At 32.8% G+C, this 288,358-nt stretch overlaps 15 protein-coding genes and 1 pseudogene across 25 annotated transcripts in view; 8 read left to right on the top strand and 8 right to left on the bottom strand.

Moving 5' to 3' along the window:
- The window catches only part of LOC139487522 (inositol polyphosphate multikinase-like), a 48,952-nt gene extending 39,506 nt beyond the window's left edge, over positions 1–9,446 (top strand). For all 6 annotated transcript variants that reach the window (XM_071272382.1, XM_071272381.1, XM_071272384.1 and 3 more), the window contains 2 exons: positions 4,548–4,632; positions 5,696–9,446. In XM_071272382.1, coding sequence (XP_071128483.1) covers positions 4,548–4,632; positions 5,696–6,159 — 549 coding nt within the window. In that variant the 3' untranslated portion in view covers positions 6,160–9,446. The remainder of the gene's footprint in view (positions 1–4,547; positions 4,633–5,695) is intronic.
- Positions 9,447–15,910: 6,464 nt separating this feature from the next.
- Positions 15,911–24,819, top strand: LOC139487520 (inositol polyphosphate multikinase-like; annotated as a pseudogene).
- On the bottom strand, positions 24,210–41,626 carry LOC139487521 (synaptogyrin-2-like). The gene is made up of 4 exons (XM_071272380.1): positions 41,474–41,626; positions 39,228–39,447; positions 28,057–28,211; positions 24,210–27,484 (listed from the first exon to the last, which is right to left on the bottom strand). The coding sequence occupies exons 1-4, from the start codon at positions 41,585–41,587 to the stop codon at positions 27,293–27,295; spliced, it is 681 nt and encodes a 226-aa protein (XP_071128481.1). The 5' UTR covers positions 41,588–41,626; the 3' UTR covers positions 24,210–27,292.
- A 4,460-nt stretch (positions 41,627–46,086) lies between these two features.
- Positions 46,087–55,410, top strand: LOC139487519 (E3 ubiquitin-protein ligase ZNF598-like). The gene is made up of 6 exons (XM_071272379.1): positions 46,087–46,450; positions 48,059–48,301; positions 49,940–50,151; positions 51,708–51,943; positions 52,484–52,610; positions 53,258–55,410. The coding sequence occupies exons 1-6, from the start codon at positions 46,292–46,294 to the stop codon at positions 55,239–55,241; spliced, it is 2,961 nt and encodes a 986-aa protein (XP_071128480.1). The 5' UTR covers positions 46,087–46,291; the 3' UTR covers positions 55,242–55,410.
- A 15,970-nt stretch (positions 55,411–71,380) lies between these two features.
- On the top strand, positions 71,381–74,459 carry LOC139489816 (uncharacterized). Its single transcript, XM_071276662.1, has 3 exons — positions 71,381–71,580; positions 72,353–72,442; positions 73,990–74,459. The coding sequence occupies exons 1-3, from the start codon at positions 71,421–71,423 to the stop codon at positions 74,451–74,453; spliced, it is 714 nt and encodes a 237-aa protein (XP_071132763.1). The 5' UTR covers positions 71,381–71,420; the 3' UTR covers positions 74,454–74,459.
- A 22,686-nt stretch (positions 74,460–97,145) lies between these two features.
- Positions 97,146–97,787, bottom strand: LOC139489394 (uncharacterized). The gene has a single exon (XM_071275708.1). It carries the CDS (start codon positions 97,785–97,787, stop codon positions 97,146–97,148), a length of 642 nt encoding a protein of 213 aa, XP_071131809.1.
- A 37,641-nt stretch (positions 97,788–135,428) lies between these two features.
- Positions 135,429–136,094, bottom strand: LOC139489393 (uncharacterized). Its single transcript, XM_071275707.1, has one exon. It carries the CDS (start codon positions 136,092–136,094, stop codon positions 135,429–135,431), a length of 666 nt encoding a protein of 221 aa, XP_071131808.1.
- A 65-nt stretch (positions 136,095–136,159) lies between these two features.
- Positions 136,160–136,858, bottom strand: LOC139489392 (uncharacterized). Its single transcript, XM_071275706.1, has one exon. It carries the CDS (start codon positions 136,856–136,858, stop codon positions 136,160–136,162), a length of 699 nt encoding a protein of 232 aa, XP_071131807.1.
- A 3,982-nt stretch (positions 136,859–140,840) lies between these two features.
- Positions 140,841–142,138, top strand: LOC139489391 (uncharacterized). Its single transcript, XM_071275705.1, has 2 exons — positions 140,841–141,348; positions 141,666–142,138. The coding sequence occupies exons 1-2, from the start codon at positions 140,841–140,843 to the stop codon at positions 142,136–142,138; spliced, it is 981 nt and encodes a 326-aa protein (XP_071131806.1).
- A 9,436-nt stretch (positions 142,139–151,574) lies between these two features.
- Positions 151,575–168,770, bottom strand: LOC139487512 (D-erythrulose reductase-like). Of its 2 annotated transcripts, none has more exons than XM_071272371.1 (8): positions 168,699–168,770; positions 160,816–160,961; positions 159,267–159,352; positions 157,594–157,748; positions 156,516–156,558; positions 155,411–155,575; positions 153,511–153,619; positions 151,575–151,789 (listed from the first exon to the last, which is right to left on the bottom strand). In XM_071272371.1, the coding sequence occupies exons 2-8, from the start codon at positions 160,865–160,867 to the stop codon at positions 151,686–151,688; spliced, it is 714 nt and encodes a 237-aa protein (XP_071128472.1). In that variant the 5' UTR covers positions 160,868–160,961; positions 168,699–168,770; the 3' UTR covers positions 151,575–151,685. The 2 variants fall into 2 exon arrangements, with proteins under 2 accessions (XP_071128472.1, XP_071128470.1); XM_071272369.1 differs by lacking the exon at positions 168,699–168,770 and adding an exon at positions 161,511–161,549.
- Positions 168,771–170,085: 1,315 nt separating this feature from the next.
- LOC139487510 (L-xylulose reductase-like) lies at positions 170,086–181,666 on the bottom strand. Of its 4 annotated transcripts, none has more exons than XM_071272366.1 (9): positions 181,566–181,666; positions 180,819–180,971; positions 179,724–179,821; positions 178,774–178,928; positions 178,271–178,313; positions 175,958–176,122; positions 171,025–171,133; positions 170,268–170,360; positions 170,086–170,206 (listed from the first exon to the last, which is right to left on the bottom strand). In XM_071272366.1, the coding sequence occupies exons 2-9, from the start codon at positions 180,868–180,870 to the stop codon at positions 170,196–170,198; spliced, it is 726 nt and encodes a 241-aa protein (XP_071128467.1). In that variant the 5' UTR covers positions 180,871–180,971; positions 181,566–181,666; the 3' UTR covers positions 170,086–170,195. The 4 variants fall into 4 exon arrangements, with proteins under 4 accessions (XP_071128467.1, XP_071128468.1, XP_071128465.1 ...); XM_071272367.1 differs by lacking the exon at positions 181,566–181,666 and adding an exon at positions 181,336–181,357; XM_071272364.1 differs by having other exon boundaries at positions 170,086–170,360.
- A 6,059-nt stretch (positions 181,667–187,725) lies between these two features.
- On the bottom strand, positions 187,726–199,085 carry LOC139487511 (D-erythrulose reductase-like). The gene is made up of 8 exons (XM_071272368.1): positions 198,953–199,085; positions 196,703–196,849; positions 194,636–194,733; positions 193,620–193,774; positions 192,877–192,919; positions 191,755–191,919; positions 189,917–190,025; positions 187,726–187,875 (listed from the first exon to the last, which is right to left on the bottom strand). Exons 2-8 carry the CDS (start codon positions 196,752–196,754, stop codon positions 187,772–187,774), a joined length of 726 nt encoding a protein of 241 aa, XP_071128469.1. The 5' UTR covers positions 196,755–196,849; positions 198,953–199,085; the 3' UTR covers positions 187,726–187,771.
- LOC139487513 (outer membrane lipoprotein Blc-like) lies at positions 198,919–201,531 on the top strand. Its single transcript, XM_071272372.1, has 3 exons — positions 198,919–199,131; positions 200,245–200,406; positions 201,099–201,531. The coding sequence occupies exons 1-3, from the start codon at positions 198,933–198,935 to the stop codon at positions 201,338–201,340; spliced, it is 603 nt and encodes a 200-aa protein (XP_071128473.1). The 5' UTR covers positions 198,919–198,932; the 3' UTR covers positions 201,341–201,531.
- Positions 201,532–203,657: 2,126 nt separating this feature from the next.
- LOC139487508 (uncharacterized) lies at positions 203,658–270,091 on the bottom strand. Its single transcript, XM_071272360.1, has 32 exons — positions 270,023–270,091; positions 265,807–265,854; positions 263,966–264,043; positions 263,184–263,393; positions 259,511–262,853; positions 255,650–255,774; positions 255,108–255,183; positions 252,679–252,776; positions 248,947–249,028; positions 236,662–238,130; positions 236,104–236,242; positions 235,303–235,395; positions 234,040–234,182; positions 232,537–232,725; positions 230,927–231,023; positions 230,374–230,520; positions 229,816–229,930; positions 228,881–228,965; positions 223,904–224,021; positions 223,481–223,640; positions 222,717–222,794; positions 222,258–222,344; positions 221,923–221,971; positions 221,235–221,312; positions 220,676–220,777; positions 219,860–219,943; positions 219,323–219,451; positions 206,957–207,168; positions 206,475–206,597; positions 205,625–205,734; positions 204,544–204,702; positions 203,658–204,205 (listed from the first exon to the last, which is right to left on the bottom strand). Exons 2-32 carry the CDS (start codon positions 265,816–265,818, stop codon positions 203,955–203,957), a joined length of 8,241 nt encoding a protein of 2,746 aa, XP_071128461.1. The 5' UTR covers positions 265,819–265,854; positions 270,023–270,091; the 3' UTR covers positions 203,658–203,954.
- Positions 243,084–245,822, top strand: LOC139489815 (uncharacterized). The gene has a single exon (XM_071276661.1). It carries the CDS (start codon positions 243,123–243,125, stop codon positions 244,788–244,790), a length of 1,668 nt encoding a protein of 555 aa, XP_071132762.1. The 5' UTR covers positions 243,084–243,122; the 3' UTR covers positions 244,791–245,822.
- A 26-nt stretch (positions 270,092–270,117) lies between the features above and the next one.
- LOC139487509 (transcription factor SPT20 homolog) lies at positions 270,118–278,906 on the top strand. Of its 2 annotated transcripts, none has more exons than XM_071272363.1 (6): positions 270,118–270,276; positions 273,214–274,767; positions 275,706–275,897; positions 276,826–276,945; positions 277,396–277,562; positions 277,893–278,906. In XM_071272363.1, exons 1-6 carry the CDS (start codon positions 270,198–270,200, stop codon positions 277,950–277,952), a joined length of 2,172 nt encoding a protein of 723 aa, XP_071128464.1. In that variant the 5' UTR covers positions 270,118–270,197; the 3' UTR covers positions 277,953–278,906. The 2 variants fall into 2 exon arrangements, with proteins under 2 accessions (XP_071128464.1, XP_071128463.1); XM_071272362.1 differs by having other exon boundaries at positions 270,119–270,276; positions 277,995–278,906.
- Positions 278,907–288,358: the final 9,452 nt, after the last annotated feature.

Below are 288,358 nucleotides of genomic sequence, written 5' to 3'. Positions count from 1 at the left end.
TACATCCCTTTCCTACAAATGTTTGGTCATTAAGCTCTCAGTGTTTCTACATATTGATACATCCCTTTCCTACAAATGTTTGGTCATTAAGCTCCCAGCGTTTCTACATATTGATACATCCCTTTCCTACAAATGTTTGGTCATTAAGCTCCCAGTGTTTCTACATATTGATACATCCCTTTCCTACAAATGTTAGGTCATTAAGCTCCCAGTGTTACTACATATTGATGCATCCCTTTCCTACAAATGTTTGGTCATTAAGCTCCCAGTGTTACTACATATTGATACATCCCTTTCCTACAAATGTTTGGTCATTAAGCTCCCAGTGTTACTACATATTGATACATCCCTTTCCTACAAATGTTTGGTCATTAAGCTCCCAGCGTTTCTACATATTGATACATCCCTTTCCTACAAATGTTTGGTCATTAAGCTCCCAGCGTTACTACATATTGATACATCCCTTTCCTACAAATGTTTGGTCATTAAGCTCCCAGCGTTTCTACATATTGATACATCCCTTTCCTACAAATGTTTGGTCATTAAGCTCCCAGCGTTTCTACATATTGATACATCCCTTTCCTACAAATGTTTGGTCATTAAGCTCTCAGTGTTACTACATATTGATACATCCCTTTCCTACAAATGTTTGGTCATTAAGCTCCCAGCGTTTCTACATATTGATACATCCCTTTCCTACAAATGTTTGGTCATTAAGCTCCCAGTGTTACTACATATTGATACATCCCTTTCCTACAAATGTTTGGTCATTAAGCTCCCAGCGTTTCTACATATTGATACATCCCTTTCCTACAAATGTTTGGTCATTAAGCTCCCAGCGTTACTACATATTGATACATCCCTTTCCTACAAATGTTTGGTCATTAAGCTCCCAGCGTTTCTACATATTGATACATCCCTTTCCTACAAATGTTTGGTCATTAAGCTCCCAGCGTTTCTACATATTGATACATCCCTTTCCTACAAATGTTTGGTCATTAAGCTCTCAGTGTTACTACATATTGATACATCCCTTTCCTACAAATGTTTGGTCATTTAGCTCTCAGTGTTTCTACATATTGATACATCCCTTTCCTACAAATGTTTGGTCATTAAGCTCCCAGTGTTCCTACATATTGATACATCCCTTTCCTACAAATGTTTGGTCATTAAGCTCCCAGTGTTACTACATATTGATACATCCCTTTCCTACAAATGTTAGGTCATTAAGCTCCCAGTGTTACTACATATTGATACATCCCTTTCCTACAAATGTTAGGTCATTAAGCTCCCAGTGTTTCTACATATTGATACATCCCTTTCTTACAAATGTTTGGTCATTAAGCTCCCAGTGTTTCTACATATTGATACATCCCTTTCCTACAAATGTTAGGTCATTAAGCTCCCAGTGTTACTACATATTGATACATCCCTTTCCTACAAATGTTTGGTCATTAAGCTCCCAGCGTTCCTACATATTGATACATCCCTTTCCTACAAATGTTAGGTCATTAAGCTCTCAGTGTTCCTACATATTGATACATCCCTTTCCTACAAATGTTAGGTCATTAAGCTCTCAGTGTTTCTACATATTGATACATCCCTTTCCTACAAATGTTTTGTCATTAAGCTCCCAGCGTTTCTACATATTGATACATCCCTTTCCTACAAATGTTAGGTCATTAAGCTCCCAATGTTACTACATATTGATACATCCCTTTACTACAAATGTTTGGTCATTAAGCTCTCAGTGTTTCTACATATTGATACATCCCTTTCCTACAAATGTTAGGTCATTAAGCTCCCAGCGTTCCTACATATTGATACATCCCTTTCCTACAAATGTTTGGTCATTAAGCTCCCAGTGTTTCTACATATTGATACGTCCCTTTCCTACAAATGTTTGGTCATTAAGCTCCCAGTGTTTCTACATATTGATACATCCCTTTCCTACAAATGTTTGGTCATTAAGCTCCCAGTGTTACTACATATTGATACATCCCTTTCCTACAAATGTTTGGTCATTAAGCTCCCAGCGTTTCTACATATTGATACATCCCTTTCCTACAAATGTTTGGTCATTAAGCTCCCAGTGTTACTACATATTGATACATCCCTTTCCTACAAATGTTAGGTCATTAAGCTCCCAGTGTTTCTACATATTGATACATCCCTTTCCTACAAATGTTTGGTCATTAAGCTCCCAGCGTTTCTACATATTGATACATCCCTTTCCTACAAATGTTTGGTCATTAAGCTCCCAGTGTTACTACATATTGATACATCCCTTTCCTACAAATGTTTGGTCATTAAGCTCCCAGTGTTACTACATATTGATACATCCCTTTCCTACAAATGTTAGGTCATTAAGCTCCCAGCGTTCCTACATATTGATACATCCCTTTCCTACAAATGTTTGGTCATTAAGCTCCCAGTGTTTCTACATATTGATACATCCCTTTCCTACAAATGTTTGGTCATTAAGCTCCCAGTGTTTCTACATATTGATACATCCCTTTCCTACAAATGTTAGGTCATTAAGCTCCCAGTGTTTCTACATATTGATACATCCCTTTCCTACAAATGTTAGGTCATTAAGCTCCCAGTGTTACTACATATTGATACATCCCTTTACTACAAATGTTTGGTCATTAAGCTCCCAGTGTTTCTACATATTGATACATCCCTTTACTACAAATGTTAGGTCATTAAGCTCCCAGCCTTTCTACATATTGATACATCCCTTTCCTACAAATGTTTGGTCATTAAGCTCCCAGTGTTTCTACATATTGATACATCCCTTTCCTACAAATGTTTTGTCATTAAGCTCCCAGCGTTTCTACATATTGATACATCCCTTTCCTACAAATGTTTGGTCATTAAGCTCCCAGCGTTCCTACATATTGATACATCCCTTTCCTACAAATGTTAGGTCATTAAGCTCTCAGTGTTTCTACATATTGATACATCCCTTTCCTACAAATGTTTTGTCATTAAGCTCCCAGCGTTTCTACATATTGATACATCCCTTTCCTACAAATGTTAGGTCATTAAGCTCCCAGTGTTACTACATATTGATACATCCCTTTACTACAAATGTTTGGTCATTAAGCTCCCAGTGTTTCTACATATTGATACATCCCTTTCCTACAAATGTTTGGTCATTAAGCTCCCAGTGTTTCTACATATTGATACATCCCTTTCCTACAAATGTTTGGTCATTAAGCTCCCAGTGTTACTACATATTGATACATCCCTTTCCTACAAATGTTTGGTCATTAAGCTCCCAGTGTTTCTACATATTGATACATCCCTTTCCTACAAATGTTTGGTCATTAAGCTCCCAGTGTTTCTACATATTGATACATCCCTTTCCTACAAATGTTTGATCATTAAGCTCCCAGTGTTTCTACATATTGATACATCCCTTTCCTACAAATGTTTGGTCATTAAGCTCCCAGTGTTTCTACATATTGATACATCCCTTTCCTACAAATGTTTGGTTATTAAGCTCCCAGCGTTTCTACATATTGATACATCCCTTTCCTACAAATGTTTGATCATTAAGCTCCCAGTGTTTCTACATATTGATACATCCCTTTCCTACAAATGTTTGGTCATTAAGCTCCCAGTGTTACTACATATTGATACATCCCTTTCCTACAAATGTTAGGTCATTAAGCTCCCAGTGTTTCTACATATTGATACATCCCTTTCCTACAAATGTTTGGTCATTAAGCTCCCAGCGTTCCTACATATTGATACATCCCTTTCCTACAAATGTTTGGTTATTAAGCTCCCAGCGTTTCTACATATTGATACATCCCTTTCCTACAAATGTTTGGTCATTAAGCTCCCAGTGTTTCTACATATTGATACATCCCTTTCCTACAAATGTTTGGTCATTAAGCTCCCAGCGTTTCTACATATTGATACATCCCTTTCCTACAAATGTTTGGTCATTAAGCTCCCAATGTTTCTACATGTTGATACATCCCTTTCCTACAAATGTTTGGTCATTAAGCTCCCAGTGTTTCTACATATTGATACATCCCTTTCCTACAAATGTTTGGTCATTAAGCTCCCAATGTTTCTACATATTGATACATCCCTTTCCTACAAATGTTTGGTCATTAAGCTCCCAGTGTTCCTACATATTGATACATCCCTTTCCTACAAATGTTTGGTCATTAAGCTCCCAGTGTTCCTACATATTGATACATCCCTTTCCTACAAATGTTTGGTCATTAAGCTCCCAGTGTTTCTACATATTGATACATCCCTTTCCTACAAATGTTTGGGTTTGATTGTTCAAAATGAAAGTAAATCGCCCTAGGTGAAAATGAATTATAAAGCGTTATTTTCATTTGTATATCAAGTACCCAAAAGGACATTAGAATATTACTGACTCTATCTACAAGTTGAACCTTACATTACAAAAGAGGAGATCCATTCCTTGTATTTAAAGAAAACTTTTAGATTTGATCCTAATTAAAACGATAAAAAAATCATAAAACCTATAATAAAAGCATATTTACATTTTTCAGAAATTTGATATAGACAAAAACAAAATGGTGAAATATGATAAATATTTCTGTAAAAAGTTAACAGAGAAAACAATGACTGTTGAAGGTGAGTGGTTTACTCTTGTTTTATATGTTGCCATGCTGGGAAATGTGGCAGATTGAGTGAGATGTATACATATAGGCATCTGCATGTGCTGGATCTACTATTTTCTGGGTTTAATTAAAGGGAGACTATTCCTATAAAAAGTCAGTTTTAGGACCCAGATACTTAAGCTGTCTCCTGATTTGGTTTTTAATTGTGAGATATTCTGTACAACTGTGGATGTAACATTTGATATCCTCTTGCCTTTCTAAAAACCATAAAACACAAAGGCTAAAAGATAACTAAAAAATTATACAGTTCAAACCAACCAAACAAAAGGACCATTTTGATACAATACAAATTATAACAAAAACCAATAGGAAATACAGCAACCAACATCCTCTGAGGCTCCTGAGTTGGGAATGGCTCATGTGGGTGGGATTAAACATTGCAAAATCGCAACCCTCATCTTAACTTTTGAATAAAGGCAGAAGCAGATTGGTGTTCAACAGTCATAAATTGATTGAGAGAAAACAAATCCCAGATACATGTACAAACGAAAACCGAGGGAAACACATATAAAAGGAAAAAAGGAACAAAAGGAACACTGAAGTGCAACAAAAACAAACATAGAAATGAACTATTTAACAACACCTGCCATATTCCTGATTTGGTACAACACATTTTAACAAAAAAGGTGGGTTGAACCTTGTTTTATGGCTAGCCAAACCTCCCTGTTAAATGACAATGTTAAAAAATATAGCTAAATGACAACACTATCTGACAGTGGCGCTCAAACTGGAATTAAGTTATAAAATTAGAACTAAACTTGAGTATCAGTACTACTTAAGTGATCAGTCATCTATCATTCAAAGTGTGTTATAATCAGGAACTTTAGATCAATTGGGAATGGTTTATGTTTAAAATTTCTCTAGTCATAGTCTGAAGTATTTTCAACTGGAAATTAAGCAAACAAAAATCAATAAGTCTTAAAAAGCTTTATAATATTGTGTATGCATCTGACTTATTAAATCATACCAATGTCCACCATTCTTCATATTTAGTAATATAGATATTTCTTTTTTAGGATTAGGTGAATTTTTTCGTCAAGGAAAACATTACAGAAAAGACTATATTCAAACAGTTATTGACAAATTAAAATCAATAGAAACCTGGTTTTTAAATCAGAAAAAGTATGCTTTTTATGCCAGTTCATTGCTGTTTGTTTACAATGCATCTGTAGACAGTACTGAAGGACAAGATATAGTGTTGTGTTCTGAAGGAAAGGAAGAAAAACAGGACAGTATGGAAGACAAATCAATAGACAAAGAGAGCGAATCAGACATTAATAAAACTGACGATCGGCTTAGTGAGGAAGGAAGTGATGAAACTGAAAATACGTCTTGTAACCATAGCAATCCAGAACAAAGTTTTGTAGATGTACGCATGATTGATTTTACCCATGTGTTTCAGTCAGAAGACCGAGATGAGAATTATATATTTGGATTACAAAACTTGATAAAACATTTACAATCTCTGCTTGAGATGTAGTTTTATATTTTTTTTACTAGAAATGTGCAAATTTGTGAGAGTCTGAGTGCCTTAATGTTTTCAGGTCAACACTATGTCAAATGTATGTGTAGCTTTTTATTTTGACTTGCACTAAGTTTTTTTAAGAGGTGTATTTTGTTTTGTACAAGAAGAATTCTTAACATGCTTCAAATATCTCTGACATTTTTATTCAAAAGGCATTAAGAAAAAAGGTATAACATTTTAAATAACCTAGTCAACCTCTTAACATGCACCTGTCTCAAATAAAAAAATAACTTCTTGTTTTCTTCAAAAGAAGCTTTTAGACTAAGAAAGTTTGATTTGCACTGCCATTTGTTGATACCCTGACAAACGTATATACCAATATCAACCCACATTAGATCTGATTTTTGTTTCTCTGCATTTGACAGCTGTTGTACTGTAGTTTTTTTTTTAAATTTTACTGGTCAATTTTTCTGTTTTATAAAGACTTTTACTAAATCTGTTTTAATGGGTCATTCTCTGAATACTTGCTGAATGCTTGTAAAGTAGAACTTAGGAGGAGTTATTTCCCTTGTTTAGTGTTTTATTTGTTTATTATCTTAACTACCCATTACATGGTAAAAAGGTTCCTTGAATGGTGAGTCAATAAAAGTATAATGATGTTTCTCAGGTGAACTCTAAATGAGCAGATGATGATACCCTCAAAATCATTGCATATGTAAAATTTTGTAGCTGCTGTGTTCATATAGATAATTTGTAAGGCACCTATGATCTCTACATTGTGTTTGGTCTTCAAAGAATTTTAGGCATTACAGGTATACGAAAATACTGTTAAGAAATCCGGTTTCATAAAGGAACATTTTTTCAATTTGCTTGAATGAACTTCAATGAGCATAAGGATGAGATCTGTATCAATGGTTAAATCTAAGGAACAAAAAATATTTCTGATAAAATAACTTTAAAAAAACAAGTTTGGTTATAAAAACTTGATGCATGTGTTGTTATCCAACCTTGATTTATTTGGGTGAAGAAATGTTTATCAAGGATAAAGCTTGCATATTTCATGACCTTTCCAGCAAATAAAAGCCATCATTAATTATGTAAACATCTGTGTAAACATTCCTTTTTGTCATCTGTAAAATATTCATCAAATTTTTGTCACATAGGAAATTATGTTTTGCTATTGCATGTGTTTGCTTGAGTATTGTATTGAGTATTGCTGTATATGACAAACTGAAAGAAAGTATTGTGTTTCCATGGAAGGTTGCAATCCTATGATAGTGTTTATAAAAATGACCTTTTGAGTGGACAATATAAGGTGGATATCTTTGTGGTATCTATGAAAGTTGGAAAAAATTAAATAGAAAATTGTTAGGAAAAATTAAATAGAAAATTTAATTGACTAATGAAACATGTGAAAATATTATACAAACCATGATCAACTGATGTTGTGACAAACAAAACCACTAACGGTGCATTAAGTGTGAAACACTTTGGAGTTATATCATTAAAAATCATCAGTATATTATCATGTGAAATGAACTTAATCACCCTTTGTTTATTGTGGTGTGCAGTTTAAGTTTGTTTTTCAAATAATAGACACATAATTATATGAGGCTCCTTACAATAAAACTGTATATAATATAAACTGGGCTTTAGGAAATAGAATTTTTGCACCTCACTGACTATCATAAATAATCAGAATTAGAGTGAAATTTGAAACCAAGCCATGAACAGTGAACAATTAAAGAAAACGAAAGTTAGCAAGACATAGTCTAGAAAACCTTACTAAGTACCGGTATGAAATGTGGTGTGGTTTAACCAGTTCTGTGTGCCTAAACCCACTTTCTTTTTACCTAATGAATTCCTACTTTCTATCTTTTTTATCTGTTTTAAAAGACACAATATATAATGCAAAGAGGTCATAGTTGAGAACTGTGATGAATTAATGTTTTCATGCATATTCATCACTTTCAAAGGTAAGCAGTGTTTTTAAATGTTGTCCAAAGTTTTATAAACAATTACTTCCTTTTAGTAAGATACATGGATTAAAACCACCATGCATTTTTATATTTACCTATAAATATCAATCAGTGATCTCTTTAATTTTTCTTAGGTCAGGTTGAACCTGTTATTCTAAAAAACATGATTATTCTATTTTGACAGTTTCCTCAGTCAATCTGGAATACATTCAATAAACTGAATTTCGAATGATAAACCTAGGTAGAACATGAAGGTAGATAGTAGTGCATATATTTTCCTACTCTTGACATAACAAGCAAGCAAACATTGTTCTGTAGACAGTATTTATTAAAACACTTTCCATATGGTGCTAGGTGTACACAAAGTTATAGGTTATCTCCCCTTAGTAGAATTCTACATTCATGTAAATAATTTTAACTGAACTCAATATTCACGGGAAACAAAACAATATCATTTTATCATACCTTTGAAAATGAATGAAAAATCACAAATATTATTTTTTATGTTATTGAAATTTTCCATTTTGAACTGAAACATTTGTCAATATTTGGTAATTAGGTTTAGTTATAGTTTTGATCACTGCACTAGTAATCAGTAACAAACAACACAGATAATGATATCTTGTTCCAATCTGCACTCACTTGTTTTAAATATGTGTGTGTTTTTTATTTGATAATCAGTGGCATTATTCCTTTTAATTTGAAAGAATTTAATGAAAAAATACATGCTGATATGTTCTTTTTCACAAATGAAAATTCATATGTTTGAATGTAAATATATCTATTTTATTAAATTGGATCAACTAAAATGCTGAAACAATAGTTTGGACTAAACTATAGTATGTCTGCATGGTAATGGGAAGTCAAGTTTTAAACCAGATTGACTTTCTGGTTAAGTTTTAACATATTTGACAATCTCTGTTCACCAGGTTGTAAATCAAATGATCCCATTACCCTGATTTTTTTTAACCTTCCATACAGTTATTAAGGGAGTTGTTATTTTTTTTATATATTAAAGATAAAATTCGGAAATAATTTGAGTTGTAAGGAAGATTATAACAAACACTTTTAACCAACAATCAAAAGTAGTTGTTAATCATATTAATAGAACATTTGAGAGTTATACTTTCTGGGGTACAATCTCTTCGTCTATTTTCTAGAGAATTAATATTGTTATATTTTATATTGTATCTATTTTGTAATATTTTGCATGTTCTATGAAAAAATGTATGAATAATAACTGTGATAATTTATAATTTATATGAATATATATTTATATTTTGTCAAAATACTTGTTACTGCATTAAATATCTTTCAAGCTGACTAGAGACTTATTGTTTTGTTAAGATGACCACATAGTTATTGTTTTGTCAAGCTTACCAAAGAAGTATTGCTTTTATTGTTTTGTCAAGCTTACCAAAGAAGTATTGCTTTGATTCATCGAAAAGCTAAGCTGACCAAAGACTTATTGTTTTGACTTTTATAATTTGGTTTTGGTGTTGCTATAATTCTGTTTTGCTTTGGTTAAACAGTATAACTACATGGGACAAAAAGTAAAATCACAAAAATACTGAACTTAGAGGAAAATCAATTCGGAAAGTCCATAATCACATGGCAAAATCAAATAACAAAACACATCAAAAACGAATGGACAAGAACTGTTATATTCCTGACTTGGTACAAGCATTTTCAAATGTAGAAAATGGTGGATTAAACCTGGTTTTAAAGCACTAACCCTCTCACTTAGTTGATAGTCTCATCAAATTCCATAGATAAATAACACATAGCTCAGAGTGAAAAAAATAATCCACAGTGCTTTTCAACATAAAAATGGTAGGATACGCTATAAATTTATTCCTTTTGAAACCTGTACTTCATATTTTGTTAATAGTGAACAAAAATGTAAAACATGCTGCACAGAAGAACAAGTAATCAGTATGCTGGAGTTTCTTATTAACAACATATTTGGTGAATTTGGAGGAAGACCTTTTCAACAAATTGTCAGCATTCCTATGGGAACGAACTGTATGCCTCTCTTTGCCGACCTCTTTTTATTTTTATATGAATCGGAGTTCCTAATGACACTTGTCAAAAACAAGAAGATCTAAGAAGCCAGGTCATTTAATTTCACATTCAGATATTGTTGTAAACGTAGAATTCTAAGCGTTTCTTATTCATAACAAACTAAGACCATCTTTGTAGAAGATAAATGTATTATACAGACGTTACTTAAAATACAAACACACGGCATACACTAGAACAGCTCAAAACATTTTAGCTATCCTGTTCATTCGAAAACAATCCCATCCAAACATATTTCCTCTCACGTCAAAATACAGGAAAACAACTGTTATCACTATTGTCCTGTAATCACACGAACATGTAGGCAGATATATTGATGATGATCTTACCATTTACAATCCAAACTTTTCTGATTGGGTTCCATAAATATCTCCAGAACTAGAAATTAAAGAAACAACAGACACGACTTCCTCCACTTCATTTTTAGAAGTATACATCCAAATGGACATACACTATCATCTCAGTACCAGAATCTATGACAATTGTTATCAAAGGTGCCAGGATTATAATTTAAAATTGATTAAAAAAAAAAACGCCAGACGCTCGTTTCGTCTACATAAGACTCATCAGTGATGCTCAGATCACAAATATGTGTATAGTCAAACAAATACAAAGTTGAAGAGAATTGAGGACTCAAAATTCCTAAAAGTGCCAAATTCGACTAAGGTAATCTATTCCTACGATAAGAAGATCCTTACGGTATTTCGAAAAGTCCAAAGTGTTGTAACAGGAAATTTATTAAAATGACCATATAATTGATATACATGTTAACGCCGAAGTGGTGACTACTGGTCTGATGATACCCTCGGGGACGAAACGTTCACCAGCAGTGGCATCGACACAGTGGTGTAAATTGTTATCAAAGGTACCAGGATCATAAGAAGACGATTTCAATTTTGAAATTATCAATTTCCCGCACCTTAGTAACAATATGCTTGCATGCGGGATATACATTTTCCAACTTATTCGATATTTACGAGCTTGCAGCTCCTAATCAGACTTTGTTAATGCCCGCGTCACACTGTCCCGATTTTTATATACGATGGATACCCGAATGCGAAAATTGTAAGTTCGTACGAAGTTGGTCCCGATCTCGTTAAAATACCAAAAAGTGACCGAAGCAAGTCTGATGAATAACGAAGTCTATACGATGGTGCCGAAATTATATACGATAGCAAAAGATGGACATACGAAGGTTAACCGAAGACGGGTATTTAAGCTTCATATCTCAGCCGAAGCCTACACGATAGATCATGAAGGCTACACGATGGATTACGAAGGCTACACGATGGATTACGATGATGGCGCGATGGCCATACGATGTCTAAAAGACGTGTACAGCTTACGATGCATTTCCAGTTACTGAATATTTTGGTTGATTTCTAAAAAAAAATTTATGTATCAAATACGCATATTCAATTTACCATTTTCTGCATATGTGTCATATACAAATATAGTGTCCATATTTGTCCACAATATGTTACATACGAGGGGATGCCTTGTTTGAACAGTAAAATGTGTGCACTAGTCTGAATAATCACCCATAATTATGGCCATGTTTACTGATCTATCTTAAAGGTAAGGTAATGGGTTCGTTGATCCCTTTTATTCAAAAAGACCTCTTTCCAGGAGAATATCATAATAATATAGACAAAAGGAAGGATGTGGGGAAAGCAACAAATGCGGCAAAATATGACATATAGTTAGTCTTGTATTATTTTTATTTTAGTTTCTTGTGTACAACTTGGAAATTAGTATGGCGTTCATTATCACTGGACTAGTATATATTTGTTTAGGGGCCAGCTGAAAGACGCCTCCGGGTGCGGGAATTTCTCGCTACATTGAAGACCTGTTGGTGACCCTCTGCTGTTGTTTTTATTTGGTCGGGTTGTTGTCTCTTTGACACATTCCCCATTTCCATTCTCAATTTTATATAGAAAACAAAATGGTTATGGAGTAAACATTCGTATGACAACAACTCAGACGATACATAAAAAATCAGAATAATGAAGAAAAAATTGGTTTCCCTATATACGTGTACCTGCAGTGTTGGTGTACGAGGCGCGTTTATGACTTTCATTATGTTACTTGATATGACAAATTGACAAAAAATAATATTTTACTTGTAAAAGTAAATCCTGAGCCTGTAATAGCTGCTCTTCTTGTTCCATTTGAATTAATAGAAACAACGCTGTCACCTTTCTTGTTCTCATAGAATCATATGATATGAGCTCCATGTTTTGTGAACGTCTTTCTTAACTGTCGTATAAGACTGATCAGTGCATATCGCGCATGGCACTTAAAATGTATTTTAGCGCGAAAATTAACTTACATTTAGCTAGATGTATTGCCGTCGTAGTTCCATCTTGTCGTCTTCGTACTTTTATTCGATGGCAACACGACGGGATTACGAGGTCTTCACGAAGTCGAGTTGCCATCGTAAGACCTTCGGGTAGCTTCGTGATTCATTCGTGTAGACATCGTAATGTCAAAACTGCGCGATGGAAACGATGAAAACACGAATGCAATACGATGTTCAAAGAAGCATTCCCGGTGACATTACGATGATGATACGAACTCAATACGAACCCTCAACATCGGACGCACCTTCGGGGATTTTTTAACATGTTAAAAAATTTAGAACCCTTCCCGAAGTTGTCCCCGAAGGCTAGAAAAAGTGGCCGATGGTTAAAGATGGTTAAAGATGGCACTACGAATAGCCCGATCTGGATACGACCAGTCCCGATTTTGAAAATTTCCATAATCGTGTTGCCATCGGCGTAAAAATCGGGATAGTGTGACTCGGGCATTAACGTCACCAGTGTCTGAGTGAAAAGTTGATGAACCAGGGGTATGTCAAAGAACGTCTCGACCTTTTTCTAAAAAAAAGTTCATTGGAAGGTACCAAGACCTTGTTGATAAATATTCTGTATCAAATAATACACGATGGTAAAAATTCTGGGCACAGACGTTGTTTATGATATAAATAACGCGTTGTTCTTTTATTTGTCTTTATGAATATAACTTTTATTGTTTAGTCTGTTTTTTTTATGATATCCATTTGGCGTGGCTCTGTACTTATAAAGATAAAGATAAAGATATTTTATTTCCTTATCATAGGGCTCATAACAAGCATGTATGTAATCACATACAGTAAAAATAAAAAGCCTTTCTCTCCCACTCGCATACACTCACACATACAACTATCGTTCTGATTAAGGATGATTGATTTAACAGTACAACATGTAAATGAAAAATAAAATACAGATAAAAATACAGACACAAATGTATTTTTATTTTTTTTTATGAGGAGAGTCAGTTGCCTACATGGTATATGTGGAACGAAGGATAACTCTTACTGCCCAGAAAAGAAAAAGAGAAAAGAATGAACTGGTGAAGACTATAAATAAGTTTTATAAATTTCAGTTAAGCAAATATTTAGTTTCTTAATGTGTAAAACAGTCACAGTTGTCCTTATACATCCCGTCATGTTGTTATTGTTCTATGATAATTTTTGTATTCGTGTCTTCCTTGTCTTTCTTTTTTAATGTGCTTTTGTCTATATGCCCTTTTGTGTATTCTTTTAAACATATGTCGTGGCAATTTGCCTGATTAAGGGTTTATCCGTACCAAAACATTGAATACCCAAAGCTAGTCCCTTGGATTTTCAGTCAATAAGAAGCGATTTCGACGCAGCACTAGAAATTATAAATAACATTTTTATAAATTTGGAGCTTCTGATGCAAATGGAGTATCACTGACGAAAATTTATTATTTTAATGCCTTGGTCCTTAACTTCGTACTTTATTTGGCTTTTTTAAACCTTTTTGGATTCCAATGTCACTGATGAGTCTTTTGTAGACAAAACTTGAGTCTGGCACGAATTCAAAATGTCAATTCTGGTATCTATGATGAGTTTATCTTGAGCTGTTATCACTTATCAAAGATACCCCAGTCTTACTAATAAGCGACAAGAAGAATTTAAGAGAACAAGAACATAGAGCCTAACTGTCCCCAATAATAGTTGACACGAAGATGGTTTAAATTTTCATAAATTCGTTGCATCCTCTCATGATACCCAGTAAACAGTGAAACTCCTAATGCTGACAATTTTGTAAGCATTTTTTTACAATTTCCCAAAAAACTATTGTTTGATATGGGTTTTCTATGTATAATTTTCAAATATGTGTTCTTTAAATTAAGGATGTACTTAGGTGAGGTTTTGGAATTTGTGTCAAATGTTCGGACTCCTTGGTGTTTTTCCATACAATACAATGTAAAATATTTTGCCCCATTACACCCATTTATTTTTTCATATAAGACTTAATAGCCCATGAACGGTCATTTACCAAAATTTAAAAAGATTCTTAATTTTCTTTCTTTTGTTTTGAGACTAATAATACCAATGCAAATATAAGGTAAAAGTCTGAGTCAGCCTTTTCCCGCCATATTTTAAATCTCAAATATCTCGAAAAGGAGGTCCATGACCTATCAATATTTTTAGCTTATTTTTATCCTTAATTGATGCTCTACCAGCTTAAAGTATCAATTTTGACTTCTTAATTTATTAAATTTTCACCTACCCTCACCTAAGTACATCCTTAAGTTGATTGAATTATAGTTTTTTACTCAATTATGATAAGTAATGAGCTATTAATTACGGTTTGTACTTTCTTGGCATAGATGGGTTAACAACAAACTACAGAATGTTAAATACGTATTTTGTGTTTCGGTGTTGCAAATATATTCCCGTGCGAATACTCGAGTATCACTCGTTACAACTAGATTATAACTAGATACTCGAGTATCACTCGTTACAACTAGATTATAACTAGATAAGTTAGGGGCGAATACTCGAGTATCACTCGTTACAACTAGATTAAAACTAGATAAGTTAGGGGCGAATACTCGAGTATCACTCGTTACAACTAGATTATAACTAGATAACTAGATTATAACTAGATAAGTTAGGGGCGAATACTCGAGTATCACTCGTTACAACTAGATTATAACTAGATAAGTTAGAGGCGAATACTCGAGTATCACTCGTTACAACTGGAATATAACTAGATAAGTTAGGGGCGAATACTCGAGTATCACTCGTTACAACTAAATTATAAATAGATAAGTTAGGGGCGAATACTCGAGTATCACTCGTTACAACTAGATTATAAATAGATATTCCCGTGCGAATGCTCGAGTATCACTCGTTACAACTAGATTATAAATAGATATTCCCGTGCGAATACTCGAGTATCACTCGTTACAACTAGATTATAACTAGATAAGTTAGTGTTCCCGTGCGAATACTCGAGTATCACTCGTTACAACTAGATTATAACTAGATATTCCCGTGCGAATACTCGAGTATCACTCGTTACAACTAGATTATAACTAGATAAGGCGAATACTCGAGTATCACTCGTTACAACTAGATTATAACTAGATATTCCCGTGCGAATACGCGAGTATCACTCGTTACAACTAGATTATAACTAGATAAGTTAGTGTTCGCCGTGTTGACATCCCTAATATAAATGCATATGATAATTGTACTAGATATATATATATATCCTATTCAAGAAAACCTTTTGCTTTGAAATCCGGTTTTACTGAATTTAAAGAAATCCCATAGATGAATTTAAAGGTCCAAATGTTTAACCTAATTTTAAGTTATATTCAACTGGTTTACCCTAAGTGTCATATGATTCCCAGAATTGTGATTAGATAAACCAGGAAATACTTTTGAGTTTCACCTGGATAATTTAAGTTATAATTTGTTTTTTAGCATTTGTATAATAAAGGTAAGTAATATATATATATATATATATATCAATCACAACATTACATTAAGGTGTATTAATGCATTCAGATTCACTTTATGTTCAATCAAAATGTCCACTTCATTTGCGAATTGATGTTAGTAAATCGATGTAAACAATTCTACAGATGAAAATACTATGTCATTCAGGTCAACTTTTAGGTAAACAATAAAACACTATTTTTAATAACCGATATTTTTTTTTTCATACGTGATTTTCACATTACCAGGGGTTTTAATGTTTATACATGCTATCGTAATTTTTGCCTCTTACTTTGTCTGTCTAGTTTTAAAGCAAAGCAATGCCAATTGTAATAATACGAGGAATGAATAGATCAACACAAAAAGCGCGCTTGGCTCAAAAACAAAATTTCAATCCTGGTATCTATGATGAGTTTATTCAAAACGACCGTCAATTCTGATGTCTCCTCTCTTTCAGCACTGGTAGTGTTAGTGAATAATCCATATAGAAAATTATACATTAAGTAAACTCCCTGGAAAAACTGATATATTCACATACATGTGCAATGATCTAACAAATATATGATTCATATGAGAACGGAGCTTATAAAATACAATTTTTTCTTATCCTTTTGTATGAACATACAAAAAATATTTTGAATTCTACAATAGCAATAAATACAAGAGATGAGAGGCTAACAGTTAAATCCTTTAGGTACCCCTGGAATCCTTGATGTAAGCCAAATGTAGAAGCACAGCAAAGACTGACTAACTTGACCCAATTTTTTTATCTATCCATATTTTACCAGATTTATCATTTTATGAATTTTTCGAAATACTAAGAATTTTCTTAACCCATGCATAGATTACCTTAGCTGTATTTGGCACCACTTTTTGGAATTTAGGGTCCTTAATGCTCATCAACTTTTAACTTGTTTGGCTTTATAACTATTTTGATCTGAGCGTCACTGATGAGTCTTATGTAGACGAAACGCGCGTCTGATGTATTAAAATATAAGCATGGTACCTTTAATAACGAATTTAGCAGGAAGGAAACATTACGTCAGACAGCTCATTCCTTATTGCTCATTGCTCATTCCTTCAGAAGAAAGATAAGAAGTTAGCGATATCCTTTAACTCTACTTTCCGCTATATAGATGATGTTCTTGCACTGAATAATTCAAAATTTGGTGACTATGTGGAACACATCTATCCCATCGAACTAAAGATAAAGGATACTACACATACAGTTAAGTCGGCCTCATATCTTGACTTACATCTAGAAATTGACAATGAGGGTCGGTTGAAAACAAAACTTTACGACAAAAGAGATGATTTCAGCTTTTCAATTGTGAACTTTCTATTTCTAAGTAGCAACATTCCAGCAGTACCTGCATACGGGGTATATATCTCCCAATTGATACGATATTCTCGTGCTTGCATTTCCTATCATGATTTTCTTGATAGAGGTATGCTGCTCACAAGGAAGCTATTAAACCAAGAGTTCCAAATGGTGAAGTTGAAATCATCCCTTCGTAAATTTTACGGACGCCATCACAAGTTGGTTGACCGTTATGGAATAACCGTTTCACAAATGATATCGGATATGTTCCTTACGTCGTAACTACAATCCCCTTCCCTTTCATGAATGTGACCTACCGAATTAGACTATTTACCGGATTTGTTATCACACAAGCAACAAGACGGGTGCCACATGCTTACCCTTCCGGAGCACCTGAGATCACCCTTAGTTTTTGGTGGGGTTCGTGTTGTTTATTCTTTAGTTTTCTCTGTTGTGTCATGTGTACTATTGTTTGTCTGTTTGTTTTTTTTTCATTTTTAGCCATGGCGTTGTCAGTTTATTTTCGATTTATGAATTTGACTGTCCCTTTGGTATCTTTCGTCCCTCTTTTATACACTATCATCACTAAAAATTGTGAAGTCAAGGAAAATTTATAAAGGAAAGTCCCTAATCAAATAGCAAAATTGAAAGCTCAAGCATATCAAACGATGGGGTAACAACTGTCATATCCGACTTGGTACATGCATTTTCTTATGTAAATAATTATGGAAAACCAGGTCATGTCCATTCTTTCAATTAAGCAATCATAAGTGTACACTTTCGGGTTGATGCTTAGAATATTAACCTAACGGTATCCTTTTGAAGAACACATGTCAACATTGTGCAATATTTGATGTTATCGATACATCTAATAATTTAATGTAAAATGTACGTTAATTGCTCCATAAATATGCTTTCAACTAGTAGTAACTTCTAATAACTTATACATAATCTCAAAATACAAACGTTACAATTGTTCACTACCTGTGAATCATCAGCAAACACATTTACATCATATGCAGTAAGAGAAAAACTAAACTATCTTTCACAATATGACATAATAGTTTAGATCAAAACTTACAATTTTACATTGAAATTTTCCAATAAAGAAAAAGGTTCAAAACTGTCAGTTTATAAGCCAATGCCTCTAAGAAAGTCTTCAATTTTGTGATTAAATGTTGTATACATTAATGTTTGAAGTGCAATAATACTTGAGCATACAGTTATTGAATAGCATCAATGTTGAGGTATCATTGTCTGAAAATGTAAAATTAGTTTATACCAGTTTTATTTACTCGACGCTCCACCTTTCTGAGAAAAGTTTTTTGTTATACACATACACAAACTTGGTGCTCAAATGACATAAACTGTTTTGCCAAAACTCCGAAACAGGGGATGCTTTCATTGATCACTTTTGTTATTAAGAGAAAAGAAGATGACAAAACAGTCAGTTGAAGGCTATTGATATGGCTAGCAGATTCTAAAAACAAGTATTGTCTTTTTTCAGACAATTAAAGAAATACACTGATGTCTAAGTTTCCTAACTCTCTCCAGTTGCTTCCTGGGACAAAACCTCTGTCTACTCAAGTTGGAGGACACAAGTATGGCGATGGACACATAGGTATGTAAATAAAATCTATTTATATATTGATGTATCTCCATAAATGAGTACCTCATTAGATATGTTAGTGAATTAAATATTCAAATGTTCAAGACATATTTTAGACAGTATAACTGCCTTGTGCTAGCATAGCAGATTTGCTTTCCCCCGGAAATTCTGAAATGAGTGCCGTTGCCATGATCGAGCAAGCTGGTCGTTTTATTTTACAATTGATAAGACATGTTTTATACTAAATGTATGTCTAGAAATATCTTGTGATATTTTATAAAAGGTTTTTTTTCAGGATGTTTAGAGGTAAATGATGGTACTATACTAAAACATATACAGTGTCCACCTTATGGTCAGAGAGAGTTAGACTTTTATGAAGAAATCTTCAAATCAACAGACGACAAATCATTGATAGAACTTAGGTCATTTGTACCAGAATTTCATGGTGTAACCCCTGGAGAAACAAATAATGGTGTATCCAAACGTAAGAAAACAAACTTTTTTAGCTCACCTTGGCGTCCGTCGTCGTCCGTCGTCTGTCGTCGTAAACTATTTCAAGAATCTTCTCCTCTGAAACTACTAGGCCAAATACTTCCAAACTTTAACTGAATGTTCCTTAGGGTATCTAGTTTATAAATTGTATCCGAAGTTTTGATCTATCAACAAACATGGTCGCCATTGCTAAAAATAGAACTTAGGGGTCAAATGCAGTTTTTGGCTTATATCTCAAAAACGAAAGCATTTAGAGCAAATCTGACAGGGATAAAAATGTTCATTAGGTCAAGATCTATCAGCCCTGAAATTTTCAGATGAATCAAACAACCCATTGTTGGGTTGCTGCCACTTAATTAGTAATTTTAAGGAAATTTTGCAGTTTTTGGTCATTTGAATATTATTATAGATAAAGATAAACTGTAAACAGCAAAAATGATCAGCAATGTAAGATCTACAAATAAGTTAATATGACCAAAATTGTCAATTGACCCCTTAAGGGGTTATTGTCCTTTAATGACAATTTTTCACAATTTGTTCATCATATTTGCTAACTTTAAAAAATCTTCTCCTCTAAAACTACACAACCAAATTCAACCAAATTTCAACTGAATGATCAGTAGGGTGTATAAAATAAAGTTTGTGTTTTATTTTCCATTTTATCAAAAAACACGGCCACCATGGCTAAAAATAGTTCATAGGGGTAAAATGCAGTTTTAAGCTTATATCTCAAAAACTAAAGCATTTAGAGCAAATCTGACATGTTCATTAGGTCAAGATCTATCAGCCCTGAAATTTTCAGAGGAATCAAAAAACCCATTGTTGGGTTGCTGCCACTTAATTGGTAATTTTAAGCAAATTTTGCAGTTTTTGGTTATTTTCTTGAATATTATTATAGATAAAGATAAACTGTAATTAGCAAAAATGTTCAGCAAAGTAAGATCTACAAATAAGATATAATGACCAAAATTGTAAATTGACCCCTTAAAGAGTTATTGACCTTTAAAGACAATTTTACACAATTTGTTCATCATATTTGTTAACTTTCAAAAATCTTCTTCTCTGAAAGTACTGAACCAATTGCAGGTAAACTTATGCTAAATGATTCTAAGGGTATCTTGTATAAAGTTGGTGTTTTGTAAAAAAAACATGGCCGCCATGGCTAAAAATAGAACATAGGTTAAAATGCAGTTTTAGGCTTGTATTTCAAAAACTAAACCATTTAGAGCAAATATGTTGAGGAGTTTAAGTGTTTATTAGGTCAAGATCTATCAGCCCTGAAATTTTCAGACAAATCGATACTCATTGTGGGGTTGTTGCTACTTAATTGGTAATTTTAAGCAAATTTTGCAGTATTTGGTTATTGTCTTGAATATTATTATAGATAGAGATAAACTGTAAACAACAAAAATGTTTATCAAAGTAAGATCTACAAATACGTTTAATGACTAAAAATGCCAGTTGACGCCTTAAGGAGTTATTGTCCTTTAATGATAATTTTACACAATTTTTCATTGTTTGCTAACTTAAAAAAATCTTTTTAAAATTAACACAGTAGTATAACATTTTTGTGAGGACACTAGCTCCTGTAGTTTAGGTATCCAAGACAGATTATAGAACAGACCTATGATTTTCCCAGGATTTTCTCTTTAGGAAGTGTCGTTGGGGTAAATGTTGAGCTTCCAAGTGAATTGTCAATACCAAATTCAATTATCAAGAAGTTCATGTAATGTATATTAAACACAAACACGATGTTGTTGGTGTCTTTATCTGCAGGGATATCAACACATTTGTCATGAAGGTAGGACACGTGTTTTGCATGAAATTTAAAACTGTTGACCATGGGAATATCAGATTACATGTAAAGCAGATCGTGATATAATGCCATAGATAGGAAGTTTATTTTTAACTGATATAAATGACAAAATTCTACATATCTTCAAGTTGAAGATTTTTCCTGATATACATGAAATATTTGCCACTTGAAATAACCAGTAGAATGAATAATGTACATATTTGAAGTAGTATGAAATGAATAAATATTTGTTCTTGGTTTTGAGTTAAATGTCTTCTTAGACAAGTTCCTAATTATATAGCACTCTTTCAATTTCATCATCCAGAAGATGCATTCGATATTTGCCAGTGGACATGAAACTACAAAAAATCAGTTTCTATATAGATTAGACAGGTTGTAATTTATCCTAACATCAGTAAAAGAGGGACGAAAGATACCAAAGGGACAGTCAAACTCATAAATCCAAAACAAACTGACAACGTCATGGCAAATATATGAAAAAGACAAACAAACAACAGCACACATGACACAACATAGAAAATCAAAGAATAAACAACACGAACCCCACCAAAAAACTAGGGGTGATCTCAGGTGCTCCGGAAGGGTAAGCAGATCCTGCTCCACATGTGGCACATGTCGTGTTGCTTATGTGATAACAAATCCGGTAAGTAGTCTAATTCGGTAGGTCACATTCATGAAAGGGAAGGGGGTTGTAGTTACGACGTAAGGAACATATCCGATATCATTTGTGAAAGGGTAAAGGGTCATAACAAGACTGTACACCTAGACATTTCAGTAAATAAGAGATCTTAAAATTGGCTTCCTAAATAGACAGATGATATAATCTTTCATGTATCATAATGTTGACGATTGCCATTCATCAGTAAATTAAGTTTTTTTCATCGCAATGTAATAATTGTGAAATACATCTTTACCTTTATTTTTTAGACCAGTACTTGAAGTTAGAAAACTTAATAAAGAAGCTGTCCAAGCCATGTGTTTTGGACGTAAAAATGGGGAGAAAAACATATGACCCAGAAGCATCACCAGAAAAAGTAGCATCACAAATAGCAAAATTCCCGCCTGCCCTTCAGCTTGGGTATCAGTTCACAGGAATGCTGGTAAAATACTGTTGACTGTATAATTATGTATCAATAAAATTATTTTGTAATATAACCATGATTTGCTAAATATAATAATTTCTTTTTTAGGATTAGGTGAATTTTTTCGTCAAGGAAAACACTACAGAAAAGACTATATCCTAGCCGTGATTGACAAATTAAAATCAATAGAAACCTGGTTTTTAAATCAGAAAAAGTATGCTTTTTACGCCAGTTCATTGCTGTTTGTTTACAATGCATCTGTAGACAGTTCTGAAGGACAAGATATAGTGTTGTGTTCTGAAGGAAAGGAAGAAAAACTGGACAGTGAGGAAAACAAAACAATAGACAAAGAAAGTGAGTCAGACATAAATAAAACTGACGATCGGCTGAGTGAGGAAGGAATTGTTGAAACTGAAAATATGTCTTGTAACCATACCAATCCAGAACGAAGTTTTGTAGATGTACGTATGATTGATTTTACCCATGTGTTTCCGTCAGAAGAACGAGATGAGAATTATATATTTGGATTACAAAACTTGATAAAACATTTACAATCTCTACTTGAGATGTAATTTCTTGTTTTTACAAGATATGTCGATCAGTGTGACTGCCTTAATGTTTCCAGGTGTTATTTGAAGCTTTCTATTTTAAATATCACTAAAAGAATTTTAAATATGCTTCTCAGATATGTGTCTTATTTTTTCATAAGGCATTACAGTCTTGATTCAACTTCATCAACACTATCTCCCTTTTACCCAATCTGATTTTTACAATCCTAAAAATGGAAGTCATTGTAAAAATAGCATGCTGTTGATTTAGCTCTTGAAAACCGATTAATTTATCAATATAGCATCATTACAATCTTTATTGTTGTATTTTAACATGTTTAACCCCACCATATTATGTATGTATGTGCGTGTTCCAAGTTGGGAGCCTGTGACCCAGTGGATGTCATTCGTGTCTGTGTTACTTATCTGTTTCTCATTCATTTGTTGTACATAATTAGAATGTTAGTATTGTTGAACATTTATTATTTCGGGACCTTTTATAGCCAAATATATGGTATGGGCTTTGCTCATTGTTGAAGGCCATACAATGTCCTAAAATTGTTAATTTATGTGTCAATTTGTCTCTTGTAAAGAGTTGTCTAATAGTCAATCACCATATTTCTTTTTTTATATGATAAAGATATGATTGGGGTATTTTCTGCACTGGTACAATGACAAAACTATATCAAGTATTAGTTGTGTATTAATATAACAAACAGTAAGAAAACAACATGTACTACCATTATAATCACACAATACAAAGTTAATTAATGTCTATCAAGGGGAACTCATTCTTCTTGTGGTTCTCAAAAAGTAACTGTGAAGGTAAAATCTCCTGTAAAAAGTTTTCAGAGAGTAAAACAAACAAATAAATCTAGATAAGACTGTCAGTATGTGTCAATGAAATCGTAACAGATTTAACAACTGAAACTGTATGACAACTATGCTCTTGTTGTTTAATTTTCTAGAAAAGATATTAAAAGGCATTTTCATTGTGTATGTGAACATGTTATTCTACTTTAATAGGACATTTGTATAGGGATAGAATAAGATATATGTGTGAAATAATCGTAACAGTGTGTTGTAAGATGTCTCAATCAAAGTCAATAATAACAAGTTGCCTAAGCATATTTGGATTCAAAACTTTTGGCTATCAGCCCTTATGAAGGTTATTCTACCGATATTTCAAATCTTAACAATGTAAAATATTTCATATCAATTTTGACATGGTTAGGTCTCTAACTTTTTATATCGGTCTAAGAAAAGTAATCAATATACTTCTAAAACTTTTTCTAAAATAACTAAACATATAATATAAAAAACAAAACAAAAATGAAAGAAAGCAACTTTTATTACCAAACTGAGTAGACATAAAAACATGATAAATGTAACTTCTATTTAACAAAATAAACAAAGGTAAATAAGATTGGAATTACAATATCTCTAATAATCTATAAGTCTTCAGATTTTAAAAAATAAAACAAAACAAAACAAAAGCCATTTAGCACAAAATGTATCAGCAAAAATAACATAACACGAAAAGAAATGTCTAAATTTGCAGCTTAGTTTACTTTGATTTTAGACAAAAATAAAGCATTAGAATAAAATAAAATATAAATACATAAATATACCATTTCCCTTAATCAAGTTTACACCTGAATGTCATTTAAAGCTTACAATCATTTAATTTTAACACTCAAGCAAACTTTTGGTAAAATGCATGGATTTCTTTGAACAATACAAAATCTATTTATAGAGCTGACTGGACCTTTGACTTTTATATCACAAGTTAGTAGGCTTACTTTCACTAACATTTTAATTATCCTTATATAATGCTTAAGACCAAAAACAAGAGATCAGTATCACAAGTTAGTACATTGAACTTTTTTTTGGCAAATAGATTTCTTTATGCAATACTTAAATATAATATTATGCAATGAAAACATCAACAAAAAGTGTTAATCTTTACCTTTTAACCTGACACAAATACAATTGGCATATCGTGAATCCTCTAAACTTCAGTTACATCCCTTTACTAACCCAACTAAATAGAGCATGTTTTGACTACTGTCTAAGGCTTTTGAAATATCCCCTGTTACTTTCCTGTAAATCTTGAAAGACATTAAAGTCTTTATAGTTTCTTGTCAATATATCAATTTTGACATCGGAAATTCAGAAAATGATCAAAAGTGAGAACAAAGTATATTGGAAAATATCACATGTTTTTTTTCTTAAGAAATACAAGGGCTGGATAATATCAAAATTGACAATCAAAAAAAAGTTTTTTCAGCATAAATTTTGGCATTTCACTTCTTATTCAATTGAAGTAACCATTTGACAGCTTTTCCTAAAGTCTGAAGCTTTAAAAAAATGTATAGCCTAATTTTCTTTTTTTTTTGTTTGTTTTACATTGAATACATATTTCAAATATTATACCAAATCTTGAGACCTGAACAGGAGCAGAGGATTTCTGAAACCCTTGGTAATCCAATAAATTTATATAGCATACAAAAGCATCTGTATATATAGCATTCACATGTAAATGAAAACAAACCAGTTGGAATGTATAGTAACAAAACAAACTATGGAATGATGATTTATATACAAAACGTATGAATCACTCATTTATAACCAAGTAACAAAATATTCCCAATTAAAATCTCTAACAATCAGAACAAAATTTGATTATCACATTAATGGTTATACTAACTATATCATGTATATATACATAGAAAATAACTGTAGACAGACTTGGTAAATATAGAAGAACCAAAATGCTTGGCAATAATCCAAAGCATTACACCCAGTGTATAATATCCTTAAAATAATGGCATCATTAGCAGTTAGACATGGTGTTTTTTTGTCATTTTAAAATATTTGTCATACAATAACAAGGTTATCACAAACATTGTGACAAATATTATCCATAGTGGCTGGAATAAGGTGAGCATTATTCTACTTTGCACAATTTTCCTCTCAAAATTACTTATAAGAGCAATGACTCTTCACATTAAACTGACTATCTTTCATATCTTAATATTTATTTCTGATTAAAACATTCAGCATATCATTTATCTTTTGTTCAGACTGCATATTGTTTTATATTGTACTTAATCCCTTTCTGTTATTTCAAGGGAAGAATTCCTGTTTTTAGTTAGATCCGATGAATGAGTATCTATCATTTAATATCAATAAAGTTATATATGGATTTAAATAAAGTGATAACAATTACAACAGAATTGATTTCTCCTATAACATTTATTGCACGATCTATAACATTTATCTCAGGAATATAGGAACTATTTTGTTACTATCCTGTACTAATATATCCCTTTATATATATCTAAAGTATATTTTCTACAGTGGTGTGTTTTGAAAACTTCAATTACAGTGATGTATTTAAATGTGATGTAAAAAAAATCTCTATGTATACAATATTCAATATATTTTACACTCAAATATAAAAAAACAACTAAGAAATAGCCATGTCCCCAGCTGAAGCACATATATTTTATCGGCAATTACTCCAATAATTTTGTTTCGTTCTATTGAACTTTTTCAGCAGAATCTGATGTCATGAGAATGCTAACAGCACAATTTTCAATTTACATGTATGGTGTTTCAAAGGCTTAATCTTTGATACAAATTCATCACAATTCATCAAAAAATGTTCATGTGTGTTTTGGAGTTCTAACACTATATATTTACATAACTTTACATTGGCAATAATGCGCATAACTCCTTAAACAATAGTAATTAGATGTTGGATTTTAAAAAAACATTGCTAGTATATGCCATTAAAGTAAATTTCATTAAAATTTCTTTATATAATGTGATATCACTTATAAAACTGACAGGTGCTTAGTACTTTATGTCCATGGCTTCACATGCAACAGGGTACCAATAATCTGGATGGTAAATTAAGAATGCATTTGTAATCTATGTATCTCCTGAAAGGTCATTTTATTTGTATTAATAAGATTTGAATAAATTTGTATTGTATGTTGGTTTAACTATTTATTAAATTTCCATTTGCTTCCTTACAAAACATATTTTAGTTTAGTACAAAAGCAAAACAAGTTCAGGGATATATTCTGTGTGCATGTGCAACTGTGTACAAATCTGAATCTGATATGAAAAAAATCACAAAGTTTCAATTGCCATTCTGCACAATTCTACGAGATTTCAGTATATTTATCCTGGTACATACTATCCATTCTTTGTTAATTTTGATAAATTTGATAAATAAATTAATAATGCACAACCTCTATACTCATACATACAATAAATAAGTACGCTACTGACATGACAGCACCAAATCATTGATAAGGTTCCTTGCATACATACACAGTTATATTTGGTGCTACTGTCATAGACCTATCTAACACATATATCTCTAAGTTATACAGCTGGTGATCAGTATGTTGGAGGTTGATATTCAGGAGCCTCTTTCTGGCCTCCGAAAGGTGCCTGGTAAGGATCACCAGTGTCACTTCCTGGGAATGATGAGTATGGTGATGAGGCATTCTGCTCAGGGTTGTATCCCTCTTGGAAGGTTTCTGTCACACCCTCACGGTAACGTCTAACAGCAAAGAAGGTCAGTCCTCCCTAAAAATCACAATAAAAGCACAATAATCAAAAATGTATCTCTTTAATGAGGGTGATAAAATAAAACTATAATGCACATTATTTACTCTGGTACTTTAAATCAATTTATTTTCTTTTCAAATGCCAAAGAATGTCACTGTATCATAATGCCAAATTGTCCATTTAGATAATTTGTTCAGTTCTATTCATTTCAAAAATTCAATATTATACTTTTGGTTACCATGGTTATTGTCTGAATACATTGGTTGGTAAATCAACAGGCTAGTATACACTGGTCAATTTCAATGAATCAAAATTCCCACTTTTCCCCCTTATACCATATGCTCTTTGTAGAAGACTTATTGTAATACAAATTTATGAAACTGACCATCAGTTTGATTAGCCTCACATTATCTACTTTCATGACTTTGACCTTATTAAAATTTCTCTTGTGTCCATTCAACTTATAGTGTTTATATTTGTGTCTTTACTTATGTTTCAAGAACAACAAGTTTCCCTTTATCAAGTTTACAATTGAGCTAAAAAATCCAATTTATTTAAAATGATATAATTTGCACTTATCCTAAACATACCCAAGTTATTATAGAGAAGAATGAAAATGCTATTGCAGCTTGAACATGATCCTTGCCATAACCATTAGGTGCTATATAGGGTGCACCTTCTTCAGATCTTCTCCATGCATCAGTCATATAACAGAATCCAACAAACCATAGGAAAGTCCATAGTGCTGTAAAAATATAATAATCAGTCATATAACAGAATCCAACAAACCATAGGAAGGTCCATAGTGCTGTAAAATATAATAATCAGTCATATAACAGAATCCAACAAACCATAGGAAGGTCCATAGTGCTGTAAAATATAATAATCAGTCATATAACAGAATCCAACAAACCATAGGAAAGTCCATAGTGCTGTAAAATATAATAATCAGTATAAACATAAAGGTGGCAAAATCTATCTGTGCAAGAACATAATAAGTTTAAAGACATGAATATTAAAAACACAAATTGGGAATGTGTCCATTATGGGACGCAGATGATGCTCCTTCTTGTACATACATTGTAACTTTATAAAGGGGCATAACACTAGAAAGGTAAAATGAACGCCACTCTAATTCAAGCTTGATCTGTCTTTTTTTTTAAATTATCATTATAACAGGCTATTATTTGAACTTGGAATTATTTCTAATTATGGAACTTGCATAATTTCTTGTGTTTAAGATTTTTAATAAATTCCATGTTTATTTGGTATTATAATCTTTTGAGCGGTTAATAACACTTTCCATACAATGTATTTTGGTAAGATAGTGTTGTGCGCGGCACAGTACATTCTATTGAAAATATACTATTTTCTTTGTAATAGATAGTGTTGTGTGCAGCACAGAACATTTCAGTACAGAATAAACATGGAATTTATTAAAATTTTCAATAACAAGAAATCAAGCAAATTCCATAATTAAAAATAATTCCAAGTTCAAATAATAATCTGTTTTATGTATAAGTTTCATAAAATTTGGTTGAGGCAAACTAAAATTAGAGAACCGAAACCAATTGTGGGACGTATAGACCAACAAGGCTAAAACTTAATTCCCCCTCCAATAAGGTAGGGGCATAAAAGAACTTACTTCAAACAAACTGTTACAGAGAATAGGAAAGTCAATAGAGCTGTAAAACATATAAATAATCAGTTCAGAAGTCTAATGTAGGACAGATTTAACAAACCATAGAAAACTCCACAGTCCTGGCATATGCAAAATCATTTTAAGGGACTATCATGACAAAGAGACTAATGAGAAATGTCAGCCATTTTGTATAACTTTTGAAATCTTACTCTGCCTCACAACATGCACAAAGACTAACAAACAATATATAGATAAGGTTGGCAAACCCATGTTTTATTAATATTGTATTTGTGTGATGAAACTTTCTTAACATTTAATCCAGGCAAACTAAAGTTAAAGAACAGAAAAACAAATCTGCATTTTTCCTTTGTAAAGAGGCACAATTCTAGAACAGTAAAAGTCATGCCACCAAAATTCAAACTCTATCTGTAATTTGTGTAATAAGCATTGTGTATAAGATTCATAACATTTGTTGAGGCAAATTTAAAATTAGAGAATGGAAAGGAAAAATTCAGCATTTTTTCCCTTGTTAAGGGGCATAACTCTTGAAAGGTAAAAGTGATGCCACTCAAATTTCAACTTGATCTGTGTTTTGAGGAAATAAGCATAGTGTTACATTTGGTTATTTATAATGGGTTAAGGCAAAGTGTTGGTGTACGAAAACAACTTTCAGGCTGGACATACATACAAGGGTAAAACTTAATGCCCCCTTTCAACAGACAGAACCTAAAACGTGACACAATCTGACAGTGAAATGTATTACTTCCCCACTGAAATGTCACAGGCTTGACGAAAATGTTAAGAAATTGTTTATTCATCAGCTGTTCAATGAAACACAACTAAATAAGAAGTTACATTTATTGTCAAGAAACAGTTATGATCATTTATAAATCTGAAATATTTTTCCTCCTTGTACTGGTATCAGTCATTTAACAAAACAATAAACTCATACATGTTATAGTACTGTGGATTCATTATTATTTGAGATATAGTGAACCATAAATTTAAATATTCAAAGAGTTACAAGTTTTCCATGGCTTGTATAGACATGTATTCTGACTTGAGCAAAACTATGAAATCAAATATCCATGAAAAATCAATATATCCTCAATACAAGAAAAATGGATCATACAATCATAAATCATTTTGTAAATGAATACACAGTATTGGTTCAGTCCATTGTCCCGTAAAAAATTATCTTTTCAGAGGTACTTAGATTTTAACTACATGTATTAAAATATTTCAGGCATTTATAATTGACCAAAATGTTGAACTATGTACATGTACAAAAGGTGTAATTGGTCAATTATACTACATGTATCCTTAAAAACAAAGACCAGCTTCCCTTTGTAACAAGATCATTTAATATATCTGATTTTATTTCACAGCCTTAATTCTAAAAGAAGAACAACAAACAATCAATCAACATGATCAATGACAAGAGGAATCCATTCCTAACAAAATCAATGGTGCTCTACTACAAACTCTTGTGAATCAACTTAATCAATAGGGAATTCTAGAAGATATATAGTACACAGATTAGCTACTCAGGTTTCACTCAGATATTTGATTTTTCTGATTTTCTTAGCATTATCGTGATTATACCCTTGATTTAATGACTATACATGTACATTTTGTATGTATGTCAATAATTCTAGCATGTCTATATGCATGGCTAACATTTAATGTTTTAGTCTTTTATTTCCACAAATTAATAAACCTTTAACTATGTACATTTTAGAAACAAATATGTACATGTTGCTAAACCTTATTAATCATGCAGAAAACAATTTATCTAATCAATATATATAATTATCATATACTTAGACTAAATAACATATGATTTTTACTGTATGATAATAGCATTAGATTTACGTAAATTCCATATTTTTCGAATTGGTGCTTAGCGGGCTGATATATGAAAAGTTTATCACATGCTTCGAATGTTATCACATGCCTTTCCGTAACGTTATCACATGGCATCTGGTGATACTCGTCATATTCCAGAAAATGCACCTCAATGCTACGTTTTCGGTGAAAAGCATTACAAAGTAGTGTACAAAACATTTATTTGGATACTGAAAAGTACATTGTGTTATACGACCGCATAGGTTGAACCCTGAACGGTTGGGGCAAGTATGGACACAACATTCAAGCTGGATTCAGCTCTAAATTTGGATTGTGATTAAATAGTTGACACAGCATAGGTTTTGGACACAGAATGAATGTGGTCTAATGAACTTAAAATAATTTTTTTGTCTTTGAGCAATCACTATGCTGTTGAATATTAATCCTCTCTAAAAAATGTTTGAAGAAATTTTCTTTTTATTTATGAAATCTGAAATGAGAAAAATTAACCCCCCCCCACCATTTTTTTTTCACATCCCCCTATCCCTTTTTTCAAAACTGATCTCAATTCAAATTTCTAATGGAGTTTGCAACAATAACTACTCATTTAAATACATCATAAAATATTAAAATGGAACAAAAAGTGCGTGTTATCACTGAATGGTAAAGAGTGTTTTAATTTATCAGTTGGTAGTAAAAGTGAATATACATTGTGCATTGTATAAAACAATGATTTAAGTCGATTCAACTACTATTCTGGACAAAGAAAGATAACTCCAATCAATTGAAAATTTCTTGCTATTGCACAATATTGTGCAATTAAATATTTCTTCCTATTGCGCAATACTGTGCAATTGAAAATATTTGCTATTGCACAATACTGTGCAATTGAAGATTTCATGCTATTGCACAATACTGTGCAATTGAACATTTTTTGCTATTGCACAATACTGTGCAATTGAAGATTTCTTGCTATTGCTGAATACTGTGCAATTGAAAATTTCTTGCTATTGCACAATACTTAATATAATAATTTTGGATCCTGATTTGAACCAACTTGAAAACTGGGCCAATAATCAAAAATCTAAGTACATGATTAAATTCAGCATTTCAAAAAAGCCAAAGAATTCAATTTTTATTAAAATCAAACTTAGTTTAATTTTGGACCCTTTGGTATTTAATGTAGACAAATTGGAAAACGGGACCAAAAATTAAGAATCTACATACACAGTTAGATCCGGCATATCAAAGAACCCCAACTATTCAATTTTTGATGAAATCAAACAAAGTTCAATTTTGGACCCTTTGGGCCCCTTATTCCTAAAAACCTGTTGGGACCAAAACTCCCAAAATCAAACCCAACCTTCCTTTTATGGTCATAAACCTTGTGTTTAAATTTCAAAGATTTCTATTTACTTATACTAACGTTATGGTGCGAAAACCAAAAATAATGCTCACTTGGGCCCCTTTTTGGCCCCTAATTCCTAAACTGTTCAGACCTCAACTCCCAAAATCAATCCCAACCTTCCTTTTGTGGTCATTAACCTTGTGTTTAAATTTCATTGATTTCTATTTAGTTATACTAAAGTTATTGTGCGAAAACCAAGAATAATGCTTATTTGGGCCTTTTTTTGGCCCCTAATTCCTAAACTGTTTGAACTAAAACTCCCAAAATCAATCCCAACCTTCCTTTTGTGGTCATAAACCTTGTGTCAAAATTTCATAGATTTCTATTTACTTAAACTAAAGTTATAGTGCGAAAACCAAGAAAATGCTTATTTGGGCCCTTTTTGGCCCCTAATTCCTGAACTTTTGGGACCAAAACCCCCAAAATCAATCCCAACCTTCCTTTTGTGGTTATAAACCTTGTGTTAAAATTTCATAGATTTCTATTCACTTTTACTAAAGTAAGGGTGCGAAAACTAAAAGTATTCGGACAACGACGAAGCCAACGTGATAGCAATATACGACGAAAAATTAAAATTTTTGCGGTCGTATAAAAACAAACAAATTATTAACCGTAAATTGTTAAATATTATAAATGCATTTTAAAAGTTTCAAACATAATTTAGAAAGTTACTTTGAAAAAGTTGACTTTTCCAAACAGTGTTCATTATGTATATTGTTGATTTTTTTTTGTCGATTCGTCCATATTAAACTGTTTTTCTTCTCTGTTCAGGCATATGGTAGAAAGATTCAATATCAAATTCACTAAATTTGGGGTCCTACGTCTAAGAACTTTTCACTCTTTGAACTTCTATTCAGGAACCACGTGAAAGGATCAAGTTAATAAGAATCTGTTTTCTTTCTCCATTGTTGAAGCATATGATAAAAAGATCATAAAATGCCATTTTTCATATCGCATGTATTATCAGCTCTTGGTCAATATCAGCCCTCGAGCCATGCGGCTCTTGGACTGATATGAACCTAGGGCTGATAATACATGCGATATGAAAAATGCCATGTAATAATCTGATAGTAAATAGTTTAATGAGAGTTGATTGGAGATATTCTTGTATATATATACCATTTGATAAACTCTATAAATGCTTTACAAATGCTTTAGGAGACAAGTTACAAAATAGACCACTATGCAAGTATGAACAAGAAATGAATTGTCAAATGGGGTTTCCTGTATTTAAAAAGTAACCATGGTAACAACTGCTGGACAAAAACAGGGTAGCTAGTTCATAAGAAACTGATAACCAGGATAAATCTTGAATTGTTTGTGTGATTTAATTTCATATACATTTTTTTGCTTTTGTGCAGTACAATATACTGTTGCAAATTGAGCCTCCCCCCAATTTTTTTTTTTAACCCTCCCACTTTTCTTTTGAATTTTGAATAAGATTTGAAGAAATTTTCTTTTTAGTGTCTGAAATCTTGAGAACAAATCCCCCATCTGTTTAAACCTCTCCCCCCCCCCCCCCCCATTTTTTCCCCAAAAAATTCTTTCTCTTAAGATATGGTCATAATCTCAATTCAAATTGACAGCTAATCAACTCAAGACAATATAACATTTCTTTAAACAAGATTTAAAAACAATGTAAGGGAGGTTATTCAAAATGCTGTGTTTGAATTACTTCCCTTACACCGTTTTTAAATTATGTTTATTGTCCATTAACCAGGACACGCTTGTTTTCCCCTTTTTTTGCCCCTAATGATAAAACAGGAGTCATAATGCCCCAAAGATAATTTTTTCTATTCCTTTGTGGTATAATTTCAGAGAGATCCATACACCAGTCAGGGGAGTTACTTGTACAAGTGATTTTTAAAATCACTTATTTGAGTGATTTTTTATTTTTGCTTAGAAACATAGCTATAGGTATAAAAACTTGAAAATTTGAATTTCCCCCAATTTGTAGCTCGTTGTAATTTTGTGAGACTGTTCCTAAACTACATGGTTTTCCAAAGATATGGTGGGAAACACTGTAAACATTGACAAAATAAAGGAATTTGCAAAAATTACTTGAAAATGACTAAAAATAGCCTTGAAATATTTATAGTCTGGAGATTTTATAAGATTTTTGCTGGTACTGTGAATATTTTTCCAATAAACTTCAACATTTAAACTACATTTTGACGTTGAAAAAAATATGTACTCTCGATAGAAATATAAGTACTTGCGTGGTTTGAAAATTGGACCTTCTGAAGATTTTAAATCACTTCAATGAGTGATATTTTTATTCAGATACAAAAGATCATTTCAGCAAGTGATTTTTGGGAATGAAATTAACTTAAAGGGGAATAACTCCGGATGACTTAAAAAGTTTTAAACAAAATCATGTAAATCAGAATGTCAGAAATTTTTGGCACAATAATATAAAGATGAAATCATTGTGTGCCTTCTTGATTTATTATAATTTCATAATTTCTTCACACTGCAAACAAAAATATTAAATATTTATTTGATAAATTCAGACTTAATAAAGCAGATCTTTATGAAGAAACTCCATAAAAACTTACATGCCAAGATAATGTTCTTTTATCAAAGATGGTAAACAAATAATTTACATGTTTTTCTGTGTATACTGTCCACATTCAACTTTCTATATATACTGGCAACTTGGTTCTGTTTGGTTAATACAGGATAAAAACAAATGTTCATTTATATTTTGTGAGATTGGTCATTTGTGTTTTGAAGGTGGATCCAGGGGAGGGCCTGATTTGCAAATGATTTGTGGGAAAAATTTGGTTGATTATATAGGGGATCACTGACGCATGACTGGAGACCCCCCCCTTTATGAAAGTTCTGGATCCTCCACTGATGACTGTGCTGTGGCAACCTCCGGGGATGGGACCCCCCCCCCCTTTTTGGCCAATCAATGCATTTGAATGGGGACATAGTTGGATCCCCAATTTAAAATGGCTAGATCCACCCCTGCTAGATACTCTAGTTGGTCTAATAGGAGGTACACTTCTTTGTTGTTGACGATCTTGTACATCAATGGGAGTCTGCATTTTTGTTTTTATTGATCTAACATCCTGATTTATGCATGTAATATCAAATTATTAAAAATCACTGTGCAGCAAGATCATTTGTACCATCACAGAAATCACTCTGTACAGTGATTTAAAATCATTTGTACAAGTGATTAACACTATTATTTATCCTGGTCTTATGGGTTTTCTTACTATTTTTAATGAATGTATTTTGACATCACAATTTCCATAGCAAAAGCATGCATTGTACGAATTCATAAGTAATAAAACTGTTAACATATGATCTGACCATAACTATTACTGAAAATCACTGTGCAGTTATTTAAATCAGCTGTACAAGTGATTTATATTAATTCATGTAAATCACTCTGCAATGATTTAAAATCATTTGTACAAGTGATTTATATTTTTTTTATGCAATGATTTGAAATAATTTATACAAGTGATTTTCATTATTATTTATACTGGTCTCATGCATGGGTTTTCCTAACTATAAAAAATGCATTGTGATGTCAAACTTTTATTGAAAAAGCATGCATAGCAGTACAAAAACATAGGATTTGACCATAATGAAGGTCACATACTGTGCAATGATTAAACCATTACGATTACAAGTGATTTTTATTACTCTAAACCCTAGCTATAGCGTTGAATCTTGCTTTAAAAACTTGGAGGGGGGGTAAACTGTTTTACCTCTGTCTGTCCATCCGTCAGTCCGTCTGTTCCTCCATTCGTCTTTGCATCCGTTCATCCCACTTCAGGTTAAAGTTTTTGGTCAAGGTAGTTTTTGATGAAGCTGAAGTCTAATCAACTTAAAACTTAGTACACATGTTCCTTACCATTTATAGCACACAAGGTATTTATAGCCAATTGACCTTGTCAGTGGTAATGGTGATATATACCAACAAATCCAAACACTTTTACAGTGATGATAATGACTTCTTCTTTCCCTGAATTCATAATGATGAATTTGGAAAACACATCACTGGGTATACAAGTAGCTGACTTATATAAATCCTAACACCAAATTTTGAAATCTTTGGCAAGTAGTTCCTGACAAAAATGCAATGCATTTATTCATGGTACAGACAGACGGACAAATGCACAGAACAGAAAACATAATGCCCCTCTACTATCGTAAGTGCCACTGTGGGGCATAAAAAATATAGATTTGATCTGATTTCCTTCATAAATGATCTTGTGCTAGACAGCAGGACCCCTTGCTGAACCAGATTACAACAAAAAAGTTATCTGAATTTGAATTTGTTGAAATAGTTATATTCTGACAAAAAGATTGAAATGATCTAGATCTGCAAAATTTGACAACCTGCAATGGAGTTGAATCAATGATTAGTTCTGGTCATTAAATAGAAAGATTAATATTCTGATATTGGATGTCTAACAGGGGAGGGGTTTCCAATCAGAAATCACTTCTTAACCAGTGTTCTATTGAAATCACTCTGAAGGAACAGTAAATTAAAGTCACTCGATTCATCCCCCCTTTTTAGGTGACTGAAGTTTTGATCCATCAACAAACATGGCTACCAATTCATTAAAGAACATTTAAATGGTATTTTTAAGCCACTCATTATAAATATATATAGAAAAGCAAAAATAATCATTGAAGAAAGATTTAAGCAAAAAATAACAAGATTCAGCAGTCAAGAGCCTCTTTTTGACCAAGATTCAATTATTGTAATCCACACATTTTGTTTCAGCCCTCCGAAATCATACGATTTACAAACATTTGAAATGATTGATAAATATAAAGTTATTTTTTTTAAATTTGAATTAAAAAAAAATTTATATCTGTTTTTCACCATCTAGAAAGTAATTGAAAATACTGCTGGTATCAGAAATAAACACCAATTTTAATTCACTCTGTGCAGTGATTTTAAATCATTTGCTTAAGTGATTTTCAATCATTTGCACAAGTGTTTTTAAATCATTTGCAAAAGTGATTTTAAATCATTTCCACAAGTGATTTACGTTCTAATTGAATGAAAAAACTCTGTGCTGTGATTTAAAATCATGTGTACCAGTGATATACATTATTTCAAAATGTAGGTGATGAAAGACACCCTTTGAAGTGTTTTATTTTCATTTATAAGAGTGATCAATACTAAGAATGAGTATATTCCATAAATTTACTTCACTAGAAATTATAATTATGACCTGCAAAATCTTATTTATCACTGCTCAGGTCTTTAGTTTTCTACAAACATGACAAATGTATGTTAAAATGTTTGTGTTTGTTTTTGGTCAAAGCATTTTAAGTTTATTATTGTTCTTACTGTTCCTTTTTATGCCCATTTGTAGTGTAGGGCCATTAAATTTCACCCTTGTCCATGCTGTCTGTTCGTCCAAAAATTGGTTTCTGTTCTCTGACTTAAATTTGCCTCAACCAAATGTTATCAACATATAGACAATGCTTATATTACCGCCAAACTCAGCAATAATTGTTTTTTATATTTTAAGTTTTGGTGGTTTGAAACCTCTGCTTTATGAAAAACATGTTATTCATGTACTACTGCTAATGCTATTTTTTGCTCAGAAAATAAATTTTACTCAGGGCTTACAAGTTAGTTTTTTTATTTATTTTTACCTTTTTTATAGTTATCTTAATGTCAAGAAGACCCCTGTTGTGATGTTGTCCTCTGAAAGAGAGGGATAATCCTGGTTTCTTATTAAAGATTTTCCAAACAATAATAATCACTTGAATGAGTGATTTTAAAAAATATTTCTAATCACTGGTAGAAGTGATTTTTAAAAAGTAATGAAAGGGAATTAACTCTTATTATGTTGAAAATATCACTTGAGAAAGTGATTTTAAAAATCACTTGTACAAGTAACTCCCCTGACTGTACACCATTCCACAAGTTTTTGTCTGGAAACTAGAAAAATGCTTATTTCATGTATTTAAGCCCCTTTTTGGCCCCTAATTTTCTAAACTTGGACCAAAATCAATCCCAAACTTCCTCTTGTGGTCATAAACCTTGTGTTTAAATTTCAAAGATTTTTGCTTTCTTATACTCAAGTTATTTTGTGAAAACAAAATGTCTTATGATGACGACAACGATGTGATATCAATATACAAATGCAAAATTGTCATACAAAAAAATGAAAAATTTCTATATTAAAAAAAAAGATAAATTCTGCACAATTTGTTTAGCAACAGTGCAAATTTAACAAAGACTTTCTGCTGTTTTCAGCTCTTTGGTCGGGTTGTTGTCTCTTTGACACATTCCCCATTTCCATTCTAAATTTAAATAGGAGAAAAGCAATGGTGGTATAACACCTTTTACTTGCATGTGACATCATTCAATTTGATTTGAATTTATATGATCAACACCATACATTAATTTGTAGGTGCCACTATGGCGCAGATTCTTGTCACACTGTCATGCCTGTACCTTACATAACTTTAGTAGAGATTTCACTTGGTTTTTGATGGGGTTTGAGTTGCTCAAAGATTAGTTTCTGTTGTGTAAAAACATGCTGGTATTTTGTTGTTTTTGTAAATGTACACCCATCATGCCCATCCATGAAAATTGGGATCCCATAAAATAAGAAGTAGAATTCCAATTTTACAATCTTCTTTTTATGCCAAAGACCCAAAGCTAAGTTTGATGCTAATTTTTTAGAAGATTTTATTTACCTACAGGTATGACAGCAATTATACAAACTCTGCAGGTGGGTATATCATTGCATGTAGTCTGTAGCTGCATGTACATGTAACATAATGTTATAGATGATCTGACATGACTGCATATTCATAAATCTACTTTGAAAACCTATTTCTTACAAAATAAACAATGTAATATTTACCTGATAATCCTAAGTCACCTATGACCACATATTTCCTATGTTGTACACTGCTAATGTTTTCAAACATGGCATCTATTACAAGGAATATTAAACAGATTAAAAATGCTATAATGCCGATGCCTGTCCCATATCCACATGCATTATTGTCACCATGCATTTGACACATGTCTCCGTGCCATCCTTCTGCTATGATACAACCAAATACTATAATGGACCATATCTATAAAGTAAAAATAATTTTGGTCGTACAAGAGCTTTACATGCATGTGCTTTAACTTTTGGTGAAGCTATTTTTAGGTTTCTACAAATAAATACACATTTCAGAATGAGGCACTTTGGAAGCCTAGCATGGTCTTGTATACATTCATGTTTTTGTTAAATACTTTGGTTAATGCAATGTGAAGTGAGGTTGGTGAGTATTGTCTGTAATTTCCACTGACAGACTGTTTTTCTGGTAATAAAAATTAACTGATATTTCATTTTTTCGGTAAAAGCTGTAAAGAGCATGCATATTTCGGTATTCAAATTAGCTTTAAGTATTACAACTAACCACCTGAAAGTCATGTGACTTAATGACATTGAAGTTAACTTTGCATGCAAAAAGATATCTGCCATAAGTTTAGAAAATTTGTTTATTTTAGACTGATTCTTTTGGAAGGTAAAACTAGTATTAGTGAAAGGGTACAAAAATGTGAATTCTAGACAGTTCGGCACCCAGACAAATCGGAACCTAACATAGACAAATCGGCACCCAGACAAATCAGCACCTAGAAAAATCGGCATCCAACATAGACAAATCGGCACCTTATAAATTATTTATCTTTGATCTAGATATAGTGAACCAAAAATTAAAATTTCCTGGCACTGTTTATGTATGAGGGCATGAAATCAATTTGCATGTTTAGTGTGAATATATATATAGCAATTAAGTTTGACTGGTATTAATTTGTCTCCTGCACTATTTATAACATTATTGTCAATATTGTATATTTTTCTTTCTTCGATTTGTTTGTCAGAGTAGGACATCCTTTGAATTTTACTAAATTTCTGGGCTTTAAGAACCGATACGATATCTTTGTCTTCAACGTTAATGTCTAGAGGCTCCTATTGATGAAGTTACAGATTTGGGCACACTTGTCTCGAGGAGAATCTTTTGGATTTTTATCTGATTTTGAGTGCTAAGTTTAGTATTGGGATCATCACTTTGTAGGACTAGTAAATAGTCATTACCTTTTATTGAGTGTAAGTGGGAGAGAGCGGATGGTGGAGGGTATTATCATATACGCTGTTATGTTTAATTTGTGGCTTTTAAATATTTAAACAATAAAATATTGTTTTCAAGTATTGTGTTGTCTTAACATATGTAAGGATCAAAGGAGAACACAAGCTGCAAACACAAACTGTACACTTTTGATCTCTATTGAGGAATTATTAGATTTAAACATAAAATACTGATTAATGCATAACTACAATTAATTATGATGTAATCATGATTCAATTAAAGAATGTTTATTCAAACAACAACATATCTAACAATCAATTATGATTTAATTAAATGATGATTATTCTTTTTGTTATGCATATTTTATATACAAATTATAATATAATGTATCTGCAACAATTCTTTATTTTTTCATAATAATTTTTTTTAAACAAGGTGCTGGATTGTCTTGGTCCAGAAATGTCGGGATACGAAATGTCCAAAATGGGTGCCGAAATGTCTTAGGACTTAGGTGTCGATTTGTCTGAGTAGATATGTCTTGTTACCAAAAATGTGATATCAAATAAAAAAACGTAAATACTTAATTATAATAACTTTATTTGAAAAATCTTCACCACACATGGTATCATTTGCTATTGTTACTAAGTAAAGCTGCGGAATATGACGTCATGCAGGCATGTGCAGCATACGGGAAGTGAAAGTAGAATTATGTCAAAAAGGTAAGACGGTCTATTAAAAACACAATATGAGACATATAGGCTAGCCATAGAGCTGTAATGATCTACCAAAAATGCTAAAGTCTTAAAGACAAACACCGAGACAGAACAGTTCATATTCTAGGGGCTATGGACTTTTTTGAAATTCTCTCTGTCTCAATCCTTTAAAATGCATCGTTTGTACATTCTTCTTAATCAGTCACAAGTATTGACAAGTTGTTTTTTACAGGGTTGATTTGTGGGTTGTCTACTCAGACTACTGTGTTTATACTGATTATCAATTAAAAAAATTGGGAATACAATCGTACCAAACTGACAGCTCGCAATATGACTTGTGGTTTCTTGATAAATTCTAATGGATCAAAGGGGGTACCAGCTTTACCAGCACCGTACGCACCCCCACTTCCCTGTGCCGTCGACATTTTACGAATACAAAAATCACGAGGAAATGACGTCACGAACATAAACAGGGAATCATCAAAATACGGTTGGCGATCCCGGTCACAATTTTATTAACGGTTTTATCTAAATCTTTCGATTACCCTAGCTTGAACACTATGAAATGTTTTGAAAAGAATTAGGAAACACCTCTAATCTAACTCATAGCTTGTACAATAGGCGTTGACCAGTGTTGAACTTCTTCGAAAGCTTTGGCAAATTAATATGATATAAATCTAAGTCTCTTCAGTGAGGGGGATAGGACTCCGGGATCGGGTGTTTTTAAGCTCGGGATTTCGGGATTGACCCTTTCGGGATCCGGGAATTCTATTTTTCGAATTTCGGGACCTCGGGATTTCGTATTTTTTAGCCCGGGATTTCGGGATATCGTGTTTTTAAGCCCGGGATTTCGGGATCAGGACCCCTCCTAACCCCCCTCTTCAGTTGATTTCAGTTTTTCTTCTACTCCTTGGCTTTTTGATATCAGCTGTGATTCTCATGATCATCCATTAATGGCCAACAAATTAATGAAAGTCAATGTGAAAAAGTCCTTGGTATTCTAATTGACGCCACTCTTTCTTAGAATGGTAAAATTAATCGTATAATCAAACTAGAGGCTCTAAAGAGCCTGTGTCGCTCACCTTGGTCTATGTGCATATTAAACAAAGGACACAGATTGAATCATGACAATATTGTGTTTTGAGGAGGTGATGTGTTTGTTGAAATAACTTACTGAACACTCTTGCTATTAACAATATATCTATCTATAATGCACTTTGCCCAGTAGTTATAGGGAACACATTTTGTAAAAATTTACCAAAATTTACAAAGTTTATGAAATGATTGCTGAACATTATTGCTGTTTTAAGTTTATCTCTATTTTCAATAATATTCAAGATAATAACCAAAAACGGCAGAATTTCCTTAAAATGACCAATTCAGGGGCGGCAACCAAACAACCGGTTGTCCTATTCATCTGAAAATTCCAGGGCAGATAGATCTTGACTTGATAAACAGTTATACCCTGTCAGATTTGCTCTATATATGCTTTCAGAGTTATAAGCCAAAATGTACATTTTACCCTTATGTTCTATTTTTAGCAATGGCGGCCATCTTGGTTGGCTGGACGGGTCATCACCGGACACATTTTTTTTTAACAAGCTACCCCAATGATGATTGTGGCCAAGTTTGGTTAAATTTGGCCCGGTAGTTTCAGAGGAGAAGATTTTTGTAAAAAAAATAATTAAGAAAAAATGGTAAAATTGACTATAAAGCGCAATAACTCCTTAAGGGGTCAAATGACCATTTTCGGTCATGTTGACTTATTTGTAGATCTTACCATGGAAGTAATATTGAATATAACTTCCATGATCTTACTTTGCTGAACATTATTGCTGTTTATTATCTATAATATGTAATATGGGGACGAAGTCCCAACTTACGGTAGAAAAATCAATAAAAAAAAAATAAAAAATTTCGGGAAAATTTCCCGAATTTGTCATTCTACTAATGAACTCAAAGGGTGCTATAAACAGTTTCGTATAAAAAAAACTAGGGGTTATTCCCCGACTAAAAATAGACATGGAGAGAAGTTCCTTTTTATCAACATAATTGGTGAAAAAGTATCATGTTTTGTATTTGGTTGTAAAAATATGTTAATTAACTTCAATTAAAGCAGGTTGAATGATTAAAATAATTAAAAAAATTAGATTAAATATACATGTTTTGAGGGGAGATATTCGAGATAATAACCAAAAACGTCAAAATTTCCTTAAAATTACCAACTAAGGGGCAGCAACCCATCAACCGGTTGTCTGATTCATATGAAAATTTCAGAGCAGTTAGATCTTGACTTAATAAACAATGTGACTCCCAAGTCAGATTTGCTTTAAATGCAATTGGTTTCAGAGTTATAAGCCAAACTGACATTGTATCCCTATGTTCTATTTTAAGCTATGGCGGCCATCTTGGTTGGCTGGCTGGGTCATCGGACAGATTTTTTTTTACCTAGATACCCCAATGGTGATTGTGGCCAAGTTTGGTTGAATTTGGCCTAGTAGTTTATATGTTGTTCAGTATTGGGAAACTGTAACAAGATTTTAGTTGACAGTTGACTAAAATTGCAAAAAAGGGCAGCTAGAATTATTCTTAACGAACCTGACGATATTCGTAACCATCTATTGACTGTGACTATTTAATAATTCCGGAATTATTCCAATTACTAAGATAACGTAACCAGTCCTTGGAGTTGTTGACGGTTTTTGCTACCGGCTGTAAACTATTGCTTTCCTTCTACCCAAGCGGCGAGTCTGAGTGTTAAACCATGTGTGTGTTTTTATGATGACATCTTGGATGGAATGTAATTGTCACTATGTGAATGTGTGTTTTTTTTTTTTAAAGATAAACATATTCATTCTCCGCTTTCAGTATTTATGTCTGGTTTGTTAAACTGCATTTTTTAACGATAATAAAAAGACTATAAAAAACTCTAGACCACAGAAAATGAATTGCTGTAATTTCAATGGGTCATTTCCATGTAATTTTAAGGAGTGATTCAATGTAATTTTAATGGCACAGAAATTAACAACTATAGGTCACCGTACGGCCTTCAACAATGACCAAAACTCATACCGCATAGTCAGCTATTAAAAGCCCCGAAATGACAATGTAAACGAGAAACTAACGGCCTTATTTATGTACAAAAAATGAACGAAAAACAAGTATGTAACACATATACACAAACGACAACCACTGAATTACAGGCTCCTTATTGAAGACAGACACATAGATACATAATGTGGCGGGGTCAAACATGTTAGCGGGACCCAAACCCTCCCTCTTACCTGGGACAGTGGTATAATAATACATAAGAACGAACTATAAAATCAGTTGAAAAAGGTTTAACTCATCAGATAGACAAAAAACAAGTGGACGTGGCCGGGTACCTGTACATCCCAACATAAAAAAAAACCTACTAGGTACAGATCTGAGAGTACTCGCAGTTATCTGACAGCTAGTTCAAAGCCCAAGACGGTTATACATTCTCAAATAGATAGAGAGATTTCTAAATACGCTTGGAAGGTTAATGTCTTTCTAATCAAGTATACTCTTTCAAATTTTAATAATTGTCACTCGTGCAAGTTGGCACTACCGATACAAAAATAATCTTTTCAAGTTAAATTGAAATCAAGAAAATGGTCGCATGTTATCGACAAAGACTATCATTCGTTTGTTTGGGTCAAAATCTAACTACTATAGCAAAAACAAAACATCAAAACATTCTTTAAAAATATGGAGAATAAAAACGTTGTCCATTAGTGTTATCAATATTTTATCGTGAAAAACAGTCGTTAATGATTTTATCAACCCAAAAGGCACTGTCTGAGGCACAAATCAAAATCAACAAACATTAGATAAATTTTATACAAAACACCGATCACAGAGTACTCCCAGATACTGAAAACAAGTTTATAAAAAGCCAAGTACAACTAATAAATGACGGACGGTATCAATCATTACGCATCCTACGGATTTAGGTTAACGGACTTCATAAAAAGTCTGAGAAATACATGACATTGTGCAATGCCAAAATACATGTATATAAAAACGTAAACAGATGGATGTGAACATGGTGAATCATGGTAACTCATAGCTGCACAGATATAGCAAAAAAATATTCGTATTTTTTTGGGAAAACAAAACCAAACATATTACAAAAACTTAAAGAAAAACTATATTTCAATTTTTTTTTCAACAATGTTAAATTGATTATCTTTAAGAATAAATTTCTTCTTAGATGGTATGATCTGTTGTATTTATTTGTTATTTTATAATATTTATAATATGTTTTACGTATTCATGGTTTTGATGTTCTTCAACTCCAGATTAGGACTGAGTACTCCAAAGGCGAAAAATATAGTTCAATGGTTTCACTTTTTAAGTATTTAACTGCACACATACTCTTATATTACTGTTATTTTACTTTTAACAATGGATGAAGAGATTCCTATTACCAATTTTGTTTAGGGTGAACAATTTAAAACTTGGGATGTGTTTGAAACAAACCTGAAACAATACCAAGACACAAAATTCACACAGTTATACAAACGCAGTTCTAAAAAAAATATACATCAAAAGCAAAGTTTGCTAACTGTGAACTTAAATACTGGGAACTTCTGTATACATGTATCGATGGAGGACGTAAGTTCGGTCATCAAAAATGTGTAGGACTTAAACCGCTTTAAAAACCACTAACTGGATAAATATGTAGAAACAAAATTTAATGTATGTAATATTATCTTTAAATTAAGGACCGTGTACGGGATACGAGACATAATTTAATTTATAATTTTCTAAAGAACAGAAAATATGTTATTTACAAATATATAAGATTAAAGTTGTTGAAAACTTCATTTTCCGTTCCAATAATGAAGTTATTCACTTTTAATGTTTAAATAAAACATAAAATAAAAAAGACCACAGAAACTGATGACGTAGTAAGATATTGCACAATCAAACCGAAAGCTGGGTCACTGCTTCTATTTTTGGTATCAATTTTCTATAAAAGACTTTACAAGTTGCACAACCCTATTAGTATACACAACTTAAAATTGGTCAGAATCGAAAGAGAAACTTAATTAGTTTAACTTTAATCTAGTAACATCACCTGATTGTCAAACTTTGAAGAAATGGAGTCCCGTATGTCCTCCTGTCCTGTTTGCCACGAGGGCATCGATGTGTTTGCTGTTGGTTGCTGTGATCATGTCATCTGCTATAAGTGCTCATGTCGAATGCGTGTACTCTGTGAACAGTTCTATTGTCCTATATGTCGTACAGATCTACCACAGGTTAGTCTCCCTAAAATTAAAATCAACCAGATGGTGAAGGCCTTCAAGGGTGAGATTTCATTTTGACATTTACATAATATCAAGTTAAAATGTGTGACACAGCCACAGGCCCTGGGTTAGTGGGTCTATTTTTTTTTGTGTGTGATAATGACTTTTTTTATTACATATTTGTGTACTTTTACATTCATATTGTATATAATGCATTCTCTCACTAGCCATGATGACAGTACTCGGTAGACATGGTCTCAAGATACTTGCCATGCTTGTGTACAAAAATGTACCTCTATTGTGGGTCTCATTGGGGTCTAAGCGTGACATGTGAGAGTCAAGTTATTGTGTCGTGAAAACGGGAAATGAGGTCTAGCGGGACCCGGGAAATGACAAAAAAAATGAGAATTGCTTTCGTACATAGTGTAAGCGGGATACGGGAATCCAACAAAACAGTAAGCGGGATCCGGGATCGGAACCCCCCAATGAGACCCCCTCTATTCCTTATTTTCTAATATATATCAGAAAAGAGGGAGAGCATGCATGTACTTATGAGATTGTATGGATAGGAATAAGTATGTTTTAAATTTTCAGTTAGATACAAAAAAATGTAGATAGCTGTAAGTCAACTTGTACCATAAAAAAACATGTATCATGTCAAGTGGGTCTAATTGGGCCTAAATTAAAATATTGTTTGTTTCCCCAATCCCGACCCTGCCAAGCCAGGTGTGGGTAGGTAGGTAGGGAAATAATTTTATTTTTCCAAAAAGCTTGAACATTATCGGACGGTCCGGCAAGCCTAAAAATCCCAAATGAACAAAATAATATTTTACTTAGTTTTGACAATAAAATTTTATGAGTAGCACCAATTTTGCAGGGTCGGTCGGGATTGGGGAAACAAACAATATTTTATTTTAGGCCTTGGGGTCTAAGCGAGACGCAGGATTGCCGATTTTTTGTAAGCCTGACACGTCAAATTATTGTGCCGTGAAAACAGGAAATAAATTCTAGCGGGACACAGGAAATTACAAAAAAAATGAGAATTGCTTATGTACACAACAGTATAGTGTAAGGGGATACGGGAATCTGACAAAACAGTAAGCGGGTTCTGGGATCACAACCCTCAATGAGACCCCCTGTCAACACTTACCACTGAAAATGTGTACTATTATTAACTTCCACTACTCTAATCTTGTGCCATTACAAATATACAATATATATAAATCTTTTATGAATTGCTATCGACTTTCTTGAATTTTTTTAATCATGTTAATTATTAGTATCATAGACCTCTAAATGAGGTAAACTTATATTGAATTGTTTGTTATCTTTGCATTTATACTTTCTATTACCACACTTGTTAATAAATTAAATTCCTTTAATTGTGTGATTCTGTGTTTAGTGAACATGATTAGCTGTTGTCTGCTCTATGGTCGGGTTGTTGTCACTTTGACACATTCCCCATTTCCATTCTCAATTTTATGATCAATTGTACATCTTTTAACCAATGATAAGTGTTATATTATTTAACATCTTGGAATTCATGAATATACATGTATAAATAGGTGCAGAAAGCATGATTCAAATGTACAATGTGCTTAATTTTATTTTATATTGTAGGTTTATCTGATCAAGGAAGCCTTAAAGTTTAGTGAGATTCCTAGATATGGATATATTCCAAATAGGAGGAACAAGATCTTTTTCCAAAATGAGGATATTAAACACTCCTTTGATAATATTCTGGAGAATCGCTGTCAGATCTGTGCCCATGCCAGGCCTGAAAGATCCTTCAAAGATTTACAGAATCATTTGAGAAAACAACATACTTTGTTCTATTGTAACCTTTGTGTGGATCATTTAACGGTAAACATTTACAAATTTTGAAACTTAAGAAACTATCTACTTTTAGTCCTATAACATGTATAAGATAGATAAGATAAGAATTTTAATCTAATCAAGAACCCGTACAGTCAGGGGTACTACTTGTACAAGTTATTTTTAATAACTTAAAGAAGTAATAAAAATATACGTATATAAGTAAATTTGTAGACTACTTATACAAGTGAATTTTATTTACTTGTATAGGTAAAAAGAAATATTGGCTGAGTTATGTCCCTTAGACATTCAGATTTTTTTACTTGTATAAGTAAAAAAGTCATCCTATCTTCTTTTATCATGTTTATTGTATTCTTAGGATTTCTTTCATTGCTCTTGTATAATTTTAAGTTATCTGCCCTTTGCAGATGTCTTTACTAATCATTTAAGTGTAATTTCATGGGCAATGAAAATCCCATTTGTCTCTGTTATCTTCAGAACACTGCTCATTTACAAGCCCCCAAGGAGCATTTTTTGAAGGCCTTGCGCAAATACTTAAGATCTTTGCGCAATCAGTTTCTTTGTTGAATTAATGAGATTAAACATTGAAGTCTAATTAAAAAATATGAGCTAACCTGGGAAAAATCATTAAAGCCCTGATTTTACATCTCAAAACTTGAGGACTTTTGTAGGATTGTAAGAAAAATTTACTTATACAAGTAACTTTTTCAGAAAATTAAAGGGAGATTATTTAAACATTATTAATTAACTTATATGTGTATATTTTTTTTAATTCTTCAAGTAAATAAAAATAACTTGTACAAGTAGTACCCCTGACTGCCATATGGCATAAAGGGCATCATTATACAATAGTATTATGCACAATATGATTGGAAAAAGTGCTATAAGAAAGGAGCGGTAATAGGATAGTCAATATGACAACTATCCACAAGAGTCCAAATGATGAGGATGTAAGCAACTAATAAGTATGGCCTTCCACAATGAGCAAAACCAATACCGCCATACTATATGACTATAGTCTTCCATAAAAAGCCCTGATATAAGATTTCTGTACAAACAAACATTGGTGTAAAAAATACCATTAAAATCTACATAACACTTGTCATGCTTAATATACATTGTAGATAAAATGTGCACAAATTTCTTTTATTTAGGAGATAACTGTATTGTATTTTAAGCTCCAACCACATCAATTAGGGGAATTTGATGGTCGCTAATTAAGTTTACTGGCGATGCCTTAGCGGAGACAGTAAACAGGTATTTGCGACCATCAAATCCCCAATTGATGCCGTCGGAGCTTAAAATACAATATTGTTATCTCCATTCTAATGAAACTGACAGAAAACAACGATAAAACATGTATTTAAAATCTGTCATATGCCGTCTGCGCTTGCGTGTACGTCCCATAGCATCAATTGTCACTTGATGCCATGTAAAAAAGTGACATTATCCAATCAAAATGAACGTTACAAACCTTGTTGCATTAGAATGATAGATTGATACATATTCATGATATTGTCTAGGTTCTATTAGTTTTACAGTTACTTTTCATATGTTCACAGAATATTGTAATTAACATCTGTTCAGGTTAGTGCTAATCATATAAACGATCCAAATCTCTGTTTTAATTTAATTTTTGAACAGTATTTGTATTCTCTATTTCAGTTATTGCCATCTGAGAGAAAATTTTATAATCGTCAAGATTTAGCCACTCATCGTCGTCAAGGAGATAAAGATGATAAATCTTATAAAGGTCATCCAAATTGTGAATTTTGTGATGAAAGATACTTTGATAAAGATGAGTTGTATAGACATTTACGTAAAGATCATTATTTCTGTCACTTTTGTGACCCAGAGGGATGTAGTGAATTTTATAAGTAAGTCAAACATTATTTTGTATTCGCTTGTAATTTGTTCAAAAGTTTCTAAATTTTAGAATGTGTCTAGTTCACACATACCCTATTACCTTATAAAACATGCATATATAGCTATAGTGTTCTCTGCAGATATTTCATATAGCATCCTGCAGTCAGGGATATAACTCTATAGGGTTATTTCAGAAAAATAACATATAAAAAAGAAGATGTGGTATGATTGCCAATGAGACAACTATCCACAAAAGACCAAAATGACACAGACATTAACAACTATAGGTCACCGTACGGCCTTTAACCATGAGCAAATCCCATACCGCATATATAGTCAGCTATAATAGGCCCCAATAAGACAATGTAAAACAATTTAAACGAGAAAACTAACGGCCTCATTTATGTAAAAAAATGAACGAAAAACAAATATGTAACACATAAACAAACGACAACCACTGAATTACAGGCTCCTGACTTGGGACAGGCACATACATAAATAATTATGGCGGGGTACATTTGTTATTGTGGACTAAAAAGTCAAAAAACTATGATAACATATGTATGTTACATGTTTCAAAGAGACAATATTCATCATTAGTTTAGTAAAAATGTATAAAAGTTCTATTGATATTACTTTTGTCTTTATGTATACTTAACTATTGAAAGATCTAACAATTTATAGTTTGCCCATTTAGCATATATATAGTACACCTATATGTTATTACAGAAAAATATGCCTGTAATAACTAAAGGGTGTTATCACAGCTTCTCTATATAACTTCAAAGCATTTGCTCAGACATACATCATGCTTAATTACAATGTATTTTAATTTACTGTAAGAAATAATGACCAGAGCATGTAATGAGGTTCTGTGCAAGTTTCTCAGTAATTCCCAAGTGTCTTATATAATAAGTTACATTCTTTTAATAACTAAGCCTTGTTATCACAGCTAAGTTTATCCCTTTATAGCCTTGTCTCATTGATTTACCATGGTTAATCAAAAATGTATTAATTTAATTAAAAAATTAGTTTTCAAGACTTAGGAGATAACTGTATTGTATTTTAAGCTCCGACGGCATCAATTGGGGATTTGATGGTCGCAAATTAAGTTTACTGGCGACGCGTTAGCGGAGACAGTAAACGGGTATTTGCGACCATCAAATCCCAAATTGATGCTGTCGGAGCTTAAAATACAATATTGTTATCTCCATTCTAATGAAACTGACAGAAAACAACGTTAAAACATGTATTCAAAGTCTCAAGAGTTCCCTAGAGCCCACTGTAAATGAAATAATTTTACAAATAACGAACATATGTTATTACAGATTAAGAAAATTTAAGGAATAAAGATTAAACATTCATGAAAGTATCTGTAATAACACACGCAAGTTATTTTCTGTAATAACCCTATAGAGTTATATCTCTGACTGTCCTGGCAACAACAACAAAATATACTTAAAGCTTATTATGTTGCAGAGAAAAAAAAAACTTTTCTTTTTGAAGTGGATTAACAATGAATAACTGAACCTTTGACCGTTGACCTGTTTATTAACTGTCATTTCAGTGATTATCAATCGTTGAGGAATCATTTTGGAGAGAAGCATTATTTATGTCAGGAAGGAGATTGTGCTGGTGTAGAGGTTCGTTTGACTCATGCTTTCCGTTCCAAGATAGATTTCCAGGCTCATACAACAGCAGAACATGCTAATAACCTAACCAAAGCCCAGGCTAAACAGCTACGTACCATAGACATAGATTATCAGTTACCACGGAGGGAAACTCAGAGAAGGAGAGACAGGGGTAAGTCATCAACACATCAATTATTATAATGAGGATAGATCTAATTGACAACATCTTCGAGTGTTTAAGCATTTACATTCTTCCAACATTATATTATGCTCTCTTACATGTCTAACAAATTTTAGTATCCTTTAATTGATGATTTCTTTAACATTGTTTAGACTGATTATAAGATTTGTTATCATGTGTAAAACGTATAAATTTAATTATTACTGAGCTATTTGTTATTTGGTAAACTTTTAACAGAACTGTCATCACATTCATTAAAACTGGTAATTTAATTCTTCTTAGTAATAATTCTTTTACAAGTTTACAAAATCACAAATACCAATCTCTTGTTGTTAGTTGTCAATATTTACAATAATAAATACTTGATTTGAATTAATATGATTACACAGAAAACACATAGTTTTTTTGGTCAGGGTTGTCTCTTTTACATATTCCCCATTTTATTATCAATCTTATATATTGTATAATTTTTTGATGACACCTAATTGTATATTGTTAATACCAACTGACATTTTATGTTGTAAATTTTAGGTGGTGTAAATACTGGTGATTATGAAGATGTTCGACCTGTACAGACACAAGTATTCCATAACAATAGAGGCTCCAGAGGGAGACAAAGATATGAGGAACCTAGAGGGTATAGGAGAGGAAACTTCAGGTAATAAACACATGTAAATAACAGGTAGATATAACCTAGAGGGTATAGGAGAGGAAACTTCAGGTAATAAACACATGTAAATAACAGGTAGATATAACCTAGAGGGTATAGGAGAGGAATCTTCAGGTAAATAACAGGTAGATATAACCTACACAAATACACAAAACAAGATAACTTAAAAGTAATGAGACAGATACATCCAATAAAAGATACCAACTAAGACAACAAATATTTAGCTTTAGTCAATACAAACTAATCAAAATGTAGAGTCAAACTAACACAAAAAATATGAATTTGAGCACATTTTCAATTAAAACAGAATTTTCAGTTGCAGTTATTTTTCTTAGGAAGTTTTGAGGAATCAATTCTTATAGCCTTACATAAAAGTTTTGGGCTTTTTTGGTGTGTAGTATATACATTATGCTCTTCTGACTAATTTTTAACCAAAGTATCTTGAAAAGGATATAAACTTTACATTTCTCCAGTTGCATGCAAAATATTGTCCCATAGATTGCACTAGATGTACCTGGTACCTCAATTAGCAAGGAAATGGTAAGTATATGACAGCATCTTAAAACAGTTATGTTTTCATTCTACTATCAGTTAGATTTTAGTGAGGTTTAATTAGATTTTATTCTTTTTAACAGTGAAGAAGATGTACAGAAAGCTATTCATGCTTCTTTAGATGTCATGAAAGAAAAAGAAAAAGTGGAAGAACAACCAGAAAAGGAAGAAGAAGAAGAAGTAAAAGTATTACGTAATGCCAAGAACTTCCCTGTTCTAGGTAACAATGATTTACGTGTAGACTCACCTGATGATTCAGATCATAAGGATTCTGACTCCGAGGCTTTAGACTTCTCTATGGCACAACAAATAGCACTGAAAAACAAAAGATCGGTACAAGTTGGTAGACTTATATCAGAAGAATTCCCCTCCTTGTCTGGAGAACCATCTACCAAAGATAAAACTGCTGAGACATTAGAAAAGAAACCGTCAATTGTTAAAACATCAAAACCAGAACCAATTGTTAAATCACAACCTGTTTCTAAATCTGTATCAAAACCTGTGTCTAAGTTCACAGTTTCTAAAGGACCGGTGGTGGATGATTTTCCTGGACTGCCCACTAAATCATCCAGTATCAACAGTGCTTTAGGTTCAGCCAAGTGGGTTCCTAAACAGACTGCCAAAGAAACAAAACAAGCTGCTGCCATGCCTGTACAAGTTACAATGAATGTCTCCGCTAATAACCAAAAATCGTCAAAAAACAAAACAAAATTATCTAATAAGGCATTCCAAGATGAAAAAGACTTTCCATCCCTAGGAGGACAGCCTACGTCAACAAGTGCATCAAATATGAACTGGTTACAAAAATCTGCTAAAGGGAAGAGCAAGCCTATACAAGAAAAGAAACCTATTGACTGGTTTGATGCCGATAATGACTTTGATTTTAGTATTGAAAATGTAACAAAACTATCTAAACCTATTCTAACTGATGATAAAAATTATAATACTAGTGATTCTAAAAAGAAAAAGAAGAAGAAAGACAAATCTAAACCGTCCGATAATGATATTATTACTGATTCAAAGCCTAAAGGTGGTTCCAGTTTAGATAGTATTGCAAGTAGTCTATTTAGTACTAAAGGAGTAACAAACAAGGAATCAGTCAAAGTTGAAAGTCCAAAGGTTGTCAGAAAAGAAGAAAGTGATAGGTCACCAAGTCCTGAAAATTTCAAAATAGTTCACAAGAAAGTCAAAACTGCAGATATCCCTGAAGATAACAATAAATTTTCAATACTCGGCAACGAAACTGAAATAAAGCCCTTTGTTGAGAGCAAGCCAAGGTTTGTACCAAAACAGAATGATAAAAATCTGAAATTGGATGATTTCCCAACACTGGGATCTAGTAATCAGTCTAAAGCACCACCACCAGGATTCGCTAAACCTCTGCCATCAAACAGCAGTTTGTCAGCAGCAAAGCCACCAGGATTTGATAATGTCTCTTCCTCCAAGAGACCTCCTCCAGGCTTTGCTATGCCTACATCTTCACAAAAGAATGGTCATTCGACATCGGAGGAAAAGTCCTGCACTTTTACATTGAAAAATATCATGCCAATGATGACAGAAATGAGCAACTTTGATTATGTGGCTCCGGAGAATTCTAAAGTAAGAAATCAGAAACTGATTGGCAATATTAGGTTACATTTAGGAGAGGACATTGAGAACTTTGATCAGTTTAAAACTGTGTCTGCATCATTCCGGCAAGGAACAACAGATGCTTCTGAATATTACAAACAGTGTGAACAGTTGATAGGGAAGGACAATTTTGACATTATTTTCCCTGAACTTCTAGTACTCCTACCAGACATAAACAAACAACAAGAACTTTTAACAACCTACAAATCTATTCAGGAGAAAAACAAAAGTGGTCATGTGATCAGGATTTCTGGTAAGAGTGCCGATGCTCCATGGAAACAAACATCAAACTTTCAGACATGTCCGACATGTCGACAGGTGCTCCTCTCATCAGATTACACGGATCACACGTCTATACACGGTAGTGCCTCAGACTTCCCCTCTCTAGGGGATGGAGGTGGAGGACATTGTCTAAGGTCATGGGTCAAAGGCAAATAAATTTTGTTACCCTGGTGTGTAGAGAAAACAGTTAACCCACATTGTTTTATGTATTAAATTTGAATAACAATAGTTTTAGGGCAAATTTTAGAATAATATGGTTGTCACATTATGGAAGCTTCAAGAGATTGTTTGGTTTGTAAATTGTATAAATAATATCATCACTTTATATTTGTTTATAAGTTTTCATTCCTGATGTCATAAAAACCAATGTTGTTATACAAATGGTCAATCAGGGTACTAGAGTTATGTCCCCTTGAAAATATTTTTAAAAAGATCTCAATTTGGATGATAATCCCTAAATATATATACAGTCAGAGATATAACTCTATAGGGTTATTACAGAAAATAACTTGCGTGTGTTATTACAGATTTTCTTCCTAAAATTTTCTAAATCTGTAATAACATATGTTTGTTATTTGTAAAATTATTTCATTTATAGTGGGCTCTAGGGAACTCTTGAGACTTTGCGCAGAAACTAAATGCATAGCCTTGATAACTAATTTCTTAATTAAATTAATACATTTTTGATTGACCATGGTAAATCAATGAGACGAGGCTATTAAGGGATAAACTTAGCTATAATAACAAGGCTTAGTTATTAAAGGAATGTAAGTTATTATATAAGACACTTGGGAATTACTGAGAAACTTGCGCAGAACCTCATTACATGCTCTGGTCATTATTTCTTACAATAAATTAAAATACATTGTAATTAATCATGATCTATGTCTGAGCAAATCCATTGAAGTGAGATAGAGAAGCTGTGATAACACCCTTTAGTTATTACAGGCATATTTTTTCTGTGATAACATGTAGGTGTTTTATGCAAAATGGCAAACTATGAACTGTTATATCTTTCAATAGTTAAGTATACATATAGACAAAAGTAATATCAATAGAACTTTTACAAATTTTAACAAAATTAATGATGTATATTGTCCCTTTGAAACATGTAACATACGTATGTTATCACAGTTCTTTGATTTTTTAGTCTACAATAACAAATGTATGTTATTTTCCTGTAATAACCCTATAGAGTTATATCCCTGACTGATATACATGCACTGTTTTTGGAATGTTGCCCTTTTGCCTATTGAAATACTTTTTCACGTATTTTATAATTTGTGTTACTTGTACTATTTATGGCCTTATTTAAAACCATTTTGTTTATGATCTTGTTGTTAATGAGATTTGCCTTCTCAAAGTGTATAATTCAATTATTGGGTCTGCCTTATCATGTTTATTAAAACAGAATGAAGTTTGGTTTTGATTTTTTTTTTTTAAATTGAACATCTTCATTTTTATCATTCAAAAGTTCTTCAATCTAGATATTTTATTTCAATAGCTTTCAATCATGTTTGTCAATTGAGAAGACTTGAAAAAAACAAGCTTAAAATTATTAAAAGATAACATAGATATTTTCCCCATTGAATCATAATGAACTGCATGAGCTGATCATGCGACCAATAATAACAGGTAGCTTATAATACATATTTGTACTTCATTGTTGTACTGATAAATTTAAATAAGATGTACAATGTATTATTATGTAAAAATTAGAAAACATCATGAACATGATAAACCTACAATTGAAGAAGCTTGATAAAGCTAATATTAAATCTTAATCAGAATCTTGAGTTGCTGTGAATTATTATATGACCACATATATGTATAGGTGTAATACCACCAAATCATAGTATGTTAAATCCATTGCATACGAAAAAGGGTTGTAAAAAGATATTACTTTGAATTTGACAATTGTAGACAATGATCTATCTACATGACACTGCAGTTAAAAAAATCTGAGCCATAAACATAAATATTGGGTGAATTTTCAAAGCACCATTCTTTATTTTGGAGATTTTATAAAATATTTTGGCAACTTGATCAGGTTACATGGTTACTTTAGCCTGTCAACAGGAAAGAAAGGGTTGGAAATTCGATTGGTTAACTTCCAGTGATGGTTATTAGTCTCTTACTGAAAAAGTTAAAGGGGACTTTAGGTTTGCACTCTGTCCGTCTGTCTGTTTGTCTGTCTGTCCATCTGTCCATCCATCAGCTCGCAAATCAGGTATCCAGACTTTTTTTCTTGATGCTTGAAGATATTGATTTGATATTTGGTGTATTGTTATACATAAGACAAGTTACAGGTAAAGTTCGATTTTCACGATTTTAGCTTTTCTCCTTGTTCAGTCAAAGCCATTTCTGAAATAGTTATTACTTGATTTCTGTTCAAATGGAAAACTCATTTTTTAAAAGATTTGTAAAAGACGTTGTATTAAGATAAATGAAATTTTGGATTTTTTTCCTTTTTTTAGTAAATTGTTTGAAGAATTTAGTGGTCAATTTGTTTGTTATTTTATGTACATGTAGTTTACACTATGACAAGTAAATATAGATCAAGTTAGAATTTTATTCAATTACAATGAATTTTAACTGGTAGGGGACTATGTATATACTCAAAGAATGCTTGTAATCTTATAAATATGCAATGAAACATTATGTGAAATTTTGTCTGTACATGATAAAACTTCACTGATGCCAGTTATTTTTATATGACCGCCAAAAAATGTTTGAGTCGTATAATGGTATGTTGTCTTCGTTGTCCGAAGACACATCTAGTTTCCGGACAATAACTTTAGATTTAGTGAATGGATCTCTATAATTTTTTACCAGAAGGTTAAATACCTTCAAAGGAAGGTTGGGATTGATTTTTGGGGTTATGGTCCCAATAGTTTATTAATTAGGGGCCAAAAAGGGGGCCCAAAATAAGCATTTTTATAGTTTTCAAACAATAACTTGTGTTTAAGTGTATGAATCTCTCTGAAATTATATCACAAGTTCCCATACCACGAAGGGATTGTTAGTTTTGATTTTGGGGTGTTATCGCTCAAAATGTTTTGGAATTAGGGGCTAAAAATCGGGAATGGGGGCAAAAAAGGGAAAAAAATAGGTTTTCCAAACAATAACTTTAGATTTAGTGAATGGATCTCTTTAAATTTTTACTTGAAAGTTCAATACCACTAATGAAAGTTGGGATTGATTTAGGGGGTTATGGTCCCAATAGTTTAGGAATAAGGGGCCAAAAAGGGGGCCCAAAATAAGCATTTTGTAGTTTTCAAATAATAACTTGTGTTTAAGTGTATGAATCTCTCTGAAATTATACCACTAGTTTCCATTTAAAAAGGGATGGCTAGTTATGACTTTGGGGGGGGGGGGTATGGCTCAAAATGTATTGGAATAAGGGGGGGGGGGAGTGGGTAAACTAGGTTTTTCTGGTCAATGGACAATCAAGACAATTTAAAAAGAGTGTAAAGGAGGTAATTCAAAAACAGTTAACATACAATGGTATTTTTGGATTTACCTTTACACTACTTGAAAATTAGGAATAAAGAAATGTCAGGTTTTTGACTTATTGCAAAAATAAGGGGGTGGTAGTAGTTTTCATTTTTTTCCCAACTTCTCAGATTCGAAATTTTTGAAAATTTTTAAGAAGAAATCTTTAATTGCATAATATTGTATAAGGCCTAAAATAAAATATTGTTTGTTTCCCCAATCCCGACCGACCCTGCAAAATTGGTGCTACTCATAAAATTTTATTGTCAAAACTAAGTAAAATATTATTTTGTTCATTTGGGATTTTTAGGCTTGCCGGACCGTCCGATAATGTTCAAGCTTTTTGGAAAAATAAAATTATTTCCCTACCTACCTACCCACACCTGGCTTGGCAGGGTCGGGATTGGGGAAACAAACAATATTTTAATTTAGGCCTAATAGATTTGTAAGATCTTGACATTTGTTTTGTGTCAGAAACTCATATTAATTAAATCAAGAAATATATCACAATCCAAATTCAGAGCTGTTCAGGGTTCGACCTCTGCGGTAGTATAAAGCTGCTCCCTGCGGAGCACCTGGTTAAATTTGAAATACAGATAAATTCTTTACAATTTTTTGAAAAGTGCAAAAGACTAATATAGGAAAAATAATGGTAGTATTACATCTATACTGAATATAAAGTATTACATTATTAACATTTTAACTTTGGCATACATATTTCTTTGTTTTCTAGCAATTTGCAGTTTCTATCAATATCCGTATACTCAAAAGTTGTTCATATCATTGTCCTTAATTCTTTGGTGAAAAATCAAACCACATCAACATGACAACATCTGCGCTAGCCCAAGGTTAGGACCCACTTCCCACCTATCCATTTCATAAGAGAAGAGAAGAAAAGTGGATTGTAACCCTGGGTTAGAGAAGATTCAAGACAACAGCTGATTAATTTTTATAAGGAACTATTTATCTGTTTCAAATCTAGAATTCAGCGGTCAGTTTGAAGCAGATGGGGACTTCATCTTTTACTATCTTGTTTTATGAAAAATACTATAGTATTGAAATGTAGCAACCTTTAGATAACCATCTGTTTTGATAGAGGGACGAAGTTTTATTTTCAAATAGAGGTTTACACTGTGTAGATTTAGCATATGAGGCTATCATTTATCATTAATATCAGAGCCAGTTGTCACAAACCAAAATCTTATCCATCCTCTGGGCGTTTAGATTAAGGTTAATATACATGTTTTGTCCACTAGCCATGCATGCAGCATGAATCCAATGTTAAGTGGGGGGAAAGTTATCAAAGGTACCAGGATTATAATTTAGTACGCCAGATGCGCGTTTTGTCTTCATAAACGTAAAGCTTAATCACAAAAATACTGAACTCTGAAGAAGATCCAGAAAAGGAAGTCGCTTATCAAATGGCATTATCAAAAGCTCAAACACATCAAACTAATGGATAACAACTGTCATATTTCTGACTTTGTACAGGCATTTTCTTATGTAGAAAATAATGGATTAAGGTGGCTAGTGCGTCTTAATCAAAATTGAAAGAATGTTTTGAGAACTTGTCAAAATGAAGTTTTTATCCTGCTTTTTTCAAACACATCTTTTGAAAGTATGGGTCACCGGACTTTTTATCACGCTACATATTGTTCAAAATTGTCAGATTTTGTATAGATTATGCATAGAAAATCAAATTTGTGTGATAAAAAGAAAACGTGCTATCAGAACTTTAAGATGCAATGAGAAAAGATTGCTCTCATATTGCTTCAGATAAGAAAAAGAAAAAAATGGGGTCACCGAACTTGATTTCTTGCTACATATCAAAATAGGTAAATTCATAACACTTTCTATTATAAAAATTACTTTATTTGAGTTATCGCCCCTTATTTGGCAAAGTTGAAAAAAATCTAATCAAACACAAACAAAGTGTTTTTGAGCAATTACAGCAGTCTATTACGTAAATTACATACAACTCTCAAAAATAAACATTTCATCAAATATCTAGACCAAAGTTATCTGCTTCTTCAAAATCCAAGATGAAGGAAGACACCCGAGCCACCTTAAACCGGGATTTATAGCTAGTTAAACCTCTCACGTGTATGATAGTCGCATCAAATTCCATTATATTGACAACGATGTGTGAACAAAACAAACGGCATAATCGGTAAAAAAATTCAAAAATGGAGGAACAGCAGTCAACATTGTTTTAAAATCTTAATCACAATAAATACAAACAAATATGTTACAAAGAAACACAAAAAGGCATATAGACAAAGAACATAAGCAAAAATGAAAGACAGGAATACAGAAGTCTACTGTAGCACAATAAAATAATGGCGGGATGTTTAAGGACAGAGCTAGGTCATGTGTTCCAAAATGCAAGTTATTTTCTTAATATTTTGAATATCAAGAGATGGATCAAATCTGACCTGTGTGAAAAGAAGATGTGTAGCAGTTTTATAAGAAATAAACATCCAATGTCAAAGACATTTAAGTTTGTAGTTTCATTGTAGTTTATTATCCCCTGAGATTTTGGCTAAGCTGTCAAAGAACAAATGTATGAAATATTTAATCGCCGAAAAAGACAAGTAGTTTAGATTTCCCAAATGGCAAAAGTCGTAGGAATATTGTTTGTCGTCAATACGTAGTCAACTACGTCAGTAGTCTTAAAATAAGTTCCACTGTTCATGCTGTTGGCGGCAATTTTAAATTATAAGACGAAATTTTTGTATCTTTTCAATTTGGAGGCAGGGGTTCAATTAGCGGTTGTCCGAGGTCTGCGAACTTCCACTTTTACAGTAGGATTTTCGACTTGGTTACTAGCTACGCTTGACATGCACGACTTAAGAGGAAATAAAAAATAAATTTGCAAACCTTTTTACCAAAGTCTCCTAATAAACGATCTCAAAACTTGTTTTTAGCATTATTAATCATGACAGCGATGTTCATTTTGTTCAACCGATAGCTTTATACAGAAAATCACCGACAAATAATGTGTAAATTCGAGTAAATTGTATCTAACAAAAACAACATTAAAAACAAAATGGCTGACATGTGTCGGAAACGTTGTTACCATACCGCTTTACTCTGTGACGTTATATTATATGCATTAGCTATCACGACGATTAAACGTATAGAAAAACACAACGCATGATTCATTAAGATTCTTCAACATTTAATGGTGCCGTGACCAGGATATATATGGATTCAAAGCTGAAGTCAGTTCGTGCTGGACACAAAGGAGCCGTCACGAAGCTACTGGTGAAATTCGACGAGTTAAAGTCAAAAACAGACACAGAAGTTGACGAAGTGGAAGCCCTTGATGATGCCGTCACGCAGAAACAGAAAACATTGATTGACCTGAATAACAGACTTTTGGAACAGACATCGGAGGAGAATCTGGAGCAGGAAATCACCGACTCAGATGAGAATATGTACGAACTTGATTGTAAAATTAGACAAATTCGGAAATTTATTCAAAAACTAATTACCATAGGCTTCCAAAAATAGACTTACCCTATTTTAATGGAGATATTCTCAAGTGGCAGACATTTTGGGATTGTTTCGAGTCATCTATACACTACAACGACACATTAACGCCAATCCAAAAGTTTAATTATCTTAAAGCCCAGCTAGAGGGAAGCGCCGCGCAAACAGTAGAGGGATTCGCTTTGACCAATTGTAACTACGAAACCGCAGTCAACCTTCTCAGAGATAGGTTCGGACAATCTAGCAAACTGATACATGCTTACATGAAAGCACTCATGAACTTACCCACACCGACAAATGATGCATTTAGCTTGAGGTCTTACGGAGACAAACTTGAATCATATGTGCGAGGATTAGAGTCACTTGGTCAAACACCAGAGATGTATGGTTCGCTTTTGGTACCTGTAGTTTTGGACAAGTTACCGATTGACATAAGAAAGAATATTGCACGAGAGCACGGAAGAGATAATTTGATATTAGATAATTTACGCAAATCTATAACTAAAGAGATTGAAATACTTGAGGCAGGATAGGGAGTCATGGAATCAGACAGATTGTACGCTACTGCATTTGTTATGAGTACGCAATCACATTCATACAAGAGCAAATTCACAGACACACATCAGAAGAAAAATACACGTACATGTATTTTCTGTTCAGGTGAGCACTATCCGACGGAGTGCTCTGAGGTAACAGACGCAAACGCTAGAAATCAAATTGTAAAACAGAAACAGTTATGCTTTAACTGTTTAGGGTCACACCGAGTGACCGCATGCAAGTCTACTAAACGATGCAAAAAGTGTAACGGAATGCATCATACAAGCATTTGTAAAGGCAAAGAGGTCATTCCAGGTACGACACCAAAGCCTACAATACAACAGTCAGAAATAAACGAAGTTGAAACACTAAACGAGACTAGAGTAATGTATTCATCACAACAGAATCACAACATTCTCCTGAAAACAGCAATTGCACCAGTTGTATATAACGACCAAGAGGTAGAATGTAACATCTTATTTGACGAGGGAGCACAGCGTTCTTTCATAACTCAGAATTTGGCTGATAAACTAGAAATAAAACCCACAGAAAACGTAAGCATTCAACTGTCTGCGTTCGGAGATATATCTCAGAAAGTTCGTAACTTAGACACTGCAACAATACAACTACAGACCGATACAGGAGAAAAGGTGCGTATTAAAACACTAATTGTTCCAGAAATTGCCGTCCCAATTAAGAACAATATTTCCCTGACTACAAGGAGCTTGCCTCACTTAAGAGAACTTAAACTTGCACATTCTGTGCAAAGTACAGAACGTTTTGAAATCGACTTACTCATAGGCGCCGACCATTATTGGGACATTATCGAGGACAAAGTAATTAGAGGAAACGGACCCACCGCTGTTCAGTCAAAGATCGGATATCTATTATCAGGACCGATCAATAGAAACATCAACCAGTCGTCAGCAGTTCTTGTAAACGATATTTCACACAAGAACACAGCTATTGATAACGAGAAAGGAAAGTCCACGGCAAAGTTGCCACAGAAACATGACTGTTGTGAATTAGTTATAGTTTCAGTTTAGTTTTTTATACTCTTTTATTTGCTTAACGTTTTACCGCCATTTACGTAACAATAGGCCCGCAACGACGTCACTTGACGACGTCTCTTTGTATATTCTCGGAACTCTTGGACCAGTGACTGTAAGAGCTAAGCTACTGATACAAACATTACGGAAAGAGGGATACGATTGGGACCAGGTGTTACCTAGCAACATAGTCAAATCATGGTGTGAAATTTTAGATGACATCCGAGATGTAACTGTTAATACGAAAATCGCACGACATTATTTTAACGATCAAAATGAGAACGAAAGCAACGAGAAAATAACATTACATGTCTTTGTTGATGCCAGCCAACGCGCTTATGGAGCTAGTGCCTACTTATGTAAAGGAAACACTTCTTCTCTAGTAATTGCAAAAAACCGGATCGCTCCGCTCTCCAAAATGACATTACCAAAGCTAGATTTGATGGCTGCAGTAAAAGGAGCTCGAATGGCTAAAAACCTCACGAAAACCCTAAAACCACAACGCACAGTACTATGGAGTGACAGTCAGATCGTTCTGCACTGGATTTCGTCTTTAAAATCATTTGGAAGATTTGTTCAGTATCGTTTGATAGAAATTAAAGAAACGACACAGCACTACGACTGGAAATACGTACCAACAGACTCAAATCCAGCCGACCTTCAAACTCGAGGAATACCATCAACGCAATTCAAGGAGTCGACTTTGTGGATGCAAGGACCGTCATGGATATCGGATGAGAACAGTTGGCCTACATGGACCCCACAAGTTAAACAAGAGACTCTTTTGTTAACGACAACAGATGACAGCGAAAAGAGAAAACCGTGTGTATTAAATGGAATTTCTAAAATAATCGATCTATCAAGATTCTCGTCATTGAAGAAGTTACTACGAGTTACATGCTACGTGTTTAAATTTGTGAATTTATGTAAAAGTAAGCGACCGTATAACCTGAGGAAATATGCTAGTCACGGAAAAGATATTACGAAAGATGAAATCGACCGCGCAACTCGTACATGGATTACAGATATTCAAAATGAAAAATTGAGTAGTGAAAAGGAGCAACTCACAAACCCGTCACATGACAATAATCTACCGTTAGTAAGACAATTGCGCTTGTTCATAGATACAGAAGGTGCTATTCGATGCGCCGGGCGCATACACAATTCACAGTTAGACGACTCCGCGAAGTTCCCAGTGTTGCTTCCGAAGAAAAATCAATTTACGGACTTAATTATATTGAACGCGCACCTGCAGATGTTGCATTCCGGTGCTGGACAGACAATTACGCAAATCCGCCGTACGGTGGATGGTGGGAGAGACTAGTTGGAATTACGAAAACGACATTAAAAAAAGTGCTCGGGAAATCTCAAGTAAATTTTGATGTATTACGAACAACTTTGATAGAAATTGAACGTGTAATCAACGATCGTCCGATTACATATGTGTCGTCCGACATCCGAGATCCAGAGCCGCTAACGCCGTCACATCTACTGCAGGGAAGAAGATTATCACAAGAGAACAATTCTGATTCAGAGGACAATAATTTAAATTTAGATTTCACAGAAGCAAACAAACGTTTTAATCATAAAGTAACTTTGATTGAACACTTTGCAAAACGATGGAGAATGGAATACCTCACCGGATTAAGAGAATTTCATCGCGTCGCCGGAGACCAAAGCGTACATGTGAAAATCGGTTCCGTCGTACAAATCATGGACAATTCACCGAGAATGATGTGGAAGCTAGCAGTAATAGAAGATTTGATCACCGGGAAAGATGGAGTCGTGAGAGCAGTCAAACTTCGTACATCAAATGGACTGATTTCAACAAGACCAATTGTGAAACTGGTACCATTGGAAATATGAACTGTAATTGTTAAAAGTGTTTTTTCAATACCCTTTTTATGAACAATACATGAACAGTAATTGCATTTTGCGGCCCCCAGAATGTTGTGAATTAGTTATAGTTTCAGTTTAGTTTTTTATACTCTTTTATTTGCTTAAAGTTTTACCGCCATTTACGTAACAATAGGCCCGCAACGACGTCACTTGACGACGTCTCTTTGTATATCTTAGACTCTAGTTAAGCATACGAAACATTGAAGACGCTTTTGTGTTTACTCGCCTTTATTATCGATACGTCCAAAACAATGACCATCAAGATGATATATCTTCAGGTATGATCGTTGCCAAACGAAGACCAGAAAACACATCGCAATGGCTCGTTCAAAGAAGATCGCACATAAACCCATTTGAGGAAAACATCCAAGGAAGTGACCATCTACCAAGACCGCTCGAAAGAACACACCCTCAACTGGTGGAGTCAAGAAGCCACATAGATACAGGACAGAAACTTATAACGTAAAGAAAATTACAGCTTAGCCTGAAGTTGCCGTGTGTGCCAGAAGAAAAATCCACGAATGGACTGAGAGATAAACTTTAATTGTGTTAAGTCAAGGTTAAGGAATTTGATTATTTTATTTGAGATGGACATCAATTTTAAATTTATTTATCTATATTGTGAATTTACATTTTTTAATTTTCGTTACATATAATTTATTGCACCTTTGTCGGCCCCCAGAATGTCGGAAAATACGCGAAGTACAAACATTACGTTATGGTAACGTTGTTACCAAACCGCTTTACTCTGTGACGTTATATTATATGCATTAGCTATCACGACGATTAAATGTATAGAAAAACACAACGGAAAAAATTCTAATATCGGATCCGATTCCAGAAGCGGATATGGGTAATTCCGGGTTTTGGCGATCTTTGAACTTTTAAAAAAATCAGACAGATGACAAAATACATCTTTGCATGGTAAATAAATATAAACACTAGAATTGAAAACCAACAGATATATGTAAAAGAATGAAAAAACAGAAAATATTTTGTACTGAAAATGTAAGAAACGTACAATTAAATACAATGATGATGAAGTAGAGCAGAATATAAAGGTGCAACAGTGCCAACGTTCTGAAGATCCATAGGAAACTCAAAATTACTTTTTGACAAATTTTAATGTCAAAATCCAATACAATGTAAGTCTTTGTGACAGCTGGAAACAGTATATCTAACAATATATATGGTCCTGGTGACAGTATACATTTTCTTTATCAGTAATAAATGTTGGTAAAGCAAGTTAGATGCTTCTAAAGTGTAAACATATTACTAACTGGTTATATTTTTTCTCAATTTTGATTGGTCAGTTAAAATAGCTGGAAGTTTCTTAGTAAGTTTACACATATAGTGCAACTAGATTATATGATACCTGAATGTAAGCAAATTATGTTTGCGGAGTCCTTTGGGGCACTCTACTCCCTCCTGTTTGATAACTTTGAAACGGATGAGATCCCCACCTCTAAACCATATACATTCATGTATGGGACTATATAACTAACCAAATGAAATATAGGTGAAGTCCCTAGGGTCACCCACCACCTCCTGCTTCAGAACTTGGAAACGGTCGAGATCCCCACCCCTAATCCATATATATTCATGTATGGGACAATATAACAAATCATATGAAGTATAGGTTGAGTTCGTGGGGCCACTCTACCCCCTTCCTGTTTCAGAATTTGAAAACGGTTGAGATCCCCTCCATAAACCATATATATTCATGTATTGGACAATATAACAAATCAAATGAATTATAGAGGGAGTCCCTAGGGTCATTGCACCCTCATGTTTGAGAACTTGGAAACAGTCGAGATCCTCACCACGTAACCATATATACTCATGTATGGGACTAAATAACAAATCAAATAAAATATAGGGGAAGTCCCTGCGGTCACTCCACCCCTCCTGTTGTTTGAGAACTTGGAAACAGTCGAGATCCTAACCTTAAATTAAACCATATATTTTCATGTATGGGACAAAAGAACAAATCAAATGAAATATAGGAAGAGTCCTAAGGGTCACCCTACCCAATCCTGTTTGATAACTTGGAAACAGATGAGATCCCCACCCCTCAACCATATATATTCATATATTGGACAATATAACAAATCAAATGAAATATAGGGGAAGTCACTGGGGTCCCCCACCCCTAAACCATATATATTCATGTATGGGACAATATAAAAAATCAAATGAAAAATAGGGGTAGTCCCTAGGGTCACTCCTCTTGTGTGTGTTTTGAGAACTTGTAAAAGATTGAGATACCAACTCCTAAACCATATTCATTCCTGTTTGTCATTTCAAAAAGATTGAATGACATACAAGGTCAATCTCATAGGCGTCACATATGCATATCACTTTGCTAGACCTAACACCTGCAATTTTATTCCAAACTTAGACATCATGGACTTGAGAGTTGAAGGTGGGAGTCATTTACATTTACTATGGACAGGTCAGTCAGACCTCACTATTGATCCCTGTAGTAGTAAACATTTGTCTGATTTGTGTCTCATAACTTTTGTACTGTAGAACACAAACTCAGTTTTCTTTCCAGGGAAGCAAGTCAATTCATACTTTTACAAGTTCGTACTAAAGTCAACTTGAAATACTAACAGTCGACTAATACGAACAATTACGATCAACTAGAAGAACTGCAATCATTGCGAATTTGTACCACTGCTGACTCGAGACTCATGACCATGAAAAAAAAATATACTTGATATATATGTTGCTATTGAAAACCTTGATAAAATATGAATTATTTGCCTTAATGATTAATTCATTAAATGAACATAAATGTACAATTAAATATGAATGTTTAATGTTTGTTCTTTTAAATCTTAAAAAAAAAAATTGAAGCAACATTGCCACAGTTTTCATAATTATGATTGCCTTGGTTTTTGGTTAACTGCCTACAGTGCTTACAGCGCTTTGATTTTTATACGGTTAATGATATAATTCAGTGTTTTGTATACAAGTTATATACGGTAGCTTATTTACATGGGTCCATTTAAAGGCTGCTGCGTACGTACTGGTAGGATACATTTTAATGTGAGAATAGTTATTAAATATAAGATCTTAAAAAATCTTTGTTAGGTGTATATGTATTAGCCAAAGATGATTCGTCCATAATGCTCTTTAAATTCGTACTTTATATCGCCTTTTTAACTTTTTTTTAGATTCGAGCGTCCGTGATGAGTCTTTTGTAGACGAAACGCGCGTCTGGCGTATATACACATTTTTATCCTGGTATCTATGATGAGTTTATTTACAACCACTGGGTCGATGCCACTGCTGCTGGAGTTTAAATTCTCCGAGGGTATCACCAGCCAAGTAGTCAGCACCTTTGTGCTGACATGTGGTCATATTTATAAATTAACTGTTTACAAAACTTTTGAATTCTTTAATTACTAAAGCTTTTCTACCTCAGAAATAGAATACCTTAGCTGTATTTGGCAAAACATTTAGGAATTTTGGTCCTGAATGCTCGTCAACTTCGTACTTTATTTCCCCTTTTTAACCATTTTGGATTCGAGCGTCACTTTTGAGTCTTTTGTAGACGAAACGCGCGTCTGGCGTAAATTATTTTTTCTGGTATCTATGATGATTTTATTAACCTTAATTTCATGTTTCAATTAAATAGACATTTTCCGAGTTACTCTAGTAGGGATCATAAAACATTGAACGTGTCCGTCTAGGAAGGTCATAAAACATTGAAACATTTAACACAATAATGGATTGATAATATATTGAAATGTCCATCTCAAAAGGGCCATAAAACATCGAATTTGTCTGTCTTATTAGTTATCAAAGGTACCAGACTTATAATTTAATACGCCAGACTCGCCTTTAGTCTACATAAGACTCACCAGTGACGCTCACATCGCTAATATAGTTAAAAAGCCAAACAAGTACAAAGTTGAAGAGCACTGAGGACCCGAAATTCCAAAAAAAGTTGTGCCAAGGTAATCTTTTCCTGGGATAAGAACACCCTTAGTTTTTCGAAAAATTCATAGCTATGTAAACAGGGAATTTATGAGAAATGACCATATAATTTATACTCATGTCAACACCGAAGTGCTAACTACTGGGCTGGTGATACTCTCTGGGACGAAACGTCCACCAGCAGTGGCATCGACCTAGTAGTGTAAATAGTTATCAAAGGTACCAGGAGTATAATTTATTACGCCAGACGCGCGTTTCGTCTACATAAGACTAATCTCAAATTAAAATAGTTATAAAACCAAAAAAGTACAAAGTTGAAGAGCATTGAGGACTCACAATTTCAAAAAGGTTGTGCCAAATACAATCAAGGTAATCTATTCCTGGGATAAGAAAATCATTAGTTTTTCGGAACCTGTGCATGACATTGTCTTTCAAACAGTATAATTCATAACTTATCTCTGGTCTACTCTCACTGGAACATCATTTATTTATTTTTCATGTGTCGTTGCCCCTAGTCCGCATGATATAGCTGTAACATGCATAATATAAAGTATACTAAATTAATGATACACCTGAGCATATTACTCGTCCCATTAACAAGACCAGCAGATTTAAAGACCAAGCCATGTCAGTATTATAACATTGATGGTTAATCCACATAAGTAATTGATATAAGGCCAATACACGCCAACAGAGACTGTTAGACCTAGCTACATTGTTACATAAATTTAAACCCAGAACAGAAAATGATAGGCTTAGGCACATATTTATAGAACAGGATATTATAGACATCGCTTCCTCGTACCATGAAATTGGTCACAGGAAATATTTTTCTGATAAAAGTCGTTTTTATTAGCATCCATGCATATCAAAACAAAGCAGAATGTATTCAATGCCATAGTTTTTAGTTAAATGATTCCTAAATTGATGGATTGATGAGTGATTATGGCAAAGCGGCAAACTTGTAATGCATATTTATAACTAGGCATAGAACCACTAAATCCATCAGGTCGGTTTTGCAATGAGGGTTTACCGAAAGAAGAGTACACGCATAAAAAAACCACTACAACATTTGGTTTGCTGAGTAGAGATAGTGCAGGCTTTATGAGTTGCTGCAGTTCAAGAGATATTTTTACGTATGGAAACCTATGAACTCAATGTCTCCATCCTAACCAGGGATCCATATTTATACAAACAGACAAAATGTTGCGCTTCTTATGCGTCGTTCTAGCCAAGAAATGACCATATATGTATAAAAAAAAAAGGAAATTTATAAAAAGAAAACTGAACTCAGGGGAAAATAAAAAAAATGGAAGGTCCCTAATCAAATGAAAAAAATAAAAGAATCAAACGAATGGATAACAACTGTTATTCATGACTTGGTATAAGAATTTTCTTGGTGGATTGGTGGATTGAATCTGGTTTTATAGCTAGCTCAACCTCTCACTTGTATGACAGTTGCATCAAATTCCATTATATTGACAACGATGATTGAACAAAACATACGGACATTAGAGGTAAAAATGTTAAAAATAGGGGTACAGCATTTAACATTCTGTTATAAACTTAGTCATTATAAAAACAAACAAATATGTAACAAAAAATCACAAAAAGGCATAAAAAGTGTGGTACTATATGGTTCTTTATTATATATATTAATCTATGATATTATATCTCTTAAGTTGTCTCGTATACGTTTAGTAAAACATAACCTCAAGCAAACGCTTCTATTTTGTTTTGGTTAACTATGTGAAATTCGTGTTGCCTGTTGGTATCGACCAGGAAGTTTCGTGATACAATGCATTAGTAATATTATATAACACAGTACATAGTACTTAAACTTGGCAGCCGCAATGCACTTCAAAGACCTACTAGTAACAGTCAGTTGAGAGAAGAGAAAGTCGACGAAAATATGTCAACATTAGTTTTGACCATCGTTTCTGTTATTCTGTGCTGTGCATTGGTTATGTCTGTGGAATCAAGAAAATTGTATGAGGATTTTCTTTTAGCTAGAATTGACCAAGATGTGCACACGCTGAAATATCAACTGAGGTATAACTTGAGGGGAACAGGTATGATATTATTAAACCAATCTCCATAATAAATTGACCAGTTATGATATTCTAACACTAAGATGTAACATAAAAGGACAAAAAATAAATTATTAAATTAAATGATCCTCTGAATAGTAGTAGAATGAATTTATTTGATGCAACTCATGTTAAGCCCTCAGTAACGAAAAAAGCAAAATATTCTCCATGAATATAATTATACTTACAGGAACCGTAAATTTCTCCCTGACAACATCTCTGTACGATTTGGTGATAAAGATTATAGACACGTTTCAGGTCTTCAGATCTTATGGGCACAAATTCCTCTCCGATAATATTCAACGATGTCTCCTCGTTCCTTCTTTTGTGTTTAAAAGCAAAAAGTATTGGATCTAAGTTTAAATAGAGATTACAGATTCATATGATCTTTTTTAGTATAGGAAAGTTAAAAAAAAATCGTTATTTATCCAAAATGGTGTTTCAAGGTTATAGAAAATCATTAACCAGTTCTTTCTGTATAATCCTTTATCAACCAAGTTCTCTGTGAACGAATGTGGCTCATCAACGAATTTTGGCACGAGTCACGCGACAGGTACCACTAGTTGCGTAGGAATTGCTGACCCTTTAGGGTCACATGAGTTCCACCTATGTTTTGGTTGGGTTTGTATTACCAGTTTCGTCGTTTCTCTCTTTTGATTGGGTCCGTGTTTCTTCGACTTAAATTATTTGATCCTTTTCGATTTCTGTCATTTATTGATAATTAGAGTTAATCTACAAATAAATGTATTTTTAGTGCCAACTGTAACAACAAAAGAATTAGGATCGACATACATTCGTTGGGGCCATAACAGATGTCCAACAAAGTCAACTTTAGTTTATGAAGGTATGTACGCATATCGGTAAGGATTAAAGACAATGATAAAACCATTGTTACAAACCTTGAGTCTTTAAAAGTCAACCATCTATAACTTTTCAGCTTAGTACATGATTTCATCCTACAATTCATTATTGACGATTAAACATTTGATTAACTGATTCCCAATCGTTGCGTTGATTCTTTAAAAAAAATATCGACATCGTTGACTGAAGTGTGACATAAACAGTAACTTTATACGTATTTATAATAGATTTATTTGCATATCAATACTGCCAATTTCACAAAAAAAAAAAACCCACTTCCAAACCAAACATACCATTGCATACCATGGAAATAAAGGCAACAGTAGTATACCGCTGTTCAAAACTCGTAAATCGACAAAAAACAAAATCGGGGTAACAAACTAAAACTGAGGGAAACGCATTAAACAACGACACAACATTGAAATGTAACACACACAGAAACGGACTAAGCATTAGGCAAAATCCGATGAGAATAACAAATATAACAACAAAAACAAATACATGAATTTGGGATAGAAAAGTACCGTGACACGCCTTATAGTAATGCGAATTTACACTTAAATATAAGAGAAAATAAACGACACAACGGAAACACAACGTTTAAATGTAACACACACAGAAACGAATTATAATATAACAATGGCCATATTCCTGACTTGGTACGGGACATTTTTAAAGAATAAAATGGTGGGTTGAACCTGGTTTTGTGGCATGCCAAACCCCGCACTTTAATGTCAATGTTAAATATAACATTAAAATGACAACATAATATTACAAGACTGCAATACAAATAAATAGGAGAACATATTAGACAAAGAAACACATGAATAATAGCTAACAAAAGGCATCAGGTTTAAAATTTCATACGCCAGAAACGCGCCTCGTCCACAAACGACTTACCAGTGATGCCAATATATAAAAGTTCGAAAGTCAAAACAAATACAAAGTTGTACAGAACTGAGAATCAAAAGTTCAAAACGGTTATGCCAAATACGGATAGGGTTCTCTGCTTGGGATAAGAACATCCTTATTATTTAGAACAACGTTTAATAACCAGCCTGACCATTCCCTTATTCTATGGAAATAAACAGGCTTTCGATAATTCATGTTTCTATGCTTGCACTGAATATCTATTTTTTTTTTACCACATATAAAATATCTTTGCTTATATCAATTGTTTTGGGATGAAATTATCAAAACTTTTTCAATTCGATTAAATTTAATTTCCTATTATAACGAATAAATCACCATGAATAGTAAAGTTAGTGATTGCATTAGACGTTTAATATTCTTTTAAAACTAGATAAAATAAACACAAGTTTATAGCAGACCAGTATCCTGTGGTTATGATGGAATCATCTCATAGGCAATCATAGGACATTGCCTTTAATGTAAAGTTCGTGACTAGACAATTGAAAATCAGTGTATAGTAAAACAAAGACAAGTGAGACATCAAAATCCTCTACCCAAGCGGCTATGTTTGAATGTTTATTTGAATAAATATCAATGCTCACTTTGTTTTTAATACAGGTTATGTTGCTGGGAAGAAACATAATGTTAATGGGGGCGGATCTAATTTCCTGTGTTTGACAAAGCAACCGGAGTATACAAATCTACATTCACCTAACATTGCAAAAAATTTATATGGCGTGGAAACCGACATAAATGGATTTAGTCCGAGTATTGCTGACAAAGATATGGCATGCGCAGTGTGTCTCACACAAAGGTCGTCCGTCTTAATGGTACCTGGAACAAAGTCTTGTCCTAGCGGCTGGACTATGGAATACTGGGGATATCTGATGTCACATGGTGCTGGTGGGTCTTGGCAGCCAACACAGTACATATGCACTGACAACAGACCCGTAGCAGTACCTGGTGGCGATCGTGATAATGGAGAGTCGGTTGTTTATTTAGTGGGAGGTGTTTGTGGATCTCTAAAATGTCCACCTTACATCAACGGTAAACCTCTGACTTGTGTTGTTTGTTCACGCTAAATAAGTATTCATGAATTTCAAATTTAATTCGATAAATGAATGATGCTGAACCACACAACAGATGTCTTTAATTATTTATCTATTTTTCAATATTTAAGGTTGAAAGGGTTCCCAAAGGACAACAAAATACCATAAGTCGACGAAGAACACATTTTGTTTTGTCCAAATACAAGACGAAAAGGTACACGACTGTCGATGTCTTTTTTGTGGTGTTTGACGTAGGCATGTTTCTCTAAATCATTGTTGTACTTAATTAGTATTTCTGACGTTTTGTTGTTTTCCTTCTCATATTTGATGTGTTTCCATAAGTTTTAGTTTGTAGCCTGGATTTATCGTCTATCTATTGATTTATTACTTTCGAACAGCGGTATACTACTATTGCTTTTATTTACCTATACACATATGTATATTAAGGCGAATAGGTTATCTTATTTATAGAGACAGATGTCAGTGACGTTTGAGATCCTTGTCATTGATGGTCATGCATGTATCGGAGTAATTTGCTTTATTGTTGTTGATAGGTAGCTGTATTTATGCTGGGCCCATACATTATTGCAAATGAAACATCTCATTATCAGAGACAAAGTGATATAGAAGTTGACAACTATAGATCACCGTACGGCAGTCAATAATGAAAAGAGTCAATACCGAATAATCAGTAAAACAATCCAAACGGGAAAACTATCGGCCTGATTTTGTAAAAAAAATGAAATGATCTACAGCAACAAACGACCACTGAATTATCGGATGCTGACTTGGAACAGTTACATACATTATGTGACAAGGTTAAACAGGCGCCCAACCCTGATTATTACTGATTAAATTATGAGTAATATGAACTGGAAAAGACTTTCCCTCCAAAATATGCATCTGGAGCAGTAAATTCCTCCGTTAATATTTGACCTACCATGTGTTCAATACCTCTGCTTGGGGACTTTTACTATACTGAGGGTATCATCAGCCCATTTGTCAGTTCTTCGGTACTGACATTGGAGTATATATGTTTTTGGATTACATGTGTCCTAAAGTTTTGAAAATATTTTCAAATTAAGGAATATCTGTGTATCTCTCGTGCAAAATACTGATTCCTTGTTCAGATTTGACCAAATGCTTTGGTTTGATCAACTCGCTAACGTTTATACTAGGGTTTGGATTATCAATAAAGAGACGAAAATTTACGAAACGCCCATCTGGTACCGTTATTGGTTTTACAAATGTATATATACACCTGTGTTGAAAATATATCTTTACGTAAAAAATCTTTTTTAATTTTGCCTTGGTTCAAATTAAACATAAACGACACTGAAATGTCGTTTTGACTTTTAGCCCTTTGGTTAGAACAAGAGATAAGAAAGTCAATGTTGATGTTTATTATAATAATCTTTTAAAGAACTTTACAATGTACTACACAACACATACCGGTACGCAATATCACTCTTACTAAAAGAAAATACAGTGTATCAATTGAAAGTGAATCAAACGTATAATATATTTTTTTGGATACGATTGCATTTAAGCAATCTGTAGACTTAAACCATTGACTCATGGCCAAGCCCTCTCGTCAACCGTTTTATTCTAAACATCATGGAACATCTCAGATTCTTGGGATTGTCTTGCTTTAAATTGTATAAAAAACAAAAGGATTTGATTTAAACAACTGTCCTATAATGTTCTTCTCATAATCTTCATGTTTCGATATTTCCCTTGACCTGTTTGCGTGCTTTTAACAACACGGAAAATCAGAATTAAGCAGTATTTATATTTAGTGTTTTTATAAATTGAGAAACACATCAGAGGGAATTCGCCAGTTTTGATAACATGCAAGAGTTCACTGAATTTTTCGAAAAACTAAGGATTTTCTTATTCCAGGCATAGATTACCTTAGCCGTATTTGGCACAATTTTTGGGAATTTTGGATCCTCAACTTTTTACTTGTTTGGCTTTATAAATATTTTGATATGAGCGTCACTGATTAGTCTTATGTAGACGAAACGCGTGTCTGGCGTACTAAATTATAGTCCTGGTACCTTTGATAACTATTCTCTGAATTCCGATCGATAAATCTATTTCTGTCATATAAAAACTGAAGTGGAGTTTTCTTTTATGTTATCGTTATGAAACTGATATTTGATATTGTACTTCCATAAAGAAATGGACGTCGTTAATTAACATTTAATATACGTCCTTGTTACAAATCACAACTCTAGGGTTTGTTTAGGTAATTATGCGTATGCGTATAGTTTTATTGACTTGAAGACGTATAGGATAACTCGAATGATTAAGCGCTCTCTATCGGTCAATGTCCTCTCGTTAAGGTACCAATCGATAGTGAGTCGGAATATAACGACTGGATTATTCGGGTTAGGTATCAGATTGAATGGTTGCTCTGGATTTCCCACTACATTTATTAATTTGTAACTCACGAGATCCTTTCTATGTCTGTCTGCTGTTTGCTGGTTATTGTTGTTGCATAATTTTAAATCATATGCATCATTTAAATTAAAATAGATGTAGTACACAATGTAAAGGTGTAACTAGAACACCCCTTCAGCCAAAATAGAGTCTTCCATATTATGGCTTCGAGTTGTCTCCCTTCTGTAGTAACTTTCGTCAAATGACGATACGTCGAGAAAAATTAACTCGATCTGTCGATAGACGTCGTATTATATGTTAAAAAAACCTATCGTAATTTAAACAGAGGAATGTGTACGGAAAGGAATCATGCCCACTGACCAAAAGGAAATTAAATATTTAAAGAGTTAGGAATGGGGTTCCACCTAGAATTCACGTAGGAGAATAGGTGATAAGGTACAAAGTGAAATACCTTCTCTCACTAACAGTGACTGCTGTGGAAAGTAAACTTGGAATTGATAGTACAAAAATAAAACACAATAAGTACATTGTTCATACACCTGTATCGAGCATTGGCTATTTTTAAAGTTGAATAAATGTTCAAATTACGTAAATAACATTTTACGAGCATTTGACACGTGCAGTTGAATTATATTTGAAAATAATACTTATACTTGTATAAATGAAAACAAAGGCAATCGTATCCCTCAGAGCACCATGATGACACATCAAATCTAATCATTAATTTTTTATTTAAATGTTAATCTTAACATTGTTATTGTGGAATTTATTTAAAAAAAAAATAGATAATCAAACCTATTGAAAATATTTCAGGAGCATAAACTATGATCACATTAGATAAAATGTTACAAATGATATAAATGTGTATAACTTATAAAATGCATATCCTTGATACTAATATTTACGAAAATAAGCATGTGGTTTGTATGTGTGAAATACAATGACATTTTCCGATTTCACAGTAAAAATAAGCCCGAAAGTCATTTCAAAATTTAAAAGTGTAGTATCATACAAATTCATAAACTATATCTAATTCTCACGTCATGCCCATATATATAAAACACGTTGTATGGAAACAAAGGGTGAACGACAGTGTATACATATGCACCTCTTAAAAAAGTAACATTGAGGGACTGACTTAAGAACAAATCCTTTAAACTAATGGATATATCAGCATTGAATCTATTTGTTACATTCATTAAAGGTGAAAACAACAACTTATACACAAGTTACTCGAAAAAATGTACTAAGAGACTGATTAAAACAGATAAGCATCAAGGTGATGTATATGCAAACATAAAACCTATGATTTGATTAATATATCTTGGCAGATCATGGCAGTGTACATTGCATATCATAATTATTTAACATACATATATACAAAGTGTTTTTAATAGTTATCCCACAAGGACGAGGTGTGTCAGTGTAAGATCACTCCGATGGCCGGAGGCCAGAGGGTGATCTAACACTGACACACCAAGTCCGACTGGGATAACTATTTTACATCCCAGCTGTTTTAGATTAGACGAAAAACCATTTACAATTCATAAAATCTAGTTTAGAACGCCACACAACCATTACAATATACTTTATATATTACTATATGATGTATACCCTTTTTTACCCCCAAACACGATGAGTAGATATCAAACAATGTAAACTCGCCTCCCACTTGCCAATCGGCCCACACTATATCGCCACGTTATGAAAATATCGTCCCACTCTTGTTTACCGACTGGCCCCACTTAGGTCTTGTGTTCGAATCCCAGCATATACACTGGATTTTTTCTACGTGGATTGTAATAGATAGTCTTTTCCGTATAATTAATTATAAGTTTTATAGTGGATTTGACATTCCCGCCAAAATATTACAGAACAAAGGAAAGCATGCATAACAAAGAAACTCAAACTGGGGTGATCTGATAGGGGTGATCCGGCTCAGATCACCCCTGTTTGAACAAAGGAGCTGGGATGTAATTATCATGATCATACATATTCATAAAAAAAACCATTACAATGACTACCATGATTACAAAAGGCTATCACGATAATCTTTATCTTATCTGTAAGGAGTTAAGTCCTTCCAGAACGATATATATATATATTACATATTAGGTAATTCTTTTTAAGAAAAAACCCGTTCAATACTTAAGTAAAATCACAAAATTACTGAACTCTGAGGAAAATTCAAAATGGAAATTTGTAATCAAATGGCAGAATCAAAAGCTCGAACACATCAGACATATGGATAACTATCGTCATATTCTTTACTTGGTACAGGCATTTCTTATGTAGAAAATGGTGTATTATGACACGTTTTTGATTTGAAAAATTGAAGCAAAGGAATAAATATTGTTCTGATCTAAAGCGGTAACATTAAACGAACATAATTACTTATTTTCAAGTTTTATTTTTTACTGGTTATGTTTTTACGAAAATTTATCTCATCCACTTAAGGAATGGGAACCTAGTTTTGACGAACGCTTTGATAAAATCCCTGTAAGTCCAACCGCAGCCAATATCGAGAAAAAAATACATCCAATGTACGACTAGTTCTGTGTATCGCAAATTTCCATAATGTTTCAGAAATATCAAAGGAAATCCAATCGCCTTTCCATCAAGTCCGTGTAAAATTGGATTTCCTGTGCTTATGTGTTGAATTTCTTCGGGGATTTGCCGTTTGCAGGAACAATTGCAATCAGTAAAAACAAAGAGACGTTGAGTATACATGCTTATTAGTTTTTCATTATCAAGTACCCATTTTACATAACCAGAAGAAGAACCGGTATTAGAAGGAATACATATAAGCAAAGTTGCTCTATTTATAGGTTTGAGTTCATTCAATAAACTCTCTAGCTTGAATAATTGGCAAAAAAGTGAAAAGTAATAATAATATGTGTTGCTACTCTTATAGTTTGTTTCACCATTAGGTAGAGGACTGCATATTATTAAAGTGGCTTCCTTTATATGTTTGAGTGCATCAAATCCATCTTCTAAGCCTTTAATGGAACAAGTTGTTTCTGACGGCTCAAAATATTTGAGTATTATATCTTTCTCCTTTTTTCCCGTTAAGATTATTGTATCACCTGCTTCACGCATAACTTCCTACATTTATCAAAGAGAAGAATTAAACCTAGTTATTAATTTATTATATGAGAATTTTTTAACATTAAGTCCAAATGACTGTCCGTTCCTTGAAAGTAATAGCGAAGCCGATAACTAAAAATACAAATATTATCCTAAAAATTAGTTTTTAAAGTATAACATTTTGATGTTTGTAATTAGTTTCCTTTCATACTACCCAAGTTATCCCCAGCTTTTTATAGGTTGAAATTTGAGAACAGACAACTTTATATATACCGTCTATATACACTTAATAAACGAATGTTTCGGAACAACAATGATCTTCAACTTCGTACTTTATTTGGCATTTTTAACTTTTTGGGATTCGAGCGTCACTGATGAGTCTTTTGTAGACGAAACGCGCGTCTGACGTATTTACTAAATTTAGTCCTGGTATCTATAATGAGTTTATGTACTATACTAAAAAAGACCATGACTTCGTTGTATCCAAACTTATTGCATAAGTCATGGAATAAGCGCATCTTTATTGTTATAGGTTTGACATGATATTACTTTGTGTCTCTTAGTAGTCATAACAGAACATATATTTCTTAGCGTCACTGATGAGTCTTATGTAGACGAAACGCGCGTCTGGCGTACTAAATTATAATTCTGGTACCTTTGATAACTATTTATATCACTTATAACCAATCAATAAGGAAAATGATTCAAATAATTATAAAAAATAAAAAATCTCCATCGGACAATTTTTCACTTTTAATGTTTTCATGTTATGACGACAATCATTTATTAAGTATGTGACGCAATAAAGTACAGACCAATACCTGGCAAAAAGAATTCGCATCTGAGATAAGAAAGGTTATAAATTTGTGACGTTTATAATGCAATATCAAGGAAGGACTTTGAGTTAAAAAAAATAAAAAAAATAAGGAAGGAGATAGATTGAATAAATATTTGTTGCATTACCCTGAATACTGTGAGGCAAATCCATATTATCTGTGAGACAAATAGCGAATATAGAATTCCTTTCTTTCTATCCCCATTCTGCTGCTGTTCTCTAACTAGAAATAATACAAAATATGTGATTCATACAAATAAAAACGTTACAAAGTTGCTACATTCATATAAGTGCGATTTTTGGGCACATTTCTCCATTTGCCTATGTTTAGGGATCCAATAATCTTAATTTGTAACCCGGGTTTGATTTTGCTCAATTAAATAAAGACTATAGTGCTCACATTTTCCAATTGATGTATTAATGATTGAAAGATTTTCAAGCATCAATAACCATTAGCAATTTTATCGTCTGTCATAAAGAACTTCATAGCAGTGAATCATGATTTAAAGAAGCCCAAATAAAAGAATGTCATAGTCGTTCGGTTAAAATTACTTACTTGTTTGTCCAATCATCATTGTCCAAGATTTTGTAGTTTTGTCATTTTTTATACTCCAAGACTTTATAGTTTTTCCGTTCATCGTACTCAATTGTTTTGTAAGTTTGTCCTTCATTGTTCTCATAATTATTGAAGATTTTCCTCTCGTCATACTCCACATATTTTTGAAAGCAGAATTTATTATAAATCTAATTATGAAAACCAGAAAAAAAATCTTTGATAAAGAAATACTATAGATTTCGTTTTTATTGCAAAGTTCAAACATTATTCGTCAAATATCTCAAAAAGAGAGAAAACATACGAATCGAAAATCACCATTCTTATTCCAGCACCATGGTAAAAATTAAACACGATGAAAATCAAACAACTTTGTAAAAAAAATATCAAGTATGAGCAACACAAAACAAATGAAATATCCATCGAAGGAATCAGGTTAAAAAAAGCATTTGTGGATTCCACAGCTGGAACAAGGAGTGACCACAACTAAACCACTGGGAACCTTTAATGCAAACAGTTTCTTTTAAGCAGGAACCTTCTATCGAGCAAATCATCATAAAACGCAATATCAGTTGGAGATATATACTGTATAAGCTAAAAAAAAAGTAAAATCACAGAATTATTAAACACTGAGAAAAAATCATAACAAAAAGCTCTAATCAAATGGAAAAATCAAAAGCTGAAACCCATAAAACGAATAGATAAAAACTGTTATATTCCTGACTTGATACAGACAATTTGTTGTCCACTCGTTTGATGTGTTTCGAACAGCGGTATACTACTGTTGCCGTAATTTATCATTTGATTTTGAACTTTCCAATTTGAATTTTCCTCGGAGTTCAGTATTTTTGTTATTTTACTTTTTTCTTATGTAGAAAATTGTGAATTAAACCTGGTTTTATAGCTAGCTTAACCTGTCACTTGTTTGACAGTCGCATCAAATTCCATTATATTGAAAACGATGTGTGAACACAAAATTAACAGACATAATAGATAATGAAAAGTGTCAAAAATAGGGGTACAGCAATCAACATTGTGTTATAACCTTAATCACTATAAACGCAAACATTTGTTTAGTAGTTATTAGTGGCTTTGAACTAGCTGTCAGTAACTGGGAGTACTCTCAGATCTGTACTTCGTGTATTTTTGTTGTTGACATAAACAAATAGCCTGCCACGTCCACTATGTGTACTATTTCTATTTGTATCCATCTGATGAGTTAAGCCTTCTTCAATCGATTTTATAGTTCGTTCATGTATTGTACTGACACACTACTGTCCATGGTTAAAGGGAGGGTTTGAATCCCGCTAACATGTTTAACCCCAATACATTCTGTATGTGTGTGCCTGTACCAAGTCAGGAAACTGTAATTCAGTGGTTGTCATTTTTTAATTTGTTACATACTTGTTTTTCGTTCATTTTTTGTACATAACTTATGCAGTTAATTTCTCTTTTGCATTGTTTTACATTGTCATGTAGTGGACTTTTATAGCTGACTATGCGGTATGGGCTTAGATTTCTCGATTTATGACTTTTGATCAGCGATATACTACTTTTTTATTTAAGTATTCAAGGCTCCTCTAAACGCAATATACGAATTCTTCATATAAGGTTATATTCTAAAGAAAAGCCTTACCACTATTCTTGTTGAATGTTCGTTCAACCTATTAAGATTTGTTTCCAAAATTCTTTATTTAATGTCCTTTTTTGTTTTATTGAATTTTGTATTAGATTTGGTTAAACCAAATTTGTTGTCGAAATAAGAATGTGGTGCAGCAAAATAATTGGTACCGTTTAAATTATTAACTATTGTCTATTAAACGTAAAGAAAGTTGATACAAAAGTAAATGTGATTCCAGGCCGTTGAAAATCATTTATAGAAAGGAGTATGTTTGGTAAGGTCCTAAAATGGCCCCCTTTTTTAGCGAAATTTCAAATTAGGATTTATTGACCAATATCACAATAAATTTTAGCTTATTAAGAGACAATATAGGAAATAAGACATTTTGTTGAAAATTTTACGTTTCTGCGTTTCATTATGCCGTCACAAGTTGTACTTGTATTGATTTTTCACAAAAAAATCAATGAACATGGGTAAATTTCCATAGATTATTGGACAGGAAACATAGAGCGCATACGTCGACAACAAAGATCTTTCAAAATAATGTTTGTGAAGACATTTCACATGTCTTATTTGATTATTAAGTTTATAGACGACTGCGCTTTATGTTTCCTGGTCCTTAATTTGGTTGAAATCCAGCTGATTTTGTCAAATTTCACCCAAATCCCTTATTTTGACCTTTTTGGGATGTAATAATCCACGTGTTAGAATTAAACTTTGACAAAAACAGTTCTGTTAAACTTTCTCACATGTCTTTAAAGCAAATTAAAACATTTATTGTCTTGTAACTATGAACTTTATAATTGGGGCCAAATATGGCCTTACCTTGTTGTTTTAAGTCGATATAGTATGAAATCGTACTTAGAACAGTTTTTATATGCATTCTTCATAATTAAGAAACATAAAATCCATAAAAATTAAGTGGTCAAGTGCACCTCACATTATTTCAAAGAACTTAAACCCGGTTACATAGGGTTCAAGTTGCTCGTTTTTATGTTGTTTTTTTTTCATATGGAATTGTCAGATCGTTCATTTACTTCTTTTTAAGGAAAAATTAGAACAAGTAAAATTCAAAACTCCAGGTAAAGTTCAAAAGGGAAGGTCCCCAAAGTATGGCAAAATCAACTACTGTCATATTCCTAACTTGCTAAAGGCATTTCTTATGTAGAAAATTGTTGTTGTTTAAACCTGGTTTGATAGCTAGCTAATCGTATCACTTGTAGTATGACAGTTGAAAAATCCATTATATTGAAAAACAAACTGACATAATTTGAAACAATGTTTACAAATTGTTCTATATATGACAAATGAGCAGTGGTATGATTGACAATGAGATCACTCTCTACAAGAGACCATACGAAACAGAAGTAAACGACTATAGGTCACCGTACGGTCAACAACAATGACCCAAGGCCATATCGCATAGTCAGCTTTAAAATGCCCAAAATGATGAATGTAAAATAATTCAAGCGAGAAAACTAATTATAGGTTAGACAATACTTGGTCATGTTTTATGAAGATTTAAGCCCAAGGCGAAGCCGAGGGCTTAAATCTTCATAAAACATTACCAAGTATTGTCTGACCAATTTAGAACATATTCACACTTTCGAGTGACCTTACAAGACAATCCTTTCCCATTGTAATATTCAAACCTAAATAAGAGTTCACTTTTTATAATGCACTAAATATAAAACATAAGTAATGATCATTTCAATGGATGAAATGAAATAGCACTGACATAGTTTGTGAAGGATAAATTGTTTTTCTTCTACTTTAGGTAAAATTTAATACTTTATATATATCTATTATTACATTTTTTTATTTTAAAAAGCAACACAATGTTGTAAAAATCCCCTTTTTGAAATTTGATTTTTTTTTATAAATATAAAACTCTGTATGAATATTTGAATTCAGACCATTTAACATTAAATGCTTACTTTTTATTGAGAAATTGAAATGTATTGTGTTTCTCCGAAAACAATTCTTTGCTTTATATATCAGCAGTCTGACATTGTGTTTTTAGAAATAAAAAGAAAATAATTCCCTCAAATGTAAGGTATATAATTTAAATAAATATCATTTTATTTATCCTTACCATTTTTTTTTGTGTGTATTCTATATATGTGTACCATTAGAAAATGCATGCAATTTTGCAAAATTCAAAATGTTTTTATTTTAATCTTTGCTCTTTCATCTTTAATCAGTAGGCTTTTTTCCCAAGCAAAATGCCTTAGGGGATTGTACACTTCGTTAGTGCAGCTATTAAGAGTTCACTTTCATAATTAACTGACAATGAAAAGTCATTCATGTACAGCATTTCATAGTGCATGGAAAACCATGCACTATGAAAATTAGAGGGCAAAAAACTGACTTTTCATTGGACGAAAAGGGGTGAGTATGTTCTAATGAATGTACAAAATAAAATATATCTAAAACAAATAAATATGAAACGGCAATAAACGACACTACTAAATTATAGACACACACCGAATTTGGCGCCAAAACCTGCTGAAATTCTTTCTGGAGTATTGTTGCAACAGAACAAAACAAGAACACTGTACAAAACAATAAAAAAAACCAAGGCAAAACGACAACAAAAGACAATCACTCAATTATAGTCATTTTGAATAGGCACATACAGAACCCTCTCTTGTACATTAGGCATTGATGTAACAGTACGACATAAGAAAAACTACAAAATTAGTGGGAAAAGGCTTAACTCATCAGATTGATACAAATAGAAATACATCTAACAAAAAAACTGAACGTGGACGTAATAATCTGAATCCCATTACGATGAATAGATTGTGGTTAAAGACGCTTGAATCAAAAAAGAAAAGAAGGCAAAATAAAGTACGAAGTTGAAAATCATTGAGGACTAAAACGAGTTTAGCAAATCTAGCTAAGGTAATCTATTCCATAGTAGAACATCATAAAGTCAAAAAAGATTTATCCTGATAATTTGTTTAATGAGTAGCACTTTGTAACAACAACAAAATTAAAGAAAAATCAACTATGAAAATGAATTGACAGGTATTGCCTCAGAAATATTTCCTAAATAACACTAATTATGCCATAACTGTCTGTTAACTTACCTCATTTTTATTTGTTTATTCTTTCTCTTTTCTTTTTATTTTCTGAAACGATAAACGATCTGTTTGTAAAAAAATCCTTTGTAGTTTGCTTGCATGTTTTACGTAAGAAAGCAGTCGTGTACATGGCGATAGTAACTGTGAAATTAATTAATGATTGATGGTTTATCACAATAGCTGTCTACTGGATATGACCTGAATTCTTTGAAAGGAAACACATAGAAGGACCCACATATTCGTCTCGTCAATTCACAGTTGACTTACTTGGTGTTGACATGAATATCAATTATATGGTCATTTTTACTATTTGCAAAAGTATAAATTAATCGAAATATTAAGGATTGTCTTATCCACAGCTGTTTTTGGCACACTTTTTTGGTGCACTTCACCTTTATACTTGTTTTGCTTTCAACCTATTTTGATCTTAGTGTCACTGATGAGCCGTATGAGTATACAGATAAAGTTAAGTCTGCCTCATATCTTTATCTACATCTAGAAATTGACAATTGAGGGTCGGTTGAAAACAAAACTTTACGACAGAAGAGATGATTTCAGTTTCCCAAATATGAAGCAACATTCCAGAAGGGCCTGCATACGGAGTATATATCTCCCAATTGATACGATATTCCCGGGGTTGTATTTCCTTTAAAGAGGGTTGCTGCTGACAAGGAAGCTGTTAAACCAAGAGTTCCAAATGGTGAAATAAAAATCATCCCGTTGTAAATTTTACGGACGCCATCACGAGTTGGTTGACCGTTATGGAATAACCGTTTCACAAATGATATCGGATATGTTCCTTATGTCGTAACTACAATCAACTTCCCTTTTCACCACGAATGTGACCAACCGAATTATACTATTTACAGAGTTTGTAATAACACGAACATGACAGGTGCCACATGTGGAGCAGGATCTGCTTATCTTAACTTCCAGAGCACCTGAAAATGTTTTGGTGGGGTTCGTATGCTTAGTCTTTAGTTTTCGATGTTGTGTCTTGTGTGCTATTATTTGTCTTTTTGACCTTTTACTTTTTAGCCATGGCGTTATCAGATTTCCGTTCTATGAGTTTGACAGTCCCTCTAGAATCTTTCGTCACTCTATTCGAAATATTAAGGATTTTCATATCCCAGGCATTGTTTTTCTTAGCCGTTTTTGGCACATCTTTTTTGTAATTTTGGGTTCCCAATGCTTTTCAAATTTACCCTTGTTTGGCTGCACACTTTTTTCATCTGAGCGTCAGTGATGAGTCTTGAGAAGACAAAACGCGCGATTGGCGTATCAATTTTTATGAGCAATTTATGAGCAATTGCCCTAATTTTCCAAAAAGCGTTTAGTGCATTAACATCTTTTCTAGCCATGGCGTTGTCTGTTTATTTTCGATGTATGAGTTACAGTCCCTCTGGTAGAAAACAGACAAATAGTAGTACACAAGACAAACGACGATACATTTTATAAGGTATATTAATTTTGTCTTTATTTTCTTGAACAAGTTCTCTATATCCTCAAAATTAAATTTGAGATAATCAGGGAAGAAATTTTCCGATTTAAAGTAGTAATTTTTTGTAACTTTTTTTGTATTCAATAAAATTGATTAATACTTAGAAAATTAAAAAGTGAACAAAAGACGTATTTATTTCCAAACGTTTGTCTAAAAAGAAATATAGATACAAAACAACATTTCCTAACAGATCGGAATTTTTCTTGTCAAAACTTCGAAATCGCGGGCATTTAGACATGTTAGAACGTGGTTGAAAGTATTTAAACCATTGTGGTGACGTCAACCTATTCATTTACCGTGGATTCTTTTTCTAGAATCAACGCTTCCTAAATCCGTCGCTGAAATAGACTCACCAAATTATATTCAGTTGTGTTCTTTGTGTGTCTAATTTCATTAAGTTTGAATTGGTCAATTTACTGATTTCTGTTCACTAATGGAATTATTTCTGACGAATGCTTTAAATATATGCTATATATATGTTTTTTGTCAAGTTGTTGTCCCCGGCTTTGACATATTCCCCATTTTCATTCTCAATCTTATTAGAAATAAGATAGAATATGTCTCATTTAGTCAAAAATGATCAGATTCCTGATAAAATCTTTAAGGGCAGACGTGGTGTTTTCAACATGTATTTGTATTGTGTTAACCATTTATTTGTAATATATAATTTATTGTTATGCATCGTTTGTCACGATAACATTGTTATTTAAACTCACTTTCAATTCCTTCTAATTAAGAATAGGTTTAATTTTGAATAGATATTATCACAATAGTTTAAGTTATAGATACAATGGATAAGCGTTGATTCATGAAAAACAAACCATTCGCCCTGCGGGCTCATGGTTTCTTTTTCAAGAATCAACGCTTATCCATTGTATCTATATCACGTAAACTATTGAAGGTTGGACTTTGTAAATACAGCTGTTTCTCAAAACACGCCTCTTTTGGGGAGATCTTGAATAATCATAGAAAATTAATTTTGTTTACAAACTGGTTCCTAGTTATGCTCTCTGTGTTCCATCTCTCAGAAACATAACATGGAAATGTTACCAGTAAATATACATGTGCATATTGTTTACATTGCAATCTGTGGTAACCTTTCATTCGAGGTAGAGGTAGTTAAAACAAAAAGTCTTAGTTTAAACTCTGAGAAGTTCAGGGCATATACACGTTGAAAATATGCCGCACAGTCCTATATTTTGACGTTCGAAAAAAATGGTGGTGCATATGAACTTTCAATTCTAGGATAAGATTGTTTTCAAAACTTCGTAGTAAAGTGGTACAGTTTTAGCCGTAAAATGAGTTCCTATGGGAAATTGCATTGTCAATATTTACAGAAATGCAACCTGAAGAATTAATTTTTGTAGAAGATTTTATGATTGGAGATTGGAACTTTTTTTAAGCCCTATTCTTTTTTTTTCTAAAGTCCGTTTTTACCTGTTAATTTGGATTATTTTTGAGTTTTCTGTTTACAATGAACAAACATATGAACATACATAATTGTACTGTCCCCGAGCACCTGAAAAACGTCCTAAACAACGGAAGTCTTGCTTATGACATTAAAAATCTGTCCGATAACCGAAAAAATATCCGAACGCGTTTATTTTCGTTTTTCTCCGAAAATTACCCAAACTGAATAATCATAAGAAGATGACAAATGCCACTTTGCATTGTACATATAGGACACAGAGGCATGATGATTAATTTATTGTGGAAAGAAGAGAATCAACACACAAAATAAGGGTCTTCTCTTTTAATAGTATAGATTACGCATGTATTTGCCAACACCATAACAACCAATAACAATCATTTAGAAAAGCAAAAGTTGAGGTAAGACAATATAACAGATCTTTATATGAATGTTTCCCAAAGAAAATATACTCTTGAATGAAATTTTGAAATAGCAATTATATACATATATGGAATGATATTCTTTCAGACCGATATGTCATACTTTTAAAAGAAATATCCTTGACGAAACCATGTTTAAATAAAAGGTGCAGCAAAGCATAAAACAATGTGTTAGGTCATTATTTATTAATAATAATGCAGACTAAGTGTGTTAAAACAATATTTTATAGTAATCGTGTGTTGTCGCCAAATTATTTTATTTATTACATTTTATGTCTTAATTATTCTTTGAAGGTTTTAATCAGAAACAATCATTTACACTTATAAGTTTCAATGTTATTTCCAGATAAACACGTTTAACGCACAATCATGTGAAAAATATTATAGAATATTATATCGTAAAATTCTAATTTGTAGGGAAAAATGTATTAACATGCAGAAAAGGAGTTCCTTTTAATATGTTGGAAACATTACTTTTTTCGGTAAACATATCATAAAACTAGAGAGAAAACCTAGGCCTCTCCCTTTAAAAAAAATCTTACCGACTGACTGGTATTTTCCATACACCTAAATAATTGATTTATGTCTCGGTTCAAACAATTGTATTAGACTAATGATTTAAATTGACAGTGATTACTAACGTTTATATAAAACATGAGTTATTGACCAATCAAGTGGTTACAACTCATTTGTGTTTGAACGTAAAAAATATCAATTTCAACCTTAGCTTGATAGCTGGATAATAAAATGTATACATAGATTTATGAAAATATACTTCAAAACACTTAATCATCGAAACAAAAGAGTAAAATCACAAAAAGTTATAAACATTATTCATGTTAACTTATTTCTTTATTTTGTTTCCGATAGTGTTCACTAAAGTACAATTTTTTTTGGCGCCTATCAGTTTCCTTGCATTTTTTTTAAACTCCTTCAATATTTTGGTCCATCTTTGCAAAAAGATGTAGTTAATTTAATGTAGTATGATTGCCAATGAGTAAACTCTCCACGAGAAACCAAAAGACACAGAAATTAAAGCTATAGATCACCGTACTGCCTTCATCAATGAGCAAAGCCCTTACCGAATAGTCAGGTCCATTCCCCTCTATTTTGGAAGTAGGAATTTTTGGACGTTTTTGCCACCGTTAATAAGACATTCGTTTTTGGGACCCTAATAAGACAATAGTTTTACCATTAATCAGTTAAGAAAGATGATTGATATATAAGACATCTCTGCAGAAACAATTATCAAATTGTGTCTAACGTCGCAAATTTACTAATTATAGTATGTTCCCTAGTATATCTTTTTAACCATATTTCGATTACACAGTCACCCTTGGGGTTCAATCAATGAACGGTGCATTGAACATCAAAACGGGGGACTTACCTAGTTTGTATTGGATACTTAAGATTCGCCAACTCCGTTTAAACCATTGTGGTGACGTCAACCTATTCATTTACCGTGGATTCTTTTTCTAGAATCAACGCTTCCTAAATCCGTCGCTGAAATAGACTCACCAAATCATATTCAGTTGTGTTCTTTGTGTGTCTAATTTCATTTGAATTGGCCAATTTACTGATTTCTGTTCACTAATGGAATTATTTCAAAAACTTACCTTTAATTTTTGTAATTTTTATATGCCGGCACTGGGAATCGAACCAGTCCATGAATTCTCCTAAGTGTCACTAACATGATCATATCGACGAAACCTTTCGGCTACCAATTGGTTACGATTTAATTGTCTAACATATATATATAAATGAATATTTGATAAACATCGGTACAACGGACACACATGGATTGTACATTTAAATATACAATAATAGGCAATCGTAGTGTATCAGTTGGTAGCCGCGAGGTTTCATGGTTATGCTTAATGAGTTAGAACTCGGCGGTTTAGGTTCGAATCCTTGTATTATTTTTTTTGCTGTTGCCTCTATTCTCTAGTTTTCCTGTTTTGTTTCTTGCTTGTTAAGTTATTGTGGATATTTTGTTTAATAAACGCGAGTTTCTAATCGGATCATAGTTAGCTATTCCACATGTTTGAAATGAAAATGTTTACATTCTAGGTGCTCATTTTTGTTTTATAAATCAATTTAGTATGATTTCATCTGTTTATTTGCAAATTCCAATGCTAGAAAATCGTGATATGCCTAGAATAAGACTTCTTGTTAAAAATTTCTGACGAATGCTTTAAATATATGCTATATATATGTTTTTTGTCAAGTTGTTGTCCCCGGCTTTGACATATTCCCCATTTTCATTCTCAATCTTATTAGAAATAAGATAGAATATGTCTCATTTAGTCAAAAATGATCAGATTCCTGATAAAATCTTTAAGGGCAGACGTGGTGTTTTCAACATGTATTTGTATTGTGTTAACCATTTATTTGTAATATATAATTTATTGTTATGCATCGTTTGTCACGATAACATTGTTATTTAAACTCACTTTCAATTCCTTCTAATTAAGAATAGGTTTAATTTTGAATAGATATTATCACAATAGTTTAAGTTATAGATACAATGGATAAGCGTTGATTCATGAAAAACAAACCATTCGCCCTGCGGGCTCATGGTTTCTTTTTCAAGAATCAACGCTTATCCATTGTATCTATATCACGTAAACTATTGAAGGTTGGACTTTGTAAATACAGCTGTTTCTCAAAACACGCCTCTTTTGGGGAGATCTTGAATAATCATAGAAAATTAATTTTGTTTACAAACTGGTTCCTAGTTATGCTCTCTGTGTTCCATCTCTCAGAAACATAACATGGAAATGTTACCAGTAAATATACATGTGCATATTGTTTACATTGAAATCTGTGGTAACCTTTCATTCGAGGTAGAGGTAGTTAAAACAAAAAGTCTTAGTTTAAACTCTGAGAAGTTCAGGGCATATACACGTTGAAAATATGCCGCACAGTCCTATATTTTGACGTTCGAAAAAAATGGTGGTGCATATGAACTTTCAATTCTAGGATAAGATTGTTTTCAAAACTTCGTAGTAAAGTGGTACAGTTTTAGCCGTAAAATGAGTTCCTATGGGAAATTGCATTGTCAATATTTACAGAAATGCAACCTGAAGAATTAATTTTTGTAGAAGATTTTATGATTGGAGATTGGAACTTTTTTTAAGCCCTATTCTTTTTTTTTCTAAAGTCCGTTTTTACCTGTTAATTTGGATTATTTTTGAGTTTTCTGTTTACAATGAACAAACATATGAACATACATAATTGTACTGTCCCCGAGCACCTGAAAAACGTCCTAAACAACGGAAGTCTTGCTTATGACATTAAAAATCTGTCCGATAACCGAAAAAATATCCGAACGCGTTTATTTTCGTTTTTCTCCGAAAATTACCCAAACTGAATAATCATAAGAAGATGACAAATGCCACTTTGCATTGTACATATAGGACACAGAGGCATGATGATTAATTTATTGTGGAAAGAAGAGAATCGACACACAAAATAAGGGTCTTCTCTTTTAATAGTATAGATTACGCATGTATTTGCCAACACCATAACAACCAATAACAATCATTTAGAAAAGCAAAAGTTGAGGTAAGACAATATAACAGATCTTTATATGAATGTTTCCCAAAGAAAATATACTCTTGAATGAAATTTTGAAATAGCAATTATATACATATATGGAATGATATTCTTTCAGACCGATATGTCATACTTTTAAAAGAAATATCCTTGACGAAACCATGTTTAAATAAAAGGTGCAACAAAGCATAAAACAATGTGTTAGGTCATTATTTATTAATAATAATGCAGACTAAGTGTGTTAAAACAATATTTTATAGTAATCGTGTGTTGTCGCCAAATTATTTTATTTATTACATTTTATGTCTTAATTATTCTTTGAAGGTTTTAATCAGAAACAATCATTTACACTTATAAGTTGCAATGTTATTTCCAGATAAACACGTTTAACGCACAATCATGTGAAAAATATTATAGAATATTATATCGTAAAATTCTAATTTGTAGGGAAAAATGTATTAACATGCAGAAAAGGAGTTCCTTTTAATATGTTGGAAACATTACTTTTTTCGGTAAACATATCATAAAACTAGAGAGAAAACCTAGGCCTCTCCCTTTAAAAAAAATCTTACCGACTGACTGGTATTTTCCATACACCTAAATAATTGATTTATGTCTCGGTTCAAACAATTGTATTAGACTAATGATTTAAATTGACAGTGATTACTAACGTTTATATAAAACATGAGTTATTGACCAATCAAGTGGTTACAACTCATTTGTGTTTGAACGTAAAAAATATCAATTTCAACCTTAGCTTGATAGCTGGATAATAAAATGTATACATAGATTTATGAAAATATACTTCAAAACACTTAATCATCGAAACAAAAGAGTAAAATCACAAAAAGTTATAAACATTATTCATGTTAACTTATTTCTTTATTTTGTTTCCGATAGTGTTCACTAAAGTACAATTTTTTTGGCGCCTATCAGTTTCCTTGCATTTTTTTTAAACTCCTTCAATATTTTGGTCCATCTTTGCAAAAAGATGTAGTTAATTTAATGTAGTATGATTGTCAATGAGTAAACTCTCCACGAGAAACCAAAAGACACAGAAATTAAAGCTATAGATCACCGTACTGCCTTCATCAATGAGCAAAGCCCTTACCGAATAGTCAGGTCCATTCCCCTCTATTTTGGAAGTAGGAATTTTTGGACGTTTTTGCCACCGTTAATAAGACATTCGTTTTTGATACCCTAATAAGACAATAGTTTTACCATTAATCAGTTAAGAAAGATGATTGATATATAAGACATCTCTGCAGAAACAATTATCAAATTGTGTCTAACGTCGCAAATTTACTAATTATAGTATGTTCCCTAGTATATCTTTTTAACCATATTTCGATTACACAGTCACCCTTGGGGTTCAATCAATGAACGGTGCATTGAACATCAAAACGGGGGACTTACCTAGTTTGTATTGGATACTTAAGATTCGCCAACTCCGTTTAAACCATTGTGGTGACGTCAACCTATTCATTTACCGTGGATTCTTTTTCTAGAATCAACGCTTCCTAAATCCGTCGCTGAAATAGACTCACCAAATCATATTCAGTTGTGTTCTTTGTGTGTCTAATTTCATTTGAATTGGCCAATTTACTGATTTCTGTTCACTAATGGAATTATTTCAAAAACTTACCTTTAATTTTTGTAATTTTTATATGCCGGCACTGGGAATAGAACCAGTCCATGAATTCTCCCAAGTGTCACTAACATGATCATATCGACGAAACCTTTCGGCTACCAATTGGTTACGATTTAATTGTCTAACATATATATATAAATGAATATTTGATAAACATCGGTACAACGGACACACATGGATTGTACATTTAAATATACAATAATAGGCAATCGTAGTGTATCAGTTGGTAGCCGCGAGGTTTCATGGTTATGCTTAATGAGTTAGAACTCGGCGGTTTAGGTTCGAATCCTTGTATTATTTTTTTTGCTGTTGCCTCTATTCTCTAGTTTTCCTGTTTTGTTTCTTGCTTGTTAAGTTATTGTGGATATTTTGTTTAATAAACGCGAGTTTCTAATCGGATCATAGTTAGCTATTCCACATGTTTGAAATGAAAATGTTTACATTCTAGGTGCTCATTTTTGTTTTATAAATCAATATAGTATGATTTCATCTGTTTATTTGCAAATTCCTATGCTAGAAAATCGTGATATGCCTAGAATAAGACTTCTTGTTAACAATTTCTGACGAATGCTTTAAATATATGCTATATATATGTTTTTTGTCAAGTTGTTGTCCCCGGCTTTGACATATTCCCCATTTTCATTCTCAATCTTATTAGAAATAAGATAGAATATGTCTCATTTGTCAAAAATGATCAGATTCCTGATAAAATCTTTAAGGGCAGACGTGGTGTTTTCAACATGTATTTGTATTGTGTTAACTATATAATTTATTGTTATGCATCGTTTGTCACGATAACATTGTTATTTAAACTCACTTACAATTCCTTCTAATTAAGAATAGGCTTTAATTTTGAATAGATATTATCACAATAGTTTAAGTCATAAATACAATGGATAAGCGTTGATTCATGAAAAACAAACCATTCGCCCTGCGGGCTCATGGTTTCTTTTTCAAGAATCAACGCTTATCCATTGTATCTATATCACATAAACAACGGTACATTGCCGGCTCATCTTCATGTTGACAAAATAATTGTCCATTAGCATGTCAAAGATTCTGTCTAGCGGTGAATATGATATTCATATATACTGTAAACCTGTTACTAGGGTATTTCCTATTTGTTGATTCCAAAACAATCTGAAAAACTTCTTGATTATTATTAATCTTGATCTTTGCTGAAATAAGTTCTGTCTAAAGGTCTAAATTGAAAACAACGTATTGACTTATGATTACAAAATGGACGTTTAAAATTACTAATTTAATGCCAAACACAAAACAATAAACTTGCAGATAAGATTATATACCGCAAACATTGGTTGCAAAAATTGGTATACCATATCCGGATTTCGACAATTAATGTCTTGTCGGAAATATTACAAATCGAAACGGTATTGGAAGGCCATAACATTTCCCTGAATTTAAAATTTAGTCTGTAGTCTAGCGCGCTGGTTACAGTGCAAACGATTTGGTGTCACGATATCTCAGTAACATGGGTTCGAATCCCGGCGAGGGAAAAACAAAAAAATTGCGAAAGCAAATTTACAGATCTAACATTGTTGGGTTAGTGTTTAGACGAGTTGTATATACAGAATATACACAACCATGTATCACCATCACTGCTGGTGATCCGTTGGATAAATCTGTTGTAGAGTTGTCACTGGTTCAGACGTACTTATAAATATCATTATTTCTGTGACTGTATCTTCCATTGATTTGTAGGATCCTTAACTGTAGAAAATTAAGCTGATCTGTAAAAATAAAATCTTCATTCCTCATATATCATGTACTGTAAAACGACGCTAAATTGAAACTGACAATGAAAGGTAACATCCAGCCACCGACAGCTTAATTTTTTTATGAAGCTCAGGTGGTCGTGTGGTCTAGAGTGCTGGTTACAGTGAAGACGATTTGGTGTCACGATATCTCAGTAGCATGGGTTCGAATCCCGGCGAGGGAAGAACAAAACATTTGCGAAAGCAAATTTACAGATCTTACATTGTTTGGTTGATGTTTAGACAAGTTGTATATACAAAATGAACACACCAATTATCGTAGAGTGATTGTATCGGACACAAATTAAGGCTTAGTAAATAAGAACGTCTGCTTGGAATGATACATGTATTGAACTCTGAAAAGCTAACGTCACAACAACGGTGACGTCGTGTACTTAGAGAACGATAGCGGGTACACCTCCTGTGCAATTCTTTACATTCTGGGGGCCCGCAAATGAATTTAATTACAATAAAATGAAAATAAAAATAAATTATGAAAATTTCACTTTGAATTACTGTCTCTGAAAACTTTGAATAGCTTTAACTGTCTTTGATCATGGGCACGAATAAAATAAAATTATTTCTGTAATAAAGCACGAACAGTTAACAGTCCATAAAATTATACGATAGTCTCGTTTGGTCCACATCTTTATCTTTTCCTTTGCATCGGTCTTCGCTCGTCTGGCGAGTAGTATTTCATCACACGGTCCTGTGTATTCGTTAGATGTTTGTTCTAGAGGATATAGCTTGCTAATAGGTCTAGTCGTTTGACCATTTTTAGTCCGTAAAATAGCTGATCTATCTGCTAAACCCATCTCGTCCTTGAATCAATTTGTCGATGATCCCTACATTCCAAGTTGTTCTTGAAGTTACATCATGTATTAGAACTACCTCTCCAATATTAATGTTCTGTTTGTCCACTTCTTTAGTTTGATATTGTTCTCTAAGTGATGTAAGGTATTCACGTTTCCACCTTGTCCAGAAATTGTCAATGATATGATTTTGAATCTGTAACAATTTATTAGCTGATGCGTGTGTTAAGTTTTTTGAATTTTCAATGTTTCCATCTAAAGTTCCGGTGTACGGTAAAATCGTAATTCTTCTTCCGTAGAGTAAATGTGAGGGTGTCAATGGTTCATTATCCGATGGATCAGATGATAGGTACGTTAACGGACGATCATTAAGAATAGCTTCCACTTCTGTGACGATAGTTTCAAGTACACATAAACTCACAAATGCCTTTCCTAAAACTTTTTTAATACAGTTTTTTGTCAAACCTATTAATCTTTCCCACCAACCACCGTACCATGGTGCACGTTTCGGTATAAACTTCCATACTGTTCCATACGAATTCAATTGTTCGTTTAATAACGGTGACTTGGTCAGAAACTCTGTTTTCTTTGCCGAAGCTACATAGGTTGTACCATTATCTGATATCATGATTTTTGGTAACGACTTCCTGCTAGTAAATCGGCGAAACGCTAAAATAAATGTCTCTTCTGTAAGATCTTCTACAATCTTTAGGTGTACGGCCCTTGTATTCGCACAAGTAAATAGGCAAATGTACGCTTTTCCTCAAACTCCATTTTTAGTTTTGATGCTCAATGCACCGGTAAACTCAACGCCTGTTACAGCAAACGGCGGTGAATCTCTTGGTCTGTCTGCTGGTAGAAGCGGTGGGTCCGGAGTAGTATAGGTCTTCCTGCAACTTTTCGGCAAGTAACACATTTGTGAATAATTGTTTGCACATATTGTCGGATTGCTGGAATCAAGTACAACTGTCGTAAAGAAGTGACAGTACTTTCTAATCCAGAGTGAAGTAGTCTATTGTGGGCATCCATCATAATTAGAGTTGATAATGTATCCTTATTTGGCAATAATATCGGTAACTTGGCTGAAGCGGCAATAGGTGCGTTGTTAAAACGTCCGCCACAACGTATTAACCTTTTCTCGTCCAGGTTTTGACGTTTTCTGTTGTAAACTGTGAAACACATCCGGATTATTTCGAAGCTGTGAATCCTGTATCCAAGCAACGGATGCTATCTGAATTTCTTTTACATTTAAATTTCCACTACGTTTTTTCTCATTTTTACAGTTGTAAATAAATCTGTATACAAACGCTGTCACACGTAGAAGTTTCTGGTACGCTCCATACCTATCTATATCCATGATTTTATTTATTCCAACTTGTCGCTGTATCGTTTGTGTTTGTTGATAAGTTAGCTTTGGTTAGAGTTGTAAATATTAGAGCTTCTTTTTATAACTGAGGCCATTTTGTAGTATCAACAATCCATCCGGGGCCTTTCATCCATAGATCACAATTTTTAAACCTTACAGCTGTCATTCCTCTTGAAAGTAAGGGGTTTGAATCAGTCGGACAGTATCTCCAGGAAAATCCATGCGTAAGCTGATTTATTTCCGCAACCCTGTTTTTGACGAAAATCGGTACTTGTTTTTTAGTCATTAACCAACTCAGTGTAATTTGACTGTCACTCCAAAGTATTACCTGTGAAAAGCTAATATATGACTTCAAATGTTTCAGTAATCTACTCCCTATCACTGCTGCCATGAGCTCAAGGTTCAGAATTGTCATGTTTTTCAATGGGGTACCTCTGTTTCTAGACATAATCAGCGTAGACTGGTTCCCGCAAACTACATACCACATGCTCCATATGCCTTTAAACTTGCATCTGTGAATATGTGTAGTGAAATATCTTCCGAAATATACTTTCTTTGAAATACGGTCTTGAAATTTCAGTCTCTATACATTCATGTGTGTCTCGTTGTATTTCTTTCCATTCAATTATAGTGTCTGGCGATAACGGTTCATCCCAATCCTGTTTTTTCTCCCATAGGGTCTGCATGAACATTTTACTCCTAACTGTTATCGGACTTATAATTCCTAGAGGGTCGTAAATTTTTGAAGATTGTCTGAAAATTTCACGCTTTGTAATCAAATGATCCTCCATTTCGACGTATTCCTGTTTTGCGAAAGTAAGCGTGTCCCTGTCTGTCTTCCATCTAAGTCCTAATACTTTGATAAGTTTGTCATTATCAAGTACATTTTCTGACGTTGCACGATCTTGTAAAGTCTTGTTGGTTGATGCCCAAGAGCGTAAATTAAATCCCGCTTTTGCAAATAAGGTACGGGATGTGTCAAAATATTCTAGTAATTAGCTCTCGGTTGGAAAACTTGAAATTATGTTGTCAACGTATAGATCCTTCTGTATAGCATCAGTCCATTCACATGTATTTTCACTTATGTGCTTTTGGACAACGGCATTTAAAATAAATGGAGAACAGGTAGCTCCAAATAAAACGGATTTGAATCGGTAAACTGAGAGCGGACTTGTAGAGTCTGTATGACTGGAAAACCAAAAAAATCTAGTTACATCACGGTCTTTCTCTTCTAATCCAACATTCAAAAACGCCTTTTCAATATCTGATGAAACTGCCCATTGATTTAGTCGAAATCTAAGTAAAATACCTGTTAACTCGTTTAGATCAGGTGGTGTATCCATTAAACAGTCGTTTAAGCTAGGATTTTCTTGTCTTGCTCTACAGCTACAGTCAAACACTATCCTAATAGGTGTAGTCGACGATTCTTTTTTGACGGCATGATGCGGTATGTAGTTCACTGTATTACTAGTCACTGTGTCTTCTCTATAAATCCTCTTCTTTCTTGTTTACCTATTGTTTCTCCGTATTTCTGTAATAAATGCGGTTTCTTCTTCGGTCGTTTAATTACGTTTTCTATTTTGCGATGGGCTATCTCTTTGTTCATTGGTAATGGTGGATGCTCTTCTTTCCAAGGTATGTAGAAAAATATCTGTTGTCATGGAAACTGATACATGTCTTACCATATACTTCTCTTAATTTCTTGTTCCCTGTTTCCTTCTCACCTATTGCTCAATTCCAAGTGTTTCTAACTTCCAAAACTTCTCCAAGTCGCATTCTTTTGTCTGTCTTGATGTCATTACATTCATCATAGATGTTGGCTGGTCATTGTAACTTGGTGTACCGTGAAGTGGTCCTGACAGTAAATAACATATTTTTGATTTCACGGCAGTAGGTCCCTCACCTCTAATGATATGGTTTTCTATAGTTGACCAATAGTAGTCGGCTCCTACGAGTACTGAGACTTGGAAAATGTCGTTCGCGGTAACTGGATATGCGAGTTTGATCTCGGATAAATATGACAAATTAGCAGCTTTGCGGATGTAAGTTTGGAGTGGTGCGGCGATTTCCGGTACGATCAATACTCTGATTGGCAGTTTTTCGTCTGTGAGCAAATAAATAGTTGCAGTTTTTAAGTGTCTGATTTTCATACTTTCTGCAGTGTGCCCGAACCCGGATAAATTTAAACTTTCTGTGCCAATTATTGATAACTGCAATTTAACGGCTAAGTCTTCTGTGATGAACGACCTCTGTGCACCTTCATCAAAAAGAATGTTGGCTTCTAAAGATTGTAGTCCTGAACTTACAGGATTTATTGCGGTTTTGAGCATGACATTCGTGGTTGCCTGTGAATGTAAAATTGTGTCCGTTTCCTTCGCGTTGTGTTGAATGGTACTTACATTCACACTATCTTCTTTATCTATTTGTGCATTATCCTTACATAAACTCGTGTGATAACGCTTATGAAATTTTCTGCATGTTTTATTTGACTTACAATCATCCAAGTTATGATGTCCTACACAGTTGAAGCATAGGCGGTCTCTTTTTAATATTGACATGCGATCTTTATATTCAGTTAATTTGGTACAATTTACCGAGGCGTGTGATTCGTGACAATAATCGCACTGTTTGGATTTGAAGTTAGAGTTTTGGTGATTCTTGTTTTGTTGGCTGTGACTTGATTGTCGATTTCGCGGTTTTGTGTTCGTCAAAAATGCTGCAGTAGCGGTAGGATTTTCATGACTGTCTGTTGAGTTACCGGCTTCCATGATATTTATTTCATAAAATATGCCTTTTTGTAAGTCTACCAAAGCGAATGTTTGTGGACCCAAATTCTCTTGCAAAGTTTTTTCAAATTTCTCCTGGTAGTTTGTTTAATATTATTGGCACTAATAGCGCTCCGTATGATCGGTTTGTCCTAGTGATTCTAAACCTCTTATGTAAATTTCAATGTTGTCATAAAAATGTCGGAGGTTGAAAAGTGTGTACCTAGGCGACGTAATATCAATAAGTTCCTGCATATACCTCTGTGTAATTTTATGTTGCTGACCGTATCTTTATTGTAAAAAGGAAATTGCCTTTACATAGTTTGCATTAGTGTGCGCAAAACCTGTCACTGATTTTAGAGCTTCATCGTGAAGTAACGATTTCAAATAATTGAATTTTTGGACGTTGCTTAAGGATGGGTTCGTATGCACGGCTGTCTCAAATGAGTCAAAAATGACTGTCATTGAAGTATATCTCCATCGAAAGTAGGGAGATTCAACTTGGGTAGTTTTTTGTAGTCACTAGTTGAGCTAAAGAATGGGCGAAAATCTGACAAACGGTAATTTGAGTTGTTCTGTATATGAAGAGTATGAGTATGACTAAGATAAATTTATTGACTTGACGAATTTTACCTTCTAAGTTAAATGCATACTCATCTGCTTCAACGATCTCTGTTTCAATATCTCCGTCGTCCAGTTCCTGTACTATGTCCTCATCTAGCTTGCGTAATATTTCTTGCTTCCGTTTCAAACTATCCAATATGTTTGGCAAATCCTCCGTGTGCACGGTTCCATCTTCTTCCTGTTGAACGTCTTCAAATTTCTTTATCAGTCTGGAAACTGCACTTCTATGTCCTGCTTGTATCGAACGTAGCTTCAGATTCATCCTGGTCTCGGTACCAATATCGTAGAGTGATTGTATCGGACTCAAATTAAGGCTTAGTAAATAAGAACGTCTGCTTGCAATGATACATGTAATGAACTCTGTAAAGCTAACGTCACAACAACGGTGACGTCGTGTACATGGAGAGCGGTAGCGGGAACACCTTAAGTGCAATTCTTAACACCAATGTATCACCATCACTGCTGGTGATCCGATGGATAAATCTGTTGTAGAGTTGTCACTGGTTCAGACGTACTTATACATTGAATTATTTCTGTGACTATATCTTACATTAATTTGTAGGATCCTTTACTGTAGATAATTTAGCTGATCTGTAAACATAACATCTTCATTCCTCATATATCATGTACTGTAGTACGACGCTAGATTAAAACTGACGTTTCAAGGTAACATCCGGCCACCAAAAGCTTTATTTTTTATGAAGCTCAGGTAGTCGTGTGGTCTAGCACGCCAGTTATAGTGCAGGCGATTTAGTGTCACAATATCTCAGTAGCATGGGTTCGAATCCCGGCAAGGGAAAAACACAAAATATGCGAAAGCAAATTTACAGATATAACAATGTTGGGTTGATGTTGAGACGAGTTGTATATACAAAATGTACACAGCCATGTATAACCATCACTGCTGGTGATCCGATTGATACATCTGTTGTAGAGTTGTCACTGGTTCTGACGTACTTATAAATATGATTATTTTTGTGCCTGTATCTTACATTAATTTGTAGGATCCTTTACTGTAGATAATTTAGCTGATCTGTAAAAATAACATCTTCATGCCATATATATCATGTACTGTAGTACGACGCTAGATTAAAACTGACGTGGAAAGGTAACACCCAGCCACCGAAAGCTTCATTGTTTTTATGAAGCTCAGGTAGTTGTGCGGTCTAGCGCGCCGGTTACAATGCAGGCGATTTGGTGTCACGATATCTCAGTATTATGGGTTCGAATCCCGGCGAGGAAAGAACAAAAAAAAAAAATTGCGAAAACAAATTTGATACAAAAATTTAACAATACTTTTAGATATTTGGATGATATATTGGCTCTAAATAATGACGACTTCAGTATGTATACTAAAGAAATTTATCCTGTAGAACTTACTTTAAATAAAGCTAATGATAACAATGACCACTGCCCTTTCCTCGATCTTGATATCTATATCATAAACGGGAAGCTTAATACAAAAATTTATGATAAAAGAGATGATTTTTCATTTCCTATTGTTAATTATCCATTTTTAGATGGTGACGTTCCCTTGTCACCATCTTATGGTGTTTATATATCTCAACTTGTACGATTCGCTCGTGTATGTAACAATGTATTAGATTTTAACGAGAGAAATTTATGTATTACTGAAAAATTATTACACCAGGGTTTTCGATATCACAAACTGGTCAAAACATTTACTAAATTTTATCACCGGTATAAGGAAATAATTCGTAAATATAACTCAACATGCAGACATCTTATACGTTCAGGTATTTCACATCCAAAATTTTATGGAAATATTCTTTATAAAGCACAAAAATGTCAGTATTCTCCTCAGAAACTAACAAAACCTTTAAATAGACTTATTAAAAGGGGATATAGTTACGATATTGTTGTCAGGTCATTAAAGATTGCATATTTTGGCTTTAACATTGATTCACTGATAGGGTCTTTGCATCGGAACTAAACACATTTATTTCTAAAAAAACAGTTGTTGGCATGACACGGGTTATGTTCTTCTCATATATTTTATGATAGTATGATACTAAACCCCTAACGGGAGGGATTGTACCTGATTTTCATATGATGAAGACATAATCTTTCAATCAGTTTAATTGAGGTCTGGAGCTGACATGTCAGTTAACTGCTAGTAGTCTGTTGTTATTTATGTATTATTGTCATTTTATTTATTTTCTTTTGTTACATCTTTTGACATCAGACTCGGACTTCTCTTGAACTGAATTTTAATGTGCGTATTGTTATTCTTTTACTTTTCTACATTGGCTAGAGGTATAGGGGGAGGGTTGAGATCTCATAAACATGTTTAACCCCGCCGCAATTTTGCGCCTGTCCCAAGTCAGGAGCCTCTGGCCTTTGTTAGTCTTGTATGATTTTAAAATTTTAGTTTCTTGTGTATAATTCGGAGTTTAGTATGACGTCCATTATCACTGTACTATTATGCATATTTTAGGGGCCAGCTGAGGGACACCTACGGGTGCGGGAATTCTCGCTACATTGAAGACCCATTGGTTGCCTTCGGCTGTTGTTTGCTCTATGGTCGGGTGGTTGTCGCTTTGACATATTCACCATTTCCTTTCTCAATTTTATTACAGATCTAACATTGTTGGGTTGATGTTTAGACGAGTTGTATATACAGAATGTACACAGTCATGAATCAACATCACTGCTGGTGATCCGATGGATAAATATGTTGTAGAGTTGACACTGGTTCAGACTTACTTATAAATAAAATTATGTTTGTAACTGTATCTTACCTTAATTTGTAGGATCCTATATTCTATTATTTTCTTATAGAAATATTTAGTATCGTTGTTTCGGATACATAAACATTTTTATTTCATAAGTTTCGATAATGTCGACCACCGATGAGTAGGATTGAATCAATGTTATACTAGTCAACGAACGTATATATACTTCCCATAGAAATTTGGAATATCTATTATATTCTTTGTGTTCTTAATATATGTATATATATAACTCGTCTAAACATCAACCCAACAATGTTAGATCTGAAAGCAAATTTTTTGTTTATAAACAAGTATAAATTGAAAACTACGTTCAAACCTATGATTGCGTTGGATAAAAACTGCAATTTTTATACGTGTGCATGTAAAACAAATTTCGTTGTAGAAGGGTCTAAATACAGCAAAAACAACATTTTCCAAAAGACCAAAAAAGTGAAAACGTATATTTAAACAAAACGCATTTGACTAACAGGTCAAACAACTGATGTTCTATAACCCTGCTGATTGCCATTGGCGATTTCCAAATACAATTGATCACAAGATGTAACAAAATGGATCTTAATATAACTTTAATACTAAACAGAAAACAAATAACTAGTGGCCAAGATGTTGTGCCACAAACAAAAGGTGTCAATATTTTTTTTGTACACCAGATACGGATTTCGACAATAAATGTCTCTTTAGTGATGTTAGGGATCGAAACGGTATTTGGAAGGCCATATATAGTTTACCCTCATTTTAGATAGACTCTTGAATTTTAAGAGTCAATAGGATGAACGGATCATATAAACCGGAGGGAAAATATGATACAAGCCCAAACGAAAAACTATAAACAAGTCTAAATTGAAAACTACGTTCAAACCTATGATTGCGTTAGATAAAAACCGCAATTTTTATACGTGTGCATGTAAAACAAATTTCGTTGTAGAAGGGTCTAAATACAGCACAAACAACATTTTCCAAAAGACCAAAAAAGGAAAAAAGTATTATTAAACAAAACGCATTTGACTAACAGGTCGAACAGCTGATGTTCTTTAACCCTATATATTCATTAAATAAAATAGTAAAATAAGTAAAAAGTTAACAGTTCCATATGGCGAGTCAGAACAGCCGTTTCACAAACGTATGAAAGGCCATCGTAGCGACTACCAATGCAAGCCAGACCTCCCTCTCAGTCGACATTTGAGATTCCCTGGCCACACTAAGGCAGATCTCAATCAACTGACCATTAAAATCATTGACCACAACTCTACTTGGTCTAAGGAGGATAGACTTGCTCGGGAAAGATTTTGGATAAGAAAATTAATAACTTTGGCACCAAATGGGATAAATGAAAAGATGTAGTTCGACTCCGTGTAGTGCTTCACATTTAGGTTATATTACTTATTACAGTCTCTGTTGCTTTTTCTTAACCTTTTTCATTTATTAAATAAAATTTGTTGAAGATACCGATTTAAATTGCTTAATTTTTTGAGGGATGTATAAGTACCAAGCCACGTTCTTCTAGTTATACTTAGTCAAACATTATAATTACATTTTAACGGCCGTTTGTTCGCGATGTTTAAATATTCAGACTCTATTGTAGCTACTTTACTCTGTCAATTTCAAATTGATTTAAAATTTAGATCGTTCAGTGCTGTCTATTTGATAATTTTACAGACGTTTTCATGCTTATACATGTTATACCATCATAATTGTCGTTCCCGATAAAGTTTTAAAATTGTGCTGGTTCAAATCGCACATAAGTATTTGTATTTAAAGCATATATGTGAGCTCTCTGTTGTAATAAGCCATATAACCTATGTCATGTTTAACAAATTTTTAGAATGATGCAAACGTCTTAACTGATGTTCGGTTTGACTTTTTTATTGTATAAATTTCAAGATTTAGTAAAAGTTTAATCTAAGAAGACTTAAAGATGATTCATTTAACATCAGAATAGGACTGACGAAGGATATCTGTTATCCGAAATATTTCTAAATAATTATATTTATAGTTACCTTTTTTTGTATTTGGAGTTGTTGTGTACACTTTTTTAGGCGTTTATATAATTTATTTATTGTGTACATGTATCGTTCCTCGTAACGATCCAGCGCCCTCGTGGGGAAAATCGTTGACTACTATTCAGACTCAGACGTACTTATAAATATAATTATTTTCTGTGACTGTATATTACATTTATTTGTAGGATCCTTTACTATAGATAATTTAGCTGATCTGTAACAATAACATCTTCATGCCTTATATATCATGTACTGTAGTACGCCGCTAGATTAAAACTGACAAGGAAAAGTAACACACGGCCAGGGAAAGCTCTTTTTTTGAGAGCCCAGGTGGTCGTGTGGTCTAGCGGGACGGCTGCAGTGCAGGCGATTTGGTGTCACGATATCACAGTAGCATGGGTTCGAATCCCGGCGAGGGAAGAACCAAAAATTTGCGAAAGCAAATTTACAGATCTAACATTGTTGGGTTAATGTTAAGACGAGTTATATATATATAAAAACTATAATATATATATAACTCGTCTAAACATCAACCCAACAATGTTAGATCTGTAAATTTGCTTTACCCATGCTACTGTGATATCGTGACACCAAATCGCCTGCACTGCAGCCGTCCCGCTAGACCACACGACCACCTGGGCTCTCAAAAAAAGAGCTTTCGCTTGCCGTGTGTTACCTTTCTACGTCAGTTTTAATCTAGCGGCGTACTACAGTACATGATATATAAGGCATGAAGATGTTATAGTTACAGATCAGCTAAATTATCTATAATAAAGGATCCTACAAATTAATGTAATATACAGTCACAGAGAATAATTATATTTATAAGTACGTCTGAGTCAGTGACAACTCTACAACAGATGTATCCATCGGATCACAATCAATGATGGTGATACATGGCTGTGTACAATATAATATATATATATATATATATATATCCAACAATGTTAGATCTGAAAATTTGCAGTAAGATTACTGCGAGTACTCTCAGATCTGTTCATTGTGTCTTTTTGTGTCGGGATGTATAAGTACCTGGCCACGTCCACTTGTATTTTTGTCCATTTGATGAGTAAAGTCTTTTTCAACTGATTTTTATAGTTCGTTCTTATGTTATACTGTTATGCCACTATCCCAGGTTAGGGGAGGGTTGGGATCCCGCTAACATGTTTAACCCCGCCCCATTATTTTTGTATGTGTCTGTCCCAAGTCAGGAGCCTGTAATTCAGTGGTTGTCGTTTGTTTATGTGTTACATATTTGGTTTTCGTTAAAAAAAAAAATTTATATGTAAATAAGGCCGTTAGTTTTCTCGTTTGAATTGTTAAACATTGTCTTATCGGGGCCTTTTATAGCTGACTTTGCGGTATGGGCTTTGCCCATTGTTGAAGGCCGTACGGTGACCTATAGTTGTTAATGTCTGTGTCATTTTGGTATTTTGTGAACAGTTGTCTCAATGGCATCATACCACATCTTCTTTTTTATAGTACTAAGTTTGAACTGAATGTTTCACAAAATACCTTATATAGAACAGCTGTTAAATCGTCCAATTGAATACATTCCTATGCACAGTAAATGTATATGATTAAAAGAATCTGACTAAATTGGAAAGTGAGATAATATATTCTTATTAAATAAAGGGGTTAAACAAGTAAATTCACAAAAAAACTGAACTCCTAGAAAAATAAAAATGAAAGTTATAATAAAATGGCAAAATTAAAAGCTCAAACACATAAATCGAATGGACCACAACTGTCATATTCCTGACTTGGTACTGGGATTTTCTTAAGTAGAAAATAGTAGAATAAACCTTGTTTTTTTAGTAAGCTAAACCTCTCACTTGTACTTTTGAATTTTTCGAAAAACTAAGTATTTTCTTACCCCAGGAGTAGATTACCGTAGCCGTATTTGGCACAACTTTTGGGAATTTTGGGTCCTCAATGCTCTTCAACTTTGTATTTGTTTGGCTTTTTAACTATTTTGATCTGAGCGTCACTGATGAGTCTTATGTAGACGGAACGCGCGTCTGGCGTATAAAATTATAATCCTGGTACTTTTGATAACTATTTACACCACTGGGTCGATGCCACTGCTGGTTGACGTTTCGTCCCCGAGGGTATCACCAGCCCAGTAGTCAGCACTTCGGTGTTGACAGGAATATCAATTATATGGTCATTTTTATAAATTTTCTGTTTACAAAACTTTTGAATTTTTTGAAAAACTAAGGATTTTCTTACACCAGGAGTAGATTACCTTAGTCGTATTTGGCACAACTTTTGGGAATTTTGGGTCCTCAATGCTCTTCAACTTTGTATTTGTTTGGCTTTTTAACTATTTTGATCTGAGCGTCACTGATGAGTCCTATGTAGACAAAACGCGGGTCTGGCGTATAAAATTATAATCCTGGTACTTTTGATAAATATTGTATGGCAGTCGCATAAAATGTGTTAACAAACTAAGTAGGTAAAAAATGTCAAAATAAGGAAACAGCAGTAAACATTGATTTATTATCTTAATCACTATAAAAATAAACAATGATATAAACAATTAAAAGAAGAGAACAATTGCAGATGTTTCCACAAACAAACCCATGTACTTTGATATTAAATTAGTAAAATGTGGTTAAATATTTCCAGCGTGAAATGATAGCTAATTGTACGCTGATTGCAAAAATATATGTTTTCTATACAATATCCTTTAAATAAAGGAGTTTATTTTGTTACTTTCGGTATTATTTGAATGTTTACTTGATACTGATTCCAAACATATATCGTTTTGTATAAATTTATATTAATAAAGTATAAAAACAAATAGCTACTTCCGGTTTACACAAGGTCACTTCCGGTTGATTTTTCAAGGTATAATGGATTGAAACCTATTGCAAAAAATCTCATGGCTTTATCATGTATACATATGAGGTAAAAGCAAAGGTCATATCTAGAACGTCAAATTAACCTATGACCTTGAGCTCAATATCAAAATCATCAACCATGTAACTCAAATTAAAAGACCCTAGATCTTAAATATATTTGGTTTATGATTTATATCACCATTTGCATATTTTTAAATACCAAAGGGGTGAACACACTAATTTGATGTAAGCTTACCCTTTAAACCATTATGTATGTGGTACGACATGTCGCAACTAACAATTCAGTAAACACATGTTGTCAATATCTTATATCGTGTTTGAAAAGAGGTGAACATAAGCCAAAATTAAAAAAAAGAAATGACCTTAAACTTTGACCTTGACCCCATTTTCATTTGTTTCGGACCAAGTCAAATAAAAAGACCCTAGGTCTCTATCACTTATGGTTTACCACTTACAATTACATTTTAGTTATTTTTAAGATAGAAATAAGTCTCTTTTTTTGAATTTTTTATTGATATTTTTGGTGTTCAAACTAGAGTACATACATACATTCTTACAATACATAAGTAAATTACACTAGAACACACCCGTGATATCGCGGGTCCGTGACTGAATTGAAGTATATAACTATGCGTAAGCCTTATTTTAGCATTGGTATTGTCATCCGAAAAAGTGATACTTGCCGATTATAAGATACACAGTTTTCTCTGCTTTCAAACTCTTTCTGTGTGAACAGGTCGACAGTTTTTTCTGTTTTCAAACTCTTTCTGTGTGAATCCATTGACCTGGAACTTATCAATTATTGGTAAGATTAATTATTTGAAAAACAAAAGGTCCTGGAATGGGGTGTTTTTTAATCAACAGCATTGTCCTATATTAGTTATAAATAAAGTTAAATTCTTTGATTCTCGGTTATTCCGTAACGGTCAACGGTCAACGTAAAATTTACGAAGGGGCAATTTCAACTTCACCATTTGGAATTCTTGGTTTAATAGCTTTCTTTTGATCAGCAACCCTCTATCAAAAAAAAATCATAATAGGAAATGTAAGCACGGGAATATCGTATCAATTTGGAGATATAACACCGTATAAATGTGCGGCTGAAATGTTGCTACTTAGAAATGGAAAGTTCACAATTAGAAAGCTGAAATCATCTCTTTAGTCGTAAAGTTTTGTTTTCAACCGACCCTCATTGTCAATTTGTAGAAGTAAGTAAAGATATGAGGCCGCCTTAACTGTATCTGTTGTATCTTTTATCTCTAGTACGATGGGATAGATGCATTTAACATAGTCAGCAAATTTTGAATTATTTAGTGAAAGAACGTCATCTACATAGCGGAAAGTAGAGTTAAAGGATATTGCTAACACAAAAGTCATTTTTGTCACAAAAGTCAATTTTGTCTACACAAAAATAAACAGAAAATTGACTTCTGTCACAAAAGTCAAGTTTGTGTTAAATTTTCCATTCTGTCTAACAAAACTAAAAAATTTTGATTACAAAATCACAGGATGGTTATTTAATCAACAAGTTTTAATGGTAAAAATTCAATTTTGTTTGACAAATTTGATTTTTATGCTTAATTTCCATATCTGGTAACAAAAGTCAATTTTGTCTACTGAAATGAATTTTGTCATCACTAAATTTAAGTTCTCATAAAACAAGTCTGTATTCTATAGTTTTGTGAGACAAAAATAATTTGGTTATGACAGAATTGAATTTTGTGTACACAAAATTGATTTTTATTAAAAGAAGTTCAAGTCCCACTCGGCGCTCCTTAAGACGAACCTCACCACAAAACCGGTGGTTATATCAATTGCTACGGAAGAATAATCAGATCCTGCCCAACATGCGAAACCCGTCGCGTAATCATATTAAATAAATTGAATAAATTAATGGTCTAAGGATTTATGTGTTAAAAGTGATGATTTGAGAAAAATTTACTCGATAGCATACCAAGCAACAAAAACCTCTAAACGTCAAAATTTCCAGTTCTATTGATTACATAGAATTGTATACACAAACTCTTTGCTTTATAAATGTGGTTTAACAACAACAGAATTGTGCACTTTTTGAACTAAAACCAAAGAAAGCTTATTGAATATCTTTTGGGAATGCATATACAGCAAAAATATTTGGATAGCACTTCCAAATTTATTATTAAAATCTGGATTTAGCCTTAAACATATAGCGGCAAATGATGTTATTTTTGGTATTGGGTATATTTTTTACCCATATAATGTAGTACAACATATAATTGTGATTTTACATTTTTGTATTTATAGCTGTAAAAATTCAGGAAAAAAACCTTCTGCGAAAGGTATTACCAATGTTATTTCAACTGATTGGGCGGAGCTTACGTTTTAATTTGCATAAGGATAGTCTATTTGAAGATGTGTGTAATAAGGATGATTGTCGTTATAATTGTCATTGATTTCTAATCACCTATCAGTGTCACCAAACGAATTTACAATTACCATAACTGGTCACTTCATTGTTTCAAGTTTCAAGTTTTTTTTAAATCCGGAAAATCAATACAAGTATAATAATGTCTTCCCCCGCATTAACATGATATTACATCACATAAATAAATATATATTATGTATGACAAAATATCAAATCAAGGTTAAATGAATAAAATTACAAAGATTCAAAGCATAATTGTATGTAAGGGCATATATTTTTTTGTATCATCAATATTTTGTGGGTTAAGTAAACTAATAATGGAATTCATAACTGTTTCAGGGCACATATCTTGTGAATTAATATTTAGTTTATTAAATAGTTGTTTTCTATAATTTTCAATTTTTTTGCAATAAATAAGGAAATAATTTTCATCCTCTATTTGATTGCAGTTTAAGCATATTCTGTTTTTTCTCTTAATTTTTGGTCTGAAATATCTACCCTTTTCAATCAAAAGAGGGTGGGAACTAATTCTTAATTTTGTAAGATTTCTTGTTATATTAGGAGAACATTTATACGATAGATAATTTCTTCATTGATGAGTTTATTCAACTGGACTGGTCAATGATGAGCGAACCGTCTTAACTCCGCCCAGTCAAGTGAAATAAATCAAGTACTAGTAATGGTATTGTATATTTGAAATACTGAATAAGAATAGAATATACTGTAAATTTCTAATCGCCTACACGATAGGATATATAGATAAAACATGGTTGCTATTACAATCTGTTTAGGTGATTTAAATAGTTCATAAAAGAAGGACGAAAGATACCAAAGCGACAGTCAAAATCATAAATCGAAAATAAACTGACAATGCCATGGCTAAAAAAGAAAAAGACAAACAGACAAACAATAGTACACATGACACAATATACAAAACTAAAGAATAAACAACACGAACCCCACCAAAATCTAGGGGTGATATCAGGTGCTCCGAAAGGGTAAACAGATCCTGCTCCACATATGGCACCCGTCGAGTTGCTTATATGATAACAAATCCGGTAAATAGTTTCATTCAGTAGGTCACATTCATGAAAGGGAAGGGGATTGTAGTTACGACGTAAGGAACATATCCGAAATCATTTGTGAAACGGTTATTCCATAACGGTCAACCAACTCGTGATGGCGTCCGAAAAATTTACGAAGGGATGATTTCAACTTCACCATTTAGAATTCTTGGTTTAATACCTTCCTTGTGAGCAGCAACCCTCTATCAAGAAAATCATGATAGGAAATTCAAGCACGGGAATATCGTTTCAATTGGGAAATATATACCCTGTATGCAGGTGCTGCTGGAATGTTGCTACTCAGAAATGGAAAGTTCACAATTGGAAAGCTGAAATCATCTCGTTTGTCGTAAAGTTTTGTTTTCAACCGACCCTCATTGACAATTTCTAGATGTAAGTCAAGATATGAGACCACCTTTATTAACTGTATCTGTAGTATCCCTTATCTCCAGTTCTATGGGATAGATGATTTGCTCATAGTCACCAAATTTTGAATTATTTAGCGAAAGAACATCATCTATATAGCAGAAAGTAGAGTTAAAAGATATCGCTTACTTCTTATCTTTTTTCCTAAGAATTTCCAGCCTCATTATAATAAAGAAACGAGTCAGCAAGTAGAGGGGCACACTTTGTTCATAACTAATACGAAAATTATTGTAATATTTTGTTTGATGTCTTGCTATTTCTAGTTGAAGTAATATGATAGTATCTTTAAGATCATATCTAAAACTGTTCATCTGTGTAATCCTGATTGATTGATTTCTGCCTTTATGTCAAAAATAAACAAATTACCAAAAAATTAACTGATTAGACATCCTATAATGGAGGAGTGATTTATGACTTTGATGTAACTTTAATACTACACCAAATTAGTAAACCATCTGTGAAGTAGATGTTGTAACACTGAAACTTGAACGACTGTGAAAATTTGAAATACAAACACGTTTTATATAAAAACTTAGACATTGAAGAATTAAATAGCACAAAGATCATAAAAGTATAAAATTGTTTTAGAAATGCGTTTTAACGTATTAAATAACTGAATTGTTTGGTTCAGTTATTTGATATATAGGTTTTAGTTATACCTACTGTTGTAATTACACTTTTAAATCAGTTGAACGATTTTGAAAGAAAGTATTTGTAAAAATGAAGACAACCAGTTCATTGGTATAAAAGTATTCTCCCTACATTAATCTGAAGGATATTTGAGATCAAACGATTTATGACAGTTTGTTGCGCGTTTCGTCTACAAAAGACTCGTCAGTGACGCTCGAATAAAAAAATGTTTAATTAAGTGGCCAAATAGAGAACGAAGTTGATATATATATATAATAAGTTATTATTCGATTTGGTTATTAATAAAACAAAAATCATCATTAACAACAAATATCTGGGTATTGTTTTTATGCTAAAATATCATGGCAAAACGGTTAACTAGGAAAGTAAATGGCGATAGTAGTGTAACGATGTTTCAACTCGTAAATTCCATTTGTAATATATAAGTCCAGGACAAAACACCAGGAAGGAACCTCAAGAACTCAAATAGAAGCTACAATCTTTCTGTCTGCTACATTTACTTACCACGCAAGACAGGACTCAGTGTCACGACAGGACACCATCATTTTTGTTTTTAAATGTAAACCCGCAAAAAAAAATTATTCGTAAATAAAGAAACATACAAATAGTATGGGTTAACCTACCTGCAAAACCCTCCGCAGAACTTAGTCAAAGTCGTTTTTAATGGTTCCTCCATATCACCCTTGTGGAGGAGTTTTTGTAAGAAATTTAAGGTCGTCGATTTATATTAATTTTAACACAACCATCTGAAAATCCAGTATATCTTTATTTTAATAAAAGGAACATTGGACTATATGCACTTAGTGAATTCGCTGTAATTTGGCTTTTCGAGTCACAGGACATAACATTTTATTCAATAGTAACAGCAATTGTTTCATGCCAATAATTCAATGTTACAGTTGTAAGATCTGTATTTGACAAGGTCGACCATGCCCGTTACTAATGTTCGATGTAAAATATACAATTTTTGAAACGGGCTTTTTTGTAACAACGGTAACATTGAATTATTAGCATTAAACAATGACTGTTTATATTAGAGATAAAGAAAAAAGTAAAATAACAAATATATCAAACTCCGAGGAAAATTCAAAACTTAAAGTCCCATCGAAAGAGAAATAAATTCCGTCTTGGTTGCAAATGAAAATGTTGACGAATGTAAACTTGGACAGTGATTTCTACGGTTATAACGGACTTGTCGACGTAGTATTATCAAAGAAGAAGATAAAAATGATTTATATTCCACCACAAAAATGAACCAGGAGATGTCACAAAAGGTAGTCTTGCTCGGTACCAATTACAAAAAATTTGCACATTTTTATAGAGAAAATAAGAATATAATATGTGTTTTCAGCCGTGTATCACCTTCACTTGTGATTCAATAATAGATATGTCGTAGCATTGTCACCTGTTTAAACCTAATTATCATATATGTATATATATTATGTCTCGAGAAAAATCAACCTTAAATGTTAGATCTGATTCCTTACTACCTCTCGACCTCTCTAACCGTGGTTGATCCCGTATGCTTATCTCTTCCTACGGATACAACGCCTATCATTATGTAGCCTAATCATTTCTTTTAGCCATAACTGATTAAAACAGCTTCATTTAGGGAGGTGTTACCCTCTCGCATTTATTAAGTAATGACCAATATTCCAAATACAAGAAGTAGTTATTAAGTTAACAAGAATTATGAATTATCATCTCTTCGAGTTAATCGCAGAATGCTTTTCTATTTCCAGAAGCATACAATTATTATAAAGATATTATAGATATGGCTGCCTATGTGTAGATAATTGCAAATTACACCTTGTCAATCGGTTTTCTTATGCTGAAGAAATACAAGACGTTAGAATATTTAAAAGTTGCCTAGAAAATCTAATTAAAAATATTAGAGTAGATCCGATTCTTTATTTCCTGTTTGATTTTCACTAGAACATGTACTTTCTACTCTACATCGCGAAGAAATTTGTAGCTGCCTTATCCGCGTAACTTACTAAAGCTGATACAAATTTCGATTTTTGAGGCATTAGTTATCTAAAAAAGACACAATCAACACATGCAAAGTATTTTTATATATGTTATCAAACAACGAATATACAAATATAAAAAACCTCCATTAGTTTTACCCAACATTAACTTTATTTCAAATTATAGATATGGCATTGAGGTCATTTACAAGTGATGTATTAAAACGAATAAACAAAAAACACTCATGTACAGGTATGTCTCTGTGTTTCAGATTCACTACAATTACCATCATTACCACAGAACGGGGAGTGTTATAATCATCACAGAATATAACCAACACCAAGGAATATCAGCATTACCACAAAGTGTTATCATCATAACCACGGGATATCACCAACACAAATAAATATCATCACATATCAGGGAATGTTGTCTTCACTATGTAATTTCATAACAATGCACTGACGATTATCATTAAAAAAAATTATAATTGATCCTTCGGGAATCTACAATTTAGTAGAGGACGTTATATACATCTATGTTTACGCTGATGGTGTTTGTTTTGCCTGTAAATTAACAAAATGATACGTCCCTCCCCATCTATTAAATGATGGTATTATACTAAATCCTAACGGGAGACATTGTGGTTGATTTCATATGATGAAGACATAACCTTATTATCTTTTTAGGTCTGGAGATGGCATGTCAGTAACGTCTATTAGTCCTTTGTTTTAAAATTTATGTATCATTGTCATTTTGCGTTGTTTCTTTTGCTACCTATTCTGACATCGGACTCGGACTTATTCTTTTTACTGGAATTTACCGTGCGTATAACTGTGTGTTTTTCTTCAATGACTAAAGATATGGGGGAGGGTTTAGATCTCACAAAATATGTTTAACTCCATTAACTTCATTTATTTGTTTTGGAGTCCTGTATGACGACCATTTGCATTGAATTAGAATAGAGTTTTGGTTTAGGGCTCAACTGAAGCCTGCCTCTGGGTGCGGTATGTTTCTCGCTGTGTTGAAGATCCAATGTTGGCCTTCGCCCTTTTGCTGCTCTTTTGTTGAGTTTAATTTGCCGTTTAATTAACCTGTTTTATTTTAATTATATCCCTTTGGTCGATGGCTTACATTTTTTCGACACATATTTTTTGTCATTGCACAAGGGTATGGCGTTTTCAGAGTGTTTATAGTGTGTATACATTGTAACTGGTTTGAATGTGTACTGATTGACATTGGTGTTTTGGAAACATGATTTATTGTTTGTTATTAGTAGTTATATTTGGCTCATAATAAATTGTTTTCTACGAATGTAAACCTTAAATCGATATTAGTTGATATTTAGACTAAACTAATTATGGATGACGAAGAGAAAGCCATAAAGACATCGATATTCCTTTATTCTTATTTTTCCTGGTATTAATCATACTCTATTCCAAAAGCAATATCGCTTATAAAAAAAGATGCATTCACATAATAATAATTCCTTTATCTGCAGCAACAATAAATATGTTACAAAATATTCTAAGGTCACAATGTATGAATATAAAAGTATTTATGAAATCAATATATAATTGAAGTATTAACTCTTTTCAGTATCGGGACGCAGGACAATATCGTCTGTTTCCGAACAGATGTCCACAGTAGCTGAAATGGTTATAACTATTTTTACTCCAATTGTTGGTGGTATTGTTATTACTGAAATACTAATGACGACAATTTGCAAAGAGATGGATCGGACACCTACCTGCGAGGAAAATCGCCAAAAGCTTGAACAGTATAAAAAATCAGGCAATAACTAATCAGTTCAGATCACAACTTGAAAGAAATGATTAAACGTTACAATTCATGTAATTGTTACCCCATGTATAGTTATGAGCCATCTTCGTTATTTGTTGGTGGCATAGTATTGTGTTGAAATTATTCGTTGTATGTATAAGCTTTTTAAGGCAGACATCGTTTTCTTAACACTTGATTTTTTTTGGAAAAGGGGGGGGGGGGGTTACTTGATACGAATGTGTTTAACATTTTACCATAAGTTTTAGATCATTTTTAAATAGTTTGGAATTATTCGATATTTGTATAAGCTTTTAAAAACAGAAATCGTTTTTTTAAACTTATTTTTGGGGGTTACTTGATACACATTTGTAACAGTTGAAATCTTTGTTCAACATTTACCATAAGTTTTAAATCATTATGTAAATAGTTTGAAATTATTTAATATTCGTATAAGCTTATGAAAGCTGACATCGTTTTTTTCGCACTTGTTACTTTATTACTTGATATACATATGTTTAACATTTACCATACGTTGTAGATGATTTGTAAATAGTTTATAATCAATTACCGGACAGCACACATATATGTTGTCTGCTTAAACATCGGATTCATTATCAGAGAATCAGGTGGGGATAATTTATGTGAAAGCTGTCAACAAATGTCGCTGCTTAGATAAATAAATCCCTGCGTTAGACAACCCGTTAGAAAATCGTGAATATGTGAAATATTATAACGCCAAACCTTATAAGCGGTATACATACAATCATTTTCTTTTAAATGGGATGGTCACTAGACGTGACCATTATAAATATTGCAAACTTATCAAAGGGGCAACAAGATAGTCTACATGTCATTGAAATGAATAAAACTGTTATTTTTGTGATAATTCGTTTTCGTTTTCATGCTTATATTAATTGTTTTCAGTTCACAAAATTACCAAATGTGAACATTAGTTAGTCCACGTTAGACAAGGATCCAGTGTTAACAAGTTCTTATATAGCTAGTAGATGAAAGAGAGGAAATAGCTAACAGGTTCATTTATGCATGTTTTGCCATATTATATTATTTGATATTCATGATTGGGGATTGGGTTTAAAGTTGACAACTATTTTGTAGCTGTCACGCCAAGAATACATCCTGATATTCTTAGCATTGACAATAACTGTTATTGCATGTATATGTATATATGTTCTACAAAGTAACTTGACCTTCTTTTGTTTTTTCCTTACAAAGCTTTTTGTCATTAAATTCATATAATCATGCTCTCATATTTGTTTAGGGGCTAGTTGAAGGACGCCTCCGGGTGTGGGAATTTCTCGCTACATTGAAGACCTGTTGGTGACCTTCTTCTGTTGTTTTTTTCTAAGGTCGGGTTGTTGTCTCTTTGACACATTCCCCATTTCCATTCTCAATTTTATCTCAACATTTAAGGGACTGGTTTTTATATTTAATAAGTGTTGAAGATTTTATGATCTGTTTGAACATTGACAATTTAATATATATATCTTGTTAATAACGGGCATGTCAACTCAAGGGGGAATGTAATGATGGATAGGTATGTCATAATTATTTGAAGCTCTTTTTCTCCAAACTTCTGACAACTTCTGAATGATTTAAAAAAAATTTGCAACCACTGTTGTGCGAAAGTTCAAAATAGAGATAGAATTCCTTTGCAAATAAAAAATATTCGAATCGAATAAAATCCTATTCCAAAACTCTTTTGTTCAACTTGGCATAATCAAGCTTCTTTTTTTATAGTCATAAGGAAAATAATTTAATATTTAAATCGGGAAAAGTGCTAAATGAATTTTGGACCATTGTTTTCCTGATTTTTTACCCGAACTTTGGAATCATTTGTTTTTCATTTGATCCCCCAAAACGCTTTCTGTAAATATTTTTATCGAATGTTTTTAATAAGCTAATTCTAGGTATTATAGTTATGTTTTTAGATTGAAAAAAATCTTTTTTTTTTAATAATATACAATTTCCATTCTTTTGAGAAGATGATAATAAATTTGGAAAATTTCAAATGAATAGGTATTGATACTGACGAGTTCGTGGCGTAATTGCCGTTCCAAAAATATGTCAGTTTGGAATCGACAATCACGTGACCTTGGTTATAAAATCGAGGTCATAATGAGTTTGATGTCCGGCTGCAAAACCAAAATATTATTGCTACTAGTTTTATCATACATCAAATTTGCATGTATACTGTATAATATTTTACTTTGACAATGTAGGGTTTTTATAACAGTTCAGCTTGCTCATTCACAAATTTTAAATGTAGAGACTGTTAGAAGCTTCGATTTGGATTGCTTATCAAAAAATGAATAAGGGGGACATTCATAACTAAAACCACAAATACATTTGAACACTTCAGATATGGACGTATTAATGTTTTTTTACAAAAGCATTCTTTCAAAAGCTTCATGTAGTGCTTAATAACAGCTGGCGTTATAGAACTACATGCATATATGTGTAAGACTCAGATCGACGTCCGGTCTCTAATCGACGTCCGTTCCGCAAATCGACGTCCAAATCTGACGTCACAATAAAATATCCTTCCAAATCGACGGCCATTTTTATGCCTTTTTAATCGACGTCCATTTTTTGGTTTCTCTAATCGACTTCCAATTTTTAGCTTTTTTAATCAACATCGGTTTTGGACACATAGTACAAAATTGACCAGAACCCACAGCAGCTGAAACCTCTAGAGCCTTAAACATATGTGTGACAAATAGGATCTATTTAAAAAAAATGTTTTTTTTTTAAAGATTTATTACATACTAGACTAAATATGCAAACAGGTTGTGTTATCATTTTTTTTTTAATTTTAGAGATTACATAAAAATACAGAGATGTGGTATGACATGAATAATATAAACAGTTTAAATAAGAAAATTAACGGTCTTATTTATAAATAAAATATATCTGAAAAACAAATATGATAGACACAAACCATCGAAAACCACTGCATTACAGGCTAATAAAGATTATCTTAGGGTTAAGCATGTGTGTGAGCACTTAACCTATAACAGTTCTGTAATAGCACAACATAAAAACATAATGCCAATTTCTTGCGTACATGTTTACTCCAGGTGTAAAACTACAAAAATTGTTGAAAAATATCTTACATAGTCCGAACTATAATACTAAAAAACAACAATTGGCTGTACTTCCTTATTTTGTCTACTGTTGAAAATTGAATAATTTCCCTCTAGATATCGTTTGGTTTTCTTTGTCGTTTAGTTGCTTTCTCCTTCACATACAAGAGACCAAAATGACGTAAATTAACAACTATAGGTCACCGTACGGCCTTCAACAATGAACAAAGCCCATAACGCATAGTCAGCTATAAAAGGCCTAGAAATGACAATGTAAAACAATTCAAACGAGAAAACTAACAGCCTGAGTTATGTCCAGTTATTTATTATTTATTGATATTGGACATCAATTAAAGACGACTACAATCGACTAAAATCAATAGGGTGTAGTTTTGGCAATACATGCCGTCACATTGGACGTAGATTAGATTATCAAAATATTGGACGTCGATTTGAGAATCTGACGTCAGATTTGGACGTCGATTTGAGAAACGGACGTCGATTTGAGAAACGGACGTCGATTTGAGGAACGGACGTCGATTAGAGGCCGGACGTCAATCTGAGTCTAACATATGTAATCTACAATTTTTGATCAATGTTACACGACTATTATTTTAACTTTGTGATAGATAAGATCTTGTTATTTTTACAACTATCTAATCTTGATACAGTGAATGAAACAAGTACGTAAACAAAAAATGGTCCTGTGGGTTTATTATCTATACGTGTAATTTTGTTATGAAAACTGCTGCAAACTGTTGATGCCTTTTCGTGAAAGAAGCACCTTTGAAAATTTAGATGTGGGGTGGTTCCTATTATAGACTGGAAACTGGAAGGTAGGAACATTTGCCGCTGGAAGAGAGATGTGGTTTTAATTGTTTTAATATTGTCGAAGATGAATATCATGTTATTTTACATTGTCCTGTTTATAATGATCTTAAACAAGTTATTTTTACTGAGTCTCTTAAAATTGATGAACATTTTAATAGTTTTACAGATTGTCAGAAAATAGTATTTTTATTTTCGAATCAAGATATTATAAGATAATGTGCCAAAAAAGACGCCGGGAAGTTTTATATTTTAAATAATAATTGAATACCACTCATGTTAAATATTTATTATGTACATACATATTGTTTTAGATGATCAGTGTCTCATAAATCTGTACAGATTGGCTTATGAATACAAAATGTATCTTTTAACATCGGTATACTGCTGTTGCCTTTATTTATAAATGTAATGTGTAATTTATACATAAGATGAGACGTAAAAAAATATTGAATTGATTTGAATTGTAATTGGACTAATTCTTCTAAATTTTTTTAAAATGAGAAAGAAAAAAAATCCTTCATAATTATATTGTTTAACATCTGGTTTTTTTCTGTATATATGATTGATTGATAATTTAATTGTTGACAATAAAGTTGTTTGTTTGGAAAGACATTTTTTATATTTTGATTTGTTGGATGCTAGATTTAAAATAGCTCACAATGGACTATTAGTTAATATCTAATAAAATTAGTAGATTTAGCTAACGAAGTCCTTATAATTGAATAAAGTAACATTCATTTTTAGTGGAAAATTGTTTTAACATTAATTAAGCTATAATTAATTTTTTTTGCTAAACCCTCTCTGTGATTAATGTAAGCTAACTCTGGTCAATTTTTCCAATCATTCTTTTATTAGGGGGAGATAATATATTTCGATGATGGAAGTGACCTTGACTGGATATACATCCCTCGCACGGCCGATTTATTCATTTATAGGCTTTTAAAAAAACTATGTAAATTCTTTATTTTGATATAGATTAATTTTAATTACAAAACAAATATTAAATGGAATTATATATATTCATATATTTTTTTTATAAACCAATAAAGAATACTAAGATCTAGTACATTTATAAATTTTGGAGCAATTTAACGCTCAATAAAATAACTAGACGTAAAGATCGAATTATGACTATTGAACATAGTACAAAGGAATTAACCGCGAATGCAACTCTTGCATACAAATGATACATCAAAAGAATATTTAAACACGAATTCGTGCGCCACCTTCAATGACGATTCTAAATTATCATTATGAACAACAGTTGTAAATCTGTAGAATAGTGAAAGCTAATGAATGGTTACCCACAGTGAAATACATTTCTTTGAAATTTTTAAAACCCACTTAGAAAAAAGCACAAACTACTTGATTTCCATAGCTCAAAATTAACATGTTCTCACATTTATAAAATATGGTGGTTAAATATTATAAATCTATAACAGTATAAGATTCAATATGACATCTCGTGCTTGCATCACCTACCCAAAGATATATTTATTAAAACCTAAATCATTTTGTATTTGTTTACATTAAAATCCATCTTGGAAATTTTGAAATTATCACAAATCCCGGTTAGGATTTGACTAAATACCAACATCCAGATACGTTCAGGTAAATATGCTACACTGTACAACCGTCTACAATGGGAAACAGCTTTATTACCCGATATGGCAAAATGGGATTTTATTCATACAAGATAACAGGTTATTAGTTTTACTTGTATTGGCAATCTCTGTTAATTGGTTTATGTTATGTCTAAATGACATGTTCCGGTATTTGATTCTTTTTAACGAGCAAAATAAACAATTTCAAAAAAAATATTAAACTTTAAAAATAGTTAACATTTTTTCAAAAGTTCCAAATACAAAAAGTTCTTTTACTTTAAAAAATAAACTTAAGAATGCTTTGTTACGGCAATGTGTAGCATATTGAACAACTCGTTTTTAATTTGTACAGCATCCTTTATTCGATTATAAGTATTCATAACATTTTTTTTTCTCATTACAGAATAACTGAATTTCAATTATTCTGATATGTGATTATTACATTGGTTGCAATGAATTAGATTGATTTCCCAGTTAAATAAAAACCGATAATTTCACATGTGAAATAAACCTTGTTATTTCACTCTCTGACTTTATACAACAATAAGCGTTGTCAAGACCTCGATAACGGCGGACCAAACAAATTGTGAATGCGTCGAAAAAATGATATAGTTCCTTACATGTTTTACATTTATTTCTTTTAAAAAAGCCATTTGCCAATGTAATAAAAAGAATAACTAATTAAAGAATTCAAATATCGAAAAATATTCAACTCGTGACCGAACAACACTGATAATTAACTCATGCGCTGCGCGCATTCGTGAATTAATGTGTTGTCCGGTCACTCTTTGAATATTTTTCTCTATTTGAATTCTTCCATTAGTTATTCTATAATTATAATTTAGCAATACAGGATCTATGTATGTGACATGTTAATCTGAAGCATTTATTTGATACGTGCACGTGAATACACGTGATTACACGTGATCAGTTGTCAGTGTACACCATATCCTCTATCAAGTTGATCAACTCGGAGAAATTAACGTAACCAGTAGTCAATGTACACCTTATCCTCCATCAAATCGGAGACATTCACCAGAAATCATTCCACTCTTGTCACTCAGTAAAAACACAACGGCATTAACTACGTCGTCTTTCTCTGAAAAAAGTTATTAAATATGACGTCAATACAGCAAATGTGGACGAGTAGCCAGTGATTTTTGGTACATAACGAGTTTTTGACGGTTTATGACAATTTTTAACTTATTCCTTTGAGTGTTTTCCTATGGGTAATTAAATCATGGAAACATAGTTTGTTTGTTATTTGTAGTTGGGTTTACACTAGCTTTCCGTAACTGTGAGTAAATCAGTACTTTCTGTTTGTTTGTATGTCATGCTGTTACATTATTGTCCATTATTAGGGTAGGATCGAGTGTTTATTGTTAATGTTTAGCTCCATCCCATTCTAAATATGTCGGTATGTACAGAAGTCAACAAGTCAGATGTTGTATTTGGTCGCCGTATTTCTTTTTTTCTTTTTCTTTTTAGTGTATATGGCCAGTTTATCTTCGGATAGATAGGCTCATTTTTTTATTTGTTTTGTCATGCTAGAGACTTTAATGACCTACTGCGTGGTTTGGATTTTGATTATTGTTGGAAGCAAAAGAATGACCCTGCTGTCACAACACATAACAACTCAGCCTCCTGATAATGTCTTTTATGAGAAATATTTACAAAAGACGGAAATGACATTTCGTCGTCTTGTTCTTTTCGATTTATAACAAACTTTTTTTTTATAGATTGCTTTTGGGTCTTATCAATTAACTTATCGACAATCTGCTGATTTGTCTATGTATGGCCGACACATATTCGTCCACACTATAATGAGATTGGTCGTATTTATTCTTACCTGGGAATCTGCCCATTGGTGTCAATGCAAGGAGTGGCATTAATTCGTCCTTGAATTGGCCGTGTCATATCTGTCCACACCACAATAGGATTAACTGCATTCACTCTTATATAATATAAGAACAATAAATCATAACACAAAAATTTAAATATGCGCTTATTTCTTACTTAAAAAGCTGTAAATGTTTGCACCTGTCATAAGTCAGGAATTTGCTGTACAGTAGTTGACGTCTGTTTATGTAATTTATAGATGTTTCTCGTTGAGCATTTTTATATAGATTAGACCATTGGTTTTCCCGATTAAATGGTTGCACACTAGTAATTATTTGGGCCCTTTATAGCTTGCTGTTCGGTGTGAGCCAAGGCTCCGTGTTGAAGGCCGTACCTTTACCTATAATCGTTTACCTTTATAAATTGTGACTTGTCTCATTGGCACTCATACCACAACTTCCTATATCTATTGTTTAGAAATAAAGTATTGGTTCCAAAGGCTGATAACAAAATAGGAAATATACATAGAATCGTATATGATTATGATAGTTATCAAAGATATCATATCAAAATATTCATTAAGCCAAACAAGTATAAAGTTGAAGAGCATTGAGGATCGAAAATTCCAAAAAGTTATGATACGTTTTGGTATTTGAAAATAGAGACGTTACCAAAGTGACAATATACAATCGAGAGTCAAAGAAAGACAGTAGCACGGTGACCATAGTTAATTGGAAATAACAGGATACAACATTTTAAACACTTACACCATGATAAAAACAACATTTCACCCACGGAAAACACTTTACAATAAAAAGGAAATTAGACAAACGATAATTAAAATAACACTACACAGATTACCTAATAAGCAAAACGAAATGAGACGATTTTTATTCCATACGACACTACAAAGATTTGAACAAAAGGAAATAAGGCGAACAACAAAAGTTCACACAACACTACAGTGATAACACCATGACCAAAAGGAAATATGGCCAACAATTGTTTTTACACACTACTTTCCAGTCTCAAGATTATGCAACCAACACACTACTACATTACAACTCGGTTGAACTCACATCTTGAAATTAATGTGGTATCGAATACATTGACTAAAATTACTTCGGCTCGTTTCATTTTCAAAAAAATATGACAAAATATTTACTTTCACGCTTTGACAAAAAATCGAACATTAGAATCACGCATTTTATCAGAAAAGTTTCATTGTATAGATAGGAGTTTAACAAACACTAATTTTGATTATTAAAACGTTCAGCTAGTTACAGAGTTATCTCCCTGTAGTGCTATGTACTACCTAAAATGGAAACAAAATATGTAATACTAATCAATCAGTCCAGCCGTGAGGAGTTTGTTAAGTACCCTTTTCATCAGTTTTCTTAATGAGGAATTCATCAGTATAAATGAGATGTACCTACATAATAAGGTCCCAGTTTTAATGCCAAACATTTAGTCAACATATCAATAGCTGATTTTGTTGTAGAATAGACACAACCGTCAGGTAATGCTTTTTCAGACAAGATGCTTGACATGTTAACTATACTTCCACCTTTTCCATTGTCTATAATTTTCTTAGCAATAACCGAAAATAATGAAATATTCCATCTTAAAAACAATCGTTCGCTTTCAAACATAATATCGTAAAATCTGTGTAAATCTGACTTGCTTTCTTATTGGTAACTTTGATTTGGATGATGTTATCACGATATGTTTTTACCCGTCATAGTTCAATCCAGAACATAAAGGTCAATTTTGCAGTCGAATAAAAAGCATCCTCAAACTACCAAACCTCCACGACAAAACGCTGTAGTTCAAAGGATGTGCTGTTCCCTTTATGCTGTATTCCGAAGACGCCATACGCGCATGCGCATATCAATATGATGTAGGAGGAATCTGCTCTCGTCAGACCAATTGACTCGACGCCACCGTACAAAGTCCGATTGCGGTGACCACTGATGTCAAGCTTGATGATGCCTACGAGTCATCAATGGTCTTTTGACTGGCATACGAGCACTTTAATTGGCACGATTTTTATAAATTAACTATTTACAAAACTTTGAATTTTTCGAAAAAATAAGGATTTTCTTATCCCAGGCATAGATTACCTTAGCCGTATTTGGCACAATGTTTTGGAATTTTGGATCCTCAAAGCTCTTCAACTTTGTACTTGTTTGGCTTTATAAATATTTTGATATGAGCGTCACTGATGAGTCTTATGTATACGAAACGCGCGTCTGGCGTACTAAACTATAATCCTGGTACCTTTGATAACCAATTAGTATGCAGTTAATAGTTCGTAAACTCACGCAATCATGTATTCCCCAGGAGTCGCATAACAGCTATTATGCGCAGACCAAATCTAGTAGTGCCCATACTAATGGTTTGCCATTTTTGTTTAATTGTTATAATTAATATATGTTTGAGCATCTTTCAAAACAGAATATTCATCGTATACACTGAAAAAACAGCACGTGAAATACCTTACATTTTATTGCAAGGAATTTGCAATGGAAAAACTTGAATGTAGCTGTAGAAAACCTGTTTTTAAAGATACCTAGGAACAAAACATATACATGACTTCTTACCTGCCGATAAACAATAGATTAACGAAATATATGGAAGCATAGCAGTCTCAAATTTAATTTTAAAACAAAAATTGGAAGCAAAAACATTACCTGTCTTTTCTAATAAAACTCGTACCAAAACATTAAATCGTATATTTCCCTCACCTTCAAGTGCTTAAGTATATCGATGTAATGGGTGAAATATAAAAATTAATCATACATTCAAAAGATATATTATCATTAGTTTAATGGAATACTTGATATCTTATATATCAATGTTTTCTTTTGGAGTATCGATGAACGATGACTTCCTAAATATACCAGCATTGTTGACCAGTAAGTGAATGTGTCCTATCTTACTGACTTCCTCTCTGGTTTTATCCCAGTCTTGTAGGTCAACGTTAATTATGTTGATTTTTGGCACCTAAAACAGAGAACACCTGCATTGTTAACCAGGAGGTCTGTATTGTCTGATCTTTTTTGTACCTAAATAAAGGCAACATTACTATACCGCTGTTCAATAGTTATAATTCGATTAAGCCAAAATAAATCCGGGTCACACACCAAAAAACTGCCATATTCATGACTTGGTACAGGACATTATGAGAAAAATCTGGTTAAATATCTAGCAAAACTTCTCGCTTTTATGACAAAGTTCAAAATACCGCTAAAATGACAACATTACGTAGCAGAAATACAATACACAACTGCAAGAGACTATTTCTATATCAATTGCTAAGAAATAACCCAAATTTCACTTTTCTCTTCTTATTCAATTAATTTTACATCTATACGGTAGGCAAAACTTTTGTTAGATGTGTTGATTGCATTTGTTCTTCCCAAAAAATAATTAAAAGATTAAACTTATTTTTCATATGTTGGATTTTATTTGTCGCTTTGACCAAACTTTAAATTTCTCGCAACACTAAGGATTTTCTAATCCCAGGAATAGATTACCTTAGCCGTATTTGTCACAACGTTTTGGAATTTTGGGTCGTCAATGCTTTTCAACTTTGTACTTGTTTGACTTTATAAATATTTAGAGCTGAGCGTCACTGATAAGTCTTATGAAGACGAAACGCGCGTCTGGCGTATTAAACTATGATCCTGGTACATTTGATATAATTGAGAATGGAAATGGAGAACTGTTTGAGTTATTACGATAATTCTATTATTTATATGTACAAAAACAAAATTTATTCATATACATTATATATTAAGTTAAATAGTTATTAAAGGTACCAGGATTATAATTCAATACGTCATATAGCAACTTTACCTGCCCATATAGGAAAATAGGTATTTAGTCGGATCTTAACACGTACTTGTGATTTTGTTAAAACCGGTTTTGTTCAAAATATACGAAGAAATGTCGAAATGTTCAGGACTTAATTAAATCCGTATTTCGGTAGGATGGTGCAAGCATACGATATTTATTGCGTCTTACACTTTGAGAAGCGAATAATCTTCAACGACTTTATTCAAATATTGTGTAAAAACGTTAATTTTGAGTTATGAAAGTCAAGTGGCTCGAGTATTTTTCTGAGGAAGTTTTAAAAAATTGCAAAGAAATATTTTTACATTGGGTTAGCTTTCATTAGTCTTAACTATCTATAGATTAGCAACTTTTGGTTATATTTATAATTTAGAATCATCATTGAAGGTGGGGGACGATTTCGCAGATAATTAAATATATTGATGTGCCATTTGTATGCAAGAGTGACATTTCGTTGTATTATGTGCCAATTCGAAAAAAGTTTTGCGAGTATTCTCTCCCCTTAACAGGTTCATTATTTTATAATTAAGTTTAGGTTTCTGATATAATTTTGAATAATTACAAAATGTATCAATTCAATATATTTCAGTTTTTGTTATTGGTGTATCAAAAACATTGATGTACGAATATAATTTCATAAATTTGAAACGTTTAAAATGATTACATACCAATATAAAGAACCGTTCATCATTTTTAAAAAAGACTATGAACGAAAATCGATTTATTTATCTTCCCTTGGTGACGGATTGATTGGGAAATGAACCAGCGTAATATAATGGTAATCACAGAGAGGGACCAGCAAGCAATTTTTAATTGTACCCTATTCAACGTTTAAACAATTTTCCACTATAAACGAATGTTACTTTATACAAATATAAGGACTTTGTTTGCTAAATCTACAAATTTTATTAGATATTATGATTTTTTATTGCAATAGATTAATATGCTAAGTCATACGCGCGTTTCGTCTACATAAGACTCATCAGTGACGCTCAGATCAAAACAGTTAAAAAGCCAAAAAAATACAAAGTTGAAGAGCATTGACGACCCAAAAGTTGTGACAAATACGTCTAAGGTAATCTACTCCTGGGAGGAAGAAAGATCCTTAGTTTTTCGAAAAATTCAAAGTTTTGTAAACAGAAAATTTATCAAAAATGACCATATATAATTGATATTCATGTCAACTTAAACTTACCTATTTCTAAATATTTGTCATTTAATCTTTCTATTTACCTCCGATTTTAAACTATCCAAATCAGCCTGTGTTCTACTTAGTGCATATGTTTCTGCTCAACATTCTGTTAACTTTTTCGAAATAGCTCGACCTAATCCTAAAATTATATAGCAGTCCCATTCCATATGTTTTTGAAACGAAAAAATATTTAAGTTCTTTCTAAAGTCTAATAAGTTTTATGAAGTGTTTAATCCCAACTCAATAGTGTCTAATACATATTTTTAATTTTCTACACTTTCTCTGCATAGTCAAAGTTTTGTCTTAAGTAAGGTGTCAATACTGGAAAAATATTCGGATATATTTTGTCGCACAGGTAGATAAAGCTCAGTCGGGAAAGGTAACTCTTATCCTATATTTCCCGTCAATACTTTTTGCTGGTGCCTAAGGTCAATCCGGGTCAAACATCATGAAGAGCGGGTTACGAAAAAGCCGAAGGCAGTGATTAGTGTAGATAGAGTAAAGGAAAAAAGTTCCGGAACGGAAACAATCACTGTACGGAGTTTGAGGAGGAGTCATACATTTTTATACGATTATACGTTTGTATCCTCAACTGCTCATTAACCGACATACATACTGTGTGATTTTATAACTACTGCTATGGAATATTTAAAAAAACCTCTTGAGGTCTATACATTAAAATGCTTAATTGTATTTAAGATGTAATTTATGAATATGTAGAATGCATACGGAGTATATATCTCCCAATTGATACGATATTCCCGGGCTTGTTTTTTCCTATCATGGTTTCCTTGATAGAGGGTTGCTGCTCAAAAGGAAGCTATTAAGTATGACTCCACCTTAAAATCATGCAATATGAAGAAAAAGTGATTTACCCTATGTAACCAATATGCTTGATATTTGGTTATGTGACACAATTTGAGTAAATATTAACATATTTTCAACCATAATTGTAAATGCCTACTATTAATGTCATTTATACCCTAATAAAAATTCAGATGGGCATGTTTTTCTCACTATATAAGTATTGGAAATATGATGGATGCTATAACGTATATCTGCTGTGAACAGGCGAGTTGTAGTAAACCATTCAGCATAACAGAAAATATGGAATCTCCCAAACAACATATCAAAAAATTATATTTGTAGCCTATTATTAATCAAAGATCTGGAAGCTCTGAGGAAAAATGACGCCACTGTTTCTAATATAGGGATATATTTTATGCAAGTCTTGATTTTCACATACCGTAATTAGTTTCAAAATGCAACATGTCTCGTAAGCAGATAATGGATACTCGTATATATGTGTGTGTGAAGTGGCTGGGTTTTTTTTAAAGACAAATGAATAGGTCAAGACTACCTGAATTGTGCAAATAAATACCGTAGAAAGGCTTGTATATTTCTCACTGGTACATAGTCGAACCCCCTTCTCCCAGAAAATTTTAGGTAATTTAAAATAATTTTTTTATTACTGTTATCAAAGATCTAATGAAACTCAAGTTATTTCAAAGAATTCTAGTCAAACCGGCACCTGGTTAAATTGGCACCTGGTCAAAATGGGCACCCGGTATAGTCAAATCAGCACCTGGTTAAATCGATACCCTATATAGTCAATTCGTCACCCATGTTAATTATATATTTTTAACAGTATTTTAAGCAAAAAGAGTAAAAATAAGAAAGGGGTTGCCAGATTTGTTTTCAGTATTTAAGCAAATAGAGTTAAATATCTATTAAGGAAGAGATTGTCCGAAAATATTTACTTTCACATTTTTGGGGTTCATGTACATTTTGTAAATATTTATTTTTCTCAACTAAATGTGTATGTTCCGGACCGTATGAGTATTTGGACTGTACGCGTACGGTCTGGACCCCAGTATGCGTACTTTTTCAAAATACTAATACGGTCTGATTAATATCATTAAGAAGTTGCTTAAAGATGTACTTAGGTGAGATTATGTAAAAATTAAGAAATTAAGAAATTAAAATTGATACTATTAGCTGGTAGAGCATCAATTAATGATAAAGATAAGCTAAACATATTGATAGGTCATGGACCTCCTTTTAAAATTAAGATTTAAAATATGGCGGGAAAAGGCTGAATCGGATTTTTACCTTATATTTGCATTGGTATTATTTGAGTCTCAAAACAAAAGAAAGAAAATCAAGAATCTTCTAAAATGTTGGTAAATGACCTTTCATGAGCTATTAATGAAAAAATAAATGGGTGTTATGAGGCAAAATATTTTACATTGTATTGTATGGAAAAACACCAAGGAGTCCGAACATTTGACACAAATTCCAAAACCTCACCTAAGTACATCCTTAAGTTTATAAGTTACAATTGCATGTAAAGTTCATGTACAGATCAACATAACTTAACTCTCAAATTAATATGGAAAAGTTCCAATTGTAATTGGAATAAAAACTTTATTTTTTAACTAATACAAAAATTCACACTTATTAAATCAGTTAATATCTTGTATTTAGCATGTCGATCAGTAAAACATTAATTGAATTATGATCATAGAAGTTTACGATATTAGAAGTTAACATGATGTGGGACGACAATTTTAGAATATTAGAAACTTTACAAAATAATGCAAATGCAAAGGAACATGAATGAACTGCAAACATGTAAATGTAAAAAATATATCATTAATTGTGGTAGTAAGTGTCACCTTGGGCGAGAGTACCAAAATAGGATTCAGATATACAATTAAACAAATATTTAATTTCAATTGTTCAATTGTTCATTTTATCCATCTAAAAGTATTTGTAATGATAACAATTTATATAAAACTAAAAATAAAGATTGTGATAAATGGTTAGCTCGTACTGGACCATACGCGTTTACTCATACGGTCCGACCGTACGCGTATGGTCAGACTGTACGAGTATACCTATACGGTCCAAATACTCATATGGTCTGGAACATGTATTTTTAATTATATATCTTAGGTATATTTAGGAATTAAAGGTATTGGATTTTTTTTTTTGCATTTTTTAACCAGTTGAGCATTTTACAGGATTGTTGGTTTAATGCTGTTTAAACTTTCCTGACAAAGAACATCTTAAATTTGCTATTATTTGGCATGAAAGTTTGATTTATTGAGAGGGACTCATAGTTTAAACTGTTTTCCATTTTATTTTTCTAATTGTCTCATTGTTAAAACAACAGTTTGGGTAAGGGCTTCGTTGTTTACCTTTATACACAACATATTAACTATGTACTTGGTAAAATTTATTAATTAATTGAATAGAAAATATTATAACAAATATTATTGGATGCCGAAATGACTTCAAATAGGTGCCGATTTGACTAGATGCCGATTTAACCAGGTGCCGATTTGAGTTGTACATTTCAAATCCTCTGCGATCGTCTGCGGTATTTTCTTGAAAAACCCTGCTTTCGTTCATCAAACAGAACTAGAAACTGCTTTAAAATGATTCTAGAACGCTTCATGATTGTTAAAATAAGTTTAATTCACTTAAAAATCAATTTTGAAACTTTGCGATGTTTTGAAAGGAAGTTTAAAAAGCATAGTAAAAGAAGAAATTAACCGGTGAGAGTCGAAATCCGTACATGACAGATATCACTATAATACGACTTTGAAAATAAAACAGTTCCATCCTTTTGTAAAACAGTCTTTAATATACCTATCACATTAATGTTTTAAGGGTCTTAAGCTTATACAAACCATTTAAGTCGGTATGAAACACCAAAACGGAATGAACAATAACCGATTACGTTTTGTAGTTTACAAATTCTAAATGCATTGAACAGAAAGGAGAAATTTGTAATGTAATGTTGAGTTTTTATATTTATCACTTTTAATTTGATATTAAATAGAAATAACTTATTAATATGGATGAGTTAAAATTATTAGTTTGAAAAATCATGAGAGCGCCCTCTGTTACCTGTTACCTAATCTGTAAGTTCCGCCTCTGTCAGGCGCACCACCATACGGTGTAACTTGGGAGTTGCTATATACAGGGGCTCAATCACACCTTAACTACATGATTTATTATGGGTTTCATCATGAATTTTATGTTAACCAGGTATATACAAATAGTAACCATAAATGGGAAGTTAATATATACTTTAATGGGAAGTTAATATATATTTCAATGGGAATTTAAATTTACTTTAAATCATGGGAAATTTAATATATAAACTTTAAGGTAAATATGTACATGACTCCACTCCTGGCTTATTCATACTTCTACTTGCACAGTTCAAAACAGTTCTTCACATGGAATTAATCACAGTTTCAAGATTATTGTCAATTGAATAATGATGATAACTAGGTTATTTGAAGTAGCGAAGCTCTTCTTTGATGTAGTCTATAACAATAACCTCTAGATACACATTCAATATTAGAAATGTTGGATTCGTCTAGGAATTCAAAGGATGAACAGTCAATAATAACTTTGAGTTGTAAGTCGTCTGATGATAATATTTCATTATACACTTCCATATCAACACAGTCATATAACTTTACTAGTATAATATTTAGGAAATGTTCCTGTATGTCCCTCAATTTTTCACAATATAGAAGGAAATGTTTAATGTCCTCACTTCCTTTGCCACATAATTTACATGCTGAATTAGTTCCACCAGATCTGTCGAACTTAGCTCTGTCATGCTGTAAGGTATAAGTTCCACACATGATTTTTGCTTTTATGCTGGCCATAGTTGAAGTAAACGGCTCTGTTCCACAGCTATCCCAGACATTGTGGGTTTTTCCTTGAGTGATATTATTGACATTTAAAAACTTTAGAGATGACTTTGATTTTACATCAGATTTTAGAAGATCAATCCAATACGAAGAGATAGATTTTCTTACAATATTTTTCCACTCGATTTTCCCCGGAGGCACATTAATAAGATCATGTGGTGATGGTAAGCCATACTGTTCTGTTAAGTCAATAATTTTGACAAACCAACTATTTGCATCCCTTGGCATTACAGCCAGTTGTCTTATAGCAACATCACGCTCGACAGAACCATGGTTTCTGATGATATTACCGAAAAAAATCAGCATACGCTTATGCAATTCAGCCTCAACTGGAATTTGACCGAGAAGTAAGTAGACAGCACTAGTGGAAGTGCGCTCTGGCAAATGCTGGATCTGCTTTAAAAGCTTGGTGTAATATACGGAGAGTTATTTCATATCGGAGACAGAAAGTATTATGGAGTCTAATCCATACAAAAGTCTGGGTAGCACATAAATTTTCACCAGGTGCATAGAGACTTTAGGGTTAAGTCCATTCAAACCATGGAGCCCAGCTCCCATGAGGGCATACACTGTTTTCCTAGCTGTCTGAATTCTATTAGGTACACAATCTTTCACACCATATTTAGAATTGACATCATGATCTATACCAAGATGAGTCGCTTTAACAGAATTTTGAAGAGGTTGACCATTCAGTGTAAATAAATGTTCAGTTTTACTTCCATATTGTAGAGTACATGACTTCTGGCTACTAATTATGTAGCGATGTTTATTTGCATAATCAGACAAGTCATTTAACATTGTTTGCATCTCATACGGGTTGTTGGAAATCAGAGTAACATCGTCGGCAACAGTGGGTATTCCACAGTAAATAGAACCCAAGTGAGCACCAAGACCATTCATTTCAAACGTTTTCAGTAGTGTGTTTATGAAGACCTTATAGGCAGTCGGGGACCAAACTCCACCCTGGCGAACACCTTGGAATTCGTGAACTGGTTTTGATTTGATACTTTGCCACATTACAGAGGACTCCAAGTTCTTATACCACTCATTGAATAGTAACCAATTGTCACCGGTCATTCCACCTTTATACATCTCTCTCATTAGCCCAGAGTGCCACACAATATCAAAAGCTTTTTGAGCATCACTAAACGTTATAATTAATTGTTTTTTTTTAATTTCTTAGCTTCAGCCTTGAGTTCAGTTAAGATTAATGCTGCTACCGAAGGACATTCCCCAACTGTGAAGCCTTTTTGCAACCGACTTTGTTTATCTTTAATAATGTTCACATTTTTTGATAGATGAAGTTTTTCCACAACTTTTCCAATAGTACGTGTTACGGTAATTTTACGATAAGAGTTAGGCATTTCTCTAGGTTTGCCCCCGTTTTTGAATACTGGATAACATATACCACTTTTTAAATTAGATGGGAGGTTAATATGTTGAAGTATAAAGTTTACTAATTTCACTATAATTTTAATAACAGGTTGACCACCATATTTTAAATGTTCAATGGTAATACCTTGTTCATCAGCTGCTTTTCCATTTTTGAAAGACATTATACACTTTCCCACATCATCCTCAGATAAAAATTCTAGGGGTTCTTTATTAGTGTTAAAAAGATCCTGTAGTATTTTTACATCATCTTCGACCAATTGTTTATAGCTGTTATAAAAAAATTCATTATCAAAAGGGGTAGACAGCTCTTGGAAATAGTCAGCCCATGTTTCACAAATGGCTATAGAGTCACTAAAAATCTTTTCATTATATCTAAGAACACATGTTGATATATAGTTGTGGTCCCGTTGGCGTTTGATAAGTTTATAAAATTGTTTTTGATCAGTTTCACGAAGTTCCATTATATTGATAAGGTTGTCTTGACGTTTAGATGCTTCAAGCTGTCGCTGAGCAGACCTGAGATCTTTTTTCGTTTGTTTCAATTCATTAAAATATTTGTTATCTTTGCTTTTTGGTTGACCAGCTTGTTTTCATTTCCAAAAACAATGTTGTTCTTTCCTAATAATATCCACAATATGTGGAGGCCAAACTCTGCCTTTCCTATGAGTACGTGATCCAGAATTTTGTTTAGATGGGACAAGCTCCCTAGCTGTGTCAGTAACAATTTCACACAGATTATCTATAAAATTATCAAGCGATTCCAAATCTAAATTTTGGAGTTCAGAGTCTAGTTTATGGCTCAATTTTCTTTCATATTCATTGGTGTCAATTTTATTCCAGTCAATTTTCCGCACACACTTGTTATCTGAGTTAGTCGACTCATCAATAGACTTTTCCATTGGAACAGTTATAGTAATTGGATCATGTGTAGAGGTGTTACACAGCTCTCTTGTCAGTACGTTATAGGATGTCACAATATCAGTATTAAGAATAAAGTAATCAATTTGCGAAGAGTCTTTCCCATTAAAATGAAAAAAAGTATCTTGTTCTTTACAAAGTTTAGGTAAAGAGAGATTATGTTCATTGGCAAATAATTTAAAGTCAATATCTCTAGTGTTACTACTGTTACGATGAAACGAGGCGTTCATATCTCCTCCAAGAATAATTGTATATGAGTCATTATATTTTTGAATAATTTCCGAGAGTTCATCCAATATCGCTTGGTAGTCATCACGGGAATATCCATTTCCTCTTGTTGGAAGGTATACACATAACAGAAGTATTGGTTTTGCTAGTTTTATTAAAACCCCAATAATTCTGTTTCCACCATCCGGAATTTCTTTAATAATTGTTTGCAATGTTTTTCTATACATAATTGAAACACCAGCATGACCCCGACTTCTTTGAATAGGAATATCGAATTTATCATCATCAAAGCATTTAGTATATGAATTAAAAAGGTTAAAATCATCATGAATTCTATATTTATCTCTAGAATGCAGCCAATGCTCTTGAAGCATAATAATGTCAAAATGTTCACTAAGATTTTGCAGATATACATTGTTGCTTACAAATCCTTCAATGTTAAAAGATAAAATACGTAAACTATCTACACCATCAGATTCATCTAACAAGTCCTGACCTGACCTAGACTTATCTCTTCCCAGTCGGAGGGGTGCATGCACGGGGTGCTCGGATAAGATTGACACACCTTTCGCTGTTGGTTTATCATTTCCCTGTTCAGTTGTGTTTTTGCACAGATCGGCACTTTTGGAGATAATGTTATATTTTGTACAGACTTTTTCCTGCCTCTTGGGCGATTGCGCATGTCTAAAAAAGTACTATCGATACTACCTGAAGTTGCCTTTTCAGGGGTTTGCATTAAATAATTATCCATTTCATTTTCAAGGGGATCATTTATTATTACAACAGATTCATCCCGTCTGGCTGGCGTACAGAAATCATTATAATTATCATTGCAAAAATTGTGTAGAGAACTATTTTCCACATTTTCAGTTATGTCAGATGGCATATTATTAGCCTGTTTATGTGTTCTATGGCGATTGTTATTGTTGTTACCATTGCGCTTTCGTCTACCCCTTTGTTTCTCAGGGTTATGTTTGTTGTATATATGATGAATATGCATTTCATTAACTTTATCTTGTACGTTTGCCATTTTATTATCTTGCTTGATTATATCAAATTCAAGAGTCTTAATTCTTTGTTCCAAAACCCAGACTTTTATGGAATCTTGCTCGGCACTATGATGACAATGAGATTGAACATTGTGTTTTTGTGAATTTTTAACTGATGGATAATCCTCATTTTGGGATAATTCATTGGCAAGCTTCTGCTTATGTATACGGAGAGAATGCTCTAAGTCTAATTTATCACTTTCTAGAGTTATAATATATGACCTACTAGTAGTTAATTCTTTTTGTAGGCTAGAAATATCAGTTTGTAACTTATAAATTGTGGAGTCTTTAGCTCTTAATAACTTTTCTTTCTTACACAGGCAATCTTTAAGATGCGCAATTTCTTGTTCATAAAAATATCTTTTACCAGTGTCGCCAGGGTTGTTTGTACTTTTTCCAATTTCAGAATGTGCATCTGGAACATGTGGAATATTCAGTTCATTTGGTACTACTCTTATGTCATGAATATCATCCAAGTTAGTTGATACAATTGACCTTTGTTTAGAGACGCTAGGTTTTTTTGGTTGGATTTCTACCCGTTGTTTTACTACATTAATAAGTGATTGATTTGCATCAGCAGTATTAGATATAGGCATTTTAGGTATAGTTTGTTCCATAACCTTAAACTTTGACCTTTCCAAATTTTCACATGCGCTAGGTTTATCAGAGATGTTGAGTATAGGACTTTCTAGATTAGCAACAAGATGGTTAGGAACGTTAGAGCCCTCAGAATCATTCGCAACAGAGGCTTGTAAACTCATGCAGCTACGACAAACATATTGTGCTGAGTGATCAGATTCATAGTATCTTATGTCTTTAGGTGATAGATGTTCACACAAGTAATGAAGCCATTTATCGCACGTATCACACCCTATTGCTTTTGAGGAGAATTCACATGGAACGTTACAGACAGGGCAAATATTGGCTGGAGTCACTGACTCATTGTCTATATGTTGTACACTTTTGATGTCACTAGAATTGTTACATTTATTACTTGCATGGTCATTTGAACTATCAAGAGTTTCAAGATAATGTTTACAATAGTGCTTGATTGTGTTGTTTATACAAGTAAAGTCCTCACTCCGATCTAACACACCCATGATTTCTTGTAGTGTTGTTTGTATAAAGTCAATCATGTAATTTTGTTTACCATTAAGCAGGACCTTTGAGCTCGAGTGGTAGAAGTTCAGCACATATAGTTTTACAGATTTCGCTTTGACTGCGACAGAGTCATATATTACAGCACCAGATTGGTCTTTTGTGCTTGTGATGTCTAATGAGTATTGTAAGTTGTTTAATACACCAAATGTGACATTCTTAAACGTTTCATATGCAGCAGCTGAGAATACCAAGACAAGATTACCAGGGCTAATTTCTGGCGTGACTAAGAAAGATCGGTTGGCAGCATCTAGTTTTTTCTTAACAGCCTTTTGTCGATCTAGAGTATACTGAACAGTTTGATCTCTGATAGTAGACTTAGTGTTTTTATGTTTTCTCGATTTAACAACTCCCTTGCCAGGTGTAAAAGGCAAGTGTTTAGCCTGGACACGAGAACTTCTACGCACCACATCCATTATTGTTTTGTTTTTTCGTTGTAGAGCCTAGACGTGGGGGTCATGTACACTCGGGACTGACTCAAGATAAAAGCAAAGTCAGAAATAAACACAGTACTTTAAAAAAAAATTTAAAATAGCTAAAAAGGCTAAAAAAGGCTATAATATCAATAACAAAGATGGCGGAACGTAAACAAACCACTTCGCCGCGAATATGGAACTTGTTCTCTTATTTCTTGCTAATTGTACTATATAGTCCGCATCCCCACTGGAAGGTCCAATTTTGGAGAATAATAGCGCGGACTATACAAGCCTTCCTATGGACAGGTCAACATTTTTGTTGTAAATAAAATAAATTATGTAAACTGGTTCTTTTCCGACTACAACACTTTGTTCGAGTGTAGCGGAATACAAGCAGATACCAGTTAGTTTGTAAAATAGTAAATATGAAACCGAGTGCGGTAGGCGGAGGCAATAATCGACTTCCTGTTGTTCTGGTCAATGGTATTGGAACAATGCCGCTGACGCGTCATTTTCCAATAAAAAGGATGATTTTCCTGCCCTTCGAAATGAATGGTTGATTTTTTTTCTCTGCTCGATCTGCCTGATAATTTTAACTTTAACATGGTGAAACAGTGAATATTACCGGAAATTAACACATGACAAACTTACTTTGAAAGTAATGAATTAAGGTAATGAGTGAAAAACAAAAAACTCGTAAACGTGAAAGAGAAATAGAGACAGAAACATTCAATTGTAAACAAAACACAGATATAATGAAAATGGCGGATACTGACAAGACGGAGACAGAGAGCTCACTCGAACAAAACCTCGGTGAATACTCTGATTATCAAACATTCAACAACAAACTTCTTAGTGGTATAATAGGTATACAACAAACACTTAACAGTCTAATAATAAAATTTGAAACACAAAATGAAGAAATACATGGTATTAAAAATGATATATACGCCAAAGATGGCATTGAAGACAGACTTCAAGCTGTTGCTACAGAAACTGAAGATCAAACAACTATGATAGCCGAAGTCCGAAATCAAAACACAAATCTTACAACGGAATTAAATCTAATGAAGTCATACGTTGTACATTTAGAAACTAGACTTGATTGTCAACAAAGTCAAATAGCAAACCTGGTTGAACGAAGCATGAGGGAAAATGCTATAGTAATAGGGGTTCATGAACGTAAAGACGAAAATGTAAAAGCGGAATTAAAACTGATTTTTTGAAAATAACAGAAAACATTAAAATTGACCGAGCCCACAGAATAGGGATCCAAAGAAATCAAAACAGCACCCGTCCTATAGTTGTTAAATTCCATGACTACAATGACCGGGAGCATGTCATAAACACTGCACGAACAATAGGCAAACAAAACAAAGACTTACTAAATGGCATATACATAACTCCACAATTTCCGGACGATATGCGTGAAATCAGAAAAAGACTGGTACAAAAACAAAAAGAGGATAAAGAAATAGATGTAGATACTTAAATTAAAGGAAGAAGTCTATTCTTCGGTAAAAGTGGATCCAAATATGTTGAAAAAGTGTCAACTCCAAAAGCATTGGCTATTTTTGATACTAGCAAATCTAAATTTGGCCTATTTGAACAAACTAGTTCTAATGAAGTTAATGACAATGGTCACACGTATTGTGTCACAGCTGCTGTCACCACCACATACGCAGAAGTTCGTGAAGCTGCCCGACAAATAATGCAGGGCTCAGTATCAGCATGCACTTACAACACATTGGTATATCGGTTTACAGACAAAGACGGACATAAACACGACGGGTACGATGATGACAGAGACTATGGAATTGGATCAAGGATACTTGACTATTTAAAAGACATAGATGCACCTAACATAACTATTATTTCCTCACGTACACCGCCATCTGGTACAGCAAAGATAGGTTCAAGGAAAAACAATATTATCTTGGAGGGAGTAAAGTCGGTTCTCCGCAAAATGTAAAAAATAAAACTTTAAATCAATTTACTGTTGTTTAAACTCATCTTGATAGACAATTAACATGTAGTAAAGCATGCTGAATACTAATTTTCTTTTCTTTCAGGTTTACAATTTGTTAGATATTATATATTAAGTTTCATGTATTCTCTTTTCAAAGCCTATATATCAATTTTTTCAAAGTATCTAAGAGTATCCATTCTCTATTTTATTTCATGTATATTTATAAATTTCACCACCACCTATAAAATACAAGCGATTTATAAGTAAATGAACTTCAAATGAAATACTTAGGTCATTTGTAGACAAAACTAATTTACATAGAAGTTTATCCGATTCTTTATTTAAATTATGTCACCATGAATTAAAAAAGTCAATAAAATACATGCAGCATATATTGCAAAATTATAAAACATATTTACTTACGGTACCGGTACGCAGACATCATGATGTAACCATCTATTTTGTGTATTACTATAATCCCGGAGAAAAAAAAATCCCACTTTTTTCTTTGTTGACAATATATTTACATAAATTGCACATGCACACGGTAGAATAAACATGTTACCTCTAGTAGAGGGTATTCTATAAAATGAATCCTGTTTTTCTTTTTTCTTTTTGTAAAGCATGAATACCTTTCCCCAGCTAGCCTATGTTGGTGATCAAAAGTATATATAATGTACACCCATTCACATTTATAAGTGCACTTTTATACGTGTTTCCACCCATTACAAATCTTGTAATTTCAACCGTATATATGCAAACAACTATCAATCCATGAATCCAATGATGAATGCAACCAACTGTTGCTATTAAAAATATTGGCAATTACAACTGTGTCCCACATTCTTATGTCGACAATAAAAGGTAAACAAAATTTACGACAAGAATGTCTGTGTACCTGTGCACGTGTACTTTAAGCCGTAATTGGGTCATCTATAGTAAAGGTTGTAAATTGTATTGCTTTTATGTATGAATGAAAGTTACATGTACTTTAAACCGTAACTGGTTTTACCTATAGTGTATTGTTGTCATTAATGAATGAAAGTTACATGTACTTTAAACCGTAACTGGTTTTACCTATAGTGTATTGTTGTCATTAATGAATGAAAGTTACATGTACTTTAAACCGTAACTGGTTTTACCTATAGTGTATTGTTGTCATTAATGAATGAAAGTTACATGTGTTTTATTGAGACTGAACAATGAATATTAGAAACATTAATATTAAACATATAGTTTAGGTCAGGCAGACCGAACAGAGAGAATTCTCTCTTTTTGTATTGTATTGTATTTTTGATATGTTTTTCTGTATTTTTTTTCTACTTAGTTATATAATGTTCAACTACGTTACGTGTATTACATATGAAATTAATAAGACTGTAAAGCCAAAACTAGATAATGGCTAATTATTGTATCAATTTAACGTCTCTTAATGTAAATGGCTTTGGAAACGATTTTAAACGCAAATCCATGTTTCTTTGGTTGAAAAAATTTCAGAGCGACATCATTTTCTTACAAGAAACACACAGTATTGAATCCTATGAAACTATATGGAAAAGGGAATGGGGTGGAGATATTTATTTTTCGCACGGGGAAACCAACTCTAGAGGTGTTGCTATTTTGTTTAACAGCTCAACCGATTATATATTAAAGGAAAAAATAGCAGATGAAAACGGAAGGTATCTCATTCTAACTGTTGAAATTGATAACACAGATTTTGTTTTTGTAAATTATTATGCGCCCACGAAAAATTTTGAAAATGAACAAATAGTATATATTGAAAAAATCAAGGTTTTATTAAACGAAAGGTTAGATCAAAATCTCGTTTTGGGTGGAGATTTTAATACGATACTTAATCCATTTTTAGACAAAATGGGTGGTTCAAAATATAACACACCTGCCAAATATACGAGTAAATTAGAAGATTTTATAGAAGAATTTGAGTTATGTGATATTTGGAGGACACAAAATGTTGATTCTAGATTATATATTTGGCGTCAAAGAACCCCTCTTATACAATGTCGCTTAGATTTTTGGTTGATATTGAATTTTTTGTCTAGCAGTGTTACCAAAACATCCATTGTCCCGTCTATAAAAACTGATCATAGTCTTATTAAATTGACACTGTCCGGCGAAAACTTTAGTAAGAGAGGTCCCGGTTTCTGGAAATTCAACTCGGGTTTACTGACAGATAAAAATTATGTGGATATAGTAAAAAATACTTTATCAGAATGTAATAATAAATATCACAATTTAGAAAATAAAAACTTGAAATGGGATACCATAAAAAGTGAAATAAGAGGTGCAACCGTCAAGTATTCGAAATATAAAAACATGAAGTTACGGGAAAGAGAGTCCAATTTAAAAAAACGACAAGACGAAATTCAGAAAACTCTCTCTTGTACATATTTAGATAAAGATATAAATAATCTTTTGGTTGAATTAGACATTGTTAAAGAAGATTTAGAGCAAATAGTAAATAATCAAACAAGGGGGGCTATTATACGATCACACGCCGAGCACTGTGAAGGCAATGAAAGAAATTCAAAATATTTCTTATCATTAGAAAAACGCAATTATAAAAATAAATGTATAAACAAATTAGTTGTAAACGACATTGAAATTGTGTCACAAGAAAAAATTCTAAACGAAGAGAGACAGTTCTATGAAAATTTGTACGCATCTAAAGAAGACCCTGATAAATATTCAGGTGATTCTAATTTTTTTGATTTAAATTTTATTCCTAAGCTTACAGATCTGGAAAAGGATATATGCGATGCAGATATTTCAGAATCTGAGTGCGTTAAAGTTTTAAAAACATTATAAAATAAGAAAAGCCCTGGTACAGACGGGCTTACTGCTGAGTTTTACAAATTTTTCTGGATTGATATAAAAAAATATGTGTTAGAAAGCTATGAATATTCCTTCGAAACCGGAACCCTCTCAATAGACCAAAGACGGGGTATTCTTACTCTTATTCCAAAGAAAGATAAAGATAGAACACTCTTGTCGAACTGGCGTCCCCTCTCTATCTTAAATTTTGATTATAAATTATTAGCCAAAGTTATTGCGGAAAGAATGAAATTATTTCTTCCAAAGCTTATAGATCCGGACCAAACGGGATATGTGGCTGGTAGATATATTGGTGAAAATCTACGACTCATTGCTGATATTATATTGTTAACTACTTTAAAGAATTATCCAGGGCTTATATTACTGGTCGATTTCGAAAAGGCGTTTGATACGCTAGAATGGAAATTTATTCAAAAAGCATTGATTTGTTTTAATTTTGGTAGCAATTTCCGGAAATGGGTCTTAACTTTATACTCAAATATATCTAGTCTTGTCGTTAATAATGGATTTAGTTCTAGTCCATTCACAATTGAGAGAGGTGTTCGACAAGGGTGTCCTTTGTCTCCTTTTTTATTTATTTTGGCCGTTGAACTGCTGGCAATAAGTATTCGTAAGAACAATCAGATATCTGGTATAAAAATTGGGGGTACTGAAATCAAAATTTCACAGTTGGCTGATGATACCACTTGTTTTTGAAAGATGTTTTCTCCGCGCAAATTTTATTAGATTCCTTTAACGATTTTGAGAAGTGTTCAGGATTAAAAGTAAATTTGTCTAAAACCGAAGCAACATTGATTGGAAGAAATAAGTTTAACAAAGAAGGTTCCCTTCCTATTAAATGGACAGATGGTTTTAAAACCTTAGGTTTAAAATTTAATGCTTGTGAAGAAATGGTTTGTTCTAATTTAGATACATGCATAGAAAAAATGGAATCAATAATTAAACAATGGAGGATCAGAAACCTTTCCTTGATCGGAAAAATTGTAATTCTTAAATCACTTGCAATATCGAAACTTATTTATGTCATTTCATCTACACATGTACCAAGATCTTATGTAATTAAAATACAATGTGATATTAATAGTTTTTTATGGAATGGTAGTACTCCGAAAGTTAAATCGGAAGTTATTCAAAAGTCTCCTAGCGAGGGGGACTGAAAGCTCCAAATTTTGAAGTACAGCTGTTATCCTTTCGTATTATGTGGGTAAAAAGATTTCTATCAGAACATGACTCCAAATGGAAACATGTTTCCAAAGCATTTTTCTCCCTTTTTGATTTAGAGGACTTGTTTATGAGCAGATGTGAATTTGAGTTTTTGAATTTGAAAGCACCTCTTTTTTATATAGAAGTGCTATCTGCTTGGAAACGTTTCAAGGGTATTTTCATCCCGTTAAATGCATTTCATGTTAGAAAAGAATTTATTTGGTTCAATCCGTTTATCAAAATTGATCAAAAGAGTATTTTTTACAGATCTTGGTACATGAAAGGCATAAGGTTCATCAATGATATTGTAGATGATAAAGGCATTTTTTTGTCTCATGACGCTATTAACAAAAAATATAACCTGAATGTCACTTTTGTAGACATTCTATCTATTAAGCTTGCTATACCACGTGACTGGAAAGATTTGTTATTACAACAAAACATGTCACCTAACAGCAACTCATTTGGATTCGTTTTTGAGCATGATAATAAAAAAATGCCTATCAGTAAATTATTTGCTAAAGATGTATATTCACTTTTTATCGATCGGGGAAGTGTTTCTCCTATTTCACAACAAAGATGGGAAGAAAGTTTTAATATAGAAATTAGTGACGAACAATGGAAAAATATTTATTCATTAGCTTTCAAATGTACTATAGAAAGCAAACTACAAGCTTTTCAATATAAATTACTACACAGAATAGTCTCACATAATTATCTTCTTGAAAAATATAAACTTTCCTTAACTAATGAATGTGCCAGTTGTAAAGAAATAGAAACTATAGAGCATAAATTTTTTGAATGTACAGAAATAAAACAATTTTGGAGAGATTTTTCAAATTGGTGGTATTCAGTTTTTGGAGAAAAACTATTCTTGAATAAAGACAGTGTCATTTTTGGTGTATTGAGTTCTGATAACTTAGTTCTAAATTATTGCATTCTACAGGCAAAATATTACATTTATTATGTAAAGAACACACAATAAGACAGACTGTTCATATCTGTGCAAGCTTTTCTTAAATTTTTGAAAAGACGTCTGGAGATATTAGAATATTTATATATTTCTAAAGACAAACACGAGTCATTTGCCAACAGATGGGGGAATTTATGAAGCTATTTAATTAAATTTATTTTTTAATATTGTTATAGTATAATGTATTCCAAAGTATTCTTAAGACGTATCATATACTGAATATTCACACCACTATCTTGTATTTTTGAACTATGTCTTATTTGCATAATATCAATAGTATAACAATGCCATACATGTCATGTCATTCACTTATGTCTTGTAAAAATGTATGTATGCACTGTAGTTTGAACACCAAAAAGATCAATAAAAAATAAAAAAAAATATCCACTGTCCCAAATGTTTGAACGTTATTAACCGTTTTCTAGTTGTCTTTCGGTAGGCTTTCGAAAAACGGTAAGACATCTTGAATATTAGTATTATTATAATTATTATTAGCATCGTCATTATTACTTATATTAACTAGTACATATAAACTACGGAAGTATTAAGTGTAATAGATCTAGCGTTCATTGTAGTGTCTAATGTAACAATACCGCAATGTAACCGTAGACACAAATACTAGTGTTACATTCGTAAGTTATCTGTTTCTTCTCACACCCTGCATTTCGACTATTAGTCGTCGATGTAACAACAATATTTTTTATTATTGTTACATTTCCATGTAAAAGAGGGACGAAAGATACCAAAGGGACAGTCAAACTCATAAATCTAAAACAAACTCACAACGCCATGGCTAAAAATGAAAAAAGACAAACAAACAAAAGCACACACGACACAACATAGAAAACTAAAGAATAAACAACACGAACCCCACCAAAAACTATCCCATTGCTGGTTGGCAAAAATCATGTGAGGATTTTTACGGAAGGAGAATGCATATCCGGAGTATGTGGTACCAAAATCTAATGCCACAACCATCAAAGTAGTATCTCCAGGAGAGGTAGTGACGGACGAACCGTCTGCTGTAGCCATGACGTCAATACACAGAAAAACCTACTACAGAAAAATCTTCATTTACTTAATTGCTATTTTATTTTGTATTTCATCGTATTACATTGTATTTCATTGTATTGCATTGTATAGTATAAAATTATTGTTTGATTGTATTGCTTGACCCTCATGGGTGTAATTTTGCAATAAAGATTATTATTTTTATATTCTATACATATATGTATAAAAGAGGGACGAAAGATACCAAAGGGACAGTCAAACTCATAAATCCAAAACAAACTGACAACGCCATGGCTAAAAATGAAAAAGACAAACAGAAAAACAATAGCACACACGACACAACATAGAAAACTAAAGAATAAACAACACGAACCCCACCAAAAACTAGGGGTGATCTCAGGTGCTCCGGAAGGGTAAGCAGATCCTGCTCCACATGTGGCACCCGTCGTGTTGCTTATGTGATTACAAATCCGGTAAATAGTCTAATTCGGTAGGTCATATTCATGAAAGGGAAGGGGATTGTAGTTACGACGTAAGGAACATATCCGATATCATTTGTGAAACGGTTATTTCATAACGGTCAACCAACTCGTGATGGCGTCCGTAAAATTTACGAAGGGATGATTTCAACTTCACCATTTGGAACTCTTGGTTTAATAGCTTCCTTGTGAGCAGCAAACCTCTATCAAGAAAATCATGATAGGAAATGCAAGCACGGGAATATCGTATCAATTGGGAGATATATACCCCGTATGCAGGTGCTGCTGGAATGTTGCTACTTAGAAATGGAAAGTTCACAATTGGAAAGCTGAAATCATCTCTTTTGTCGTAAAGTTTTGTTTTCAACCGACCCTCATTGTCAAATTCTAGATGTAAGTCAAAATATGAGGCCGACTTAACTGTATCTGTAGTATCCTTTATCTCTAGCTCGATTGGATAGATATGTTCCACATAGTCACCAAATTTTGAATTATTTAGTGAAAGAACATCCATCTATATAGTTAAAAAGTAGAGTTAAAGGATATTGCTAACTTCTTATCTTTCTTCCGAAGAAGTTCCTGCATTAATGCAGCCTCATAGTAATAAAGAAACAAGTCGGCAAGTAGAGGGGCACAGTTTGTTCCCATTGGAATGACGACAGTCTGTTAAAAAACACGTCCTCCGAACGTAACAAATATGTTGTCAATCAAGAAATCAAGCATCTTGATAATATCAGTTTCAGAGAATTTTTTGTTCGAATCAAAGTGATCCTTTACAAAGTAGGATTTATCCCTCCCTAAGACAAGATACTTATATCTACGTTGGCCATTCTTTTTTACGAAGCAAAGCAATACCAACTCTTTCAATTTGTCTTTTAGTTTGGAATTTGGAATACTAGTGTACAGAGTAGAAAAGTCAAATGTTTTAACCATAGCTAGTGCCTAAAAATATCAAAGTAATCTTAACCACCTACCCCTGCCTAAAATTAAGAACTATATATGCCTTATTTATAATTAAATATATACCTTGCAATGTAGATACCTCTAATTTCAGGCTCTGTTCCTATGATCTGGCATGCATGTCTATTCCTTTTACTTGAGCTGGCTCTTAGAAAGGGCAGAAGTCTGTGTCCGTCGACTTATTATAATTTAATGAAGAAGTTATAACATTTGCTTTCGGTCTTGTTCTGTTTTGATGTGAATTTCATGGACAAGGCAATCATTGTATCAATAACAAACTGATGAAAATCAGTGTTTGGGGTCATAATCTGGAATGCTTCGTTGAACGAAGTTTTGTCTCTACACCTTTTGTGATTAAATCTTTCGTATTTGTGGGTCTTTCGGAAATGTAAACAAACATAAATCTTGACCTGACCTAGCATTACAATTGTATGCAACACATTACACCATAGCCGGCTAAAGTTGTTTACAAGTGTACGTTCATAACAGTATTTCGATACCATTCTAACAAAGGACGCAAAATGGCGTCACAGTGAGAAGGAAATAAAAGGAGATAAACAAGGTCGGTATTTCCAGCATTTTCGACACCGATATTTACTTAGTGTCCATAGTTCACGGATGCCCCATCCGCACTATCTTTTTCTATGTTCAGTAGACCGTGAAAATGGGGTAAAAACTCTAATTTGGCCTTCAAAGTAAAAAGATCATATCATTAGGAACATGTGTACCAAGTTTCAAGTTGATTGGACTTCAACTTCATAAAAAAAAAAGCCTCGTCCAAACAATTTAACCTGAAACGGGACAGACGAATGAACGAACGAACGAACGAACGAACGAACGAACGAACAGATGAGCGGACGCACAGACCAGAAAACATAAAGCCCATAAATGGTGCATAAAAATATATTTCAACATTTTAAACCTAAATTCTTGCGATTTACACCTTTTCCTCATAAAATCTTTTTACAATTGCATTTCATCTTTAAAACATATTGCTGAAGCAAAAACCTCTCACTTTTATGATAATAGCATCAAATTCCATTATATTGACAACTATGCGTGAACTAAACATACAGACATAAGAGGTAAAAATGTCAAAAATACAGCAATCAACATTGTGTTATAATCTTAATAAAGAAATGTAACAAAGAAGTACAAAATGACATATAGACCGAACCTATCAGCAAATAATAAAGGAAAGAGCACACAAATTTACCATAGTACAATAACGCAATGACGGGATGTATAAGTACAGAGCCATGTCATATATGTAACAAAGAAAATCAAAAAGGCATATGGACGAATTTTATCATTTCTGGCTTATAGTTTGAGAATGAAACATGTTGAGCAGGATAAAAACAAGAAAACATCTATTTAGAATATCTGATATATTTCTAGTTTTGCGCAGTAGTTTCAACATTTATGACATATCTGAATGGTTTCATTTTTGATAATATGCTTTATCTATATGCCTTTTCGTGATTTTACGAAATGTCCGTTTGTTTTGTTCACGCAGCGTTGTCATTATAATGTAATTTGATGCGACTGTCGTACAAGTCAGAGGTTTAGCTCTCTATAAAACCAGGTTCAACCTATCATTTTCTAAATGAAAAAATACCTGTACCAAGTCAGGAATATGAAACTTGTTATCAACCCGTTTGATGTGTTTGAGCTTCTGATTTTGCCATTTGATGTGGGGCTTTCTGTTTTGATTTTTCCTAGGAATTCAGTATTTTTGCGATTTTACTTATTTTTTTGCATGTTCCGATATTTAATGTTTTCAACTAACAAATAAAAGATGAAAAAAAAAATAAAATAAAATTTGTGTAAAGAAGTTCCTTAAACCAAAAGTTCTCTTACTTTAAAAACAAACTATGTAAAGCATATTGCACAACTAGTCTTTAATTTTTTTAACATGCTTTATTTGAAGTAATTGTATCATATACTTTTTTTCTCATAACTAAATTTCATTGATGTTTACTTGTTATTATAATTTAACATTACAGGATCTATGTATGTGACATATTAATCTTAAGCATTGAATTGACACATGACTACACGTTATCAGTAATTAATGTACACCTAATCCTCCATCAAGTCGGAGACATTCACCAGAAATCATTCCACTCTGATCACTCAGTAAAAACACAACGGCATTAACTACGTCTTCTATCTCTGAAAAAAAGTTATTAAACACGAAATCAATACAGAAAAAGTGGACGAGAAGCCAGTGGGTTGATTTAAGGTGCGATAATTTTGGGTACATAACTCGTTTTTTGACGGGTTATGACATATTTACACTTATTTCGTTGAGTGTGTATCTATTGGTAATTCAATCTTGGAAATATAATTTGTTTATAAGGAGTAGTTGGTTTTTAAATTTGTACTTTATTTTTGTTTTTATGTCCACCTGTTACATCATTGCCCAATGCTAGGTTAGAACTTAAAGTTTATTATTGTTAAGCCCTATACCATTCTAAATATGTCGGTCCATTCAGAATTCAGCAACTCAGAGGTTGTATATGGTTCCCGTTTGCCGTTGTTTATTTGCGGATAAATAGTTTCATTTTCTTGTTTGTTTCGCCATGCTAGAGCCTTTGATGGCCGCTTTCGCGGTTTGGATTTTGATGATTGTTGAAAGCAATGCAATAATCCTGCCGTCACAACACATAATATTGTTTTTTGCAAACCTCCATCTCCTCTCAAAAAAAATCTGTTGGTTTCCTTTGTGTCTTATCAATTAACTTAACGATACTCCACACCTGTACCAAGTCAGGAATATGACAGTTCTTGTCCATTCGTTTTTTATGCGTTTTGTATTTTAATTTTGCCATGTCATTATGGACTTTCTGAATTGATTTTCCTCTAAGTTCAGTATTTTTGTGATTTTACTTTTGTCCACATTATAGTGGAATTGATAGTATTTATTCTTACCTGGAAACTTCCAGTTGGTGTCAATGCAAGCAATGGCATTAATTCTTCCTTGTATTGTCGTGTCATATCTGTCCTCACTATAGAAGGGTAGATCGTATTTATTCTTACCTGGGAATCTTCCCATTGGTATAAATGCAAGCAATGGCATTAATTCGTTCTTGTTTTTTCGTGTCATATCTGTCCACATCATAGTAGGGTAGATCGTATTTATTCTTACCTGGGAATCCTCCTATTGGTGTAAATGCAAGCAATGGCATTAATTCGTTCTTGTATTGTCGAGTCATATCTGTCCACACCATAGTAGGGTAGATCGTATTTATTCTTACCTGGGAATCTTCCCATTGGTGTCATTGCAAGGAGTGGCATTAATTCGTTCTTGTAATGTCGTGTCATATCTGTCCTCACTATAGAAGGGTAGATTGTATTTATTCTTACCTGGGAATCTTCCCATTGGTGTCAATGCAAGCAATGGCATTAATTCGTTCTTATTTTTTCGTGTCATATCTGTCCACATCATAGTAGGGTAGATCGTATTTATTCTTACCTGGGAATCCTCCTATTGGTGTAAATGCAAGCAATGGCATTAATTCGTTCTTGTATTGTCGAGTCATATCTGTCCACACCATAGTAGGGTAGATCGTATTTATTCTTACCTGGGAATCTTCCCATTGGTGTAAAAGCAAGCAATGACAATAATTCGTTCCTGTATTGTCGTGTCATATCTGTCCACACCATAGTAGGGTATATTGAATGTATTCTTACCTGGGAATCTTCCCCTTGGTGTCATTGCAAGGAGTGGCACTAATTCGTTCTTGTAATGTCGTGTCATATCTGTCCACACCATAGTAGGGTAGATTGTATTTATTCTTACCTGGGAAAGCAAGCAATGACAATAATTCGTTCCTGTATTGTCGTGTCATATCTGTCCACACCATAGTAGGGTAGATTGTATTTATTCTTACCTGGGAATCTTCCCATTGGTGTCAATGCAAGCAATGGCATTAATTCGTTTTGGTATTGTCTTGTCATATCTGTCAACACCACAGTAGGGTTAACTGAATTCACTCTTATCTAAAATAAGAACATCATATTATTACAAAAATCTTAAAATATGCAAGAGCAAATCGCTTACTTCAAACAGTTTTTATTTAATGGCTGATAAAAAGTCAGAAAATATACATAATATTTTAAATGAATACCTTTTCGTATTTGAAAAGAGAGAAGTTACTAAGTGGTAGTATAGAATCAAAGAAAAATGATAATAATTAAAAACCAATTGTTCAGAGAACAATTGAAGGTCTTTCCACCAGTTAATATCTATTTTGATATTAAAATATTAAAAATCAGTCTAAAAAGACAGTTCATATGGCTTTATGATGTATAGATATGAATTTAAACCAAAGGTCAAAATCTAGAACGTCAAATTAACCTATGACCTTGATCTCAATTTCAAGGTCACAAACTGAGGATCTCAAATCTAAAGACCCTAGGTCTCTAATATGTATGGTTAATAAGTTATATCACTTTACACATAATTTTAGATATGATAGGGGCAAAAACTCCCATGCATTGTCTACGCACCCTTTCAACTAAAATTATTAAGTTACGACATGTCGCAACTAATAATTTAGTCAAAATAATTTGTCGATATCTTATACGGTTTCTGGAAATGAGTGGAAATAAGCTTAATTCAAAAAAATTAGAATATGACCTTGACCTTTGACTTTGACCTGATTTTCATTTTTTTGGACCAAGGACCTCAAATCAAAAGATCCTAGGTTTCTATCACTTATGGTGTCCCAGTTTAAAATACATTTCAAAATTTCAAATACAAAAGGGGAAATAACTCTCATATGGAGCGCTCATATTGCTTCGGTCGAAATTGGACAAATCATGCGAAGGATGTAACGAGTAATTTTATAAAATACATTTGTCGTAATCTTTTATGGTTGCGAAGGAGTCGTGGACACAAGGAAAACAGTGTTTGGGGAGATAACTCCTACAAAGAAAAGTATTCGGTTACGCAGGGTAAATTTGAAAAGCGCATAAACTGTTCGATAAACCAAATATCTAAGCGACATACTGCGAAACAAATATTTATCGCAAGAACAAAATTAGGCGGAAGAAAAAAAAAAAATCAGAAGAAAAACAATAGGTCTTTCCACAGAAAAGTGAAAAGACCTAATGATACTTTATTCAGAAGCAATACAGGTTATATGATATACATTTTTTACAATATCTTATATCGTCACTGATGAGTCTTATGTAGACGAAACGCGTGTCTAGCGTACTAAATTATAATCCTGGTACCTTTGATGAATAATTATATAAAAAAGACTAGAAACGCAGTGGTGCTGATTTTAATAAGACTGAAAGACAGGTGACACCATAGTCAATAGGAAATAAGATAAAATATCATTTCACACAGTACTACACAGTTACACCATGATAAAAACAACAACATTTCACCTACAACTACAAAGATAACACTTTTGCAAAAAAAGGAAATATGACAAATGATAACTCACACTACACAACACAACACAGGTAACACCATAAATAAAAGGAAAGAAGACGACCAACAATAATTTACACTTCACAGCAGAGATTACACAATGAATAAAAGTAAATAGGACCAACACCATTTTTTCGCACTATTTTCAAGACTCAAGATTAAGCAACACATTACTACAACAAAACTAGATTGACTCAAATGTTTCAGTATGAATAGCAGCTCCTTGGAATTTAATTGCAAAAAAGACTAGGTAATACTAATAGAACAAAGTCCAGGCGTGAGTAGCACGAGTAACACCCTTTTCATTAGTTTCCTGAACGATTAATTCATCAGTGAGCTATACCTACATTATGAGGTCCGAGTTCTAATGCCATACATTTAGTTAACATATCAATGGCTGATTTTGTTGTAGAATAGACACATCCGTCAGTTACTGCTTTTTCAGACATTATACTTGACAAGTTAACTATACTTCCACCTTTTCCTTTGTCTATCATTTTCGTAGCAATAACCTAAAAATAATCCATCTTAAAAAATTCGTCTGCTTTAAACATTACATCGTAAAATCTGTGTCAATCTAACTAGCTTTTTCATTGGTTAGTTTGATTTGTAATGTCTTCATAATGTTTATTGGTAACAAAAAGTTCAGCAAACTTCCATAATGACAAACTAAGTACATTCTACATGTTTTAGCCTGTCGCACAATTTCTTTAACAAAATCTTGTATTTCCCTCGGTTTTAGTTTGTAACCCAGATTTAATTTTTTCTCAACCGATTTATGAATTTCAAATAGCGGTATTCTGCTGTTGCCTTCATTTTCTAAAATTTGTAAGTTAAGTCATTCCAATTGATATTTTATAGTGTGTTTTTATAGGTTTTAATGATATACTATTGTTTCAGAAAAGGAAGAAGGTTTGGTACCATCAAAACGCTGAATCCTGCTCCAATTGTTTGCAACTCTCCTAAGTTTTTATATAGATTATAATTAGACCGTTGGTTTTCCCGTTTGAATGCTTTTAAAATAGTAATTCTTAGGGCCCTTTATAGCTTGCTGTTCGGGATGAGGCAAAGCTCCGTATTGAAAGCCGTACCTTGACCTATAATGGTTTATTTTTATAATTTGTTACTGGGATGGAGAGTTGTTTTATTGGCACTCATACCACATCTTCCTATATCTATAAACATCACTAGGCACATTTTGCATTTAGAGCCATAAAAAAGGTTTTGATATCAATTGCAATATAAATTAATTAATGTATCATTTAAACCATGTTATTGCTGAAGCATTTTAATAGTCATATAAAATAAACCAGTTTTTATTTAATTTTCTTATTTTGGGCAAATTAAGGTTAAATCTAAAACATACGACAGAACAGATAACACATTCGGCAAATTAGAGAATTTTTCATTTTATGACAAATATCGCTCTTTATTGTTCTCTATTAAATTTACCTGAGACACATTGAAAATACCTTTAAAGTTGATGTCAAATATCCTGTAATCGAAATTAGAAAAGTAGGATCAGATAATTATAAAGTTTCAATGGGATTTAGTTTATACCGGGCATATAGTACGATACATAGGGTAACTCGTCAACATAAGAACTATTCAAGCTAATGCATCTTTCCCGCGCAACTTTCGTGAAACTTTTTCATGTGATACTTTAGTGTATACAGTGTTCTATAAATATCAAAAGCATTTGTATGTTTTTACTCTATGATAAGAGCCGGAATTTTAATAACGTTTCACATCTTATCTGGTAACAAATAATAATGTATTGATTACCTGCTGACATTATGCTAGTATTTTTGTTTCTAACACATCCTGTCTTAACCAACTAGATAAAACATTTGTACATTTCTGACCAATTTTTCATGACTCAGGGACACATATTCGAACGGTATACGAATACCAATTAAAGAAGGTTTTTTATTATCTTCTCAACTATTAAAGAAAGCAAGAGTAATTAAAGAAACATTTTGTCTTTTTTCAAACTTAAAAATATCAAAATAAATGCCTAATAAAAAAATATCAGATTCCATCAGTAAATAAGACCAGCTTGAATATTACGTTAACAAATAAGTATACTACGCATGAACCGATACAGATTGAATTTAAGCCCTATGATGTATTATCCAACCTGTATCATGTCAATTTATATTACAATGCATTAAAGTCTTTAAATGAAGGCAATAGTAGTATACCGCTGTTCGAAAGTCATAAATCGACTGAGAGAAAACAACTCCGGGTAACAAATTACAATCGAGGGAAACAAATCAAACTTTAATAAGAAAACAACGAAACATCAGAAACATTAAAGCGTAATAAAAGCAAACGACAAAGCAACACACACAGAAACGAATTACGTCCTTCATGTCATCTTATTCATGTGTTTCGATTCCAAAACTTTAAACCGTAAATTTCCTCAACCTTGAATCGTCATCTTATTAAGTTCTTTGAAATACAAGAATAAAACTTACATTTACAATAATATGTGAAATTTAGTTTAATAGAATACTTAATATCTTACATGTCAATGTTTTCCTTTGGAGTATCGATGAATGATGACTTCTTAAATACACCAGCATTGTTAACCAGTAAGTCTATGTGACCAATCTTACTGACTTCCTCTCTGGTTTTATCCCAATCTTGTAGGTCTACGTTAATAACTTTGATGTTTGGTACCTAAAACAATGAACAACAGTATTATTAACCATAAGGTTTATGTGTCTAATCTTACTAGGTTCCTCTCTGGTTTATCCCAGTCTTTCGGGCCCATGTTTATACGTTGATGTTTTGTACCTAAATAAAGACATCATTAGTATACCGCTGTTCAATATTCAAAATTCATGATTAAGCAAACCCAAAACCATCCAGGTCACGAACAAAAAATGAGGAAAACACCTTGACTGTAAGAGGAAACCAACGGAATTAGACAACCTCTGAGCTACAACAAAAATATACTCCAACCTGCATAGGAACGGACTGTTTGATGAAAACTTTCTAATTCTTGACTTGGTACAGGACAGTTTGAGATTGAATGGTGGCTCGACCCTGGTTGTATGGCTAGCCAAACTTCCCGCTTGTATGGCAACGTTTACAAATACCACTAAAATGAAAATATTCATGACAGGAATACAGAACAAATAAACGGACGAGATTGTTCGTATATTAATTGCTATGAAATAACACTGATTTTCGATAGATCTTCTAATTTAATAGAATTGATCCGTTTTGTTTATAAAATGTGCCAGACGATTTATTAATTGGGCGGATTTTCTTCTTATTTCTGTATTTCCAAACGACTGATTAATAAAACTATGAGAAATATTTTTGATTTATTTTTTGTCGTTTCAGGTATAAGAAAAATTCTGTTATTTAAGGTAGCACAATACAAAGATTTTTTCACTCCCAATCAGACAACTTTAAACTGATGTAATTCATTTCATCCTTCTTTATATTTTATAAATGAGGTACCAAAAGAAAGAAGAAAGATTAATCTTTCAAATTGTGATAATTTCATTATGACATAATTATTACATAATTAATTATTATGTAATTAGTCGCTATATTGTGATGTCCACACTTGAATGAATTTAGCATCTTTGTTCTTCATAGCATCCCAAAATATTTTATAGATTCTTGTACAACACAGCTTGACCTCCAAAACTGTGTCTCAGATTTCCAAAAACATCAATAGAACAAATTTTATACCCCATTGAATTTAGTGGTCTCTAATGAATTGATGTTGCAAACTTTATTAAAGATTTATGAGAGAATGAAATACAATAGGAAAAATCTGAGACACAGTTTTGGAGGTCAAACTGTGTTGTGCAAGAATCTATAATTTTCTTTAGGATGCTATGAAGAACAAAGAAGCTAAATTCATTCAAGTATGGACATCACAGAATGGCAACTAATTACATAACAATTAATTATGTAATAATTATGTCATAATGAAATTATCAAAATTTGAAAGATTAATCCTTTTTCTTTCTTTTGGTACCTCATTTATAAAATTTAAAGAAAGATGAGTGGAACTACATCAGTTTAAAGATGTCTGATTGGGGTTGAAAAATCTTTGTATTGTGCTACCTTAAGTATAAAAACAAATAATTTCGGAAATTTATTCATATACATTATCTATTGATATTAAGTTACCTCTGATTCTATTTCTAATTATCTTTTCATCTATCTAATTACCTCTGATTTTAAACTATCCAAATCAGCCTGTGTTCTACTAAGTGCAAATGTTTCTGCTCCACATTCTGCAATAGCTCGACCAAATCCTAAAATTTATATCGCAGTAGAATGTCATAGGTTTTGAAATGAAATAATATATAAGTTCTTACTGAAGTCTTCAAAATTTTAAAACATCAGATTTCAAATTTATGGACAAAAATTTAAAATAAATTTATCATAGCAACTTAAAAATCACGTGTCCTGTCAACTAATGATGAAACACAATAATGTAATATGGACAGAGCTTTTAAAGGCTGTGCTCAATGCTTTTCGTATTTAACTGAATAAAATTAGTTTAGAATCAAACACAACAGCATACAACTATTGTAATATCACATATATGAAATATGAAATATCACATCTATGAAATATGTAATATCACATATATGAAATATGAAATATCACATATATGAAATATGAAATATCACATATATGAAATATGTTATCTCTTTTCAGCTCTTTCAGTGAAATATTTCTTATTTCGTCATTCCTTTCTTCATTGATTCTAATTTTAAACTTTACCTGCAATCACTCTTCTTAAATAAAAGTTTCTAATTTTTCCATGATCGCGACGATTATTATTCGCGTTATTTTTATACTCGCAAAAAAAAAGATAAATAAATCGCTCTTGATTAGTTGATTTACAGTATACTATTGATACTAAGATTTGGCATTGAAAAAGGTCATGACATTCCAAAATCGTTATCGGAAAACACGATTGGTTTATCAGTTGTAATTATATTTGAACTAACTTTAATAGTGAGCTCTGTAGCTTGTTTTTTTTGTGTCTTTTATTTTTTCTAACGAGTCAAACCGTTTTCAAAAACAATCGCGTTCTGATACCACTGTCCCGGATTTGGTTGAAAATTAAACAGTCGCATGCATGATTATCTCCGCCACATTGTCTTTGCCTATTGAAAGTCAGGAGTGTGAACTATATTTGATTGTTGTTTGTTTTGTATAAATATATTTGTTTCTCTTGTTATTCTGTTCATAAATCATGTTTGTTTAGCATGGCGGGGTAGAGCTTTAAGCTTATACTATCATGTTGAGTGTTAAGTTCATCATAAAAAAAATTACGATGACCTATACATGCTACCAGTTTAAGCCTCCCGATCCCCATCCCAAATTTAAATTAAAAAACACTAAAACAGTAGCGGAACTAAGTTTATGATACGGCAAATATATTTGTTAGGAGAAACCTGTATATAAATATAACAAAATCAAATCAAATCAAATTAAATATATTTTATTGCTAATCAAAGCGCCCCCAGGGAGCAGAACAGTCAATATTAATTACATACAAATGATAACAAGTGATTCAATATGATTAAGACACAATGTTATAAAAAAATATTAATGAAGACAAGCAGAAGAATACAACAAGCACAGTGTTTAGTAATATAACTAGGTTAAGAAAAGGGGAATCACTGGGCATTACTATGTATGACACTTTTTACGTATTTTTTTCGATTTATAGCCTCATCAATAAAGTTCAAAATACACTTACCTTTCCCAGCACCGGTAACGAGAGCTCTCTTCCCATCAAATTGCATCGCCATGTTCTAGTATTAATGTATCTGTTTCACACTTTTTTTAACTACAAGAAAGGGATGACCTCAACACACTGTCTTCAAGGCAACCTATCACTTTTATCTACATATAGGGTTAAATAAATGTATGCTTTATTGTCTTACAATTTAATAACAAGTACAATACTAAATGTTCATATATGTACATACATATATATATATATGTCAACACACACTACATACTAAACTGATGGACGCTAATAAAAAAACCAGTTGTAAGTAGTGTCACCTTCCTTTCAATTTAATAAATCGACATATTTATTTTTTCATCAACGCCTAAAATAATTTCATCCAGACACATCTAAAGACAAAGGCGATGTGATAAAATAAAGTGCCCATAGTTGTAGAACTAATCAAATTCCGGAATCCTCTGAAAATTGTGTTAGTTAATTGTGTGAAATGTTTGTTATGATATGCCTATAATGAACAAGTATAAAATGTATGCACCTCAACTCAAAATTATTCAATACAATATTAATAGTGACCTTGATATTGGATTTTTTTCATTACAAATAACATACCAAAATGAATGAACAAATAAAAAATATAAAAAAAACGTTGAATTTCAAAGTGAAAATTATCTATGTATTATAATCATGCATATACTTATTACCTTGTCGAATACGGATATAACGTTCGTGATACATGTAAATAGTATTGGCAAACTTTTTTGTTATAATTACCACAATCGGAAAACAACGTGTAGTTTTGTCGCCTACTAACCAACTACAAAATGTTTATTTTATTTTTTTTAATTTTATAAGATAAGATCGTGACACTTCTAATTCTTGATATCTGTTATACACTAGAGAAATCAAATTGAAATAGTTCTACTACTTACAATTGGGATGAATCAGTCCTTTCACACTTTAATCATTCTTTAAACTAATATGGTCATGATTGTCTTTACTGATAGCGTCTTTCATGAAAAAAGATATCTTTAATAATAACTTGTTGTTGTAATTTAATTCTCAGATATTCATACTACATTTAAATCATAGGTTAGTGTGTCACTGGGTGGTTATTGCATTGATGTATGTCTTAAATTCCTTTTAATTTAGATTAAAAAGAACTTTTGGGACCATTACTTCATTTGTTCACACCTCCTTTTATAATAATCTTTTAAACGGAGTCGAAAAATTTTTGAAGAATAAAAAAATTAACTAAACATTCGACTTACTGATGTCAATTTTGATTAATTTATGGAGAAAATTAATGAGATCGCTACAATGGGTTGGTCGTACTAATAAGTTCTGTTTCAAGCTCAGTCTGCGTTGTTTCACTGTGCCTCGCATTAGTGAAACAGAAGTTTCATTGACGTATTCGGATTTCTAAAACAAACAACTATTCATTTCCTTAACTTTGATTGTCTGTCAAAAGGAAAAATATGTGTGTCCGATTCAATACTCAATAGTAATTAAAAGTACCAGGATTATAATTTTATACGCCAGACGCGCGTTTCGTCTACATAAGACTCATCAGTGACGCTCAGATCAAAATAGTTCAAAAAGCCAAATAAATACAAAGTTGAAAAGCATTTGTTTGCAAATTCGTAATCATCTGGCCGGAAATAATTTATACATATGTTTTGAAGAGACACTTTTTACCTGTTTCTGTTTTTTTTGTCGTTTTCGAGGTCAATGGACTTTATTTCGAAACCCATTCTTTTAAAATTGGGACAAACAAAAATTCAGCAAAACGGTTAGAAGTGGTTGACGACACATTTACAGAAATATGATCAACGGATAACAAACGCTAATACAAAAAAGGCAACAGTAGTATACCGCTGTTCAAAACTCATAAATCCATGGACAAAAACAAAATCGGAGTAACAAACTTAAACTGAGGAAAACGGATTAAATATTAGAGAACAACGACACAACATTAAAATGTATTACACACACACACACACACACACACACACACACACACACACAAACGCACTAGGCATTAGATAAAATTCTTTGAGAATAACAAATATAACATCTAAACCAAATACATGAATTTGCGATAGATAAGTACCGTGACACGTCTTATAGTAATGTGAATTCACACTCAAAAATAAGAGAAAACAAACGACACAACGGAAACACAACGTTAAAATGTAACACACACAGAAACGAACTATAATATAACAATGACCATATTCCTGACTTGGTACAAGACATTTTTAAAGGAAAAAAATGGTGGGTTGAACCTGGTTTTGTGGCATGCCAAACCTCCCTCTTTTATGGCCATGTGAAATCTATAATACTAAAATTACGAGGTCCAATTTGTTAGCCGTCATCACGTTAAAACGACGAATCAAAGAATTCAACTTTATATATAACTAATATAGTACAAAGGTGTAGATTAAAAATTACACCACTCCAGGCCCTTTTGTTTTCCACGTAATTAATATTGCCAATAATTAAGAAGTTCCGAGTCGAGTCCGATACCGATACCAATAGTATATTCACCTGTTACCTAATACCTTACCTGTACGTTCCGCATATCAGGCGCACCACCAAACGGTGTATTCAGGATTAATATGCTATATACACGGGTCATTATCACAGGGTTGACACTACTAAATTGTCAAATTGTAACCTATTGTAGTATTTTAATCAGTAAGACTTTCTAAGATAACAATACGAATACTAAAAATCTGTGACTAAAAATAAAGCGTATAGGTACAGTTTTCAATTTGTTAGCGGGCATGGCGTAAAACAGCGAATCAAAGAATTCAACTTTATTTAGAACCGTTAATAAAGGACAAAAAAAGGATTAAAAAATATTCCATTCCAGGAACTTTTGCCTTCTAAATAATTAATATTACCATTAATTGATAAGTTCCAGTTCGACGGGTTCTAACAGAAAGACTTTGATAGCAGAGAAAACTTTGTATCTTATAATCGGCATGACTTTATCAGATGACCATTCTAATACTAAAATAAGGCTTGCGCATAGTTATATACTTTAATACAGTCACGGACCCGCGATATCACGGGTGTGTTCTAGTAAAACATTAAAATGACAACACAACATTACAGGACTACAATATCAATAAATAGGAGAACACCATTGACAAAGAAACACACGAATAATAGCTAACAAAATATATTTGCTGATCCGTTTAAAAAGTTTAATGAATTTAAAGCACATTAACTGCCATTAAAGTAAAACATTTATCAATTAGACGTGGAATAACAACTCGACTCATAGCACACTCAAAAGGGTATTAGGAGAATGTACAAGCTTAAACTAGATTTAGGGAACTTCACTTTGACTTACAGAATGCAGATGTCTTTATTCATTAAATTATTCAAGTGGGCATGGATAATAGTTATCAAAGGTAGCAGGATTATAATTTAGTACGCAAGACGCGCGTTTCGTCTACAAAAGACTCATCACTGACGCTCATATCAAAATACTTATAAAGCCAAACAAGTACGAAGTTGAAGAGCATTGAGGATAAAAAATTCCAAAACGTTGTTCCAAATACGGCTAAGGTAATCTATGCCATGGATAAGAAAATCTTTGGGTTTTTTTTCTCGAAAAATTCAAAGTTTTGTTAACAGAAAATTTATAAAAATGACTATATAATTGATATTCATGTCAACATCAAAGTGATGCGGAGTGATTTTAACGGAGTCTTTCGACAAAGGTAGTCTAATCAATTTCTCTCGAGTTTCATTGCTATTTAACTTGTGTCAAATTATATGGGTGTATTAACACACTTAGTCTTTTCGGTGAACTAAAATGTGACTTGCTTTGGAAACAACCAGTATATTCAGCTATTAAAATAATATGGAATGATATGTCAATGAGACAGTAAAGGGGCAATGTCAATTGTTGAAAAGTAATTGAAAAAAATCGTGTCGAGTGAATCTTTGTCAACAATTATGTGCTAAGCATTAGTGGATACACAATAAGGCTGGTCCTGAGCAATAGTAGATATCCAATAAGGCTGGTCCTGAGCAATAGTAGATATGCAATAAGGCTGATCCTGGGCAATAGTATATATGCAATAAGGCTGATCTTGAGCAATAGTAGATATACAATACGTCTGGTACTGAACAATAGTGGATACGCAATAAGGCTGGTCCTGAACAATAGTAGATATGCAATAAGGCTCGTACTGAGCAATAGTAGATATGCAATAAGGCTTGTACTGAGCAATATTATATATGCAATAAGGTTGGTACTGAGCAATAGTAGATATGCAATAAGGCTGGTACTGAGCAATAGCAGATATGCAATAAGGCTGGTTCTGAGCATAGGTGGATACACAATAAAGCTGGTCCTGAGCAATAGTAGATATACAATAAGGCTGGTACTGAGCATCAGAGGATATACAACAAGGCTGGTCCTGAGCAATAGTAAATATGCAATAAGGCTGGTTCTGAGCATAAGTGGATACACAATAATGCTGGTACTGAGCAATAGTAGATATGCAATAAGGCTGGTACTAAGCAATAATAGATATGCAATAAGGCTGGTACTGAGCAAAAATGGATACACAATCAGGCTGGGTCTGAGCAATAGTAGATATGCAATAAGGCTGGTACTGAGCATAAGTGGATATACAACAAGGCTGGTCCTGAGCAATAGTAGATATGCAATAAGGCTGGTTCTGAGCATAAGTGGATACACAATAAGGCTGGTTCTGGGTATAAGTGGATACGCAATAAGGCTGATAATAAGCATAAATTGATACACAATAAGACTGGTACTGAGCATTAATGCATACACAATACGGCTGAACCTACGCAATAGGAATAGTTGATACCCAAATGGCGGGTCCTGAGCGTAAGTTACTACGCAATAAGGCTGGTCATACGCAATAGTGGATACGCAAAAGGCTAGTCCTGAGCATGAATGAATACGCAATAAGACTGGTACTGAGCATAAGTGCCTACACAATAAGGCTGGTACTGAGCAATAGTAGATATGCAATAAGGCTGGTACTGAGCAATAGCAGATATGCAATAAGGCTGGTTCTGAGCATATGTGGATACACAATAACGCTGGTCCTGAACAATAGTAGATATGCAATAAGGCTGGTGTTGAGCAATAGTAGATATGCAATAAGGCTGGTACTAAGCAATAGTAGATACGCAATAAAGCTGGTTCTGATCATAAGTGGATACCCAATCAGGCTGGTCCTGAGCAGTAGCAGATATGAAATAAGGCTGGTACTGAGCTTAAGTGGATACACAATAAGGCTGGTACTGAGCAATAGTAGATATGCAATAAGGCTGGTACTGAGCAATAGCAGATATGCAATAAGGCTGGTTCTGAGCATATGTGGATACACAATAACGCTGGTCCTGAACAATAGTAGATATGCAATAAGGCTGGTGTTGAGCAATAGTAGATATGCAATAAGGCTGGTACTAAGCAATAGTAGATACGCAATAAAGCTCGTTCTGATCATAAGTGGATACACAATCAGGCTGGTCCTGAGCAGTAGCAGATATGAAATAAGGCTGGTACTGAGCTTAAGAGGATACACAATAAGTCTGGTCCTGAGCATCAGTAGATATGCAATAAGCCTGGTACTAAGCATAAGTGGATACACAATAAGCCTGGTCCTGAGCATTAGTAGACATGCAATAAGACTGGTACTAAGCATAAGTGCATACACAATACGGCTGGTCCTACACAATAGTGAATACCCAAATGGCTTGTCCTTAGCGTTAATGAATACGCAATAAGACTGGTACTGAACATAAGTGCATACACAATAAGGCTGGTCCTGAGCATTAGTAGATATGCAATAAAACTGGTACTGAGCATAAGTGCATACACAATACGGCTGGTCCTATACAATAGTGGATACCCACATGGCTGGTCCTTTGCGTAAGTTACTACGCAATAAGGCTGGTCATACGCAATAGTGGATACGCAAAAGGCTGGTCATGAGCTTGAGTGGATACCCAATATAACTGGTACTGAGCATAAGTGCCTACTCGATCAGACTGGTACTGCGCAATAGTAGATATGCAATAAGGCTGGTACTGAGCAATAGCAGATATGCTATAAGGCTGGTTCTGAGCATAGGGGGATACACAATAACGCTGGTCCTGAGCAATAATAGATACACAATAACCGCTGGTCCTGAGCAATAGTGGATATGCAATAACGCTGGTACTAAGCACAATAAGCAATAGTAGATATTCATTAATTTTTTTAACATAAATAAGGCCGTTAGTTTTCTCGTTTGAATTGTTTTACATTGTCTTATCGGGGCCTTTTATAGCTGACTATGCGGTATGGGCTTTGCTCATTGTTGAAGGCCGTACGGTGACCTATAGTTGTTAATGTCTGTGTTAGTTTGGTCTTTTGTGGATAGTTGTCTCATTGGCAATCATACCACATCTTCTTTTTTATATGCAATAAGGCTGGCCCTGATCAATAGTAGATATGCAATAAGGCTGGTACTGAGCAATAACAGATATGCAATAAGCCTGGTAATAAGCAATAGTAGATATGCAATAAGTCTGGTACTAAGCATAAGTGATACACAATGCGGCTGGTCCTGAGCTATAGTAGATATGCAATAAGACTGGTCCTGAGCCTTAGTGGATACGCAATCGTGGAACACGCAATACGTGGATACGCTGGTCTAGTGCATTAGTAGATATGCAATGAGGCTGGTCCTGAGCGATAGTGGATATGCAATAAGGGCTGGTTCTGAACATTAGCGGATACGCAATAAGGTGGGTGCTGAACATTGGTGGAAACGCAATAAGGCTGGTCCTAATCATTTACGGATACGCTATAAGGCTGGTCCTAATCATTTACGGATACGCTATAAGGCTGGTCCTAATCATTTACGGATACGCTATAAGGCTGGTCCGGAGCAATAGTGGAAACATAACAAGACTGGTCCAGTGCATTAGTGAGCATTAGTAGATACACTGTATGGCTGGTCCTGAGTATTAGGGGATACACTGTATGGCTGGTCCTGAGCATTAGGGGATACACTGTATGGCTGGTCCTGAGTATTAGGGGATACACTGTATGGCTGGTCCTGAGCATTAGGGGATACTCAATAAGGCTGGTCCTGAGCATTAGGGGATACGCAATAAGGCTGGTCCTGAGCATTAGTGGATACGTAATAAGGCTGGTCAAGAGCATCAGTGGATACGCAATAAGGCACTGTAATAAACTATTTTTGAAAGTTATGTATGCAAATATAACGGAACACATTTTGCCATATCTATTTGATCAATACAAGGGGAACTTTAGAACAAGCAGGTCAGGATTATGCCAGTTTCTTCTCAAACGCTGCATTTCTGCTATTAGTCGTCGATGTAACAACAATATTTTTTATTATTGTTACATTTTCATGTAACCAGAGCTAGTGTCTAAAAATATCAAGTTAATCTTAAACAACTTATAACCACAAATGATTCCTACCCTGCCTCAAATTAAGAACCATATATGCCTTACTTATAATGAAATATATACTTTGCCATGTAGATACCTCTAATCTCCGTCTCTTTTCCTATGCTCTGGCATGCATGTCTATTCCTTTTACTTAAGCTCGCCCCCAAAAATGGCATAAGTCTGTGTCCGCCACTTGTTATAATTTAATGAAGAAGTTATATTATTTGCTTTCAGTCTTGTTCTGTTTTGATGTGAATTTCATGGCCAATGCAATCATTGTATCAATAACAAATTGATCAAAATCAGTGTTTGGGGTCATAATCTGGAATGCTTCGTTGAACGAAGTTTTGCCTCTTCACTTTTGTGTCCAAATCTTATTTATGGGTCTTTCGGAAATGTAAACAAACATAATCCCCGACCTTACCTAGCATTACAGTTGTATGCAGCACATAACACCATAGCCGGCTAAAGTTGTTTAAAAGTGTACGTTCATAATAGCATTTCAATACCATTGTAACAAAGAACGCAAAATGGCGTCACAGTGAGAAGGAAATAAAGGGAGATAAACAAGGTCGGTATTTCTCGCATTTTTTCGACACCAATATTTACTTATTATTTTTTGTACCAGCGAGGTTTGGAATTATTGTATAACAGGAAAGTGTCCCTAGTACACGGATGCCCCATTCGCACTATCATTTTTTGTGTTCAGTAGACCGTGAAAATGGGATAAAAACTCTTACCTGAAGCGGGACAGACGAACGAATGAACAAACGGACGAACGAAAGGATGAACGGACGCACAGACCAGAAACCATAATACCCGTAAATGGAGAATGAAAATAAATTTTAATATTTTAAACATAAATTCTTGCGATTTACACCTTTTCCTCATAAAATATTTTTACCTTTGCATTTCATCTGTAAAGCATATTGCTATTACGAAACCCTCTCAATTGTTTGATAGTAGCATCAAATTCCATTATATTGACAACGATGCGTGAACAAAACAAACAGACATAGGAGGTAAAAATGTCAAAAATACAGCAATCAACATTGTGTTATAATCTTAACCACTAAATCAATAAACAAATGTAACAAAGAAGCACAAAATGACATATAGACCAAACTTATCAGCAAATATTAAAGGCAAGAATACACAAATTTACCTTAGTATAATAACACAATGACAGGATGTATAGGTACAGAGCCTTTTGACTTTCAAAACAAACTTAAGAAAGCTTTTGTGATGGACATGTGAAGCATATTGCACAACTCGTCTTTAATTTTTTCAACATGCTTTTTTTTTATTATAAGTAATAAGACTATGGGTTGCACTTTGTAAAGACAGGTGTTTCTAAAACCACTTTTGGGGAGATATATAACATTCATTGATATGTTAATTTATTAACGTACTGGTTCTTATTTATAATCTATGTGTTTCATCTATAGAGACATCACTTTGGAATGTAACCAGTATAGAAAAACATGGCAGCGCCTAAATTTGCATTCTTGGGAGGTCCAAAAATAGAGGTAAGAGTAGTGCAGAATTTTAGTGTAAGTTTAAACTCTAAGAGGTTTAGGGCACATACATGTTGAAAAAATGCCACACAGCCCTATACTTTGAACCTTGAATAAAATAGTAGTGCCTTATAAACTTTCCGTTCTGGTATATTATTTTTCATGACACTTCATAGTAAAAGTGTCACAGTTTTAGTCGCAAAGGGAGTTCCTATAGAAAATTTAATTGTATATCTTAACAGAATTGAAACCGATATATGTATCTATTTATATATTTTTTCATTACAGAATAACTGGATTTCAATTAATTTTATTTGTGATTAAGATTTAGCATTACAGGATCTATGTATGTGACATGTTAATTTGAAGCATTAATTTGATACGTGAATACACGTGATCAGTAGTCAATGTACACCTCATCCTCCATCAGCATAATCAACTCGGAGACATTCATGTAATCAGTAGTCAATGTACACCTAATCCGCCATCAAGTCGGAGACATTCACCAGAAATCATTCCACTCTGGTCACTCAGTAAAAACACTACGGCATTAACTACGTCTTCTATCTCTGAAAAAAAGTTATTAAACACGACATTAATACAGAAAAAGTGGACAAAAAGACAGTGGTTTGATCTTAGGTACAATATATTTGGTACATAATGCGTTTTTGACGGGTTATGATATTGTTACACTTATGTCTTTGTGTGTGAATCTATTGGTAATTCAATCTTGGAAATATAATTTTTATATTCGGTGTAGTTGATTTATAAATCGGTTCTTTATTTTTGTTCTTTGTCCTGATGTTACATCATTGTCCGATGTAAGTTTAAGTTAAGTTAGGATAAGTTTATTATTGTTAAACCCTTGACCATTCTTAATATCGGTCCATTTAGAATTCAGCAACTTAAATGTTGCATTTGGTTCCCGTTTTTGTTTCTTCTTTTTTTAAAGTTAATATGGCCGGTTTATTTTCGGATAAATTGTTTCATTTTTTAATTAGTTTTGCCATGCTAGAGCCATTGATGGCCTTCTTCGCTTTTTGGATTGTGATTATTGATGAAAGCAATACAATGGTGCTGCCGTCGAAACATATGACAGTGTTTCTACAAAGCATAACTGCGTCTCCAGATGATTTCTTTTATGATAAATATTTACTAGAAACTGAATGACATATCTTGTCGTCTTGTACGTTTCGTCTACACCATAGTGGGATTGATCGTATTTATTTTTACCTGGGAATCTTCCCATTGGTGTCAATGCAAGCAGTGGCATTAATTCGTCTTTGTATTTCAGCGTCAAATCCGTCCACACCACAGTAGGATTAACTGAATTCACTCTTATCTTAAGAAACAAACAAAACAGTATATCATAACAAAACAATTTAAATATGCAAGAACTTTAAGACTTTTCTCTTATTTTTGAGTGTAAATTCACATTGCGATAAGACGTGTCACGGTACTTGTCTATCCCAAATTCATGCATTTGGTTTTGATGTTATATTTGTTATTCTCGTGGGATTTTGTCTGATGCTTAATCCGTTTCTGTGTGTGTTACATTGTAGTGTTGTGTCGTTGTTCTCCATATATTTAATGCGTTTCCCTCAGTTTTAGTTTGTTATCCCGATTTTGTTCTTTGTCCATGGATTTATGAGTTTGAACAGCTGTATACTACTGTTGCCTTTATTTGTCGCTTACTAAAATTAATAACTTGCTTATTTAAAAAAACAAGTATTTGTTCCAGTGGCTGAAAACAGAGTCAGGCAATATACATAATATTTTATATGAATACATTTTGTTATTTGAAAGGAGAGACGTTAGCAATCGTTATCAAAGGTACCAGGCTTATAATTTGATACGCCAGACGCGTGTTTCGTCTACACAAGACTCATCAGTTACGCTCAGATCAAAATAAGTACAAAGTTGAAGAGCATTGAGGACCAAAAATTCAAAAACGTTGTGCCAATTACAGCTAAGGTAAATAATGCCTGGGATAAGAAAATCCTTAGAATTTCGAAAAATTCATACTTTTGTAAAAAGGAAATTTATAAAAACGATTATTAAGATATTTGACCTATCTAACACCAAAGGTGTAAAAATGACCATAGCTAGCTGTTAGTTAACGGCGAGTATTCTCAATTCTGTACCTAGAGTTTTTTTTGTTGTTGTTGAGATGTTCAATACCCGGCCACGTCCATTTGTACTTTTGTCCATCTGATGAGTTAAGCCTTTTTTCAATTAATTTGTATAGTTCGTTTTTATTATATACTGTTATACCACTGTCCAAGATTAGGACATCAATAAGCCGTTAGTTTTCTCGTTTGAAATGTTTTACATTGTAATATCGGGGCATTTTATAGCTGACTATGCGGTATGGGCATTGCTCATTGTATAAAGCCGTAAGGTTACCTATAGTTAATAATTTCTGTGTTATTTTAGTCAATTGTGGAGAGTTGTCTCATTGGCAATCATACCACATCTTCTTTTTTTATATATATTTGATATCCATGTCAACATCGAAGTGCTGACTACGAGGCTGGTGATACCCTAGGGGACGAAACAGCAGTGGCATCCAACCAGTGGTGTTAATAGTATCAAAGGTACCAGGCTTATTATCAAAGACGCAAGACGCCCGATTTTTCTACACAAGACTCACACCAAGTGACAATATAAAATTGTGAGTCAAAGAATAATGATAATAATAATACTTTACTAGTATTCCAAAGCCATACAGCTTATGTAATATACATTCTTTTTTAAATTAAAAAAAACAACCCAGATAAGACTATACTCAATAGGAAATAAGAGGAAACAATATTTCACTCATAACTACACAGATAACACCATGAACCAAAGCATTTTAGACGATTTTTATTCCACCCAACATTATACACAGATTTGAACAAAAGGAAAATAGACGATCAACAATATTTCACAAACAAAACACTGATAACACCATGACCAAAAGGAAATAGGAATAACATTTTAAACACACTACTTTCCAGACTCAAGATTATGCAACACATTTCTTCATCAAAATCCGATTGAACTCAGATGTTTCAGATAAACAAATCAAACAAAGTCCATGCGTGAGCAGAACGATTAATACCCTTTTCTTTAATGACTAATTCATCAGTATAAATGAGCTATATCAACATTATGAGGTCCTAGTTCTAATGCCATACATTTAGTTAACATATCAACAGCTGATTGAGTTACCTACATTATGGGGTCCTAGTTCTAATGCCATACATTTAGTTAACATAACAATAGCTGATTTTGTTACCTACATTATGAGGTCCTAGTTCTAATGCCATACACTTAGTTAACATATCAATAGCTGATTGAGTTACCTACATTATGGGGTCCTAGTTCTAATGCCATACATTTAGTTAACATATCAACAGCTGATTTTGTTACCAACATTATGAGGTCCTAGTTCTAATGCCATACATTTAGTTAACATATCAACAGCTGATTGAGTTACCTACATTATGGGGTCCTAGTTCTAATGCCATACATTTAGTTAACATAACAATAGCTGATTTTGTTACCTACATTATGAGGTCCTAGTTCTAATGCCATACATTTAGTTAACATATCAATAGCTGATTGAGTTACCTACATTATGGGGTCCTAGTTCTAATGCCATACATTTAGTTAACATATCAACAGCTGATTTTGTTACCAACATTATGAGGTCCTAGTTCTAATGCCATACATTTAGTTAACATATCAACAGCTGATTGAGTTACCTACATTATTGGGTCCTAGTTCTAATGCCATACATTTAGTTAACATAACAATAGCTGATTTTGTTACCTACATTATGAGGTCCTAGTTCTAATGCCATACATTTAGTTAACATATCAATAGCTGATTGAGTTACCTACATTATGGGGTCCTAGTTCTAATGCCATACATTTAGTTAACATATCAACAGCTGATTTTGTTACCAACATTATGAGGTCCTAGTTCTAATGCCATACATTTAGTTAACATATCAACAGCTGATTTTGTTACCTACATTATGGGGTCCTAGTTCTAATGCCATACATTTAGTTAACATATCAATAGCTGATTGAGTTACCTACATTATGGGGTCCTAGTTCTAATGCCATACATTTAGTTAACATATCAATAGCTGATTGAGTTACCTACATTATGGGGTCCTAGTTCTAATGCCATACATTTAGTTAACATATCAACAGCTGATTTTGTTACCAACATTATGGGGTCCTAGTTCTAATGCCATACATTTAGTTAACATATCAACAGCTGATTTTGTTACCAACATTATGAGGTCCTAGTTCTAATGCCATACATTTAGTTAACATATCAATAGCTGATTTTGTTACCAACATTATGGGGTCCTAGTTCTAATGCCATACATTTAGTTAACATATCAACAGCTGATTTTGTTACCAACATTATGAGGTCCTAGTTCTAATGCCATACATTTAGTTAACATATCAATAGCTGATTTTGTTACCAACATTATGAGGTCCTAGTTCTAATGCCATACATTTAGTTAACATATCAATAGCTGATTTTGTTACCAACATTATGAGGTCCTAGTTCTAATGCCATACATTTAGTTAACATAACAATAGCTGATTTTGTTACCAACATTATGAGGTCCTAGTTCTAATGCCATACATTTAGTTAACATAACAATAGCTGATTGTGTTGCTTACATTATGAGGTCCTAGTTCTAATGACATACATTTAGTTAACATAACAATAGCTGATTGTGTTGCTTACATTATGAGGTCCTAGTTCTAATGACATACATTTAGTTAACATAACTATAGATGATTTTGTTACTTACATTATGAGGTCCTAGTTCTAATGCCATACATTTAGTTAACATAACAATAGCTGATTGTGTTGCTTACATTATGAGGTCCTAGTTCTAATGACATACATTTAGTTAACATAACTATAGATGATTTTGTTACCTACATTATGAGGTCCTAGTTCTAATGACATACATTTAGTTAACATATCAATAGCTGATTTTGTTACTTACATTATGAGGTCCTAGTTCTAATGCCATACATTTAGTTAACATAACAATAGGTGATTTGTTACTTACATTATGAGGTCCTAGTTCTAATGACATACATTTAGTTAACATAACTATAGATGATTTTGTTACCTACATTATGAGGTCCTAGTTCTAATGACATACATTTAGTTAACATATCAATAGCTGATTTTGTTACTTACATTATGAGGTCCTAGTTCTAATGCCATACATTTAGTTAACATAACAATAGGTGATTTGTTACTTACATTATGAGGTCCTAGTTCTAATGACATACATTTAGTTAACATAACAATAGCTGATTTTGTTACTTACATTATGAGGTCCTAGTTCTAATGACATACATTTAGTTAACATAACTATAGATGATTTTGTTAACTTCATTATGAGGTCCTAGTTCTAATGCCATACATTTAGTTAACATAACAATAGCTGATTTTGTTACTTACATTATGAGGTCCTAGTTCTAATGACATACATTTAGTTAACATAACTATAGATGATTTTGTTAACTTCATTATGAGGTCCTAGTTCTAATGCCATACATTTAGTTAACATATCAACAGCTGATTGTGTTACCTACATTATGAGGTCCTAGTTCTAATGCCATACATTTAGTTAACATAACAATAGCTGATTTTGTTACTTACATTATGAGGTCCTAGTTCTAATGACATACATTTAGTTAACATAACTATAGATGATTTTGTTAACTTCATTATGAGGTCCTAGTTCTAATGCCATACATTTAGTTAACATAACAATAGCTGATTTTGTTACTTACATTATGAGGTCCTAGTTCTAATGACATACATTTAGTTAACATAACTATAGATGATTTTGTTAACTTCATTATAAGGTCCTAGTTCTAATGCCATACATTTAGTTAACATATCAACAGCTGATTGTGTTATCTACATTATGAGGTCCTAGTTCTAATGCCATATATTTAGTTAACATAACAATAGCTGATTTTGTTACTTACATTATGAGGTCCTAGTTCTAATGACATACATTTAGTTAACATAACTATAGATGATTTTGTTAACTTCATTATGAGGTCCTAGTTCTAATGCCATACATTTAGTTAACATATCAACAGCTGATTGTGTTACCTACATTATGAGGTCCTAGTTCTAATGCCATACATTTAGTTAACATATCAATAGCTGATTTTGTTGTAGAATAGACACATCCGTCAGCTATTGCCTTTTCAGACATGATACTGGACAAGTTAACTATACTTCCACCTTTTCCACTGTCTATCATTTTCTTAGCAATAACCTACAATGATCATAATATTCCATCTAAAAATAGATCGTCTGCTTTCAAACATTAAATTTTAAAATCTGTGTAAATTCAACTTCGTGATGTCTTCGTAATTTTTATTGGTAACAAAAAGTGGTATGAAAACTTCCATGATGACAAACTGATTACATTTTACATATTTTAACTAGTTGCACAAATCATTAACATACTCTATATTTGTAAACCATCAGTCATGAGGTAACAAATCTTATCAGTTACATAAATGCTTTCTGTTTAACAAACTAATCATATTAATCGCCGTTGTAAGTCCAGTGCTTGTCTTTTACAAAATCTTAAAACATCAGGCTTTGAATAATTGACTTTCCAGTATAACTTTTTTTTGAAAGAAGTAGATAAACTATTAAGTTACTTTTGTAACAACCGACAGGACTTTAACAAAACAGACTAATTTTGTGGTACTTGTGGAACTTTTGTTTCTATGATCTTCAACTTTGTTCTTGTTTTGGCTTTCGAACTTGTTTGATCTGAGCGTCACTGAGTAGTCTTGTGTAGACGAAACGCACTTCTGCCGTATTAAATTATACACCTGGTACCATTTGATAGCTATTATTTGTGTGTTTCTCTGTCCTAGATGTTCTCCCATTTATATGTATTGTAGTCCCGTCATGTAATGTCATTATTGCCATAAAAGCGGGCAGTTCTGCTAGCCACAAAACCAGGTTCAACCCACCAGTTTCTTTTCATTAAAAAGTCCTCTACCAAGTCAGAAAAATGGCCATTGTTATATTTTTGTTTGTTTCTGTGTGTGTTACATTTTAGTGTTGTGTTTCCGATGTGTCGTTGTTCTCCTCTTATATTTGATGTGTTTCTCTTTGTTTTAGTTTGTAGCCCGGATTTGTTTTTACAGTGGTATTCTACTGTTGCCTTTATCTACTACGTTTTTTGGGTCATTCCAATTGTTATTTTATAGTGTGTCTTTCTATGTTGTGAGGTTATACTATTGTTTCAGAAAAGGAAGAAGATTTGGTACCATCAAAACGTTTAATCTCGCTGCAATTGTTTGCACCTGTCCTAAGTCAGGAATCTGACGCTTAGTGGTTGTCGTCTGTTTATGTGGTTTATAAGTGTTTCTTGATTTTTCGTATTTATATAGATTATAATTTGACCGCTGGTTTTCCCGTTTGAATGGTTTTACACAAGTAATTGTTGGGTCCTTTTTAGCTTGCTGTTCGTTGTGAGCCAAAGTTCCTTGTTGAAGGCCGTACCTATAATAATTTACCTTAATCATTTGTTAATTGGACGGAGAGCTGTCTCATTGGCACTCATATCACATTTTTCCTATATTTATAAACCCCACCAGGCAAATTTTAAATTAAACAAAATATTTTGATATCAATTACAAAACTAAATTGATATATATAACTTTTGGACTATTTTGAATCTCGGTCTATTTCTGAAATTTATTCCTTCTACTTTTAATTTTTTAACCCTGTATGCTAACATTGTCTATTTGAAATTAAAATTGTTTGTATGTACATTGAACGACAAATATATGTGACGTATATAATTTTCTGACGTCAGACACGCGAATCAATGAATGTGTTTGTAAATAAATGTTTTTGTGTTCTGTTAAATTGTTCCTTTTAAAATTGTTACACGATGATGACTGCTGTACCCATATTTTGACTATTTTATTTATTGTGTCTGTTTAGTTAACGCATTATTGTAAATATAACGAAATGTGATGAGGCTTTCATCAAAGTGAGAGGGTTAGTACTATACAACCAGGTTTAATCCACCATTTTCTACATTTGAAAATGCCTGTACCAAGTCAGGAATATGACAGTTCTTGTCCTTCCGTTTTTTATGTGTTTTGACATTTGATTTTGCCATGTGATTATGGACTTTCCGAATTGATTTTCCTCTGAGTTCATTATTTTTGTGATTTTACTTTTTTTTGATAAATGTATCATTCAAACCATTGACACTGCTGAAGCATGTGGAAAGTCATATAAAATAAACGAGCTTTTTTTGAAATTTTAGAATTTTCTCAAATTAAGGTTAAATCTAAAACGTACGAAAGAATAGATAATATATTCAGCAATTAGAGAAATTTTCATTTTATGGCAAATATGGATCTTAATTGTTCTCTGTTAAATTTACCTGAGACACGTTGAAAGTTCCTTTAAAGTTGACGTCAAATATCCTGTAATCAAAATTAGAAAAGTAGGATCGGATAATTATAAAATTTCAATGGGATTTAGTTTATACTAGGCATATAGTACGATACATGGGGTAACTCGCCACCATAAGAACTATTCAAGCTAATTCATCTTTCCATCGACAAGTCATAAATCGACTGAGAGAAAACAAATCCGGGTTACAAATTACAATTGAGGGAAACACATCAAACTTTAAGAAGAAAACAACGTAACAACAGAAACATCAAAGCAAAATTAAAAAGCAGACGACAAAGCAACACACAGAAACGAACTACGTCATTCATGTCATCTTATTCATGTTATAATAACAGTGTTTCGATTCCAAAACTTTAAACCGTTAATTTCCTCAACCTTGAGTCGTCATCGTATTTTAAAAAGTGCTTTGAAATACTAGAATAAAACTAGCATCTATAATAGTATGTGAACTTTAGTTCAATATCTTACATGTCAATGTTTTCTTTTGGAGTATCGATGAATGATGACTTCCCAGATACACCAGCATTGTTGACCAGTAAGTCTATGTGTCCGATTTTACTGACTTCCTCTCTGGTTTTATCCCAATCTAGTAGGTCTACGTTGATAACTTTGATGTCTGGTACCTAAAACAATGAACAGCAGTAGTATTAACCATAAGGTTTATGTGTCCAATCTAATTAGGTTCCTGTCTGGTTTTATTCCAGTCTTTCGGACCTATGTGTTAATACGTTGATGTTTTGTACCTAAATAAAGATATCATTAGTATACCGCTGTTAAATAGTCAAAATTCATGATTAAGCAAACCACAATACATCCAAAACTGATGAAAACACCTTGACTATGAGAGATAACCAACGGAATTATAGAAACTCTAAGCTACAACAAAAGTAAACTCCAACCTGCATAGGAACGGACTGTTTGATAAAAACTACCATATTCTTGACTTGGTACAGGACAGTTTGAGATTGGATGGTGGCTCGAACCTGATTGTATGGCTAGCCAAACTTCCCGCTTGTATGGCATCGTTAAAAAATAAAACAAAAATGACGATATTACATGAAAGGAATACAGACCAAATAAACGCAAGAGATTGTTCGTATATTGATTGCTATGAAATAACACTGATTTCCGATAGATATTCTTATTTAATAGAATTGATCCGTTTTGTTTATAAGATGTACAAGACGATTTATTAGATGGGCTGGTTTTCTTCTAATTTCTGTATTTCCAAACGACTGATTAATACAACTTTTCGAAATATTTTGGATGTTTTTTTGTCGTTTGGGGTATTAGGAAAATTCTGTTTTTTAAGTATAAAAACAAACAAGTTAAGAAAATTTATTCATATACGTTATCTACTGATATTAAGTTAACTCTGATTCTATTTCTAATAACCTGTCTTTTATCTATCTAATTACCTCCGATTTTAAACTATCTAAATCAGCCTGTGTTCTACTAAGTGCAAATGTTTCTGCTCCACATTCTGCTAACTTTTTCACAATAGCTCGACCAAATCCTATAATTTATATCGCAGTAGAATATATCATATCTATTTGTAAGTTCTTACTGAAGTGGTAATAATTTCAAAACATCAAATTTCAAATTTGTGGATAAAAAATTTATCATAGCAACTCAAAAATCATGTGTCCTGTTAACTAATGATAAAACACATGGTAATTTTAGATCCTAGAATTTGTTCAGTTCTTTACATTAATTTGACCGAGTGGTAAAGTTATAGATCATAGATTTGGTTCAATACTTTGAGTAAAATAATTATAATTTCGTCATTCCTTATTTCTTTGATTCTATTTTCGGACTTAACCTGTCCTCAGTCTTATTGAATAAATATAGATGGATATAGTTACATTAAGTTAGTTTATAATTTTCCATCATCGCGACAATTTATATTCGGGTTATTTTTATACTCGCGAAACACTCGAAAATAAATTGCTCTCGAATATTAGTTGCTTTACAGTATACTATTGATACTTATATTTTGGCATTGAAGAAGGTCATCACATTACCAAACTGTTTATGGCGTCTTTAAAACTATATCATTTGCCGGATTGATACTTTTGACCGGAAAACACGATTAGTTTATCAGTTGAAAATTAAACAGTCGCAAGCATGATTATCTCCGGCACATTGTCTTTGTCCATTGCAAGTCAGGAGTGTGAAATTTAGTGATTGTTGTTTGTTTTGTATATATATAAATATATGTTTCTTTTGTTGTTCTGTTCATAAATCAGGCTGTTTGTTTAGCATGGCAGGGAAGAGCTTTAAGTTTATACTGTCATGTGAGTGTTGTTCATTATTAAAAAAAATAACGATGACTTAACTTGCTACCCATCCCAAATATATATTAAAATACACAAAAACAGCAGCGGAACTAAATAAAAGATACAGCAAATGTTTTTGTTAGGAGAAACCTGTATATAATTATTACATTGTATTACTTTATACGTTTTATTTCCGATTTATAGCATCATCAATAAAGTTCAAAATACACTTACCTTTCCCAGCACCGGTAACAAGAGCTCTCTTTCCATCAAATTTCATCGCCATGTTCTAGTATTAATGTATACTGTTTCACACGTTTTTAACTACAGGAAAGGGATGACCTCAACACACTGTCTGTTCACCTCAAGGCAACCTATCACTTTTATCTACATATAGGGTTAAATAAATGTATGCTTTGTTGTCTGACGATTTAATAACAAGTACAATAATTGTCCTGCTAAGTGCGTACTTCATATTAACTGATTGACGCTTATACAAAAATCATTTGTGAAAAGGGTCTTCTTTCTTAAAACTGTTTAAATCGACACGTTTATTTTTATCATCGCCTTAAATAGTTTTATCTGGACAAATGTAAAGACAACGGCGATGTGATAAAATAAATTGCCCATTGAAATTGTAGTATTATTTTAATTTAAATCTTCATACAAAATGAATGAACAAATGAATAAATAAAAATTGATTATAAACAGAACATTATCTATATATTATAATTATGCATATAATTATTACCGTGTCGAATACGGATATAACGTTCGTGATACACACATGTAAATTGTTTTGGCAAACTTTTTTTTTATAATTACCACAATCGGAAAACAACGTGTATTTTTGTCGCCTACTAATTAACTACAAAACGTTTATTTTATCTTAAAATTTATAAGATAAGATCATTGCAAGTCTTTATTCTTGATATCTTTTATATTCTAGCGAAATCAAATTAAATTAGTTCTACTACTTACAATTTGGATAAATCAGTCCTTTCGCACTTTAATCATTCTTTAGATTAACATGGTCATGGGTGTCTTTACTGATATAGTCTTTCATGAAAATCTTTAATAATAACATTTTGTTGTAATTTAATTCTGAGATGTGCATACTACATTTAAATCATAGGTTAATGTGTCACTGGATGGTCATTGCATTGATGCATGTCTTAAATTCCTTTTAATCTATATTAATATGCAATCCTTTGGGACCATTTCTTCACTTGTTCACCCTTCTTTTATGATGATCTTTTAAACGGAGAAAACATTTTGAAGAATAAAAAAAGTAACTAACATTTGACTTACTGATATCGATTTCGATTCATTTATGCAGAAAATTAATAAGATCGCTACAATGGTTGGTCGTACTAATAAGTTTTGTTTGTTCATACTCAGCCTGAGTTGTTTCACTGTGCCTTGCATTAGTGAAATAGAAGTTTCATTGACGTATTCGGATTTCTAAAACAGATCAACTATTTCTTTAACTTTGATTGGCAGTCAAAAGGAAAAATATGTGTGTCCGATTCAATACTCAAAGATTTGTTTGCAAATTCGTAATCATCTGGCCGGAAATAATTGATACATATATTTTGAAGGGTCAACTTTTACCTGTTTCTGTATTCTTTATTTTTTCTTTTGCGAGGTCAATGGACTTTATTTCAGGAGCACATTCTTCTAAATTTGGGAAAAAAACTTCAGCAAAACGGTTAGGATTGGTTGACGACACATTTACAGAAATATGATCAACGGAAAACAAACGCTAATACAAAACATATTCGCTGAACCGTTTACAAAATTATTGAATTGAAACCACATTAATTGTCATTAAAGTAAAACATATATCAATTGAACGTGTCAAAACAATTCGGCTCATAGAACAATTGATAGTGTATTAGGAGAATGTAGAAAAAGAGGGACGACAGATACCAAAGGGAAAGTCAAACTCATAAATCTAAAACAAACTGACAACGCAATGGCTAAAAACGAAAAAGACAAAGAGACAAACAATAGTACACATGACACAACATAGAAAACTAAAGAATAAACAACACGAACCCCACCAAAAAATAGGGGTGATCTTAGGTGCTCCGGAAGAGTAAGCAGATCCTGCTCCACATGTGGCACCCGTCGTGTTGCTTATGTGATAACAAATCCGGTAAATAGTCTAATTCGGTAGGTCACATTCATGAAAGGGAAGGGGATTGTAGTTACGACGTAAGGAACATATCCGATATCATTTGTAAAACGGTTATTCCATAACGGTCAACCAACTCGTAATGGCGTCCGTAAAATGTACGATGGGATGATTTCAACTTCACCAATAGTTGATACGCAATGAGGCTGGTCCTGAGCATTAGCGGAAATGCAATAAGGCTGGTACTGAGCATTAGTGGATTTGCAAGAAAGCTGGTCCTGAGCATTAGTGGATTCACAATAAGGCTCGTCATGAGCATTAGCGGATAGGTAATAAGGCTGGTCCTGAGCATTAGCGGATAGGCAATAAGGCTGGTCCTGAGCATTAGCTAATAGGCAATAAGGCTGATCCTGGTCATTAGTGGATAGGCAATAAGGCTGGTCCTGAACATTTGTGGATCCATAATAAGGCTCGTCCTGAGCATTTGCGAATAGGCAATAAGGATGGTCCTGAGCATTAGTGGATAAGCAATAAGGCTGGTCCTGAGCTTTAGTGGATAGATTATAAGGCTTGTCGTCAGCTTTAGTGGATAGGCAATAACACTAGTCCTGAGCATTAAGGCTGGTCCTGAGCTTTAGTGGATAGACTATAAGGCTTGTCGTGAGCTTTAGTGGATAGGCAAAAACACTAGTCCTGAGCATTATTGTTACACAATAAGGCTGGTACTGAACATTAGTGGATACACAATAAGACTGGTTCTGAGCATTAGCGGATATGAAATAAGGCCTGGTCCTGAGCATTAGTAGATACGCAATAAGGCTTGTCCTGAGCTTTAGTGGATAGGCAATTATACTAGTCCTGAACATTAGTAGTTACACAATAAGGCTGGTACTGAACATAAGTGGACACACAGTAAGGCCTGGTCCTAAGCATTTGTGGATACGCAATGAGGCTTGTCCTGAGCTTTAGTTCATAGGCAATAATAATCACATTCATGAAAGGAAAAGGGATTGTAGTTACGACGTAAGGAACATATCCGATATCATTTGTGAAACGGTTATTCCATAACGGTCAACCAACTAGTGATGGCGTCCGTAAAATGTACGATGGGATGATTTCAACTATCACCAATAGTGGATACGCAATAAGACTGGTCCTGAGCATAAGCGGAAATGCAATAAGGCTCGTTTTGAGCATTAGCGGATAGGCAATAAGGCTGGTCCTGAGCATTAGTGGATCCATAATAAGGATGGTCATGGGCATTAGTGGATACGCAATAAGGCTGGTCCTGAGCTTTAGTGGATAGATTATAAGGCTTGTCGTGAGCTTTAGTGGATAGGCAATAACACTAGTCTCGAGCATTAGTAGTTACACAATAAGGCTGGTACTGAACATAAGTGGACACACAATAAGGCCTGGTCCTGAGCATTAGTGGATACGCAATAATGCTGGTATTGAACGTAAGTGGACACACAATAATGCTGGTATTGAACTTAAGCGGACACACAATAATGCTGGTTCTGAGCATTAGTGGATACGCAATAAGGCTTGTCCTGAGCTTTAGTGGATATGCAATAAGACTGGTCCTGAGTCTTAGGGGATACACAATAAAGCTGGTCCTACGCATAAGTGGATAAGCAATAAAGCTGGTCCAACGCAAAAATGGATATGCAATAAGACTGGTACTACGCATAAATGGATACACAATAAGGATGAATGGATACACAATAAGGCAGGTCCTGAGCATGAATGGATACACAATAAGGCTGGTCCTGAGCATTATGGATACGCAATAAGGCTGGTCCTGTGCATTAGTGGATACAACATGAGGCTGGTACTGACCATTAGCGGATAGGCAATAAGGCTGGAAATGAGCATAAGTGTAAACACAGTAAGGCTGGTTCTGAGCATGAATGAATACAGAATAAGGCTGGTCCTGTGCATTAGTAGATACACAATAAGGCTGGTCATATCATTAGCGGATAGGCAATAAGGCTGGTTTTGAGCTTTAGTAGATACGCAATAAGGCTGGTCCTCAGAATAAGCGGATACGCAATAAGGCTGGTCCTGATCCATAGTGGATACGCAATAAGGCACTGTAAAAACCCATTAAGGAAAGTAATGTATGCGAATATAACAGAACACATTTGGCCATGCTGTGTCTGATTTCTTTTTGATAAATATACAAGGAGAACTTTAGAACAAGCAGGTCAGGATTATGACAGTCCGTTGGTAGATAGTGGATAGTGTAATCTTTGTTTGGTTTAATGGACTTTTTTCGAATTTATTTTTAAGTTCGGTATTTTTATCATATTTATTCATTCTTTATAAATGTTGATCTTCTTTTCCTATGCTATACCATGCATGTATATTCCTTTTAGTTTAAATATATTTAATTATAGTACATTGGGAAACAAGTTTTGCTACTTATATTAATCCCTTTCCACCTTGAGGGTGCTGGTGCTGCCTTGTAGCGGCATTAGCCTACTCTTTTTCGAAATCTACAAGGGTGTCTTTAACGTGCAAGAGAATTGGCTCTCTCTTAACACGGGTCAGCCATTTATCGTCCCCTCCGACAGACTATCATCGTATCCTCAAGACCATACTCGCAAATGGTGTCAAGGAAGTGTCGATAATCAGTCCCTGAAATTTTCATCCCAGAACGGGAATCGAACCAGGAACCTTTGTGTTAGTATTCCTTTTACTTTGGCTGGTTGCCATGAAGGTCAGACGTCTGTAGCCGCCAATTTGTTATAATTAAACAAAGAAGATATAACATTTGCTTTCAGGCTTTTTCTGTTTTTCATGTGAATTTCATGGACAAGGCAATCATTGTTTCAATAACAGATTGATCAAAATCAGTTTTTGGGGTCATAATCTGGATGCTTTGTTTAACTAAGTGTTGCCTCTTCATCTTTTGTGTCCAAATCTTTCGTATTTGTAGGTCTTTCGGAAGTGTAAACAAACATAATCCCTTATTACCTGACCTAGTATTACAGTTGTATCAACACATAATACCATAGCCTGTTAAAGATTTTTACAAGTTTATGTTCTAATAGTATTTCGATACCATTGTAACAAAAGACTCAAATGACGTCACAGCGAGAAGGAAATAAAGGAAGATAAACAAGGTCGGTATTTCCCGCATTTTTAGACACCAATATTTATTTTTAGTACCAGCGAGGTTTGGAATTATTGTATAAAATTAAATTTGAAAATTTAAACATAAATTCTTGCGATTTAAACTTTTTCCTTATAAAAAATTCTACCTTTGCATTTCACCTTGAAAGGATATTGATATAGCGGAAACCTCTCACTTGTATGAAAGTAGCATCGAATTCCATTATATTGACAACGATGCGTGAATAAAACAACTAGGCATAAGAGGTAAAACTGTAAAAAATACAGCAATCAACATTGTGTTATAATCTTAATCACTAAAAACGTAAACAAATATGTAACAAAGAAGCACAAAATGGCATATAGACCAAGCCTATTAAAATATTAAAAGCATACACAAATTTACCATAGTACAATAACGCAACGACGGGATGTATAAGTACAGAGCCACGTCATATATGTAACAAAGAAACACAAACAAGCATATGGACGAACTTTTTCATTCATTGCTTATAGTTTGAGAATGAAACATGTTGAGCAGGATGAAAACAAGAAAACATCGAATATCTGATATAATTTGGTTACATCTTCTGAAATCAGACTCGGACTTCTCTTGAACTGAATTTTAATGTGCGTATTGTTATGCGTTTACTTTTCTACATTGGCTAGAGGTATAGGGGGTGAGATCTCACAAACATGTTTAACCCCGCCGCATTTTTGCGCCTGTCCCAAGTCAGGAGCCTCTGGCCTTTGTTAGTCTTGTATTATTTTAATTTTAGTTTCTTGTGTACAATTTGGAAATTAGTATGGCGTTCGTTATCACTGAACTAGTATATATTTGTTTAGGGGCCAGCTGAAGGACGCCTCCGGGTGCGGGAATTTTTCGCTACATTGAAGACCTGTTGGTGACCTTCTGCTGTTGTTTTTTTTCTATGGTCGGGTTGTTGTCTCATTGGCACATTCCCCATTTCCATTCTCAATTTTATTAGTTTCGTGCAATAGTTTCAACATGTTCAAGGTTTCCGTGTTTATCAATAGTACCAGTTCATTTATTTTTTTTATATGTAGCGTTCTAACTTGTATTGTCAATCTGTGAAATTCCTATTATCTAAATGACATGTTCCGGTATTTGATGCTTTTCAACGCACAAATAGGAAAAAATAAAAAAGAGATGAAAATTTAAAAATAAATAACATTTTTTTTAAGTTCCAGAAACCAAAAGTTCTTTTACTATAAAAACAAACTTAAGAATGCTTTGTGACGTCCATGTGTAGCATATTGCACAACTCGTCTTTAATTTGTTTATCATGCTTTTATTGATTATACGTACTAAAACTATAGGTTGCACTTTGTAAAGACAGCTGTTTCTAAATCCACGCCTCTTTTGGGGTAATATTAATATTCATAGATATGTTAGTTTGTTAACGTACTGGTTCCCATTTATGATCTCTGTGTTATATCTCATAGAGACATCACTTGGGAATGTAACCAGTATAGAAAAACATGGTTGCGCCTAAATTTTAATTCTTAGAAGGTAAAAAAATAGAGATATGGGTAGTACAGAATTTTAGTATAAGTTTAAACCCTTAAATGTTGAAAATATGCCGCACAGCCCTATATTTTGACCATTGAATAAAATAGTAGTGCAAATATAAACTTTCCGTTCTGGTATATTATTTTTCATTAAACTTCATAGTAAAAGTGTTACAGTTTTAGTCGCAAAAGGAGGTCCTAGAGGAAATTGCATTGTCTATCTTTACAGAATTGCAACCTATATATGTATCTATTCATATCATTTATTGCTCATTACAGAATAACTGGATTTTTTTATTTTTTTTGTGATTAAGATTAGGGCATTACAGGTTCTATGTATGTGGCATGTTAATTTGAAGCATTTATTTAATACGTGAATACACGTGATCATTTGTCAATGTACACCTAATCCTCCATCAAGTCGGAGACATTCACCAGAAATCATTCCACTCTGGTCACTCAGTAAAAACACAACGGCATTAACTACGTCTTCTATCTCTGAAAAATAGTTTTTCTACTACTACAATTAAATATTAATTAGTAGTATAATTTTCACTGTTATTAATATAAGTTAGATAAGGCATACAAATCTAATCTTGAATTCCCTCCAAATTATTTCTTAATTTTTGGAACACGTTTAGAAATTTATATGTGACGTCACTTTGGTCGTTGCATTGACTATGACTAACAGAGCTGTGATTCTGTAATGTATTCTTTTTTTATTCTATAGCTAGTTTCAGCTATTCAGTTTAATCATGTATATCTATTATATAGTCATTTTATAAAATTTACTGTTTGCAACACTATGTAGTATTCTTGATAATAATGATGTTTTTGTCCCAAGCGGATAACCCTGGCCTCACAACTTTTTGGAACTTTTGGTCCTCGGCGATCTTCAATTTTGTAGTTGTTATGGCTTTCAAACTTTTTACATCTGAGCATAGTTTTGTGTGGACGTAGCGCACGTCTGGCGTATAAAAATATTTGTTAACCTGTTACCTTTTAATGGCTATTATTCGTTTGTTTCTCTGGCCTATATTTTCTCACATTTATTTGTTTAGTTATTGTAACCCGGTCGTGTAATGTTGTGTAATGTTGTCATTTTAATGTTATAATTAACACTGCAATTAAAGCGGGATGTTTTGTAGCCACAAACCAGGATCAACCCACCATTTTTTCATAAAATACCCTGTACCAAGTCTGAAAAATGGCCATTGTTACATTATAGTTCGTTTCTGTGTGTGTTACATTTCGGTGTTGTGTCTCTGTTATGTCGTAGTTCTTTTATATTTGATACGTTTCCCTCAGTTTTAGTTTGTAACCAAGATTTGTTTTTTCTCTATCGATTTATGAATTTTGAACAGCGGTATACTACTGTTGCCTTTATTTTTCTAATATGACATGCTTCTTTCGCTTTGTGAATAAACCCATGCTCTAAATCAAATAAAACTTGTTTGCACATGCGTATATTAACCACTGCAGAATAATGAATATTATCAAATTAGTATGCACTTGATATATTTCTTGATATATATCTCTTAAATGATGCACATGTTGTTACTAATTCATTTATTATGACTGTTATGTGTTGCCTTCCGAAATTGACATACATGTATTGACCTAGATACGACAACCTTTCATGCAGGCTGTTCAAAGCTCCTCCTATTGAAAATTCACAGTGCTCGCCGTTTTCCTCTTTACTCACAAAAAAGGGAAAATCATGAAAGAGCCTACACAAAGCTCTACACTTATACAGATCGGACATAGCAATTACCTGAATTGTTCTTATCAGAATCGAAATAATTGATGCAACCTATACTTTATTGTAGTTTTAACATGGTCACGCATTATATTCGTGTTATTTTAGCCCCACTATCGCTCGGGCAAATATAATCACGAATATAATGCCTACCCATGTTCAAACTACAATAAAGTATACCTTGCATCAATTATTTCTTAATTACGTCAAAACAGAAAATGTGGACGAGTAGCCAGTGATTCGATTTTAGGGGCGATGATTTTGGGTACATATTGGGTTTATTTTCTCGCTTTGTGACATGTTTACATTATTCCTTTGAGTGCGTACATATTTGTAATTTAATCGTGGAATTTAATTTGTTTGTTAGGTGTAGTTGGGTTTAAACTAGCTTTCCGTAACTACGGGTAAATCGGTGCTTTCTGTTTGTTACATCATTGTTCTATGTTAGGTTAGGATTGAGCCCCATCCTATTCTTAATGTGTCGGTATATACAGAAGTCAGCAAGTCAGAAGATGCATTTGGTTCCCGTTTTTCTTTCTTCATTTTTTAGTAAATATGGCCGGTTTAATATCGGACCTACTTCGCGGTTTGGATTTTGATTATTGATAAAATCAACAAAATGGTGCTGCCGTCACAACACATAACATTGTTTCAACAAAACAAACTCCGTCTCATGATGATGTCTTTTATGATAAATATTTACTAGAAACTGAATGACATATCTTGTTGTCTTGTACGTTTCGTCCACACCATAGAAGGATTGATCGCCTTTATTTTTACCTGGAAATCTTCCCATTGGTGTCAATGCAAGCAGTGGCATTAACTCGTCCTTGTATTGCAATGTCAAATCCGTCCACACCACAGTAGGATTAATTGCATTCACTCTAATCTAAAGTATCAAACGAAATAATATATCATAACAAAAAAATTAAAATATGCAAGAATCTGCTGCTTACTACAAATCATAACTTGCTTTTTTTAAAAAACAGTATTTTTCCAGTGGCTGAAAACAGGGTCAGACAATATACATAATATTTTATATGAATACCTTTTGTTATTTGAAAGGAGAGACGTTACCAATAGGTATCAAAGGTACCAGGCTTATAATTTAATTAATACGACACACACGCGTTTCATCTACAAAAGAATCATCAGTGACGCTCAGGTCAAAATAGGTACAAAGTTCAGGAGCATTGAGGACAAAAAATCCCCAAAAGTTGTGCCAATTACGGCTAAGGTAAATAATGCCTGGGATAAGAAAATCCTTAGAATTTCGACAAATTCATACTTTTGTAAACAGGAAATTTATTAAAATTACCAAAGCTAGCTGTCAGTTAACTGCGAGTACTCTCAGATCTGTACCTAGTGTGTTTTATTTTGTTGTTGGAATGTACAAGTACCCGGCCACGTCCACTTGTATGTTTGTCCATCTGATGAGTAAAGGTTTTTTTTAATTGAATTTTATAGTTCGTTCTCATGTTGTACTGTTATACCACTGTCCCAGGTTAGGAGAGGGTTCGGATCCCAATAACATGTTTAACCCCGCCAAATTTTGTATGTATGTACCTGTCCCAAGTCAGGAGCCTGTAATTCAATGGTTGTCGTTTGTTTATGTGTTTCATTTTGGTTTTCGTTTATTTTTCGTACATCGATAAGGCTGTTAATTTTCTCGTTAGAAATGTTTTACATTGTAATTTCGGGTCTTTGTTAGCTGACCATGCGGAATTGGCTTTACTCATTATTGTAGGCCGAACGGTTACCTATATTTGTTAATTTCTGTGTCATTTTGGTCTATTGTGGAGAGTTGGCAATCATACCACATCTTCTTTTTTTTATATATATTATTGATATTTATGTCAACACCGAATGTTGACTACGAGGCTGTTGGTATCCTCGATGACGAAACATCCACCAGCAGTGGCATCCACCCACCGGTGTTAATAGTATCAAAGGTACATAGGCTTATAATTAAAGACGCCAGACGCGCGTTTCGGCTACACAAGACTCATACTAATGGAAAATATAAAATCGTTAGTCAAAGAATAATAATAATACTTTACTAGTATTCGAAAGCAATACAGCTTACATAACATACATTTTTACAAAAAAAAAATTAAATAAAAAAGGTGAAACTAAAGTAAAAAGGAAATATGAGGAAACAACATTTCACTACACAGATAACACTTTGACAATACAAAGAAAATAAGACAAATGATATTCAATGATAATTCACACAACACTACACAAATAACAACATAAACAAAAGGAAATAAGTCGATTTTTATTCCAACAAACACTACACAGATTTGAACAAAAGGAAATAAGACGACCAACAATATTTCACAAACAAAACACAGATAACACCATGACCAAAAGGAAATAGGAACAACATTTTGTACACACTATTTTCCAGACTCAAGATTATGCAACACATTTCTACACCAAAACCCAATTGAACTCAGATGTTTCAGAATGGAATGCATTTCCTTGGTATTAAATGGCAAAAACATATTATATAAAACTAGTCAAACAAAGTCAATGCGTGAGGACTTCGATTAATACCCTTTTCAGTAGGTTCTTTAATGAATTATTCATCAGTATAAATGAGCTATACCTACATTATGAGGTCCTAGTTCTAATGCCATACATTTAGTTAACATATCAACAGCTGATTTTGTTGTAGAATAGACACATCCATTAGCTAAAGCTTTTTCAGACATGGTACTGGACAAGTTAACTATACTTCCACCTTTTCCAATGTCTATCATTTTCTTAGCAATAACCTACAATGATCATAATATTCCATCTAAACAAATCGTCTGCTTTCAAACTTTATATCGTAAAATCTGTGTTAACCTTACTTGCTTTTTCATTGGATAGTTTGATTTGTGATGTCTTCATAATTTTTATTAGTAACAAAAAGTTCTATGCAAACTTCCATGATGACAAACTAAGTACATTCTACCTGTTTTAATTTGTGGCACAGTTTATTAACAAACTCTATATTTGTAATATATATCAGTCCTGATGTAACAAATCGTATCAGTTAAATAAATGATTTCTTTAGTTAAACTAATCATATTAATCCGTTGTAAGTCCCGTGCTGGTCTACAAAATATCCAACCCACCAGACCTCATTTCATTGGTTTTTTTTTTTAATAAAATGCCATTTGTTGTCACAAATAATACTAAGTTACAGTGGCTACAGTATAGATTCAATCATCGAATCTTAGCTACAAATAAATTTCTTCATAAAATTAAGATTTATGATAATCCTAATTGTACATTTTGTAAAAGAGAGATTGAAACATTAGACCATTTATTTTGGTAATATGAACATACCTAATTATCATTAGAACAGATGGAAAATTGGTTTCTGAACAACGGAATTAGTGTTCTTTTTACAAAAGAAGTTTTTTTGTTTGGAAACATTGCAAAAATATCAAAAGGCAATGCAGGAAATACTCTTTTTCTTACTATAAAAAAACTCTCTCTCTCTCTCTCTCTCTCTCTCTCTCTCTCTCTCTCTCTCTCTCTCTCTCTCTCTCTCTCTCTCTCTCTCTCTCTCTCTCTCTCTCTCTCTCTCTCTCTCTCTCTCTCTCTCTCTCTCTCTCTCAAAGAAAGTTATATTGATAAGATAATACCAATAGATTTATTTATTATATGTTGCTATTATATGTGTGTATATTATATTGTAAATAAGCAGTCATAAATAATAAAAATTAAAAAAAAAACTTTACCTGAGACACGTTGAAAGTTCCTTTAAAGTTGACGTCAAACATCCTGTAATCGAAATAAGAAAAGTAAGATCACATATTAAAAAGTATCAATGGGATTTAGTTTATACTGGGCAAATAGTACGACTAAAAATAAACAATAAATGATTTATTGATTAACAATTGATAGTATGAAAGGATTGGTACATTTGTGATCAAGTAATCCTGATCCAGGGAAACATAAATTTTATTTCGAAATACAATTCAAAATGTATACGAATACTAACTAAAAAGAAAAAAATATATCTTATATCTTCTCAACTATTTGTATATAACATGAAAGCAACAGTAATTAAAGAAACATTATGTCTTGTTTCAAACTTGCAAATACCCGAAGGTAAATGGCGTATCAAAAAGTTCAGATGCCATCATTGAATAACAGCAGCTTAAATATAAGGTTTAGAAATACGTCTACTCCTCATGAACCGATTGAATTTAAGTCCTACAATGTATTACACATCATGTAACAATTACATTGATATTACAATAATTTAATTTTGGAAATAAGGCGTCTTCTGATTGGCTGACGTTATTTGGTTATCAATCCATAGACATAATTTAGTCATGTGACCGTGACGTCATCAACGTTTTTTCATGGTTTTCTACGGTTTAAAATGGAATTTAGAATTAAATTATAAGAAATGACTCCTTAAATGTATTACAAAATTTATTTATTCTTTAAACGTCATTCATGTTCAATATCTTACATGTCAATGTTTTCTTTTGGAGTATTGATGAATGATGACTTCTTAGATACACCAGCATTGTTGACCAGTAGGTCTATGTGTCCGATCTTACTGACCTCCTCTCTTGTTTTATCCCAGTCAAGTAGGTCTACATTAAGTATGTTGATAGTTGGTACCTAAAACAGAAAACACCAGTACCATGAGCGAGTAGATATATGTGACCGATCTTACTGACTTCATATCTGGTTTCATTCCAGTCTTGTAAGACTACGTTAATAATGTTGATATGTGGCACCTAAAACAGTTAACACCAGTATTATAAAACATTAGGTATATGTGGCCGATCTTACTTACTTCATCTCTTGATTTATCCTAATCTTTTGGGTTCATGTTAATCACGCTGATGTTTTGTACCTTATTAAAGGCAACAGTAGCATACCGCTGTTCAATAGTTATAATTCTAAAACAAATCCGGGTCACATACCAAAACCGAGTGACACACATCAACTGTAAGAGAAAGCTAACGCAACAACAGACTAAACTGAACTACAACAAAACCAAGCGCAAACATATATAGGGACGGACTATTTTACAACTTCCATATTCTTGACTAGGTTCAGGACATTTTGAGAAAAAATGTGGGTTGAACCTGGTTTTATGTCTAGCCAAAATTCCCGCTTTTATGACAAAGTTACAAATACCGCAAAAATGACAACATTACGTAGCAGAAATACAATACACAACTGCTTCTATATCAATTGTTAAGAAATAACCCCAATTTCCCTTTTCTCTTCTTATTCAATTGATTTTACCTGTTTTACGGTATGCAAGATGTTTGTTAGCTGTTGATTGCATTTCTTATTCCCAACAAATAATAAAAAAGATGAACTTATTTTTATATGAGGTATTGAGATATTTCTATTATTTAAGTATAAAAACAAATACTTCCTGAAAATGTATTCGTATACATCATATGTTAACATTAAGTTACGTCTGGTTCTATTTTTAATTATCTGCCGTTTAATCTACATATTTACCTCCAATTTTAAACTATCCAAATCAGCCTGTGTTCTACTAAGTGCAAATGTTTCTGCTCCACATTCTGCTAACTTTTTCGCAATAGCTCGACCAAATCCTAAAATTTATATCGCAGTACAATTTCATCTGTTTTTGAAACGAAATAATATTTATGTTCATACTGAAGTCTTAAGAAGTTTCAAACATCAGATTTAAAATTTATGAACACAATTCTTTAAATGAGTTTATCCTAGCATGCAACTAAAACATCAGGTGTCATGTTAAAAAAAAATGATAAAATACAACATATTATACTGTATCGTAATATCACATATATTCAAACGTCATCTCGATTCGTTAACTTAAAATCCTAGAATTTGTTCAATGCTTTACATAGATTATAGTGAGAGGTAAAGACATATCAGTGTTATCGATCTTAGATTTGGTTCCACTTTTTGGGTAAAATATTCATAATTTCGTCATTCCTTACCTCTTTGATCCTATTTTTGAAGTTGACGAGTAGTATGTAAACGTATCGATCATTTGAATAAAATTTGACTAATACGTTAACATTTAATACTGGTATGCGCTCTTTGAATAGTGTTTCGGTATTATCAATAATTATAAATAAATCATCAAATAACTACATATGCATTCCTATAGTTATGAACACTTGTGATAATTATATTTGGCATTGAAAAAGGTCATGAAATGTCCAAAAAAAGTTATCAAAGGTGTAACCTCGCTTATAATTTAGTACGCCAGACGCGCGTTTCGTCTACACAAGTCTCCAAACTTTATGGCGTCTTTAAAACTATTTCATTTGCCGGAAAAATACTTTAGTATAGAAAACACGATTTGTTTATCAGTTGTTGTTGGATTTAAACTAGCTTCGAGCTGCGAGCTCTGTTAGCTTGGTATTTTGTGTCTTTTGTCTATAGTAAGCTTTTTTTCCTTATGAGTCAAACTATTTTCAACATCGTTTTACAGTTTTTCTACTATTGTGTTATGATACACAAAGGCAACAGTAGTATACCACTGTTCAAAAAGTCATAAATCGATTGAGAGTAAACAAAGCCGGGTTACAAACTAAAACCGAGGGAAACATATCAACTTTACCACTGTCCCAGATCGGTTGATGATTGAGCAGTCGCACGTATGATTATCTCCGCCACATTGTCTTTGCATATTCCAAGTCAGGAGTCTGAAATTTAGCGATTGTGGTTTTATAAATATCTAGATTTGTTCATCTCCTTATTTTGTTCATAAATCAGGCTGTTTGTTTAGCATGGCGGGGTAGTGCTGTAAGCTTATTCTGTCAGGTTGAGTGTTGTTCATTATTCCAAAAAATACGATGACCTTAACATGCAATCGGTTTAGCCCTACCCGATCCCCATTCCAAATATCTATTACAAACCACTAAATCAGCAGCGGACCTAAATTGATGATACAGCAAATATAATTGTTAGGAGAAACCTGATCTATTTATCAATGTTATAAAGAACACGTTTATTTGTTGTGACATTTGTCACATGACTAGATATACCGGTTTAAGGTATACTCTAGAGTAATGAGTATTTCACGAGCTAATATAAGCGGGAAGAATTGTAACGGTAAATCTGTGTGTAATTATGTGTCATTCGACGCTTGCATTTCGGACAGTTCAGTCTGGTCATTTGACACCACCCACCCACTTTTTATTTTGTCAATACTGTAAATTGATGTATTCATGCTTATGATTGATGTGGATGTTTTTTTAAAATTATACATGCTTGAAAAGATTGTTAATAAAGATATTTCTTTTGTAGATTGGTAGATTGTGTATAATTGGAATATGATATGTTGAAGCAGCGGCTACGGGCGTGCAGACAAATATTCATATATTGTAAATAAAATGAATAAACATGCTTAACTGTACTGTCCAGGCGAGCTGATATCCCAAATAGTGTTTGGTTTTCTGTTTATAAATATTTTATGTTCGTTTGAGTTGATGAACAAGAACATAATATATAATTATTACATTGTATTACTTTACACCTATTTTTTCTGATTTATAGAACCATCAATACAAATCCAAATACACTTACCTTTGCCAGCACCGGTAACGAGAGCTCTCTTTCCATCAAATTGCATCGCCATGTTCTAGTATTAATGTATACTGTTTCACACTTTTTAACTACAGGAAAGAGATGACCTCAACACACTGCCTGTTCAAGGCAACTTATCACTTTTATCTACATATAGGGTTGAATAAATGTATGCTTTATTGTCTTACGATTTAATAACAAGTAGAATAATACATGTTCATATACTTACATATATATACAATTACAGAAATATGGTCAACAGAAAACAAACGCTAATACAAAATACATTCGCTGAAGCGTTTAAAAATTTTATTGAATTTAAACCACATTAACTGTTATTGAAGTAATATATATATATATAAATAGGAAGTGTAAAAACAATTTGGCCTAATGTACAATCGATAGCGTTTTGGGATAAAGTAGAAGCTTCTTCAAGATTTGGGGAACTTCACTTTAACCTACAGAATGCAGATGTCGTTATTTATTAGATTATTCAAGTGGCAATAGTGTGAATTCAACCGAGTCTTTTGACAAAGGTCGTGTAATCGGTTACTCTCGAGTTTCATTGTTATTCACCTTGGGTCAATTGATGTGGGTGTATTGACACACTTTTCGATGAACTAGAATGTGACCTTCTTTACATCCATTAAATCCAGCTTTTGGAATACTATGGTATGATATATTAGTAAGACCGTCTTAGGCCAATTTTATAATCCTGGTACCTTTGATAACTATTGTTTTGACACTTCCAATTGATATATGTATTACTTCAATAATAGTAAATGAGTATATATATGTTGAAAAGCTATTGAAAGGGCTAGTAATCCACTGAATCTCTGTGTCAGGAACTCAACACTATTTACATTCGTACTTTATTTGGTCTTTTTAACCTTTTTTGATTTGAGCCTCACTGATGAGTCTTTTGTAGACGAAACGATTGTCTGACTCAAATACAAAATCTCAATCCTGGTATCTACGTTGAGTTTAATAGGGGTGCCTGATTTATTCCGATTTTCCAGTACTCCACAAGGTCAGTGATGAACTTCGAGTTTCTCACATGCACTCGTTTTTTTATGATTGAATGGTGTTTGCACGTACTATTTATATATCTTGGTCTTGTCTTATCCTTCTATAATTCGATTAATGACATGTACCTGTATTTGAACTAACAAATAAACAAATCTAAATAAACAATCTAAAATAAATTATATTTTTTTAAGTTTCAAGTATAACGAAATCTATTACTTTAAGAACAAATCATGTGAAGCATATCAAATCATATCAGACAGTTATTATCCATTCGTTTCGTGTGTTTGAGTTTTTGATTTTGCCATTAATTAGGGACTTTCCGTTTTCAATTTTTCTCAGAGTTTGGTATTTTTGTGATATTACTTTTTGCAACGCTCTAGGTAAAAAAGGCATTTGAAAACTGACTTTAATTTAAATATCATTTTATTTCACTAACAATTAAAACCATTCTGTCCATTTAATCACATCTCAATCTTAAAATAATGCATTGATAGACATGTTCAAAACATGCCTTTTATACATGTCACAAATTAAGAACGATGCCGTTTTTCGTTTATCGGCTGTTTAACTTCATAAGAGGTTATCAAAGGTACCATGATTTATAATTTAATAAACCAGACGAGTGTTTCGTATACATGAGACTCATCAGTGACGCTCAGATCAAAATAGTTATAAAGCCAAAGTACAAAGTTGAAGAGCATTGAGGACCTAAACTTAAAAAAAGTTGTGCCAAATACAAGTTTTTGTTAAACAGGAGACCATATAATTGATAAGAGTGATATTGATTTAACCCAACGAAAGCTTATTTATTTAATTTCAGTCTGCCTTATAATCATGGGTGTGGATCGAGTAAATGCTGCATTCCATTTCTTACCTTTCTGATTAATTTATTGCATAAAACCAGCCGGCAACGGTTTGGCAGAAAAGGGAATAAATAAATGTGTAAAAACACGAACATCCTCTGATATTATCAAAACTCGTATATTTCTATAGCTGATCGTTTTCGCTAACTGTAATGACATCTTACTATTATTGTATTTCACAATTTTCCAAACACGGTAAGTTTATGTAAGTTTACAATTCTTATCATCACGTTGTCAAAGACCTGTTAAAGACTCGTGTCAGGTGACATGACCCGTCCAGTTATTACACAACCAATACTATAAAACCAAACTGTTATACAAGACCCACACAGAACAAAATGTATACCATTCTACTTACAACTGTGTTATTGCCTGTAGTGTCAGGTTTCCTGCTGGATTCGTTTGGATTAGGCTCTGCAGTAACTACGGTGACACAACTGGACGTGAACAAATATTTAGGAAGATGGTTCCAAATGTACGCTAGCCAATCTGTTTATGCTACATTCGAAAGAAAAGCCGTGTGTGTAACTGCGGATTGTAAGTTTTATTCTAGTTAATTGTTGTTTATTAAGCCTTTTCTTTTGTTTAAAATGGAAAAAAAAAAAATACTTCCGTCAAAAATTTAATCTTATAAGAATTTATATCCGTTTTGAAAATACATTAATCCCAAGTTCTATTGTTATACTTTTTCTGAAACATTGAATAGATCTATTCTATTATTGTTTTGAATAACAATGGTTTTTTTTACCACAGGGTGTTACGTGCAGCGTTTCTGGAAACCACTGCTTCTACCATGTCTACATCCTAAACATATTGTTCATTGTTATTCATAACAATAGAAATTGATTATTTTTAAAATAACATGTACACAAGAAATAACTTAAAGTGTTCACTACAAGTTTGTTTAGGATATAAAAAAAAACACATAAAGTAAATTCAAATAGCGGAAAAATATTAAGCATCTATTTTCAATTAAAAAAAAACACTTTGAATACTCCTTTGATTTGAGGTAAATTTTTTATCCTAGTCATATGTCTCTTTTCTAAGGCATTGATCTAAAAAACAAAAGGGGGGATCCTAACTTTCCGTCCTTCTTGATTGCCCCCCAAAAGTGATTTCTTAAATATTCAAACTTTATTTTTGTATGTTGAGCGTGTCCGGTATAAGGGTTTCTAATCCAGACACACCTATTTTCAATTAAAAAAAACCACTTTGAATACTCCTTTGATTTGAGGTAAATTTTTTATCCTAGTCATATGTCTCTTTTCTAAGGCATTGATCTAAAAAAACAAACGGGGGGATCCTAACTTTCCCTCCTTCTTGATTGCCCCCCAAAAGTGAGTTTTTAAATATTCAAACTTTATTTTTGTATGTTGAGCATGTCCGGTATTCGGGTTTCTAATCCAGACACACCTATCCCTCGGTATGTCATAAAAAGAATGTTTATTTATTCTTGAGAAGTGAAGGGGGCTTGTAGTAAAACCGTAACATATAAAATACAGTTATTATTACCTTCATTAAACTGATACAGGAAAGTACTGTATATAACAATCCAAATCACCCAAAATAATTAATACAAATTTTTGATCACACTTTTAATTTTTTCATACATGTAAAAGTAGTCTACACATTGTATTTATGTTTCTTCAGATACAATGTCAACAGATGGAAGTGGACATATTAATGTCCTTAACTCTGAGAGACTCAGTGAAGCTAAGGGAGACCTGAAAGTTATACATGGATATGCTACACCCACCAAAGATGTCGGAAAATTAACCGTCCATCTAGAAACAGTAGGATTTAATGCACCTTGTAAGTAGAATATATAATAACAACTGCAGCTATAATGATTGTTCTGCTTTAAAATGTCCATATTCAATGTTTCCGTTGAAGCAATACCACTTCTTATCTTCATTCGTGATTTGACAAATATTTGCACGTAGATAAATCATTGTCTATGAACTATCCTTCAGACCAACAATTGGTCACTAAACTGCTCAACAATAGATAAAACCCGTATTTTGATTTGTGATAATTTGCAGAGAGGTGGCACAAGAACATTAAGGGAGCTGGCTTCTCAGTTTCAAAGTAATTAACTTTTCAAAACACTAGCATATATTGATATGGGATTAATAAAGGAATCAAAAGAGCAAAAAAAATATATAGGTCCTCTCTTGACTTTTCATAGCATAATCATTGACAAGTTTAAGTCCTCAAAAATTATTAAAAAGTAATTTAAATTTTATAAGACTTTAACAGACAGCTTATCATTATACGTGTAAAAGAATTATAAAAAGAAAAATGGGGGTCACCGGGCAAATTTTGTTCAGGCATTCAAATGGATAAAACCAGAGGATTCCGAAAATCTTACCAAAATTCCAAAAGCTTCCTTAAGTAATTTTCAGTGAATCACCAATTTCTTATTCGATACAATACGGGACTCGACATGTGCATCTTTTTTATATTATCATTTAATTAAAACTAAACTGTTGCACTTGTTTCAGACTGGGTGATGAAACTTGGACCTGCAACGTTTGGACCAGACAACAAATATCAATACGCTCTAGTGTCTGACAATTTGAAGGCCACTTTATTTGTTCTAGCACGTGACCCCGTCGTCTTCAAACGAGATTATGAGGCAGAGGTTATGCAGTTTCTGAAAAGTGAAGGATTTACTTCCATTATAAACAAACCTATTAGTACTTACCATGGGGCGGACTGTACCTATAATAGTGATCACGTCTAGAACAATTTCACAATTATCATCATACTTCACATATGTGTTGAGCCAGCAAATGACTAGCGGTTATAAACTATAATGCTTACATGTATCAAAGCTTAATGTTCATTTGCGGCTTTACAGATTTTGTGGTGATGAAATCATTTCTGATCAAGATCAACTCTTCAGTATAAGTGTAATAAATAATATTTTTTATATTTTAATTCTATTTTATACTTGATCAAAAATTAGGTGAAGATGAAACATACCAGTCAGACATGTACACCTTACCATTACTACATACACCAGATATAGTGGTCATATTATTTAAAGTATCCAAGAACCAGACCAAACCACACAAATTTAACATTGAGCAATAAACAAAACAAAAGTCCAATGTCATACAGAAACTGCTAGTCAGACATTTACACTAGAAAATCATACCATGAACGAACTATGGTTAAAGAACTGCTTAGTGTCTGATAAAAGAAGGGCGAAAGATACCAGAGGGACATTCAAACTCACTAGACCGAAAATAAACTGACAACGCCATGGCTAAAAAAGAAAAAGACAAACGGACAAATTATAGTACAGACAAAACTTGGAAAACTAAAGACTAAGCAATACAAACCCCACCAGAAACTGGGGATTATCTCAGGTGCTCTAGAAGATACTTTGCTCCACATAAGGCACCCCTCGTGTTGCTCATGTTATTACAACCCTGTAAATAGTCTAATTCGGTAGGTCACATTCGTGAAAATGGAACAGGATTGCAGTTATGACATAAGGGACATATCCGATATCATGATACTTGAAACGGATATTCCATAACGGTCAACCAACTCATGATGGCGTCCATAAAATAAACGAACAGCAGATTTCAACTTCACCATTTGTTTTAATAGCTTCTACGTGTGTAGCAACCCCTATCAAGGAAATCATGATAAGAGAAATAATAAAATATCGTATCAATTGGCAGATATATATTTCATATGCAGGCGCTGCTTGGACTACTACTTAGAAATTGAAAGTTCACAATTGGGTACCTGAAATCATCTCTTTGTCGTAAAGTTTTGTTTTCAACCGACCCTCATTGTGAATTTCTAGTTGTAAGTCAAGATATGATACAGACTTAAAGATTCTGCTTGCTCTACAGATGATTACTAAATGTATGTTTCAGACAAAGTTAAATAAAAGTATCATATCAATTTGACATTATCAATGATCAATATATGGACACATGCCAGAAGAACAGAAATGCACACATTCGAATTATTTCAAACACTCAATACACCAACTTCTGCTAAAAGTATCAAGGACGCAAACTTAACCAAAAAACTTCATTATAACTAAACCATAAAAATTAATTTACGGTCAGATGATCAGTCATGAACACCATACATTATATATAGTTAACATGTTGCTTATATAATCTGTTTTGTTCACACATCATTGTCAATATAATGAAATATGATGCGACTGTGGGAGGTTTAGCTAGCTATAAAACCAGGTATAATCAACTAAATTTACAACTTTTAAAAGACGTTATCTGTACTAAGACAGGAATAAAACAGTTGTTATGCATTAGTTTGGTATGTTTGAGCTTTTGATTTTTACATTTGCTTAGGGACTTTCCATTTAGAATTTTTCTCAGAGCTCTGTGTTTTTGATATTTTACTTTCTATTACTCATCTGATAAATTCACTTTCCGAAAAAACATAATTTAAGCAGTCACTAAAATATGAAAATGAGATGACAGCTAATGGACATATAACACATGAAAACTGTGTCAAATAAGGTGACTGTTTTTCAAGGATATAAAGCATCAATTTGTTCAACCTTCTGAAGTATAAAGGCTTTATTATATACATAGTAAACACCATTGTCATGGAATTCGTGCTATAGTTTCAACCTTCTGAAGTATAAAGGCTCTATTATATACATAGTAAACACCATTGTCATGTTATTTCGTGCTATACTGGGAGAATCTAATGAATCAACATTATTTGATGGAAACAATCAGAAGAATGAAAAATACAAACAAACAGATGCTGACAGCACTAACTGTACCTTGGACAATACCAAATGCTCGTATTCAAATTTAATTTAATTCTTTTTTTGGTCATTTTAACTTTTTTTTTAATTGAAGCGTCACTGATGAGTCTTTTGTAGTTGAAACGCATGTTTGGCGCAAATACCAAATCTCAATCATGGTATCTTTGATGAGTTTAATTTCTCCAAAATAACAATATGTCAACTGATTAAATTCAACTGTTCATTAAATTCAACTTGAAATTGGAATCTAGTTTATTTCTGAGCATTTGGGACTAAACAAAACAAAAACATAAATATTGTAGATATTTTTCAGAATCAAAATTATACTTTTCTATAACAACAGACTCATAATTTAATCTTATACAACAATAATCCATTTAAAACAACATAAATGTACGATTTATCATAATAAATATCTCTTATACAAAACTTCATATGCATAAGATATGACCTTTATGGAGCTCAATTTCAAATTTCATAACCAACCTGGCTTATAATACAAAATATCTGTGTATAAAATATGTATTGTCTACCCTGTATTTCTAGACTAAACAACATATACTCTTCAATAGAAAATTTAGTTTCGTCAGGAATTAAATATATTAGGCAGTTCTTCATCATCACTGTTAATGTTTTCATCGTCCTCCAACAAAGACGGGTCTATTTTTCTCCTCTTTCTCCTTTGTCCAAGACCAGCACTACCTGGTATCCGATAAGTCAGATCTTCCTGAAAGTCCATCTCTTCTGAACACTGGTCCCCTTTCTCTAATGATACAGATTCAGGGACCAGTTGCTGTATATTAGGACTATCTGTCGATAATGATGATTTACAGGAATCTACAAAATACATAATAAAAAGTAAAATCACAAAAATACTGAACTCCAAGGAACATTCAAAATGGAAAGTCCTTATCAATAAATATAACATTTAACAGAGGGAAAAATAACAAGAGACAAAACCTATGAACAATTGTTTTTTTTTAAATAGGAAACAAACAGTATTTACAGCAACAGAGAACATAAAACACTTCTGGATAACAGCAGTAAGCAAATTAACATAATCATCTGTCGTTTCAATGATGGTAGTTGGTAACTGGCTCTTGACTAGGACTGAAATATGAACAAATTTCACTTCCCATTAATAAACTCAATGAAGTAGCATTCTAAATATATACCTGTAAGAGACATTGGTGGACTACTGGAAGCATCATCTGTTAACATTTCTTGGTTGTTATGGTTACGTTTTTTCTTCTGTGAACTTTCCGTTGGTTTAGGTTCTAATTTGAATCTTTCTCGTATAATATCTGCACTCTGTAATCCTTGGAGACTGGAATCTATAAAAAAATAAAGTTTGTCAAGTTTTTAAATATGTTTGATGGCCTATTTAATGTAAACAGGCTGCAATATAAAGACAATACATATGAGAATGTTTTGGCATTGATATTGATGTTATGTCAGGGGTTAGAAGTGAAGGACTTCCTGAGAGGGACTTTCTAAAAACAACCTAAACAACTGTTACGTCTGTTTGTCTCCAATAGAGTATTGTCTAATTAAAAATTGTTCCACATCTTATTTTTTTATTTACTTGGAGTGTTTTGTCCATAGCAATCATTGCACATCTTCTAGCTTTTATACAAATGGTATCCAAGCTATTGTTCAAAATCAGGTTGAGCATGCTCCCAGAAAAAATCAATCATGCTAAAATGATTTAGACAGCTATAACGAATCTGGAACCTTTATATTTTCATGTCATGGAAATAGAAATGCTTCTGACAATAACATATATTTTTGGAAACAATATAATGTTCTATATTCAAAACTTTTCAATTGATTGTATAAATCTCTGAAAGTATGAATGCTCCATTTATCAATTTTCAATTTCTAGATGCATTTCAAACTTTTAAAGGCATACAAATTTTCAGATAAATGCGGGCCAATTACCATTACTTAGCCTTGATTAAAAAAAACCTGTGAGCATCATCATATATCCCATCCCATCTCCCAACATTCTCCCTTGGTAAACAAAATCTTAATAGATTCCTAAGTTCAAAGTCTTATAACTCCTACAAAAGACAAACTGTGCCATATAGATATATTTAAAAGGTGACCCATTCCAGTGGCACGTCTGTGTACACCTTCACCAAAAAAATCCCTCCCTTTCTGATACTGGTATCTGTATGTGTGTACCTTCATATGTAGGTTTTTGTGTATAAGTGTTTGTTTACGTAACAAACACAGCTGTACAGTGTATCTTACCTTTACATTGCTGTAAAATTTGATGCCACAATTTATTCTTGGTCAGGTTATTTTCATTACCAACAATCAACAGATGATGTTTGGCTCTAGTCAAGGCAACATTGGTTCTCCTGTGAAATCATAGTATCTCATAAAAAATTTAATTTTATTTTGTGTTACAAATAAAACTTCTGTATATGGTCATGATTTTTTCTTCATTTTTTAATATCTTTTAAAAATATAAACTGTTAACACAGATTTATATCTTGTCTTTTTGTTATTAGATGGTAAAATGCAAATGTTGAAATTAAAATAACAATACGATCAAGTTATGCAAAATATTTAAAGTCAATGAACCATAACTAAAGAAACCAGGCCAAACAATCTCCATGGAAATGAAATACATCAATGCTAAAACAACTACATACCATATATCATTGAACAAACACTAGTGGATTCTAATAAAGTTGAACTGACCTAATCACAAACCTATACATGTAAAATTCATCAAGGCAAGACAAAATGCAGTCATCTCAACCAGCAACTTAAACTGAATTTAAATATTCAAATTATAACATGCTTTATGTGAAAAAGAAGATGTGGTATTATAGCAAATAAGACAACTCTTCACATGAGACCAATGATAGAGAAATTAAAAACTATAGGTCATCGTACAGCTTTCAACAATGAACAAAGCCAATACCACATAGTCAGCTATAAAAGGCCACGAAATAACAAGTGTAAAACAATTCATACGAGATAACGAATGGCCTAATTAATTGATATCTGTTTTCACTGGACTGGTTTTAGGCAAAATGGTTTAAAAAATTTAACTGATAAAATGATTAAATATTGTAGAAATCCAGCATACTTTTCATTATCAATAAATCCCACATTTCTGGTTCTGACACACGACAGGATGATCACATCTCTCTCTCCTCCTTGGAAAGCATCAACTGTAGAAACCATTACACCCTTCAACTCTTTACAGTTTCTGTCAAAATAAAAAGTTAATTCACAAATCATAGAAAGGTATCACAAATGCATTAACTTTGTCCATGTGGATTGACAACAGCTTTTCCTAATTTTGAATCCTTGTCACTTTGTACGTTAGCTAGTAGTTACTGGAAATTTAAGCTTAGCAAACCTATACTGAGACAAATCTTATAACTTTTGTAGCTTTCACTTACTATCAGTATAAGTCACGGATATGAATTGTTTTCAATTTATTTTGTTCGTTGATTAAAAGTCTAATGTTTGATTTTGTTCCTTTTTATGGACTCCTTCTATTTTTTCAATACTTTTGTAATACCATTTTTCAGCAGTCGAAGTGAAGGTTAATTTTATACTTACTTATTGCTGCCTAGCAAGTTTGTAATTTTATACATCTGAGATTTATAGAGGGAGATAACTCCAATCCTGACAGGATCTACATCTCGGTCAACCAGTACCTCAATCAGAAACATTATAAACTGGGCCTCTTTGTCATTGTAAAAGCTGCCATCTCTGTCATTGATTTCTAGGCCATCACATACATCATAAAAGCAAAGGGCAGGTAACTCATCCTAAAAAAGGTATAGTTATCATTCAACATTGAATTCTAAAAATTTCAAAGTGACTTTTTGTCCAGAGTCAAAATGGCTATATAGGTTTTATAAGTATAAAGAAGCAAATAAGCAACATTAAAATATATTTGAAGGTCCCCTGAAGGTTTTGTAGGACTATGAGAGCCATATTGCACATAAAACCTCCATGTCCATTTTAAAATGTTGGCAGGTGTTGACTTATTTTTGTGTCATAAAGTCTCATTTGGTCATATCTTCTTTTATTCAGATTCAGAATAACTAAACATAGAAAAATTTTGTAGTCTATAATTTTGATTAATTTTATATTTTTTTGTAATATAAGATTTCGCTATATTTTTTCATAAATAAACTTTATCATATACTTAATAGAAAAACGAAATATAAAAATGGGGTCACTGTTCATTTAAGCTCACAATCTGCCTTTAAAAGAAGCATACATTTTTGAAAATGTCCTTTTTTTCTGCTGAACTAATAGGAGAAATAAAGGTAATATTAAAATAAAAAAAGAACTAAATTACAGAAATCGCTTAAAGGAGTAGGTCCAGTAAGACTCCTTTTTGGCCCCAAAATATAGCAGTTTTACAAAATTGTTAAAATGTAAACTTTCAGTTATTTATTGGACAGTAGAATGCGTCTGCTACATAGATATGGGCTGTTTTTGACAATACAATGCATATATATCAGGTACTAGCACCATTAAGTCAAGCTAAATTACTGAAATCTTCACAATTCAAGCATTTTAGTTAAATTTTAGACGGTTTTCGTGTAAAACGAAAGTGGCCGCATTCGTGTTCATCCTTAATATTGAAACCTAAGTTGTATTTTATGATAATACATAACATATATAAAGGATGAGGATGAACACGGATGCGGCCACTTTCATTTTTGACAAAAACCATATGAAAAGTGACATTTTTCGGCATATTTGGTAGATTTTTCATATTTGAGCTTGAATCGGATAGTTTTTAATGACTGAATCAGTTCAAATCTTTCACATAAATTAATTGATTCAAATGAAAGAGACACTTAAGTGTATAAAAAGTGGTCAAAATTTTTCGTCAGATGAACCTGAAATTTGAGGCCAAAATCGGTCCTTACCAGACCTACTCCTTTTACAATTATTTAGTTTATGTAAAGCTTATTTGAAAACAAAAATAAAAAACATAGGTCACCGATGAACTAAAGAAGATATTTCAATCCTAATGCCAAATAAATGGCATTTTTGCACCAAAGGGAGATAATTTGGAGCTTTTCAATAATATAAACATTTTAAAAGTCATCTGGGGCCAAACTGAATCTATTTTTTAAGATGATTTTTGTACCATATCATAAAATAACAAGAAGTAATTGTAACAGGATGCTGTTACGAAGTCTCCCAAACAAGGCTCCAATAACTCTCCATTCATCTGGTCCCATGTTCATTTGATTTGAATTTTTGTCCCATACAAGATAATAGCACATTCTCAAATTGAACAAGGTAGGGACGACCCCAGACACTTCCCTTAAATTTCATTTGATTACCTTTATTGTCCCATACAAGAATATATACGGTTTAGGGGTGGGGATGTTGACCGTTTACAAGTTTTCAAACAAGAAGGGGTGGGGTGACCCATTAAGGACTTCCCTTTTATTTTATTTCATTTGTTTTATTGTCCCCTACAAGAATATATATGGTTCAGGGATGGGGATCTGGACCGTTTACAAGATAATAGTACATTCTCAAATTGAACGGGTTGGGGGTTGACCCCCAGGAACTTAAATTTAATATCATGTGATTTGTTTTATTGTCCCATACAAGAATATATACGGTTTAGGGGTGGGGATGTTGACCGTTTACAAGTTTTCAAACAAGAAGGGGTGGGGTGACCCCCTAGGGACTTCCCTTTTATTTTATTTTATTTGTTTTATTGTCCCCTACAAGAATATATATGGTTTAGGGGTGGGGATCTGGACCGTTTACAAGATAATAGTACATTCTCAAATTGAACGGGTTGGAGGGTGACCCCCAGGAACTTAAATTTAATTTCATGTGATTTGTTTTATTGTCCCATACAAGAATATATATGGTTTAGGGGTGGGGATGTTGACCGTTTACAAGTTTTCAAACAAGAGGGGTTGGGGTGACCCCCTAGGAACTTCCCTTTTATTTTATTTCTTTTGTTTTATTGTCCCCTACAAGAATATATATGGTTTAGGGGTGGGGATCTGCACCGTTTACAAGATAATAGCACATTCTCAAATTGAACGGGGTGGGGATGACCCCCGGGAACCTCCCTTTAATTTCATTTGATTTGTTTTATGGTCCCATTCAAGAATATATATGGTTTAGGGGTGGGGATCTGGACCGTTTACAAGATAAAAGCATATTCTCAAATTGAAGGGGGTGGGGATGACCCCCCATGGACTCCCCCTTTATTACATGTGATTTGTTTTATGGTCCTTTAATCATTTCTGAAGACTGCATGTATCTATCACTTACAGTTTTTAAGTTATATTCATTTGAAAAATTTGGAAAATAAAATCCCATAGGGTTCTATAGTAAACCCCACCCTCCTTTCTACCCCCAAAATACCCCTTAAAAGACCCCAATGCACAAACGAAAGATTGATGGCTCACATAGACATATTAGTCTACCCTTTTATGAAATCCTACGTTAATCTGACAAGCGGTTTTGGAGAAACGCTGCGGACAAGTTCATTTTTTAAAGTGGCGGAAGAAGAAGAATAAAAAAACCTGAGCAAAAACAATAAGTCTCCAAACTTTGTTTGGGAGACTTAACTAGATTTGCCATTGCAAGCAATAGCGGATGTCACCCTTCCCCCCATTGCCACTAAGCGGCAGCCATTTGAAAATTTCAAAGTCAATAGTCTCATCTGTACTTGCCAGTTAACAATAATATCAAGTTTCATTAAGTTCAAAGTATTTTGAGAATTTTTGACATTTTTCCAGTTTCCATGGCAACAGTGGCCATTTTGGAAATTCCAAAGTCAAAAGTCTCATCCAGACTTGCCAGTCAACTATCATATTAAGTTTCATCAATTTTGGAGCATTTTGAAATTTTTGAGATATTTGATCCTGTATCCATGGTAACAGAGTAGTTCCAATGATTGTCAAAATCAATCAAAACCTATATATAGTGGATAACTATATTGTGTAAAAATTTGTTGATTTCAAGTTCAAGCATATCAAAATTATTCACCAAACCCTGAAGTTTTTAGAGCATTTTGACACTTATGCACTGTTTCCATGGTAACGGCAGACATTTTGGAAATTCCAACGCCAAATTCCACATCTACCAAAGTTGCTCATCGTTATGCTAAAGTTTCAAAAAATTTGGAGCATTTTCATATTTTTGAAATTTTTGGTGTAGTTCCCATGGCAACATAGTAGTTCCAATGATTGCCAAAATCATCCAAAACCAGTATATGCCCGGCACCTACATTGTATCAAAATATAATGATTGTAAGTCAAAGCATTTCCAAATAATTCATCAAAACCAAAAACTGAAATTTTCCATTATTTTTCGGTTTCCATGGTGATGGCAACCATTTTTTAGTTCCAAAGTTGCACTGCAACTGGACAGTCAGGGTTCCTTGTTATAGTGCACCATCATTCAGATTGGTTCCTTTGGCTCTAAGAAAACTGCCGGACAAAATTAGGTGGAAGAAAAATAATAATAATAATAATAACTAGATTTGCCATTGCAAGCAATAGCGGATGGCACCCTTCCCCCATTGCCAGGTGAGCGGCAGCCATTTTGAAAATTCCAAAGTCAAAGAGCTCATCTACAGATGTCTATTAACATTCTTGTAAAGTTTCATCAATTTTGGTGCATTTTGAATTTTTTGAAATTTTTGCTATTTCCATGGTAACGGGTACCATTTCCAAAATTCCAAAGACAGGTGCCACTTTGGGACATGCCATGTTACATATCCATGAAGTTTTAGAAGGTTTGATACTGATATAGTTGCAAGAAATTCAGCTTCAATGTGTTTTCCCATAGGGCCAATGTTAAACTTTCGCCCTGTTTCCATGACAATGGCGGCCATTTAGGAATTTCCTAATATTGTAACAACATCTAGACATACCAAGGAACATTACCATAAAGTTTCATCCAGCTAGGTCTTATAATGAAAGATTTAGAATTTGCATTTTTTTTCACATTTTATCAGTTTCCATGGCAACGGCAGCCATCTTGATGATGCCATACCCTGTTTGCAAAACTTCATATGCTGGGTAACATTATGGTATAGTTCCATGACCATTCGATCATACAGTGCCAAGATATGGCCTGGACAAAAAGCGTGGAAGAAAAATAAAAATAACTAGATTTGTAATTGCTAGCAATAACGGATGGCACCCTCGTCCCCCCATTGCCAGGCGAGCCGCAGCCATTTTGAAAATTTCAAAGTCAAAGAGTGCATTTCCACATGCAAGTCATCATTTTTGTAAAATTTCATTAAGTTTGGAGCATTTTGAAATTTTGGACAATTTTGCTGTTTCCATGGTTACGGCAGCCATTTTGGAAATTCCAACTTCAAAATGCAACTCCGCACATGTCAGTCACTATTTCTGTAAAGTTTCATCCAGTTTGCAGCATTTTGATTTTTTTTGGAAATTTTGAACATTTGTCCTGCAACCATGGTTACAGTAGATAATTCCAAAATTCTAAAAGCAGACATCTCATTGCCACATGTCATGTTATATATCAATGCAGTTTCATTTACTTTGTTGCAATACTCTCTGAGAAAATGCAGATTTTATGCATTTTTCCATAGGGTCAATGCAAAACTTGGCCCCAGTTTCCATGACAACGGCGGGCATTTTGGATTATCAAAATATTGTTTTGACATCTTAGCGTACCGGGTAATATTCTAATAAAGTTTCATCCAGCTGAGTGTTATAACGAAAGAGTTAGAATTTTTGATATTTTAGCTGTTTCCATGGTAACGGCAGCCATTTTGAAAATTCCAAAGTCAAATTGGAAATCAGCCCATGTCAGTTACCATTCCTGTGGAGTTTCTACCAGTTTGGAACACTTTGTTTTTTTTCGCATTTTTGCTGTTTCCATGGAAACGGCGGCCATCTTTTACCATTCCATACCAAGGTGCACAACTTTACATGGGGGTCCTCATTATAGTAAAGTTCCATCAATATTGGTCCATAGGATTCCGAGAAACACGACGGACAAAATGTGTGGAAGAAGAATAAGAAAAATAAGAAAAAAAAGAAACGTAGAATAACAATATGTCACCCCAACTCCGTTGAGGGTGCCATAATAAGAAAAAAAGAAACGTAGAATAACAATACGTCACCCCAACTCCGTTGAGGGTGCCATAACTAGATTTGCCATTGCAAGCAATAGCGGATGTCACCCTTCCCCCCATTGCCACTAAGCGGCAGCCATTTGAAAATTTCAAAGTCAATAGTCTCATCTGTACTTGCCAGTTAACAATAATATCAAGTTTCATTAAGTTCAAAGTATTTTGAGAATTTTTGACATTTTTCCAGTTTCCATGGCAACAGTGGCCATTTTGGAAATTCCAAAGTCAAAAGTCTCATCCAGACTTGCCAGTCAACTATCATATTAAGTTTCATCAATTTTGGAGCATTTTGAAATTTTTGAGATATTTGATCCTGTATCCATGGTAACAGAGTAGTTCCAATGATTGTCAAAATCAATCAAAACCTATATATAGTGGATAACTATATTGTGTAAAAATTTGTTGATTTCAAGTTCAAGCATATCAAAATTATTCACCAAACCCTGAAGTTTTTAGAGCATTTTGACACTTATGCACTGTTTCCATGGTAACGGCAGACATTTTGGAAATTCCAACGCCAAATTCCACATCTACCAAAGTTGCTCATCGTTATGCTAAAGTTTCAAAAAATTTGGAGCATTTTCATATTTTTGAAATTTTTGGTGTAGTTCCCATGGCAACATAGTAGTTCCAATGATTGCCAAAATCATCCAAAACCAGTATATGCCCGGCACCTACATTGTATCAAAATATAATGATTGTAAGTCAAAGCATTTCCAAATAATTCATCAAAACCAAAAACTGAAATTTTCCATTATTTTTCGGTTTCCATGGTGATGGCAACCATTTTTTAGTTCCAAAGTTGCACTGCAACTGGACAGTCAGGGTTCCTTGTTATAGTGCACCATCATTCAGATTGGTTCCTTTGGCTCTAAGAAAACTGCCGGACAAAATTAGGTGGAAGAAAAATAATAATAACTAGAATTGCTATTGCAAGCAATAGCGGATGTCACCCTTCCCCCTATTGCCATTAAGCGGCAGCCATTTCAAAATTGTTTAACAGTGAATGCACATATATACATGGCAATACATCTTTCTGTAAATTTTCAGTACATTCAGAGCATTTTAGAAAATTTTACATTTTTGCTGTTTCCATGGCAACGGCAGCCATTTTGAAAATTCCAAAGTCAAAAGTCTCATCTATACATGCGAGTTAACAATAATATTAAGTTTCATAAAATTTGGAGCATTATGAAAATATTTGACATTTCTGCAGTTTCCATGGCAACGGTGGCCATTTTGGAAATTCCAACTTCAAAAGTTTCATGCAGACTTGACAGTCAACAATCATAGTAAGTTTCATTACTTTTTGAGCATTTTGAAATTTTTGAAATTTTTGACATTTTGGCTGGTTTCTATGGTTACACAGACCATTCCAAATTTCTAATGGCAGATACCACATTGGTACATGGGAGGGAACATACCATCAGAGTTTCAATGGATTTGACCTACCCTTTTAAGAAAGTAAATGCCACTTTTAGGTGTTTTTGGACCATTTTTACCATTTTTGCATTGTTTCCATGGAAACAACAGACATTTGGGAAATTCCAACGCCAATTTCCACATGTACCAATGTTGCTCATCGTTACTGTGAAGTTTCATTAAATTTGGAGCATTTCCATATTTTGGAAATTTTTGGTGTAGTATCCATGGCAACATAGCAGTTCCAATGATTGCCAAAATCATCCCAAACCCAGTGTATAGTGGGCACCTACATTGTATCAAAATCTAAAGATTTTAAGCATAACCATTCTCAAATAATTGGCCGAACTCTAAAATAATATGTTTTCAGCATTTTCCCGTTTCCATGGTGATGGCGGCCATTTTTTAGTTCCAAAGTTGCACTGCAACTGGAAAGTCAGGGTTCCTTGTTATAGTGCACCATCATTCAGATTGGTTCCTTTGGCTCCAAAAAAACTGCCGGACAAAATTAGGTGGAAGAAAAATAATAATAACTAGATTTGCCATTGCAAGCAATAGCGGATGGCACCCTTCCCACATTGCCAGGCGAGTGGCAGCCATTTTGAAAAATTCAAAGTCAAAGAGCCCGTTTACACATGTTTATTAACGTTGTTGTAAAATTTCATCTCGTTTGGAGCATTTTGAAATTTTTGACATTTTTGCTGTTTCCATGGTTACGGCGGCCATTTTGAATATTCCAAAGTCAAACACTCGCTGCAATTTTTGCCCTCCATAATCATATACCATTTAATGTCTCTAGAATAAATTTAACATTGATGTTCTGGAATGTTCTGTGGAAATTCAAAGTTTTGACCTTTTTGCATTGTTTCCATGGTAACAACAGATATTTTGGAAATTCCAACGCCAAATTCCACATCTTCCAATGTTGCTCATCGTTACTGTGAAGTTTCATGAAGTTTGGAGCATTTTGATATTTTTGAAATTTTTGGTGTAGTTTCCATGGCAACATAGTAGTTCCAATGAGTGCCAAAATCATCCAAAACCTGTATATGGCCGGCACCTACATTGTATCAAAATATAATGTTTCTGAGTTTAAGCATATCAAAACAGTTCCCCAAAACAAAAAACAGGATTTTTTCACATTTGTTCCGTTTCCATGGTAACGGCAGCCATCTTGAGCCATTCCATGGTGCCTGCAACTCTTCACCTAAGGGTCCTTTATATAATAGAGTTCCATCAACTTTGGTCCATGGGATTTCCAGAAATCTCCTGGACAAAATTAGGTGGAAGAAAAATAATAAAAATAAAAAAAAAAAGAAACGTACAATAACAATACGTCACCCCAACTCCGTTGAGGGTGCCATAACTAGATTTGTAATTGCTAGCAATAACGGATGGCACCCTCGTCCCCCCATTGCCAGGCGAGCGGCAGCCATTTTGGAAATTCCAAAGTCAAAGAGTGCATCTACACTTGCAAATTATCATTTTTGCAAAATTTCATTGAGTTTGGAGCATTTTGAAATTTTGGACAATTTTGCTGTTTCCATGGTTACGGCGGCAATTTTGGAAATTCCAACTTCAAAATGCAACTCCACACATGCCAGTCACTATTCTTGTAAAGTTTGATCCAGTTTGCAGTACTTAATTTTTTTTGGAAATTTTGAACATTTGTGCTGCAACCATGGTTACAGTAGATAATTCCAAAATTCTAAAAGCGTACATCTCATTGCCACATGTCATGTTATATATCAGTACAGTTTCATTCACTTTGGTGCACTACTCTCTGAGAAAATGCTGATTTTATGCATTTTTCCATAGGGTCAATGCAAAACTTGGCCCCTGTTTCCATGACAACGGCGGCCATTTTGAACTATCCAAATATTGGCTTGACACCTTGGCATACTGGAGAACATTTTCATAAAGTTTCATCCAGTTGGATCTTTTAACGAAAGAGTTCGAATTTTTGATATTTTAGCTGTTTCCATGGTAACGGCAGCCATTTTGAAAATTCCAAAGTCAAACTGGAAATCAGCACATGCCAGTTAACATTCCTGTGGAGTTTCTTCCAGTTTGGAACACTTTGATTTTTTTCGCATTTGTGCTGTTTCCATGGAAACGGCGGCCATCTTTTACCATTCCATAGCAAGGTGCACAACTTCAAATGGGGTTCCTCATTATAGTTGAGTTCCATAAACATTGGTCCGTTCAATTCTGAGAACTCTCGCGGACAAAATGTGTGGAAGAAAAATAAAAATAACTAGATTTGCCATTGCAAGCAATAGCGGATGGCACCCTTCCCACATTGCCAGGCGAGTGGCAGCCATTTTGAAAAATTCAAAGTCAAAGAGCCCGTTTACACATGTTTATTAACGTTGTTGTAAAATTTCATCTCGTTTGGAGCATTTTGAAATTTTTGACATTTTTGCTGTTTCCATGGTTACGGCGGCCATTTTGAATATTCCAAAGTCAAACACTCGCTGCAATTTTTGCCCTCCATAATCATATACCATTTAATGTCTCTAGAATAAATTTAACATTGATGTTCTGGAATGTTCTGTGGAAATTCAAAGTTTTGACCTTTTTGCATTGTTTCCATGGTAACAACAGATATTTTGGAAATTCCAACGCCAAATTCCACATCTTCCAATGTTGCTCATCGTTACTGTGAAGTTTCATGAAGTTTGGAGCATTTTGATATTTTTGAAATTTTTGGTGTAGTTTCCATGGCAACATAGTAGTTCCAATGAGTGCCAAAATCATCCAAAACCTGTATATGGCCGGCACCTACATTGTATCAAAATATAATGTTTCTGAGTTTAAGCATATCAAAACAGTTCCCCAAAACAAAAAACAGGATTTTTTCACATTTGTTCCGTTTCCATGGTAACGGCAGCCATCTTGAGCCATTCCATGGTGCCTGCAACTCTTCACCTAAGGGTCCTTTATATAATAGAGTTCCATCAACTTTGGTCCATGGGATTTCCAGAAATCTCCTGGACAAAATTAGGTGGAAGAAAAATAATAAAAACTAGAATTGCCATTGCAAGCAATAGCGGATGTCACCCTGGTCCACCAATTGCCTCTTAACAGCAGCCATAGTAACGGCAGCCATTTTGGAAATTCCAAAGTTAAATGCCGCATCTAGATTAATATGTTAACATTTCTGTAACGTTTCATACATTTTTGAAGAATTTTCAAAATTTTGCTTTTTTTGAACAGTTTCCATGGCAACATTTGAAAATTCCAAAGACAAACTGCTGTTTCATATTGTGCTCCCCATAATATTATACCATTATATAACATTTAATGACCGTAGATTTACTTTAACACTAATGTTCTAGAATGTTCCATTACATTTTTACATTCTTTCTATTTCCATGACAACGGCAGCCATGTTGGATATGCCAACCCTCGACTGCACTTCTGCACATGGTCATTAACATTTTGGTATAGTTCCATAACAATTGGTCCATTCTATTCTTAGAAATAGTCTGGACAAAAAAGTGTGGAATAATAATAATAAAAAAAAGAATCGTACAATAACAATATGTCACCCGACCTCCGTCAGGGTGACATAATAATAATAACTAGAATTGCCATTGCAAGCAATAGCGGATGTCACCCTTCCCCTATTGCCACTAAGCGGCATCCATTTGAAAACAATTTAACAGTGAATGCAGATCAACACATTGCGATATATCTTTCTGTAAATTTTCAGTAAGTTTTGAGCATTGTCAAAAGTTTCACATTTCTTCTGTTTCCATGGCAACGGCAGCCATTTTGAAAATTCCGAAGTCAAAAGTCTCAGCTATACCTGCCAGTTAACAATTATATTAAGTTTCATTAAGTTTGGAGCATTTTGAAAATATTTGACATTTCTGCAGTTTCCATGGCAACGGTGGCCATTTTGGAAATTCCAACTTCAAAAGTCTCATGCAGACTTGACAGTCAACAAATATAGTAAGTTTCATCAATTTTGGAGCATTTTGAAATTTTTGAAATTTTTGACATTTTGTCTGGTTTCTATGGTAACAGATACCATTCCAAATTTCTAATGGCAGATACCACATTGGTACATGGGAGGGAACATACCATCAAAGTTTCAATGGATTTGACCTACCATTTTAAGAAAGTAAATGCCACTTTAAGGTTTTTGAAGCAATTTGACCATTTTTGACTTGTTTCCATGGTAACGGCAGACATTTTAGAAATTCCAACGCCAAATTGCACATCTACCAATGTTGCTCATCGTTACTATGAAGTTTCAAAAAATTTGGAGCATTTTGATATTTTTGAAATTTTTGGTACAGTTTCCATGGCAACATAGTAGTTCCAATGATTGCCAAAATCATCCAAAACCAGTATATGGCTGGCACCTACATTGTATCAAAATATGATGATTCTGAGTTTAAGAATCTCCAAATTATTCACCAAAACCAAAAACTGGAATTTTTCACAATTATTCTGTTTCCATGGAAACGGCAGCCATTTTTTATGGTCTTAGACCCACCTGCACCCCGAAATTTTTTGTTCCACCTTATAGTGAACTATCATTAAGATTGGTTCCATTTCACTCCAAAAAACATGCCGGACAAAATAGGTGGAAGTATAATAATAATAATAATAATACAGAAAAAGAAACAGAGGAAAAGCAATATGTCACCCGACATTGTCGATCGGGTGACATAATAATAATAGGGAAAAAGAAACAGAGGAAAAGCAATATGTCACCCGACTTCGTCGATCGGGTGACATAATAATAATAGGGAAAAAGAAACAGAGGAAAAGCAATATGTCACCCGACTTCGTCGATCGGGTGACATAATAACTAATAGTGTAATAAATAAAATTTGTAATAAAACAAGAATGTGTCCTCAGTACACGGATGCACCACTCGCACTATCATTTTCTATGTTTAGTGGACCGTGAAATTGGAATAAATTCTCTAATTTGGCATTAAAATTAGAATGATCTTATCAAAGGGAACATGTATACTAAGTTTCAAGTTGATTGGACTTCTACTTCATCAAAAACTACCTTGACCAAAAACTTTAACCTGAAATTTGCACTATCATTTTCTATGTTCAGTGAACCGTAAAATTGGGGTCAAAACTCTAATTTGGCATTTAAATTAGAATGATCATATCATAGGGCACATGTATACTAAGTTTCAAGTTGATTGGACTTCAACTTCATCAAAAACTACCTTGACCAAAAACTTTAACCTGAAGCGGGACAGACGGACGGACGGACGGACGAACGAATGGACGCACAGACCAGAAAACATAATGCCCCTCTACTATCGTAGGTGGGGCATAAAAACAAATGTTTAATTTTTTGCCGAAATTTTTGTACCCACGAGCCTCCTTCAGTATACATATACTAACCATGACTGGGTCCCTGTCCTCCACAGAAATCCCATTTCTTAATACATTATTATAAAATAGAGAGTTGGAGACTTGACTGATATATGGATGACATCTGTACTGTGTGTGTAACATAACAGGACTATGACCCTACAAAATATCCAATATATATTCCCTCACATGAAATTCAAGGCAAGTTATTTTAATGAGTAGCAAATATATCAATTTTCACAGGATCAAATATTTGGGGTTTTAATGCAACCATTTTTTTTTAATTATCAACTTCGATGGAAACAGATATCAAATAAACCTTTCTATACTCATGATACTGTTTTAAAAGAATTTGCATGCAAACTCATGCTAGCATACTCCCACTGGTAAATCAGTATTGACAAACAAGAAGTATATAGATTTGAGTAACACTCACATGTTACATCTTATTATAGTTAAGCTGTTGACCAAAATACAAAGCCATTTTTTTTAAAGTTTGAAAATTAGGTTATTGCAATTTAGTCTAACTTCTTAAGAGGGCCATACTTAAAAAACAACAGTAATTACCATTAGTGTAATTCTATCAAAGAGAGTCTGTTCCAGTCCATGTACTGTTGATGTTTCACTGCCTTGTATTGTAGGATCTAGTTGCTGGAAAAAAAAGTTCCATTTGAATGGGTTCAATATAGGCCATTTGGAATTGATAAAATACTATATGTCCTATGTTAAATTCATTTATAGCTTTTCTGGATTTGGAACTATATTGAGCTTGATATTGTCTAGACCCTTGTCATTTTTTTTTAAACCATATGTCTACATCTAGATCTCTTTTGTTGATAGTGTGTTGTTAAGTTGCTGTCTCATTAACTTTAGACCTAATATCTTTATTTCTGTGTAATGGAAATGTACTTCTAAATAATCTGTTTGCTCGTTGGTTATAATTTGTTTGCCTTTAGTTAGTTCTAGCTATGATTTCTTCATACAAATAATATATCGAAAAATGTATTTTAAAATTTCTTTAGCCATACAAGTTTATAAACAAATAAGTCAATGTATAACTGAATTAGCCACTCCAATGCATAAGTATTGGTGATTTCTATTTATGGAAATCAAACATAAGATTGTGAACTGTAAATTTCAGAAATTATTACACTTATTACTTTGATTTTTTAAAAATTGAAAAAAGGTAAGATTAATTATTTTTTGGAAAATCTTCATACAGATGTGTGAATCAGAAATCAGAATGTGATTTCTAATTATTGCAATACTCAACCAGTTGCATTATTCAGATTAAGAAAAACCTTACAATAATTTTAATGATTTCACAGTATTACAAATGTTATAGAAGATTGTATATAAAGTTTTATGATTGAAATTGTCTACCTTAGGGTCACCAACTAAAACCAATTTCTGACATTTGAACTTTGCCACAGGTAACATAGAGGCTGGCTCAGTCATCTGTGAACATTCATCTAACAACACTATCTAGAAATAAAAATAATTATCAAATACATATTTTTTTGTGGCTTCTTTTTCATTTTAAAGCTTACTAGTCCTAGAAAAATGTAAATTAATACACGTCTAACCAACAAATAATATTGGACAGCGGCTATGAGTTACAACTTTTCAGAACAAGTACAGAACACAATATATTTTCACATTTGTTATCTCATGTCTTGAAGTTTATGTAAAAGCAGCTAAACAATAATAACGTTAAATGATGATTTAATTTTTTTTAATATTTATCTCTTTTTTTGTTTGTTTTTGAAGATATCAGTGTATACCTGAAGATCTAATGGGATATGTCAATGAAACAGAATAATTTTCTCCTTTCTACATACAAACTGATATATCGTTTTATCATTTTCATGTTAGATATAGAAATACAACTTGTATGAACCGTGTGATTATTCCTGTATATTAAAAGATTTAACAGACTTACGGGAAACTTCATATCTTTGAGAGTATTAGCTGAACAGGAAGCACATGTTACTCCAACCACCCTCACTTTACTCAGTTTCTGTGGAACAGAATACAATGGATTAAATGAACCACTTTTATCTGCTTGTTTCAAAAAATTCTTTGCTATCGACAATATAAATGGTACTTTTCATATTGTTTCACAAACCCCTTATCACTGTTTGGAGATCTGAGCTTGTTGACGAGAGAATTTGCACCAGTTGAACTTTTGACGTCAAATAAAAATCACTCTTCCATTGTGGTGTCAGATATTTTCTATTGTTACATCAACATTTGTGATGTCCAGTAATGGCAGACAAATAGCGATAAGGTGTATTTGTCACTGAATGCTTTATTTCTATTCTGTTTTTGACAAATATTTATGTCACAGAAAAAATATATCTGAAATTAATCAATTAAGCAAAAATACAAAAATTTTCCTAGTCTTATCATTCTAATATGTACACAATATAAAAATAAGGAGATGCAATAAGCTACCTACTAAAGTTCAAATGAAGTTGATGTAAGCAATCATAGCTATAGGCAACAGTACAAGTTTATCAATTTTTACCTAGGACAATAAAAAAATTACTTAGAGCTCTGGACACCATTGGTGTGTAGGCACTAGGGCAGTAAAAAACTCATTTCAAAAGTAACAAAAATTTAAATACCTTTTTATTTTCTCCAAGTTTGTGTTTCTCGATACTTTGTTTTACATTTCTGAAAAAAAAATATTTATAAGAATTAAATGATTAATGAATCTGCATTAGTCATTATAACCTCACTGGGGTAAATGTGATATCTTTAACTGTTGCATTGAAGAATGTAATATTATGTTCCAACAAATTTTTAACACCTCTTTAGAAAATAATTGGCTACTAAGATTAATACAACAAATAAACATTCAGTGATTATTCTTCCCTAAATATTGTTTGCTTGGTAATCCACTGCTTTAAAGCTACAGAAATTATTACTGTTTCACTCTATGACTGTAAAATCCACTCACTGTTTCTCTGTGGTGGTAAGTTCACCACTACGTAACATCATTTGTAAATCTTTCAGTTCCTGACTGTCTGACCCTGTAGCATGTACACTATAATGTAAAATATTTATATGTACACTATAATGTAAATGTTTATATGTATGTGTACACTATTATGTAAAATGTTCATAATTATAATCTTCTAAAACTTCTGGCAACACGGCATCATTACTAGACAAAAAATCTTGAAAATGAAGAGGTATCGTTCCCATGTTTTTGAATAGTGTTGTATGCACCAATAATATTTCTACTTGCAAATAAATGAAATGAAGAATAGATCTAACACAATGGCTTGCTTTAAAACAATTAAAATATAAAAAAGAAAATCATACTTCAATTAATGTATTTTACACAATAAAATTTATGTTTTACTTTTTTCTACTTTTTTATTATCTGAAATTGAAAATTATGAAGATTACTTACCTGAAGGGTAATATAGGTTTGGATATTTTTTTAACACTACCAACTCTTACAAACTCCTCAAATCCTATGGCTAATAACCTATAAATATATTGTACGTTTTAGTACATTATCACAATAAACTAGGCAAAGTGATAAAAATCAAAACCTCATGTACACCTTAAAATTATGTACAAACAGCTCAACTATCTCCCAAAAGGCAAATATTAATAAAAATTAAAATCCTGACCACAATGCACACCTTTAATTAATGTACAAGCAGCCAGCAAAGAGAAAACTTCCTAGCATACAAACTGTAGGAGGAGTTATGCAAAATAACTATATACCTATAATTGGACAGACGGATGGAAGGACAGACAGATGGAGGGACAGAGGGATGGATGGACAGGGGTAAAACAATAACTTTTTGTTGCTGGGGTAAAAAAATGTTGAAGTTATAACAATTTTCTGTAGCATGAGTTCTAATTCTGGCCAGGGAGGAACAAAATTTGCTTCCACAAATTTACACATCTAACATTGTTGGGCTGATATTTAGACGAAACTATATATACAGAATGTGTTTTCAGCCTTGTATCACAATCACTGATGAACCAATGGATAAAACCTATCATAGAGTTATCACTGGTTCACCATACTTATTATATATTCTATATACAACATTACTTTTCTGAGACAATTTATGAAAAAAATTTGAATTAAAATCGTAATGTTTTTTTCTACAATAAATTGACTTAAAACTTAAAACTGAGAACTAAGGAACTCCTTACCCATTGAGAATTCTGTCTACAGCAACATTAGTGGTGGAGGCTATTAAAAGTTTCCATGGAAAGGGAACTCCAGGGGTGTATGTATCATTTCTCTCAAACAACCAAACTAAAAATACGACCACTACTGACAATAGAAAACTTTTACCTGCTCCAAACACACCTGGAAATGTAAAATGGTATGATAAATATAGGAAGACTGTGTCAAAAGACAAAAATGCTCCAGCTCAAGCTTGCTTATAATATGTCAAATATTTTTTAATCTTTGGTCAGTAAACATTCTGGCCACTTTAATTAATGCTCCTTAACCTTTAGAATAGACATACAAGGTATAAGTAAGATATCTTTTTGTCGGTCAGTAAACATTCTGGCCACTCTAATTAATGCTGTAGACCTTGCTATCACTGACCATTAGTTAAGACGTACCATGTATAAGTAATATATCCTTCTGTTGGTCAGTAAACATTCTGGCCACTCTAATTAATGCTGTAGACTGATCTTCATTCAATTTATACTGGTCTATAAGTTCTTCTACCTTCTCATCCTAAAATGAAGTAAACATACATAAATAAGTCCTATTAACATTCTTTTAATATGCATGCTAATAAGGAAACTATATCCTGATATATTATCAAAATTGAATATCAATTTCATTGTTACTATGTTTGCATTGAACAGAATTTGGCATTGATATTAAGTTAACACATATATTTTTTTCTATCTATCAAAGATTTTTGTATTCTTATCAAATGTATAAAATGGAATCTACAACTATTAAAAAGAACAGTAAAATGATTTTTTCAGTACACCATAATAAATTTAATTTCTGCTAGAGCCAGAAATGTATGTTTGCCCTCTAAATGTCTTTTGGTTAGTTTGATAAATGCTTTGCTGTCTTATTGACCTTTACCCAACATTTCCTTTTATATTTACTTACCACATAACCTTCTGGGACATAAATATTGGTGTTCTCTAACACTTTTATATGTACTTACCACATAACCTTCTGGGACATAAATATTGGTGTTCTCTGACATTTTTATATGTACCTACCACATAACCTTCTGGCACATAAATATTGGTGTTCTCTGACACTTTTATATGTACTTACCACATAACCTTCTGGGACATAAATATTGGTGTTCTCTGACACTTTTATATGTACCTACCACATAACCTTCTTGGACATAAATATTGGTGTTCTCTGACATTTTTATATGTACCTACCACATAACCTTCTGGCACATAAATATTGGTGTTCTCTGACACTTTTATATGTATTTACCACATAACCTTCTGAGACATAAATATTGGTGTTCTCTGACACTTTTATATGTACCTACCACATAACCTTCTTGGACATAAATATTGGTGTTCTCTGACACTTTTATATGTATTTACCACATAACCTTCTGGGACATATATATTGGTGTTCTCTGACACTTTTATCTGTACCTACCACATAACTTTCTGGGACATAAATATTGGTGTTCTCTGATACTTTTATATGTACTTACCACATAACTTTCTGGGACATAAATATTGGTTTTCTCTGACATTTTAATATGTATTTACCACATAACCTTCTGGGACATAAATATTGGTGTTCTCTGACATTTTTATATGTACTTACCACATAACCTTCTGGGACATAAATATTGGTGTTCTCTGACATTTTTATATGTACTTACCACATAACTTTCTGGGACATAAATATTGGTTTTCTCTGACACTTTTATATGTACTTACCACATAACCTTCTGGGACATAAATATTGGTGTTCTCTGACATTTTTATATGCACTTACCACATAACTTTCTGGGACATAAATATTGGTTTTCTCTGACACTTTTATATGTACTTACCACATAACCTTCTGGGACATAAATATTGGTGTTCTCTGACACTTTTATATGTACTTACCACATAACTTTCTGGGACATAAATATTGGTTTTCTCTGACATTTTTATATGTATTTACCACATAACTTTCTGGGACATAAATATTGGTGTTCTCTGACATTTTTATATGTACTTACCACATAACCTTCTGGGACATAAATATTGGTGTTCTCTGACATTTTTATATGTACCTACCACATAACTTTCTGGGACATAAATATTGGTGTTCTCTGACACTTTTATATGTACTTACCACATAACCTTCTGGGACATAAATATTGGTGTTCTCTGACATTTTTATATGTACTTACCACATAACTTTCTGGGACATAAATATTGGTTTTCTCTGACATTTTTATATGTATTTACCACATAACTTTCTGGGACATAAATATTAGTGTTCTCTGACATTTTTATATGTACTTACCACATAACTTTCTGGGACATAAATATTGGTTTTCTCTGACATTTTAATATGTATTTACCACATAACCTTCTGGGACATAAATATTGGTGTTCTCTGACATTTTTATATGTACTTACCACATAACCTTCTGGGACATATATAATGGTGTTCTCTGACATTTTTATATGTACTTACCACATAACTTTCTGGGACATAAATATTGGTGTTCTCTAACCCTTTTATATGTACTTACCACATAACCTTCTGGGACATATATATTGATGTTCTCTGATACTTTTATATGTACTTACCACATAACCTTCTGGGACATATATATTGGTGTTCTATGACATTTTAATATGTATTTACCACATAACTTTCTGGGACATAAATATTGGTGTTCTCTGACACTTTTATATGTACTTACCACATAACCTTCTGGGACATATATATTGGTGTTCTCTGACACTTTTATATGTATTTACCACATAACCTTCTGGGACATATATATTGGTGTTCTCTGACATTTTTATATGTACTTACCACATAACTTTCTGGGACATAAATATTGGTGTTCTCTAACCCTTTTATATGTACTTACCACATAACCTTCTGGGACATATATATTGATGTTCTCTGATACTTTTATATGTACTTACCACATAACCTTCTGGGACATATATATTGGTGTTCTATGACATTTTAATATGTATTTACCACATAACTTTCTGGGACATAAATATTGGTGTTCTCTGACACTTTTATATGTACTTACCACATAACCTTCTGGGACATATATATTGGTGTTCTCTGACACTTTTATATGTACTTACCACATAACCTTCTGGGACATATATATTGGTGTTCTATGACATTTTAATATGTATTTACCACATAACTTTCTGGGACATAAATATTGGTGTTCTCTGACACTTTTATATGTACTTACCACATAACCTTCTGGGACATATATATTGGTGTTCTCTGACACTTTTATATGTACTTACCACATAACTTTCTGGGACATAAATATTGGTTTTCTCTGTTACTTTTATATGTACTTACCACATAACCTTCTAGGACATAAATATTGGTGTTCTCTGACACTTTTATATGTACTTACCACATAACCTTCTGGGACATATATATTGGTGTTCTCCGACACTTTTATATGTACCTACCACATAACCTTCTGGGACATGAATATTGGTGTTCTCTGATACTTTTATATGTACTTACCACATAACCTTCTGGGACATAAATATTGGTGTTCTCTGACACTTTTATATGTATTTACCACATAACCTTCTGGGACATATATAATGGTGTTCTCTGACATTTTTATATGTACTTACCACATAACTTTCTGGGACATAAATATTGGTGTTCTCTAACCCTTTTATATGTACTTACCACATAACCTTCTGGGACATATATATTGATGTTCTCTGATACTTTTATATGTACTTACCACATAACCTTCTGGGACATATATATTGGTGTTCTATGACATTTTAATATGTATTTACCACATAACTTTCTGGGACAATAATATTGGTGTTCTCTGACACTTTTATATGTACTTACCACATAACTTTCTGGGACATATATATTGGTGTTCTCTGACACTTTTATATGTACTTACCACATAACCTTCTGGGACATATATATTGGTGTTCTATGACATTTTAATATGTATTTACCACATAACTTTCTGGGACATAAATATTGGTGTTCTCTGACACTTTTATATGTACTTACCACATAACCTTCTGGGACATATATATTGGTGTTCTCTGACACTTTTATATGTACTTACCACATAACCTTCTGGGACATATATATTGGTGTTCTATGACATTTTAATATGTATTTACCACATAACTTTCTGGGACATAAATATTGGTGTTCTCTGACACTTTTATATGTACTTACCACATAACCTTCTGGGACATATATATTGGTGTTCTATGACATTTTAATATGTATTTACCACATAACCTTCTGGGACATAAATATTGGTGTTCTCTGACACTTTTATATGTACTTACCACATAACCTTCTGGGACATATATATTGGTGTTCTCTGACACTTTTATATGTACTTACCACATAACTTTCTGGGACATAAATATTGGTTTTCTCTGTTACTTTTATATGTACTTACCACATAACCTTCTAGGACATAAATATTGGTGTTCTCTGACACTTTTATATGTACTTACCACATAACCTTCTGGGACATATATATTGGTGTTCTCCGACACTTTTATATGTACCTACCACATAACCTTCTGGGACATAAATATTGGTGTTCTCTGATACTTTTATATGTACTTACCACATAACCTTCTGGGACATAAATATTGGTGTTCTCTGACATTTTTATATGTACTTACCACATAACCTTCTGGGACATATATATTGGTGTTCTCCGACACTTTTATATGTACCTACCACATAACCTTCTGGGACATAAATATTGGTGTTCTCTGATACTTTTATATGTACTTACCACATAACCTTCTGGGACATAAATATTGGTGTTCTCTAACCCTTTTATATGTACTTACCACATAACCTTCTGGGACATATATATTGGTGTTCTCTGATACTTTTATATGTACTTACCACATAACCTTCTGGGACATATATATTGGTGTTCTCTGACACTTTTATATGTACCTACCACATAACCTTCTGGGACATAAATATTGGTGTTCTCTGACACTTTTATATGTACTTACCACATAACCTTCTGGGACATATATATTGGTGTTCTCTGACACTTTTATATGTACTTACCACATAACCTTCTGGGACATAAATATTGGTGTTCTCTGACACTTTTATATGTACCTACCACATAACCTTCTGGGACATAAATATTGGTGTTCTCTGACACTTTTATATGTACCTACCACATAACTTTCTGGGACATAAATATTGGTGTTCTCTGACACTTTTATATGTACTTACCACATAACCTTCTGGGACATATATATTGGTGTTCTCTGACACTTTTATATGTACTTACCACATAACCTTCTCGGACATAAATATTGGTGTTCTCTGACACTTTTATATGTACTTACCACATAACCTTCTGGCACATAAATATTGGTGTTCTCTGACACTTTTAAAGGAGCAGTAAATGAAGAGGAGCTTCTTTCTGTATTGCTGTAAATAAAAAAATTAAATTCTATTTAAAAAAAAATTGTTCAACTATTACTCTTATAATCTAACCTAACTAGATGTGACTTAATGAAACTGCATAACTTAAGAAAAGTTTCCTTAAATTGTGACATTAGTTTCTAACTATCAAATGTGTGGCATCCACAAACATAATGCAAGGCATTTCTTTACACTTATAAAGACTTAAGACTCGTTTTTCTTGTTTATACTTCAAATACTAAAGTCCCATTCAAAACTAGTCCTATTGTGGAAAAATTGATAAAGTAATAATCAAATCCTGTAAACCAGGTGAGCATAATCCTTAATAAATTCAATTCCATATTTGTGTTGATGATGTGTAAATTTTGATGTAATTTACCCTTTGTGTTTATTTTATTTATTGTCCACTAAGACTAAAATCTTATACTTATTGTAGGCCAATAATTCTTTGTACTTAGAATTTTCTCAAGTACCAATCTGTTGCAATATATTCTGAAATATTCTATAAAGTGCAAATGCTTTATAGAATATTTCAGAGGAATTACCTACTGTTTATTGATAGATTGCTGCATGGCAAAGCATCAAACATACAATGTATATTGAGTATGATATTTTTATACTTTTCTGACATGCTAACTCTAAAACAGTTATACAAGAAGACTATTCACTTAACCATACCCAGATGTCAAATCATTCTGATTTAGTCAATACATGTAGTTCTAAGTCCTGAATGCCCTCTGCTTGACAAGAAATTAGCTAATACCATTAATTTCAAGTTTTAGATGGCTTGGTATGTAACCTACCACCTTACTCAATCAAAGCATCACCCTTCTATCAGACCACTGAAGTTATTTACCAAGCCAGTAAGGACTGTAACACAGGGACATCTGTAATAGTCACATTCTCCTCTAAGTTCACCAGATAACTTAATTCTCCAGACACATTCCCTCCTAGTATGGCATGACATTTCTCTGAAATAATACAAAAGATATTGCTGTTGGAACGTAAAACTGGAAATTCTTGTAGCCTAGTAAAACACTACTGTACAAGTGTAGCTAATACCACCTTGTAGCCTAGTAAAACACTACTGTACAAGTGTAGCTAATACCACCATATAGCCTAGTAAAACACTACTGTACAAGTGTAGCTAATACCACCTTGATTTAAAATCAGGACATACATTTCAAATTTAAGGAGATCTTCTTCAATCACAATTCATAAGTGGTACATACTAAGGACCATATTGTTCAAATTTTTCCTTGCAAATATCGGAATGCATTTATAAAATGAAAGGAGGCTGATAAATTAAAATTGGGTTTGTTTAATATTTATTTAGTGATTACTCACTCTAAATAAAGAAATTTATTTTCCTATAAAAAAAATTTTAAACAAAACTTTGTAATTTAACATATACCTCCATTTGACCAGTTAGACGGACAGAAACTGGCTATAGGTTCTATCTCCACTTCGTTCCCTGATGTTGGTCCATAATATGTACTCTTACACAAAACAGTGGACGAAGGACGGAAGTCAAGATGTCTGGATATTATCCATAAATCATCTGTAATAAAATATTATGGTGATATATATTTCTTCAAACAACATAAATAAATTTGTTGTCAGTAACTCTTCTTCTGAGATATAATAATGAGTTTTAAAAAAAATAATATTATTAGTTGTTCTTCTTAAAATTCAGCAGCTTGTATTATTCATCCATGTCATCTAAACTCTGGTGGAAAGTTGTCTCATTGTTTATCATACCACATCTTCATTTTTTCAGTTCAATAAAGGATGTTACCTCTTTACTCATTGAATAGTATATAACTTAAACACGAGTACAACCAAAACAGTTATATAAATGATACAATATCATCTTTGCAACAACAGAATATATGTATCTCCTTTTATTTTCTTTACTTTTCACTATAATCATGGTTATCTTTCCATCATAATTCTTTTTTTTTTACCTTTTGAGTATAAACCTGAGTTATCTTTCTTTGATAATTGTATGTACATCTTTTTCTTGCCTGTAATATCCATACCCATCCTCTGTTTTACCCAATTCTGCAAAAAACAAATGTAAGTTTTCTTTTAGATAAGGTAAATATTGTGCAAGGAACACACACATACAGGTTCTTTAAGTAAAACTTCTTTAATAAATGCACTTTGAAAATTCAAAATCTACAAGTACTTACTGGTGTGTTCCTCCTGAAATATGTCACAGTGGTTTGTCTTGATTACCTCCCCTAGTACTTACTGGTGTGTTTCTCCTGAAATATTCACAGTGGTTTGTCTTGATTATCTCCCCTAGTACTTACTGGTGTGTTCCTCCTGAAATATGTCACAGTGGTTTGTCTTGATTACCTCCCCTAGTACTTACTGGTGTGTTTCTCCTGAAATGTTCACAGTGGTTTGTCTTGATTACCTCCCCTAGTACTTACTGGTGTGTTCCTCCTGAAATATGTCACAGTGGTTTGTCTTGATTACCTCCCCTAGTACTTACTGGTGTGTTCCTCCTGAAATATGTCACAGTGGTTTGTCTTGATTACTTCCCCTAGTACTTACTGGTGTGTTTCTCCTGAAATGTTCACAGTGGTTCGTCTTGATTACTTCCCCTAGTACTTACTGGTGTGTTCCTCCTGAAATATGTCACAGTGGTTTGTCTTGATTACTTCCCCTAGTACTTACTGGTGTGTTTCTCCTGAAATGTTCACAGTGGTTCGTCTTGATTACTTCCCCTAGTACTTACTGGTGTGTTCCTCCTGAAATATGTCATAGTGGTTTGTCTTGATTACCTCCCCATGTACTTTAAATACTGGTGTGTTTCTCCTGAAATGTGTTATTTTCTATTGATTACCTTCCCTAGTACTTACTGGTGTGTTCCTTCTGAAATGTGTCATGTTTTCTGTTGATTAGCTCCCCTGGTACTTACTGGTGTGTTTTTCCTGAAAAACAGTGTTTTTTTTGTTGATTACCTCCCTTAGTATCAACTTGTGTGTTCCTTCGGAAATGTGTCATGTTGTTTTTTGTTGATTACCTCCTCTAGTACTAACTGATGTGTTCTCTCTGAAATGTGTCATGATGGTTTGTGTTCATTATCTCCCCTAGTAATTACTGGTGTGTTTCTCTAAAATATGTCATGATGTTTACTGGTGTGTTTATTTTTAAATGTGTCATGTTTTCTGTTGATTACCTCCCCTAGTACTTACTGGTGTGTTTATTTTGAAATGTATCGTGATGTTTTCTGTTAATTACCTCCCCTAGTACTAACTGGTGTGTTCCTCCTGAAATGTGTCATGATGTTTTCTGTAGATTACCTCCCCTAGTACTTACTGATGTGTTCCTCCTGCAATGTGTCATGTTTTCTGTTGATTACCGCTGCCTCCTCTAGTACTTACTGGTGTGTTTATTTTGAAATGTGTCATGATGTTTTCTGTTGATTACCTACTGGTGTGTTCCTCCTGAAATGTGTCATGATGTTTTCTGTAGATTACCTCCCCTAGTACTTACTGGTGTGCTTCTCCTGAAATGTATCATGATGGTTTGTGTTGATTACGTCCCCTAGACTAGTACTTACTGGTGTGTTCCTCCTGAAATGTGTCATGATGTTTTCTTGTGATTTCTTGATGAATGTACAGTCACAGTAGAAATAAACATGATGACTTCTTATAAATGTAGAAATGGAGGTTGGGTCAGACATTGTTTGTTTGTCTATTCCTCCTTTCTTATTGTGTCCACCTCCTTTCTCATCTGACCACTGGAAAAACTGAAGAAAAAAATCAATGACATATTGTACTTTTTAATCGTTTGTCATTTTAACAAAATAATATGCAAAAATGATAAAATCATTTAAATATAATTATCACAGCTTATATACAATGACTCTTAAATGAAGTTTTCTGACACTAAAGACATAATTGGCGTTAGGTAGATCTTGGTCATCTAAGCATCATGATCTTCCCAAGGTTGTTTCTGTTCTAGAAACCTTTTTTTAACCCGTGTGGTCTATTTTAAGCTGTACAGGACCAGTTACAGTCAGTTACCAAGTACCCTCATCTGTCATTTAATTTCATTAAACAAGTGTTGCATAAAAATAAAATGTTGAAATCTTTACTTTATTGATAAAAACTCTGTTTTGTTTGATCTGATTAAGATAGGGAAATGCAGAATTTTCTGATAATAAAACTTGTTGTGGAAAGTTACATATGTAGGGACAGGACTTCATTGCTTTATGACAAACTCAACATTATTAGGCAAAGCAATATCTAATCTTTATTTTGAATATAGTTTCTTTCAAAAGAATTTAAAAAAAATTAAAATTTTCAAAATTAAAAGCTATACATCTCCTCAATATAATGTGAGTGGTTGATTTCAATTTAATTGTTAAAATGGCTTTCCAAATTAATTGTTAAAATGGCTATGTGTTTTGTTCAGTTGACATACTTTCTTCTCTTCTTGTTATACATATAACATTAATGTCCTAATTATATGTAAGTTGTATCTTTTATTGGCAAACTGACGGTAACTGGTCAACAAACCTATCAAATTTCTAACAAAATTATGCATTCTAATAACCATTTTTTTGCTGGTTCTAAGTAAAAATGAATTCTGAGTCTATGGTATTATGCCTAACTTTTGGTACACATTTTTATAAAGGAACATTTTCCATAAGGGTTCCTGTTACTGTGGATTCTTTTAATTTCGTGGGTACCAATTTTCATCGATTGAGAAAAACTTCCACTTTTCGTAGATATTTGATTTCTTGGCTTTGCTAATGTCTGCATACAAGTCTATGGAAAATTTGTAATTCGTTGATCATTCAAATTCATGGTTCACCTGTACCTACATATCCACAGAAATTGGTATCCAATATCCACAGCAATTTACTTTGAGCGAAACAGTGAACTTCTGATGGTGACTGGTGTTTGACCAGTACTGACGTTATTATTCGTTCCCAGACAATATCTACAACTTCATTTAACAAGAATTAAGACCAAATTCAAAAGATTTTTTTAATGATAAAAACATCAGAAGACAAAGTAGAGAACAGGCACCTAGAACTGGCAATGACTTTTTTTACCTTACATTGACTGTTCCTAGCAGCATTACAAGCATAGAAGAATCTGTTATGATTGGGACCAGATTTTTTAACTTGTATCATCTTTGATGGAGCTCCACATTTACAGACTGGGTTACTGTTTACTGTTCCTTTATTCTCTGTTCCTAAACAAATATATCATAGTGTTTATTTTAAAAAGTGTATGACATTATATATCTAAATCTTTCTCCTTCACCTTTTCATTTTTCCTTTAGGTTCATATAGAGGATCATAAAATGGCAGTGTTTCTAATTTTCTTCGAAAATCGTTCGCACCCCAACTTTTAATCTATTCTATATCATTTCAGTATCTACCTATATGAAAAGATATTAATACTTCTATTAAATTTAATCAAAATAACATAGACAAACAATTAAATTAAAGGTCCATCAACTCATAAAATTCAGCTTCATATTCTAGATATCTTGCTAAGAGTTTTATTTTTAAGTTTTGTAATTCTTGACATTTCACAAAATAGGACAAAACAAGTGAAACTGCGAGTTACTGCTCACTGATGATACCCCCGCCGCAAGTGGATAATATTAATAGTGTAAAAATATGCAAGTGTTCGGTAAACAGGAAGTTGTCGAGTGATGAATCTGAAAACGCATCACACGGTATAGGTGACTTATATAAATCCTGAAACCAAATTTCAGAAATCCTTGTATTGTAGTTCCTGAGAAAAATGTGACGAAAATTTTCAACTTGGCTATCATGTGTAAAATCAGACAAGTGTTCGGTAAACAGGAAGTTATCAAGTGATGAATCTGAAAACGCATCACACGGTATGGCTGACATATATAAATGTTGTTACCAAATTACAGAAAGGGTGGATGTGTAGTTCCTGAGAAAAATGTGACGAAAGTTTCATGGGACGGACTGACTGACGGACGGACTGATGGACGGACAGACAGAGGTAAAACAGTATACCCCCCCTTTTTTAAAGCGGGGGTATAATTAACACTTTTTATCTTCTATTGTATCTACAAGTTTTTTCTGCAGAGCTAATTTGTGACTTGAAATTTGAGCTTGAAATTTAATAGATATCTTAGTATTGTTAGACATGAGCATCATTGCAAGTTTGATAAGGACTGAACTCTTGAAGTTCTGGTTCTGTCAATAATGTAAATCCCTATGTATCTTCAGTCCAAAAGGAAAATAATAACAACTTCATGTTTCAAGTATACATTCATTTATATACTTTATCATAACCCTTTGATAACTTATTAACATACGTAACTATACCTGGCACAGTTGGCAGATATGAGGTGGTATCTATCTTAGATAATGCATGGTGATACTTCACTCCAAGGTCAAACAGGATAATATTCAAATGTTCTGAAAATATATACACCAAGGTCAAACAGAATAATGTTCAAATGTTCTAAAAATATATACACCAAGGTCAAACAGAATAATGTTCAGATGTTCGGAAATTTATATATACACCAAGGTCAAACAGGATAATGTTCAAATGTTCTGAAAATATATACACCAAGGTCAAACAGAATAATGTTCAAATGTTCTGAAAATATATACACCAAGGTCAAACAGGATAATGTTCAGATGTTCTGAAATATTATACACCAAGGTCAAACAGGATAATGTTCAAATGGTCTGAAAATATATAAACCAAGGTCAAACAGAATAATGTTCAAATGTTCTGAAAATATATACACCAAGGTCAAACAGAATAATGTTCAAATGTTCTGAAAATATATACACCAAGGTCAAACAGAATAATGTTCAAATGTTCTGAAAATATATACACCAAGGTCAAACAGAATAATGTTCAAATGTTCTGAAAATATATATACCAAGGTCAAACAGAATAATGTTCAAATATTCTGAAAAATTACACACCAAGGTCAAACAGGATAAAGTTCAAATATTCTGAAAATATATCCACCAAGGTCAAATAGGATAATGTTCAAATGTTTTGAAGATATATATATATACCAAATATTATAGAATATATATCTATAAATACTTCCACATGATCAAATTGGATAACAACATAAAGTGAATATTTGTCTATCATCATACCTTTTAGAGCAGCTGTAAAGACTTGTTTGTAGTTACTAAGGGAGGTAAATCTTGTAGGAATCTCCATCTCTCTAACTAGTTGACTATTTTCTGTTATTTCTTGTATACTTGGGAACTGTAAATCTGATCCTAAATTTCTCTGTTGAAATGAAGTAATACAAATTATATAAAGCAGTGGTTACATGTGGAAGAAGCAGTCTGTTGGTCATGCTTTTGTGTCATCTGTTTGTAACATTCACAATGTAAACATTGAAATGATGTTTTATCATATTTAATTATCATCTAAAAAAAATTCTAACAAATTATAACTGCACCAAAAAAGGATAATCATTTCAACATTTTATTTATTTGCAAATTCTTTCTTCATGTTCACCCTCCAAAGAAATCAGTACAACATATAGACCTTTGTATTTTAAAAAAAAAATCAAAAAATCAAAATCACAAAGGATTACTATTACTAAAAATATATTGAAACATCTTGTCTGAATGAAAAATAAACCACCTAAACTAATTTAAATAGAAATACTATTACTTACAAGTAGTAGCTATAATTATTACCTTTGTTCCTTTCAGGATACTAGAAGTAAGTTGTGGAACTGGACATTTAAATTTCTTCCCTGGATTGACATTATCTGTTGGAGTAACACATGCCACTGACGTAGATTCTACATTGGAAGGATTTCCATGTGAAAAGTTTGGACTATTTGTTCTAGTTATTACGGATTGTATATTTTGGTTTAAATTCTGATTGTTTGGAGATAAATATTGCTTTTCTGATATATGCCTAGACTGAAATTGCTCCTTATTGTTTTGAGAAGTGCTTTGAAATTTTTGAGATGTAGCATGAATAAGTTCGTTCTTGCTTAAAGACTGACTTTCTGTAATTGTATCTAAGGGACTTGAATCTGATAAATCAAATGTATCACTTTGTCTCTTTGCAGGCTGTAATGAGATAGTGTGTTTCTCTGCTTGATCAGGCATGTTGGGTATGCCAAAACTTTCATTACATTTTGTCCATGGCCGCAATGAGATTACTGGATTCTCTTTCCAGTCTATCACTTCTGGAACAACTAATGACTCATCAATATCAAATGTGTCATTGTGTTTTGTCCAAGACCGCAATGAAGTTGTAGGTTTCTCTGCCTGGTCAGTCACCACTGGGACACTAAATGATTGGTCAAAGGTTAAAAAGTCATCATCTTCATCATCAAAGTCAGCATACTTTCCCCATTTAAATCCAGTATTATCACTCTCCCTTGTTTCTGTTTCATTAGGAACAGTAGAAGTTTTATTAAATGAATTCCCTCCAATATTTATTTTATAACATTCATTGTCTTGTTTGTCATAATGTCTTATTTTATCTCTGTCATGTCTGTGTTGTACTTGGTTCTGTGTAACAGAGTTACTGAACCTGATTGTACTGAAATTGAATTGACCACTACTATTTTCATATTGGTTTTTACATTGGATATCCTGTGTATCATTTCCATAATTAGATTTATCTTTTGTCTCCCAATTCTCACAGCTACTTTGCAATGATTCTTGATCATTCTTTATAAATATGTTACCACACTTTTGTCTTTGTATCAATTTGTTTTCCCAGTAAGTTAACGACGGTGAACTCATATCATTATCACTTTCACACAAGTTTGGCACCACTTCCACATTAATGCTGCAACCATTGTCAACATCTGACTTATCTTGAATTAAATTTCTATCAAATAAAGCTGTTTTTTCACCTTCATCATGTGATTTTGATCTGGGAACAGAATTGTTATCATCATTTCCTGCCAGGCTATCCTCAGGTGCTGATACCAAAGGTATTTTCACTTTTCTCTGTTGACTAATGGTACTTCTCAAAGTTTTTGATTGCTTTTCCTTCTCCCCAATCTGTTGTAACGAATCTCTTTGTAATATTTGATTACTGTAGGTAAGATATCTGGGTGACTTCATATCAGACTCATCTATGTCATAGTTCAAATTATCTCCTGATACTGCCAGTTCTTCTTGAGAAGACTTTACTGATGCTGAAAGATAAAGAAGAAAACCTGTGCAGAGATGACATATAATAGGAAACACAAGATTTTTTGTAATTCAAATAGTTTATTAATTTTAGAACAGCAGGGAAAATGAATAATCCATTGTAAGAGTTACTTTGAGCTTGTGTTACTTTTTGCTATGCCAACTCTAGGTAAATTGCTTACAAGCTGCGTAACTAAGATGCAATAATTAGAAATCAAATTAAAACTATGGTTTAAGGAGTAATACATGTAATATAAAAATGCTATTATTCTTTGGGGGCAAATAATTTGACTAAACTTCAACAAGGACATTTATATGTCATCTCAGTGTAAACATCATTCTTTACAAATAAAGCAAATTTTGATTTATTGTAATAATTGACAAATTAATAGGATAATTCTCATATATAGTTTTAGATAGATTTATATACTGACTTATGGGTGAATTTTTAATAGTAAATTCTATGCCATTTCCATTTATTCTTATTTAAACTCTACTTCTACACTGTGTCTAAACCACACCGGCAAAATTTGATCGGACTCGATGGTATCTAACATCCGGCACAATGACGGAGCATTAATAGACAGAAGAAAGATAGGTTTCTCCTTATTTTCTTTTTTTTTTAAGATATCCAAGAATATATATACATATACAACTATTTTCTATTGTAATATGCAATATTTTCTACAACCGTTCTATATTAACGGAGAAATAAGTAAAAATGCACGTCAAAATGACGAATTGAGTGAACCTTGCCTCGAAATTGTTTAATTTCTCGTTAAATTGTTCACATTGTACGGAAAGAGAGATACAGGATGATAGATACTGACACGGAGATTGCAAAACTTGTCATTATAAACACCTCAATACTTGTATTTCTGCGTATGGAACGAAAGAAATGGGTCATGTCAAAATGGAAATGGCCGGTTTCGTCAATGTTTACCACCCGGTTTGGTCATAGATTTCACAATGCATAACCCGGTTTGGTCAACTAAAAAAAAATCATAATCGCATTACATTATAATTGATAATTCAACTTCAGTGTTAAAAAGGAGTTTTGTAACCGGGTCGTTGGAAAACAAGTTCTTTCACATACAGCTTTTTATATGATTAGTCTCAGATTCAAATAAATAATAAGCAAACACTAGAATTCCTACTCTTATAGAACACAAATAATTTTAATTTTACTTTGCATTCAAAAATTTATAACAGCAGAATAGATAGAAATGAAGGTTATAACGCAAATTCAGATTAAAGCTCTCAAATATGCGTTTTCTATATGAATTATGTTTTAATAATTAGAATGTGTTCATGTCCGCCTGGCATGATTCATTAGACCTCGACTTAAATGGTTCCATAAACAATTGGTTAAGTTTCTGTGACCATTTTTTTTTTTATCTTACAGACCTTCATCATAAATTGAATTGCGATCATTTAAGCATTTGTGACATATTAGTGCGTACACTTAAATAATAAATATGTCTTAAATTTTTTTTTATTGAAAAAAAAAAACGCCAGTGAAGTTGTTTGCTATACATGTCCGATCAAGTTATCCGGTTTGTGAAATTTGAAATTTTCAGTTGTTACACATTTTTTTTTTAATTCAAGAACGGTGTAATTTTGTTTGGAAATCTTTGTTGTTTTTAGCTTGCTTGACCCAACAGGAAAAGTATTTTTTTTCATCACTTGGCACGGCTTATTCTCATTTCGCCTTAGCTGTCAAAATAATTATATAAAATTAATCCCAGTTTGCCTTAGTACAAAAAGCCGTCGACTGTCGTTCATTATCTTTCAATACAATTTTTTACATAAATTTTCACATCTAAAATTACTAGGCTGCATTTAACAAACCTTATTTAAAATCATATGTCTTTTTTAATTATAATTCCGGTATCTAGTTTTAAAAAGTTTACTGTGACCCCGCTTGTCAACCAGGATGGCCGTCATGGCTAAGAAATAAACAAAGGGGGCATGCAAGTGTATGATGTCAATTATTTAAACACAGCCGTAGACATAGACAATTCGAAAGGGCCAGGTGATTATCTTCAAAATGTTGAGCTCTACCATTTGTCCATTTACTATAAAATTCTCATATTAGTTCTTACAGTGAGTTGACTGTTAGTGTTGCTCTCCACCAATTGCAACTCATTCTAAATTTTGACCAAATTGCAATTTGTTTTATTAAACCAAATTGTTCAACTGGTCAGAATATTGAACAAATTGTTCAGTCAAAATGTGAAAGTGCAAGGTGATAAAATAAAATATACGTACAATCCTATAAGACTTCAACTCCACTTTAATGATGTTGTGACAAAATTAGTTTATCAGTTTGTATAGTTATATTACAATCATTTCCATGCTAAAGAGGAACTGTTTATTTTGAATTGCTATAAAATTGTCCAAACTAAGCTTTCATATAGTTTTTCTTTCTAAAAGTATTCTATATTTATAAGAATCAGATATCATTTTAAATAAAACATCATATATTCAGTAAAATATGTGTGAAATAACAATATGCTATTGATAAGTTTTCAGGGGAGATAACCTAAAATATTATTCTTTTGAATAAAGACTTTTTGAAAGAAAAGTTATTATCTCCCCCATGGAAACTTCCTACAAACATATCTTGCAATTTTACACATATTTTACTGAATATGAAATGTTTTAATTCACATAATGTCTGATTCTTATAAATATAGAATACTTTTAGAAAGAAAAACTATATGAAAGCTTAGTTTGGACAATTTAATAGCAATTCAAAATAAACAGTTCCCTTTCAGCATGGAAATGAATATAATATAACTATACAAACTGATAAACTAATTTTGTCACAACATCATTAAAGTGGAGTTAAAGTCTTATAGGATTGTAAGTATGTTTTATTTTATCACCTTGCACTTTCATGACTTGGCTGTGGTTTTCTACAGCAGTTGGTTCAAATTTCTGACCAGTTGAACAATTTCATTTTATAAAACAAATTGCAATTTGGTCAAAATTTTGAATGAATTGCAATTGGTGGAGAGCAACACTAACAGTCAACTCACTGTAAAGGACTTATTGCATTGCCCTTAAATGACGAATTTGAAGTTCTTTTTATCAATTTCTATCTATTATTTTCAAACATATATATAAAAGTCATATAGCAAAAATGACTTAGGAAGTCAAGAAGATATACAAATAAATCGACTTGGCCGATATCCTAATAAAACTTATTGACCTTTAATTAAGAGGGTTTTTTTTCAATTTCATTGCGTTTTTACACGCCAGTCACAATTTTGACAGGACTTATTAATGTATACATCCGTCCGTACGTCTGTCCTTCCTTCTATCAGTCCATCCGTCCTTCCTTCCACCCGTGCGTTCCTCCATCTATCAGTCATTCTGTCCGTCCGTCTATCTATCCATCTATCCTTCTGTCCAGCGTAAACATGTTGCACCGTAACTTGAGAACAGCTTATCAAGTTTTCATGAAACTTATTTCTTGAAATGGTCAAACGATCTGTAAACCTTTTAGTGAAAATCAAATTAAATCTTTTTGAGTTACAGGACTTTGTAAGTAAAATAGGAGTGTGTCTTTTAACATGTCGCGCCATATCTCAAAACGATTTATCACACTGTATCAAACTTTACACACTTCTTAGTAATATAAATCTTAATTTCTGCATACTTTTTGGTGATGTTTTGAATTTTGTTTATTAAGCGTTATTTAGTTTTTTTTTGTAAAAAAGGGGGGGTCACATATTGCGATGTATCTCAAAACCTATATAAAAAAATATCATAATGTTAATGTTAAAAAAATAATTAGATATCAGCGTTTGCTATTGAGTATTTATATTCCATTTAAAATTAGTTTGAAGATCAGTGAAATAACGGATACGCCTTTCATTAGGAAAATGTGTATTACTATAATTACCTATGTAAATAAATTTAACAACGCCAAGTTAACTTTATAATAAATATATATTTAAATTCTTTCAAAGACAATGTTCAGATCTGTGTTAACGTTGCTTTTCATAAATTGTTGGTTGTAAAAAAATATAAAAAAACGGGTGATATATATAGACGAAACCGGGTGATTGTGTAAAAACAACAATGACGAAACTGGTGTATTTTAATTTGACATGACCCATTTCTTTCGTTCCATACACAGAAATACAAGTATTGAGATGCTCATAATGACTAGTTTTGCAATCTCCATGTCAGTATCTATCTTCCCGTACCTTTCTTTCCGTACAATGTGAACAATTTAACGAGAAATTAAACAATTTCGAGGCAAGGTTCACTCAATTCGTCATTTTGATGTGCATTTTTACTTATTTCTCCGTTAATATAGAACGGTTGTAGAAAATATTGCATATCACAATAGAGAGTAGTTGTATATCTAAATATATTCTTCGATATCATAAAAAAAATAAGAAAATAAGGAGAAACCTTTCTTTCTTCTGTCTATTAATGTTCCTTCATTGTGCCGGATGTTAGATACCATCGAGTCCGATCAAATTTTGCCGGTGTGGTTTAGACACAGTGATCTAGTTGATCACATACAAATAAATAAATTCAATATACTCAATCCTTAGATGATATAAAAAATTACCAACAAATAGTAAAACTTGAAACTTTAATTTTGGAAATAATAATGTACAAAATTTTAGCAAAGAATTAAAGAATCCAAAGTACATTGTGACCTCATAAACAGATAGTTTAAGTTCTAAATATAGAACAAGGAAGTAAAACTGATTATCAAGGATTGTTCAATTTATACCTTTATTAGGTAAAGTTGTTTACATTTTGTCCTTAATCTAAAAAAAAATATTTTAAAATCACCTATATTTAATAGCAGATATTTTAAAATATACAACATGGGTAGTTCTGTAATCCTTCATATCAAGTAAAAGCAATTTTATCACAAATTTTGATATAATTATTTACCCTGTCATACCTCTTACACGTATGATAACTGTTCAGATATCAAAAGTTCAAATTACACCTTCAGAAATATGGCACAAAACTTTATGACTTGTCAATTCTGTGAAACATCAAATGAGACAAAATGGAAATGTATCAATTGTGATTTGATTCTATGTCAGGAATGTAAAATAAAACTTCATACAAAAGTAAAGAAAAATGAAAATCATAAGGTGGTAGATTTGAAGGAATTCAGTCATTTGGGAGCAAGTGAAACTATCCGTGATGTGGATCTGAAGAATATTCAGTGTGCAACTCACAAAAACGAACTATGTTTTATTTACTGCAAGGACTGCAAAGTGTTGTTATGTGCAGTGTGTCTTTTGGAATCACACCAAAATCATAAACTGGCAAAGATTGATGAAGTGTACAATCAGAAAGTGAAGGAACTACAAGAACTGGATAATAAAATCCTTCAAGAACTGCAAAACTTTGAAAAGTGCAACAAAGATGTACAAGCAATTAAATCAGATGAACAAGCCCAAAACAATGAAATAAAACAGACAATTCTTAAACAACAAAGTGAGCTGAAAGAAAGAATCACTAAAAAGGAAAATATTATTACAGAATTAGACAAACTGTGGATTGCCAGGGAAAAAGAAATTTTTAAACAACTCAAGAATATCAAGACAAAGAGTGATGATCTCAGTGATAAGAAAAGTAAAATTCAAGAGGCATTTCTATCCCACAATGCATCTACCATCTTCAACATATCAGTCAGCGTGGGTTCAGATCTACCTGGTATACTGGACAATTTATTATCAAAACAACAAATCATACTGTCACAAACAAAAGATGAGAGTTCCGGTTTGGATTCATTAGTAACAATTCCATCTCTTAAAGTAACAGGAACATTTACCTCAGATTTGCCATCCATTTATAAGGTTAAGAATTTGATAAATGGTGTCAATATTATGTGTCCTATAGATGACAACATTCAAACCTTTACATTCAAGGACAACAAATGCCTTGCTACAAATATAGCAGAGGATATTGGTGATGAAATAATAGACATGACTGTAACTAATCAAAACAAATTGCTTTTTACAATTGCTTCAAATTCAGAAATTAAACACTTGGAAACATTTACACCTGGTTGTGAGGTGAAAGTTTTCATTTCTATATCACCACTGCATGCAAGAGGTATTCATGCAAGTGTTAATACTATTCTAATAGGATTTGCAGGTGCAGAACAGTTATTCCCTATCGCAGAGACAAGTAGAAGAGGGATAATGATATATGACTATGACTGTAGACATGTGAGAACAATTGAGCGTGATCAAAAGAATCAACTTATATTTTCATCACCAGAGGCTATCACTACAAATATAAATGGAGATATATGTGTAGTAGATAGTACAAATACATCACGGGAAGGTAGAGTTGTTGTTTTAGGGGAATGGGGGAACTTTAAATGGGCTTATAATGGTCACCCTAGTATTAATACTGAAAGTAAATTTACACCCTTTGACTTAGTCACTACATCAACAGGTTTAATATTAGCGACAGATAAAGACAGCAATGCTATCCATATCCTGTCAATGCAGGGTGATCTAGTCACAAGTCTGAATGAAAGTCATGGAATTGAGAAACCATTCTGTCTGAATATTGACCACATAGGTCAGTTACTTATTGGTTGTGGGAGTGGTGGAACAAAAGATGAAATTGCTAAACTGAATGTAGTAAAGATGTCTTTTTAAGAATAACAATATTCATTATTTGATGTAGACAAACATCCAGTATGGACAAATCTCATTTATATAAACTTCACTAATAGTAAATAAGAAGGAAAAATATATCTATTACTTTTATTAGTAAAATACAATTTACATTCAAATTATCAACTCAATACCTTGAAACGGGTAAACAATTATGTACAGCTATAATTTTTATGAAAGTAATAAAAGAAAAATTCAATTTAAAAAATTGTGAAAGGTTACAAAAGGCAAACTCAATAAATATTGAACTACCATACTATAAATAACAAACAAGATCATATAATGTAGGTCACAGTGACTAATGTGTGTCAGGCTTTGCTTTTTACAACACATCATCATATATAGAAAAACCCAACCTAATATGTTTCGCATATGTGAAGAATTTTGAAGTTTGCTGTGAAAACTATTTTATCGATATGGAATTGCATAGATTTAATTCGCTTAATTGTTATTATGTTGTTGCTTCTTGGGGTTTTATATATAAATTTTCCATCTTTGATAGGTCTAAGGCAAAATCAATCCATTATTATACTAAAATACTACAAAGTGTTGTTTGTAGACATTAAAACTTTTGAAACAAATATTGTGGAATTTTGTTAATTTATTACTACAATAAAGAAATATTATGTGAGGTGAATTTTATAATGCAAAACATTCATAACACTTTCAAAACAATCAGATTTAACACATTCATGGTATGATTTTAAAAATCTTATAGATTCACACTGTATTGGAATTCATACTTTGGCCTAAGGATATTTGTTTACCATGTTAAATGTATCATGATTGCATGCACTCTTTGTGACAATTCTTAGTTTTTGGATTACTCTATCAAATGATGAAATGATCAAATATTCTATTTTCAATAGAATAACAGCCATGTACTTTATTTTTTTAGGTAAAATAGGAAGCAAATTCTGCAAATCTTTATGCAATAAGTGAGAAAATGTGTATTTAAAGGTTTTTCCTATTGCATAATCCCAGGTGTGTTATAAAAATCTTTAAACATGCATCTATAACATCAATTTACTTTATCATTATAACAAAATAAAACAAATACGTAAATTTTTGAATTTGCTAAATTGACCACTGTATATCTTTCTTTTTCCACACATACACATACACATACTTTTGAAGTATACTTGTAGATCTTAATCATTGGTCATTTCAAACATTAATTTCTTTTAAAAAAAATATCTTGTTTGTGAGTTACCTTTTATAAAGCATTCATCAAATAAGAAATTCTTTAACCTAAGATTTGTATTATATATATTTATCAAAGTCGATTAAATCACATCAAAAAGCTTACTTTCTTAAGCTTTGACCTATTTTTTGATAACTGAAATTGTACTTATGTTTATCAAAGAATTTTTTATACTCAGAATGCATGTACATATGTTGTTGTTATCAGTTGTGTAGCTAGATGGATAAATTCTCCATTGATATTAACTACAAATTTTTTATTTGTATTTCCTCATGGTTATTTAATTAATTCATTGCCTCTTACAATGTCTTATTAAACCCAAATTTCATAAAACCTATATATTAGTGTTGTTTAATTATGATTATCAGTGTAATTTTCTTTAATAAAGTTTTTGATTTTTTTCTGTCTTATTAGTTTATAAATACATTAAATCACTAGAGAATTGAATGAGATGGAGATCAAGAAATATGACTGACAAGATCTGATTATAAGATTCCACCATTTCTACATAAGATAATGCCTGTACCAAGTCAGGAATATGACAGTTGTTATCCATTCGTTTGATGTCTTTGAGCTTTTGATTTTGACATTTGATTAAAGACTTTCCTTTTTTAATTTTCCTTAGAGTTCATTATTTTTTTAACTTTTTTTTTGCAATACAGCATGTACAGATGTCAGCTGACAAAAGTGAATAAGAGAATGAGAAGAGATACAACATACAATAACTATGCCCACCCCAACAGAAAAATGCTATGTAACTGTTCAGGGGAAGCAGGTCAAAGCTGTATTTTAAGTTATTAAATGGAATCTAAACTAGAGGCTCTAAAGAGCCTGTGTCGCTCACCTTGGTCTTTGTGAATATTAAACAATGGACACAGATGGATTCATGACAAAATTGTGTTTTGGTGATGGTGATGTGTTTGTAGATCTTACTTTACTAAACATTCTTGCTGCTTACAATTATCTCTATCTATAACAGTACTTTCTGTGGAAAATGTTATTGAAAATCTTCAAATTTTAACAAAATTGTTAAAAATTGACTATGAAGGGCAATAACTCCTTAGGGGGTCAATTGACTATTTTAGTCATAGTGACTTATTTTTAGTTCTTACTTTGCTGTACATTATTGCTGTTAACAGTTTATCTCTATCTATAATAATATTCAAGATAACAAAAAAAACAGCAAAATTTCCTCAAAATTACCAATTCAGGGGCAGCAACCTAACAACCGATTATCCGATTCATCTGAAAATTCCAGGGCAGATAGATCGTGACCTGATCAACAATTTTACTTCCTGTCAGATTTGCTCTTAATGCTTTGGTTTTTGAGTTATAAGCCAAAAACTGCATTTTACCCCCATGTTCTATTTTTAGCCATGGCGGCCATCTTGGTTTGTTGGCCGAGTTACTGGACACATTTTTTTAACTAGATACCCCAATTATGGCTAAGTTTGGTTAAATTTGGCCCAGTAGTTTCAGAGGAGAAGATTTTTCTAAAAGATTACTAAGATTTACGAAAAATGGTTAAAAATTGACTATAAAGGGCAATAACTCCTAAAGTGGTCAACTGACCATTTTGGTCATGTTGACTTATTTGTAGATCTTACTTTGCTGAACATTATTGCTGTTTACAGTTTATCTCTATCTATAATAATATTCAAGATAATAACCAAAAACAGCCAAATTTCCTTAAAATTACCATTTCAGGGGCAGTAACCCAACAACAGAATGTCCGATTCATCTGAAAATTTCAGGGCAGATAGATCTTGACCTGGTAAACAATTTTACCCTGTCAGATTTGCTCTAAATGCTTTGGTTTTTGAGTTATAAGCCAAAAACTGCATTTTACCCCTATGTTCTATTTTTAGCCATGGCGGCCATCTTGGTTGGTTGGCCGGGTCACGCCACACATTTTTTAAACTACATACCCCAATGATGATTGTGGCCAAGTTTGGTTTAATTTGTCCCAGTAGTTTCAGAGGAGAAGATTTTTGTAAAAGATACCTAAGATTTACGAAAAATGGTTAAAAATGGACTAAAAAGGGCAATAACTCCTAAAGGGGTCAACTGACCATTTCGGTCATGTTGACTTATTTGTAAATCTTACTTTGCTGAACATTATTGCTGTTTACAGTTTATCTCTATCTATAATAATATTCAAGATAATAACCAAAAACAGCAAAATTTCCTTAAAATTATCAATTCAGGGGCAGCAACCCAACAACGGGTTGTCCGATTCATCTGAAAATTTCAGGGCAGATAGATCTTGACCTGCTAAACAATTTTACCCCATGTCAGATTTGCTCTAAATGCTTTGGTTTTTGAGTTACAAGCCAAAAAATGCATTTTACCCCTATGTTCTATTTTTAGCCATGGCCGCCATCTTGGTTGGTTGGCCGGGTCACGCCACACATTTTTTAAACTACATACCCCAATGATGATTGTGGCCAAGTTTGGTTTAATTTGGCCCAGTAGTTTCAGAGGAGAAGATTTTTGTAAAAGTTAACGACGACGGACAATGACGACGGACGACGACGGACGCCGGACGACGGACGCCGGACGCAAAGTGATGGGAAAAGCTCACTTGGCCCTTCGGGCCAGGTGAGCTAAAAAGACATCTCACAGCTCTACATGGTTATAGCTTGAGACTGTCATTTTGTCATCTTTTAGGACGTTATGACTGTTTACAGCTGTAAAGTTTTTGCTGATTTTTGAAGGCCATAAAGTGATCTATTGAAAAACCTGCCTTTTGAACTTTGGTATATAGTTGCCTCATTGCCAATCATACCACATCTTACTTCATATTGTATAATTCAAACTAGAAATATGCAAAATGCTATAATATCTACATAGAACAGAATATTCTATGCAATAGCTCCTTGGGTATCAGATAATGCTACAAAAACGTCCTTATTAACTTAAAGGTCCACTTACAGTTTTGTGATGATCCTCTTGTCTGTAACGACTTTAAGAATTCTGGTGTGTTAGGTACAAACTGAGCAGGGGAAGACTGAAACTGAAAATAGAACAAGTCAAATTGTATTTTATGTTACCTGTCCTTCAGTGGTCAATTAGTTCATATAATTGATAAATGGTTGCTATGAGTAAATATGTAAGTAAGTGGTTACTGTGGCCTTTTCATCTCCCTAACCATGGAGCTACAAGTGATTCCTTAAAACTTTAAACTTTTTTAACCAAATCTCAATGTAATCTGCAGACATGATGATCATAATATTAAATGTAGCTTTATGAAAAGTATAACATCTGCAGTCCAATTGATAGGATATTCATAGGACTCATGAAGTGTACCAGGGACATGTACTAGCATTATTTAGTAACACTACAAACCAATAAAAGTCTGAAATGGCCTATATCTGTACTAGAATGTACTGACTTTTTACTCGACCAGTCTGAATTGGTCTGAAATTTACTTGATAATACTCGACTGTAGTCTAAACCATACTTAACAGTCTGAATTTGTACTTGACCAGTTCTTAACCATTTTATACGAGTCTGAACCATGCTCGACCTAGTCTGAACCATACTCGACCTAGTCTGAACCGTACTCGACCTAGTCTGAACCATACTCGACCTAGTCTGAACCATACTCGACCAAGTCTTAACCAACCTAGACCTATTCTTTGTATCTATCAACTGAATTTTATCAATAAAGGAAATATTTTTAATAAAAATGAAATTTGAACAACAACTTGATATTAAAAATGTATTCAATATAGTATTGAAATTAAAATTTCACAATAATCAATCATAATATAATTTCAACACAATATTAATCAACACTTACATAATAATATATATCAACCTTAAAATACAAATAAAACAAGCTGATCAAATAATCTAAACAATGAATTGTGACTAATATTTTCAATATTATTCAAAATTTTATGAATATTTCTGAAGTATTTTATGCTAACTTGACTATTTTCACCATTAACTTAAGCCTAATATAGATTTATGTTGTCAGTTGACTTTAGTTAATAATGCAGTGAATGTTTTTTTTTATTAATATTTATATAAAATAGTATATAAAATAACTTAATAAATTTTAAAAAAATGAGACCTCCATTGTTTTGTTTTATTAAAACAAGAATTTAATATAATCATGATAATAGAATTTCCATATCGATCCTTGATAACCTTTTTAAAAAAGGAAATGTGTTCCAAAGTAACACTAAGAATTTATTTCAATTGATTTAAGTATTTTTGTCAAATTAAAGACATGCCTTCATTAAGCAATTTAATATGGTATAATTGCCTCAGTACATGTGTGTTTTACCTGTAGGTAAAAAGAAAGGCCTATTTTCTTAAATTCGTGTATTACTTATCTTGTATATTCGAAAGGCCTTGTTTTTTAAGTTAAAAAGGATGTTGCAATTTTGAATAAATGTTATTTAGAATTTAATACCTCTGACCAGGTGTGATCTTATTTATGAGTTTGCCCCCAAGCAGAGGTTATACTTTATATTGCACCACTACTCAGAAAAACAATTTTATTTATTTATTCAATTTTATCCCTTTTTGATATAAATTATATATAATATATTATTTTTTTATCCTATTAGTAAATATAATAATAGATATATTTCTAATATAAGGTTAAACAATTTATAAATTTTGTTGGCTGTTGTTATATATGTCAGTTAAAAAGAAATTTAGTTTAACTGTTAAAAAAGTAGAGGCTATTTGGTCTAGTATGGTTCAGACTGGTCGAGTATTGTTCAGACCGTTGGTTAAGTATGGTTTAGACTGGAAAAATAGGTCGAGTACAGATCAAGAGTGGGTTAAGACTGTTTCAGACTGGTCGAATTATAGTTCAGACTATTTTCAACGGCAAAGATAAGGGTCAAGTACGATTCAGTACAGTCGAGTATGGTTCAGACTGGGGTCGAGTAATGTCAAGTAAAAGTCAGACCAATTCAGACTGGTCGAGTAAAAATCAGTACAGTCGAGTACAGATATAGGCTATTTCAGACTTTAATGGTTTGTAGTGTAAATGGGTTATAGCATTTCTATTTTCTTGTTTTTATAGAGATTATACCATTGTTTTTTTTATTTGAATTGTTTTACACTAGTCATTATAGGGCCCAATTATAGCTAGCTGTTCCTTGTAAGCTAAGGGTCCATGTCGAAGGCAGTACTTTGACCTATAAGAGTTTACTTTTTACACATTGTGACTTGGATGGAGAGATGTCTCATTGGCACTCATACCACATCTTCTTCTTTCTATTTATTATAAACATTCTAGGTTGACAAATGAACCATGAAAATAAGGTAAAAATAAGATTAACATTGTGAGAGGGACATGTACAACTTACTATCATTATAAATGTTTTTAACAGTTGACCTATTCTATATAACTTCATGGTTGAGTTATTGCTTATAGACTTTAAGTAATAGTGCTAATTTAAAAAAAAATCTTTGACCAATGAGCAATTCAAAGTAGGTCAAGATAGCATCAGAGAAACAGACCTCATAGTAAACTAGAGGATTCAAGGAGCATGAATCATACATCTTGTAAAATATGTAATACTGATATCAATACAAGAGTGCACATGCTGAACTGTTGCGCCTGTTTTACTTATAATTTAGTTTATGTTGAAAATCTTTAATATGAAGGTTTAATACAAGAATCTCATAAACTTGACATAATCAATTTTATATGAAAATGAAGTCATGGCCTAATGAATTTGGCCAGAAAGACATGTACCCATACACCAAATATATTGGCTCTGTAGCTAATAGCACCTGAGAAACATAAAACCACAAAAATATTTACATGGACCAATGAACCATAAAAATAAGGTCAAGTTTATATGATCCCTGCCAGAGACACGTACACCTTACAATCCTTCAATTCACCAAATATACTAGACCTATTGCGTATAACTTTTTGGAATTTTGAATTCTCAATGCTCTTCAACTTTGTACTTGTTTGGCTTTATAAATATTTCGATATGAGCGTCACTGATGAGTCTTGTGTAGACGAAACGCGCATCTGGCGTACTAAATTATAATCCTGGTATTTTTGATAACTAATATAATATCTGAGAAATAGACTGAACCACAAAAACCCAACAGAGTTTAATGAAACCATGAAATTGATCCTATAACTCCTAATAATTGTAAAAAACAATTCAAGCTGTCAAAAAACCAATTAGCATGAAAATGAGGTCAAGGATAATGGATTATGACCGATAGAAACTTCGTACTAAAAGGTATGAAGCCGTCCAGATCTTCTTCCTTCCAAAATATAAAGCTTTAGGAAATAGTTGAAGTAGTTGTTGTATGTATTACTTATCTCTCTTGGCGAGACTAAATATTTCAAAATAGTCCATTAATTCTTACACAACATGTTTTGCTTACCATATTTGCTGTTGAAAGATTCTTTATAAATATAACTGTTATCAAAAAGATAAATTATAAAAAAGAAGATGTGGTATGATTGCCAATTAGACAACTCTACACAAGAAACCAAATGACAAAGAAATGAACAAATATAGGTCATCATACAGCCTTCAACAAAAACTCTTACATTTATTTAGTTGAGGTGATTATGTAGTATAAATGAGTAAACAGATTACAGTATTGTTCTGTAAATACTAACAGATGAATTTCCTGGATCCTGATTAGATATTAAAGTTTTACCTGAAACATTATTGATGACGACGGTTGACTTTTTAATCTTGGTTTGTCATCATTCAAGTCAATATAGAAACTCTCGTCTTCTGTCATTGACTCAGTCTCTGTAAAACAAATTGTACTTTAATAATTATTTCCTAAATTCATGTTTTCATCCCATCACTTTGACCACTAATACATTAATTCTAATTTATTACACTATCAAGTATAACAATAAAACAACAGAAATGGTACTAGCCAATACACAGTTACTTTTCTAAAAGTATCACACTGCAAGGTATTACTTACTTAGATCATACATACAATACTTTTGAATTCTAGGAAAACACTGGCTTCAAATTTTCATTTATTTCATGCAATCATCAAACACATATAAAAGCACTTGACGCAATCTGCACTAGGGGTGTTATTTCTCAATTGAGGAAACCAGATTTAAATGATGACATCAACATTTCATCTCATATTGTGATTGGAAGGTCATGAACTTCTAATGTTGACAACTATGAGTTATCTAGCAAACTATGTACCACATATTCACTTTTTATTTGATGACCTGGGATAAAATCTCTAATTTGGCATTAAAATTAGAAAGATCATAATATCAAAGGGAACATGTTTACTAAGTTTGAAGTTGGTCGAACTTCAACTTCATCAAAAACTACCTCGACCAAAAACTTTAACCAGAACTTTAACCTGAAACAGGACAGACGGACGAACAAACGGACAAACGAACTAACAAACGGACAGACGAATGGACGCACAGACCAGAAAACATAATGCCAATAAATGGGGCATAAAAAAGTTTCTATTAACATCTTGGCACTTTAAAAAGAGGGTAGATATGCCCTTTACCACCAGGCTTCAAACGGTCATTTTCAGCTACCGTTAGCGTCAAGTTGGTTAAAATTTTACCATGATTCGTCAAACTGTCCTTATCATGTTTTGTCAGAGATCTTAAACAATTATCGCTACCGTCATTTTGGGGGAAAATTTAATGTGATTCCGCAAAATCAGTAAAAAAATTTATCGTCTAAAAGAAAGCGTACATTTTATCATCATGTACCAAAAATTACTGTTAACATCATTTGGTAGAAATTTTTAAAGTTATTCATCTTGAAGGTACCCCTATTACCACCCTCTAAAAAGATTGATGTGTATACTTACCTTGATTGTCATTCCTTCTGACTGCACCACTTATTACACTCCCTTTCATTGTATAACTCCCTTGTTTCTCCCAGTCAGTGGTAGGATACCAGGACAGATGAGGGAGAGGTTTATGTGTATACTTACCTTGATTGTCTTTCCTTCTGACTGCACCACTTGTTACACTCCCTTTCATTGTATAACTCCCTAGTTTCTCCCAGTCAGGGGCTAGGATACCAGGACAGAAGGGGGAGGGGTTAATGTGTATACTTACCTTGATTGTCTTTCCTTCTGACTGCACCACTTGTTACACTCCCTTTCATTGTATAACTCCCTAGTTTCTCCCAGTCAGGGGCTAGGATACCAGGACAGATGAGGGAGGGGTTTATGTGTATACTTACCTTGATTGTCTTTCCTTCTGACTGCACCACTTGTTACACTCCCTTTCATTGTATAACTCCCTAGTTTCTCCCAGTCAGGGGCTAGGATACCAGGACAGAAGGGGGAGGGGTTTATGTGTATACTTACCTTGATTGTCTTTCCTTCTGACTGCACCACTTGTTACACTCCCTTTCATTGTATAACTCCCTAGTTTCTCCCAGTCAGGGGCTAGGATACCAGGACAGAAGGGGGAGGGGTTTATGTGTATACTTACCTTGATTGTCTTTCCTTCTGACTGCACCACTTGTTACACTCCCTTTCATTGTATAACTCCCTAGTTTCTCCCAGTCAGGGGCTAGGATACCAGGACAGATGAGGGAGGGGTTTATGTGTATACTTACCTTGATTGTCTTTCCTTCTGACTGCACCACTTGTTACACTCCCTTTCATTGTATAACTCCCTAGTTTCTCCCAGTCAGGGGCTAGGATACCAGGACAGAAGAGGGAGGGGTTAATGTGTATACTTACCTTGATTGTCTTTCCTTCTGACTGCACCACTTGTTACACTCCCTTTCATTGTATAACTCCCTAGTTTCTCCCAGTCAGGGGCTAGGATATACCAGGACAGAAGGGGGAGGGGTTAATGTGTATACTTACCTTGATTGTCTTTCCTTCTGACTGCACCACTTGTTACACTCCCTTTCATTGTATAACTCCCTAGTTTCTCCCAGTCAGGGGCTAGGATACCAGGACAGAAGGGGGAGGGGTTTATGTGTATACTTACCTTGATTGTCTTTCCTTCTGACTGCACCACTTGTTACACTCCCTTTCATTGTATAACTCCCTAGTTTCTCCCAGTCAGGGGCTAGGATACCAGTACAGATGAGGGAGGGGTTTATGTGTATACTTACCTTGATTGCCTTTCCTTCTGACTGCACCACTTGTTACACTCCCTTTCATTGTATAACTCCCTAGTTTCTCTGAGGCCTGACAAAAACAATGACATTGCTCAAATCAAATTACTGTCATAAGTTTGTAAGTAAAGCATTTAAGATCATCTCATTTGCAAATGGTAATTGACTATCTAATCTATATTAATGTTTTGAATAAGATTTTGTCCATAGTAATTGGATGCCCTACTTGCACTATCATTTTCTATGTTCAGTGGACCCTAAAAGTGGGGTAAAAACTCAAATTTGACATTAAAATTAGAACAATCATATCATAGGGAACATGTATACTTAGTTTCAAGTTGATTGGACTTCAACTTCATCAATAACTACCTTAATCAAAAACGTTAACCTGTAGCAGGACAGACAGACAGATGAACAGAGGCACAGACAGAAAACATAATGCCCCATTTAAAAATTCAAGAATAACATTGTTGTAAAAAAAAGTTTTGTGTCCATTGTTTTTTTTTTTAAAGCTTTACATTATTCATATTTCTACTTACAGTACATCTCAAGTCACTTTGGTTCTGTCTTTTACCACTTATAGGTATATCTTCACTACCTCCATGGTTTGGTCTTATCGTTATTTGGTTTTTCTTTGCAAAGATATCATCTGGATGTTGTAACGCTAAAATATAAAATTGAGGTATGATTCAGCCTATTAACAATTTTTATCATATACTTTAATTATATATAACTTATAATATTTACAGTATGATAATAGCATTAATTTCAATAAAATGTGAAATCACAATAAAGGGCTGCGCTTTAGCGCATGATACGCCCGTTGCTCTTTTAACTTGTCTTTTATGCTTTAAATGAATTTATATGATCAACTAGAAATATATATACAAATCAAAAGGGATGTTACATTAATATATTCACCAAAGTTTCATAAAATCCCCCTTTTTTAAGTATAAAAATTCATTACTTAAGAAAACGTAAAATCTAAAATTTATAAAAATGGAAAGGGAGCTTATGTCAATAGATATAAACAATTTATCAAAGTTGCATAACATTTTGTGAAAGTGTTAGTTATTGTCCCAAAATTGGAAAATCCCCCCTTTTTTAAGCATAAAAATTCATAACACGGAAATGTTATCTGAAATTTATAAAAATTGAAAGGGAGCTTACATCAATATATATAAACAATTCACCAAAGTTTCATGGACATTGGTGAAAGCCTTTTTGAGTTATTGTCCGAAGTGTTGAAAATCCCCCTTTTTTTAAGAATATAGCCCCATAAATCCAAAACTTAAAATCTGAAATTTAAAAAAATTGAAAGGGAGCTTACATCAATAGATATAAACAATTCATCAAAGTTTCATGGACATTGGTGAAAGCCTTTTTGAGTTATTGTCCGAAGTGTTGAAAATCCCCCTTTTTTTATGAATAAAGCCCCATAAATCCAAAACTTAAAATCTGAAATTTATAAAAATTGAAAGGGAGCTTACATCAATAGATATAAACAATTCACCAAAGTTTCATGGACATTGGTGAAAGCCTTTTTGAGTTATTGTCCGAAGTGTTGAAAATCCCCCCTTTTTTATGAATAAAGCCCATTAAATCCAAAACTTAAAATCTGAAATTTAAAAAAAACGAAAGGGAGCTTTACGTCAATAGATATAAACAATTCACTTAAGTTTCATGGAAATTGGTGAAAGTGTTTTTGAGTTATTGTCCGAAGTGTGGACGACGGACAGACAGACGGACGGTCGGACGGACGGACGGACAACGGTATACCATAATATGTCCTGTCTAAAAGACGACGGGCGCATAAATACTGAACTCCGTTGAAATTCAAAACAGAAAGTCCCTTATCAAATTGCAAAATCAAAAGCTCAAACATATCCAACAAATTGATAACCGTCATATTCCTGACTTGGTTCAGGTAAAATTGAGAAAGGAAATGGTGAATATGTCAAAGCGACAACCACCCGACCATAGAGCAAACAACAGCCGAAGGCAACCAATGGGTCTTCAATGTAGCGAGAATTCCTGCACCCGTAGGTGTCCTTCAGCTGGCCCCTAAAATATGCATAATAGTACAGTGATAATGGACGTCATACTAAACTCCGAATTATACACAAGAAACTAAAATTTAAAATCATACAAGACTAACAAAGGCCAGAGGCTCCTGACTTGGGACAGGCGCAAAATTGCGGCGGGGTTAAACATGTTTATGAGATCTCAACCCTCCCCCTATACCTCTAGCCAATGTAGAAAAGTAAAACAATAACAATACGCACATTAAAATTCAGTTCAAGAGAAGTCCAAGTCTGATGTCAAAAGATGTAACAAAAGAAAATAAATAAAATGACAATAATACATAAATAACAACAGACTACTAGCAGTTAACTGACATGCCAGCTCCATACCTCAATTAAACTGATTGAAAGATTATGTCTTCATCATATGAATATCAGGTACAATCCCTCCCGTTAGGGGTTTAGTATCATACTATCATAAAATATATGAGAAGAACATAACCCGTGTCATGCCAACAACTGTTTTTTTAGAAATAAATGTGTTTAGTTCCGATGCAAAGACCCTATCAGTGAATCAATGTTAAAGCCAAAATATGCAATCTTTAATGACCTGACAACAGTATCGTAACTATATCCCCTTTTAATAAGTCTATTTAAAGGTTTTGTTAGTTTCTGAGGAGAATACTGACATTTTTGTGCTTTATAAAGAATATTTCCATAAAATTTTGGATGTGAAATACCTGAACGTATAAGATGTCTGCATGTTGAGTTATATTTACGAATTATTTCCTTATACCGGTGATAAAATTTAGTAAATGTTTTGACCAGTTTGTGATATCGAAAACCCTGGTGTAATAATTTTTCAGTAATACATAAATTTCTCTCGCTAAAATCTAATACATTGTTACATACACGAGCGAATCGTACAAGTTGAGATATATAAACACCATAAGATGGTGACAAGGGAACGTCACCATCTAAAAATGGATAATTAACAATAGGAAATGAAAAATCATCTCTTTTATCATAAATTTTTGTATTAAGCTTCCCGTTTATGATATAGATATCAAGATCGAGGAAAGGGCAGTGGTCATTGTTATCATTAGCTTTATTTAAAGTAAGTTCTACAGGATAAATTTCTTTAGTATACATACTGAAGTCGTCATTATTTAGAGCCAATATATCATCCAAATATCTAAAAGTATTGTTAAATTTTTGTATCAAATGTTGTTTTGATGGGTCTTTGCTAATTTTAGTCATAAATTGTAACTCATAACAATACAAAAACAGGTCCGCAATAAGTGGTGCACAGTTAGTCCCCATTGGAATTCCAATAACTTGACGATATACGGAATCTCCAAAGCGAACAAAAATGTTATCAAGTAAAAATTCAAGTGCATAAATAGTATCAAAGCATGTCCAATTGACATAGTTCTTTTGTTTATTGCTACTAAAAACTGATCTAAAATAGTTTGAACATATGTACTCGCATTCCGACTTTTTAAATGCCCAGTTAATTAGGGATGTGAATTTTTTCTTAATAAGAATATGAGGCAAAGTGGTATATAGGGTAGAAAAATCAAAACTTTGAACAGATTCAAAATCACCAATATATGCATGCAATTTATCAAGTACTTCCAACGAGTTTTTGACACTCCAAAAGTAATTAATTCCACTATTTTCAAAGGCCTTATTTGAACAATTTATTATCAGGTTTTTTATTGTACCAAGTGTACTAGTAAGTAAAACAGACAATTTAGTAGTTGAACAATGGCTGGAAGATGAAATAAATCTATATTTGTAAGGTTTTTTGTGCAGCTTCGGAAGCCAGTACATAGTTGGGACTTTCATTGTGTTTGGTTCTGCTTGTAAAGAAGTAGCTAAAAGTTTATGTTTGTTACAGATGTCGTTTTCTGAAAATGAAGTGTTTTCTTTTGTAGAAAATGGTGGATTGAATCTGGTTTCATAGCTAGCTTAACCTCTCACTTGTATGAAAGTCGCATCAAATTCTTTGAATTTCATATTTTCTGAAATGGTGCAGGAAAATATAAAAAAAATAAAATTATCAACTGCTTCTGGATTCGGTTTCACAAAAAAACTTATGATTAAGATTGATCGCAAGGTTGAGTTATGAACAATTCAGTATACTTAGTCGTAAGCGTTTTTGTGATACTGACTCCTGGTTATTATCCCATACCTTCCATGGCATTTTGGAAAATATATATTGAGGGTACATTTGTTTCATTGAATCATTTCAGGTAAATCAATTAATCAACCATGAACTAACTGTATATGCAACCATGTTATTATCCATCAGCAGACAGATATTCATATATATATATATATTTTTAAAGCTTTACATTTACTTATACTTACTATGGTCACTAAGACCTTGTACTAAAGGTTCTATCTTGTTTGTTTCATTCATGGAACACGATTCTTCTGGAGTGAAATCTTTCCTTTTAGAGTTGCAGTCTGCAAAGTAATATCCCCTTGCAGAACTTTTGCTATAATCAGCAGAATAATCAACATTTACAGATCTAGAGTTCTTACTATATTCTGGAGAGCATTCTTCATTCATAAAGTTCTTTGATTCTGAAGAGAAATTTTCCCTTACAAAGTTATTCCTACAGGTTTGTGAGTTATCTCCCCTTACAAAGTTCTTACTCTCCAACATCTTATATGTTCCTTGTTTTCTAGAATGCTTTAATTGGTTTTTATTTTCAAACTGACTCCCAAATTCAGATTCATTATTATAATTTTCTGACTGGCACTGACTGTTTGTTAAGGCCGTATTAAGTGTACTTTTTTGGGACAAATTATCTCCCTTGTCACTTGTTTGTGAGATATTATCAGTGATATAATATTCTTTTTCACTACACTCCTGTACACTTGCGTTCTGATCAACTGATTCCCATGTATCATTTAGCATGTACATATTGTCCTGTTCATTTAGATTCTGTTGTTGAAAAGTCCCGATATTATCAGCAGATTTTAAACTGCTTGCAGATTCAGAAGTTAAATTAATTTTCTCACAAAACTGTTGACAATTTTTTGTTGCAAGATTTATATTTACATTGTAATGGTTAAAATTATTCTTATTTTCAGTCATCTTTTCTTGATAAAGCTGATTTTCAGAAAATGAATTGCTTTCCCTGATTTTTTGTGATAAACATAATGCAGAATCTTTGATAAAACTTTTTTGTGTACAAGTATTCTGACTTGTACTTTCATCTGATAAATGAAACAAATCAGGAGAAAAATTCAGATCATTTAAAGATTTAACAGGAAAGTGTCTGTCTAATGGTGTATCTTTTTTTCCCATCTCACATTCTTTGTCCGTCTGTAAATCCTTAGCAGAATTACAATATATCCTATGACTTTCCTTCTCAATAGAACCAGTGGTTTGTTTTTCTACAGATGGTAAACTGAGATCACTCTGAGATAGACTGACTTCATTTGGAATATTAGATGGATTAACTGAAAAAGAATGGTCTAGAATCTGTTCTTCTGTGGTTTTACTATTATCTGTCAGAATGTCACAATCGCTCATACTTTTGAAATCCTCTTCCTGGGAGAATGTATCTTGTTGAATGTTCTGTTTACATGTGATTTCATTGTTGTCAGGACCTCTAATGTGTACACTTTTAGATAGATCCTGTTCCGTAGGTGATAGTTCAGAATTATCTTCCAACTTTGTAATGTTTATGCTGCTTTCTGCTACATCCTCAATTACGGCGGCAGATTTATTGTATTCCTGCTTCATATCTGAATCAACACTGTAATGAATAGATGAACTACCCTCAACTGACTTGGAAAATTCCTGTATATCAGTATTGTCATGGTGTATATTATTGGTCACTGCTGATTCTAAATGAAATTTTGGTTGGTCATCAATGTTTATGTCTGTGTTTTCGGTATATTCAGGAGTCATGTTTGTGATTTCTCCACTTTCAGTGGGATTACTATTTTTATCAGAATCATCAAAGATGTCTTTTGTTAATTGAAGTGTTTCATTCTTTTTATCAATTAACTGTTCTTTCATGCTTATTTCATTGGGGTTGTTAACTTCACAAAAATTAGTACATGTACTATTATTTTCCCGTTTAGAATAATCACAATCGTCAAATACCACTGTAGTGTCTGGCTGAGACAAGTCTGTTGTATTACCTACAGTAGACTGTCCCTCGACAGTATCAATCAAAGGGTCAGAATCAGACACATAAGATAAGGGAGAGAAATTAATATCAAAGCTCACGGCAAGATCGTCATTTACATATGACAAATGTTCATCATCCATTGTAAAAAGATCATTCTTATCAAGTTCAGAACTACCATGTAAAATATCCTTTCTAATGTCTTGTTCATCTGGACTTGACTTAGTTTGAATACAACCTTGCAATATAGTTTTAGGTGGTAGCTTGTTATTAAGTGGAACTTCAGAGCTTTCATGAAATGGGGACAATACCTCAGAGCTATTATTTGATAAAATCCCTGCCTTACTGTCATCTTGTGTCACTTGTTTAGAATAAGTGGAAAAGTCTACATTATTGAGATAAATTTCATCTTTCAACTCGAATGCCATTTCTTTTTTTGTTCTCTCTTGATTTTCTAAAACAACATTAGGTGTAAGGGGAGATAACTCTATTTTTACAGAACTCCATTCCTGACTAGATCTGACTGAATCATTCAAACACTGTGTACTGTCCTGATCTTCTGTAGATACTTGTTCATTATAATTAGGTGACATTTTACTAATTGTAATTTCTGTATGATCTAATTCCAATCTTTCTATCTGATTTTTTCTATGTTCCTCTTTAATGATGTTGTCACTAAAATCTTTCTTTTCTTCACAGTACAAGTAATTGCTCTGATTTTTTATGTTATTTGAGTTGGAATATTTAACTTCCTCTTTGTTCAATTCCATTACATGTGACAAAGTTGAAGTTGTAGATTTATTCTTTCCATTGCTAATTTTCATATCGTGTGACAAAGTTGAAGGTGAAGACTTTTTCTTTCCAAGCAATGCCATTATTTGTGTCATCGATCTTTTAGAATTTTGATCCTCTGATGTAGTTTCATTACATGGCTTTGGTCCTCCACTTGTTGACTTCTCGTTTTTGTTAACATTAGTAATTATTGTATCATTTTTTATGAAGTTAATATTTTCCGATATTAAGTTTTTTGTTGGCAAACAAATATTTGTATGGTCAGGTGATTGCAAGCATTTGTTATTGTCATCCATAGAAGGAGAAGCCTCTTTTACAAAATTTTCAACATTTATCTCAGTGCAAATCTGTCGACTTGTTCCTGGACTATAGAGTGACCTTCCAGGACTAAGAAATGACTTTCCTGGACTATGGAGGGATTTAAGTTTATTTCCGTATGATGACCATGGTGAAAACTGATTACTTTGTGCAGAAGCATTTTCATCAGACAAGATTTTGTAATCTAATGTTTGCTCTGAAATTTTTGATATAGAATTAAAGTTTTGTGAAAATAATTGCTGTCTTGATGGCGCTTGCAATAAAGGTGTTTCTGTGTTATGTGGTGCTGAATTGAAACAATATTTATCTGAATTGTTGGTTGATCCATTTTGAAAGCTTGCTCTTTTCTTCCTTAGAAGTTCCAAATAAGTTTCACCAGAACTAGGTTCATGGGGTACCAGTTGGTTCCCTTCATTTTCTGGTTGTTTTACAAGTCTTGGTGGAACAAAGCCCTGAAAATACAATGAAAAATCTTAAATGTACAATATCTATAAAATTCTGTAGATATGTTTATCATTTAAACAAACTATACTGTATGACTTCCTCTATATAATTTTTGAGGATGGATATATTGAAATGGGTTGCAAAAAAATCCATAAACTTTCAGCATCAGTTAATCCTGTATCCTGCAGTGTTTATTATTCAATCATTTAAATAAACATTTACTATCAAATTATTGGAATCTGGACTGCTAATGACTAAGCATATTTGAAAACCACAGACAATTTTACTTCAATTATTAAAAGTTCTGAGTGTTTTTAACTGTAGATATTTCATCTTACTGTTCTTTTTCTCTTTAGACCTGTCCTAACTGGTACCCTTACAAGACAGGCAACAGGCTTTACTGGTTCCACAATAGTTTGTACTGTTGATTTCTCCTCCTCTATCAGTATAAAATATCTGTCACTCTCTAGTTGTTCTCCCTTTACTATAGCCTCAGGTTTAATGTACATAGAATCTAACTTAGTCTTCTTATCATCATGTAGAACAGCCTAAAATAGTCAAACTTTTATCTCTAGTGATCATCATCCTTGTAACCTTCCACTGATTATGTGCTATGTTTACAATGCTTCAAGATCTTACAAAATCTGATTGGGTAACAAATTTTTGTGGTTGTGAAATTCTTAACCAAATAAGGACAATGGAGTTTCTTTCAAACATATTTATATAACTGAAAAACTCTCTTCAGAGATTGCCCTTTTTAGTTTAGAAATTCTAAATTTTGGTCCCAATGCTCTTTTACTTTGTAGCTATTTTTGCCTGTAAACCTTTTTTATTTCCACCATCACTGATGAGACTTTTGTAGATGAAAAGTGCATTTGGCGTACAAAATTATAAGCCTGGTAACTTTGTTAAGTTTTTTTTTAATTGTTAATGAACTTTAATTACTTTTGACATGTTTGATAGATAACTGTTTAACCATTCTTAATATTAGTACATTGAAATAGGTATGGGTTCTAAATGATTCTTTGTTTGTAAATCGGTTGAAGTTCAATTCTGTTTTAAATGATTAAATAAACATTTTCTGCTGTATAAAAACTGTAAAATTATAATTTATTCATACCTTGTTGGCAGTGGTCACTGACAGAACTCCATCATGCCAAGTCTTAGCTTTTTTAGTTTTCTGATGTGTATATAGTACCTATTAAATACAAAGAATTATAATTAGATTAGTCAGATGTTTATAAAATTGAGATTGGAAATATCTGACAACAGCTGAAGGCCACCAATGGGTCTTCAATGCAGCGAGAAACTCCTGCTACCAAAGGCGTGCAAAAGCTGTTATGAGTCAGATGTTTATGTATACATCAATTTTATTATCTGTTGAAATCTGTGACTTTTTCAAGTTACTTAAAATTAACAAATTCATTCCACCAAATGAATTAAACAAATTTGAACTTTAAAATCAGTTTCAAATAATAACCTTCACTTATAAATGCTCCTTACAAATTATGTAATTACTGCCACAGAATTTCAATAAGATTACAAAATGTTCCAATATTCCTACATTGTATCTAATCATTAAAGGTTTTATGAGTGAGAATTAGATTTGGCTTGATAGATCAACTTTAGGCTAGTTGATAATAAACAATCCTTCAACAATTTAAATCAAATCATAACGAGAGTTGATATCAAGGGAGCATTTCTTTCTATAAACACAAACGATGCAAACGGCTAAGCGTGCACATGTTTTGATAATTTCTTCCAAACATATGTTTGCAAAGTTTACATAAACTTTGACAAAACTATGCAAACGCTAAAAATGCGTCTGCATTTTGTCGTTTGTTAGTACAAACGCTGCATTTGTATTTGTTTCTAACTTCAACCTGATTAAACGAAATATATGTTTCTACGTTTGGAAAAAAGTATGTTTACCAACAACATGTGCATGCTTTATTGAAGGTTCAATCAGGTTCATTGAAGACTTATTAAACAATGTATTTGTTTCTATACTTATGTAGCGTTAAGAAAACAGTAACAAACGTGACACAACGTTTACAAAATTTTGGTTTGAAAGAAATGCAGCCCTGGTGATATTCAATTCTCAAGGGTTAAACCTATTTCTCTTAATGTCAACCCTTCATTTTGTTACATAAAAATTCTGCTAATTGTTGATGTTATTTTTTGCACATACACATACCAGTAGGACATTGTGTAAGACACACATTGTATGTCTTTATCCAGCATTATACTTTAACATTAGATCTTTGTAAGCATTATTTAACAAAAAGATTTTCAGTCGAAAAGCGTGAGCTTTTTGTAGATTATTGAAGAAATTACATACATGACATATATATATATGTTCCTTGCGATGGACGAAGTGTACATAGTCTTAATCTTCGAAAGTCATCAATGACCTAACAAATAGCCAATTGAAATGTCCTAATATCATCTCATAGTGCTGGATAAGCCAATCATATCAATGCAAGAAATAGATTACAAGCCAGAATCATCATGACCATAAGAGAAAGTATGTAACATTTAAGGTGGTACCTAACACTACCGGGAGATAACTCTGTATAGTCAACTATTAAAACATTTTAATTACGTTGTGTTGTAAAAGGAATATTAAGCTTCTCAATGATCAAAATTGGTGTTTGTCAAACTGCTACAATGTATATATATAACCAGTGTAATTTTTCTGACAAAACGGTTGGTTCAAATTTTTTGAAATTTTTATATTTTCGTTAAAGGGTCAAAGTAAATTTATGCTTTGACAAAATTTTATGAAAATTAAACGAGCCAAATAAATTTTAGTAAAGAGTTGGGTACCACCTTAAATTATATTAAAAGTATAAATTCAAGTAACCTAACTATAGAGCTAAGACATTGAACTCTAGTGGATATAGTTGGCAATCATACCCCCACTTCCTTATTTTTATATTTATAACAATATATACATACCAAATATTCCATTCTAACATTAGGTGACTATCAAAGCTTTTCAGTCATCTGTAAAAGAAACTAACAATTATATAACTTTGACAACAATGATCTTCTGTAGCTCTTTTTTGTATATACATTGTATATTGCAACCTTCGTAAGTTTCAGTTGGACAGGATATCACGGATATATTTATATTTTTCACAGAATTTTGAACCATTAGGCCAACATTAAAAATATCTGTGTTTCCCCTCCCCCGACTGAGGTTGTCAGGGTACGGGTAGGTAGGTAGGCAAATTATCTTATTTTATTTCTTGATATAATTTTTCTATATTGAATTTGTACAAAATTCAACAGGTAAGACTGTCCAGAGTCAAGAATAGTGGGGTATTCCCTGTATTCAAGTACACCCCAGTTTTCTGGTGTTAAAAACAGTATACAGGGACCTCCTTTTTTTTTATTCATTTTAATATGGTATGAAATCTACAAAAGCGCACATTCTACATGTGATAACAATGTTTAATGATAGTAAGTGTTTTATTAGTTTAAAATCAAGCTTATTTCAAGTCTAATTTGATGCATAACTCACAACAAAACAATTCCTTTGTTCACCAATTCATACCTTGATCACCAATTATGAGATGACAAAAGATATATTAATCACTTGTGAATTAAAATTCAATAAATAAAAAAATTCAATAGAAGTAAACATAATTCAGTTATGTTCAGTTACACCTGGATCATGCAGCTTGGTCCTAAACAAAAGGTTTGTATGTTTTTTCGAGTTCTAAAAAAAACAAGGCTGCAATTATTCATGTTTTGTTGTTCCTAGAATACTTAAAAAGAAGTATTTACAAATTCAACTGATGCAGTTATAACGTTCAAACGTGCCCTTTTGTAAATTTCATGCCATATATTGAAAAAATAAAAACACATTTAAACTGTTGTTTTTTTTACACCAGAAATCAGGGAGGTTCCCTGAAAGCAGAGAATACACGTATACCCCATTTCCTGACTTGTGTGCCCAACCTGTTCAAAGACAAAGTAGATTGATTTCAAAGTACGATTCAGACCATTTTTACTCAAAGATTTTATCCTTTAAATAGGAACAGAGGTTAAAGACAAAGCCATTCAAGATGCACTCAGTAAGTTGAAAGATGCTTCAGATTTTTTTATTTTCAAAGATCACCCTTGCACACAACAACAATCGTGTGGCAAATGTTTGTTTTCCTTGAATCTGAATCATATATACATGTACGCTTCAATGCAAAAATGCCTTGATTTAAAATGCTTGTTGACTACAGCATCATAAACCAACACTCGTTGACTACAGCACAACACAAGAGTGCACACACTGAAATGTCTCGCCTTCTTTACTAATCATTGATATTATGTTGATACTCCTAAATATAGAGCTTTATTAAGACTGTCACATAAACTTAACATGAACCATGAAAATGAGGTCAAGGTCAGTTGAACCATATGCCAGGCAGACATGTACAGCTAACAATGCTTCCATACAACAAATATAGTTGACCTATTGCTTATAGTTTAAGAAAATAGACCAAAACACAAAAACTTAACACTGAGCAATGAACCGTGAAAACCAGGTCAAGGTCAAATAAAACCTGCATGACTGACAAATAGATCATAAAATATTTCCATACACCAAATATAGTTGACCAATGACATATGGTATTAGATAAGAAGACCGAAACTAAAAAACTCAACTTTGACCACTGAACCATGAAAATGAGGTCAAGGTCAGATGACATCTACCCGCTAGACATGTACACCTTACAATCATTCCATACAACAAATATAGTAAACCTATTGCATAAAGTATGAGAAAAACAGACCAAAACACAAAAACTTAACTATAACCACTGAACCATGAAAATGAGGTCAAGGTCAGATGACACCTGCCAGTTGGACATGTACACCTTACAGTCCTTCCATACACCGAATATACTAGACCTATTGCTTATAGTATCTGAGATATGGACTTAACCACCAAAACTTAACCTCGTTCACTGATCCATGAAATGAGGTTGAGGTCAAGTGAAAACTGTCTGACGGGCATGAGGACCTTGCAAGGTACGCACATACTAAATATAGTTATCCTATTACTTACAGTAAGAGATAATTTAACATTACAAAAAATCTGAACTTTTTGTTTAAGTGGTCAGTGAACCATGAAAATGAAGTCAAGGACAATGGACATGTGACTGACGGAAACTTCGTAACATGAGGCATCTATATACAAAATATGAAGCATCCAGGTCATCCACCTTCTAAATTATATAGCTTTTAAGAAGTGAGCTAACACCGCCGCCGGATCACGATCCCTATGTCGAGCTTTCTGCAACAACAATGAACAAAAGTTGCAGGCTCGACAAAAAACCAACATAGCAAAAAAAAAATTTTGGACAAGAATGGCCAATAAAATTTTTTGAGTCGCGGTGATTTTACCAGGTCATTCGGGAGGGGAATCAAACAATATTTTATTTTTGGCCTTATAAATTGATGCTATTTTGACAGTTAACCAAATCCTGGAAGGATTTACATTTTTGTATAAGGAGTCACAGAAATACACATCAAAGACCAGATGGCAATCAATCAGATAGGCAAGCTTAGATATCAATATCAAAGGCAATTTTTTTAAACCTTTCTCATTGTTCATGTTTTTTTCTACAGATAATAAATGTTATTTTTTGTTTTTATGGTCAAGATGATGTCATAATGATCATTAGCCTTTTTTTCATGATTCAGGATTCTCATACTGATTATCATGATTATATATACTGTGTAGCAACATAGTGACTAGAATCGCAGCAAGGTCTCTCTAGTGTATTATCTTTGAAGGCACAGGTTAGAACACTGCTGCAGACTTATAATCCCAGAACAATTGAATTATCACTGGGTTGTACTGAAGTCCAAATAATTATGGCACCTTGAACATGTTGAAAGGCTATAATATATTTTTTTTAAAGGCACCTACAAAATGTAGGCCAGAAAAAAAAAAAATAACCTTCTTAGACATCATGATTTGGACTAGGCTTGTATTTTCATGAATTACAACTTACAAGACAGGTGTCATGAAATAAAATTCTTTCATAATATCAGACTCAGTTTCAATAGCCGAATAGATCTTATGAATTATTTGTTTGGCTACTATCACTATTTGTCTGCCATAACTGGAAATCACAAAAAATCCCAATACAATTTTGATGTCAAATCTTTAATATACATGTAGGTACAGAAAACCATCAACATTTTCATGATTTTGTTTCAAGTTTTCAAGTTTTTATTAAATTTTGGCAACCTCAAATAGAAAATCACATGACCCCACAATGAATAATTTATTTAAGGAATGACTCACTGACTGTAATATTTTTACTGTCTATCATGTCTATGAAGAAATAACAATGTTACATGTATTTCGAATAGACAGAAAAAATATTACAACAGTCTTTCTTATAATTTAATTCTAAATTCCATTTTAAACTGTAGAAAACCATGAAAAAACGTTGATGACGTCACGGTCACATGACTAAATTATGTCTGGGCTGATAACAAAATAACGTCAGCCAATCAGAAGATGCATTGCATCCAAAGTTAAAGGATTTGACGCATACAACAATCACTTTTCCATTGTGTTGTCAGATATTTTGTTTTAAAATGACAAAATTTTACGGGAACCTGTATACACCTTATTGCTATTTGTCCGCCATTACTGGAAATCACACAGGTTCCTGTAACGTTAAATTTTGACGTCATAAAGCAAAATATCTGACGCCACAATGGAAAAGTGATTGTTGTGTGCGTCAAAAGTTCAAGCGGCCGGGTCAGCCGGGATTAGCGATAAGGTGTATTTTATCCAGTAAAATGGCAGACAAATACTGAAATAGCGTTAAGGTGTATTGTCTATAAAACTTCTGATACGCATCACAACTCCAGTGCATTGTTTTTTTTTTATAAACACTGAGTTTTAAATGGTTAACTTGCAAGACATAAGTTAATATTTATTTAGGTTGCCGAAATAACCAGGTCTCGATAATTTTGAAGACGGTGCCGATTTGACATGGGCAGGTGCCGAAGTGACAAGAGTTCTTTGAATTGTGGTCACAACATTGTATTGAAGATAGGGGCCAAACAATCAGTTTTACCAATAAAAATAAAACACATCTATGCTTTTCGTCCTGATCTTGCTTGGATCACTTCTGTGATCACTCACTCAAATTCAGTTCAGACGATACGCGCTCTTTTCAATGTAAACAAATAAGTTACTTCCCCTGAGCAATCGCTTCCGAAAAGAAAACCGACTACGTCATTCGAGGTCGTGCAAATGTTTTATAAAACGTAAATAAACAGACAAATCACATTGAAAATATAAATCAAAGAATATCAATATGAAGACGTGGTTGATTTTAGTTATATTTCTTGTTGTCAAACTCAATGAATGTAGAGAAATTATCAAGGAAGAGAATGGTAATGATATGAATAAACAAAGAATCGAAGGGTATAGTCTTGATCATTCTTATGAGTATTGATGAGACAGCAACCTAACGATTCTGAATGACAAAAAAAACCGTCTGTGACTATGACTTATATCATGACATATGAGGTCAACCGCAGTGGCAGATCCAGAACTTTTCCCAAGGGGGGGCCCGCTGACTGACCTATTTAGGATGGCCCGCTCCAGTCATGCTTCAATGATTCCCTATATAATCAACCAAATTTTTCCCACGAAAACCCCCCCCCCTGGATCCGCCTATGAACCGTATATACACCTTATCGACATTTGGAAAACTGTCCAGCATAACCAGTCAGGGGACTTACTTAAATGAGTGATTTTTAAATCACTTATTTAAGTAGCAAATTAGAAATTTTGTTATAAATTGTGATTTTGTAGTTATACTAAAATTTTAAACACATAGGTGTAGATAAATATCTTTTCATTAGTAAAATTGAAAAAAATGAACTATTTGCTTCTTTTGAGTAGAAAGGATTATGCCTTTGGTGCAATAATTTAGCTGCAAATTGTGTTTTAGTGGATAAAATGCTATAATAATGGCCTAACTTAATGAACTGATACTTTCTTAACAGATTTTTCCCAGCAGTGGGAGTATTTTTCCTGTAAAGTTCAAGGTTTCATCTTTCAGATTATGTAATAAAATTCGACTGTTCGCGATAAAAATTTCACTGTTCGGGGATGTTGAAATTAGTGGGGGTTATTAGAATAATGATACTTAAAGAAGTGATTTTTTTTTAGGAAATTGAGGTATGATACTTAAACAAGTGATTTTTATGTCATTATCCTAGATTCAGTACAAGGTCATCACCTGACATGACCTGGTCATCCTAGACAACACAGATGTTGGTTCTGATAAGTTTAGAAACATCATTAGTATTCTATATTTAAAACTACAATAAAATTAAATCACTTAGTCTAGTGATAAATTTGTAGTTACTTAAATAGGTGATTATTAAAGAAAGACAACTCTAACTTACAACCTTTATGAACATAATGTTACTTGAATCAGTGATTTAAGTAATTCCCCTGACTAATAACCAGAGAATCTGTCCCGCTTGAACCTTTTACTTCATACGACAATCATTTTGCCATTGTGGCGTCAGATATTTTATTGGAACTTTATGATGTCCAGTAATACACCTTATCATATTCTCAGCTGACTCAAGAATCTGTCCCTGTTGAACTATTGTCGTCATTCAACAATCACTATTCCCTTATGGCGTCAGATATTTTGTATTATGTCGTCAAAATTTTACAGGACCTACATGTACTGTCCAGTAATGGCGGACTAATAGCGATAAGGTGTATGCAGACGAATAGTGATAAGGTGTAAACTGATACATGCACAGTCTAAACTTAATCACGATAAATCAAACAAACTTGAGGACAATATATTATTATACACCTTATCGCTAATCCCGGCTGACACAGCCGCTTGAAATTTTGACGTCAACAACAATCACTTTTCCATTGTGACCTCAGATATTTTGTTTTTATGACGTCCAAATTTTACGGGAACCTGTGTGATATCCAGTAATGGCGGACAAATAGCGATAAGGTGTATTAGCAAATAAAGATAAGATACGGTAACCCAGTGTCGACTACTGTCCTTACATTGTTGCGTTTGGAAAGAGAAGCTCCTGGTTGAGGAGGAAGATATTTAAAGACTATACAGTGGGATTATTACTCAATCATGTCAGTAGACTATATTTTTCCTATTACCCAATTTTGACTTCTGAATAGGCTGTTTCATAATCTGAAGGACTATGGGCAATTTTATTGTTCTGACCCTAAAATGAATATAAATGGTCACATCATTGGTTGAATTTCAAATTTTTAGGACATAATGGACATTGTTCACCAATAACGACACTTTGACATGCACACGTGTACATTTGTACACTTTTTGAAAATATTACCCTGAATGCATTAGATTCTGAAACAGTAAATTGGCTGTTTATCAACAGGTTACTTAATTACTTTGTGGTAGGACATCTGGTACTCTATGAAGTAAGAGCAATTATGTTAAGTAGTATATTGAAGCCATTCAATTAGTTACAGTTTTCTAATATTACAGAACAAAATCATTGGAAAAGAGCAAACTTTTCTCCCGAAATGTAATGCACAGATTATATTATTGATTTTTTAATAGAAGTAATTCTTTTTCGTTGCTCTTACTTGACCAAGTAATACTAATCTAAAATGTCTTACATGCTGTACCACAAATTAGGTAACCTATCAGCAGTCAAAAGTCAGTAATGTGAGAATGGTCTATTAGCCCCAAAAGAAATATACATGTTTCCTCTTGCCTGACTGACCCTAACATTTATTTTAGGGGATTTCGGCAAAAAAAATACGGTTGTTTCAGATTATACATTTTGATTTATTTTTTAAAAACGGTAGTCTTCAGTATGCACTTCTCTTCCCTACCACCAGAAGTGAGATTATGTGCATTGTACTTGCTGGATTGTCTTGGAAGCTGCACTGGCCACCGTGCAGTTTTATCATTGTTCATGTTGTGCGTTTAAAAGTTTTAAGATATACATGTATATGGTTTAAAGCGAAAAGTAGGAGATTGGTACACACTTACATTGTACATGTAAGACTGATATATATATATACATGTACTTGTTTTAACAACCAAATTAGGTTCTGCATTATATAATATAAGAATATCATGACTTTGTGTTGATTGTTGTATGTTGTTTGTCTTTATTTGAAATGTATGTCTAGTTTTTTAGCTTTAAAAAAAATAATACTGACCTTTGTTGGTAGAATAGAATAGAAACTGATTGCTAATATATCTAAAATGGTCTGTGGATGATGTGGTCTTTTGTTATTGGTTAGTATTTAAAGTAATTGTTAAATAGCAGTAAAATTTTATGTTATAGAGCTCAGCAGTCCCCAAGGTGAAAAACAAACTGGAATAGATCAAACAGTAGCTGAAAAGCAACAAAATCTTCAGATTGTACAACCAGTCCCAAATACAGACATCAGAAATGTAGATACCAATCAGACTATTACTCATAAAGAGGTGAATTTGTCAGAGCAGCATGGAGCACAGCAACAACCAAATCAGCCACAGATTAAAGTAAACCCAGTACAGCAACTTGATATTCCTAAGCAACAGGATACTCAGGTTCAACCACAAGATAAATCTCAGCAGACAAGCTACTCACAAGGAGCTCAACCTCAACAAATTTTGGTTAGTCAGCATCAAAATGTGTTAGATCAAAAGCTAGGAAATCAGTCTGAACAACCAACCAAATCTCTTGAAGAAGTGACCCCTTCTCAACAAGTATTCCCTTTACAAAAACAGACAACTCTTTCACAACAGCAGGCAACTGCCAAGCAAAAGCAGACAACTTCGTCACAACAACAGGCAACTACTGTACAAAAACAGGAAACCCCTTCACTACAACAGACAACCCCCTCACTTAAACCAGTAGTTCCTTCACAAAAACAGGAAACCCCTTCACTACAACAGGCCACTCCATCACAAAAACAAGAAGTTCCTTCTCAAAAACAGGAAACCCCTTCACTACAACAGGCAACTCCCTCACTTAAACCAGTAGTTCCTTCACAAAAACAGGAAACCCCTTCACTACAACAGGCCACTCCATCACAAAAACAAGCAGTTCCTTCTCAAAAACAGGAAACCCCTTCACTACAACAGGCAACGACATCACTCAAACCAGCAGTTCCTTCACAAAAACAGGAAACACCTTCACAAAAACAGGCAACTCCCTCACTTAAACCAGTAGTTCCTTCACAAAAACAGGAAACCCCTTCAAAACAACAGGCAACTCCATCACTAAAACCGGCAGTTCCTTCACTAAAACAGGAAACCCCTTCACTAAAACAGGAAGTTCCTTCACAAAGACAGGAAACCCCTTCACTACAACAGGCAGCATCATCACTAAAACCGGCAGGTCCTTCACAACAACAAGAAACCCCTTCACAACAACTGGTGTCTCATTCTCCTCAGCATGAAAGTCAGTTTCAGCAGCAGGTTGCTCCAGCAACAGATCAATCTCAAAAAGTATTTCTATCCCAGCAGGAGGGGTTGCAGCATATACCTCAGTCTCAACAAGATGCAGGCAAATTACAAACATCAAATGTCAATACACAAAATACATCCATATTGACACAGATAGATGTACTGCCAATTAATCAAGAAACTAACCAGGAGGTAAAATCTTTGTATCATGAACAATCACAGAACTTTGATCAAGAAATGAAACAAAATGAAAATAATATTGAACAAAAAGGAACAAAACAGCGATTAATTCCAGTCACAACACCAAAAGAGGATACCAGGGTGAAACCAATACAACTGGACTCTAAACCACAAGAATCTAGTTATAGAACAACACAACAGCAGATATTGAATAGATCAGAATTTAGCTACAGAACTACAGTACAACCCCAAATCAGTACAACAGGTAATATGTACAGTAAGACAAAATGTAACAAATTACAAAGCCATATTTTATGCAATGTGTAAAACACTCTCACTGACTCTGTTTGACTTAGTCTTGAAATACATCTAATCGAAAATCAATGTTTAATTAGTACAAAACAAAGGTGATGATTGATTTCAAACATGCTATGAAGAAAAGGGTACAATCTATATACTCCACTTATATACTTTGAGTTATATGACAATATAACAATCAAAACCAAGGAGTAAACAAAGACTCACAAAACCAAAGGACATTTACATCAACAGTTATAAATAATAATTAAGAAACAACACGAACTCCACTAAAAACTGGGAGTGAAATCAGGTGCTCCGGAAGGGTAAGCATTTCCTGCACCGTATACGGGGATTACCGCATATGTCTGACAAATGGTTTTTAAAACTATATAATAAAAAATCGATCACAAAGCCAGTTAGTTTAAGTTATGAATTTAGGAACATGTATATGAACTTTAATAATTGCTCATTTTAAATGCCATTACGACATGTGTGAGCTTGCGGCAATTATTCTTGGTGATCACTGTGTGGGTAAGTTATATACATTAGGTTTTGTCCACTGAAGTTTAAACAAGTGTTACAAACAGTGTTTTGCTTAAATAAATGTATTAGGTTTTGTCAATGTCAAAAATAAACCTAATTAGTAGCACTAGATATGTCTAACGAAACACATAAGAAACATTTATATTTAAACAAAACAAAATTAATTTATAGTGTAATTTAAGAAGTATTTACATAATGTATATTGTTCATGCTCTTTGAATTACAATTGAGTTTCATCTTTATCAATTATTCATAATCATGGTAAGAATTTTTATCAAGAAGTGAAATTCCAAATGAAAAATGATGCCCCCCTTCAACCTGACCATCATCTTCATAATTTTTGTCTTCTTTTTTTTACAGAAAATACAATGGATAATGATGATTATTTAGTTGAGTGGGATAAAGATCAAGATTCTGATCCATCTAATAACCAAAAAACTGATGATGATAGTTTGGTTGAGGAAAATAAAGATGTGTGGGATGATACAGATCCAGACCCATGGGAGAAAACTATAGATCTAAATGTAGATAATAATGAAGAAGAGCTAGAAAGTATGTATTGTAGTGACTGAAAATTGCTGCATGTAGTAGAATTACATCTAGTTTCCCCAACCCTGGTGCTGTTAATGGTTGATTGAGTGTTATATGACCTGGATGTCTAGCAGCAAAAATGACAATATGAAAATAAGAAGATGATTGTCAATGAGAGAACTCTCCACAAATGCAAGAGACCAGATGACACAGAAATTAATAACTAAATTTCACGTTCAACTTTCAACATGAGCAAACCGCAAACCACAAATTCAGCTGTAAAATCGACTAAGGAAAACTAACCACTTTATTTATGTACCACTGAATTTATACAAGCTCCTGACTTGGGAAAGGCATATAAAAAATGTAGCGTGGTAAAACTGGTTTGTTGGAATTAAACCCTTCCCCTAACCTGGCACAGTGGTGTCACAACACAACATGAGCACAAACTATGCAAAACAATAATTGAAAAACAAGTATGAGAAACAGCAAAAAACGACAACCACTCAATTACAAGCATGTTCAACAGGTTCATGATGAGAACAAATTAAACAATATACCTAACACAAAGCCACACAGATCGTAGAACTTGGTGTATGTCTACACCCTGCTGTTCAGACAAATATGGATGGGGAAAATGTAAGGCTGTTAAGGTCAGAGGTTAGGTTAAAAGGAAATGGGGGAGGTTAACATTTTATCAGACATTGTCCTAATCTACCAGGTTTGCCATGCTCCAATATTTAAAAATAATAATTTAATATCTGTCTATATTGAATTGTATAAGATAGTATAAATTACAGTAATCTTCATACAAAATTTGCAAAACTCAAATTAGCTAAAAAGATATTTAACTTGCAGTATAAGCAAACATTTGTAAATTATTCAAAATTGAAAACATTATCTAAACCACTGGAACTTATATTTTTTATTATTTAAATTGATATTGCAGATGAAAACAACGATTTTATAGAGGATACTAAGAAAGTCATTGATGGTCCGGAGGATGGTGGTTATTTTGATGAAGATGATTTTAACAGTGTTGCTGATAAAACAGGAGACTTCTGGGATGGTAATAGATTTAATATAATAATGGCAGTTTTCAGAACAACTTATTGATTTTCTATGTCTGCATTGCAGTGTAAGTGTAAATCACTACATGAAATTAAACCAGCAAAAATATAAATCACAAGTAAAGGGTTTTATTTTTTTTTTGCTGAAAAAAGTAAAATCACATAAATACTGAACTTCAAAGAAAATTGAAAACAGAAGGTCCCAAATCAGATGCTCAAACACATCAGACAAATGGACAACAACTGTCATATTCCTGACTTTCGTTCAGGCATTTCTTTTATGTTGAAATGTGAAAATTTATATGAGTTCCTATAGCTGTAAGATAGCTGAAGTGATACATATTAGATGATGACTAACTATCAACAACCAATCCAACAAACACCTATCTAAATGATTCCATAAGCAGTTTAATCAAATGTTGATTGTTTATATTTTTATCTTCTTTCAGAACCAATGTTTAACAAGCATCCTTTGATAAAAGACAAGTTTGTAACAAAGAATTATAGAAGTCCCGTAGCAGACGAGACCAAATTAATGGGATTCTATAGCTGGGTTCTATTTGTGACACTTTTGTTTCTTATCTTGTTTGTCTTGTTTACACAACATCGACCAAGGGTAAGTCTATGAATAGGTTAAGTTCTCTCCCAATTTGTCAAAATTTCCAAAAAATTCTAATATTTTTAACCAAAATTCTTTTATGAACATACAAAACATTTTTTCCAAAATACCATGAAAATTCCTGATCTAATTTTGAATAAACTGCAATGGTTTTCTGTCATTATGAAGTAAGAAAAAATACATTTATTTCCTTTTTATTTTGAGATTTACCCTTTTTCACAAAACCTGATAAAACATTTGCTGTAATACTATGAAGACAGTAGGAGCTGTTTGAAATTCAGTTTAGTTTGGTCTCATATTTTCAGACGTTTATTTTATACTTTTCAGTCGAGATGGTTTGGACTTGGAAGACGATATCGATCATCATCAAAATCTGTAGCGTATTGATGTTGGCCGGAGTATTAATCACCATATTGTTTATGATTTCAGTGTGGACTTCTATATGGATCAAGAACCAGACACAGAAGACCATCTGTTTCTGTTGAAGAAGGAAAAAGTCTCATGAAAAATATGTATACTTAATTTATTATTCTTCTGCCATAAAGAGTTGGGAACTACTTAATTTTAATATTTTTTCTGTATACTTGTTTATCTAAGTGATAGAGTAAAACAATCTGTGCAATTATATTATTTTATGCTAATTATTTCTTGCAATTGCTTTCCTGAGGGTATTATTTTTTTTTACTAAGATAAACAATACATTTTGTACTAAAATTAATCAACAATGAAAGTTTAAAATCACAATAGATCTCATATTTTATTGTTATAAGTTTACATTTTAAGGTCTGCAAGTATCACATAGGTTTCTTTATACTGTAAATTCAGAAATGTTTGCATGTATTTATTATTGCAATTTTTTAAGACTGAACAAAAATGCTATATTATTTGATAATTGTGATTTTAAGAACAGTTTCTTACAGATATCAAAATATCAAATCAGATATCAAAATGACTAATCAAGTTGCATTAATGGACACCTTTAAATAATTGCTGGATTTACAGCCTTTTATTTATTGGAGATTTTATTTTTGTAGACTTAAGTCAATCTAAATGATATTACTGTGTCCATTTTACAAGGACAGTCTTCACCATTAAGTTTTGAATCCACAAGCCTGAAGCTCAATTTTACAAAATTTCTAGTTGAACTCTGTTTGCTTGTAGAGAAGAATTTTACAAGACCAAAGCAATTTTACAAGCCTGGGCATGTGGACTTGTGGTTAAGCAAGGATCTGACAACACTCTGATTTCTAAATTCTGGTTCTATTCTGTGTTTTAATAAGATTTCAGGGTCCTCTGGTTTTATTGTAATGTTACACACTTGCAAAAATTCAAAAATAAAAATTTCATTGACTAATGCAATAGTTATCAGAACGAAAAGTATAACAGAGTGTTTTCTGATTATTTAAAGTAAAAATGAACATTGGCTCTCTATTTTATTCAGATTGGACTCTTATTCCTTGTGAAAATATTACCCTTGAAGCATAAATATAGACAATGAAGGAGTTAAATTTTAGATATAAATCTTAATTGTGATAAAATTACGATAAACCAAAGGTTGTCTTTATCAAAATCAATTCTTACTGGAATAAGCTCTGCAAAAAAATTGCATTGGAAGATGCAGTTGATGAGTGAGTGATATTATTGTTCTTATAATGTATTACAATGTTGTCATTGTTTTCTAGTCAGGGTTGATTGAGTATCTTTACATGAAAGTTATCACAAAGCAACAAAATCATAAATAAAAATCATGAATGATTCCAAGCCACCATTCAGCATGTGTTTATAAATAATTGTAAGTTATTGATTCATCATTGGTTATTTAAAAATGATAGAATTTAGGTACATTGTATTGGGAACATGAATTGTGATGTACATGTTGTATTTCAGTAGAAATATAGTAGTTCTAGTTTTACCCCAACATATTACTCAGGTGATTAATGATATAAGTTGCAAAATAATAAAGAAATTATGCCATTTTGAATAATTTTAGATGAAAAGATAAAAGATTCTTTAACCAATATTGTTGTGAAATTTAAGTTTGCAAACAGCAGTACTTATTTTATATATTTGCACTGATTTCTACATGGAAGTGCCTGTCAAACTTATCCTATTTAGGTATACAAGGGTAGGTGGCTATTATATTTTTTTTATGACTAAGCTACTATAATTCTACTGTTGAGTAATGTATTTTATTACTTATATTTTTGTTGTTGTTTATTGATAGAGTTTAGCACTTGTTTTTTTTTGCACTTATTTTATGTTTTATATTTTGAAGACACTTATTACATATATATTGAGGGAATAATCTATAGATGGTATCATTATTTATCATAAATAATCACATTCTTTATCATTATACAGTCAATTTCACTAATGTATTTTTGTGATATTTTATGACCAAGGTGTAAGGAAATCTACAATTTAAAAATATTTATCTTCTTTTGACACATTAAATATGCATGTATTGTTAGCTTTCATCATATAATACTCATATATATAAAAAAATATATATCTTTTTGTTATTTTCTATTATTATGTTCTTTGTTAAAAAGATTCAGACTAGGAGTGAAAAATTAAATATTTTCGACATAATGACACATAGATTTTAATTGAAAAGGATCTGGATTTGGTTTTTTAGCTATTTTTAACTCAATATTTTTTGTCAATTGTGTTTGTAAGGTCATTATTTCTCATATAAACATAAACTTTTGGGGCCCTTTATAGATTGCTGTCTGGTGTGAGCCAAGGCTCTGTGTTGAAGACCATACATTGACCTATATTGGTTTACTTTTATAAATTGTGACTTGGATGGATAGTTGTCTCATTGGCACTTATACCACATCTTCTTATATCTATAAAATGTATCAAACGTCCTTTAAAATGTGCCATTTTCTAAGATTTGCAGCTTTCTTTGAGAGTGCCATAATATATACATATTACACACAAGAGTTGTAGTTATTATATAGTAAATTACTAGTCCCTATTATAGAGAGAAGTTTATTTAAATATGAACAAATGTTTCAAATTGAACGAGATGTTGTTTCAGCAATTACATTTTCTAATACAAGTTGATACACTATATATATATATGCTCTAATATTATAGCCAAAGTAACTTCTTTTAAGAATTATTCCCTATGTTAAAATCTATCAATATTTTCACAAAATCATATTTTTACAGTATTAATATATATATAGCAGGCCAGGGTGCTTTTCATTGAATTTATCTATGCAAAAGGGCAGTATTATCTATATATTAAGGTGTATGGTCAAATCTTGTGAAAATATTTATACCATTTGTATGTTTATTGAGAAGGTTCATTGTATATGATATTTTATGGAAAATTTTCTTTTTTTTCTACTGAGAGCAAACAAAATAGCTAAAAGATTTACTGTAAATTCAGAAATTATTACGAGATTTTTAATATAATTTAAATTCGCTTTTTGAATATTTTTATACCAATTTAAGGTGGTACCTAACACTACAGGGAGGTAACTCTGTAAAGTCAGCTAAACGTTTTAATTACGTTGTGTTGTAAAAGGAATATTAAGCTTCTCAATGATCAAAATTGGTGTTTGTCAAATTGCTATATAACCAGTGTAACTTTTCTGACAAAACGGTTGGTTCAAAATTTTTGAAATTTTTATATTTTTGTTAAAGGGTCAAAGTAAATACTTTGACAAAATTTTATGAAAATTAAACAATACAAATCAATTTTAGTGAAAGTGCTGGGTATCACCTTAACAAGATTTTTCTTGAAATCACAAAGATTAAAATCACATTTATGTCTAAAATGACACAATCACAATATTAAAGGGGCACTAGCTACGAGATATATAAAAAATCTAAAGTATGATTTTTTTTTTAGTTCAATCATTAATGAAAGTGAAAAAGTAAAATATTAATTTGCTTTTACTAACTAGAATTGTTCATTTTTGTCAAATTAAGCAAAGAAACATTGATAATGAATTATTCACTTGCAAGTGAATAATTCGACCTCATTAAATCCGTATTCATGTGAACTTCAATTTAACCCCTACAAAGAGGTAGAATAACACATACATTGTCCATGTACGGTTATTTGAATCAAAAGAATGTCAACATTGAAAGTGAAACAAAGGTAAATCATTTGATTCACTGATTCGATCCACAAAAAAGTAATTCTTATACAGGTAAAATCAATTATATACATATATTTTAATCAAGGATTTGAATAGTTAGACTACACAAATCCTTGTTTTAATCTATAAATGAAATTTAAGAGATCTATCAAAATCCAAATGCACGAGTTGCTTAATCTATTTATATCTATGTTTATGTTTACATCGCTTATATGGTCATAGGAGGTCAACTCGATATTTAATTAGATGGCGTCTAGACAAAAATACACACGAAACAAAGCTAAATATTTTTGAGACCACGTCCTATAAATTGTTTATTTTAGACTTTTGATAGTTTGATAAAATGTTTTACATAGTTATAAATAGAATATGAGAATTTGAGTCAAATCAGTGAACATGAATTTGACAGCTGGTGCCCCTTTAAATGCACACAATATTTTCTGAATATACAGTTAGTTTTGAGTCGACTAATGTGACATTGTTTGATTATGAAATAGAATGTAAACCAAGATTTATGAATATTATATTCATGATTCATGAATGCAATAGTTTATATTTTTCTCAAATGAAATATTTCCATTATTTTTTTCAAGATTTATCCAGATGATTGTTTTTGAGTAAATAATAGTCGGTCCACAGGTACACATTTATTCTGAAATTGAAAATTTAACTATACAAATGTCAATGTACAAAAATATGTGACACTTATATATTCTATACACATATTGTTTGTGTTTCCTTATTCTAAGCTGAGTTTCATTATTTACATGCATGACATATTTGCCACTGGACATTAAGCAACCATCAATCATTAATCAGTCTATGATGAGTGAACTGTAGTATTTAGATAAATGACACAGTTCATTCTAGTGTTCTTGACATGGGCTACTACTTCTTAAATATTAAATAACGATAACTATGTCAAGAAAATAAATATGTAGAAGTATAAATAAGTTTTGATATTGTTACACATTGTTTAAAAGTCTACTTTATATGAAACAGTTTGAATTTATGCATTGACTATTTATTTGACTTTAAAAAAAACCATTAATAACATGTTAAGGCAAATCTTTTACGAAAGTGTTAAATAAAAAAAAATCCTTTATAGTGTACTTGAAATTTTTTTAACCCCAACTGTTACATACATGAATTGTCTCAAAAATAGATTTACAATATTTTACTGTCTAACTGGTACTTATGATTAATGTAATGTGAAGTGATGAATATAAGAGAGAGAGAGAAGAAGTGTTTCATAACCTCTGTGACTGGCTGGATCACAAAGGTCTGTTGTTAACAGCAAAATGAGGTGCAATAAAATTTAATTTTGTTAAAAAAATTTTGTTTATTTGTTTATGACCACTGTTTATATACATTTTAAATGGTAAATTTGAGTTAGCTCACATAAGCTGATAGTATATACAAGCAAACAGTCCTTAAAAGCATGACCTTTTTGGATGGTCATGAAATTCCTCTTTTAAGTGTCTCTCCCTTAGAAGTCTTCGTATATTTTATTTACTGTTCAGCATCTGGCTGTAATAAAGATGTTTCGAAACTGGCGTAAAATTGTCAAGAAACTGGCTGGTGTAAAGATGTTTCGAAACTGGTGTAAAATTGTCAAGAAACTGGCTGGTGTAAAGATGTTTGGAAACGTGTAAAATTGTCTAGAATCTGGCTGGTGTAAAGATGTTTCAAAACTGTTGTAAAATTGTCTAGAAACTTGCTGATGTAAAGATGTTTCAAAACTGTTGTAAAGTTGTCTAGAAACTGGCTGGTGTAAAGATGTTTCAAAACTGTTGTAAAATTGTCTAGAAACTTGCTGATGTAAATATGTTTCAAAACTGTTGAAAAGTTGTCTAGAAACTGGCTGGAAAAAAGATGTTTCGAAACTGGTGTAAATGTTTCAAGAAACTGGCTGGTGCAAAGATGTTTCGAAACTGGTGTAAAGTTGTCCAGAAACTGACTGTTGTAAAGATGTTTCGAAACTGGTGTAAATGTGTCTAGAAACTGGCTGGTGTAAAGATGTTTCGAAAATGGTGTAAAGTTGTCTAGAAACTGGCTGGTGTAAAGATGATTCGAAAATGGTGTAAAGTTGTCTAGAAACTGGCTGGTGTAAAGATGTTTAGAAACTGGTGTAAAGATGTTTCGAAAATGGTGTAAAGTTGTCTAGTAACTGGCTGGTAAACAGATGTTTCAAAACTGGGGTAAAGTTGTCTAGAAACTGGCTGGTGTAAAGATGTTTCAAAACTGGTGTTAAGTTGTCTAGACACTGACGGGAATAAAGATGTTTTGAAACTGGTGTATTAAAAGATGTCTAGAAACTGGCTGGTGTAAAGATGATTCGAAAATGGTGTAAAGATGTCTAGAAACTGGCTGGTGTAAAGATGTTTCGAAACTGGGGTAAAGTTGTCAAGAACCTGGCTTGTGTAAAGATGTTTTGAAACTGGTGTATTAAAAGATGTCTAGAAACTGGCTGGTTTAAAGATGTTTCGAAACTGGGGTAAAGTTGTTAAGAAACTGGCTGGTGTGAAGATGTTTCAAAATTTTGGTAAAGTTGTCAAGAAACTGGCTGGTGTAAAGATGTTTTGAAACTTGTGTATTAAAAGAGGGACGAAAGATACCAAAGGGACAGTCAAACTCATAAATCTAAAACAAACTGACAACGCCATGGCTAAAAATGAAAAAGACAAACAGAAAAACAATAGTACACATGACACAACATAGAAAACTAAAGAATAAAGAACACGAACCCCACCAAAAACTAGGGGTGATCTCAGGTGCTCCGGAAGGGTAAGCAGATCCTGCTCCACATGTGGCACCCGTCGTGTTGCTTATGTGATTACAAATCCGGTAAATAGTCTAATTCGGTAGGTCACATTCATGGAAGGGAAGGGGATTGTAGTTACGACGTAAGGAACATATCCGATATCATTTGAAACGGTTATTCCATAACGGTCAACCAACTTGTGATGGCGTCCGTAAAATTTACGAAGGGATGATTTCAACTTCACCATTTGGAACTCTTGGTTTAAAAGCTTCCTTGTGAGCAGTAACCCTTTATCAAGAACATCATGATAAGAAATGCAAGCACGGGAATATCGTATCCATTGGGAGATATATACCCCGTATTAAAAGATGTCTAGAAACTGGCTGGTGTAAAGATGATTCAAAACTGGTTTAAAGTTGTCTATTAATTGGCTGGTGTAACGATATTTCGAAACTGTTGTAAAGTTGTCTGAAAACTGGCTGGAATAAAGATGTTTAGAAACTGGTGTAAAGATGTTTCGAAACTGGTGTAAAGTTGTCTAGTAACTGGCTGGTATACAGATGTTTCGAAACTGGGGTAAAGTTGTCTAGAAACTGGCTGGTGTAAAGATGTTTCAAAACTGGTGTAAAGTTGTCTAGAAACTGGCTGGTGTAAAGATGTTTCGAAACTGGTGTAAATTTGTCTAGAAACTTGGCTGGTGTAAAGATGTTTCGAATCTCGTGTAAAGTTGTCTAGAAACTAGCTGGTTTAAAGATGTTTCGAAAGTGGTGTAAAGTTGTCTAGAAACTGGATGATGTAAAGATGTCTAGAAATTGCTGGTGTAAAGATGTGGAGAAACTGGTGTAAAGTAGTCAAGACACTGGCTGGTGATAAGATATTTAAAAACTGGTGTAAAATTGTTTGGAAACGTGAGTCAAGATTATGTCAGGTTGTTTAGAAGCTGGGGTATACATTATCCCTTTTTTGTGTAAGACATCTTTGCAAAGTGTATAGGCACGTTAAAAGGCAATTAATCGAGCTTGTTTCCATTGAAGATCAAAGGTTCAATCCGAGGATATGCTGAACCTAATGTTGTAGCCGACGTTTGTTGCTATTCCACTTATCATTTTGAGAATAGGTCAAAGGCTGGAAGCGTGACTGATATAGTCCAGTACAGTGACATGCTTTGCCACGAACATAACTCTGTCAGTAGAATTTGTTAAAATGGTATTGTGATTGCGTCTGCTCGAGAACAAGAGTAGATATAACCACATGTTTGTCATTATATGATGAAATAAGGAGATGTGATAATTAGACATCTTTCAAATTGAATTGAAGCAGATTATGTCATTATAAGGCCTTCAACAATAAACAAGACGGTTACCATATAGTCAGCTATAAAAGACCCCAATATGACAATATGTGGAACAATGTAAGTAACACAAATAAGAACCTTATTTAGGACAAAATACTAAATGAAATACAAATATGACAAGCGACAAACAACGACAACTACTTAAGTAAAGGTAAACAAGTAACAATTCACTTAAAAGACAAAAGACATAAAAGACCGATCTTTTAGAGTATTTGCAATTACCTAAGGCTACTCATTTGTGTAAATGGAAATGTGTGCACACACAGTACATGCTGTGTAAATGGTAATGTGAACACACAAAGTACATACTGTGTTAATGATATTGTGTACACACAAATTACATGCTGTGTTAATGATAATCTGTACACACAAAGTAAAGTACATGATGCGTAAATGGTAATGTATACATTTAAGTTCATGCTATGTTAATGGTAATGTGGACCCACAAAGTACATGCTGTGTTAATGGTAATGTGTACACACAAAGTACATAATTGGGATAATGGTAATGTGTACAAACAAAGTATATGCTTTGTTAATGGCTATATTAACACACAAAGTGTATGTTGTGTTAATGTTTATATGTACAAACAAAGTACATGTTGTGTTAATGGTAATATATACAAACAAATTGTATGATGTGTTATGGGTAAATATATACAAAAAAAATTGTAGGCTATGTTAATGGTAAAATGCACAAAAAAGTGTTTGTTGTGCTATTGGTAATATCAAATTAAGAACATCCTGTGTTACTGGTAAAATGTACAAATAAAGTACATGATGGGTTTAATGGTGAAATGTACAAACAAAGTACATGATGTGTTAATGGTGAAATATACAAACAACGTACATAATGTGTTTATGGTGAAATGTACAAACAACGTACATAATATTCATAGTGAAATGTACAAACAAAGTACATAATGTTCATAGTGAAATGTACAAACAATGTACATAATGTGGTCATGGTGAAATGTACAAACAATGTCAGGATGTGGTCATGGTGAAATGTACAAACAAAGTACATAATGTGTTACTGGTGAAATGTACAAATAACGTACATGATGTGGTCATGGTGAAATGTACAAACAAAGTACATAATGTGTTAATGGTGAAATATACAAACAACGTACATAATGTTCATAGTGAAATGTACAAACAACGTACATAATGTGCTAATGGTAAAATGTACAAACAATGTACATGATGTGGTCATGGTGAAATGTACAAAAAATGTACATAATGTGTTTATGGTGAAATGAACAAACAACATACATACTGTGTTCATGGTGAAATGTACAAACAACGTACATGATGTGTTAATGGGGAAATGTTCAAACAACCTACATGATGTGTTAATGGTGAAATGTAAAAACAACGTACATAATGTTCATAGCGAAATGAATAAACAATGTACATAATGAGGTCATGGTGAAATTTACAAACTAATTACATAATGTGTTAATGGTGAAATGTACAAATAATGTACATACTGTGTTCATGGTGAAATGTACAAACAACGTACATAATGTGGTCATGGTGAAATGTACAAACAAAGTACATGATGTGGTCATGATGAAATATACAAGCAAAGTACTTAATGGGTTTATGGTGAAATGTTCAAACAACGTACATAATGCTCATAGTGAAATGTACAAACAACGTACATAATGTGTAAATGGTGAAATGTAAAAACAACGTACATAATGTGTTAATGGTGAAATGTTCAAACAAAGTACATGATGTGGTCATGGTGAAATGTACAAACAACGTACATAATGTGTTAATGGGGAAATGTTCAAACAATGCACATACTGTGTTCATGGTGAAATGTACAAACAACGTACATGATGCTCATAGAGAAATTCACAAGCTAAGTACATAATGTGCTAATGGTGAAATGTACAAACAACGTACATAATGTGTTAATGGTGAAATGTACCAACAACGTACATAATGTGTTAATGGGGAAATGTTCAAACAATGTACATACTGTGTTCATGCTGAAATGTACAAACAACGTACATGATGTGGTCATGGTGAAATGTACAAACAAAGTACATGATGTGGTCATGGTGAAATGTACAGACAAAGTACTTAATTGGTTCAAGGTGAAATGTACAAACAACGTACATAATGTTCAAAGTTAAATGTACAAACAACGTACATACTGTGTTTATGGTGAAATGTACAAACAAAATACATAATGTGCTAATGGTGAAATGTACAAACAACGTACATACTGTGTTTATGATGAAATGTACAAACAACGTACATGATGTGGTCATGGTCAAATGTACAAACAAAGTACTTAATGGGTTCATGGTGAAATCTACACTTAAAGTACATTATGAGTTCATGGGGAAAAGGGCTAAGCGTAGTATGTGTTACTGTTGAAATGTACAACTTTAATAATGTTAGAAAAAACATTGAAAAATTAAGGATTTTCTTATCCAAGGCATATATTACATTAGCTGTATTTGGCACAACTTTTTGGAATTTTGGATCCTCAATGCTCTTCAACTTTGTTCCTGTTTGGCTTTATAAATATTTTG

The sequence above is a fragment of the Mytilus edulis genome, chromosome 9, assembly GCF_963676685.1.
Source record: "Mytilus edulis chromosome 9, xbMytEdul2.2, whole genome shotgun sequence".
NCBI classification, from domain to species: Eukaryota; Metazoa; Mollusca; class Bivalvia; order Mytilida; family Mytilidae; genus Mytilus; species Mytilus edulis.
Note: the sequence above shows the minus strand (reverse complement) of the source record. Positions and strands in the feature narration are given on the sequence as shown.

Bases quoted from the DNA above. Each gene is read 5' to 3' on its own strand.
- LOC139487521 (XM_071272380.1), bottom strand. From the start codon at position 41,587: ATGTCGACGGCACAGGGAAGTGGGGGTGCGTACGGTGCTGGTAAAGCT. The intron at 28,212-39,227 runs GTAAATATTACA...ATATTTTTACAG, and splicing joins AGGTGACTTAGGATTATCAG to CACTATGGACTTTCCTATGG. The intron at 27,485-28,056 runs GTATGTTTAGGA...TGTGATTTTTAG, and splicing joins TCTTCTCTATAATAACTTGG to GGAGGACTGACCTTCTTTGC.
- LOC139489392 (XM_071275706.1), bottom strand. From the start codon at position 136,858: ATGGAACTTCGTGAAACTGATCAAAAACAATTTTATAAACTTATCAAA.
- LOC139489391 (XM_071275705.1), top strand. From the start codon at position 140,841: ATGAGTGAAAAACAAAAAACTCGTAAACGTGAAAGAGAAATAGAGACA. The intron at 141,349-141,665 runs GTAAAGACGAAA...CTTAAATTAAAG, and splicing joins AGTAATAGGGGTTCATGAAC to GAAGAAGTCTATTCTTCGGT.
- LOC139489394 (XM_071275708.1), bottom strand. From the start codon at position 97,787: ATGATATCAGATAATGGTACAACCTATGTAGCTTCGGCAAAGAAAACA.
- LOC139489815 (XM_071276661.1), top strand. From the start codon at position 243,123: ATGGCACAAAACTTTATGACTTGTCAATTCTGTGAAACATCAAATGAG.
- LOC139487508 (XM_071272360.1), bottom strand. The intron at 252,777-255,107 runs GTAAGTATACAC...TTTGTTTTACAG, and splicing joins CAGAAGGAAAGGCAATCAAG to AGACTGAGTCAATGACAGAA. The intron at 236,243-236,661 runs GTAATAATTATA...TCATTTCAACAG, and splicing joins GTATCCTGAAAGGAACAAAG to AGAAATTTAGGATCAGATTT.
- LOC139487512 (XM_071272371.1), bottom strand. From the start codon at position 160,867: ATGGCGATGCAATTTGATGGGAAGAGAGCTCTCGTTACCGGTGCTGGG. The intron at 159,353-160,815 runs GTAAGTGTATTT...TATAAATTTTAG, and splicing joins CGTTACCGGTGCTGGGAAAG to GATTTGGTCGAGCTATTGCA. The intron at 155,576-156,515 runs GTAAATTTAATA...GATTATTTTTAG, and splicing joins GTATTTTCAATGTGTCTCAG to GTTATTGCTACGAAAATGAT.
- LOC139487513 (XM_071272372.1), top strand. From the start codon at position 198,933: ATGTATACCATTCTACTTACAACTGTGTTATTGCCTGTAGTGTCAGGT. The intron at 199,132-200,244 runs GTAAGTTTTATT...ATGTTTCTTCAG, and splicing joins CGTGTGTGTAACTGCGGATT to ATACAATGTCAACAGATGGA. The intron at 200,407-201,098 runs GTAAGTAGAATA...CACTTGTTTCAG, and splicing joins AGTAGGATTTAATGCACCTT to ACTGGGTGATGAAACTTGGA.
- LOC139489393 (XM_071275707.1), bottom strand. From the start codon at position 136,094: ATGTATAAAGGTGGAATGACCGGTGACAATTGGTTACTATTCAATGAG.
- LOC139487519 (XM_071272379.1), top strand. From the start codon at position 46,292: ATGGAGTCCCGTATGTCCTCCTGTCCTGTTTGCCACGAGGGCATCGAT. The intron at 48,302-49,939 runs GTAAACATTTAC...TCTCTATTTCAG, and splicing joins TTTGTGTGGATCATTTAACG to TTATTGCCATCTGAGAGAAA. The intron at 51,944-52,483 runs GTAAGTCATCAA...TGTAAATTTTAG, and splicing joins TCAGAGAAGGAGAGACAGGG to GTGGTGTAAATACTGGTGAT.
- LOC139489816 (XM_071276662.1), top strand. From the start codon at position 71,421: ATGTCAACATTAGTTTTGACCATCGTTTCTGTTATTCTGTGCTGTGCA. The intron at 71,581-72,352 runs GTATGATATTAT...ATGTATTTTTAG, and splicing joins GTATAACTTGAGGGGAACAG to TGCCAACTGTAACAACAAAA. The intron at 72,443-73,989 runs GTATGTACGCAT...TTTTTAATACAG, and splicing joins GTCAACTTTAGTTTATGAAG to GTTATGTTGCTGGGAAGAAA.
- LOC139487509 (XM_071272362.1), top strand. From the start codon at position 270,198: ATGAAGACGTGGTTGATTTTAGTTATATTTCTTGTTGTCAAACTCAAT. The intron at 274,768-275,705 runs GTAATATGTACA...TTTTTTTTACAG, and splicing joins ACCCCAAATCAGTACAACAG to AAAATACAATGGATAATGAT. The intron at 277,563-277,994 runs GTAAGTCTATGA...TTATGATTTCAG, and splicing joins TTACACAACATCGACCAAGG to TGTGGACTTCTATATGGATC.
- LOC139487510 (XM_071272364.1), bottom strand. From the start codon at position 180,870: ATGGCGATGAAATTTGATGGAAAGAGAGCTCTTGTTACCGGTGCTGGG. The intron at 179,822-180,818 runs GTAAGTGTATTT...TATAAATTATAG, and splicing joins TGTTACCGGTGCTGGGAAAG to GATTTGGTCGAGCTATTGTG. The intron at 178,314-178,773 runs GTAAGATATTGA...TTTTGATTACAG, and splicing joins CCAAAAGAAAACATTGACAT to GATATTTGACGTCAACTTTA.
- LOC139487511 (XM_071272368.1), bottom strand. From the start codon at position 196,754: ATGGCGATGCAATTTGATGGAAAGAGAGCTCTCGTTACCGGTGCTGGC. The intron at 194,734-196,702 runs GTAAGTGTATTT...TATAAATTTTAG, and splicing joins CGTTACCGGTGCTGGCAAAG to GATTTGGTCGAGCTATTGCG. The intron at 193,775-194,635 runs GTAAATATGTAG...TTTCTGTTTTAG, and splicing joins TGGATAGTTTAAAATTGGAG to GTACCAACTATCAACATACT.